The following is a 215,461-nucleotide window of genomic DNA, read 5'->3' as shown; positions in this document are numbered from 1 at the left end:
AGAGAGGTGATGGCTGAGGACTTGGGAGCCTAAAGTGTGTGCCCTTGATGGACCATTGAACTGGAATACAGGTACAGTGTCCCTGAACTGTGACAAATGAGACATTTGCTCTTGACTGCAATGGGAGAGGGATCATACACTTTTAGACCACGTTGTCTTCTTTTAAGTGCTTTCATCTCACTGGTATTCTACAAGAATAATGAAACACAGTTCACCAAACCTCACACTTTTGACTCAAAGGTAAAAAGTAAACTTCAAGGCTGCAGGCATCATCCAGCACAACTCAGAAGGCAAATTGTGATCTCAGTTACTCCAGACTTTCACCAGTGTAATGGAGCGGAATTTGGCCCTCATAGCTTAAGCTGCCTCCAGCCTGACTTCTGCACTCTAGAACTTCTCCACCCAAAAGAATGCATCCTAGGGAAGTTTCCATCTCACTCTTAGAAGGTCTTTGGGCTGAAGAGAGCAGCTATAACAAATTTATTAAAGCTAATGTTAAAAAATTATATAACACATAGGTTGAGAAAAGAGCGTCTGTACATCTGGGTATAGTGCTTAGATTATCCACAAATAGAAAGTTTGCTTTTAAAGTCATAAGATACATATAGTGCATAATCAGCAATAACCCAAATTTAGGTGAATGAATTTAAGAATACAGTTTAGATATTTAGCATCCATGCATTCGGGTACATTACTCATGAAACAAGTTATACAGAGAGTTGGTGGTGGAAAGCAAAATATATCAATAAGTGAAGATTTCCCTCAATAACTAAGAATTTAGGATAGGTTGTCCATTTAGAAAATACAATCTCTGAGGAAAGTATTTCAGTTACTTTCATGACTGCATTTCTCATCGGCACTCCAGCTCATCCCTCCTGGTATTGCTGATGTGGGGTGATGTGTTCTATGTAGATGTCCCTAGACCACCTGACAACATGTCCCACTGGACAACATATTAAAACAGTGATCCCCAGCCTTGTAGAACTAGAAAGTCATTTTGTCAATTAATGGAGTCTCACAAAAGCCACAGGAAGGATTATCCTGATTATGATTATTATGATTATGTTGCATCCGATGAATTGAGCTGTAGCTCACGAAAGCTTCTGCTCAAATAAATTGGTTAGTCTCTAAGGTGCCACAAATACTCCTTTTCTTTTTGCGAATACAGACTAACACGGCTGCTACTCTGAAACCTGATTATGTTGCAATCTTTGCCTGTTGATGCTTCATTGTCATGACACAGTATCATCATGTATTGATGTAATACTATGACAAGCTTCTGAAAATAATTCCCACACATCTCACCACCATTATTTTATGACTACCTTTGACACAAGCTCTGCTTTCTCTTCTCCCTCTTACCTTTTGTTGAGACAGTGTGATGGGCGATTCTCCAAAGGTGCACTTTTCAAATTTGTGACCTCACAAGAAATGCAGACTCAAAAGACAGAGGTCAGAGATTGAAAATTACTATATTAGTTATATTCATCATATGCGTTTGTCACATTCCAGTAGTAGTCAATTGATTGGAATGTTTATCTGGAGAATGATGGATCAATTGAATGGAAAGTGCTTCTGGAGTCAAGCACATTTTAAAAGCAGCAAAGACAGTTAAAAAGATAAGGAGTACTTGTGGCACCTTAGAGATCAACGAAAGTCTGTTGCATCCGAGGAAGTGAGCTGTAGCTCATGAAAGCTTCTGCTCAAATAAATTTGTTAGTCTCTAAGGTGCCACAAGTACTCCTTTTCTTTTTGCGAATACAGACTAACACAGCTGCTACTCCGAAACCTGATTATGTTGCAATCTTTGCCTATTGATGCTTCATTGTCATGACACAGTATCATCATGTATTGATGTAAAACTATGACAAGCTTCTGAAAACAATTCTCACACATCTCACCACCATTATTTTATGACTATCTTTGACACAAGCTCTGCTTTCTCTTCTCCCTCTTACCTTTTGTTGAGACAGTGTGATGGGCGATTCTCCAAAGGTGCACTTTTCAAATTTGTGATCTCACAAGAAATGCAGACTCAAAAGACAGAGGTCAGAGATTGAAAATTACTATATTAGTTATATTCATCATATGCGTTTGTCACATTCCAGTAGTAGTCAATTGATTGGAATGTCTATCTGGAGAATGATGGATCAATTGAATGGAAAGTGCTTCTGGAGTCAAGCACATTTTAAAAGCAGCAAAGATAGTTAAAAAGATAAGGAGTACTTGTGGCACCTTAGAGATCAAGGAGAGTCTGTTGCATCCGAGGAAGTGAGCTGTAGCTCACGAAAGCTTATGCTCAAATAAATTTGTTAGTCTCTAAGGTGCCACAAGTACTCCTTTTCTTTTTGCAGATACAGACTAACACAGCTGCTACTCTGAAACCAGTTAAAAAGATGAAACAGCTGGGTCTGGCTTTGCTTTTGACTTGGATGGGACCTACAACTGACATGGATTAGTGAAAGGTAGTTGAATTAATATATTGAAATCATGGCAAAATTCTGATGGACTTAAACAGGGGCAGGATTGGGCCCTTAGATCCAAATTTCTGAACTGCTGTTTCTAAGATATATCAGTTCCATGGGAACATTGAATAGATGTGCAGCCTATCAGACTACAACCCATAAATAATTCTTCAAACATTGGTATCTTAAAAAAATGCAGCTGCAGTAAAAGAAGAGAGAATGTCAAAGATATTTTCCCTAAATAATGGGGAGTTGCCTCCGCAGATTTTCTCTCCTCTTTCTGAAGACTGTGGTTACATCACACTTTAAACTTACAGAGCATTTGTTGGAAAAAAACAAGAAACACCAATACTCACTTCTACTCATGGAAAGTTAATTATAAAGTATTTTGATATATTGCATCTTTAATCAGTACATGTCCACTGATCTCTTTAGGTCAGGGCTGTGCAGTAATGAGCACATTATTTTGGTATCTAATATTTAAACTTCTTTATATGACTCTCTAACAAAAGTACCTACAAAACCGGTTATACAATGGAACTTTTTTTTGAAGGATGAGAGGTTTAATTTTAAGTGTTGAAGATTTCTGCAATTCTGAGGAACACTTTCTCAAATATTTTGGGTCCAATCTTGCATTGTTTATTTAGTTTTTTTGTCCATTGACTTAAAAGGATTTTAGTCTGTATAAAGCCTGCAGAACTAGGCTCTCTGAGTAACAGATTTTGTCAAAATTCTTCCCAGATTTCTGCTGCTTCTGGGTGATAAAGGTTTGAGATGTAGGTTACAATTTATTGTATCGACTGGGGAAGAATTTTTTTAAAAAGTGTAATGTGTAACGCAGTGTAAACTACTGCGTTAGTCTAAATACATAATAATAATAATAAACAATGGAGCCTGATTGTACCATTGTACAAGAACAAATAAAAACAGCTCCTGCCACCCTCGCTGCCGAGTTGTCATTTGTATTAGTTTGCTGTACAATGGGCTTTAAAATGAAAACATCAGAGCACGTAAGTACACAGCATATGCAGTAATTCTTTCTTGCTATTAATTATCTTGACCAGCATTTTGTAAATACTCCCCCAAGCGCTGAAAAATGAATCACTCATGGAGAAGAGTAATGAGCCAGGGTGACCATATTATCTCTTGAGATGAAAGCTTCAAATACAGAGAAATCAGGGGAAGTAAACGGCCCCAGGAAAACTGGTATGACAATGTGTGTTCGAAAACAAAGCCAGCAGCTCCCGGCGCCAGGGGGACAATGCTCCCTGCAGGGACAATTTCCAGGCAAATGGAAGGCATTGTCTCCAACTACGTGAGCTGATGAAATAGACGCACCTGCAGCTTTCGAGGCTGGTATTTAATACAATTGCATGGGAAGGAAAATGCACTAGGGAAAATTCATCAAACATGAATAAAGTCTTCTGAGGCCACATAATATGCCACCACCACAGATTATTCGTTTCACAGCAGAGATACCCAGCCAGCCTCAGGCTGCGTGCCATGAGGAAGGCTGAGAGTGGGGCATCCAGAGCAGAAAGGGTCCGGGATTTTACTAAACAGAATCACAGGAGCCCGCTTCTTCCTAGGGGAGGAGGGGAGCGAGGCAAACGGCACCCGCCGACCCATCGGAGCCGGCCCAGTACAGCGAGGCAGCGGGCTGGGCGCTGCCCCGTGAATCAAGCGGGAGGGAGGCTCTGGGGAAGGGCACTTGTGTCGCTCGTTCCTTGTAGCCTGCGTGCACGCCACGCACCCAGGGTAGGTGTGGCGGCACAAGGGCACACGGAGGAAGTCACAGCGAAGGAAATCAGGGGGCAACGAAATGAGCAAGCGGCCCACAGCCCCTCACGGCCTCCATGCCACCCCCTCTCCCGCCCTCAGGGCGCCACTCGGACAGCCCGGGGCAGGGCGAAGCCCGCGCCTGGGGAGATCGGGCGGGGCGGGGCGGGGGGGAAAAGTGGCTGGTCGCGGCGTCCCCCCGGCGCATGGCGCCACCTTCCCCTCTCCCCAGCACCCTGGGCAGGGCGGCGCGGCGGCGGGCTCGGGGGCGGATCAGGCGCCCCGCCCCGTGCGGGGCGTGGGGCTGGGCTGCGGGAAGGGGTTCACTCAGGCTGGGCGGCGCTGCGCGCACACTGTCAGGCGAGCCATGACGGACACCCTGGTGCCCCGGGGCTGCCGGGCGGCGCAGCAAGCAGAGCGCGGCTGTTTCCGAAAGGTAAGGGCGGGCCGCTCGGCGGGGATCCCGGGCCCAGCGTGTCCAGCGCAGGTAGCCAGCCGCCGGCACGGGCCAGCCAGACGTAGCCAGAGAGCGGGGCCAGCGGCAGACCCAGGTGGCTCGAGCCAGCCTCCTCCTCCTGCCCCACCTTGCCAGTGCCTCCGGCCCAGGCTCAGCCTCTCCCGCACCGACAGGGTGACGAGCTAGCAAGTGTGAAAAATCAGGACACTTTTTTGGGGGGGGAGGGGGGAAGAGTTGCCTGTGTAAGACAAAGCCCCTAATATGGGATGTCTTTCTACCTACACGCCAATCCCCTTTCCTGACTGTAAAACAGACTGACCCTAATGGTCTGTGGCAAGTGCCCCCCAGGGCCAGATTGATTAACCTTCTGTGGGCGCAGCGCCAAACATATTTGGGGGCCCCCATGGGGGCAGTGGGGCATGGAGGGGAGGGGAGGGGTCCCTGGAGCGAGGTGCCGGGATGGGGGCAATGGGACATGGCACAAATGTCCAGCCCAGTGGAAGGTCACTGTTTACAAACCAGCAGCCGCCAGACGCACACTGGGCTGGCCTGCTGCATTGCCAGCGTGCCCCTTCCCCTCAGGAGGAGCCGGCGCTGTCACAATGCCCCCCACACCTCCTAGTGCCCTCCCACCCCCTGCCCAGAGGACCCCCACCCCCGACCCCTCTGCCCAGCACCCTCCTGCCTGGAGATCTCCCACAGCCCCCACTGCCCTGTGCCCTCCCCCTGTAGCCACCCCCCCAACTGCACAGGGCCCAGACAGATCCCCCACTGCCCAGCACCTCAACACACACAGACTTCCTCCACCCCCCACCGGCCTTCCACTGCCCAGCACCCAAAACATACAAACCTTCTCCACCACCCAGCATTCCCTACCCCCTCACTGCCTAGCACCCCTCTACAGACTCCCTAGAGACCCACTCTTCCACACCCAGTCCCCTTCCTCCCTCCCCCCACCTAACTAGGAGGTGACTGTGTCTGCTGGGCTGAGCCAGAAGTGCGTCAGGGCTGGACTCAGGGTGGGGCGGCTCAGGGCTGGACTCAGGGTGGGGCGGGTTTCGCACTGCGATCAGCCAGACTGGAGCAGGACCCACTCAGAACTGGCTGCAGGCACCAGCAAAGCAAGCCTGTGCTCGGGGCGGCACAATTCCAGGGGCAGCATTCCGGCCACACTTTTTTGGCTTGGGCAGTTGCGCTGTCAGAACTTGGGGCAGCAAAAAACCTAGAGCCGGCCCTGGACCCGCTTGCTTGGCCGGACCTGCCTGAGCCGCGCCCCGCCCCCCCGGCCAAGACCAGACCATCCTCTGCACAGGGCCCTGCAGGTTTTGGGTAGCAGAGACCACTGGGAGCTGGAGTCACATTGGGGAATGGGGCAGGTCCCTGGGACACAACTCCCGAGAGCCCACTGGCCCTGTAGCAAGCAGCCCTGCTCAGCCTGACATGGTGAAGCCTGGCTGCTAGGTGGCAAGCCCTCTATAGGCAAGCGAGACCTGCTGGCTGGGAGTCGCTCACACAGTAAGACCTGGTGCTGGACTGCCCCGTGTGAGGGTCCAGACCCGGCCTTGTGGATGGGTTAGAGGGGTCCATAATAGGCCCCTTCCCAGTGTGGACCTGATGACACTGGCACTTTTGTAAACCCAGTACTAGTGCCTCCAATCCTGCATCTCCTCTGGCCCTTACCACCAGTGAGGAGGATAGAGCATTGAAAAGATCTGGAGTGTCTCCGAGACTCCCCCTATCTTTAATATTAAACCACAGTTGTTATTAATGTTACTTTGAATAGTACTCGCAGTCCATCCATTTAGGGTCTACATTTCATGAATATTGGTTAGGGCCTGACTTATTTACTTCTCTTTTTACTCTTTGCAAAATGTTGTGAGCTGTTTCCTTACATATAGATGATCTGGTTTAAAGCTGAGTTAACTCTAATTAAAAGCAACTGATAAAGGGAGCTGGCTCAGGAACTGCAAAGGAAATGTGATAGGGGATTTAGATTAGAGGGGAGCATTTTTAGCTTGCCAGAGACTTGACAGTAGGACCAATGCTCAAAACTAAGCAAAGCTCTTTCTGGGTATTAGATTACATATTGAACTTAGGGCACCTTTTACTTTGGGAGTTCTTTAGAGTGCTCCCACGTATATAGGTTTCACTGGGTGCCTCTTCAGAAAGTTCTGATGCTGCCTATTCAAAGCCTATTCTGTCCAAGCTCACTGGGAAGGCAAAACACCCCATCCGCTTCTTCACAGGGCTCAGGCTTAGGCATGAACACTTCAGATCTTGTGCTGTTTTTCTTTAAAATAATAGAATACACTGTCACTGTGTGCATTAATGTAAAATCTCAAAGCTCTTTCCCCATTAGATGCCTACTACAACTGCTTATCCACCTTTTAATATTTGTTCTAATTTTGTTATGTATGTATGTTGCATCTTACTGGAAATAAGACACTCATCAATGGCTTCATATTGGAATATCTAATACACATCTCTATAACTACTTTTTAAACAGAGTGGGTGGTATATGAGGTGATCCACACTGCATTACTTTTACATGGCAGTAGTTCTATTATTAAATGACAGGTTTCAGAGTAGCAGCCCTGTTAGTCTGTATCCGCAAAAAGAACAGGAGTACTTGTGGCACCTTAGAGACTAACAAATTTATTTGAGCATAAGCTTTTGTGGGCTACAGCCCATTTCATCAGATGCATAGAATGGAACATATAGTAAGAAGATATATATATATATACACACACATACAGTACAGAGAACATGAAAAGGTGGAAGTTGTCATACCAACTCTAAGAGGCTAATTAATTAAGATGAGCTATTAGCAGGAGAACACCCCCCCCCCACCCCGCTCCTGACAGCCTCCTCCCAGGACCCCTGCCCCTAACCGCCCCCTCCGGGACCCCGCCCCCTCTCCAACCGCTCCCTGTCCCCCTCCCCCCAAACCTCCACCCCATCCAACTGCTCCCTGTCCCCTGACTGCCCCCCAGGACCTTCTGCCCCATATCCAACCCCCCGGCCCCCTTATCATGCCACTCAGAGCAACATGTCTGGGAGCCGCGCCACCTGACCGGAGCCAGACACACTGCCCTGCATGAGTGCGCAGCCCCATTGCCCAGAAGTTTGGGGTTACAAAACTAGGGTTAGAAATGCAGCTCAAACAAAACCTGAATTATACATTTTTGGCTGGGTATCTAGGTTTGGAATGAGCCATTATTACAATGGGGCTTCCCTCCAGCCATCTACTCTAGGTTTTTTGAGTTTAGATTAGTCCAATAAACAAGTTTTTGAAAAACTGTCAACTTTAATGTGGTTGGCTGAAAGTATAAAGTCTTCAGTCCTCAACAGGTATATAAATGTAAGTGAGGAAACAATACTTCCTGTTATGCATGGGTAGAGAATACTGTCAAAGATTAGAGCCTCAGTTCCACAAAATCATTACAAATAAAAACTCTTTTTAGATTCTGGAACAGGATTAGGTTCTAAAGCAGTCAAGCCATGGAAACCCTGTGGCTGTATATATGGTCTGAAGTGTGGAAATAAAATTTCATTCTGAATGGAGCCTTAAAAGGACTCTATAAAATTGAACTGGTGATTGCATTGTTTGTTTGTACCCTTAGGCTTATCGTGACATTTTTACAGTAAAGATCTTAATTTTACACAGTACTTTTTTCCTCTAAGGCTTTAAGGACTGTTACAAATTTTGTTGGTGCATGCACATGTACATTTCCAGGATACTTCCTTTGTATTAAGATCAGAAAACCACTTTAATTAAATAGCTGACTTTTAAAATCTCAAGACAGTGGAGCAAAATAGGAATATTTATTTTCTATTCAATAATACCTTTCATGAATGGATCTCAAAGCACTTTTCAAACAAATTTAGCCTCACACTATGTTTTTGAAGTGGTGAAGTATTTTTCCTTATTTTAAAGGCACAGAGATTGCTTCAGGGACTTGCCCAAGAACACCCAGGAAGTCTCTGACAGAGAGCTAGGAATAAAGATCAGATCTCCTAATACCCATCAAAGGTCTTTAATCATTTTAAGAACAAGTTTACTATACAAACAGTGAAACTTTTAATATATATCAGTTTATACCCTATGTCAATTTGTGGTGTTTCTGATTTTTGGCAACTCTTTCGTCATTCCCACAGAAAGCAACTTGTTTGCATAATTTGAGATAAATTGATACATCTTATTTTAATATGGACAGTGTCCTTTTACTACTAACAAGTATAAACTTAAACCTGCTTCTCCTAGCCTACCAATACTAAACTACCATTCTTGCTTCATTAATATTTTGTTCTATGGAGGGTTCTCAGAACCCTTTTTAGCTCTGAGGCTTCTGTTGGTTTGTTTGTTTGTGCTACCTTAATCTTCATTTGTTGACAAAACTTTGGACGAAACTTTCTTAAACCAAAAGTATTATTTATTTTACAGTAGGAACAAAGCATTCAGAGAGAGGATTTTAAAGCAACAAACTGCCTAGGCACATGTCTATTTTCCCTAAAGATCCCTTGATGGTAAAAGTACTTCTTCAGACACCCCAATGGGTGCCCTGTGCCCCCACTCTAGTTCCCCCAAACAACATCTCCCCTCTAGAGGGTGTAGTTTCTCTTAAACTTACCTCACTTCTTTTGATCTGCTGGGTTAATGGACCTTTTCCTCTTCTCACAGCATCTCAACTCTCAAGTGTTTGTGGAGAAGGGGCTTATCTATCTTGAGGCATTTTTTCCTCCTGCTTGTTTTTCCAACCCCCTATTAAACTACACCAATATATTCAGCTGGTAAACATCCCAATAACCATGTCAACATACAGTATTCATGAATTATTACAGAACAGCTCCAATTCAGTCCCAGAGACCACATCCTGTACTTGCAGATTCAGTTATCTAGTATTAGGACTGGCTAAACATTTTCTGTTAACTGTTTTTCATATTGAACATTAATTTTTCATCCCTCTTGCCCCCGCAACAAAAAAAAAATCTGAATTTTCTACAGAATTTTTTTTTTGACCAACTCTATCTAGTAGACCTTGTCCAGCCACAATTTATAATAATCTTACTCTATGTGGACTATCACAACTTACTCCCAAAGCTATCAGGAACGTTGAAATAGAGTGATTTAAAATGCTTCTTCACCCCATTTACTGAGCATACCACTTTTGCAGCATTCCAAGCTTCTGCTGGCCTGGGAGTGACTGACCAATCTTGAGTCTTGAACTTAGATTCCTTTGTAGGTAATATATTGTGCTATAGCTGGACTAAAGGGGCAGCCAGTTTATCAAGCTGACCAGAACTTACAAATTCATTAAAGATATTTGTGTTCTTCCTACTTCTCTTTCTTAGCACTTTGTCTCTGTAAACTACTCTGACCTGATCTGACTGGATATTTGCCATACAGACCAAACAGCTGGGTCAGGGTAAAAGAAATCAGAACTTGTCAATCCTCTCCACTATGGGGAAAGGAATAAAAAACAAACAAATAAAACTCAATAAAGGTTACTGTCGATAAAGACATTTGGATCTTGATCTAAAATATTAGGTTTATTATTTTTAATGTTTGGGGTGTTATCCTGTTTCCTGTGCCTAAGGTTTCCATTTGCTAACCTGCTACAGCTGTGCCTCCAGCAAGGCTGGTGGGGCTCTTCCAGTGATTAGTAGTCAGGCAACCATCATTAGCTTTTACATAGGAATATTCATTTGCCTGTTTGTCCTTTTTTCTTCTTTCTTGGGAAAGAGAGAGAGAATGTTGCAATGACTAGACAGAAAGAATTTACTACCTTTCACATTCTGTGTCACAGTCACTCACATGCTCATTCCCCATATGTCAGGAACACCCCAAACAGGAAAAAGAACTGAATCTCAAAGAGTGAACTAACCAACACAGATTGTCTCTTCAAGAAACTGACTTCTCTGATGCAATATTACAATTTTTGGTTTTGTTTGACAAAGATTATGTTGTGGCTGGTTGCTATAGTATAGTGTAGATTATGTTATAGATAGTTAATACATGAGTTACAGATTTTTAAAATCTTGTATTAAACATTTGTTTTACTTTTTTTAAGTGCCCAGAGTTAAAAAAAATTAAAGTAAATAATTATTTGTAAGTGCCATAACTGTTCATGGTGCAATTTCACTAAGGTTCCCTTTTTTCCCTCTTATAGGCTTATAACAGCCATCAAAAGGTTGGCTGGAAAATTCTAGCAAATAGTGTAAACAAGAATGTAGTCTTTTCTTCTCTTGAAAGGGAAATATATTATTGGTTTGATGTTTCTAGCCAGCTCTGTAAAACAATTATTCTGTCTTAACATTTAGATAATGATACACAATCACTTGCAATTGGCCATTTCTTGTTTGATAGCAAAGCCTAGAAGCAACTGACAACTGGAGTATTGTGTCCAGTTCTGGGCACCACATTTCAGGAAAGATGTGGACAAATTGGAGAAAGTCCAGAGAAGAGCAACAAAAATGATTAAAGGTTTAGAAAATATGACCTATGAGGAAAGACTGAAAAAATTGGGTTAGTTTAGTCTGGAGAAGAGAAGACTGAGAGGGGAGATAACAGTTTTCAAGAACATAAAAGGTTATTACAAGGAGGAAGGAAAAAATGTTCTTCTTAACTCTGAGGCTAGGACAAGAAGCAAAGGGTGGTTTAGGTTGGACATTAGGAAAAACTTCTTGTCTGGGTAGTTAAGCACTGGAATAAACTGCCTAGGGAGGTTGTGGAATCTCCATTACTGGAGATTTTTAAGAGCAGGTTAGACAAATACCTGTCAGGGATAGTTTTCCAGACAATACTTAGTCCTTCCATGAATGCAGGGGACTGTACTAGATGATGTCTCGAGGTCCCTTCCAGTTCTATGATTCTATATTGTCAACATCAAGTGTTTAAAAAAAAGTGAGTCTGGCCCCCAAAAGTCATGATACTCTCTCTAAAGTCATGAATTATTTGGTTTTGGTTCTCTATTTTCCTACTGTTTTTTGAGCCTTTATGGTTCATATTTCCCAGCTTTTCTATGCAACCATGCTTTTTTAAAATGAAAGCTGAGATTCTCATGACTCTAAGAACTGTAGCTTCAAGAAAAACACAAAGTTACAAAAGATATGTGATAAAATCACAGAGTTGACAACACTGAACCGATAAAATATCAAGAGAAACTTTTGGTATTTGTAGCAGGACAAGGTATAATAATACTTATGATGTTCATTTTGCAGGCTTTGGTCTGAGTTCTACAAATACTTACTCACATGAATAACTTTACACAGAAATGTAGTCCTACTTAAGTCAATTAAACTACTTGTGTAAGTAAAGTTACACACGTGTGTAAGTATTTGCAGGATCAGGCCCTTTGCCTCCACTATGGCTTCACAAGCAGTACAGATTACACTGGGTGGAGAAGAATGTTCTCCTTTAAGCAAGGATGCACACCCAGTTTCAACTCTGCATCACCTTCTCCAATTAGCATATCTTGGTTTACCTTCTCAGTTCACATTCCTACTGTATGCATCATATTCACTGACATTAATACCTCTTCTAGTTGCCAATCAGTTGAGTAATCACTAGTTTGTGTACGTCACAGCTGAATTTCTGACGCTGAAAAATAAATCTTTTTTTAAGTAAAGTGCTCTGGCGTCCAGACAAATGAAGGATACTATCTGCTTTTTCATTTGGGGACCAGACCACATCTTCCCTTCTGGTCACTGCGCTCTTGCAACTATTTTCCATTTGTAAGGGTGGGCCATGTGTTATATCTTCTTAGTCTCCAAAGAAACTACCAATATCTCATAGATTGGGGATCAAAAGGGACAGCTCACATTTTTTGCTCCAGAAATCCAATGTCTCTTCGTGGTGCTGTGTTAATAAAGCCATATTGTGCATGTAAATACTTTGCAATGACGGCTACAAAAATGCCATGCGAATGACTGTTCTCACTTTCAGGGGATATTGTAAATAAGAAGCGGGCAGCATTATCTCCTGTAAATGTAAACAAACTTGTTTGTCTTAGCAATTGGCTGAACAAGAAGTAGGACTGAGTGGACTTATAGGCTCTAAAGTTTTACATTGTTTTGTTTTTGAATGCAGTTTTTTAACAAACAAAATCTACATTTGTAAGTTGCACTTTCACGATAAAGAGATTGCACTACAGTACTTGTATGAAGTGAACTGAAAAATACTATTTTTTATCATTTTTTACAGTGCAAATATTTGTAATAAAAATAATATAAAGTGAGCACTGTACACTTTGTATTCTTTGTTGTAATTGAAATCAATATATTTGAAAATGTAGATAAACATCCAACATATTTAATACATTTCAATTAGTGTTCCATTGTTTAACAGTGTGATTAAAACTGTGATTAATCATGATTAATTTTTTTAATCACAATTAATTGTTTGAGTTAATCGCATGAGTTAACTATGATTAATCGATAGGCCTATTTTCAATATATTTAGTATGGATTGTTTTAGAAATTGTGATAACAGCTAGAGTGTGGATTAGGTGCTTTTAATATATATGAACTAAAAGAAATAAAACTTTAGTTATCCATTTCCAGTGTGGTTCTCCAAATGTTTTAGGGGACACACTCAGACAAAAGCTCTTCACTCATTGTCCAGCTTTCAAGTCAAAACATTTTCGGTAAAACTGAAGTATGGGTAGTCTGATTAACAGATTCAGATACTCCATAACAGAAACTGATCATGTGGGTGCTATTGTGTATATTAAATAAATAAATATAGTTAAATAAATCAAAAATATATTTATTTATAACTTTTTTCGTATTGCTGGTATCCAAACTGTTAAGTACTAGCAGTGCTGTGACTGCTCTATTTGCTTACACAACCTGCATGCTTTCAACAGTAGTTCACACCTAGGCTTAGATGTTGGAATCTATTTTGCAGAGGGAGGTATCGGCCAGGACATGAGGGTTATCCTATGCTGTTTGTGAAACATGCCAGAGAAACTTTAGTTTTCATTTGGGCAAAGGGCAGAAATAGGAAGAAGGTTTATGTCCTAAAACTGCACTGCAAATCTGGGTCCCAGTCATGATGTGGAACTTGAATGACTTATTCTCCACAGGGGAGAATATTATCAGCTGAGTCACCTGGGGACTACTGACTGTCAGGTTTTATGTTGAATAAGGTAGTGTGCTGCTGCTTAGAGGTCTCACTGCCAACACAAATTGTGTGTTAAAGGGACAAAGTTCTGAAAGCTAACTGTTTTCAGTTTCAAAATCAGCCACGTCAGCGAGTGCCAGGATGGCCTCAACACACGGAGTAAAAATGGTGTGTCTCAATTCATGATCATCTCTCAGGCTGAATATCTCTGTGTGCTGCAGAATGTTTGAAGCCAAGACCTATTAGCTCTCTGCATTTCCTTCATTCTCTCTTGCTGAAACAAGGACATGATAATCAGCTTTCACAAATGTAGAGAGAATACAATTTAATCTGGGATCATCTCCAGAATATGCTCTTACATCAGATATTCTTAAACTTTGATGAAGCTGACGGGATACAAAATTATGCAAATGGAGACTAATTTATCTACAGATGATAAGGCATATGAGATTTATATGCCCACCCCTCTTGCAGATGCAGAGGAAATTCACCCCAAACTGCACAGATCCCCTGAGATCTGCTGGAGATACAGGTTATCTGCACGAGGGCATTGTTCTCCATGCTGGCTCCTGTCCACCAGTGATCTGGCATCCTGATTCTAGTGGGGCCAGCCTACCAGTGAATCCCACATAGGACTTGTCTACACTTAAAATGCTGCAGCATTTCAGGGAAGACACTACCTATGCCAATGGGAGGAGTTCTTCCATTGGCAGAGGTACTACACTTCCCCAAAAACTGGTAGCTAGGTCGAGGGGAGAATTCTCCTGTCAACTTAGCGCTGTTTACATCGGGGGTTCAGTCAGTTTAATTGCGTCGTTCGAGGGTGTGGATTTTTTACACCCCTGAGCAACATAGTTATACTGACCTAATTTCCTAGTGTAGACCAGGCCATAGTCAGCAACTCCAGGACTCTGTACAGAAGGGGTCCTGCAGCAACTTTCCCCAGAAACAGACCCCTGGATCCAAGAGAGCCCTCCATCAGGGAGACAGAAGTGCAGAACAGACAGGCCGAGGGAGCACATCCAATCCTAAGTTTTGTATTCACTGGAGTAGTTAGCTCAAGTTAGTACACTTGAGCTACTGCAGTGTTCTCAGTCAGGGGTATGCGTATCATAGAATCATAGAATATCAGGGTTGGAAGGGACCTCAGGAGGTCATCTAGTCCAACCCCCTATTCAAAGCAGGACCAATCCCCAATTAAATCATCCCAGCCAGGGCTTTGTCAAGCCTGACCTTAAAAACTTCTAAGGAAGGAGATTCTACCACCTCCCTAGGTAATGGTACCTCTGGGGGTACACAGAGGTCTTCCAGGGGTACATCAACTCATTGAGATATTTACCTAGTTTTACAACAGGCTACATAAAAAGCACTAGCGAAGTCATTACAAACTAAAATTTCATACAATGACTTGTTTATACTGTTGTATATACTATACACTGAAAAGTAAGTACAATATTTATATTCCAGTTGATTTATTTTATAATTATATGGTAAAAATGAGAAAGTGAGCAATTTTTCAGTAATAGTGTGCTGTGATATTTTTATTTTTATGTCTGATTTTATAAGCAAGTAGTTTTTAAATGAGGTGAAACTTGGGAGCAAGACAAATCAGACTCCTGAAAGGGGTACAGTAATCTGGAAAGGTTGAGAACCACTGAGCTACTGCACTTGAGCTATCCTAACTTGAGTGAGATACAAATTAACATGGGATTTACACAGGGTGATTGGATTAGCAGAATAATTGGATGAGCTATTGCATCCCCACTACATTACTAACTTGGGCATCAGCAGGTTTCAGAGTAGCAGCCGTGTTAGTCTGTATTCGCAAAAAGAAAAGGAGTACTTGTGGCAATTAGAGACTAACCAATTGATTTGAGCATAAGCTTTCGTTATTGGTTAGTCTCTAAGGTGCCACAAGTACTCCTTTTCTTTTTGCGAATACAGACTAACACGGCTGCTACTCTGAAACCTGTCATTATACAAGGCACTGCATTTAGCCGTATGGAGTGGAAATCTATTTCTCCTCACTGTATTTTCCACTGAATGCATCCGATGAAGTGAGCTGTAGCTCACGAAAGCTTATGCTCAAATAAATTGGTTAGTCTCTAAGGTGCCACAAGTACTCCTTTTCTTTTTGGGCATCAGCATCACTCGAGCTTCAATAACTCCCCCGATGGGCCAGTAGGGTGACCAGACGTCCCGATAAAATCGGGACTGTCCCGCTATTGAGCAGTTTGTCCCGCATCCTGACCTAAGTACGGTCGGGATGCCATTTGTCCCGATATTTTGTTTTGGGCGCGGGTTTTTGGTTTTTTTGTTTTGTTTTGTTTTGTTTTTTGCTTAGGCGGTGGTGACAGGCAGGGGGAGCGCCTTTTCGATTGTTACACTCACCCGGCACGTCCGGGTCTTCGGCGGCACTTTGGAGGTGGACACTTCAGTTGCTGACAGGCTTCGTCGGCATTTCGGTGGCGGGTACTTCTTTATTCGTCAGCAAGATTTATTTCCCGCTGCCGAACGTGCTGGGTGAGTGTAACAATTGAAAAGGCGCTGCCCCTGCGGTGGTCCCAATATTTTGGATTTTGCATCTGGTCACCCTGTGGGCCAGCAAGGTTGAGTTTACAGCACCATTTAACTTGAGCTAGAGATTTTTGTGTGTGTGTGGATGGGAGTTGAGTTGGGGGTAACACTCAAGTTATAACTCAAGCTAACTGTGCTGTGAAGACACATTCATATTATACTCCGAAACAGGTAGTCATGTATTCTCCCTTCTGCAGACAACCAAGTCCACTCTGCTCTGAATGGAGGGAAGGCTATTTGCCAAATCATTTCCCTTTGCACAGAGTTTAGTTTCACTGCAGTTCTTCCTCCCTTCCTTCCCTGGGTATGACTACACTATGGAGACTATACTGGCATAGCTATGTTGCTGTCGCAATCCCACAGTGTAGAGGCAGCCTATAGCGATGGAAGGAGATTTTCTGTTGGTGTACGAACACCACCTCCCCGAATGATGGCAACATTCTTCCCCTGACCTAGCTGCGTCTATACGAGGGGTTAGGTCAGCGTCTATATGAGGGGTTAGGTTAGGTTACTCAAGGGTAAGGGGTAGGGATTTTTTACACCCCTGACTGCAATTGCTATGTCGACCTAAATTTTAAGTGTAGACCAGGTCTGACTTTTGAGCTGGGGCCTGATTAAAGGCCTAGTGAAAACAATGAAGGACTCCTAGTGACTTCAGTAGGTTTGGGATTGGTCCTTGATCTTTATTGAAAAGCTTCCCAGAAGTTTTAAGGAGGGGATTTGAATGCGAGATGAAAGTTCTTTGGCATAGAGGAGGGGCAGGAAGCTCTCGGCACGTGGGGAGCAAAGAGAAGAGCAAATGAAGATAATAGTGGGAGATGGATACAAAGTGCTCTTCCTGAAACTAGGCTTAGACCCCTCGACAGAGGAGACTAGGGAATGAGTTAAACTGAAGAGTCCCAGGCCTTTTCAGTTACCGTTAAAATCACTTTTGTTCTTTTAAAAAAAACCTGATTTTAAACTGAAAAAAACCTGGCCATAATCTGTGACTTTTCATTCCTTTTACCATCATATTATGATTTTTATTATGACAATACAACATCTCTTCTCTCAGGCACACTGTTGTGTAACTTTGGAGTAACTCTATGGACATCAGTGTAGTTGCTCAGGATTCACACAAATTCCATTGACATCAAGGAAGTAACTGTAAATCGACTGCAGGGTAACTGAGAAAATGTCATCCTGAGCCGAGTTGCTTTTTTTAATTTGTGAATAAACTTTCTTAGGTTTAAAATAAAGGACACTCTTTAATCAAATGGCTTTATGTATCATGCTTTATAGGTTAAGATTTTCATATCCATGTCTTTGAAATCAGTGTTGTTCAGTTTTTTGTTTCGCTCTTCTGTTGTCAGCTTCTTAAAAATAATTTGCTTCCTTTATTCTAGGGATGTAACCCCTTGGCTGAGACTGGCCGAAGCAAACTGCAAAATCAAAGAGCTGCCCTAAACCAACAGATCCTGAAAGTAGTAAGGTTGAGAACTGGTGCTGAAAATCTTTTACGGTATGTTCCCACCACTTTACTATTTTTCTGTCTAAAGCAACAAAATGTTTTTTATTCTTTCTGCAGGGGTGTCCTTCCATTCTCAGACAGCTGCCTCGCTGCTCCCATAACTTGCTGAATAAAGTGCAGCTGGATGTTTTGCTAACAGCCTTATTTAATGTTTTTATGCCCCATCTCTATAAAGTCATTAACTGTTATATTATGTTTTTATGTTTTCAAAGTGCATTTTGAAAGCCACTGCTTTGCAGAAAAAGGGCATTGCACTAGACCAGGGATAGGCAAACTTTTTGGCCTGAGGGCCACATTGGCATTGCGAAACTGTATGGAGGGCCGGGTAGGGAAGGCAGTGCCTCCCCAAATAGCCTGACTCCCTATCCGCCCCTCCCACTTCTTGCCCCCCTCAGAACCACCAACCCATCCAACCCCCCCTGCTCCTTGTCCTCTGACTGCCCCCTCCCAGAACCCCCAGCCTGTAACCGCCCCCCGGGACCTCACCCCCTATCCAACCCCCCCCGCTCCCTGTCCCCTGACTGCCCCCCCACCCTCTATCCACACCCGTGCTCCCTGACAGCCCCTCCCCCCCCCCAGAACTCCCATGCCAATCCAACCCCCCCGTTCCAAGTCCCCTGACTGTCCCGACCCCTAGCCACACCCACACCCCTGACAGGCCCCCTTGGGACTCCCATGCCTATCCAATGCCCCCTGCTCCCTGTCCCCTGACCTCCGCCCTATCCTGTCCTCTGACTGCCCCTGGGACCCCCTACCCCTTATCCATCCCTCCCCCCATCCCCTCATCATGCTTCTTAAAAAAAATTTTTTAAAACGCCGCCTGTGCTGCCTGGCAGGAGCGGTGGGCCAAAGCGCTGGCGGTGCGGCACGCTGAGGCTGCAGGGGAGGGGAGACAGTAGGGGAGGGCTAGCCTCCCCGGCCGGGAGCTCAGGGCCGGGGTGGTCCCACAGGTTGCATGTGGCCCACGGGCCGTAGTTTGCCCACCTCTGCACTAGACTCAAGTTGTTAAATGACTTTGTTTGAAGACTGCTGAAATTATCCTAAATCAGTTTTTGCTAGAGTCTTTCATTAGATCGTGGTTGTTATCATGATGCCTGCTTGTAAAGGAAACAAGTGAACATTTTTCTGAATATTAATTGTCTAAGAGTGTGATCCCCACAACACAGATCTTCCCAGGATCCTTCAGATCTGTGGCCCGCTGGCAGAGGGGCTCACCTGCGGAATCGTGAGTTAGTGAACAGCAGGCAGTGTGGCATATGGCTGACTGCTGCTAGTTGTTGCTCATTCAGGACCTATGTCCATTGTGCCCCTTTAAATTCCGTAGGCTTCATTGTGACATGACCTGGAAGAAGAGGGTGGAGTAGACCACATCTGAGAGGCATTGACTGACTTGGTTAGTAGGCTGGATGTTGCAGTGGGCCAGATTTTTGCGGGGTTGAAGGCAAAAGTTTCCTGGACCTGGGCCCCGTGGTAAAATTTTCAAAAGTGCATCAATGACTTACCTAAGTCCCATTTTTAGAAGTCACTTAGGTATTTAGGAGCTTAAGTCCCATTGACTTTCAATGAGACTAAGGGCTTGTCTACACATAAACCACAGGTACACTGCTGCAGCGCTTCAGTGAAGATGCTATTTATGCTGATGGGAGGGGTTCTCCCATTGGTGTAGGTATTCCACCTCCCCAAGAGGCAGTAGCTAGGTTGACAGGAGAATTCTCCCTCTGACCTAGTGCTGTCTATACTGGAGGTTAGGTTGGTTTAACTGTGTTACTCAGGGGTGTGGATTTTTCACACCCCTGAGTGACATAGTTATACTGACCTAATTTCCTAGTGTAGACCAGGCCTTAGACTCCTAAGAGCCTAAAAGTGACTTTTGAAAATTGGACTTAGGAAAATCAATAGGAGCTTTTAAAAATTGTACCCCATTACAGACTGAATCCACTCCCGGAGTTTCTGCAGGTGCCTGCTATAAAGGTTCACTGGTCTGTAATGCCAGTTTCTGATTCTGAAAGGAAAAAATGCTTTCTACCTTGATGGCATAAAATGATCTCTGGGCTTCCCCTGGTTTGTGTGAAACCCCGTGTGCTATCTAGAGTAAAGTATATGAACATCTGTAAAGTATGAACTTCCTTTTGTGCACTTGCTTTTTGAGATTCTGTCTTTCCACTTTGGTTTCCTTTAGTTCTCTGAGTTATTTATCTTAAAAATCTGACCTTGCAATGTTTATGAGGAAACCCCATAGCTGGTCTGTGGTGGGGAGGGGATTTCTCTTTCATTTGCCTGCTGCTGGAAGGCTTTTCTTCTTTATTAAAAAAAGAAAAAACAAAGAAACAAACCATTTATGTAGACCCTACCTGTATCTGCCTTGCAGTACAAGCCTTGTATTGTCCCATACCATCTAACCCTACGACTGGCTGTTCTAGTCGCTATTTTCCTCCAACAGCTCTCTCTCCTGCTATTTGTGGATGAGGATTTCTCCTTGGTATTTAAAACTGCTTCATATGGTGTCTTTAATCTGCCATAACTGGAGAATCTATGGGTTTGTGGAGAGTTTTCAGTGTCCAATACAAGAATCCAGTCAATGTGATTTCTTCAGAGAAAATTACACATGTAACTCTACTTCTCTGAAGCATGACTTCTTTGACTAGATTCCCACTTGCCCACCCACCTGCCTTACCCCTCAGATGTTGGAAGTGACAGATGCTCAGGGGCATATCCTCAGCTAGTGTAAATCATCCTGACTCCTTTGACTTTCATGGAGCTAGACAATTTACACTAGTTGGGGATTTTTTGCCTCTCAGTGACTGACTTTTATTTTAGTGCTTATCTTACCATAGATATGTTTTTTGGCTGTGTATTTTGCTTAAAATTTGTAGATCTGTCTGTTTCATGCTCAACAAAGAGCTGTCCTGTAGGCCACTGAGGTAAGGGCATTGAGTTGCAGAATGGGGCTCCCTGACTTTACATGTTATATGTAACTCGCACATCTCCTGAGTGTGGTGTTCTGTCCCCTCTAGTGGTACCGAGACCACTTGGAGATTAATGAGTCTGCTACAGCTTCAGTTAAGAGCCATGTGACTTTTACCTCATGCAGTAGAGGCTCATGCATTTAGCTTCAGAGGTTCTATGATTAATCCCACCCACAGACAACCGGGGTCTGTCTGTGTTACATATATATACAAATACCTCAATTGAAATGCTGTCACTTATGGTGTATTAGGGAATACCACAAATGCCTGTTCTTAGATGGAGGGAAATATTAACCTTTTGGCTGCCTGGCACCTCTCTACATCTCCTTGGCTAACCCACTATTCACTTTGAGTTGCACCTCCTTTAAAATAACCCTGCGGTGGCTGACACTCAACGAGCCAGGAGTAAACCTGTCTCAAATTAGGGCTTCAGGGGACTCGCTATGTGGACCAGGCGGAATGACGTCCGCTTCCTCTCTTGAGAAGGGGATGACAGGGGATCCCAGAGAGGACATAATTCCCCCTTACCACAGGAAAAAACTGCATTCACTGTGGAGCTCAGGAGCCCATGGGGCAGCAGCCATGCTGGCTGTTTTCTGCTGCCCACAGAAGTAACTGCTTCTAAATATATTTGAAAAGAGGAGTTTTATTAAAAGCAAAGAATCTGGGATCAGTTACCCTGATAGAGACATTTGGCAGAAAAATTAAAATATAGTTTCCTGTTTACTTTTCTGCTGAATTTCCAGAAAAAGATATAAAATGGACATTTTATCTATAAAGAACCCTTGGTGAAAATTCAAATCCAAAGGGGACACAGTCAATACTGACAGGCTGCCCCAATATTTCATCTGATTTTTTTTTTTTGTACAGGTTTTCAAACTCCATGTAAATCTTGGAGTTTCTTTCTTCCAAAGCAAAATCATAAGAGAAACACAGTGCTAGACGCGCAGCCTCACTCCTAATGCAGTCTCATAGCAACAAACTAACAGCACAGGCAACGAAACAATGGAGCAAGTGATTTTGGTTTTCATGAAACCCAAATCCAGTTTTAAGCTTACAAGCAGTAAGAGCTCTGTGTAGCTTGAAAACTTGCCTCTTTCAGCAACAGAAGTCCAATAAAAAGACATACAAGTCCAATAAAAGATATTTTCTCACCCACCTTGTCTCTCTAATATCCTGCGACCAACATGGCTACAACAACACTGCAAAGAAGAGTTACTAAAACCAACAGTGTGGAAAAGTGATTGTAAAATGAGGGGGAACACACCTTTCAAATACTCTGGTGGGTATGAGCAGTGTTCCCTCTAATGTTTCCTTATTGGTGCACATAACAACATTCATGTGGTGGGGATGAGGCCAAGGGGTTTGGAGTGTGGAAGGGGGCTCAGAGCTGGGGCAGAGGGTTGAGGTGTGGGGGGTGTGATGGTTCCAGCTGGGGATGCAGGATTTGGGGTGGGCTGGGGATGAGGGGTTTAGGACACAGGCTGGTGGGGAGAGAGAACTTCCCCCAGCTCTCTCTTACCACAGCAGCACCTGGGCTGGAGGGGAGAGGTGCCTCTCCCCACCGCAGCAGCTCCGGGGCTGGGGGCTGCGGGATAGGCGCCTCTCCCCCAGCCCCGGCAGGTCTGGGCCGGGGCTGGGTTGGGGCTGGGGGAAGGGCGCCTCTCCCCCTGGCCACAGCAGGTCCTGGCCAGGCTGTGGGAGAGGCATCTCTCCACACCGCAGCCCTGAGCACCTGCATGGCACTTAATAGGCTGCTGCGCGGCCGCACAGTTTAGAGGGAACTTAGGGAGTGAGTTTTCATCCACTTTCTGATACCGTCCTCTTCTTCACCATGGAATCAGATTGCTTAATTTCTCTTGATTGCTTAATAACTAGTCTTATAATTAGCAGAGTCATTTAAATAAAAGTTACAAATTTGCCACATTTCTTTTCTGAATTAAAATGTGTTAAATTGATGTTAACACTGATTTCAAAGTAACATCTCTCATATTTATTAACAAGAGTAATTGAAACCTTACTGAAAAGGACCTGGGCCTGCATTCCTTCCCCAAGCAGAGCTCTTAGGCCAGTGTTTTTAAAAATGGTCACTGAATCTGGTTGTGTTAATTTCTGGGTGTCCAACTTGGGGCTAAGTTTCAGAAGAGCTGAGCACAAATGAACGCCATGATTTCTCAACTGAACGGTGATGTTCCGCTCCTCTTAAAAATCAGCCCCAAAGCGTCTCAACCTGGGATCCCAAAAAGAGGCACCCAAAATCAGTGTCTACTTCTTGAAAATGCAACTGCTGCTGACTTCAGTAGGAGCTCTGGCTAAGTAAGGAGTGTAGGATTGGACCTAATTCTGGTGTGTGTGTGTGTGTACCATGTAATTAAAGTCCAAGTACATCTCTAAAATCAAATTGCATCAAAACATATTCAATTAGACTATTTAAATGTATGTCATTTGTAGGTGCTGTGAGGTAAACAACTGCTCCCAGGGCAAACTGTATTTCAGACTCATTTCTAGGTATGCCGCTGGATGATAGTTCAGATAGTTGGACTAACTCAAAGTGTTCCTCAAGCGAAAAGAAATCAAAGATTGAGATTTTAGTTGCATTTCAGCAGACTCCAGAAGCAGCAAGCCAGTCTTTTGTCCACAGGAAGCCTCTCTTAACGCAGTTTGAGGAAAAACTGGAAATGCTGGTTCCTTTATTACTGGCTGAAACACAAGTAAAATAATGAGACATTTATACTTCCACAGAGAATTATGGGGTAGCAGGTGTGTCCTAATCTAAGTTGGAATGTTTATATAGCAAATACTGATCTTGTTAACTAATAATTCTATTCGGTTATTGACTATTTGGTTATATGGACCAAAGTTCAGAGTATCAATCCATAAGCAAATAAGCAATTGTTCAATCTTAACTTTTTAATGGACTTTTGTGTTGCCAGCTAATTGTTTATCTTAAAACAGCACTTACGATAAATAACATGAGATTTCTAGGTACTACACAGTATTGCGTTGCTTATATGATGATTCATGCTAGAAGCAGGTGTTAATATAGCTACACCCAGAAATATTCAAATAGAAACATATGCAGAAATGCTTTAGGGGCTACATTTAAAGATGTATCTATTATGCTAATGGTATAAAGGGATGCTATACCTATACATGAATTGCAAATGGAAGAAAATGATTATCCCCAGACACATCAGAAAAACAGAACTAAAGGGAAGTCACATCACATTCTTCTTGTGAGGAGCAAAATGTCTGGTTTTTGTTTTAAGAAAATAGAACTAACAGTAATCATACCAGATGATGAATGCATTGTCCAGTGACTATAATGGTGGGAGAGAGGGGTTTAACCAAAGTTAGACATGTACTTTTTTCTTTACAGCTCATTTTAGGAGAAAGCCTTGTAATCAACTCAGATTTTTATTTTCAGAATATAATTAAGATGTAAACCCTTCTGTTTCACTGTTAATTTGTCCTCAAAGTTAAATCTTAAAATCAGTCCAAAAAGATCAGCACATAGCAAACCTGTTAAGTGTCTGCACGCTCTTTTGTATCTGAAACCTATTCCAAGTTCTGTCTTGGCAGCAAATCAAATAAATTCTAAAACTCGAGTTCTCATATCATCTCTTAAGAAAAAAAATCTTAAAAATGATGGGAATGCCAGTAAGGGGGCTCAACGAAGCTTGTGTACAATACGGAGCCTATTCTCTGGGCAGTCACAAAGGGGCATATCTCTTTCTCTTTGCAGAGCAACCACCAACAACAAAGTGCGAGAGCAGGCACTTCTTGAACTGAGTTTTGTAAACTCAGACCTGCAAATCTTAAAGGAGGAATTAGAAGGACTTAATTTCTCAGTGGAGGTTTATCAGAACACAGAGTAAGTGAAAATCTACTCTATTATCAACCCACCTTTTGTTTACAGCTGGAAATAAAACTGGTGCTGGATGAGTGTGAATGCTGGACAGTAATTACATGAAAAAATTGTGAATAAAGAACATGATAGAAGGAAAATATACTTTCTCTTAATCAACAGTCTGACCACATAGTCTGTATATTTGTCTCTCTCTGTGTCCGCCTGAGCTGCCGCAGTGCCTTATGGGAGTTGTAGTTCCAGGTCCCTCATGCCTCCATTCTCCAATATGGACCTTGCTCCAGGCCTGACTACATCTCACATGATGCATCGCAGTCTCTCCCTGTGGCTAAGCTGCCACTGCGGTGCATGAGACCCTGCAGAGGTTCAGCCGCCAGTAGAGAGCAGGCGAGCAAGGCCCATAGAGGAAAATAGGGGCAGCTCCCATTAAACACCGCAGCAACTCAGGCGGACACAAAGATTAATATTGTCCTGATGTGAACTGAAACATATTGGTTTTCCCAAAGGAAAATTCTGCCAAAATCAAGTTTTCCTTAGAAAATTTTGACACAAATCTCATTTTCTGAGGGGAAAAACGTTTTGTTCAGATTTTTTCCACCCTCTCAAACATGCACAGGGAGTGCAGCAGGGAAAATGAAAGTGACAGCTGCAGTAGTGACAGAAGGGGGAGCAAGTCCTTGAGAAGATAATTTAAAACATTCTGCTCTTTGATGGTGAAGACCAGTGTTCCCTCTAATTTTTCCCACCCATGTGCGGAATGAATTTTGTTCTGTGCACCGATATGAAGGTGATGTGTGAAACATTACCTTCATATTGGTGCACATAACAAAATTCATGTGGTGGGGATGGGGCCAAGGGGTTCGGAGTGTGGGACTGGGCTCAGAGCTGGGGAAGAAGGTTGGGGTGTGAGGGCTCTGGCTGGGGATGCGGGCTCTGGGGTTGGGCTGTGGCTGGGTCCACACTGGTCTGGGCTGTGCCACCCTGGCCACGCCTGGGGCCAGGCTGCTCCGAGCCATGCAGCCCTGGCTGTGCCCGGGCCCAATCCAGCTGAGCTGCCCTGGCTGCGACAGGTCTGGGCCACAGGCTGAGTTGGGGCTGGGGCAGGGGCGCCCCTCCCCTGGCAGGTTGGGGGCCGGGCGAGGGATGCCCCTCTCCCACGGGGGCAGGTCCCTGCTCCGGGCGAGTTCACTGAGCGCCCATGTGGCGCTAAATAGGCTGCTGTGTGGCCGCACAGTTTACAAGGAATTTAGGTGAAGACCCAGGTTTTGGTGAAGATCTTGTGGCTGGAACAGTGGCCCTTCTGACTGTCATTTTAGTTGACCTCCTTTGAACTATTTCCTACATTTCCAATGATGTTCATATTATAAAGAACTCCAAACTGCAGGCATTATGTTATGTACAGTTTAACCAAGTCTGCATAAAGGACACATCAGTATTTCATGTGTCAAAGAGTGGCACTCTTTCTCCATACCTATAGACTATATACTCCCCTCTACTTATGCAATGCAGAGAAAAGGGGAAAGTCCCAAAGAATGCTAAGAAGAGGGAAGCCATGTAGGGGAAAAGGGTGGTATAGGCATATTACTACCTCAGTGACAACCTGTGTCCCCTCTGTGACCGCTGCAGAGAGAGCAGAGCTCTCAAAGAGCTGTACTACTTAGGAGGGCTATATGTCCTTCTTTCCTGTTTTAGGCATGATGTGAACCACATGTTCGCCAGTTGACAGGGATCTCTTAAAGGATATAATAATGTGTCTTTATACAACTCTGGTTGACCATCCTTGAAGAATGGATACAACTTTGGGCGCTTTTTGTACAGAATAGACACCAGAAAGTGGGATAAGACAGGTAAACCTGTCAAGCAGATCTGTTTCTAAACAGAGGGCCATATTCTCCCTCCACTCATACCTGTGCAACCCATACAGCAAAAACTGAGGGCAAAATCTGGCCCAGAAAGTTTCTGAGATGGTCACAGGAATCCTGAAAATGCAAATACCACTTATTTCTTTGTCTTCCTATGGCATATTATACACTTGTTCAGGAGGTGGGAGGAGAGTTTGCCCTGAAAATGTACATGAGAATACCCCTGTAGCCATAAAAATGCTCCTAGCGTGCCTGTGGGCCAATCCTTACTGTGTGGTCAAAGGATATTTTTCAAAACTGTGTGTCACACACCCAGTATATAAGAATAGAGAAGACTATTATTTAATCTATGGGTGTGGCACTTCAGTAGCTGAAAGCAGATATTGAATTTCTTTACGTTCATTTTAGAGTTGGCAGAAACACTGGTGTCCAGGGAAATTGTACACAAGCGTGGCTGCTTAATGAAGATGGATCATGAAAGAACATGTTAAATCAATATTAAATCAATATGTAATATTTTTAGTATCTTGGCTTTTATCAGATTATTTTTCAAAGGTAACTGCTGTAAAAGCATTAAAATAACAGTTCTTTCCAATATTTGGTTACATTAGACGTGTTGCACCCTCAAGTGTGTGTGTGGATTTGTGCCCCACTACCAGGGAGAATAGTTTTAAACTCCATCAGGGGCTCCATAGGAGCCCCCTGCAGATGCTGCCCAGTAGGTGAGCTGAATAAGCGCTGCTCCTTGGAGCCCTGGCTCTTCTCCTCCTCAGTTGGCCCTGCCTTCTTTCTGGATTGCACCAGCCAGCTCTAGGGACCTTCTTATGCTAACCTGGAGTTGTGAGTAGATTGCACTACTGCTCCCCTGGCAGACTTTTCACCACCAGGGACATGCATCACAGGTTCTGTTGGCTTTGCTGATGGAAACCTGTGAGTGAATCACTCCCACAGTATTTCGTAGTGAAAAAAGTCAGTTAAGTGTTTGCTGGAAAAAGAAAAGATCAGATAAACATATCCAGATGCCAAGGACACTTTTTTTTCCAAACAGACACTATTCCATCTTTCCTACTCATCATGTTGTAAATAATAACTGGAAGAAATCCTGAAATCAAATTCTCTGTTTGAAATGGGACATTTTGCTTAGGAAGAGTGGTGAAGACAGATTTCACAGTTGGGACCAAATGCTCATGATCTCCTTATTCATATGAGTAGTCCCACTAGCAAACAATAGGATTACTCTTATAATATGAGCAGGATTTGGTCCTTGATCAAGAGTTTTATTTTCCTTGAGGATCAAGGGGTTTTTGTTTTTTTTTAACATTGCCTTCTTGTATCTTATCACCCTCTGTGGAGATGCTTCTCAGGGTTGAATTCTTCCCCCACCCTAACATTTTCTAAAAATTAAATACACATGATGCAGTGGTTCTCAAACTTTTTACTATCAGGCTCCACTTATATCAAAACCAGTGAGCTCAGGCCTCACTTTACAATGTGCTAGAGACAATTTATGTATATCAACCATTAATGGACTAGTAGAATATTGAAGCATATGGAATTATCATAGCCCTTACTTGTGTATGTCTCTCTGCAGTGGCTGGTTTCTGCACATGTGGTTTATCCAGAGGTGGAAAGATTGATCCAAACTGATACAGACAAGTGATCTGTCAGTCCTCACTTTCTGTTTCCTTGGCCCCCTCTTTCTCTGGAGGAACAATGGCTCAAGGGCAACTCTCATTCCCTTCAGACTCCTTTCCCTTTGAGCTTCCATCCCTATGCCTATCCCCGATTCTGTCCCTCTCACCACACTGCCAAATGCAGCTGGCTTCTGCCTCTTCCTCTCCCAGTGGTTTATTCTGGCTGGGCGCCAGCAGGGGAGATAGAGGAAGGAAGAAGAGACCAGACAATCTTCCTTCACTCCTTACTCACATCACAGAGGCCCCTGGGGGCCAGAAGGAGTAATTGTACAGAGAGAGTTTAAACTCCATGGGAATCAAGAGCTCCCCCTGTCCACAAAAAAAGTTATTGGAGTCTCCAGATAAAATCTCACACACTGCGGCTGTTTACTTCACTTCTGTCATTCCTGAAATAGGAGCATTCATGTTTGGGTTTTATAATAATTTTTTTAAAATAAGGAAAATAACTTGTGTGGGACAGAACAGTCTGTGTAAAGGGAGCGTTACACAATTCTGAAATGCTTAAAGCCTCCTAGTGCAAATAAAAAGGTGCATGTTACATATGCTGTCATCAAGAGACACAGCTCCTTCTGTCTATGGTCACATGGAACAAGACAGGTAATTTTGCCAACAGAACAATAGAAAATAAGGAGTTAACTTTCTGTTTGTCTTTTCTTTTGCCACAGAGAGACTTTTAGCATTCCCCTGATACCACTTGGCCTGAAGGAGACTAAAGAAGGGGACTTTACAATCCCTCTTAAGGTAAGTTTCGAAGATACAGATTTTAGAATCAATATTTAACATGTAACACTGCTGTTATGTTTGAAGGTGCACAGCATTGTGTGCAAATTCTAAACATATTTTTATGTTTTATTTGCATTAATCTGATCAAGAACCAAGAATTTAGCACACCAAGAATTATCAAGGATTTGAGATCAGTTATGTCCTTCAGAAGATCTTTCCCAGTGACTTCAGTGGATTGACTTTTGATTTACATTTGTGTGAAAGCAAGATCAGGCCCACTGTCGAAGGCTGGGGAGGCTAAGCCTCCTCTAACCCAGGCCATGGCCCCACCTACACTCTGGCGCGAGGCCCTGCTCTTGCTCCCTCTCTCCCCCAAAGCTGGCGGGGTCCCAGTCAGGGGTGGCTTGGGCCAGCTGGGGGTAGGGCAGGCTGGCATGGGGTGGCTGGAATGGGCAGGCTGGAGCTCCTCTGGTCATTATGCGGGGGGGGGCCCTCGGGCAGAAGGGGCAGGGCTGGGGGAATATTGGGGTTCACCCGCTGCCCATGCCCACTGTTTTATGGCCCAGCTAGTGGTGGTGATGATGATGATAATAATAACCATTTATTGTTTGCACACTGCCCACACTTGTACTTGGTGCTCTACAATACAAATTAAACAAGGTCCCTGTCCAGATGTTACAGTCTAAATGAAGACCAATTAAATAATCTGGGTGTACTCACCTTTCTCCCCCTACTACCACGGCAGCTGGGGGATGGTTTGGCACCCAGGAAGGTAGTTCCAGTGTATTCAAGTGATTCTGATTTAGACTAAGATTTTCTGCTGGGGAGGGAACATGGCCAGAGCATGCTATGCCTGGGGGCAGGAAGAGGCTGTGGTGCAGAAGCAGCTATGACAGCTCTGCACTAAGGGAATACCCAGCTAGGACAGGGGAAGCCCCAGTTATCCCTGTATGTCAGCTTTAAGGGGGCTTTATGGTGCAAAATAGTTTTACTGGGTCCAGGGATCAGACCCATAGAGTGGATCCAATTTGCTTCCAGTTACATAGGTGTAGCTGCCAGTGCAGTCACATGAAATTGCACCTGATAGAACTGAGAGCAGAATTTGGCTCCTACAGAAAATGTAGTCTTTAACATTGTTTCAATTAAAAGGGCTTTGTTACTTCTATGTTTTGATTAGTTATGTGATATAATTTTCTGTGAGCATGATAAAGATCTGCTTTGGGGCACACAAAGTTTATGTCTGTCATGGATATTTATTCAGGTGAGCTCAGCTGTGTTCAGCATATCTGTATTTGAATTAGATGATGAAATCCATGGAAGAAGGCTTTCTTTGCCAGAGGCAGTGAAATAAAACAATCAGGAATAATTCTCCATGGAGCAAGTAAACAGCAACTGTTTTACCAAGCCAAGAACCACTTGGATTCAGAGCTTCACAAGGGACTTTAATCTGCATTCTTTCAAGCAAAACTCTTGCTGACTTTAATGGGAGTTTTAGAAATGAGTGTATGTTTGGAATCACGGAGAATTCTCTTTGGGTTTTCATTGACAGCTACTGTACAAGTTCTGCATGCTACTTAGTGGGAAATAGCTGTTTAAATCAGGAAGAAAGCTCTTTCTCAGTACTACTTTGGATCCTTTTTGAACTTTACAGCTCAAATTCAGAGGATGAATTGTAAAGCTGGTGTAAGCTAAACTCCCTTACGCTAATTAAGACTCCCACATACAGACTCCTCCCTTAGCTCTGTATACCCCCAGTCTCCTACTGTGGGAGTCTAAGTTGGTGCATCTAACCATGACAAGGAGCCAGAAGAAGGCGTAAGCTGAAAAAACCCTCATCGTACTTTAACTTACCCCTTGAAGTCAATGGAGTTACACTGAAGTAAAATGAGAAAATCAGCCCCCCTTTTACTAACTTAAACTCTCTTAGACATCACTTAAGAATTTGGCTCCACTTCTTCATCTGTAGGTTATTCTTGATTGGCCATATTCTGCTGCCATTTATACCAGTGTAGTTTCATTAAACTCAGTGGAGTTTCACCAGTATAACTAAGAGCAGAATTTGACACAATATCTTTCTATTAATGAATCTGCACGATCATTTGACTCCCTTGTTTTGTATTTAATAGGTTCAGGTGTCATTTTCAAAACTATTAACTGCAGTTTGAAAAAAATGTGGAGAAAATATTATAGTTGTTTCGAGTCCGCTACACAAGATTGGGTTTCTTATATTTGATACAAGATGAAGATATTACCTCGAAATCTTGTCTGTTATAGTTTTTCCCCTCTTTTAAAAATCTGACATATATAAATACAACACCATTTATTACTAATGAGTAGAAACTTTGCAAATCATGAAATTTTTGAATATTCAGGGCACTGTTAATGTTTGCAGAGAAATCAAAGACTTTGGCCTGAAAGAGTAAGGGTATTCCACATTTTATTTTGTTTAGGACTTTATCCTGGAACATTACAGTGAAGACAGTTCTGACTATGAAGATGAAATAGCTGATCTTATGGATTTGAGACAAGTAGGTTTGATTGTGCATGTTAATTCTCTTTGTGACTATGCCACCATATCCAGTTTTAATCTTGCAGATTTTTATTAATAATGTTCATATATGGTTAGATTGTGGCACTTTTACTGACTAATACTTTGCTCCAGGTTACCTTACTTCCACTTATTTCTGCTCCCAAGATATATAAAATGACAGCCTCCATATCCCAAGGACTCTATAATGCAACATTTCCATTAGTGATTTGGAAGTCTCACTGATAAAATTTGCAAATGACAAAGATTGGCAGAGTGGTAAATAATGAGGACAGGGTAGTCATAAGGTGTGATTTGTATCACTTGGCAGCTGGGGCCCATTCAAACAAAATGGGTTTCAGTACAGCTGTATGCAGAGTTGTACATCTAGGAATAAGGAATGCAGGCCATACCTATAGAATGGGGGAGAGGGAGGACTGAAATATGGAAAACAGTGATATTGAAAAGGATTTAGGGGTCATAGTGGACAAATACCTCTGTATGAGCTCCCAGTGCAGTGGTGTAGGAAAAAAGGGCTATTCCTCACATATAATCCTGCATCTTGGCAAGGGTTTAGACTAGATGACCTTGCGGTCCCTTCTAACCCTATGATATAGATAAAACAGGTGAAGAAAAGCGTGGGGTGAGAAAATGATGTAACAAGAAAGCAAAGTAACTGAGCAGTTTGACACAACTTGAAAATTCAAAAGTATTGTTTGTTTTTAAAATATTGTTTAAATTGTAATGGTGGAATAAAGTAAAGGTTTGAAGTGAGGCATGAAAGCAGGAGTGGAGTAAATAGTAGGGGTCTGTAGCACAATACTAGTAATTTCTATTTACTAGATGTTGGTGGTTCAAATGTTCTTCTATAGTTCACATCATACCTACTGTCCAACATTGTATTTCAACATGCGCGAGATTTGCCTGTCACACACTACCTCCCATGTGTTTCCCTAGGGCCACATACAGCCTCCTCTCCAGCTGCAGAACTCTGTTATTCAGAGTTGGGTGCACACGTCAAGGGCAGGCTGTGCTCCTATACTTCTAATTCCTATATTCCAGACACTTTATATTAGGCAAAAGTCCCACTGATTTTAGTTGAGCAGAACTGTGGCCTCAGTGTGTTACATTATTCACTCTGAAACTAAACAGAATGCATTGTGTGAACGTATGTTTTTACATATCTGAACTTTAAGGCCTGCCGTACTCCCAGCAGAGATGAATCCGGCATTGAGATGTTGATGAGCTATTTCATTCAACTTGGCTTTATAGAGAACAGATTTTTTCCACCTACCAGACAAATGGGGATTTTATTTACCTGGTAAGTTTTTTTAGAACACTGTTAACCTTGAACTAGCTCTGTGTAATTTGAAACACTTATATTTTTCTTGTACAGTAAGTTTTCATATTTATACTGATAGACACTCTCTTTAATTTGTACAGTAAAGTTCTTAAGAGAATAAGGCCCTTTCTGTGCTGAGAGTAAGGTCTGTGAAGGGCCATAAGAATTCTCTTTAAATGTCCGCACATCCTACCTGGCTTTTGGGTCTTGGTGTGTACGAGCACATAGAAGCAGGTGGGGAAAGAGAAAAGCCTTGATTACATCCTTACTACTTGCTGGGCAGCATGGTGAAAATGGGGGAATATTGTGATTTGCTGCTGATACTCCTTGGGTGGTTCAATTTACACCTCACCCCTTGCTCAGGCTGTAGTATGAAACACAATCTAGTCCTGTGTTATTGGAACTACAAGATGTATACGCTAAGAGTATCTACTACTGTCTATCTTAATTTGTAATGAATAGGAAACACTACATAGTCTAAAATATCAGAGGATTGTAGAAAGACTTCTGCACTGGCTCAAAATGGCAAGTGCTATGATATACTGCACCATTATCAACGGGAGAAGAATGTGACTCAGTGAATTTAAATCTTGTGTTTGTGAATAGAACAGGAGACTCCTACAATTTGGTCAAGAAAAACTATTTGAGTACCAGTTAAGCATTGCAAGAAGGGAAACATTGCTTTTAAGAAAGTTCAATAAATCCACTCACTAGCTCCTGGAGCTCAGGGATATATTTGCATTACATGCACGTGATTATGAATTACCATAAGTTTCAGCAGAAGCAGAAAAGGCATTACAGATCCTCTTCTGAACAATAAAATGAAAACACTGGTATCTCTGTGCTCACTTGTCTTTTTATGCTTATTTCATTTTGCCTTCTCCCCCTGCACCCACCCCAGGTATGATTCCTTCACAGGCGTCCCTGTCTGTCAGCCAAATTTGTTGCTAGAAAAAGCCAGTATTTTATTTAATATTGGAGCCCTCTACACACAGATTGGTACAAGATGTAATCGGCAGACCAAGCCTGGACTTGAAAATGCTGTTGATGCTTTTCAGAGAGCTGCAGGTATGTAAAGAGAGAAGGAGCTGTGGTTTATTTGCATATTGAAAATATGGGGGAGGTTATTTCTGGGGAGGTCTCAGTCAGTCTCTTACATACAGAGCTATACATTCAATATTGACTTTTGGTTTTATTAACACAGTCCAAACAGAAAAGGAGCTGGATTGAAACCCAAAGGTCCTAACAAGGATCTGTACTAGGCTTTAATTAAACATTCCTGTTAGTCTTAGTTTAACATTTCAAAAACCTGGAGCTGCTGTCTGAACAACATGTTTGGTAAAGACAAAGTGACTATTGTAGTCAATGATTAATTAGCTGTACATTCACCTTTTTTTTTGCCTTTTCTCCATTACATCACTGTAACTGCATTGACTTGTGTAAAATGTGTGTGATGGGAGTGAATAATCAGGCCTATAGCATCTACATTTTAAAAATGTTTTAAAACAATCAAGTCTATTTTGATCCCAAATGAAGCTTATTGTCCAGTTGAGGTCAATGGTAAATTTGCCATTGACTCCGTATAGGAGCAGGATCTATGCCCATAATGAATCACTGGAGTTTCTATTCTGCTGTGTCTGTGGTAGTTAATGGGAGCTACACCCCTTGAGCTAACAGGCTATAACAGTTCTGATTTTCATTAGGGTAGGTTTCGGAACAAAACCCCTTCATTTCTTAGATAAAAGTCATCATATAAGCATAAGGTATTGTATTACTCATAGTATTTACAGGTGTTTAGAGGCAGTCTTAATATCTGTGAAATGAAAATGTGTTGCAAGATGATAATTATAATCCTCAACTGCTGACTTCCAATTTTGTAAAATGCTATCATAGTTGTTAATCACTGAACAAACAGTGTTACTTTAATAGCCCTAGTTCTTGTATTCAAACTATATAGAGATTTAGAAAATATGGCTTTGTTAATTTTTAAATAGATTTTTGTTTTGCCACACTTCTAGAAAGACAAGAAGTCTGTAGAGGTTTCAGCATTTGTGAAATAAGAGAATTTCCCTTTAAAATTAAATATATTCCTATGTAGAGCAATAGCTATATCAGTGTTTTGCTGGAGCTATATTAAGTCATAAACTGCAGCACATCATCTGCAGCCAAAATACCTTTTGCAGGGCCCCACAACAACATGCACTCTGTAGGCTCTTCATTGTACCTGTGCATAGCTCTGTAACACGTACACTATGTTAACAGAGTGACATGATATAGTACACGTAGTAGCTGTTCTGTACGGGTGGACTGAAGTTGTTGCACTGTTTCAATACATACCAGAGCCCTCAACATGGATAGTAAAAAATATCTGAATTATTTATCACATAAAGAGAAATAAATTGAGGCACCAGAAAATGAGGATGCTTTTCTGGACTTTCAGAGCCAATTCCATTTATTTCTTAAGGAATCAGAAGCTCAGATGGGCTTGACAGATTTTTGTAAAGTATAAGGGCTTATTGATTGATAGCCTGTGATTAAAATTTGAGTAGTGGCAGGTTCTGTCTCCAAAAGTGTAAAAGCTAACACACTAATAAAATAACGAACATAGCCAGAAAGAACTAAAAAGTAGTGACAATGAGTGACAGATATTATAACAATACAGGGGGAACTTCCATAGCCCCAGGTACTGCTGTGATACTTGTTCAGTAGCTTTGGGAAAGAAGCTCTAGCAGAACTTGATAAACCAGTTGGATGAGATGAATGGGATATGTTACATTTTAATTCTTGTGAGCATTATTTATTTTTTACACTACAGTTAATGTTTGTTTTAATTTTCTAAATGATAGATTAGTGGAAGTGGATGACTGAAGCAGAATCTCATCTTGCCCTGCTGAACATACTGTTCCAGTTTACTTATGGAACAGCACTAGACTTGAGCACTCAGTCCACTGAGCCTACTTTTGGAGTGTTTCCAAGATTAGTTAAATTGTTCTTTTTTTGTTGTAGGGGTCCCTCACTACCTTTTCAGAGTCCTAAGGATTCCCTCTCTCTTTCTTATTCCTGTGTAACACACCACCCTTAGGTCCCTGTAGAATTGTCAGTATGTTCCCAGTAAAGCACCACTCGAAAAATCAGCCAGAGGAGTTCTTCTAAGTGAATCTTAAGGCATTGCTCCCCTTGTCCTGCCCCACAGGACAGCTTCTGTAGCCTCTATGAATGATAACCTAGGACTGGGAACTGAGCACAGCTGTCTTAGATGGTAATACAGAACACTAACCCATATGACAGTGGGTCATTTTAACTCTTCACACTTAATAAGAATCCATTTCGGATCATTTAATTTGGCTGAGTAATTTCTAGAAAATATATTTTCAAGTTTCTCAACTGTCTTATTTGCTACTTTTCAATTGTACTTGATAATTTGTGAATTGTGATCACCTGTAAAAGTCCTTTTCTGTTGTAATAATTAGAAAAACTTTTTAAAAATTCAGGTATTTTAAACTACCTTAAGGAAACATTTACTCACACACCAAGTTATGACATGAGCCCGGCCATGCTGAGTGTACTGGTCAAAATGATGCTTGCTCAAGCTCAAGAGTGTGTCTTTGAGCAGATCAGTCTCCCTGGAATACGAAATGAATTTTTCACACTAGTGAAGATGGCTCAGGAAGTTGCTAAGGTAAGCCATGAGACTTAGTGTTTTTAAACCCACACCAAGTTTGTTTCCAGTGCCAAATCACTAGCTTAAAACTCTACCACAGTGCCCGTTTATTAAACCTTTAAAGCAGTTTTGTGACTTTGGTTTAAAGTATTGAGTGCAAAATGCTAATTGCTGTTAATGTTTTTTATAAAAACTGAACCTATGAAGTTACAGGGACTCATGTCGAGTTGTTGGCACAGTATGAAAACCTAATATGTAATCTGTTTGCAAGGTTGTATGTTCTAACATAAATACAGCGAGTTATGATGGAAGTAGTGACACATCCTCAAGAGTGCCACTAAAATAGGAACATAGGATCTCCTGGATCATTGAGTCCAGTCCCCTGCTACTGCAGGTAATCTTGTCACATAATAAGAGCTGTTCCATTAAAAAAAATGTATCTAATGGAAACAAATACCAGAACAGCAACTGGACAGTGAATTTATTTACTGAAGTTGTGTGTGGTTCATGTTAGCAAATTAAAGTACACAACTCCTTGTAATTCTCACTGAGAATTAATAGGATTATTTCTGACAAAAATGTATGAGTAGTTATGACAATACCATTTGATTCCATAAAGTAGATGACCAGCTCCTGCCTCCAGATCAACATGTGAAGGAGGTGTCAGTTGGTTATGTGGCACCACTTATGCCCCTCTCCCATTAACTGCTGCCAAATGCTGATCTGGCTTTACTTCTGCAGCTGGGGACTGGGTTGGCTATATATCCTGCCCACCACTAACCATCCTCCTTCCCCCCCGAAAAGTTTCACTGATCCATCCCAGAGTTATGTGTATTGTACTGGCAGCATGGTGGGCAAGAGTTAGTTATGGTTTGGTAGTGATGGGATTGCAAAACTTTCACAGGCTTACTCACAAATAAGAAGGCAGGCTCTGACGTGGAAGATAATCCACCATACTCATCTGAACATAGGTAACAAACTGAGACATGAAGGTTCACTCAACCAATTCGTAGCATCAGATAAAGGTCATACAGTACCCGACTCTAAATAAGATGGGCAAAACTTGTCCTGCCAACCTTAAAGAGCCTCCACGGACCAAACTCCTTTCATGTGTAACCTAATGTCAGCTTTGAATCCAGCTTTCCTGAGCTGACAAATGTGTTTATTAAAACACTGATCTGATCTACCCTCTTTTCAGCTGCATTAACAAGCCAAGATTTGCTTGCAAATTATAGAAGTGTGTGGATATTTATATTATATTTCATATTGTGACATCATAGAAATTAGAGATGGAAAAGACCAAATAAGTGATTTAGTTCAATGTCATATAGGATTATTCTATACAATATATTTTACAGTGTTGTATTCAGTCTAGTTTTAAATATCTCCAAAGATAAAGCTTCAATTTTCCTTTTAATTTCATCCCGCCTAGTCCTTGTATCAGTGTAAAATTTCCTCTTGCTCTCCTCGGTGTAAATAAGCCTTCAAATATTTGTAGATGGTTATCATATCTCCTCGTGCTAATAACAGAGCTCCTAATTTTAAAGGTAACTTCTCATACCTAGATGTGTGTTTTTATTTTAGGTTGGAGAGGTTTACACGCTTGTTAACACTGCAATGAATCAGGCACCAGTCAAGGCGAACATCCCTTATTCCTGGTCAAATATGGCAAAAATAAAATCAGACCATTACAAAGCTCTGGCACATTACTTCGTTGCTACTCTACTGAGTGACCACCAGTGTAAGAATCCCTTGGTTTTATTTATATATCCATATAAACAACTGCTATTAAGAAAGGTTTGTACTGAGGCCAGGACCGGGAGTTAGGAACTCCAGAGTTCTAATACGGACTCTTTCCATGGAATTCCTTTATGGCCTTGAGTAATTTCCCCATCTGGAATATGGAAATAATACTTTCTGCCCTTCTTTCCAGGATTATTGAGAATATTTATTAGCTAATACTTACAAAGAGACTTGAAAAGTGTTATATATGAGCTAAGTAATATTATCACTAAGTTAATCAGTTCTCGTGAATAGAAAATTAGAGTTCAGGCAGCATTTAGTAAAATTAGTTCTTGATTTTTTAAAAAAAGGTCAGAATAATAATCTGGAGTGAAATCACATATTTAGAAGAATGTTTCCAAAATATTACTACTTACTCTCCCCCCACCCCTCCATCTGCACTCCACCTGCCTGAAGGTACCTGGCACAGAGACACATTAAAGTAGCTAACATTTTATGTATGTTGATATAGTGCATCCCAGTGATGATGAAGACAAACAGGAAAAGGCCTGGTCCCAACTGCATGACTACATGCCAGAAGGATTGACGTCCCTAACCATTTTAAGGGATAAAGTTCAGCGAAAACGATTAGGTAATTGCAGACTCTACTCAGCGAGTGTATAACTGTTCTAAATTACAATACAGAGAAATATTATCTGTTACAAATAGATATAGTGAGCGGTATATATACAGAATATATATGCTATAGCTGCATCAGGCAAAGCTCATGTAACCAATTTTATTACATGATTATAACTGGTGTGTTCCCATTATTAAGTGTGTCAGTTAAGAGGAAAATTATGTTTTGAAGAGAAAAACATGTCTTTCTCGAAATTCAAGCTGTGGCAATAATAGGATGAATTGGGTTCTGTTACACCATGTAGCTCATTAAAATCAATTGAAATGTGGCAGAATCTAGTTCAACTTCTTGTGTTACAGTGACTTAGAATTATACATGAAGCTGACTTACTTTTGAAAATGTCTCTATATTAGGAATACATAGGCACTAAAACCACTGATGTAATCAAGTTAAATCTTAAGCCAAGGGTTTGATTCTGCAACACTTCAGTGAATAAGTAATCTTTACTCATGCTGCTACTCCCACAAAATCAGTGGGACCCACTCACATGAGAATCACTTAGTTGATCAAGAATCATATGATTGGGCCTTCAGCCTTGCCTTCCTGTTGGATAAAATGTTTGGTGAAGATTGTTAGAAAAATCATCTTAGCCTTATGTATTGTTTACATTACAATTAAAATAAAAGGCAAACGATTGCTAATGGTTTCTACTTTCTTTAGGGAAAGCACATTTACGCAAAGCCATTGTTTATCATGAAGAAGCACTGAGGGTCTGTGGTTTGTGCAAACAGCTTCGGAATATTGACATTCTTCAGGAGATCCTGTCAGTTGCTCACAAGCGTTCACTTACCAAGTATGCTCAGCATGAGCAGGAAGATGACTTCCTGAGTTTAATGGAAGCATCCTCTGTCCTTCGTAAGTATCCCCAACTGAAAATCAAGATTTTCCAAAGGGACTAGCGATTTTGGGTGTCCAAGTTAAGGCATGTTAAAAGGAGCCTAGTTTTCAGAAAGTGGTGAGCACCCACTTCTGAAAAACCAGCTCCCTTTAAAGGTGTCTCAAGTAACACACCAAAAAAATTGTGGCCAAAGAGCATGGAGAAGCACGTTTTGTGCAGTGAACTTAGTCTGTTGATTAGTCCCTAAGTAACAGTGAAAGAATTGTGTAGTTTTGCTACTTTGGTGCCTCTAAGCACATTCATACCATATAGGCTGGTTGCCTGAGATGAGATTTCAGGAAGCCTCCTCTGCACCTTCATATTTAGGGGATGATTGTAAGAAGACCTCCTGGAAGTATGTCAGTCTTTGGTGAATGCATCTTTCAGATATAGTGGGCTATGGTGGGTGAAGAAAGCACCTTCTCTTTGTTAAAATCTCTCTGGCTATAAAATGTGGTTTACTTTGCTTTACATTTTTAATCTCTTCCCACAGTTATTGGCATAAGATCTGTACTATAGGAGAGCATAGAGGAAAGAGAAGTTAGTTGACTGTGAACTTGAATGCTACTGCTTCCTCCTGCATCAATCCAGACCATCTACCCTTTAAAAAGCATAAACAGACTGAGTTCTTTCTTTTGTTTGTTGAGCTCTACTTGGATTTTTAGTATATACTCTGAAGAAGCCTTGTGGAACCTGACATTTCATTTTGCTAACATAATGATGTCTGTGTCCATATGTTGATTTATCCTGAGGCTTGGAAAGATTAGATTTTTAATTGGCAAATGTTGATAAATGTCAGTTTTGCTCTACACGTGCACACAAATATTTCCATCAAAATTTACAAATTGGCAAAGAAAGAAAAATACTGCTTTAGAACTTATTGGAGTTGAAAGATATTTACTTTGTCAACATCATATCAAAATATACAATTTGGGTTTTAATAGTTTTACTGTTTTGAATCTGTGTCTGTCATTAAATAATTGTCTGGCCCTCTGTTTCCCACAACTGTGAACATTTAAATTGATTTTAAAAAAAAAGCTCTTAAAAATAAAAACATTGATATTTGTTAAAATTATAAAAAAAATAAAAAGTTGAGTTCTGACAAGCTTACTTGTCCTACAGTCTACTAGCGGTGTAGGAGAAACTAATAGCTTGAGTGTAAAAAGGGTAGCATGTGAAGCTTCCTTTGCCCATCCTGCCAATAGAAGCTTTTTCAGTGTTTGGCTGTCAATCTGGAACTTGAAAACTAGTTTGTTTTTTCACTTTTGTTTTAGCGAAAACAGAGCATAAAGTAGAAATGGTTGTTCCTCAGTTCTCCAAGGTGAAAGTGAAAGACTTCTTTGAGAGGCTGGTAGGTAGCACACTATAATGCCTAATACTTGCTTGTGAGCCATTTTGCTGTTAATGACTATGTTCTGCCACTCTGCATCCTACAGGGCCCATTGCCTGTGTTTTCTGCCAAGCAGAGATGGACAGTGCCACGCACTATTCATTTCCATTGTCAAGAAGGGGAACTGGGATTCACTCTTAAAAGGGGCCCACCCGTGCAAGTTCACTGTCTCGATCCCTGCTGTTCTGCTGCAGTAAGTAGAGAGTGGAGTTTTAATAATTTTCTCTCTAGGTTCTTCTAAGTCTGCTGTGATTTCTCAATCTAGCCAAGTCATATGCAACAGTAAGGCACCCAGATTTGTGCAAATAAAATATTCTCTGTACCAATCACATCAGTGTGTTTTTTAAAGAACTAAATGTAATACACTAACACACCAACATTAGAAATTATCTGTTTTAAATGCAAAAAAGACAAGGTAAATGCAGTGATAAATAATTTGAACACCTGAATTCAGGAAATGCAGCTCACTTGCATTGGCATGTGGAGTATTTCTGAATTTTAATTAAGCTGTTAAATGCAATGCCATACTACATACAGCACCTGCAATTTGAGCAGGTTAACAGTGCAGTGTTAACTTTAACATTATCTAACTCTAATGTGAAGATTACGAATTTAAAATAGGACTGATTCCTTCTTTTGTGTACATTTAATAAATAAAGATGACCCACAAGTACCATAATCAAATACATTATTCACCATCTATTTCAGAAGGCTGGAAGAAGAAAAGCCATGAGAGAGAAGGGGGAGAAAAAGGGCAGTGCGTAGAGGCAAATATCAGGAAACGAAGGAGAAAGCGTATGGGAGGGAATAGAATGTGCCGGTGCTTCCTAATATGTAATCCTCTTTTGTGAATGGGAGGAAAGGGAAAAGGAGGGATACAGAGAAGAGAGAACATGCACAAGAGAAAAGAAGAGGCATAACTAAAGCACAGTGAAAAGCAGAAGCAAGCATTGACCTGCTAACCCCAGGGTTGTGAGTTCAATCCTTGAGGGGGCCATTTTGGGATCTGGGGCAAAAAAAATTGGGGATTGGCCCTGCTTTGAGCAGGGGGTTGGACTAGATGATCTCCTGAGGTCCCTTCCAACTCTGATATTCTATGATGCAGCAAAGACTAAATAAGTTTATATTAAAGTACAAATTAAAAAGTGGAAGAGTGAGAAAGAAAAAGGATAAAATATCTAATAATAAAATGATGGGAAAGCCAAACTAAACAGTTTAAAAATTAAAGATTTTTATGAAAGAAAAATAGAAATGCAAAGAACACAAACAGGAGACAGGAAAATGTAATAATTATACTCTAATCAAATTAATGTATTGCAAAAAAGGGTAAAAAGGGTAATTTTATGTGCATTAAAATGGTGCTTGGTGTTTTGTTCTGTGATGTCTGAGTTTTGTATGAAGCCTGGAAGGGGAGAAAAATACCTTTGGAGAAAGAAACTTTGCACAACTCCAGCTGATGCTAATAATTTGCACAAAATTATTTTACAGTTAAAGGGTCTGAAAGAAGGAGACTATATTGTTTCAATTGATGGCCTGGATTCCAAATGGCTGGAAGTGAATGATGTCTTGGAAAAGTTCAAAAGCATGGGAGAGCACAACATTGAGATTAAGGTTATTAGCTGTCAGGATACGATGGCTTCTCTGGTAAGTAATGGGACAGCTACTTTTCTAAACCTGAAGAACATTCAGTAAATTGAAAAAACTGCCTCACTTTGGGAAGTGAATGCTATCTAATTTGACATAGCCAGATGTCGTGGATTGCTGGTGAATCTAGGCCTCAATCCAGCAAAGCACTTAAGCTTGTGTTTAAAGGATTCCATTGTGATAAATGGGTCTACTCACATGCTTACAGTTAAGCCTATGTGTAAATGCTTTGCTTAATGAAGGCCCTAGGTGATTCCTATAGATGTAGGGCCATCGTGCCAGCTTTAGCCGTGAAACTCCACAAAGATTAATTCTACTGGTAATTCCAAGAGTTACATCAGTTTTCTTTCCAAATTGACCACGAGGGTGACCCAAAATTGGTATGGTGCTTTACCCCCTCCCTGCTTCCCACTCCATGGCATCATGCCTTCCTCAAGAGCCCTACTCCCATGAAGTGCCTGCTGTGCTAGAGAGAGAGCCTGGGGCCTGGTGCAAGATGCAAAAGCCATGCTATGACCAAATGTCAGGTCCTGTCATAAAGCAGACGCTTGCTTACAGGTTCACTGTCTGGTACATGAACTTAGCAAAGGCATGGCTTGGCAAGCATTGCTAAAACATAGGCACTTCTAAGAAGTACTAGGTACTCATGTAAACACATTCCAGAAGGCTAGTACAGGTATACCCCAATGTAGAGGTGTAATATAAACACAATCATAGGCGATGGTATAGGAACACACCAACCCTGAGTAAGACAAGGATGGTAGGACAGGATAAAGGATGAAGAAGCTTTGTTCAAACCAACAGGTACAAGGCATAGGGTTGGTAACCTATGACATCAGGAATGGAATACATAACTTGTTTGTATCAATGGATGAAAGGAAAAAGTTATAGGAGGGACACCTTTGTCCAGCATAGGGGGAAGCAGAAACTTGTGCTGCTGACTGAGCTGGTCCATTGTCACGCGCATACATGTGTTAGTGCACCCGTAATCATGGAGCCAGGGCACTAGGATGATGCTTCCTTGATTACAAACCGGGCTGAGTGCCTTCACCATGAGACCAAGTCTGTGTTCTTTCTGGGTAGTGCTAGTTAGGTCTGTTGAACCAGCTATCTGTGCAGGGATGGGACCGTATATGGAGAGAACACACATGCACGTCAACTAACACCACCTGCCAGTAAACATATCTGAATGCTCCTGCAGCGGGAGCAAGAGAAGAAGTTTCACTGTGTGGGAAACAGTTTACTACTGTGTCAGAAACCATGGCTGAAATTTGGTTCTAGCACTTAATCCTTTGGGGAAAAAAACTGTTGCTTAAAACCATTTTCATTAACATTTCTGTTTCATAGCATAGGCAAGAATGGAAAGTAAGGGGGTTGTACTTTAAACTTTCCCCCTAAAAATATCATGCCTACCTCCCATGTATCTCCACAAATGGTAATAAAGGCAGACAGTCTAAAATGGCTGCTGGCATTTTTGTCAGCCTATTGTATAACAGGTGGTCTACACTGCTGTTGTACCATTACTAGCACTGGCAACAAACAAATTAGACAATATCTTCAGTGCAGAGAGAGCCCTGTGTTTGTGTCTTCAAACTTTCCCTCTCCCTGAACCTTTACATTGAATGGGGGAAGTTTACACTGTATTTGTATTGTAGCACAAACCCCCAACAGAGACCCCACTGTACTAGTTACTGCACGTGCCTCTAATGAGAAGACAATTTATGTCCCAAAGAGCTTGCAATCAAAGTAATCGCATCTCTCAATGCTATCATTCAGACTGTCTGGCTGCAAACTCAAAACTGTTAATCAAACTTAAAATAAAATTTAAAAAAATTCTTAGTTTCTGGTGTATACAAAATCGAACAAAAAAGTTAAATACTGTATCACCACCACTTTCCACCATGCATTTTCATGTGTACATCTGAGTGATTTTAAAAAAGGCAGTCATGTTCACTTGACAAATGGAGCAACTCACAAACAGAAAGAAGGGAACGGACTTGCCCACGGTTACATATGATGTTTTCACTGGGAATATTTGTAAACATTTTTCTCTGCCCATGCAGCTCCACTGGTGGAAGGGGTAGTGCAGACAGGGTGCACTACCTACTCAGTGGTAAAACAAAAACCAAACACATTCCACATTTGGTAGCACTAGCCAGAAAACAAACTTGTTTTTTCTCCACATTGAGAAGCACACAAACAGTCAGTGGCGGAGTAGAGAAGAGAACCCAAGTCTTTCAGCTCTTAGCTGTGTGCTTAATCCACTATTGACATGAACAGACAGGATCAGCATCCGTGACTTATGTATTAGATATTCAGGGGCTAAGGGACTATTTTAACCCTGCTAATCAAAAAAAAATAAATAAATCCAGTTACTTAGTTGCTATAGAAATTTTAGACCCAGGAAAAATGATCACAAGATTTAAAAAAAAAAATGTTAAACCTTAAATAACTCAAGAAAATAATTTTTGTAGTGTGAACAAAATAAAGAGCCTGTAGTTCAGCTAAGCCTAAAGCTGCATACCTTCCAGCATTCCCCAGCAAGCTTTAGGCACATGCTATTGCCATCCTGTATTTTGACTTCATAAATCGATCATTTCCCCAGGTTTAAGCCTCTCTTTTATGAATATAAGTCAACCACAGTATAATGCTTCCTCTTCCCATTACTTTTCTTACAGCATAATAAGAGTGCTACTTATTCTGTGGGAATGCAAAAGACATACTCCTTGATCTGCTTAGCCATGGAAGAGGATAAAATCAACAAGACCAAGAAAGCCACTCCAAAACTGTCCTTCCTAAGCTGGGGAACCAAAAATAGGCAGAAGGCTGCAAGCACCCTGTGCCTTCCCTATGCTGTAGCTGGAAGTTCTCAGACTAAGAAGAAACTTGATTCTCGCTTGACAGTCCTGAACACTGAAAGTTCATTGTACTGAGTCTTCAAAGAGAAGAATCTATTTTAATGTGAAACTATTTCTAAATGTAGAAGAATCTTTGTGCATGTGCCAGAAATGTGAAACACATATGGAAGGGGCTATATACTAATCTTTTACACCAGTGTAAATAGAGACTAACTCCACCAACATGAAGTGTAGTTACTATGCATTTACACCCGTGTAACTGGAGGTCAAACGATGCAAAACTGTACCTTTGAAAACTAAATTGTTGAGAGTCTGAACATACATGTAGTGTTTGATCAGAATCAGAAGTAGTGTGGGAGGTATTGGGGAATCATTTGTAAAAAAACAAAACTTTAACTGAAACTGGACTCCTTTGGAATTTCAGTATGGGGGTGTTTCAGTTCATTTCTATGCACACTTTAGATGAGTTATTTATTACATATGATACTGTATATAGAATAGTACTGACATAAAATGAAGGATTTTTTTAAATTTAAAAGTTTAATATAACAAAAAATTGCTAAGCATCAGTTTAAGCTAAGGCTAACTAAAGAACAAATGACAAGAACAGACAAGTTTGTTATGACAGAACTATTATTCGCTTAGGTGAAATTTACCCTGTGCAAAAGAACAGTACAAGGCCTATGTATCATGTAGCTCACACTTTGAGCCCTCTTGAATGTTTTCCTTCTACATAAGTGTGAATTTCACTGTAGGAAAAGAATTGCAATAGCTTAACCATGAAAGGAGATCACATTTCAGCTAGAAAAGGGGTTGACAGCACTAATTAAAAACAAACAAAAACAAAAAAACCCACCAAGATTCACTTTGTCTTACACCTTGTTAAATTTATTAGAAATAAGGTTTGCTCCCAACTTGAAATTATTTAACTCAAAGTACAAACTTTTTGTATTATTAGCCTTGTTAATTAATATTAGTGATAACTGTGTATAATTTCACACTTCTACAGCTAAAATAATCCATGCGTCAAAATATGCAATTTATGACGACACTTTAAAAGTGTGTAATTTTAAAATGGTCTTTAAGTCACTCAGCAATAAATTATTATTTATTATATAGTGCCAAATGAGAGCTAGGTGCTTTATGGACATATGAGAACAAGGACTGTGCTTCAAAGAATTTACAATGCAAGTAGCCAAATCCTCCTCCATATTGAGCTAAAAAGCAAATTGGGAAGCCATCTAAAGTATAATTGTGTGTTAATTTCCTTAGGAGAGAAGACTTGTTTATATATTTTGATTGTTTTAAAGTTGCTAACACTGTAGTGTTAGATTAAGATGCTATCTACAGAGTAGATATATGCTGTTTGATACTCAAAACACTAAACAATAATGGAAAAAAGTGTACATGCACATTTTGAGACAGTGGGCATAATCTTTCACTCATGTTTGGTTTTGTGTCATATGATAGATGTAAATATGTTAAATTTAAAAGCTTATTTAAGAATAAAAATCATGCTGCCATTTAGCAGTGGCTTTTTTCATTCTTCTACAGATTGGATGAAACAGTATAACTTACAAAAGTTTCACTGGTTTTAGAGTAGCAGCCGTGTTAGTCTGTATTCACAAAAAGAAAAGAAGTACTCATGGCACCTTAGAGACTAACAAAAGTTTCACTGTTGACTTCATTTTGAAGCTATGTGCTAACAGACTCATGTTCATATAGTTTCTTCATAAAGACCAACATTGAATTAGCAGACAACTTTCTCAAGTTAGACTTTCATTGTGCAATAATGGAACTAACCGTATACAACTAGCACCATTACAAGATAAAGTATTCTAAAAATTTTCCAGAATCTTGAGTTATTTTGTAAAGGTTTTTTCATCTTTAAATTTTATTCATTTAAATTTTACAAGTGCTGCAAATCACTTATTCCTTAAGATGTTCACTTTCTCTACTTTGAATTAGATTGCCATCTTGTGGCAGTCTAGGAACGTCTCAAAGGATTTCCAGTGAACACAGGTAGTAGAGCTTTTATATTTATGCAGGCTGTAGTCACTGGAGGGTGATATCATACAAATTGTTGAGGTCTGACATTCCATGCAGTAGAATTCAGTAGTCCTCTGTTGGAGGAGGATATAGCAATAACCCTAAGCCTGACAAGATAGTGCTCACATAAATGTTCCCCTCTTTCGGGCTTACTTTGTCTTTTATAATTTAAACCTATTACCAGGGTAAACAAAACAAAAAAAACAAACCAGTCCTTTTGAAAATTGTTTTCATCAAATTTTTGACCCACAATTTGGACCTCAAATGTACTTTCATTCACATGGCTAAATATCAGAGGACCCCCCCCCCACACCAAATCATTTTTCATAACTTTTACGATATTTTCTGGCAACTAACAGGAGACTCATAGCTTATCTCAGCTAGTTTATTTTTAAATGACCAAAACCATTAGGATTTACATTACCAATTCCACAGCAAATTGCTTTGAAAAATAAAGTTCTGTTTGTGCAGTGCAAAAACTGTGTCCAACATATGTTTAAAGATTACTTTGGGGCTAAGATCCTTACAAGGACCACTCACAAGGAATGTCTATGGCTGTTACCAAATCCTGGAAATACAGGTTTATAATAGATTAGCAGCTCAGCCCATTAGCACTAATAGTCACTGTTCTAATTACCTACCTTCTTGATTTAATCAACTGAACAGCCATCCATTTGAAATATTAAAAAATGTGCTTGTCCTGCAGTACCAATAGATAAAAGATTGCCAGGCAATACACACATCACAGCGTACAACAGAAAGGTTTTATAGCCCCACAGTCTATTTAAGGAAAGCGTGTATGGGAAGGAGTGAGAGAAAGGACAATGAACATGTATTTACATGAGATTTAAACCTGCAGAAGCAAGCCCCAGGAACGCAATTGCTTGTTCTGTAGTTCCAGGAATCATTGCCATTCAGTAATTGGAACATTTAGGGCTAGAATGAAAGTTTACTCTCATCCACTAGTAAGGAGTCCATACCAGTAATTGCTTTCCCTCTGTACTAGATGGTGCCTTGAGTGGGTGTGCAGGGGTCCATTTCCCTGCTCCTTCCTCACCGCTCTCCACCCATCTGCATGAGAGGGGGGAGCAGCAGCCCTGCAAAGGCTACTTTCCTGCTGCACAGACCTGCAAGGCAAGTAACCCACCTTAGACAGACTTCTTAACTGGTGTCTGGGGCAAGAGACAATTTTGCTCTAAAGAAATGGAAGGACAGGGAACCTCCATTGACAATTAAGTCCAAGGTAGCCAGGAATGCACAGCAACCCTTTCCTTTATAGGTAACTATTTCAGAAGGGCCAGTACAGGGGAAAGGAAGTTGGACTGTGAAATTTTATATGCTGTGGAAGATTTTGTTGGCATGCCGATAAAGCATAATAGTTAATCTAGAAAAAACTAAAAAAGGTATGAACAAACATCCTCGTTTATTGGACATCTTGCACTAAGGAGGAAGTTCGTATGATAACATCCAGCAGGTTATTAGAAAAGGGCTCTATTCAAATGAGCATGGAAATATAAAACCTAAGAAACTGCAGCTGAACTGCTCAAAGCAGCCTCCAAAGTAATAAAGCATAGGCTCAGTACTGCAGCTCATACTCATGCTAGTCCCATTAAAGCGAACAGAACAAAATGGCATGACCACAGGCTGTAGGACTGGGCCCTAAATGAGGTTTATAGAAAAAAAAACCCCACAGCTCAGAAACAAGGGAATAGCACATAATTCAAGTGTTCATGCACAATGAGAAACTCAGATAATTCCCTGACAACCACCATGAAACTGAACTCAGAACATGAAATATAAGGGGCCAGATCATAACTTGGTGTAAATGCAGCTACATCCACATCTGCTGAAGATCTGGCAATACAAGCAGAGTTTGGGGGGGGGGGGAGAAGACAGAATATGTTGTGTGTGGAGCTACTGAAGCTGTAACAAGGAGAGGGCTGAAATCTCAAGATCCCTGCTCATCTCTTTTTAGTCGCTGATTGGGGGTGACAATGATACCTTCAGCATAGACACTAGATGGAAATGGAGTCCATCCTGAATTGTTCTATAAAAATATAAATCAATTCCACGTAGAATAGGACTCAAAGATTACTCTCCACTTCCAAAGGGGAAAGCCCTCATGTTTGTCTGAGATGTTAATGAGCGAATGTCACTTTGTCTGTGTAAAGAAAGCATGAATTTGTTGTGCTATTGTTTGTCCTACTACTAGCTCGAGGTCCTGGACAGATGCATTGCAAAGCTGGTGGATGCTTACAAATTGCTGTAGGAGAAGCAGAGCTTTTGTTTTCCCAACTCCTGGAATCTGCTGGATTGTCCGAAGTATTGATGCCTCCACTAGCTGGGGACATTTTTTATGAAGAAAGGGGTTACTAGTGTGATCCTTACTTTGCTCATGGACCTGAAACAAAAAGGAAAGTAGAAGCTGAGCTCCATTTATTTAGTGGAGCCCTGATTTCTGTTTTTCATAGGTAATTTCATTTAGGTTAAAAAGGAAACTCTCTATAATCACTTCCATCCATTTACCGGTTAATATGCACTTTCCCAGAGTAACATGTAATGTAACTGTAAGTGTAAATGCTAGCACTTAGCGAAGAAAGACAGAGTCATGAGAAATATTAAGGGAAGAAAAGTGGAGTTATACAGTCTACTGTCTGGGCTAAGGTAACAGGTACAGGAGGACAAAAACAGGGCAGACCAGAGGACGGTAGTGGCACCTAACAGCCAGTCTCAAAGCATAGGTCTCAACTTTGTTATTTGCATTACTGTAGCAACTAGGAGACTAGTCACCTTCTTCATACTCATCCATTCTTACTTCTCTGGTCATGTGGGAGGGATGGAACAAGAACAGAAAAAGTTACTGACACTGATGCTGCAGAGACCACCACAGCCCTGGACTGAAAATACAAACTTTGGGCTGCCCTCCCCTCACATTCCAAGCAACAGATTTTTAAGTGGTCAGTCTGCATAAGATTCAGAAGTCAAAATTTAGGCAGACAGTCGATTTTACAAGATATGCAGTATTGAGAGTTTGAGGGCAGATCATGTATTATTTATTGGATTAACTATTCAAAGGCTTCATCTGGAATGAATGAAGTTTTTCATGAATTAAGAAAAAAAGGAGGACTGTCACTGGACTATGACTCAGTAGGACACTCAAAGCAAATATGCAACATAATTGTTTAAAATCTATTTGGAGTGCTGATCAGTCATCAGTTCATGTTGATTAAAATGCAGTCCTTCTCTTAAGGAGGACACAAAAAGTGGCATTTTGGGGTTTCATATTTAATGTATTCCCAAGACTTCCCAATTAACTGTTCAAGTTTACAAAAAAATAAAGTTTTATCACTGTTGGCCCTATAAGCGCAACCTGAGGTCTGAAGGAAGACATGTTCTTTCCATTTCATTCAGCACTTTTAATAAAGGTTCTAAGGCCAAACATCACCCTCACTAGACCTGTACAACTTTATTGTCTTCAGATTTCTCATTGATAACTGTACAAACTCCATGGTCTTCAGTTGGTTTTCACAAGTGTAACCGATTGTTCTGTAATTCAAGATTAGTACATGTTTCTGTTGATGGTGCACAAGAAGGAATAGAATCCAGCTTACTCTTGCCAATTCATCAGCTTTGAAATAGTAGCAGGAGCAAAAACCAGTATAAATTATTATTTCGGACACAAAGGGAAGCAAATGTGACCCTGAAAACATACCGGGAGCAGTCAGTTTTCATAGTAAAACCAAATTTTACTTACATCAGGTCAGTGTTGTATTTTCTCTGTTGAGGCTTTCATTTCTTGGGCTCTGCTCTGAAGTAACTCTTTAAGCAGAGCTTCGTCTTACCTGACCTTTATTACCAGCACTTCAGTTTTCTCAGCTGATTCCCTCACAATGAAGTGCCTTTGATTAACCAATCATTTTGGTAAGGCAAACATATATTTCCCATTAGTTTAGACGAAGGCCTGCCAAGTCTTATAGAAAAATCTACTTGTTTCCTAACACGAATTAGTACTCCGATCCCACCATCTGCTCAGATAAATGAGCAATTGAGTAGGTGGAAATATAGCAGTGAGAGTACCAGATCTTAAAGACAACAAATATAAAGATAGATATAGTACTCCTGCCCTGAGAAGACCTCAAAGCCCTAAACATGCACACACTGGACAAAGAAGTTCAGTGAAGAAAGCTTGCTGGCATATTCCAATGCATACCCACATGGGGAAATCCAAATTCAGTTTTCCCCAAGTTTGGCCCCTTGCTTCTTAAACTTACAGGTGCTAGGAATGACAAGGAGGGAGCAATATGTTATTTTTGAGTGACCTCTCTATTCCGCAGAGAATGCGCAAAGCAGAGTTGAAAATCCAGGAGAGGATCATGTGTAACTCTTAACTTGGAATACAAGTTGCTGAGACATGAAAAAAAAAAAAAAAAAAAGCAACACATTTTCAGACTTAATTGATGTTTGCTCACTGGCACAGACACTAGTACTTACTAGCTGGATAATAAGTTGAGATGCTTCTCCCTGATTGGCCACTGGAAGCAATGTCATTCCAAGTTCTAGCACAATAAACTTCTGCGCTGCCGGAAAGTATTGATCACTTATCTGGGTTTTTTCAACTATCACAATCCCATGAAGACTGCTGGCCTTTGATAAAGAAAAACAACAGTGAGGGGAAACAAGTCTTACATCTAGCGATACTTCTCCAAATGGTTAAGCAACAGCCCTGCCCATCAGGGAGTCAATACTGAAGAAGGAGGAGAGGAAAATGTACATCAAACCCTCTTTTACACCAGCCTAAAAAGGAGTCGATATGGGCCTAGGAACGACCCATAGTTTTTGCTGCAATACTTTATTTGAAATTCTAGAAAACAAGAGTGATTAAACAGATTTAGTGGATGTTTAAGTCAGTTTTCAGATGGAAAACTTTTTAAATGAATTTAAGTCCAATAGGAAACAAAATATTCATCAAAATCTGATTATTAGAATGTTTTCTATTTTTGAAGCTTAGGATAATGAATTGAATTCATTATTAATGTGGACTCTTCTATTAAGGGGTAATAACCTCAGGTTTTCTAATGGGAGCTTTTCCTTTCCCCGCCTTTTTTTTTTTTTTTTAAACTTTGTGTAGGACTTACATTTCTAAACCGAACAAGACGTCTTTTGAAGCCATTTCCTGCCACCAAATCTGCTTCAGAAATATACAAAATGCAAGATCTGTTTGAAAGATGAAAATCCACAAGTCCTAAGCCATCTTCAAGAATTAGCTTAATTTTTCCTTAAAAATAAGATTGTAAAAAGAAAATTGTAACAATAAAACCTAGTTTTATATTGCCTTGACAGATATTTTCCATTAAAATACAGGAACTTCATGCTCCAATCTTGCAAATACTTATGCATGTGGTTAAGTCTCACTGACTTCAGAAAGCTTGTTTGACTATTTATTGTATACCTTAGAAAAGTCTTCATTCTCTCCTGACTACATATTTTGCAAATTGATGTCAAATCGTTTCCCTTAAAAAACGGAGGCCCCAATCCTTCAAAAATGTGTGTTATTTGCATTATTGTAGAGCCTAGAAACCCTAGTCATGGACTAGAACCCCACTGTGCTAGGCACTCTACAAACACAGAGCAAAAAGACAGTCTCTGCCCCAAAAAGCATACAACCCAATATAGATGAGAGATGGATACAGACAGGAGAGTATAAGGAAACTGAGACAATGTTGGTCAGCATAATAGGCAGTGGTCTCAGCACACCAGCCACCTAACTGCTGCCATGATTTTTGTGTAGGCATCACAGCAAAGGAAAGTTCTAAGGAAAAATTTGAAGGAACACAATGAAGTGGTTTTGCAGATAATTACCAGAGCATGAGAGGCAGCATGAGAAAAAGCACCAAGCTGCTTGTTTGAAATTTTAAAAAGTGAGTGATGGAGGCGGGCATCATGGACTGACTGGGGACAGGAAATGACATATTGGTAGTGAGATATGATAGGTAGGGTGAAGATAGGAGGGATGCAAAGAGCAGTGACACGGTCAAAATGACAGACTAGGAAAATGATTTTTGCAGCAGCATTCTGAATGGATATCAGAGGGCAAGACTGCATTTCTCAAGGCCAGAGAGCAGGATGCTGCAGTAATCAAGACACAAGATGATGAGAGTTGGATGACCGTTTTAGTTATGTGGATGAATAGGAAAGGCATAACTTTGTTATGTAACTTTGAGATGTTACACAGAAAAAAAAAAAAATCTGCAAATCTGAATTTGAGGACCTAGAGAGAGGTCCCTATCTCTGTGGCTTGCGGTCACTGGATGCTGTAGTTTGCATATATACATATATTATAGATAAATAGAGTGTGCACGCATATCTGCTAGATCAGCAGCTGCATGCTGACCACCGATGGAGCTGCAAGAGAAGGAGAGGTTATGTAACCTGGACACGATGGCCTGATCCCACAGCCTACAGGTACTAAGAAATACCCAGATGGGACAAGCTGTGCCCTGCATACAAGGAAGCAGACTATACTGAAGAATACTTCACCATTTTTGAAAGGTTATGTGAGGTGCATAAAGTTACAGAGGACAAGGAAGTCCCAACTTTGATTACTAAGCTCTCAAGTAAAGTATTAAATGTATTTAATGAAATGCCAACTGAAGAGGCTTTGAAATATGCTGAGTTTAAAAATGCTGTATTTCAAAGATTTCAGATTTACTCCTAAAGCATAGAGTACAACATAATGAATGACAAGATGAGTCAGAGAATGTGTGTACAAGTTGTGTGATCTGATGAGAAAATGGGCCAAGAGGAAGGGGACAGAGAATTATGACCAAATGTTTATTCTCTTAGCCCATGAACAGTTCCTGAGCACAAGTTCTGAAGAGATCAACTAAGCTATTTGGGATAAACCCCTGGATTCAGTCCAAACAGCTGATGATCTAGCTGATGCATATATGCAAGCTAAAGGCATCCAGTGACCAACAAGCTACAGAGGGAGGGGCAGAAGCCCATTGTAAAAGGGGGACCCTGTTTTAGCCCTAGGAAGAAAGAGGGCGGTTGGGAGACCAGGCACTTACTCCCCAGAAAGGATCCCCTCCTAGAATCATACTCACAGACCCTCTATACAAGAGAACAGTCCAAGAAGGTGTTTTATATGTGGTTCTACTGAACACATGAGAAACTGTCCTAAACGAAAATGAATCTAAGCCCACATCCCATCCAACACAGGTTAATGCAGCTGTCATTAGCACAGAGGTGCCTACAGGGCCTTTGATTAATTTGGTGACATCTGACCTGTTGGAGGTGGTCAGGGAATTTATTAAAGTTGCTCAAGTGAATGGCAAAGAATGCCTACAGTGGGGAGAGACTGGTGCCCAGATTTCTCTGGTTAGGGAAAGCATGGTAAAAGAGAATGACATGTTACTTGACCAGTAGATAGAGTTCCTGGCACCGGGAAGATATAAATTTCTGTGTCTTTGGGTAAGTTGCATCTGGAGTGGGAAGGCTCAAAGGGTACCTTAAAAAGTTGGGGCCCTGGAAATGCTGGTGGGAAGTGACATCTTAACTATGTCTAAGGTGGTTAATATTGTAACCCATAGTAAAAAGGGCTACTGTTCTGTGATGCCAGACGGGAATGGTAAAGACACAGAAACTACTGTGGATGGAGGGGAAACACTTCCAGCTCTGGCTCAGCAGAAGGAAGCAGTGTGTTTTCAAGTATGGGAGAGGTTGATTCAAACTCCTGTGTAGCAGAGAGAAGTAGCATGAGAGTGGGGCTATCTGGGGAGGAGTTAACCCGTTACTGCAGAAGCGGTCCCTGTTGTCAACTACCAGTGTTTTGCAGCGGAATGGAGGGCAGATCCCACTGTGGGGTGCATAAGGGGACATGTCCTTGAGGGAACCTCAGTAAGGAACAATGCAGAAAGGTTTTTTTAAGAAGGAAAGCTCCCAAGGACAAAAACCTGGGAAACCTTACAAGAAACTAGTTGTGCGTGCCCTGCACCATGGGGAGTTAACGTTGCTAGCCCACAACTGCCCTTTTGCTGGCCATGTGGGGCACAGAGAACCTTCAATAAGTTAAAGAAGAATTTAATGGTCAGGGATACAGAATAATGTGAGGAATTATTGCAGATCTTGAGAGTTATGTCAGAAGAGACATACCTGCATGACTCTAAAAAGTTCCTCTTCACCCCTTGCCTGTGATACAAGAGGCAGTCTGTAGGGAAGCAACAGACACTGCGGGACCTATCTCCTGTCCAACCCAAAAGGGGAAGAGATATCTTGGTTGAAGTGGATTTTGCCCCTAGATATCCAAAGGCAGTAGCTCTATCTAACACAGAAGCTGACCCTGTGGCAAAAGCCCTTTTCACTATTTTCAACACAGTGGGTTTCTCTAAAGAGATTTTAATCAGAGTGTGGGGTCAAATTTCATGTCCCAGAAGCATGTTACAGTGACGTAGTTGTCAGGATTTACCCACAGCTTGCTGTTTTAACTGAGGTTTACACTTCAAGAACTGGTAAAATAGTTTTAAGTGATTCTCAAGTGGAATCACTGGCTGCAAAAAGTTATAGTTTTATTATTTTCTGTTTATTTTGGGTGAGGAACTAGAAAAAAGGGAAGTGCAAAATTGAGTAGACATGCTAAAGCAAAGGTGGGCAAACTACGGCCTGCGGGTCACATCCGGCCCTTGGGACCATCCTGCCCAACCCTTGAGCTCCTGGCCGGATGGCTGGCTCCGGCCAGGTGGCTTGGCTTCCAGTCCTGCTGCTCTGAATGGCACGGTAAGGGGGCGGGGAGGTTGGATAAGGGGCAGGGGGTCCCAGGGGGGCAGTCAGGGGACAGGGGGCGGTTGGATGGGGTGGAGGTTTGGGGTGGGGAGGGCGGTCGGGGATGGGGAACAAGGGGGGTTAGACAGACGTGGGAGTCCTGGGGGGCCTGTCAGGGGGCGGGGGTGTGGATAGGTCGGGGCAGTCAGAGGACAGGGGGAGGTTGGATAGGGGGTAGGGCCCCGGGATGGTGGTTAGGGGCGGGGGGTTCTGGGAGGCGGCGGTCAGGGGACAAGGAGCAGGGGGGCATTGGATGGGTCGGAGGTTCTGAGGGGGGCAGTCAGGGGGTGGGAAGTGGGAGGGGGTGGATGGCGGCGGGGGGCCAGGCTGTTTGGGGAGGCACAACCTTCTCTACCTGGCCCTCTATACAGTTTTGCAACCCCGATGTGGCCCTCAGGCCAAAAAGTTTGCCCACCCCTGTGCTAAAGGAAACAAAGGCAAAGACATAGCCCTCAATGAGGCAGCCACACAATTCAAAGTGGCCGAGACAGAGTTACAGAAGTTGGAGGTGGCTAAGTGGACCAAAAAAGATGGAAATGGCTAATATGGAGGACTGTGACCACCAGAAATGGAAAACACACCAATGAGCTAGAAAAGCTGATCTGAGAGCCAAGGAAAGGGAGGCAGAAACCTATAGCATGGAACAGTGGCACTGGCAAAATAGTTTTAAGTGATTCTTAAGTGACACAGCTGGGAACAGTCAAAGAAAGGTTACAGTTTTATTATTTTCTGTTTGTTTATTCTGGGAAAGAAACAGAACAAAGGAAAGCATACCGTAAAGATGAGTAAGCAGCAGAAAAGGCCAGAGACTGAACCCTAAGGGATCAATTTGACTCTAGAAACAAAAGACGACTTTAAGATATAAAGTCTTTTTGTATGTCCTTAAGTTATCCTTCACCTCAGCAGACAAGGAAAACCATCACCTTGGACCCTGCAGGGATCCTAGCTAAGAATTAGCCAGCTATTGTGAGGAAACCAAGATCTGTGAAGAAGCTACCTTGAACAGACTGTAGCTTCTTAAGGTAGATTTTAACCATGAGAAAGTGTATTTTTTACTTTTGCTTGTGTAACCATTTCTATCTTTATTCCTTCTACCTGATATCACTTAACTTATGTTCTTTCATTAACAAACATGTTTTATTTTTGATTATAAACCTACTCAGTGCAGTGTTTGAAGGGAAGGGTGTGTTAACCCCAGTTAAGTTAATAAGCTGTTATGTACTGACTCTTTAAAAGAGCAGAGAACTTAATAACTTCTGCAAATGTATAGTGATAAGTTCTTTGCCTCGCAGAGTGCCATCTCTGAGGAGCTCAGGGGCTGGAATTCAGTGATTGTTACCTGCTAGGCAAGGGTTAAGACTGGTAGAGTCTTGAGGGGTTTGTTGATAAGGAAGACAGGCTGGTGTGGCAGAGAGCTGACAATCTAATCTACAGCAAAGCTCACTCCTGGTGAGGCAGAGACAACACAGTAGCTCACAGCTCTGGGTATCCCCAGCAACATGTTACAATAATCTGAATCTGAGGACCTAGAGAGAGGTCCAAGTCGAAAAGGACACCCAGTTCATGGATCTGAGTGACAGGTAGAATGGTAGTGTTGTCCACAGTGATCAATAAATGAGGTAGCAAGGAGATGTATGCATGCGAAGCTTTGCTTTAGCCATATTGAGCTCAGTCAATGACTAGACATCTGCAAGATAATAGAGAGTCAAGCAGAGTTTTTAGTTTGGACAGAGAAGAAAAATCTGAAGTAGAGGTGTATCTGTGAGTTGTAAGCATAGAGATGTTGTTGTAGCTGAATTTGTGTTTGTGGGTGAGACTACCCAGAGATAAGGTGGAAGAGGAGAAAAGAAGGGGACCCCAGGACAGAGCCCTGTGGAACCCCCACAGAAAGCTGGGGGTGGGGTGGGGGGAGAGAAGGGAGAAGAAAAGGATCATCTGAAGGAGGGATTATAAAAGTAGAAGAACCAGGAGAGGACACAGTCATGGAAGCCATGAGAGTACATATTTCAAAAACAGCAGTCTACAGTGTTGAAGGTGGCGGACAGGTCAAGGGGGATGAGGATTTGGTTCTGAGATTTGGCTAAGAAGAGGTAATTAGAGAGTTTGAAAAAAAGAGGTTTCAGTTGAGTGCAAGAGGCAGAAACCAGAGCAGAGAGGGTCTAGGATAGAACTAGAGAAGAGAAGCTTCAAACAGCAACTGTAAACAGCCCCATTCAATGAGCTTAGAGATAAAAGGGAGAAGGGGTGATAGAGGGAGAGGCAAGTGGGGTCAAGGGCAGTTTTAAGATGGGAAAGACTGAAGCATGTTTACATTGTGAGGAGAAAGAGTCAGAGAGAGGAGTGGGAGGCTGGCATTAGTGTTAACTTCCAAAATATATAGCCAAAGAATGGGGGCTCTCTTCAGTAAAGCACATTTTCAACAAAAACAAGCTTTTTGTTAGGACTTTTAACTAACTTCTATGTGATTCTAAAAGCATCTCCTAAATATGACTTGATCCTGAACCTAGACACACTAATGTGGTCTCTATACCCAGGTAGTGCCCAGGGACTTCAACTGGGTCTACCCCCATGGATCCATTTTCAGAACTTGGGCCTATGTTTGTAAAGAATAGAATTCTAATACAGGTTATTGGCAGCTTCTCATTTGTATTGCACAGAGAGTGAGCGTGACTGGACTGAAGCTCGGATATGGAAAACAATGCTATGATGGACACATGGGAACTTTTAAGCCAGTAGAATTGCAGTTTACTTTATTTTAAAATTCTATATAGGACAAAGCAGATTGCTTGATGAGCTGGAATCAGTATTAAAACCACTTTGAAAAGAGTTATTATATTTTTGTGCTTTATTTACATGCTTACCTTGTAATCCTTGAGCTATCTGTGACCCTCTCCATTTCTCATTTCCAATCACATGTCCGTAAGGGACACTGACAGCTCCTGCTTTGACAGGAGTGGTTTCTTTTGCTGTCATTTAAACTCCTTTTACATGTTATTTACCAGCAGCTAAACAGGGGAATGTGAAAAATGTTATTTCATCCCTTACCACCCAGCCTCAAAATCCATCCAACAGTCTAGTCTGGCTGCAATCATCTGCAGCAGGTTCTAGCCAGTCCTTCAAAATGCACTGTATTAGATGGTTAAATAATAAAACAGGAGAGGAAGGATATTTTTGTGGTTCAAACACAGGCCTAAAAATCAGAAGAAGTAGGTTCTATTCACAGCTCTGCCATCAACTGGAAAAAAACCCAAATTTAAAGTTCAACCCCACAATTTCATCCATCAGCCTTCAAAAGCCCTTTCAATTCCTTCAGTTGTCTCTGAAAGTTTTTTGTATTTTTAATAGAAAGGTCACTGAAGAAATATTTGCCAATGCCAAGTGGTCAAAAATCCAGAGTCAGACTCCCAGAAATGAGATTAGCTTAAAATATTTTTTAAAATTTTTTCTTCTAGTTTTGAGCCTTTAGGGCTCACATTTCCAAGCTTTTCTCTGTAATCATGAGGGTTAGCTGCATGTTTAGGTTCCCCTGTAATCACATGACTCCAAGAGACAAGACTTTAAGAAAAAACACCAAATACCCCATGAGTCAGTGATGTTGGGAACTTGTAGCTGTGCCAGAGAAGCCAACCCAGTCTCGCGAGACAGACATTCACAGCACATACATTGCAGGAACCTTCCCGAGCGCCTAGCAGTCGTTCACACTGGGAGCGTCTGTGAGGCGAAGGCTTGCACTGACGCCGGCCCACAGCGCTCTGAACCTGCTGCTGTGAGGAAACAGGCCGTAGCCGTGCGGCAGGGCCGCGGTTGAACAGTACACAGGGACCCCGGGCTCTGTCAGCCCCATCGAATAGGAAAGCAGCAGCAGCACAAGCTCCCGCGCGAACCACCAGAGCGGTTTAAGGGGCTGGCCGGCCACGACACTAGTGTTAACGCCCAGTCGCTTACAGCAGCGCCATGGGATTATCCCCCCTCCGTAGGAGATCCGCGCCGCTTTCGAGACCCCTCCCCCTCAACTGTCTAGAACGGCTAACCTCACCGTCCCGTGCCGCCAGAACCGCGGTCCTCCGCTCACGCGGCAGCCAGCAAACCAGACCAGAGCCCCGCCCAATGCTGAAGATGATTGACAAAGGCAACCACCAATGGGAGTCGAGAGTCGTCAATAGCAAACGCAGGGCGGGAAGGTAGACATCGGTAACGGCTGAGAGTTGCTAAGGGGAGCGGAAGGTTAAGTCAGGCCAGCGCTGATTGGCTGCGGCTTTCCCTTTCTCCAATCAGGCACGCTGTTGTTGTAAAGCCGGTTGTGAAGGGGTACGTTCTGTGAGTGGCGGTGGCCGGTCCCAGTCTGGCTTTAGTCTCCGCTTCTCAGCCTGCGCTTATGGCGCTTAGTTTCAGGAGAGGCCGGAAGGGCCCCTTTGTGAGTATTATCCTGCAAGTCCGGGGGGGGGGGGTCAAAAGTCAACGGGGGTCACTGCCCAACGGAGGGGACCCCGGGGGCGTGGCCGGTGCGCGGGTGGACCCCCTTCTCCGCCCCCCCCCCGCAGTGCTGAGCAAGAGGCGGCAGAGCTACGTACAGTCCGGCTTTAGCCTGGCCCAGGTGGCCCCAGAGGCTGGACCTGCCCCTTCTGCAGAGACCGTGGTGAATGTGAAGCACCATAGCTCAGTGGTTTGAGCATTGGCCTGCTAAACCCAGGGTTGTGAGTTCAATCCTTGAGGGGGCCATTTAGGGATCTGGGGCAAAAATTGGGGATTGGTCCTGCTTTGAGCAGGGGGTTGGACTAGATGACCTCCTGAGGTCCCTTCCACCCTGATATTCCATTACTATGATTCTAAGTATAATCTCATCCAAAACCCTGGGTAAGGACTCAGGATGGCTGCCTGTGCCATGGAGCCCCCCCCATCTCCACTTGCCAGGCCCCTGACACCAAACGCGAATCCCGTTATTACATGAGGATGGCCAAGAGTCTCACTTGGGCGAACTGTCGTTATCCCTTCTCTGAGTGATGCTGGGGAGATGCCCCAGCAACAGTTCAGCAGCATTTTCGCTTGTCTCTACTAGCTGCTGTGAAAAGGGGGCCCGTCTGAACCCTGCAGATCAGCTGTTCCCCCACTAGGCAACGTAAATCTCATCATGCCTGGCGCTAACCTGACATTGAAATTGCGGGTTTGGTGGTTTGTTCAATGTTCAAAACTAGAAGACGCGCCCCAGGTTGCACTGGATGATGCGGGGGAGTTCTATGCAGGAGTGGTTTGGCATCTGGGAGGAGAGTGTAAATAGGGCCCACTCTCTTCTCACTCAGTTCTTTAACTACCTCTTCTCTCTCCTGCCCCCACCCCCAAAATGCCACACTGTGGCCCCCAGGGCCCATCCCAATCTATCATTCACCTTTAGGGCAGGGAAGAAGTGGGGATACCAATGCAGGCTGGGGCAATAGCCTCCTGTACAAGGTAATGCCTTTAGACTTGTCGTGCTGTCTGACTTTGTCCAAGAAACACACGTGCATGCACCAAGCTTATGCTATTTCAGCAGCTCAGTTGGTAGTAGAAAATTTAGGTTACAAAGACTGCTTGGATTCACAAAAAAACAGCACATAACTTTTTTTAAACTGATTCGGACACAGATGCATTCTTGGATTTCAGAGAACACTCAGAACGCACCTTACAATATAGATAACATAATTAATTGAAGTTTTTTCATTATGAGAATAAAAAAATGAATCGTTCAGCTTTTTGTTGCTTTCTTGCTGCTCTGGGTGGAGTACTAGCCTGCTGTTCACACTGTTACTTTTACCTCTTAATAATAGGAAGACCTCCATACTAATTACGAGACCATTAAGTGTTTCACTTAAACAAAATAGGATGGGTCATGTCAATTCAGAACATTGGCTATTAAATCCAGGACCTGTAAGCACAGGCCTCTACTTGATAATTCAGATGAAAAAGAGAGTTTTTGTAATGCACCACCAACTCAGGAGCTAGTAAATTAGTATAGTTACCTGAAAAGGCAAAATTCCTTCCCAATTTGTATAGCTGTCAGTTTACTCCCACATCAAGATAATAAAAGGACATTTAAGGATCAGAACAAATTCCCTTCAGCTGAAATCTTAAATACATACCCCCTTCTACTACCCAAAGTAGTGAAATGTGCCCAGAGGGTTGGGCCCTGGTGCAGCAAACTCCCTTGTAAAAGAGTCACTAGTGCTAGCTCTACTCAACTAGTACTAAGCATTATGCAAGTCTCAGGGGCTACTTCATAATATTCCTTCCCCATTCAAACTAAACTGAATGGTTTAATTTTAATTTATTTCCCCATCTCATGTTGCTCTATCTGGTGATCCCCTGTGACTAACTGAAGTGGTAGTACTGATAGACCCTTCAACTAGTGTCTTCTGCATAGTCATCTTCACTAGAGGAAGGATCACATTGTGGTAATGTTGGGGAGGCAGAGTTTAAAAAATTTGGAAGAAACACATTCCCTTTTGGCACCACTACCCCTACCATGCACAAAAAGTGGTGGTGGTAGCAAGTGCCATTCAGAACCTTATTTTTGTGACTTGGGAGTAATGGGAAAAATACACATGTGGGATTTGAATTAATCACAAACTCTTACCTTAGCAATTATTAATATAATTTAAAAATCGTATCTAGAATCTCTTAATCATCTGTGAACATTAATTTGCATGTAAGTGTTTTCCCCTTTCGTGTTATTTTGTGTCATGAGTGTATATGTTCAGTTTTGTGTTGTTATCCTTCTGATCATTGCCAACTAACTTTATTTTAAATTGTCTAGAAACATATAGCTCATGGCCTGGTCCCTGCTGCTACCATAGCTCCTAAACCTGCAGTTCCCCGCACCCCTCCCCCTCGTAGTCCAAACCCTTCTCCAGAAAGGCCCAGGTAGGTTTTAAAGTTACTTCTTTTTCCTCTCTTAAGTATCATTAATTACAATAATCAGTGTAGTAGAACTGCATGATTAGAATAATTGCATATCTATACTGTAGCTCTTATATGTAACCTTTTTCTCAAGTGGAATATATTTTCTGTATAGGACAATTTGTTTGAACTACTAAGATCTATATTCTTCTCCCCTTCCCAGAAGCATTCTTAATACCAGAATAATGCGAAAGCCATATCCTGTAGCCTTTAAGTACATGTAACTCCTGTTAAAATTACTAAGAATTGTTACATGCAGAAGGTCTAATTTGGACTATTTTTTGTCTAAGTGGAGCTTATCATAAGAACATAAGAATGGCCCTACTGGGTCAGACCAAAGGTCCATCTAGCCCAGTATCCTGTCTTCCGACATTGGCCAGTGCCAGATGCCCCAGAGGGAATGAACAGAACAGATAATCATCAAGTGATCCATCCACTATCGCTCATTCCCAGCTTCTGGCAAACAGAATTCCTCTTAATTCATATAATCAAGGATTAAATACAGGTGTGAGAAGCACTATGATTTCTTGACAATTTGAAAAGACACTTGTTTTAAGTTTTGACAAAAGTTAATTTAATGTGTTATTAGAGTACAGCAACATTAAATGGAGGTTATTTGAGTTTCCATTTTCTTGTAGTTAGTCTAGCAGTACAAAAAATCTGTTTCATGAAAACTGAGCCTTTGGATATTCAATATTTAATGAAGGCCAGCAGCATATCAAGCATTCTAAATGTAGACAAAGGTCCCTGACCCAGCAGCTTTAAGTTTAAGAACGTGATGCTGTTGCCTCCACACAGGCAAAATTCCCATTAGTTTGCTTACAGAGAGACTGCATTATCAGGCCCTGTCAAGGTTCCTTCACCACTCTGAACTCTAGGGTACAGATGTGGGGACCTGCATGAAAGACCTCCTAAGCTTATTCTTACCAGCTTAGGTTAAAAACTTCCTCAGGGTACAAACTTTGCCTTGTCCTTGAACCCTATGCTGCCACCACCCAAGCGTGTTAAACAAAGAACAGGGAAAGAGCCCACTTGGAGACATCTTCCCCCCACAAATATTCCCCCAAGCCCTATACCCCCTTTCCTGGGGAAGGCTTGATAAAAATCCTTACCAATTTGTACAGGTGAACATAGACCCAAACCCTTGGATCTTAAGAACAATGAAAAAGCAATCAGGTTCTTAAAAGGAGACTTTTCATTAAAGTAAAAGAATCAACTCTGTAAAAATCAGGATGGTAAATACCTTACAGGGTAATCAGATTCAAAACATAGAGAATCCCTCTAGGCAAAACCTTAAGTGACAAAAGGACATAAAAACAGGAATATACATTTCATTCAGCACAGCTATTTTACCAGATATTAAACAAAAGAAATCTAATGCATTTCTGTTCCCAGCAAAAGCATCACACAGATAGACAGACCCTTTGTTCCTCCCTCACCCCCCCCCAGTTTTTAAAGTATCTTGTCTCCTCATTGGTCATTATGATCAGGTGCCAGCGAGGTTATCTTAGCTTCTTAACCCTTTACAGGTGAAAGGGTTTTGCATCTGGCCAGGAGGGATTTTATAGTTCTGTATACAGAAAGGAGGTTACCCTTCTGTTTATATTTATGACAGGTCCTAAATAAGACCACCAGTACAAAAGAAGGCCCCAGTCCTGCAGTTCATAGCATGCAGACAGGTAGGCAGCCTGACCCTGTGAACATGTGTACATGAAAGAAGTTGAGTTCATAGGGGCTACTCATATGTATGTTTTCAGGATCAGGCCATTTAATGTCAAATAAACCTGGAACCTTGCCTTTTACACAGGCAGATTGATTAAATAGCCTGATTTTTTGTTTGTTTTAGGCCAAGTTCATGCTAGGCATAAGCAGTCACAACTCCATACATTTCAAATAAGTTGCTTACATTTGTGCTGTATTTGGATGAGTAGTTGATTGAAAAATTAAGTTTAATTATAAAATTTTTATTACCTGACTAACCCAGGTAAAACCACTTTTATGGTTTATTAATTATTACCAAGAGTGCCCAGATTATGAAACACTTATTGATATAGGCTTTGCTTCATCACTAAAATAAAGTAAAGTAGTTTCTGTCTAGTAAACAGCTACGATTGTGGTGTTGGAGTTTTCAGTACAATAGTACAATATTTTAAAATGGCAGATTTAAAAAAGAAGAAAAAGTCATGAGACAAGTTTATAGGGCTTTTATAACTGCTTTCAAAATTTGACATACCTAGTAGCTTTCTTTAAACTGCAAGCACTGATTGAAATGAGAGGTATATGATCAAGTAGTAGGTTTTTATTTGGGGAGAGGAATTTTTCATAAGGAGTGGAATAAGATTATTTTTAAAAAGATTATTATTAAAGTAACTGCAAAAAAATGCAACCTCAGTTAAATCAGAATTTAGAAACCAAATTAAAATCTAAAAGAAAAAAGGTTTGTATGACTGAATTAACACCAAAAAGCTGGTTTGAAGGAAAACAATTAAAAAAACAAAAGCTTTCTTACTTTACTGTACTTAGATGCTGTCAGGACTGACTTTAGAAGTACTGGTCTCCTCAAGTGAAGAATGCATTAGTATCCCTACACTAAAGGAAAAAAGTTTAGTTTATTAAATAATTATGTAATTAAAAAATATCACCCCTTCAACAGGTGCTCCTAAAATAGGTGTGAAAGTAAGAAAATAAAATAAAACATCCTTTGAGTTAGCAATGCATACCATTTGTACCATATAAATGTTATAAGAAGTTATTTTTCTGTTCCTTTCCATTTTTAGTCCCCTACTGTAGTTCACTTTCTCTCCTTTCTGTACATTTCCCCTCACTCCTGGTAGTTGTTTTTCAGTCGTCTTTCTGTGTCAGTCCCCATCTGTTTCCTTCCTGTGTCTAGTATGTCCTCAGTCGATCCCAGTTCATTCTACCTTCTCTTTGGCCCTCAAGTTCTCTCTTTTCTTGTGATTTTATTTCACCTTTACTCTCTGATTCCATTGTTTTTTTCTTTCCACCTTCCTCTCCTCACCCTTCAACTCCATCCTCCCAAAATACACTCCCTTTCCCTTATCCCAGTTCACAATCCTACAGCATTAGTTGCCAGCCTCAGAGTCAACAGCAGAAGCAGAGTAGGGAATATAGGCTCACCAACTACATTGTAGGATGTGGGGCACTCCTTACAACATGTCACCTGGGGATGATACTGGGTACTGTGGAATGCTTGAGGCAGATTTTGCCCTCAGTTTCACATGTGCAACTCCATGAAAGTAACAGATTTCTGTGCATGTGATGTAGTAAAGTGTGATACGGTACACATTTTACGCAGAATTCTGCAGTGCCTAGTTATAGCTGAGTTTATGCCTTAACTATCTTTGTGCACTGGTGGTTTAAATCAGTTCCTTTAATATTTTAAGATTTTTTTTATTATGATTGTTAAATCTTAAACTTTGTACTATTGCCTAATTAATGAAGGTACTTCACAAAAGGTACAGATAACAGTTTTGAGCCATAGAGAATACATTACTGCGTGTTTTATTTCACTGTTTTATTTTGCTTTCTTCTAGATCTGCCCTAGCAGCAGCTATTCTAGTGACAACTTTAACTGGGCGTACCATTGCTATTCCCCAGCCTCGTCAACGATCGCTTTCTGAAAGTGATACCAGCTGTTTGGAACAAGAGTGTTTTATTGAGCCCTATGCCACAGTCACTGAGCTCAAACTGGGGTAATGTACACTTTCTGTTCTAGCACCTCACATTGGAAGTAAAATCTGAAAATATGGTGGTACTCATAAGAGTTATGTGAAATCTTTTCAATCCCTAGCACTGAAGTTACTCATTTAAACTTATCTTTTCCCTTCAATGTCTTAGACTGAGTCCAGAGTGCCCACCCATTCCCCTTCCCCCATTTTCTGTTTCACATATGGCAGTGTTATAACCACAGATTCCAGAGGGGAAAGACTAAATAGTGCAGCATGGCATACCAGTAAAAATGTGTGCATGAATGTTTGCCAACTCACTCCAATTTGCACAATTATTCTTGAGGAATAATCTGAGTTACACATAAGGTAATTCCCTTGACCCATACTATATTCTCCACAGACTACTCCATATGTAGAAATGGTAGACCTCTCTTTCTGTCCCTAATCTGGCAGTCCCATAAAAATACACTGTTTCATGTGTCTAACTACCAGAGGCGGGAGATGCAAATTTCCAATTTCACTGGCATAAACAAGAGTGTGAACAACTGAAATTCTGGACTATTGTGTTTGCTGCTAAAGAATTTAGTTGTCTTTTTTGGGCATCTGTTGTTGCATCTGATATATATGTTCAGTGTGATCTTTTTAGCTTTACTAGCCTTTGTTCTTTGGAAAAGAATCGCTTTGTATTTTAAAGTGTTCTCCATTTGCAGGCCCAGTTGGAAGCATGATGATAGTGAAAGATCTCCTGTGCAATCGCTGGAAGTGTCAGACAATCGTTGTGAAGATGAAGACATGGACACATATCTTTCAGAGACAGAAAAAGAGCCAGAGCTCAACTATCAGAGTACAGCAAAAAGAGAGGAAAGCTTCAGCAATGATGCTATTTATGCTGTTCCCTACAAAAATCAAAAGGTTGGTCACTTAGTTGCTTTTTCAAATTTTAATACAAAATGTAAGAATCTGAATGTCTGAAAAGGGGTTATTATATCTTTTTCTACTATTCATACACAGTTTCCAGTTTTCATTTTTAATGCTTGCCTCATGCTTCACTTACCTCTGATTGGAGTTCTCCAAGTTAGTTTCATTCACACATCCACAGTTACCCACTTACTTTTCTGATGGTTTTGGGGTTTCTTCTATCAGAATGATTTAGAAGTTGCCAGGGAACATATGTGGTATTTTGGCACCTTATTTTACATTCAGTGAGAATGCATAATTGGCTGAGCAAAGCATGCAACCCTCAGTCCACATTTTGGAAGCAAAATTTTCCACAGAGGCTGCAGTCCAACCTTATTTTACACCTGCAATTTTGCAGGCACAGATGACAGATTATAGGTATCTGTTAACGTGATATACAGCTGCAAATGTTTGTGGGCACAAATCAGATAGCAATTTAAACTGTCATTTGTACCCTCAGTTGTTTGCACTGGTAAGATTAGAAGCTCTTATTGAAAATTTGTCCCCAGAGTTTCACTGCTGGCTTATAGAGGTGTTCAGTACAGTGAGTATGAAACCTAGACTGTAGAGGGGAATGGATTGGAGAGCTCAAGTCATGTGAATTATAAACTGGATTGGAATAAATTGGAATATTGATTTTTCTTTGGATGTTTGTGTGTTGTGTATATATATAAAAACACACACAAACTACTACATTAAAAGAACATCACTGGTGCAAAATCAACCACTCAAAAATTAGGTAGTGCCAGTATTAAAGTTGCCTGTGCAATCTGAATTCATCTGCCTTGTGTGCACAATGATACAGTTTTTAATTACATTACATACTCTCTCTTTTCCACAGGACATTTACCTCATTTGAGGCACAGAATGAACAGTGATCATTTAATGAGCAGCTGTTTACTGTTTTGTTTTGATTGTTCAATGTGTGGTCTTGGGTCTTATTTACTATATTGTATTTCAGGGTTTCTCAAACTTCATTCCACCGTGAACCCCCCGCCCCCCCCCGGGGCAAAAAAAATGACTATACGACCCCAGGAAGGGGGACCAAAGACCGAGCCCTTCCACCCCGGGCGGGAGGGGAAGGGGTCTGGTCGAAGCTGACGGTTGAGCCCTGCACCCCGAGGAGGGCAGAGACGAAGCTTGAGGGCTTCAGCCCTGGGCGGTGGGGGCTGTAACCTAGCCCTGCCCCCCAGGGCTGAAGCTCTCAGGCTTTGGCTTCAGCCCCGTGTGGTGGGGCTCAGACTTCTGGCTTCAGTCCCTGGCCCCAGCAAGTCTGGCGACCCCATTAAAACAGGGTCGCAACCCACTTTGTGGTTCCAACCCACAGTTTGAGAACTGCTGTGCTATTCAAATTTTGTGCCGAATTATTAGTTTCCTTATGGGCTTTTCTATGGAGCTCATCACTATGTCCAAGTGCTTCACAAACATTAATTTATCTTCACAACACCCCTGTGATGTGAAGGAGTAATATTATCTCCATTTTACAGATAAGGGGCTGAGGCACAAAGAGATTAAGGTCAAAAGCATCCTCTAATTTTGGGTGCCCAATACGAGATGGCTAGGACCTGATTTTTCAGAGATCTTAGCATTATATAATACTTTTGTATGTTCAAAGTGCAGCTCCCATTGACTTCAGTTGCCACTGTGAGTGCTCAGCACTTCTACAAACCAAACCTCAGGCTATCAAGGAGGACACCCAGAAAATGAGAAACACACAATTAATGACCAGCTGTGAGAAAATTGGTTTGTATTACTTGCCTGGCATCACACAGGAATTCTATGGCAGAGGCAGGGATAGTTCTCCAGCCCAGCATTCAGCTGCCTTAACCATGAGACCATCCTTATTCTTCCTGCATTCCCCTGCCTCCTTTCCTACTTGTGCAACAAATGAGGCAGGGATCTTACAGTCAACTATGCTACCTTGATTCATCTCCAAAGCAGGTCCAGCTTGTGGACTGCAAGAGGCATGGGTCCTGTGGAAAAAATAGTATTATGTGATTTAAGACTGTATCATAATGTTTACAAACAAGGCCAAATTAAGGTTAGACAGGTAACCTTAATTCTGGCATTTCTTAAACTTTAGTGCTTAATGTAGCAATTTCAATTACATTTTTTCAACATAAGAAATTATACAAAAACTAGGTTTTTAAAAAACAACCTGAAACATGGAAATCACATCATATTGATACCCAAATGGCATTATACTGACACCCACATGGGTCATTAACAGGGTTGCAACATTTAGCCCACCTCACAGACCTCTATCATTTGAACTTACAGAGTACCTGATAACAATAGTAAGAAGTCATCCTCTCTGTGGACCAGCAATAGAGGGGGATGTGACACACTTTACCATTGGGTTTGAGAGCTGTTTGCTGACAGCAGAGGAATGATGAGACTCTGAAATCTTGGATTCCATTTCAGGCTCTGGAGAGGAATGGCTCAAGTGGTCCCAGACCCTTCTGTCTGTCCCTGCCTTACCCTACAAACTTGACCCCTTCTACCTAAACCATTCCTATCACCTTTCCACTCCCAGATTCCCCTTTGATGCTCCCTCACCGTTCCCAGTCCCCCCCCCTTCCCCACACACACCAGGACTCCTTGCTCAGCCAGTCTCGGTGTTCCTCCCCATCCCAGCTCCTCATCCAATCTGTTTTGTCCCATCTTTCTGGCCTCCAGTCATCTCCCCACTCTCTGGGCTTCTTATTCAAATCTCAGTCTCTGTCCCCCACCTCGCTCCCTTGTCCCAGTTTCTTCGCCCAGCCAGTCTCCGTTCTCCCCACAACCCTCGCTCCTCGTCAAATCTGTTTCCACACACACACTCCCACTGCTTCCTAGGCCCAGTCTCTTTGTCCAGCTGTTCCCAGCCTCCCCATTCCTCATTCAGTCTCAGTGCTCCCTCCCTCTCCAGCCATCTGGCTTTGAGTCTCTCCCCATCTCACACACAGTCTCCTTGCCCAACCCGTTTCAGCCTTTGTGTTTTGTCAGCTTCGATCGCCTTCCCCCATCCCCAAGTCCAGTCCCAGTGTCACCTGGCTTCTTCTGCCAGTCTATTCCTTTCCTTCCCCCGGTCCTTCCCTTGTCCTCTCTGCATTTGAGTCAGGCAGCTTCCTCCTTTGTGCTACCTGGGTGCCAGCAGGAAATCACTGAGAGAGCAGGAGAGACAAGATCTTTGCTCTCAGTTCCAGTGCCTGAGCCCACCCCAGAACTTCTGGAAGCAGCAACTGTAAGGGAAGTCTGGCATTGCCCCTATAGCCCTGGGGTGGAGCATGCTCAGTCAGTCTGTGAGGATGGTGCATGTGCATTCTGGTCAGCTGCACAGTGAGGAAATTTGGAAATTTTAGCAGTTGAACTTTAAAAATCTCTATTGAGCATACGTGAGCCAGTATTTTTAAGAGACTTAGAATTTGGCCAAATTTAGGTGGGTTATCACAGGAAAATCAAAAGACATGTCCCTCACAAAATGGCTACCCTCTTCCCCCCACTCCCAGCCAGATCTAGAGTCCCTCATGAAAGCATGAGGGCAATATAACTTGTCAGAGAAAAGGTTGCCTTTTTTAAATGTCAAAACATTTTTCCTTTGTCATGTTCTCAGAAAGAGTTGAAACTTTTCAGATAAAACTTTCCAATAAAATTCAACCTGAGGCAGGTATCGAGTCTGGAAAATTTCAGCCCAATTGGATAAAGTTTGACAAAATTATGAATAACTGAAAACATGGTTTTATAATGGGAAGTATCAGGCAACCTTAAAAATTGCTTATTTTTATGGGCCTACCTATAGCTGGAGGGACAGTAAGAGTTGGTAGCATAGTTTTAGCCACTCAGGACCCCAAACCTGTCACGAAGGAGGTGTGATTGTTCCCCAGTTACATTAAATCAAATAGCTTCATAGAGCATTTATTAATCAGCAGAAAAAATAAAGCATCCTACTCTTTTAAGGACACCATATACCCACAACTGGGAATTCTCCGCCCTAATCAAGGGTAAAGGTATCTGTCAAGATTTCCCTTAACCAGATCCAAAATAAAAGGACAAAATAGTTTCTCACTTACTGTTTTCCCCACAGCATAGCACAGCTTTCTCCTGGGATCAAGATTTTCTGTACAGCAGATTTTTCGTGAGAGTTTTGTTCCAGTCCAGGAGCCTCCTAAACCTCTTTTTCCTCCCAAAAAGGAATAAATCCATGTACTAATGCCTTCTATTTATTTCTTCCTGTTCTAATGAGCCCCAGCTGGAGGATCCACCCTTCATAACTGGTTTCAGAGTAGCAGCCGTGTTAGTCTGTATTCGCAAAAAGAATAAAAGAATAAATGGACACAAATCAGATGTCAAGAATTATAACATTCATAAACCAGTCGGAGAACACTTCAATCTCTCTGGTCACACGATTACAGACATAAAAGTTGCGAAATTACAACAGAAAAACTTCAAAACCAGACTCCAGTGAGAGACTGCTGAATTGGAATTCATTTGCAAATTGGATACAATTAACTTAGGCTTGAATAGAGACTGGGAATGGTTAAGTCATTATGCAAGGTAGCCTATTTCCCCTTGTTTTTTCCTACCCCCCCCCACTGTTCCTCAGACGTTCTTGTTAAACCCTGGATTTGTGCTGGAAATGGCCCACCTTGATTATCATACACATTGTAAGGAGAGTGATCACTTTAGATAAGCTATTACCAGAGTGGGGTGGGGGGGAGAAAAAAACCTTTTGAAGTGATAAACATGCATTTTTTCATGGTCTGTGTGTATAAAACATCCTCACTGCATTTTCCACTTTATGCATCTGATGAAGTGAGCTGTAGCTCACGAAAGCTTATGCGCAAATGAATTGGTTAGTCTCTAAGGTGCCACAAGTACTCCTTTTCTTTTTCCTTCATAACTGGAAGCGCAGACAGTTTCTTTGATGTGAGGAAGGCCCCTCTCTCATTTCCTCCACTTCAGGCTGTGAATCTTTTCCTTGCCTGATTGGATTTGGAGTCATTCCATCTTGGAAAAAAATAATTCTGTTTCTTGCAGTATTTTCTCAAGACATAGTAGGAAATAACTTGTTACCTTGCATATAAAGGTATTTTAGGGAGCCTAATGATCAGTAACATCAAAACTGCTACTTTTATTAATCAAAAGGTAAGCTAAACAATAAATTTTGTTCCTAATGTATTAGAATTGCCTGAATTTCTGGTAAATTTAAAACAATGTATGCATTGAATATTATGACTATCATCTCTAGCAACCAAGTAAGTGGCTCTTTTGCGCTTAGACACATTAGGAATTGAAAATATATATGTTCAGCTGGAAAAGTTACAGATACCTGGTATAGAAAGATTCTCTCATTCACCAACAAGTAAAAAACAATCTGCAACTTAATTTGGAAAACTTTTGTTTGATTTACACATTACACCCCATTTCCTGATTCTGCTTTCGCACCTGTTTTACACTAGTCCGTCCCCATTGACGTAAGTGGAATTAATTCTGAATGACATTGGTATAATAGAAATAGGAGTCAGTTCCATCACCTTTGCTTTACGTAAACGTTGACATCATTTTATGTATATTTCTTAATGCAAGAAAGTCTTGAGTCCTGGCACCAAAGGATACATTCACTGGCCTTACTTCAGTTACAAATAGAAAACTGATATAATCGTGGCCATAAGGTGGAGCTGTTTCTATATTTTATGGTTTTTTTTATGACAAAATATAGGGTGAAATCAAGTTTAAAATAAAAGAATTGCAGTTTCAAAATAGTTTAAAAAATTTTTACATTTATTTGAAATATATTTTCTGGAAGGGACGCTGTGAAGGCTGGTTGGCCTGAAAGTTGACCTACCAGCTTTTTATTGATGCATAAAAATAGTTAAAATCTACAAAACAGTATATTGGCAAAATTGAACATCAGTTTAAGCTATTCAAAAACCTACATTAATGATTAGAAATAGCAGACTCCATTTCTTTAAACTTGTACAACTGAGTGAACATAAAGAAAAGGAGTACTTGTGGCACCTTAGAGACTAACACATTTATTTGAGCATAAGCTTTCGTGAGCTACAGCTTATGCTCAAATAAATTGGTTAGTCTCTAAGGTGCCACAAGTACTCCTTTTCTTTTTGCGAATACAGACTAACACAGCTGCTACTCTGAAACCTGAGTAAACATAGTACCTATTTACTTATTTATTTACTAAGATATATTAAGAGCATCCTTTCAAGCTCTGTGCACATATACAAACAAAAGGATAAATAAAACCAAAACCTCCATCACCCAAAGACACTAAATGATATAGCACATTTTAATAGCACACTTAGCTCATTTAATAAGTTAAGTCCTAATGCAGCCACCACCACTAAATAATAATTTGCACTCAACCATTCCCAACCGCATCCTTCAACCCACTCTTCCCTGAAAAGCCTGGGGAAATAGATGAGCGTCTGCAGCAGGCCCTGAAGGCCAAATAATATGGCCTTTGTCAGAGTAGGTGGGAGGTGAGTTAGAGTCAAAGGCCTGTCATAGAGATGGAGCTGTTAGCTTGAGCATCTTTGGAGATGTTCACAGTGTGCTTCAGTATTACCTAAAGAGACAGGTGGTCCCTCTGATAGTCTGGACCCAAACCATTGAGCGTTTTACAGGTGAAAAAACACTTAAAATTCTACGTGGAAACTAGTTGGAAGCCAGTACAGATCTCAGACTGTTAGTATACTGTTCTCTGTGCTTGTAGCACCACTTAATATGCAGACATCTATGTGCCACACCAATTTATGTTTCCAAATACCTTAAAGTGTAGCCCCATTGACAGTACATTTGAATAATCTAATCTTTAGGTGATGAGGGATGCATAGTCCTCAGAATCAAAATCTCTTTGGGGTTATTGTTTCATCCAGTCTAATTGCAGACTCAAGTGTCAAACAGGAACTGATTTACTGTATGTTATAAAGATTACTTTTTAAACTAGAAGTACAAGAAATACCACTTTTACAAATATTGAAAGCTTAGATACTGCTCCAGTATCACAGTGATGAGCAGATAGATGCCTGTGTGAGGAAGTGGAAATTTTTGGTAATATGTTTGATTCCTATATGTGCCTCAGTTTCCCTCTGTACTTTGCATTCCCACCCAGTGAGGGGCAAAAGGGTTAACACTGCTCTTGGAACAGCACAGGAGATATGAAGTGTGTGTGTCACTTCCTTGTCTGGGTGAAATGACTGGGTTGTTAAGGTACTGGTTGAAATTAACCCAGATCAACAGAGGGTCCAGAAAGTGAATGATCTACATTCAACAGTGAGAAGCAGTGGCAGGCGGGGGTTGTGAACTCAGGTTTGGCTGCTCTCACCTGCGGTGAGAAAAGAGAGAGAGAGACGGACAGAGATGGAGTCCATTTGCACTAGCTTAGTTGGGTTGGACTATGGCTAACCTTTGCCTGTCTTTGCAAACCTAAGGACTTGCAGATTCTGTAGGCTGCCTGCTGTCTCTGGAAATACTCACTGGGAGTTGAAGGGGTACAGTACAAGCCTCCCATGAGAGTCTGGCGTGGCTGGATGTGCTGCAGGGAGCCACGGAGAAAGACAGGTTTGCAGTGCCTGAAGGCCCAGTCTTGGAGGTTAGGGACCTGCCCCTGCAGAACCATGTGGGTCCTCAGGGCCTGGCACACTGAAGGAATCACTCCCAAGGGACTGGTTACAAGCTGGGCATTCACCAGATCCCGTGGATCCATGACAGCATGCCTAGAGACTGAGAGATTGTGAATCGTACAGCAGTTATCAGAAAGACCCCGTATCTTTGATACCAGTAGATTTTTCCATGTTGTGGATTTGGATTTTCTCTGCCTATGAGAGAGAGCAGTTTAACGCTCCTAGGGCACACGTAGAGTGCAATTTGGAGCTTTGTGCCAAAATGATATTAAAAATTTAACAGACAGAAAGAAAAGTAACAGAGTAGATGAGAAGCAGCAAAATGCTATGTCTGTGAAAGGAAGCAAAAAATACCCTGAGGTGAAGCAGAGAGAGGGTAGTCAGTGAAAGGGGAGAGAGAAGTGTATGGGGTGCTGGTATGTAGTTGACAGGTAAAACAGCTCAGACAGTACAATCTTAAGGTATATTATATTCTTGATTCCCTAAATATGCACACAGTAATTTTATTGAACAGGTTGAGATATATTGTATATATGTTTTATGTATAAACAGTGAGTTTAGATACTGTATGTAATAAGTGAAAGATAAGGTGCTTTTACAGACTTATTAACTGAGCAAAATAGAGGGACCATTACCTTGTTGTGACCTAAGAAAATACCATAATTCCTTATCTACTGTTAATTACTGTTAAGATTTTCATGCATGTAAATCTAAAGGAAAAAAATGGAAAATATGGATTTAAGTATTATCTTAAGAGATTTCTGTGCAACAATCATTCTAAGGACTGGTGTGAGCATTAATGCTATAAATGTGTCACATGCGCTTGCCTGCTTGCAAATGTGCATGGTCTGTTTTTAGGATGTTAATATGGTTACTTCTCTGTGATATTTTCATCCAGGGAAAGCTTCCAGTATCTCCTAGTGTTGATGTTGATGAGAATGAAATTTCTTCCCATGAAGCTACGTTTCCGATTTTAGTAGACCAGTCAAATATACAAGTGGAAGGTAAACAAACATACTTTTAAAGTGATTTTTTTCTACTTTTTAACGTTCCAGGGTAAATACTAACTATGGTATACAATCTGTTGCTTAAATCAGCCTCAGTACCAGATGATGGGAGGATAGCTATTGTAACGCCTATTTTAACAATGTCCCCAGCAATGTTCCCTCTAATTTTTAACAGGCCGTGTGCGCAAAAAATTTCATCTGTGCCACCGCCAAAAGAAAAAAAAAAGACAGAGTGTCGCCACCGAAGCGCAAAAAAAAAAAAAAAAAAAAGCCAAAGCTGGAGTGCGCGGTGTTTCTCCGTGTGTGCGGGGTTTAAGATCTATGTGCACACACACACAGCTTGGAGGGAACAGTGGTCCCCAGAGGTGATCCTGGCAATTACAGGCCTAACTTGCATACCACGCAAATTGTTTAGACTACAGTAAAGAACAAAATTATCAGACACAGTGATAAACACAGTGTGTTTGAGAAGAGTCAGTAGCTCTTTTGTAAAGGGAAATCATGCCTCACCAATCTATTAGAATTCTTTGGCCAGTCAGTAAAGATGGACAAGGGTGATCCAGTCAATATAGTACACCTGGACATTCAGAAAGTCTTACAGACAGGGTCCCTCATGAAAGGCTCTAAAACAAACTTAGCAGTCATGTGATAAGAGGGAAGGTCCTCTCATGGCTCAGAAACTGGTAAAACGATAGGAAACAAAGGGTAGGACTAAATGGTCAGTTTTCACAATGGAGAGAGGTAAATAGTGGGGTCTCCCAAGGATCTATACTGGTACTTGTGCTGTTCCGTCTATTCATAAATGATCTGGAAAAAGAGGTGAACAGTGAGGTGGCAAAATTTGAGGACAATACAAAATTATTCACAATAGTAAGTCCAAAACTGACTGCGAAGTTACAAAGGGGTCTCGCTAAACTGGGTGACAAAATGGCAGATGAAATTCAGTGTTGATAAATGCAAAGTAAATAAATAATCCTAACTATACATACAGAATGATGGGGTCTAAATTAGTTATTACGACTCAAAAAAGAAATCTTGGAGTCATCGTGGATAGTTCTCTGAAAACATCTGCTCAATGTGCAGCAGCAGTCAAAAAAGCTAACAATGTTAGGAGCCATTAGGAAAGGGCTCGATAATAAGATAGAAAATATAATGTCACTATATAAATCCATGGTATACCAACACCTTGAACACTGTGTGCAATTCTGGTCGCCTCATCTCAAAAAAGATAGAATTAGAAAAGGTGAGAGAAGTACAACAAAAATGATTAGAGGTATGGAACAGCTTTGAGGATTGGGTCTGTTCATCTTACAAAATAGATGACTAAGCAGGGATATGATAGAGGTCTATAAAATCATGAATGGTGTGGAGAAAATGAATAGGGATGTGTTATTTACCACTTCACCTATCACAAGAATTAGGGGTCACCTGAGGAAATTGATAGGCAGCAAGTTAAAAAAAACCATAAGGAAGTACTTCTTCGAACAATGCACAGTCAACCTGTGGAACTCATTGCCATGGGATATTCTGAAGGCCAAAACTATAACTGGGTTAAAAAATGAATTAGACAAGGTCATGGAAGATAGGTCCATCAATGGCTATAAGCAAAGATTGTCAGGGACACAACTCCATGCTCTGGGTGTCCCTAAACCTCCAACTGCCAGAGGTGGGTCCTGGATGTCAGGGGATGAATCATTCAAAATTGCCCCATTGTGTTCATTCCCTCTGAAGCATCTGGCACTGATCAGAGGCAGGATTCTGGCCTAGATGGACTGATCTGACCGGTATGGCTGTTCTTATGTCTTCAGTAAGGCCAGGATTTTTACCCAAAACTTTGCCTTCATACAAATTTGTGTGATCTGAAACTACCTATTATGTGTCAGTCCTTTTATGCAGCCCTACTAAATAGCCATCCCCAAAGACTTCAGTAAAGCCTTTATTACTTTACTGTCTTCTTTATTTTTCCTATCATTAACATTTTTCTGCCCACTGAAGAGCTTTCAGTTTTAATGCCTACTATTTCAGTGACTGTTTAGGTTATGTGACTCCTTATTTTATTTACTGATATTGAGAAATCTGTATTCCTACAACAGCAGTCTAATCAGCTCTTTAGAAAGAGCCGAGCCAGTCACCCAATTGGCAAGAAACCTGTTTCTCAGTAATAACCCTACTTAGAATATCAACTGCTGTGGACATGAGGATTCATTAAGCCATGACTGCTCTAATACTAAATCAGAATGCTATATTGAAGCAGGTGGATGTCTTTTTGTGGACTCTTCAAATCTGAAACATTTGCTTCTGAATTTTTCTGTTGTCCAGGGTCTCCTGGACAAGGTTGTACATGATGGGTGAAATCCTGGCCCCCTTGAAGTCAATGTATTACCATTGGCTTTAAAGAATCAGGAATTCACCCTAAAGTTGTAGGCATGTTAATATCAGTAACTTTTTCACACATTTCATTTAATCAATCAGGTCCTTGTGACTTGTAGGACTTGCAGTCTCCAGTGGATCCCAGGGCTTTGTTGTATTGCTGTTGCATGTGTGCTCAGTCCCACGGAAGTCAATAGGAGTCATGTGTGTTCAGTAGTAACAGGAAAGAGCCACCAGAGTTTAATTTTCTCTTGCTCCTAGTGCAGAAAAAATAAAAGATTTTGGTGTAAGTTTGTATGTTTTTCTGTGGGAGCAGAGTCAAAGGAGTATTCGTTTGGAGGTCAGGACTGATAACACACATAATGTATTTTGCAGTAGTTCGTATTCCATTGCTGCTCTATGATTGAGCAAACATTAATGTCAAGAGTTTCTTTGTATCTGCATTTCTTACAAGAAAATGTATTTCTAGTTATAAAATGGGTGTTGGAAGATATATGTCTAATACTGAAGTTTGTGTCTACAGTAGCATTATTTGTACATTCTCCCTATCATACATAAGGGATTCCCATATATAGAAGTTATATGCAGGAATCAGAGATAAAATCTTCCCTACATTTGAAACTGAAGCAGTTTTAACTTGTATATACCAAACATGCTCTGTTTTCATTTGATATCTTTTTGTTCAATGTTCCCATTTAGCATCTTATAAAATAAGTTTTTTAGGGGGAATTTAAGTACTTAGGAAGAGAAGGGACTAACAGCACTTTCTTGAGCTAGGCATATTATTGTCAGTTGATATTATAATATTATAATGTTGATATTATAATAAAATGACTGGATTATAATGGCAGAGGAGTTAAATTATCTAATCTGTGCACTCATTTGGGAATATTTGCTTAATGTGGCCTGCAGTAGGTTTGCATTTCCCTATAGTCTTATGATTTATGGACTTGTAAAGATTTTTGTTTTGAATTGATTCAAAGACCATCTTTTTTTTTCCTTAACAGAAGATGAACCTCCTGTTTTGAATGTAAAGGTAAGAGTTTGGTGAAGGTATTGATTACGATGCATTTTGAAAAAAAGTGTCATCCGTGATTGATGATTAAGAATTGCTCTGATGAGAATTATTTTGTTGTCACCAGGGAGCCTTTTACAATTGACCTACAGGTTAATTGTGATAATCATTTATTTTGAAAGATCCCAAAGCACATTATATGGACGGTCTCTATATAGGGATCATTCACCCTTTAGTGAAATGCAACCACTGTTGAGGTGGAGCACAGCAGCAATGCAGGATGCAGAAACACTACATAACAGATTCAGACAAGCACTGAGGAAGAAATAAGTGAAAATGCAAGGGGAATTTAGGGAGGTAGCATATAAAAACAAGAGACACATGTAAGTGGTAAAGTTCAGAATCTGTTCCAAGCTTCACCAAGGTTAAGGGGATTTGGTGTTCCAGTTGGGCCATCCCTAATAATAACCTGAGCTATATTTTGGCCAGGACGCTGGGTTTAACAGTTCCTACTCTTGTGGAAAGTAATGTAGGCTCAGTGTCCCATAATTACCTTGCTGGGACATTGGTTTAGTACCAGTGGAGGAAGTGAGTGCCCCATCAAGCCTCCAGTGTTATAATTTCTTCTTTGGGTGCTTGTCTGTATATATTCCACCCCGTGCACTTGAGATTGGATTCATTTAGCCAGCAGTTTCGTTGGCAGTTATGATTGTGCTTTGAGTGTCCACATGTCTCCAGCTGAGTGCGCAAAAGATGGGGCAACCCCAGCCACCTTCAGTCCCTTCTCGCCTCCACTGGCTACAAGTCAGAACTGGCAGGGTCGAGTTTCTTCATTCACTGTGCTGACTATTCTTTGTTATGTAAACAGTAAATGTAGGTACTTAGCAGTTAATCAGTCGTTAGTGCTACACAGTAATTCACTCCTTTGTTTACCTGTGAGTTAGGCCCTGTTGCGGGGTACATCATTATGACTGAACACAAATCTCCAGGTTTTAAAAATTGTCCTTCATATTAGGCTGTAATGCCTCTCAATGATGAGCATACCATTTGTTGATTGTGTCTGGGTGAGAAGCACATTGCAAAAAGATGTGCTCTCTGTAAATTATTTTCTAAAAGAACCCAAAGAGCTAGGAAATCTTATCTGAAAATGCTCCTGCTGAAAAGGTCAGTGCATCCTGCGGAAGTGTCAGTAGTAAGGCCCTGTAGCAGTGTCTTCCGTCAGTCTACCAAGTCAGCCAGGCTGCCTGATGGACATTCCTGCTTGATTGACCGAGGAACCTAGCACGCCGGTTCTTAAGCCAGCAGCAGTTCTCTGGCTGTTGAACGCACGTGTCTGTGGATTCTCTGCCTCCCTCTGCTTACCTCATTCCAAGACCTGCTCCTGCTCTGCTCCTCCACTGCTTGAGCCTAGACCTTGCCATGCTCCCAACCTCACTTCAGCCTAGACCTGCAGTGACATTCCCCAGGGTACAATCTGGATTGCTGAATAGCTGCATCGCCTGAGTTCTCCAACCTGGGATATATTTTTACACTGCTTTACTGGTGAACAGCCACCCCTGGCCAGTTAACACACAGCCTCCAGCATGTAACTAGCTCCCAGCTGCACAGTATTAAGTGTTACTGGCTAGCCACTCATGAATTACACTGCAGAAGAACAGCAGCAGATTCTCTAGTCCCAGACTTTCCACCAGAAATGTGCATCTTGTATTGTCCGGCACCTTACTGAACAATGCAAGCTCATATAAAGTCCAACGTTTCATCAATGGAAAATGATATGCACCAGCTGTTATCCCAAATTGAGTTTCCCAATCTGAACACACTGGTTTGATAAAACAGTGAAACACGTTTATTAAGTACAGAAAGAAAAGAAAGATTTTAAGTGACTACAAGTAATGAAGTATAAAAGTCAGGATTGGTTACAACAGAAATAAAAGATAAAATGTGAGCTAAATGCCTAACTTAACAAGCTAAGTACATTTAAAAGCAAAAAGATTTCTCTTACCATAAGCTTACAACAGTCTTTACTGGCTGAAAAGCCTCCCAGCCATGACTCCCCCTCCCCCAAGTTCAGTTCTTTGAGAGTCGTTGATGTCACGAGCAGAGATGGAGGAGAGAGGTCAAGCATTTTTCTCCCCTCTTTATAATTCAATTTGTTGTGCTGCAAACATCCTAGCTGAGTCCTGGTGACAAACAGTGCCTTGTGGATGTGAGGTTTGAACCATTATTGTGAGGAAATTCAAATTTCTTGTTCATGCCTTCCCCCACCAGAGAATTGTTGCATAACTAAGTGATAGCCCACTTGACTTTGTTGATACCTGTCTGGGAGTGCCAGTCGTTGTCTTTAAAGAATTGGTTTGGGCCTGCCTTTTGAACTCTGGAATGTGTTACAGCAATTTTATACAGTAGAAACTTATAACTTTACATACAATATTGATACACGTTTAACCAGGACAATAACATGCAGCGGATGATGAGTTTTTAAATGATTCCTCAGAAGGCATACTTTGTACAAAATTTATCATAGTCTTGTAAAAGTGGTGAACTTAATGGTATAGACTGTCACCTGCCCAGCACCCAGCCTTGTTCCAGTCTTGTCACTGCCTTGGAACCCACCCTGCTCCTGCCTTCCCTGACTCCAGCTAATCTGGTTCTGACCCTCAGACCTAGTTCTGTCTCAACTCTTGGCTCTGGCATTTGAACTCTGGACTTTGGTTCTGACCTCCAGCTCCGATTCCTGGCTCTGACTCTACTTTGACCTTGGGCTGTGGCATTTGGATTCCAACCACTAGGCCTGGCCACTTGCGACCTCTTCCCGATAGGCAGCAGCTTCTGAGCACTCGTCATATAAAAGTACTCCCATTGTGTCCTTAACTTGTGAAGTCAAAGTAAATGCTTCTAAAAAGCCATTCTCCTTGTCTGGTAAAATCTCAAGGGTTCAGACGAGAAAGGAGTACCAAGACCACACAAAAAATAGATCTTACTCTTCTTCACCAGGTCCTTCCTCAGGGAGCCATAAATCCTCTTGAACCTCAGGGGGAAAGGTAGCAAGGCCCCAGAAGGGTTGCTCTGGCCCATGGTAAGGCACGAGTCACCGTGCCTCAAGACCAGCTCCCTTGATACCACTTACATTGCCCAGTATCATCCTCCAGGTCCTGAGGCCCCTGGTACCATGTCTCTGGTACTGACGCCATCTACTCACCTGTCTTCATGTTTGGTACAACAGATTTGGTACCAAAATTGTATATAGCCTCAAAAGACGTACTGGTCGTTTTGGTACTGGGATCCCCACTGTTGCAGTGCTGAAGCTTCCTCCTTTGGCATCGACTGCTGCTCCAGTATGGGAAATGAGGACATCAATGGTACTGACCAGAGCATCATCTGAAAGTGCTTTCAGCACACCAGCTGATACAGCCTCTCCTCATAGGGAGGACTATTCATTCTCAGGTACTGAGGGCATTAGAGAGTCTTCTCTGGTTTGTTCCCTAAGATCCAGATATTTAGGGCAATTTACACCTGAGAGGGAATGATGGGATGAATTTTATTACTCTAGGCATTGAAGCTCAAAGAGGCTCAAAGTATGCGCTGGTATCATTGCCCTTGGCCGTAGCCCTTACTGCCTATCAATAGCCTTGGACTTATTGGGCTCTGTGAAGGATTCACTATGCTAGAAGACCAGTGTCTACTTCTCAAATCAGGACTAGTTCCCTTTCTCCACTGCACAAGGCGGCTTTACAGCCAGCTCAGTCTGTTCCTGCATCAACTGAACAGGCTAATGGCTCAGATGAAGAGAGTCTCAGTTAGAGGACCATCTTTCACCAGCTCATATGTCCCCATCATTCCTGGATGAGGCTGTACTTGTTGAGTTATCTTTGTCAATTAGTATAGCCTCAACAGATGACAACAAGATGTTCCAAGACTTGTTACTCAGAATGGCTAACATGCTGGAGCTTCCAGTTGAGGTAGTTCAGGAAAAAAAAAATCACACAAGCTTCTGCTCATCTTGCACACCTCGGTACCTGGACATCTTGCAATTCCCATCAGTTAGGGACTTTCAGAGCCAGCTAAATTGCTCTAGCAGACAGCTGTCTCTCTGGTACCAATATTGATGAGAGCAGACCATCACTACCAGGTTTCTTCCTATGACTTTGGGCATATCCCACTCCAGGTTCAATAGTGGTTACTACATCAAATGAGAGATCACATTGAAATAACACCAAAAGACAAGGAAAGCCCCCCAAAACAATTTATTCTGATGGAAAAATTACTTCACATCATGCCTCCAAGTGAGAATCACCAACTACCAAGACCTTTTGGTTAAATATGATTAATTGAAGTGGGATTCAATGGTTAAATTTGCCAAAAGCCTTCGTCAAGACAATAGGGAAGATTTTAAGTTGCTCTTCACTGAAGGTCAGCTTGTGACATGCACATGCCTCCAAGCAGTGCTTTGTGCTTCAGATGATGATCTCAAGTGTTACGAAGAGATCCTCAAAGAATTTCAAGTAGCAATTGAGGCTCTTGCATTTAGCACTCTTCAGTGCTAAAACAGTTGAGGCCTTACACTGAAGGACTTGCAAAAGTACATCAGTTGTCAGCCACAGCATTTACTCCCAATATAGGCAGCCTGAACCACCTAGAAAGTGTCAAAAATTTCTGAGAAGGAAGTAGTTTGGATCCACCACAATATCTGCTTATTAGTCTCTCTCATGATCCAGGCAGCAGATTTGACTTCTTGTTTGGGAGTGGTATACAAATTCTTTTTGATATTCCAATTATATCCCCTCCATATGGGAGTTACTTGTTTCATTGTGGGGTGTGGAACACTGTCATTAAAGCCTACTGAGTTCTGGAAATCTTGGCTATTCCATTCAGTTCCAGACCAAGGGTGCTGGAGCCCTCCCAAAAGATGTTAGTGATAGATGTCTCCACACTAGGATAAGAAACCCAATCTTCAAACACAGTATACTTGGACTTCTGGGGAAATATGACTCCACATAAATGTCTTTGAGCTAAAAGCCATTTATTGGGCATGCACAGCTTTCTTCCTGCTTCTGAAAGGACTGATAATTCAAATCATGATGGACATTCCATGTTTTATATAACAAGCAAAGGGGAGCAAGATCCATTCCCCTATGTCAGGCAGCTGTATATCTATAGAACTTTTGTATCCACCATGAAATTACTCTCATAGCAGTACATTTGTCAGGATTACAGAACATAATGACAGATCACCTCAGCACACAATTTTCAAGTGACCACAAGTGGTCAGTAACAGCATAATCCAAGACATTTCTAAAGTGGGGTTATCACACCATATACCTCTTTGCCAACAAAGAAAACAAGAAATATAAAAAGCTCTGCTCCAGAAAGGAAATAATTAGGGATTCCTATTTGATGCATTCGTGATAACATGGTCCCTGGACTTTGTCACAGTTTCAGGGCAACTGTACCGATATTCCCCCTTGTGATCCACCAAGGGCACGCATTTTAGGCATTGGCTCTCAGACATTGCCTCTCATGGGCAGAGACTTGTGTCTCACTCCTTCCTGACCAGGAGTGTTAAGGCTGCACAGATCCATGCCTTACAATGTGATAGCCCGAGCAAGCAGACTGCCTAAAAAGCCAGCACCTGTGCTTTGCTTTCTCTCTGAGGAAGCTATGACCATTGTATTGCCTGCAGTTGTAAGTTACCATACAGCTCCTTCTAAGCAAGCACATTTATTCTTAAGGTAAATGCATTACAGAGAAAATATGTTGAAAACAGTAAAACAACCTAAAAAGCTTACCTGAGGTCATCCCAACCTCAAGTTCTGGTAGGTGCCAGTCCTTCAAAACCGACAGCTAGGTTTTCCCAGGGTTACAGGTTCATCTGTCTTAGAACCAGAACAACAACTGGCCTGATCAGCCGTTTCTCTATGTAGCTCAGGTCTTTGATCTTGGCCTTTTTTATTAGGTAATGATCAGACAATGGTGTTCTCTTCAGGGCGTAGTTACAAAAGGCTGGATTTTTGCATAACCGTAGTTGAGGAATTTGCATTAACTTTTCCCTAGGGATTCCTTAGGAAATCCACATAATTGTCCCAAAAGTTCATACCTGTGTGGTACGTTTTCAGTATAGTCTTTTGAACTCCCAGGTTCTACATCTCTTCACATTTTCCCCCTTAAAGAGGTTACGTACAATCCTGTCCCACAATAAAACAAACTTAATACAATAAGGTCTTTCAAGAAATTGCCATATCTTTCACAGGTCTGATGTACACTTATCCTCCCGTTCCATTAATCCCGAGGGTTCTCAGAAAGCCTAGGCAGGACTCAGCCAAAATGATTATGGTAGCTCCAGCATGGCTGACAATTCTGGTACTGGGACCTAAACAATCTCCCCATCCAAATTCTGATACGGTTGCCTCTTCAGGCAGACATAATATTGCAGAGATGCAGTCAAATCTTCCATCCCATTCTATCTACTCTGAACCTCACAGTACGGATGCTGTCTGGCTGATCTCCGTGGAAAGATACAGTTCATCTGAAGTACAAAGTATCCTAATCCATAACAGAAGACTCAATGAGGCGTGCTTATGCAGCTAAATGGAAGAAATTCACTGTCCAGGTGCAATAACGGCAGTATCCCCATCCTTGTCACAGATACCAAACATACTGGACTACCTTCTCTCTTTAAAGAACTCTGGACTGTCAGTGAATTCCCTGAGGATCACCTAGCAGCCATCTCACTAGCAGCAGTTTTTCACTCTCCAATTCAGGGGTATTTCATATTTTCACACCCTACGCTGGCTAGATGTTTGAAAGGCTTTATGTGGGTATGTCCCTGTCAAGGTTCCTTCCCCACTCTGAACTCTAGGGTACAGATGTGGGGACCTGCATGAAAAACCCCCTAAGCTTATTTTTACCAGCTTAGGTTAAAACTTCCCCAGGGTAAAAACTATTTTACCTTTTGCCCTTGGACTTTATTGCTGCCACCACCAAGCGTCTAACAAATATATAACAGGGAAAGAGCCCTCTTGGAAACGTCTTTTCCCCCCAAATCCTCCCAAACCCTACACCCCCATTCCTGGGGAAGGCTTGATAAAAATCCTCACCAATTTGCATAGGTGAACACAGACCCAAACCCTTGGATCTTCAGAACAATGAAAAAGCAATCAGATTCTTAAAAGAAGAATTTTAATTGAAGAAAAAGTAAAAGAATCACCTCTGTAAAATCAGGATGGTAAATACCTTACAGGGCAATCAAATTCAAAACATAGAGAATCCCTCTAGGCAAAACCTTAAGTTACAAAAAGACACAAAAACAGGAATATACATTCCATTCAGCACAACTTATTTTATCAGCCATTTAAACAAAACAGAATCTAATGCATATCTAGCTAGATTACTTACTAAGTTCTAAGACTCCATTCCTTTTCTGTTCCTGGCAAAAGCATCACACAGACAGAGAGAACCTTTGTTTCTCCCCCCCTCCAGCTTTGAAGTTATCTTGTCTCCTCATTGGTCATTTTGGTCAGGTGCCAGCGAGGTTATCCTAGCTTCTTAACCCTTTACAGGTGAAAGGGTTTTTCCTCTGGCCAGGAGGGATTTAAAGGTGTTTACCCTTCCCTTTATATTTATGACAGTCCCTTAGTCATTGAGGCTCACCCTCCTTGGGATCTAAATATTGTACTAATGGGGTTAATAGGCTCACCTGTAGACCCACTGGCAACATGTTCCCTGTTTTACCTTTCCATTAAAACAGCTTTCTGGTAGCAGTAATATTGACCAGAAAGGTAGAGGAGATACAGGCAGTCATGGCAGGACCCCCGTGTGATGGGTTACCTTCCACTCCAGGGTGCCACCTGATGTACTGGAGTCCCAGTGAGCCCGCCTGTTCCACCAGTCTGGGCTCCCTCACCCTGTCCTGCTGTGCCAGGCCCTCAAGCCTCGTGTAGCGCACACACAGGTGGGGACACACCCTAGAAACCCAGGATTGTATTGTCTTGCGGTGCACAGAAAACTGGCATTTTTCACAGGCCAGACACCTTTTCCAGCCCGGGCTCAGCTCTTCTCTCATCTCCCCCTGCCCTTGTTTTTCAGATGTTCTCAGCAGTCATCCTGGGCGGGGATTCAGTGAAGAATGAGCTCTGATTAACTCACTTCCCTGCCTTAAATAGAATTTACATATGGCGGGAATCCTTTGTTTCCCAGTTTAGTCCCCACCCCCATTAGTGGAAAAATACTAGTAGGCCAAGATGGGGTCCAATACCAGGTGACATGATCACATGATCCTTCAGTGACAAAGCAGTATCCCAGGAAGCTTCTCAGGAAGGTGGGAGATTAGCATCTTCAAAGTCCTATTGTTCTCCCTAATGGCCCATTGACTAACCAGCCAGATTGCATTTTGTCTGGTGGGCATTCCCCAGGTGCAGATATTTTTGTAATTGATACATAGTCCATATTCCTAACTTCAGATACAGAAATTATACTTGTATACAAATAGGATAATCATATTCAGTAAATCATAACCTTTCTAGTTGTACTGCACATGACCAACCTTGCACAGAACACATCTTAGTTTTGCCATATTCATATCATAATATCTCTGAAGAATATGGGGCATAGGGTCACACCCCATATGCAATTTTTCATAAAGAGAGGGTGTCATTGAAACACCAACTGCAGTGATCCTTGACCGTAACTTGAATCTAGTCATCCATCTACCTATTTTTCCCTTAAAACTACATTCAGATAAAAGGTGAGGTGTAGCTTTTCACCCTAGATGGTCTTAGAGCCCTTGCTTTCTATATAGATAGAACTAAGTCACTGAGACTATCCACAAGATTATTCATAGTTTATGGATACAGGGCTAAAAGACAGGTCATTTCAACACAGTTTCTGACTGGATTTCTGCTTGTATCTAGCTGTATTATGAATTAGCAAGATAGTCCCATCTAGGAGACTAACAGCTCACCCTACTGGGGCACGATAGAGTGAGCACTACTACTGGAGCATCCTCCTGTGAGAAACGTTCCCATATTGGAGATAGGTAGGGCAGCTATTTGCAGTGCAGTACATATATTCACCCAGCATTATCCTGTAGTGGAGGTATCAGGATCTGATGCTAATTTTAGTGGAGCAGTCTTACAACTGCTATTTAGGAAGACTCCTAGCACTCACCTTCAGTGATCTAGGTCACTGCTTCTGAGTTACCAACTGTGGAATATATATGGACAGGCACTGAAAGAAAAGGAAATGTTTACTTACTTACAGTAGGTGTGGTTCTTTAACATGTATTGTCCATGTATATTCCACGACCCATCTCTCTTCCCCGCTAGTATGAAGTCTGATAACACCTTGATTCTGTATTGGCAAAGGAACTGAGGGGCTGTTGGGATTGCCTCTTCCTTTATGTCCTTAATAGGAGGCATGAGGACTCTCAGGTCAGCCCCCAAAAGACTGCTGGCCAAAAGAATCCAAACTCAAGTGCATTGGGTGCATGCACACCCACCAGTAAAATATATATGGACAACAAATCCAGAAGAAACACAGCTACTGTAAGGTAAGTAACTGTTATTCCTGCAGAATCTACAGGCAGTCTCTTGATCCAGCCCTACTCTGCTTTGCTTCACAGGATCACAGCACGACTTAGGGAGGCTCTTGTACCTTCACCAGCACTTTGTTGAGTAAGGGAAACAAATTCAGATTTTTTTAGCTTCCTTCTCTTCCCTGTATAGGAGTTCTCCACTCAGAGTACACTCAAACCTATTTATAGTAGCCAGCAGAGGACTCTAGATGTTGTCTGCCGTAGGACAAAAAAATCCAACAACTGTATGCCCTGACACTGCACTTTCATTTATACACTTTTAAGTATTATACTGATATTTAAATGAGTAAAGAAACCATTATTCTCTGTCAACAGTTAAAAAGTTAAACATATTTAATCTTCCTTCTCATCTGAAAAATATCCCTAGTTTGGAAGCAGTTTCCATTTCTGATTGCCTTAGCAAATTGACTATAATGCAATTTACACAGTTGGAAAGATCTGTGGGTGGCCAGAAATGAGTGAAACAGTGGCTACTTACTACTTTGTGAGGTATTATGAAGGAGGTGGGAACTCTCACAGATTTTGCCAGTACATAGTATTTTACCAGGTGTAGATGATGGGGTGTCCAGGATTTCCAGGTTTATGGATCTTGGGTAGCAAGGTGATTGTGCTGGCCTTTAGCACTTCTTTCTTTGTAATTTAAGTGCTCAGATACTACAGTGTGGTCGCTATATAATTATCTAGACAGACAGGTTGTATACAATGAAATGTTTGTTTATAACTATATACAAATTACTTACACTACCACAGATCAAAGTAATTTAGGTCCTAATCCTCATAGATGCTGAGTGCTCTCAATTCCTTTGAAGTCAGTGGGCCAACAGACACTGCTGTCTAGAAAATTCTAAATTTTGAGTCAGGCATGTGCATCATGCACAGAATGTATTTATGTAGGCAGTAATCTCAAAGGACATAGCCACTATTGTAAGTAACCATTGTTTCTCTCCTCTTTCTTTAAAAAACAAAAAACAAACAAGCCCTCCCCCCTTTCTTTTATCAATCAGCAGTAGTGAGGAGAAGTGTGGTATAGCCACTCATACATAACTGGCCAAGCACTGCTCTCTAACACCACATTCTACAGGCCATTACCCTCTGAACTCACTGAGAGGTACCAAAAGAAACTACACCATCTGCTCAAGAAACTCCCTGAAAAAGCACAAGAACAAATCTGCACAGACACACCCCTAGAAAACCCCAACCAGGAGCATTCTATCTGCTACCCAAGATCCATAAACCTGGAAATCCTAGACGCCCCATCATCTCAGGTATTGGCACCCTAACAGCAGGATTGTCTGGTTATGTAGACTCTCTCCTCAGGCCCTACGCTACCAGCACTCTTAGCTATCTTCGAGACACCACTGACTTCCTGAGGAAACTACAATCCATTGCTGATCTTTCAGAAAACACCATCCTGGCCACTATGGATGTAGAAGCCCTCTACACCAACATTCCACACAAAGATGGACTACAAGCTGTCAGGAACAGTATCCCCGATAATGTCACGGCAAACCTGGTGGCTGAACTTTGTGACTTTGTCCTCACCCACAACTGTTTCACCTTTGGGGACAATGTATACCTTCAAATCAGCAGCACTGCTATGGGTACCCACATGGCCCCACAGTATGCCAACATTTTTATGGCTGACTTAGAACAATGCTTCCTCAGCTCTGGTCTCCTAACGCCCCATTCTACTTGTGCTACATTGATGACATCTTCATCATCTGGACCCATGGAAAAGAAGCCCTTGAGGAATTCCACAATGATTTCAACAATTTCCATCCCACCATCAGCCTCAGCCTGGACCAGTCTACACAAGAGATCCACTTCCTGGACACTACAGTGCTAATAAACGATGATCACATAAACACCACCCTATACCGGAAGCCTACTGACAGCTATACTTACCTACATGCCTCCAGCTTTGATCCAGACCACACCACACGATCCATTGTCTACAGCCAAGCTCTACGATACAACCGCATTTGCTCCAACCCCTCAGAAAGAGACAAACACCTACAAGATCTCTATCAAGCGTTCTTAAAACTACAGTACCCACCTGCGGAAGTGAAGAAACAGATTGACAGAGCCAGAAGAGTACCCAGAAGTCACCTATTACAGGACAGGCCCAAAAAAGAAAGTAACAGAACACCACTAGCCTTCACCTCCAGCCCCCAACTAAAACCTCTCCAGCGCATCATCAAGGATCTACAACCTATCCTGAAGGACGATCCCTCACTCTCATAAATCTTGGGACAGGCCAGTCCTCGCTTACAGACAGCCCCCCAACCTGAAGCAAATACTCATCAGCAACCACACACCACACAACAAAAATACTAACCCTGGAACCTATCCTTGCAGCAAAGCCCGTTGCCAATGCTGTCCACATATCTATTAAAGGGACACCATCATAGGGCCTAATCGCATCAGTCACACTATCAGAGGTTCGTTCACCTGCACATCTACCAATGTGATACATGCCATCATGTGCCAGCGATGCCTCTCTGCCATGTACATTGGCCAAACTGGACAGTCTCTACGCAAAAGAATAAATGGACACAAATCAGATGTCAAGAATTATAACATCCAAAAACCGGTTAGAGAACACTTCAACCTCCCTGGACACTCGATTACAGACCTAAAAGTCGCAATTATTTAACAAGAAAACCTTCAAAAACAGACTCCAACGAGAAACAGCAGAACTGGAATTAATCTGCAAACTGGATACCATTAAATCAGGCTTGAATAAAGACTGGGAGTGGATGAGTCATTTCCCCATGCTAATTTCCCCCCATACTGTTACTCACACCTTCTTGTCAACTGTTTGAAATGGGCCATCCTAATTATCACTACAAAAGTTTTTTCTCTCCTGCTATAATAGCCCACCTTATTTGTTTGGTCTCATTAGAGCTGGTATGGGTACCCTCATTTTTTCATGTTCTCTGTATAGATCTATCTATTTATCTTCCTGCTGTATTTTCCACTACACGCGTCTGATGAAGTGGCCTTCAGCCCACGAAAGCTTATGCTTAAATAAATTTGTTAGTCTCTAAGATGTCACAAGTACTCCTCGTTCTTTCTGCTAATACTTAGTTTTACAAATAGGTAGACTGATGCACAGAGGTATTAAACTGACTTGCAGCAGGGGTAATGGAGGCAGTGACAGAGGCTGTCTCTATCTAAAAGACCACACTTCTCCCTTATACTTACGGTTTCTTTTGTCATTGGTTTAATATGACAAAATATTCATTACATACAAAGAGACTAAGGGCTACAAAATTATAATGATAAAACTTGGATCTTAAATGTTTGGTAAATAGTGTAATTTCTGTATTGATGGTGAGGTTGTTAAAATAGAAAAGGATGACTGTTACAGCAAATTATCTCACATTATTTTGTTTATTTGCTAGGAGCAAAAACTGGCAGTTGAAAATCCACTAAGCGAAAAGCCTCCACCATCCCCAGGTACTACTCTGTGTTGAACATAATCCCTAAAGTGAGGGGTTTAGAATAAAGTACTGTAATACATTTTTTCTGCTGTTACACAAAAAGCAAAAGTTATATATTTGAGGTACAAAAGATAGAAAACGTTGAATACTCAGTGACATACAAAAGCAGTAACTCCAGGCTTTTTCTTCACATGAATTATTTATATTTGTTTTTATTTTCCAAATATGAATAATATGAATGAATTTTGGCTGAATATGATTAATTTAGGTAAAGATCGTAGGCACTGAAGATGATTTCTTTTCATAGCATGTCTGCTAATAAATTAAAGATTATTGTTGTAGCCATGTCGGTCCCAGGTTGGAGAGAGACAAGGTGGGTGACGTAATCCTCTTTTTGGACAGACTTCTGCTGGTGAGAGAGACAAATTTTCAAGCTACACAGAGCTTTTCACAGAGTGATCACTCTATATCTGATCCATCAGTCCTCATCCTCAAAGGAAACCTGCACGACACTTTCAAAAGATGAGACTAGGAGCTTGAATTCAGAACTTTGCTAGGCACTAAAAATCATGTATTAATAAAGGCACTATATTTATGGTTTATTACAATAATCTGTAACCCACTAACCCCTCCTTTTGGCCTATGACTCCAAAGGCGTTAACATGCCACTTCACCTTGAATGGTGTCTTAAATTATGTGTTAACTACTGATGCTAAACTATCTGTTTGATCTTATATTTACGTGTGACACTCTTAATACCTTTCTCAAACATAAAGAAAAGCTCTGTGTAGCTCGAAAGCTTGTCTATCTCACCAGCAGAAGTTAGTCCAATAAAATATGTTACCTCACTCCCATTATCGCTCTAATAAATTAAAGAGTCATCGTAGGTGTCAGGTATAAAGCATGATATTTGCCAGACTTCCCAGTGGGAGGTGAAGAACAGAAATAGCTGTTAGCAGAATATAAAGCCAATAGTGAAATATGGAGAAAGGAACTTGGAATTAAAGAAATTCCTAATACCTAAGCATCGTTATTTACCTCATGAGTCTTGGGAATCTTCATCTTTGTGACATGCTCTAGGAGATCTGAATGAAAGGCAATACTGTAACATTTATCCTTCCCCTTCTCTCTAGTCACCTAAGTTTTGTGTACACTAGAGAATTTTACCAGTGCTACTTGCACCAGTGTGATTGAAGTGATGTAAATTACAGTGATGCAGTACATCCACACATGGCATTGCCTTCAGCTATTGCAGAGTCTGTGGATTGTTGCATCTAACCAGCAATTCCAGGCACAGCTCCCTGGATCTCCTAAGGAGGTGTATAATGTCTATGGTATATTTACACATGTTAAAATTTATTATTTTTCTTTTGTTTCCTTTGAAAGGTTTTTCCTGTATAAAAAGCTTCTGTGCCCTCACACTTGCATATGAGAAGGTTAACAACTCCCAACACACCCAATACCAGATAAACTGGCTGTAGTATAAACAAACCTCTTGTGTTTCATTACAACAGTGGTCACCCAACCCATAGATCGCGATCGACTGGTTGATCCTGGAGACTCTCCCAATTGACGGCAACCTCCGGGCACTTAAAGTCCGGCGGCGCAGTGGGGCTGCTGCTAAGGCAGACTCCCTGCCTGCCCCGGCCCCACGCCACTTCCAGAAGCGGCCAGCACACCCCTGTGACCCCTGGGGGGGTGGGAGGGGCAGGGGTCTCTGCGCGCTGCTCCTGCCTGCAAGCACCACCCCCTACAGCTCCCATTGGCCAGGAACGGGGAACTGTAGCCAATGGGAGCTGTGGGGGTGGTGCCTGTAAAGAGGGGCAGCGCACGGAGCCACGTGCCCCCCCCCCCCCCCCCCCCCCCCCCAGGGCCGCAAGAGCACATTGCCTCCTTCCGAGAGTGGTGTGGGGCCGGGGCAGGCAGGGAGCCTGCCTTAGCCCCATTGCACTGCCGACTAGGAGCTGCTCGAGGTAAGTGCCACGTGGCAGGAGTCTGCACCCCAACCCCCAGCCCTGAGCCTCCTCCTGGAGCTAGCACCCCATACTCCCTCCTGCACCCTGAACCCCCTCCTGTACCCCAGCCCTGAGCCCTTCCCGGAGCCAGCACCCTGTACCTCCTCCTGCATCCCAACACTCTGCTCCAGCCTGGAGCCTCCTTGTGCACCCAAACTGCCTCCCAGAGCCAGCACCCCATACCCCCTCCTGCACCCCAACACTCTGCCTCAGCCTGGGGCCCCCTCCTGCACCTAAACTCCCTCCCAGAGCTTGCACCCCTCACCCCCCCTGCACCCCAACCCTCTGCCCCAGGCTTAGCCTGGAGCCCTCTCCCACACTCTGAACCCTCGATCCCAGCCTCCAGCCCGCACCCCCTCCCAAACCTCTGCCCCAGCCTGATGAAAGTGAGTGAAGGTGGGGGAGAGTGAGGGATGGAGGGAGGTGGGGATGCAGTGAGCGGGACTTCGGGGAAGTGGAGGGGCCTGGGGGAAGGAGTGGGGTAGATTCTGGATTGCATTTATATTCTAAAAGTGATCTTGAGTAAAAAGTTTGGAGACCACTATATTATAGCTATCTGTTATCTAAACAGATATAGATAACTTTAACTAGCTCCAGGTTTCCCAAGCAGTTCTTGGAGTGGATATATACTCCTGCAGCCCCCTTCTACAATTGGCCTAAGCAGAGCTGGATTCAGGCATAGGCACTATAGGCCACAGCCTCTTATAGCTAGGGCTCCAACTCCTAGAGTCCATTGATGAGGATAGAATCTCAACTTTCATTTTAAAAAAAGCAAGTTTTCTAACTCACATGGATACAAAGAAAAGTTTGAAAACATGATCAAAGTATAACTCATGCAGTGATGTCTGCCTGATTCTGCAGACAGCCTGAAACTGTAGCTCTGCGAGGTGTGAACGACCTCATGCTAAGAATGTGTTAACTCAAAGACCAACTGTTTGCCGGGGCAGGGGAGAGAGCCTCCAACACCATCCCAACAGAAGACTCTGTGTGTGGCAGGAGGAGAAGAGTGCAGCAGGTTTGGCCTGCTTACCCCAGCAGGGGGTGGAGGGAAGGGAAGCCTTGTACTACTCTTGCTGCTCTCTGTGGGAGGGAGATCTTTAGTGGGGTCAATGGTAACTGGAAGCACTGGAGCAGAGGTGATGGTCCTTTTTTGCAACTCCCTTCCCCACTCCATAGTTTTTTCTTCCTCTTTGCCCCACAGGCCCATCAGTGCGATGATTTGATTTGTGTCCTTCAGATCCTTTTCTTAAAATAATTTAACCTGGATTCGTGTACTCTTATTCTACCATCTGTAGATACTTATTTTTCAGTAATATAATGCTAGTAATTTGTGAAAAGATTGATATTCTTTTCCCCTGTCTTGGAGCTAATAATGTAGAAAAGTCTGAATACCATGTGAATACAGTGTGTTCTATAACATGTTTTCTCTATCATCTGTAGATGTATCTGTTTGGGCAAGACAAGGACGGATGGATACACCTAAAGAGAAGTTCCAAGAATTAAAACAAGAAAATTGGTGTCTAATCAATGCAAATCAGACTGTGGCCCTACAACTTGAGGAACTAAAACAACAAATAAAGGAACTACAGTTAAAACTTAAGACACTGGAAAAAGAAAATAAAAAACTTAGAAAAGGTGTAGAGAGTTCACATAAGGAAGGTAGGATACAACTTTAGAGTACCTTTTCTTTATTTAAGGAAAACTATATCTTGCTTTATTTTCTAACTCACTTGAAACCTATCCCCTCAGTAATTGACTCTCCACAAGATGGTGACCTAAGTAGATATCCAGACAGAAATTCTCCAAGGGTAACAATATAATCAGCTCTGTTCCTTAAATAGCTTATGGAGTGCTAAATAAGTCTTGGTCATAATTAGTCTAATAAAGCTGCTGGTGAATTTGATGTCTCAAAGTCCCACAAGAACTTTAATGCTGGAGTGGCACCTTGGAAGTCCCTTAGCAGTGCATCAGAAGACATTAAGAAAGTCTTTTTTGAGTCCCTTGCACCTTTTTACCCCACTGAATGGTGGGGTTTTTTTTGTTTTTAAGTGTGTGAGAAATTCACTACAGTTGAGAATCTTTGCATCCCAAAGCAATATGGTAGCTCTACTACTTGAGCTAAAGGAGAATCTGTGATAATTGAAAGCTGTATTAGTGCTTTATATCTGTTTGCAGGCCTTTGGCCATTGAAGGAAAAGGTCAACAGAATATATTGCTAAGTAAAATTAAGTCTATTACAATTTAATTCCACTAGCAGTCCCTCTCCCTTGTAACTTTAAATTAAATAAATCATATCAGCACCTTGACAGTCCAGGTATTGGTTATTCAGCACTTTGGCCCAATTTTACTCTCATTGCAATCAGGAGTAAAATTCCAATTTAGTGGGAGGGGAGCAAGATTCGACTCTTCTGCAGTGCTTTGCATGTTTCTTAAACACAATCTATTGAAATTTTAATACTGATTTTGCAGTGTGTGGTACAAATGGAGTTCCCCATCAGTAGAAAAACAGCATGTTTTCATTTTCTTTGTAGTCTTTTTGGAGCATAGGACTCCACTGAAATAAAGTCTCCTTTTGGGTAAGAGAAGGCATTCACTTCCATTACTTGAAACTAATGAAGCCATCCTCCACTATTTTTTGAAACAGGCACTGTATATCTTTTGTTCAACGTCCATGTCATCTTAGCATACAAGATACAGAAATATAGTTTGGAAATGTTTACATAGAATGCAGAAGTCAAAACACACATTTATCATGCAATAATAGTTTAATATTCCTACATATAATAGTTATTAATATCAAACAATTTAAATAACTTAATTTATAATGTTTTTATGTGACCCTTAACTAACTAGTTATTACTCCACAGAACACATGAAATGGATCTTCCTTTTATTTTTTCTAACTCAGAGTTTAATAATTTTTATGTGGTTTAGTAATGTGTCAATAGAAGTTATTTATCCTGTAGTGTCTCCATTCCTGATTAAGAAATTTTGACAGCTAAGTTAATGTGCAGGTGTCATGTGTTTGTCAGACTGTTGTGATTTGCCTTTTTTTTTTTTTTTTTTTTAATGTAGAGGAAGTTGCAGAATTGCTTTCATTGAGACAACAAGCCCAGGAACTGGTAGATGAAAATGATGGTTTGAAAATGACTGTCCATCGTTTGAATGTGGAATTGAGTCGCTATCAAACCAAATTCAGACCGTTGTCCCAAGATGAGGTAATATTCCTGATTACTGGTGCTTGTAAAGAAATGTTTGGGGGTTTTGGTAGATTTTAAAGATCTGCATGCCTATAGATTGCTTTAGTATCTAGGCAGCTACCTGATATATCAATGTATATTTCATGTTTTAAGTTGTTTCTAGAAAAATAAGAGATGATGTGACGATAGGACATTTATCTGACATTACTGTAATCAGAAATACTGTTTTATATATCTACTTCATTTGTTGTATCATTTCAGAAACTGTATAGTATGCAGCCATCACTTAGGTACCGGGGATTACTTTCCCCAATACATTGTACAAAGGGGAACAATGCATTTTTATTTTTAGTATCTCCAATCTGTAATGTAGGAAGTGTATAAATGAGTTACTGAAAGCCTGATCCCACAAAACCTTGTGAATACTCCTTAAACATATAAGTAGACCAATTGACGTCAGACGTTTGGCCCCAGTACTGCCATCAGATCCATGCCAGCAGCCCCTTGTGTAGCGCTTCACTGGCTTCATTTGGACTCAGCACAGGTGTAAGGATCTGCATGCACAGATCAGATTGCAGGATAGGGGGGGCTTAATTAGTAATGATGAGTGTCACCAAGTTACCTACTGTAGGAAGAACAGATTTTAAAAAATCTCTATTGAATTTTTGGCAAGGCTAGAGCCTGAGCAGCTGGAGAGAAATTTCACAGGAAGCCAAGACTAAGCAAAACATGTTTTTTCTTTTATTTCTAGGCTTCAATTCAAACACTATTTCCTTCATCCATCTTAATAATTTGTAAACTCCAGACAGACAATATAAAACCAAACCAAACACTATGCCTCTCTTCCCTTCTCCTCCCAGACCTTCAGGCATTAGAGGGCTCAAGATCGCCTCTGAGACTTAAGAGGATTTTGCTCCCTTCCTACCTCTTAAGACCTAGCTCTCTGCAAGTAAGATGTTACTTTGGCACTACCACCTGCCCACTTTATTGCACCACCTGTAGAAAGGATGGATTGGATGAGTAGAGATTCACATTTAAATTCCAGGTCAAATGTTATCTATTCTTTCTTTTGAAACATATAATGAATGTAAGATCTGAGTAGTTGCATAAACCTGATTTACAAAGTAAATGCTGATACAAGAAGTATTTTTGGCTGAAAAAAATGTCGGCATTTAAAAAGTATTATCCAATTTAACGACTCGACATTGTTAGCTATTCTGCTGTTCAACATACCTAATTTAAGGAAACAGTAAATTATATGCTTACTGGCATTTCTTGTTCAGCTACTTCTCCTTTATCAACTAATCATAGCTATCCATCTTTTGCAAATGCTGCAAAGCTCATTGAACTATGATTCAGACATCTATTCACTAAGCTGTTTACAGAAGAGGTAAAGGCCATTTTGCAGCAGAACCACCTTGCTACCTGCTAATTCTTCTTGACAGTAAATCCTACATTTTTAGCTCCCCAGAGATACTTCCATCCTTCTTACTATTTTTCAGCTAAGGGGTTTTTTTTGTTATTGTGCATGCTAAGGATATGACTAGAATGCACTATGTTTTTAAGTTTTAATAAATCTTAAGATGCATAATTTATAGCTGGTGGCAAAATCCTTAGAGGTGTTTTGGTATTTGTGGTCTGAATTCAGTGCTTTTGAAAGGAGGAATAGATGAAAGTGGAAACATAAGCTTTAAATATGAAGCTTCTGAAAAATGTGTATTTTTTTTTAAATGGTTGTTCAACATGTGGCCTATACTGAGACTAGTACAGGAATGAAAACTAATACTAGCTGTGATGGTAGTTGTCATGATTCACAATGTTTTTCTGTAAATCTATAAATACAATAGTATATTACCACATTAAGCAGTACACAATATAACCAGGCAAACATTTTAATTCCACTTATTGTTTAGATACTTAGAAAAGTGAAAGACATTGACATGGTTAAATTAGATAATAGGTCAAATCATAAAGCCTTTTGAGAACCTTTGATATGGTGCTGAGCACTATGGAAAGACTTATAAATAATAAGTAAATTACAACTATTTTTTGTAAATCACACCAGCCAAGTGCTAACTTGGGGTAACTGAACAAAGAGAAGTTTCACATTTATCCTTCTCAGCAGTTAGAGTACTAGCCAGGGACTCGGGAAGCCTTGGATCACTTCCCTGCTCCACCACAGACTTCCTCTCTGAACATACGCAAGTCACCTAGTTTCTCTGTGCCTCAATTCCCCATCTGTCAAAGGGGAAGAATATTACTGTCAGGATGCAGCCTGAAGAAGTTTATGAATGGGATGATACAACGGGGTTGCCTGCAATAGCAGGAGACTGGACTCAATGATCCAGGAGGTACCTTACAGTTATGTCCTTATGTACCTCCTACCTTGTAAGGATAAATACATTAAAGATTGTGAGATGCTCAGTTACTATGGTAATGGGGGCTGTATAAATTTCAGATGCATCAAAATGGCAACTTGATTTAATGCTTAATTGAAACTATGCGTGTGCTTCTGGTGGAAAATATACCCCTTTGCCTTCAGTAGAGATTTTTTAAATCCTTTTCTCATTAAGATAAACTCATGGAAGGAATGGTTTCCTCACCATGACCTATTTATGTTATGGTTCAAATAATCCTTCTTTTCACGCCAAAATTTACCAAAAAGAAAAGGAGTACTTGTGGCACCTTAGAGACTAACCAATTTATTTGAGCATAAGATGCATCCGATGAAGTGAGCTGTAGCTCACGAAAGCTTATGCTCAAATAAATTGGTTGGTCTCTAAGGTGCCACAAATACTCCTTTTCTTTTTGCAAATACAGACTAACACGGCTGCTACTCTGAAACCTGTCAAAATTTACCAGTAGTCCTACATTCTATTTAGAGTTCCTTTTATAGGATTATACTCTCCAGACTTATCTTAAATTCTCAGATTGATACAGATATTTATGAAAATTAATTTGAGAATTTACCAGTAAAGTAGCCTGTATTAAATTATGCTTTACGTTATATCCATAAAAATAGAAAGTCTCAGTTTTGGTGAATCTAAGTACTATACATATTATCTACTTAGAAACATGTGTCTGAGTATAAAGATTCCTCTGAGTCATATGGTTTGTGAATGGACAATTCTTGAGGAATCAAAAAGCAGAAACAGTTTAATTTGAATTGCAATTTTTAAAAATTATTTTAGAATATAAAAATTGGAGGTTTGCCAATGAAAGGGCCACCACCTCCCTGGCTGGTAAGTAAATCATTTTTTTTTACCTTTACTATATAATTGTTGTATTTAATCTTAGCTTTTTCTAAAATTTGTGTAGTTTCTGAATAAATTTGAAACAGAAATATTTAAATCAACAGAAAATGGTTTGGATACTGTGCTGAGCTACTACATGCTAGCAGTTATGAGAAGATGGGCATTTATTAATGTTTATACTATGATTTAAGACAGAGGGCAAAATTCAGCCCTTCAAGTAAACATGTACATCTGCTATTGAAGTTATTGTGAGTTATGGCCTTCATTCAAAAACACATTAGTGAGAAGTGGAAAAAATTGCCATTGTTTGATATTGTCCAATATATAATGTAATTGCAGGAACTGTTGATTAACTGTATTTTTTAAATTATTTAAGTGCTACAAAAAAATCACAGCTCAAATGACGACAAATGGCATATTTTATCCAGGTACTGCAGAGGGTATATCCTCCCTAAAGAAGAACTGCAAATTTTTATGAAAAACAGTATTTAAAAAGTTGGTAATCTTAAAAGAGGAACAAAATACTTATACAGATTTTATAAAATATATATTTATCTAATATTTAAAACCAAGTGTCTCAATTTTCTAGCCAAATCTTAAATTCAAGATTCTCCCCCCTTCTATATTTAGTCAGACACTAAACAATATCAAAAATGCAGGAAAAGTCCTTCCTCCAACTTCTTAGATGTATGGACCAGAATGCATTTATGAAGGTGCTTAATTTTAAATACATGAACAGCGTCATTGACTTAAGTCCTGAATTTAGAATTTGGCAGGGTAGTGAAAAAGATGTTCTTAGTTTGTAGCCGTAGCACCTTGGTGTGTGGTTTTGTCAGATCTCATAAACTAAGCAGGATCAAACTTTACCAATACTTGGCTTAATAACGTCCAAGGAAAATGTGGACATTCTAGTTGGCCTGTGAATGCTTGCATAATCCCTGCACCTCTGCCTGCAGTGTACACATACCAAGAGCACAAGTAATTCAAGCAAGGTGAGTGCATTGGAGTTCAGTCAGTGGGTGTATGCTAAAATGGACCACACCCCTTCACAATCAGAACCATGGAGGACTTGCAGAGTGTGAGGTCTGTTGTTTTTTAGGTAGCCAGGACTGGTTCAGGTTCACCAGTTGAGCAGTTCTCTCTCAGCTGTGGCTTTTCCTGCTTGCAAATGCCTCGTAGAGCCAGAATTTAACATACAGACTGAACCTGCAGTGCTGAGCCATCTCCTGGGAGGTACTAAGTTAAAGTTAATGGTGTTCTGAGTTTTGTGAATCAATGTACAGTGTCTTTTATATTTCTCATCATAAGGAATTCTGTGAGCTAGTGGGTCCCTTGAACTCCCATTGAAATCACCTGTAGATGAAGTTAATGGGAGTTGAGAGCACATAACATCATGTAAAATCAGGCCTTAATTTTCTGCTTATAAAAATTAATCTTTTTATCAATTTTTATACAATCTATTGGCCTCTGTATTATGCGGAGTTCTACATTTTCAGCATAGTCATTCATTTTACTTAAACTCTGGCTTGAATCTGATTACATTAAAATTAAATATGGAACTAAAAAAGGAACCTAAAATATTTATAATATGTTTTCAAATATATTTCCATGGATTAAAATACATTGGGTCTTTTCCTTCAGCTGGATATGAAATATTTGTCACCTCTCCTACTGGCGTATGAAGACAGAATGCGAGAAAAGGAAGATTTAAATCTTGCACATGAGGCAAGTTGGCAAATAATTAAAAAAAATTAACAGTAAAGTGGAAAAAAATAGGAACACATCACAAACTGTTGAAATCTTTAAAGGGATCTTGTCAAAGCTGTTGGAGGCCTAAAATTAGAACGAGCTTTGCTCTGATTTTTGGCTTGCATACACATTATGCAATCATTTTTTTTCTGCCAGCTTTCTCTATTTTGTTTCTGTGAGCTGGCAGAGCACTGAGATGTACAAGAATTGTCCTCTCGGTGAAAACCAGAGTAAATAGACTTTGTGCAGAGGTCTCAATTGCAGTTTGGGAAGGAAAGAATTCACCGTTGCAACCAATAGGGAAGACTGTAAGGTTACATTGCAGCCTCTGCTATTCAAGCCAGAGGTTTTAATGGTGATCACTGCCTTCTTCCACCCTCTCTGGTAGGGTTGCCATGCGTCTGGTTTTCAACCAGAATACCAGGTCGAAAAAGGAGCCTCGTGGCTCCTGTCGGCCGTTAAAAGTCTAGTTGGCTGCAACAGCCGGCTCCGCGTGGCTTCTGGAAGTGGCTGGCATGTCCCTCCAGCTTCTAGGTGCAAGGGCGGCCAGTGGGGCTCTGCATGCTGCCCCTGCCTGCAGCGCAGATGCTGCCCTGAGTGATGGCTCCACAGTTCTCAGTGGCTGGGAACAGCAGCCAATGGGAGCTGCGGGGGTGGTGCCTGCGGATAGGGGCAGCGTGCAGAGCACCCTGGCCGTCCCTGCACCTAAGGGCTGAGGGACATGCCGTGCTTCCGGGAGCCGCCTGAGGTAAGCACCTCCCAGAGCTGACACCCCGAACACCCACTCCTGCATCCCAACCCCCTGCCCCAGCCCTGAGCCTCCAGCCCTGAGCCCCCTCCCGCACCCAAACTCCCTCCCTGCACCCACACCCTAGCCCTGAGTCCACTCCCATACTCTGAACCCTTCAGCCCCAGCCCAGAGCCCCCTCCTGCACCCCAAACTCCTCACCCCCAGTCCCATCCTAGAGCCTGCACCCCTAGCCGGAGTCCTCACCCCCCCCCCCCCCCCCGAAACTCCCTGCCCCAACTCAAAGCCCCCTCCCACATCCTGAACCCTTCATTTCTGGTCCCACACTGGAGACTGCTCTCCCAGTCCAGAGCCTGTACCCCCTCCCACACCCCAATTCCCTGGTGCCCTCTCCCACACTGGTGAGGGTGGTGCCCTCTCCACTGGCCTGGTTCCCTCTCCCACACTCCGAACCCTTCAGCCCAGCCCAGAGCCTGCACCCCAAACCCCTCATCTCCGGCCCCACCCCAGACCCCTCACCTCCTCGTGCACCCCAACCCAGTGAAAATGAGTGAGTGAGCAACGGAGGCAGGGGGGATGGAGTGAGCAGGGATGTGGCCTCGGAGAAAGGGTGGAGAAGCGGGCAGGGCAAGGCTGTTCAGTTTTCTGAAATCAGAAAGTTGGCAACCCTGCTCTCAGGGAGAATTCTTGGCCACTGAATCTATTGAAAACAATGACTGGTTAATTTAGAGTGAGCACAGAATCAACCCTCTGCAATGGACACAAGTTGCAAAGCTTTCCCGTGCATCTGCTGTGTTCATTACTCCCTACAACAAGGTATTTTGGGCCAACTGCAAGGAAATAAATTTCAGCCTCAGAGCAAAAGTCTTGTATCTTTCAATATTCTGCTTACCAACTTCATCCTTGTGAGGAAGAAGAACAGAAGACACCTAGGGCTCTTTTCTTGTAAGTTCACCATAATATATTTTCATAATCAAGTATACTGAAAATTAATAGCATCATCTGGTAACTTCAATAAACCTCCATTATTCAGGAGGTTGTAATTTGGTTGTTTCATAGGACATGAAGCCAAAACCTCTTTTTTTTTTTTTTTTTTTAAACAGAAAATGCATATATTTTTTACTAAATTATATTTAAATCAGTTAAGCAATTTTCAATTTAGGTATGGATATGCTTCCTTCAGCAGCACTAACACTAACAAGCTGAGTTAAAGATGGGCAGTCAAGTAAACCAATCTGCTATTCTTACATGCATGATATAAATGCACTCAGATAAAAGTGAATAAAAAATTTTCTGATAGCATGGGGCTGAAGCAAAATATGTACATTTTGAGATTTTTATGTGAATTCATTTGTATTCCAGGAGGACATGAGAAAGTTTAGGATACAAGTTGAAGAACTGGTGAAGGAGAATGAACAACTGCACCAGCAATTAAATAAAAATAGTTCTGTTACCCTGAAGGAATGGCAAGTGGATTTTGTTTGTATTTATTATAAATTAGTGAAAAAGTACTTTTATTATGCTACTCTCATACAAACAGACTTTTAAGAGCATATAAACATGAGTGAAATCCTGGCTCCATGTAAGTAGATGGGAGAATGATTTTGAAACTTAGTCCCTAATGTCAAATACTCAATACCAGTAGGAAAGATTTTGTACATTTGATACACTTGAGTTAAGATCTGTCCAATGTACAAATCTTCATGGTATCTGTGATCTTTCTAGGACAATAGATCAGAATGATTTTCAGTCTCTTTGATCTAATTTGAAGTGAACTTCAGATCCCAAAAAAGAGAGTCCATGTACACTGTACACTAACCATTTCTCTGTAAAACTCTCTCTCAAATGTTTTAAAGAATTAGTTAACTAATCTTACTTGACTTGATTTTAAGTTTATTCAGAAATTATTCAACTTTACTGGAGTTGACTATTTCTGTTGCACTGCTTCTCTCCTCATTCATTACAAATGCTCCCCACCTGTGGAATTTGGAGGCCATTCAGTGCTGTTTCTGGACGTTCCAGGACTAAGCTCTGCCCTTCAACTCTGGCCGCTCAGATTTTCTGCCTTTGGTGGTAGAACAAGTTTGCGATTCAGTTTCTTCCAACCATTTTGTTTTAAAACCTTTTATTTGGCTTTAATTTAGTTGCAATTTATATTCCTCCCTCCCCCGAGATTGGGTAAATAGCAACTTGGATCTGCTATTTCAGCACCTATTTGCTGGACTCCTCTCCTCCCACTCAGGCATGCATGTCAGAACTGTCCTGCAGACACCTGGCTTAAATCCAAGGTGGTGTTCCCTGTGTGAGGCAGCTTTTACAGGCTCTACAGAGGATCAGTTGTGCCCTGCCTGTACCCAGCTAGCTGACCCTCATATTGCACATTGCCAGGGTATGGTGCTCAGAGTCAGACTGGTACGTCAGTTCCCCACTGCCCCAAGGAACTGGGACTCCGGTGCAAGAAAGCCTGTTCAGGAGCTTCTGAGCTTTCGGTAAAAGAGTCTAAGGATGAGGAAGAAGTTATCTGGCCAACTCAGGGATAAGTCTCACAACAGGTCTGGAATGGAAGGGGAGGGGAATTCTGGAAAGGATCCGGAGTCTTCCTCCTGTCCCCTCCTCCAGAAACCAAAGTGGGTCCTCTGTCCCTAGGGAAAGAAGCAGGACTCCGCCACAGCTCCTCTTCTTCGCACTGGAAATTGGGGGATTCTCAGGATACTCAAGGGGAAGTCTTGCAAATCCCAGAGAGTCTGAGTCCCCAAAAGGAAAAAACAAATGTGTCCTTTTCAAGGCAGCAATTAATATTGTTAATGAATAAGTGGGGTGAAAATTAGGGGTTAAATGTCTTCTCCATTCCCTTCTCTCCCTTATGGAGTATTTGCTGGGGCTTTTGACTCCATTAACAGAGAGACTCTGTAGAAGGCACTCAAGTGGTATGTTTTTAGCAGCAAGTTGATTCAAATACTGTAGAGTCTCTATGGCATAGCTTGGCACGCAGTATGTGTTAGCGTCTGATTTGCCATGAAAACTGGAGTCAAGCAGGGAAATGTACTCAGTCCAGTACTTTTTGCTCTATATTTAGAAAAACATCTTGTTCAACTCCTTTAGTAACATTGGTGGAGACCGCAAAATGTTGGGGGCAAATTATCAATCACCTTGACTTTGCAGACAATGTATTGATAATGCCTATGGAGGAATACAACCAAGAAGCAGCAACTAACCTGTATATAACAGCCAGAGAATGGGATTAAATATGAATGAACAAAACATCAAACTAATCGTAAAGAACACGTTAAACTAGACATTATGGTGTAGACAAACAAGTAGACCGTTTTTGCTGCCTGGGTTCCATCATAACCTATGACAACTGCTATGAAGATGAATGACATCAACAAGCGGGTAGCTACTTCCAGCAGAATGTCTGCATGCCTGAATAAAAATGTTTGTAACCTTAAATCAGTATAATTGCTAAAGACAGATTATATTCAATTCTCATTGTACTCACATTACTTTGAGTGTGAAACATGGGTACTGACAATGCACCTGGAGCAGAAGCTTCAAACATATTCTAGGTTTGACAAAGGCTAGATAGGCTAAGAAATTGACATCTAGAGAAGACTGAAAGTGCAGTGTGTGACTACAGTCATTACAAGGCAACAACCACAATGGTTTGGCCATGTTGCTCGAATAATCCCCTCCCAACTGCCTAAAATTGTTTTCTGTGGAATAGTGCAAGGAGAGAGAAGCAGTGGACATCCAAGGAGACAGTAGTATAACATGGTGTATAAAACCATCCAGGCAACACCCCAACAAGCGCAAATGGTGGCTCAAAGCAGATATGGATGGAATCTACTCATAACATCAGCCCTACTGAGCCTTGGTGTTGGGAGAAAGGAGATGATCTATACAAGAACCACACTGCTTTTATAATGAGGAAAAGGATATTCTTATAGCTCTAGAAACCTGTTTAAAGTAAGTTCTCTCTTTCTGCTATTCTTGGAATGCCATCATTTTGTTGTAACTCTTGGAAGGTTGTGGCATGAAATGGGCATTCCTAGAACTCGTAAATTGGAGTACATATGCCAACTGTACCCTGTTCATCTCATTTTATCCAAAATGCCAAGGCCTTAAGTCTCAAAGTTGCTGCAGACAAGATGTGAAAATCCTGCACCAGTTGGCATTCTAGGTATCTGGGAAACTATTCACAGCAGTCCCTAGAAGCACTGGTGGAGAATGTATGAGCCACATCTGAAAAACTTTGCAAAGTAAGTTTCCATTCCTTTGCAGATTCATCCATTTGTAGGAAGGTACTACTGGGTTGGTTCCCACATTACTCCTTAGTTTATGAAGTTCTTCCTTTATATGGGGTGGGGAGAATTCCATTCCTGCCTGTCATTCTACTATAAATTAAACTGCTTATTCTTTCTCTCCCTGCTTCTAGGAATTCTTGCTTACTACTTCCCTTTAGTAATGGATGAGGAAAGAAACTGTGCAACAAAATGAGAAATTTCTTACCTGGTAATTTTTTTTTCCTGTTAGCAGCTCTCTCTGAATTCAACTTACCCTACTAGTCTGGTAATTCTCTCTAAAGGGAGACAGACAGACTTAAGTCTAATTTAATACATTATATCAAGTTTTCTTAATGCTAATAATTAATTGTTGGAGTGTTTTTACCGCAGAAGAACTTTTCTGGTGGCCTGAGATGAACGGCAGAGCTTAGTCCACAGGTGGGGGCACTAGCCCATTAGTAGGGACTTCAGAAGTCTCAAGGGGTGGCTGCTTATGATCCCTTCCCCAAATTTCAGAAGTCTTTGGAAAAAACTGCTAGCAACTTAATCCCACCTTCATATTAGTAGCAAGATATTGGGGAGAGGGAGGCAATTTTTATTATCTAGATTTCCCCACCAGATTTAGAATAATTCTGGGGTTGGTCACCATCGGTCCAATTTGCCAGCCAGAACTGTAGGAATCTTCAGGACAACTATGATCATTGGTGCATTCTTATGTGGTCAGATCCCAGCTTCATATTTTAAGGTCAAATGACTAGTGGCCACCAGGATGCATTTGGGGCATCCACAAGCAACCTGATCCAAACATGTTGCAATTAAATTCATGAACACTCACACTACATTTACATGATCTAGTTAGACAAGTATGAGAGTACAGAATATATCTACACTGCAATCAGAAGTGTGACTGCCACGTGTGTAGACATATCCGACCTAGCTTTGATTTATCTATCTATCTCAAACACCAATAGGATTGAAGCTGCAGCAGCACTGTCTAGCTGCTCGAGGTCATACCCAGGTCCTGCATGGCCTTCTACAGCCTGTGCTGCTGCGTACTCATAGTCATTTTGCACTCTCCACTCATGTATGGTAACAGACAGTATTATCAAGCTGTGCACACTGCAACACGCTATATAGGATAAGGCCACTTTTTTCTTGTTTTGGTCACATCTATAAACTTTTGTTAACATTGATAACCATTAGCCCTCTATCTTATGACTTTGTAAAGTCTAGCTAATTGATTTGGTGGTTGCTGTAACCAAGGTTTTGTATGATATATCAGGTGATCAAACAAATGAACTGCATCTCATTTGTCTTCAAAGTGTCCACATTTCTTATATCTCTGCTTGCATCCTGGACAATACTTCTCTACTTTTCCAGCTATCACGTCAGAACATAAATAGTTCCTTAGACTTTTCCTAACAGCAAAAAGACTATTTGCTTTCTAGAAGGCTATATTAAAGCCTAGTATAGAGCAAAGGGTCAGTTGTATGCTAGAGGTAGCTAAGATTAAAAGGCTTTCTTTTCAGAGTCCCATAAATAGCATTTATATGACCAGCACTGGCAACTATTTCTAGATCTATAAGCCATGAACTGATGACTTAGCAAGTCCTAAGAAATATTTTATGTGATCCAGTATTAAGCATTTGGCTATCCCCTCCTTCATGTATCTGGCACAAATGAGAGCCATCTGGCTTTAATTCAAATATACATTATCACAGTTCAGGGCAACTGCACCTTTATACCCACTCTGTGGTCCCTCAAGGGCACCAACAAGCTCCCACATAGTTCTCTCTAAACATTTATTCTTAAGGTGAAAGCATTACTGAGAAAACATTAAAACAATAAAAGAACTCACATGCATGCTGAAAAACTTACCAGAAGTCACACCAACTCCAACCTCAGGCTCTGGTAGATGTCAGTCCTTCAAAACCCATAGCTGGGTTTTCCTGTGGTTACAAGTTCATAACTGTTTCAGATTCAGAACAAGAACAATCATGAATAGGTCAGTCTTTCATTTATACAGCTTGGGCCTTTGATCATGGCCTCATGTAATAGGTGAACAGCAGACAATGGCTCAGAGGCATAGTTTCAAAAGACTGGGTCTCTGCATAACTGTGGTGAGGGTGGGGAATTTGCATTCACCTCCCCCTAGATATTCCCCAGCAAAACCACTTACCGTGTTTTCTTCCAAGAGTCCATTCTTGTCTGGCATATTGTTCAATATAGTCCTCTGATCCCCCAGGTCACATATCTATCACATCTCCTTTGAGAGGCTACATACAATCCCAGCCTGCAATAATACATAAACCATCCATTTAATATAATGGACCCCAAAGATACTTAAATTTAATTCATTAAGGTCTTTCAGGGATATTCAAGAAATTGCCGTATCTGTCACATTCACTCTTTTTTTCTGCATTGTTATTGCATTTTCCGACTTCATTCATACTTTGTTTTCAACATTCTAGAAAGTAAAACCTACTTTTAAGGAGGTATTTTCATATGAAAATGACATTGTAATGTAATAATTGCACTCTAATAACCTTAAAGTAATCTGGATTCGCTCATTATCTTCAGTAAGCTTTTTGAACAGAAGGATGCAAATACCAGTCTAAAATTAATGCAAGGTTCATTTCTGTGTCTTCTTTTAATTATTTAACTTACTAATGCTTGAGTGGTACATTACTTCTAAATCAATCATCATCATAGGCAGCAGCTGCAAACTCAGGCAAAGCTGGTCTTGGAAGAAAATGGAGTGTTGATGGAGCAACTTGAAATTCAGCAGGCTAAAGCAAAGGAAAGTTACAACCAACATCTTCAGGAAGGTAAGATACTTCAATTGCTACTTACTTGGACTGTACAATTTGAAGTACTGGGGATGGGCCGGCATAGGCCTTCCCAAAACTAAAGGCCCTCCCCCTCAATTAATGAGCAAGAACCACTGGACTCAGGCATCAATTGAATACCGAAGACAGCAAATGAATCAACAGGAGTAGGGTGAGATCTGAGGTAAAGAATCAGGGATCCAGAGGAGGATACCGAGCAGAGAACCCCGGACAATGCCCACTGGTCCTCAAAGGCATCTAGGGAGTCAGTAGACACTGCCCAGAGGAACTCTTCCTGGAGGTGTGAGCGGACCAGGGAATGGAAATAGACCCCATAGTTGCAGAACATGCCCCTGTCCAGCTTCCTCATTCTGGGGTAATGGGTGGCTGTCTTGGCCAGCGCTGGAAGAAGGTTAACGAGGAGGTCTTGCAACTTTGTGAGGCCATGAATGGGGTGTGAGCGGGTTATTTGGATTGTAGCAGAGATAGTACTGCAGCATTATTTTAATACATGCCTAAAAGCACCATTGAGTCAAAATAATATAGTTGCAATCAATATCAAAGTTATTTCCCTTGCAGACATTGTGTAATACATATCATCTTGAACCAAAACCTATCAATCAGAAGTCACTTTCTCTACTGGAAATAGCGACCAGAAGTGTAAAATAATGTTAAACCTCCAAAGTATGTTTTGTTAGTAATTTTAGAATGCTTTTAGCTTTATGTAGTATTAAATATGTTAAACCATATGATCTTATTTAAATATTGTATAAGATAAATCATTTGAAGTCAGTGTGATTTTATTTTCTGTTTTGTAGGTAATGTTCATACAATAGTTAATTATCTCAAAAATAATATTCATGCTACTAATTTTTATAACCTACCTTGCTTAAAATTTCATGACAAAAGACATCTTTTACAGTGAGGAATCAAGCCTACAATGTACACAGTTTAATTCAGATTTGTACTCCTTAATTGGTGGTTGATTTCAGAACATTAATTACATACAAGGAAGAAAAAGTGTAGGGGGGGAAGATTCTAGATAAAGAATCATTCTACTACTTGTGCTGTGTTATTATACCAGCAAAATCCTATGAACATTTAGAAACTTTTAACAGGATCTAAAGGGAAAAAAACCACCTTAATATATGTTGTAGTTTAAAACCCAAATATAGAAAGCCACACTAAGTAAAATAATTTCGAAAGTATGGAAATTCAGTTTAATGTACCCTGAAAAATCTTAACTGTGTCCCACAAATCCTACATTTTCTTTTGAAGGTATGATTGCAAAAATGTGACAAGTATCCTAGTATAGTAGCTATTTGCCATGTATAACACCACATACCTTGGATGTGTCACTGAGATTCTTTGAACCTAGGAAGAAATCTTATAGGTGAACACAGATGACCATGTAATTTACCTGAGGATATTAAAGGATATTCGTTTTTGACTATGTACATTTTAAGCCACACCTACCTCTTACATTGTAGGGTATACATTACTGAAGTTAGAGGTCATATAGGTGTTCCTCCCTTGACTTCTTAGAGAGCTATGAGAGAAGTAAAATCCTCAAGTCCCTTGGCTTCTGTGCTTTAGTTGAATTGGCTTTTGGAAATCCGCAGTCTTGGGAAGTTTCTGTGTGTACTGGGACCATTGAAGAGGTCTTAACTTATGGGCTGCAGTACAAACTCTATAAAATCTGCACCTGGCATATGAAACTTAATGAAGTCTGCATCAGGGCCCATGCAGAGTTTGGAACTCCACAGGGCTGCTAATATTCATGGCAAGTGTTTTAAATTAAAAAAAAAAAAAAAAAACCATTCATTCCGTAACTCAAAGCTACTAAAAAAGGCACCAGTCCTCACCAAGACCAACAGATTCAAACTAATTTGAAGTTTCTAGGCCAAACTGTTCTGGGGTTGTGACGAGCCAAAATACATCAAGAAAAATCCAAGAAGTGAACAACTTCTATATATATATATAGACAAAGTTCCTCCTCTGCCTTGGTGGGTCCTGCACTTATTGGTGGATTTTCTCGCCTCAGAGGTTCATGGCAGCCCTCAGTTTGGCCATTTTCATGGCTCAAATCTGCTCAGACTCAGTTAGCCTCATCACTGGCCAGCATGGGGAAAAGAAGAAGAACAATCCCCGCAGTCTCTGGTGATCCACTTAGTGGATCGGGGAACAGGCCAGAGACCTTCCCCTCTGGTAGAACCCACAGTCCAGTTCAACTCCTCCGGTATCAAATAGGGAATTGGGGGGATGGGGGGAATCCAGGCCTGCCCTCTACTCTGGGTTCCAGCCCAGGGCCCTGTGGATTGCAGCTGTCTACAGTGACTCCTGTAACAACTGCGTGACAACTACAACTCCCTGGGCTACTTCCCCATGGCCTCCTCCCAACACCTTCTTTATTCTCACCACAGGACCTTCCTCCTGATGTCTGATAATACTTGTACTTCTCAGTCTTCCAGTAGTACGCCTTCTCACTCTCAGCTTCTTGTGCCTCTACTCCCAGCTCCTCGCACACGCACCACAAACTGAAGTGAGTGCCTTTTTAAACCCAGGTGCCCTGATTAGCCTGTCTTAATTTATTCTAGCAGCTTCTTGATAGGCTGATTAGAACACCTACATCTGCCTTAATTGTGTCCAGAAGGTTCCTGATTGTTCTGGAACCTTCCCTGTTACCTTACCCAGAGAAAAGGGACCTACTTAACCTGGGGCTAATATATCTGCCTTCTGTCACTCTCCTGTAGCCGTCTGGCATGGAGGGAGAAGGAGGGAGAGGGCTGCTGCTGGTACTGCTATTGTTAGGCCCTGGGCTCTCCCTGCTGCTGTTGCTGCTCCAGCTGCTCCCCTGGCTGGGCCATACACTACCCCCTCCTTCTCTGCTACCTGGTTGCTGGCCAGCTGCTGGAACCCCCCACCCTCGGGTGCTGCTGCCGCTCCAACTACAGCCCCTAGGGGGGGCCTGTTGGCCTGCTCCCCAGAAGTGGGGAGTGAGGGACCCCAGCTCCAGTCGTTGCTACTGTGGACAACACCAACACCACCACCACCTGAGAGGAGTCCTTTCTGCCTGCCTGGACCACCACCTAGAGTTCCTGGAGCTGCTGCTGCAGAGTTTACTGCCTGGAGCTGCCGAAGCCCCGAGGAGGAGACGAAGAGGACCGTCTATTAGTGGGGGAGCATCTAGAGACTTTGCAGACCACTGTGGATGGGGTCTTAAGACTGAGTAACTTTTTAACTGTGCTCTTGTGGTGGGGGTCGTGACTGTGTTTGTAGGGACACGGGGTGTGGCATGGAGCTGCCCCCCGATCCATCTGTGTCCCCCCCAACCCCCACCACTACCCCCTCCACCACCCCCACTGGCTGTTTACCATCTGCCTCAGCTCCTGCCTCTGGATTGAGCTGATTGCTTGGCTTGCCACGCCCTGATTCCACCATTTGGGCCAGAAGCAGCAGCCAGCCTAAACAGACTTTGTGCAAGCGCACATGGGCGCACGTGCCCTCCTCCCGCCCTGGACTGCCCACCCCACAGCTTTCCCTTTGCTACCTGCCCCATTTGCCACTTGCAGCCTTTTGCCCCAGCCCCCCCTACTAGCTTCAGTTTGTTTGCCTGTCCCACCTGTTTCCCTCTGCAGCCTTTGTTTGTTTGCCCCGCCCCAGCCTCTGAAGCTAACCCTTTGGTTTCCCTCCCCTAACTCCAGCCTGCTTAGCCCCTTGCTCAGTGTGCCCATGCCCCCTCCCATGCGCTTGTGCCACTCCCCATTTTAGTTTAAACCCTCTTCACTGCACCCCCAATGTTGTTGTATCCCCCCACCCCTAGTGCAGCTAGAGGAGCTGGAATTCCACCCCGTCTTGGCGACTGACCCCCTAACCCCTGCTTTGTCCCCCCCATCCAGCCCACCCCTTTTGGCACCCTCCTCCCCTGCCTGCAGCCTAGCGGGGAGGAGTGGTCGACCTGCTTCCCCTTTCTCCTCCTCCTTCTGGTGTCTCCCCTTCCCTCCCCGCTCATGATGGTGGAGAACGAGACGGGTGGGACCCCTCCAGCAGCCCCAGCTGCCCCTCCCCCGCCTGCCCCTCCATCAACCTCCCAAGCCTCTACTGAACCACCTGCCACCACCCCTCCTGGAGCGCCAGCAGCAGCGGGCACCAGGGTGACCTCTGCTGCTGCCACGACTCTCACCCCTCAGATTCTGGGGGAGCACCCCCAGCTAGCGGAAAGGGCCAGGATAAGAAGAAGGGGAAGGGCCCCGCTAAAAAGACCAGGCCCTCCATGGCAGGGGCTGCCCCCACTGCCGTGGCCCCAGCACCAGCCGCGGCGTCCCTCTCCGCTGTTCCCTCCACCAGCCCCCAGGGCATACGCCCAGGTGGCGGCAGCCCCCCCCCGCCTGCCACTATGTTATCTCTCCCGCCCACCACCTCCGCTACCATCTGTAGCAGCCGGGGCCCCTTTCCCACCATAACCAGGAAGTACGGCGTCCGTTGCCTCCTGGTGCCTGCCTTGCCCCGTGTGGAGACCTACATGCGGGCATTGGCAAGGGTGGTGGGGCCCACGGCCATTGTGGCGGCCTCCAAAATGTATGGCAAGGTCATCATCTTAGCATCGGAGGCCGCCGCCCAGGAGGCGGTGGAGAAGGGCCTGGCAGTGGGGGGGCGTTTGTCCCCCTGGAGCCGCTAGAGGACCTGGGTGTCCGCCTGGTCCTGTCCTCTGTCCCTCCCTTTCTTCCCAATGCCGCCCTGTTACCCGCCCTCTCCACCCTGGGGAAACCCATCTCTGTCATCAGCCCCCTCCCATTGGGCTGCAAAGACCCCGCCCTTCGTCACGTCCTCTCATTCCGCCGGCAAGTGCAGCTTCAACTGCTGCCAGCGGCGTGTGACGGAGAGGCGCTCGAGGGGTCCTTCCTGGTCCCCTACCAGGGGGCCCATTACCGGTTGCACTACTCCACAGGGGAGGCCCGGTGCTACCTCTGCTGGCCGATGGGGCACTTCCGGATGGACTGCCCCTTGGCCCGGCAAGGAGGGGCATCCGGGACCCCCGAGCCCCAGCAGGGCGCTGGCCCCGTCATCGCCGGCACCCCTGGCTGCCCGGCGCCCAAAGCCACCCCTCCTCCTTCCCAGTCCACCACTGCTCCTGCTCAGGCCCAAGGGGCACCTCCCCCACTATGCCCAGATGAGCGGGAGAGCCCCACCCCCGCTGCATGCAATTTGGCGGGGCCTGTGGAGGAGGGTGCGGCAGGGACACCGCCGGGCATGGGAGAGGGCCCGACCCAAGGGGAATCTTCCCTCCCTCGTGCTGCCCCACTGTTACACCCCCCCCCCCCGAGTCCCTGAGCCATCGCCTCTACCCCCTGACATGATCCCTGCTAGCCAGCCCCCGGATGATGCCGTGGAGGGCTGGGCCCTAGTACAGGGGAAGCGGGGCAAGCGGAAGGCTTGAGCTCCGCTCCTCCCATCTGATGCGGAGGCCCCCCCGGAAGACCAGGAAGGGGGGCACCGATGCCGAGCCTTCCGCTTTGCCCACGGGTGTATTCCATCCACGGTGCTGGCTGGGGAAGACATGGCAGCTCTGGAAGGCAGTATCTCCCCTCTGCGGGAGTCCCTCCCCTCCGAGGGAGCCCCTCCTGCCCTGGTACCATCTGAAGCCTCTGTGAGCCCCGAGGCAACCGTCGCGTCAGGTGCCGGCAGAGAGAACCCCGGGGTGGCGGAAAGCGATCTCCCATCCATATACGAGGAGATTGAGGCCCTAGGTCTGATCCCGGTCACCCAGGGGGAGGACGACCCTATGCCAGCAGGCCTCGATCTGGGTGACTTCACTCCAGCCCCCCTTTCCCCATGCTCCCTCCCCTTAACCGTTGCTTCCGCTCCCACCACCAAGGAGCCCCTGGACTCCTCCATCAACCTGGCCGCAGATGGCACCCCGCTGACGGCCACGGAGCCTGTTGAGGCGACGGCCAGTGCTATGCAGCTGGGACCGGAGCCATTAGGGGCACCCCTCGTTGGTGTGGAGCAATTGACCTCCTTCCCAGGTCGGGGCCCTACAGAAGATAGTCCACCTCCTGATGCCGTGGCTGCCAAACCCACCATAGAGCCTGCGCCCGGCATCGCTGAGAGCCCCTCCCCACCCTCTTAACCCTTGAGCCTGATCGGGAGATGTCACCATCCAGCTGCTTGGCTTCTGAAGTCCAGAATCTTGCCTCTGCCCCTAACCCTGTCCCTATCCCGTTCACCTCCCGCAATGTTATTGCTGCCCCTGAGGCTGTCTCCTTCCCTTTTCCAGTAGATGACCCCCAGGGAGCGGCCTTTGTGTTTCCCTGTCCCGACCCACTAGGGGCTGCTATCCTCCCTTCACCACCCCCTATTGCCCCAGGGTTCGAGGCGGGCCTAGTGGCGCCAGTCCATCAGGCGCCCCGTTGGGGGTCTACACCCTGTCTGCCTGTCTCGGTGGGCCACAGGGCTGTACCAAGGGTCCCGTCAGGGAATAACCAGGAGACTGTAACCCCACCCCCCCATGCACTGCGAGAGGAGTTGCAGGAGTTTTTAAAAGACGTCAGTGGCTCCCGCAACAAGGTACAGCTTGCTCTCCAGCGATGGGGGGACTTTCATCAAATCCTCTGGGCCGCGAGGGCCCTCATGGGGGAGTGTAAAAAGACCGGGAAGCAGGCTGCCGCGGCCTACCAGCAGGTCCGCCTCTTCCGTGACTCCTTACTCACTTATGGGGTAGGTCACGGACTGTTGCACGGCCCGTCGGGAGCTGCAAGCATCCCTGCCGGTAAGGATCCCCCCCAGCCCTCCTCTTGGCACCTCTCACCATTGCAACATTGAACACTCGGGGCTGTAGGATGGATCTCCGCAGGTCCCAGGTGCTCTCCTTCCTTCGAGAGGGGGGTACTCTGTGGTTCCGGCAGGAGACCCATATGGATCCGACCCCCGAAGACAGCTGGCAGCTGGATTGGGGGGACAGGGTCTACTTTAGCCATCTCACAGTTCGTACGTCTGGAGTGGCGACCCTGTTCTCCCCCAACCTACAGCTCGAGGTGCTGGGGGTCGCTGAGGGTGTGCCGGAGCGCCTGCTGCACCTCTGGGTCCGTATGGAGGGGCTCATGGTCAACCTCATTAACATCTATGCCCCATCGGGCCCGGAGCGGTTGCAATTTTATCAGCAGGCATCTGCCTTCCTCGGCACCTTGGATCCTCATGAGTGCCTGGTCCTGGGTGGGGACTTCAACAACACCCTTGAGGAGGGGGACCGAGCAGTGCCCGGCCGCAGCAGATGTCCTCCGGGAGATAGTCGAACACCACTCCCTAGTGGACGTCTGGTGCAACCACCACCCGGGTGACATTTCCACGTTCACCTTTGTCCGGGTGGAGGCCCATCGGTTGCACCACTCCCGGTTGGACCGCATTTATTTATCACGTTTCCACCTTTCATGAGCCCACTCCTCCAGCATCCGGCCGGCCCCATTTTCTGACCATTATTTAGCCACCGTGACGGCCTCCCTCTGCGCGGAGAGGCCGGGGCCGGCCTATTGGCATTTCAACAACAGCTTGTTAGAGGATGTGGGCTTCGTGACGTCCTTCCGGGAGTTCTGGTTGGCCTGGCGAGGGCAGCGGCGTGCCTTTCCCTCGGCGCGGCGCTGGTGGGACCTGGGGAAGGTGCGCGCCCAGCTCTTCTGCTGTGACTACACCTGGGGCGCCAGCCGACAGAGGGATGCGGCGATAGAGCAGTTGGAACAGGAGGTCTTAGAGCTGGAGAGGCGTCTGGCCACCAGCTCCGAAGATCTGCCCCTCTGCGGAGTGTGCTGGGAGAAGCGGGAGGAGCTCCGGGCCCTCGAGGACCATCGGCCCCAGGGTGCCTTTGTTCGATCCCACATCCGCCTCCTTCTGGAGTTGGATCGCGGCTCCCGCTTCTTCTACACCCTGTAGAAAAGGAGGGAGGCCAGGAAAAACGTCACCTGCCTTCTGGCAGAAGATGGCACCCCCCTCACGGATCCGGTGGAGATGTGCAGGAGGGCGAGAGCCTTCTACGCAAGCCTTTTCTCCCCGGATCCGACCGATCCTAACTCTTGCAGAGTGCTTTGGGAGGAGCTCCCTATGGTCAGCGCGGGCGGCCGAGACCGGCTCGAGCTGCCTCTCACTCTGGCAGAGTTCTCGGAAGCCCCCCCGTCGCATGCCCACCAATAAATCTCCGGGTATGGACGGAATGACTGTGGAGTTTTACCGCGTGTTCTGGGACGTCCTCGGCCCAGACCTAGTCACCGTCTGGGCTGAGTCTTTGCAGAGCGGGGTCCTCCCTCTTTCGTGCAGGCGAGCTGTGCTCGCCTTATTGCAGAAGAAGGGGGACCTCCGCGATTTACGAAATTGGCGTCCCGTCTCGCTCCTCAGCATGGACTACAAAATCGTGGCAAAAGCAATCTCGCTGCGGCTAAGGTCTGTGCTGGCGGACGTGGTCCACCCAGACCAGACCTACACAGTCCCGGGTCGCATATCGACCTATATCTAGTCGGGGACCTTTTGGAACTCGGGTGTAGGGATGGTCTGTCGTTCGCCTTCCTGTCCTTGGATTAAGAGAAGGCGTTCAACAGGGTGGATCACGGGTATCTCCTGAGCAGTCTGCAAGCGTTTGGCTTCGGACCCCAGTTTGTGGGTTTTCTCCGGGCGGTGTACGCCTCTGCAGAGTGTCTGGTCAGGCTCAACTGGACCCTGACCGAACCGGTCAGCTTCGGGCGAGGAGTACGGCAGGGGTGCCCCCTCTCGGGCCAGCTGTACGTTCTGGCGATCGAGCCCTTCCTCTGTCTCCTCCGAAGGAGGTTGACGGGGTTGGTGCTGCGGGAGCCGGAGCTGCGGCTGGTCCTGTTGGCGTACGCTGATGACGTGCTCCTCGTGGTCCAGGACCCGGGTGACTTGGCGTGGGTGGAGGCTTGCCAGGCCATCTATTCGGCAGCCTCCTCCGCCCGGGTCAACTGGGTCAAGAGCTCTGGCCTGGTGGTCGGGGACAGCTGTCAGGCGAGCTCCCTCCCACCCACGCTTCAGGCCATCCGGTGGAGTGCGGGTCCGCTGCTCTATCTCGGCGTTTACCTTTCTGCCACGCATCCCTCTCCGCCGGAGAACTGGCACAATTTAGAGGACGGGGTGATAGAGTGGCTCTGGAAATGGACAGGACTACTCCGGTGCCTCTCCCTTCGAGGGAGAGCGCTGGTGCTTAATCAACTAGTCCTGTCAATGCTCTGTTACTGGCTCAACACTCTGGTCCCGGCCCCGGGTTTCCTAGCCACCCTCCGGACATGGATTCTGGAGTTCTTTTGGTCAGGACTGCACTGGGTCCTTGCATGGGTTCTTCATCTACCCCTGGAGGAGGGAGAGCAGGGCCTGAAATGTCTGCACACTCAGGTCCATGTCTTCCGCCTCCAGGCCCTGCAGAGGCTCCTTTATGGTGCAGGTAGTCCGGCTTGGAGCATACTGGCGCATGCCTTCCTGCGCCGTTTCCGAGGGCTCCGATATGACCGGCAGCTCCTTTATCTCCATCCGAGAGGTCTTCCGCGAGACCTCTCTGGGCTGCCGGTCTTCTACCAGGACCTCCTCCGGACCTGGAAACTGTTTTCAACGACCAGGTCCGTGGCGGCCACCGAGGGGGCAGATCTCCACGCGGAGCCCCTGCTACACAACCCCCAGCTTTGCGTGCAGGTGGCGGAGTCCCCCTGAGTGCGCCAGAGGTTGGTCCTGGCAGAAGTCACAAGAGTCGGAGACCTCCTGGACTACGACCAGGGAGACTGGCTGGATCCCCTGACGCTCGCTCAGTGCATGGGGCTCTCCAAATCCTGCACTCCCCGGCGCGCACTTCAGGAGGTGAAGGCCGCTTTGCCACCCGCTGCTCGAGTTTACCTCGACAGGGTCCTGCACGAGGGCGCGCCCCACCCACCCTCTACCCCAGGCCAGCCGGACCTTTTAATTGGGCCCCTGCCCCGTGGACCCAACCGACACCCTCACCCCTTCACTGTGAGCCGGCTGCACGAGCTGCAGCCGGTCTGTTTCCAAACTGCGCCAAGGAAACATCTATACACGCTCGTGCTCCACACCCTACACTCCCTCACCCTGGTGTCCCGCCCCGATACAAAATGGCGGGACCTCCTGCCACCTTTGGAGGGTGTGGAGCCCCGGTGGGCCAGCCTATATTCCACCTTGGTCCCGAGGCCCACTGGGGATATCAGTTGGCGGCTCCTTTACAGAGCCGTGAGCACTGGCGTGTTCTTGGCCCGGTTCACCTCTGTCCCAGACACCTGCCCCTTTTGCGGCGTGAGGGAAAGCCTGGCACACATATCTGGAGTGTGCCAGGTTGCAGCCCCTATTCCAGCTCCTCACAAATATTTTATTATGTTTTTGGTTGCATTTCTCCCCTCACCTTCTTATTTATGCACTCCCTATCTGTGGCCCCACAAAGTCACGGGATCTCCTGGTCAACCTTCTCTTGGCCCTAGCTAAAATGGCCATCTATAAAACCAGAGTGAGGAGGTTGGCCGATGGAGTCTCCTGTGACTGTGGGGCCTATTTCCGATCCTTGGTCCGTTCACGTATCCGGGCAGAGTTCCTCTGGGCGGCGTCCACGGACTCCCTTGACGCCTTCGAGGATCAGTGGGCGCTGTCCGGGGTTCTCTGCTCGGTGTCCCCGTCCAGTTCCCTTAGTTTGACCCTTTGACCACACTCCTGTCCCTGTTATTTCATTAGTTGTCCCCCGGATTTATTTGGTGTCCAGGTCCTGTGGATCCCCCTCTTAGGCTGTGGGGGGATCCTTTAACAGTGGATGGGCTTTGCCCGCCCACTTCCCGGATCCCAATAGGGTCACTCTCTCCTGTAGCCATCTGGCCCGACCCTGTCACAATACTCACTCACTCACTCTCATCTTCCAAACAGTTCTCCAGTTTGCCCCAGATCTTCCAGGAAACAACCAACCAACTCCTCCTCTGCCCTGGCATAAGAACATACCCATGAAATTTCAGGTGGGTTGGTTGAGGTTTACTTTTGGCCAAGTCAGAAGTTAGTGAAACTCAGGCTTATAACATAAGGATTTTCTCTTTATATTAACTGTGGATAAGACTAGCATCTCGATAAACTGCTTGACAGATAGCAGGAGCCATAGCATAAAAGTGCAATACTTAATTTGACAAGCCAAGTCAAGTTGGCACAGGGCTTAATGCAACTATGAAATAATGTCCTATTGTTTTAATTATAATTTTGACTTGATTAGTGAATTAGTTCTGTTGTGTCAACAGTTTTTTTCCCCCCCCCATGAAGTTTCGAAATTGACCAAACAGCTAATGGTTTTGGAAGCTAAGAAACAGAGCCAGGAAGAGGAGATATCAGAGAATCAGAAGCAGCTGAAGTCTTTATGCTCCACATGTGAAGAACTGAAAGCCAATCTTAATGGCAGAGTAACAGCAGAGGAGCATGTTGCTTTGGTAAATGCATTAAGAAGGTATGGGTCTACATATTGTATACAGACAAGTGGTGTGAAAGGCCCCAATCCTGCAAAGTACCCATACAGATCCCTTTGCCGCACCAGGACCCAATCACCAGTGTTCTTTTCCATCACGATCCAGATGTTGTTAAGGTAGCTGGCAGAGTACAAAGAAGGCGGAGCAATACTATTTTAGAAAACTGTTAACTTAATTTTTTAGATGGATAAAAACAGGGGGGAAATTTTGGTTCCATTGAAATCAATGGGCATTTTGCCATTCAGTTCATAGAGCCAGGATTTCACCCATAGTTTATATGCTGTTTTATCTAGGTATAAATAAAAACAAAAACAAAAAATGCACCTTAGCCAAACAAAAAACATTTCCCCCAAGGGTAAACATTTAAAAATGATATTTTTAGAAAACAAATGTCATTACCTGTAACATTATAGACAATTAAAACTGAATTTAAAAATCCTAATGTATTTTTCACTATTCCCATTGCTTGATTACATTTTAAAAATTCACTTAGGTTCTCATGCCATAGCACAAAGATGCAAAGTTTGCATTGTAAATACTGGAGTCTTTTTGTTATAAGAAAACTGCTTTATTGGAAATAAGATAGGAAAACAGCTTCTAAGGTTAATACAAATGTTAATATGAACTATTTCTGAATTGTTTTCAATTTTTTGTTCCCTTCTTTGGTAGCAAATGTATAAAATATACTCAGATCCTAAACTGAAAACACTATTGTTCTCCATTCTCCACAATTTCAAGTATGAGAGATTAGGACAAACTACTAAGCAATGCCAAGCACTACAGTACAACGGATTGGGAAAAACAAATCTGATATGTCAATTAAATGTCCATCCTCATTTATAAAATCTTGAAAATCTAGCAAGATACCACATAAAGAATAAACAAAAGTTGACAATAAACATGTCATGCCCAACAGTCTATAATATTTCAGGAGCCAACCCTTACTCCAGGGGAAAGATACAGATAAACTGAAAAAGTCCTAGGAGCACATCACTTTGATAAATCCAGTCTGTTCAAACAACATGTCTGAATCAAACAAGCCTCTGGTGAAAAGTAAAAGGCTTTTACTTTTTTCCTCTGGTGCAGAAACATTACTTCTCTTTCCATTCACTAAGATTTAGTTTTTCATAATAAAAATGAAATATATCAGAACCTTAAACTACACGACAGTGAAGGAATTTAAAGTGAATTATAGTTAACTAACATCAGTGTGTTTTAAATTTATGTATCTCAGTTTCTTATAAAAATGCATGCTAAGCTATTTTAATGAACCAAGAACTGTTTTACTACCTCCTGCCTCCACCATGAAAATATGTTCTTTGCTTGATGGCTTGTGATATTTTATGGCATGATTTGAGTTTTAAAGGACATATTTAAGAGAGAATGTTAACTTTCAACCTCAGGTTGTCTAGAACTTAATTTATTACGTTTTATGACATTCAGCTGAGTTATTTTCGCTCAAGACTAGGTGTGAGGGAAATGTATTAATCTCTTGGCATAGCACGTTTTTACCTTTGTGAGTAATCCATTGACACGCTTTCTGCACTGCTGGTCATGCAGTTTTAGTGGTGGTTATTTGAGTTACCAGTAAAACCAAATACCAAGAAAAGGATACATTTTGACTATATAGCATACATAGAAATCCAATTTAGAGCAGGGTTGCCAGTACACCTCTTTTCATTGAATAATTGTATTGGCATTATGCTTTGTTGGCCATTTGACTTATAGCACAGTTTTTAACATCTGTATCTTTGACACCTAAGTAAAACGTAAGCTAAAACAATAATATACTGTCAAATATGTAACTTGTCCATTTTCTTAGTGAAGTAGATCTTTGATACCCATTTTATATTGTCTTTTTCTGCAGTCAGTTGCAACAGGAACAGGAAAAGCAAAGTGCTGAGCTGGAAGATCTAATGGAAAGACTAGCATCATTGCAAGCACAGAAACAGAGCCTACTCTTAGAGAAAAATGACCTAGTTGCTGACAACAAGATCCTGGAAGAAGAGCTGAAAATGGCACAAAAGACAAATAGGTTTATCTATTTCCTTTTCTGCTTCAGTTGGATATCTCCTTCCACCGACACTAACATTTTAAAAAGAAAGTAATATCTCACTGAAAAAATATTCTTGGCCCACAACCCCTACAGCCCACTCCAGACACATGAAGTCTTATTGCTGCTAATTAAGTATATTCTCTAAAATTTGTGTGCCTTTCCAGTGAAATATGATTTAACTTCTGTATTACCTATAGAGGCCTGACGTTTAATATGTTAGTCAAATAATTGTAATATATAATTTTCACGCACAATTATCATGACTGCACTGAGAAAATGCATGTGAAAAGTATAATTAGCCAATTATCTGATTCAGGTAAGCAATCACAGTAATTGTAGGCATATCGTGAAGCTAGAAATTAAGCCCAATATTCAAACATTGCACAAGAAAAAAGGAATATTGTCATAGAATTTAAGTACCTACTGCAGTGTAGCATGTATTATGCAGAACTATGAAAAAAATAACAAAAGTATATGTGTGTCGTCAACTTATAGTAGACTACTGTGGCTGACTGTATGTAATGGACTGGACAGAATGTCAGAGAACGTAGGAAAATAAAATCTCCAAGATGTGAACAAATGAATTTAGGAAAAATATGCAAGACAAAGTATGGGTCAGATTTGCTGGGTCAAATGCCATGATGCTTTTTGCAAGCACAACAGAACATGCAAAAGTATAATCTGAATATTATTATTTTGAAATGTTGATTTTTTTTTTTTGAACCATCAGCTAAAAAAAGTGCTGTAATTATTAGAACGCTAGAATACCCTTGTATTGCATGGTGTGCAGCATGAATTTCTAGCTATCATGGATCACAAGACATTTCTTGGAATGATTATTTGTTATGATCACCTGCTCCATCAAATCAGGAAAGAATACAAGGTGGTCACAGGCCATGGTGCTTGCGGTATCCTTGGATTCCTGAGCCAGTTCATATCTGAAAAAATATTTGATTTTTTTTTTAGGTCTTTGATAAAAGTAGATAAATTGTCAGATTGCATATGATGAGTTAATGAATAATAAAGCCTGGTAAATTATTCAGTGTTATGAAAGAGTTTATTGCTCCATGCTCAACAAACTTCTTTTGTATGATACCCATGAGATAAAGCTATTTCAGTGAACAAGAATTTTTTAAAATATTTATAATACCTGGAGCATCTTTTTATATCCATGTAGTATGTAAGAAAGTTTTCACTGTATTTGCTAATCATTCAGATAGTTCAGTAGTACTCATTGCTTGAAACAAAACAGCCAAAAATTAGAGGATAAAGAGGTTTGGTCTTCCTGTAAACTGACAAAGAGGATGTAAGATGTTTTTCTAATGTACTAAGGTTAGATTGACCTTTTATATTTAAAATCATCTTGTTTCAGAATCTTTCCTTACATGTGATTTGACTCATAAGACAGTACAGTTTAAAAGCTAATGTATGCACAAAAACAATGTTTTTAAATTGTTATACAGTAATTTAGTGCTTAAAAATAAGATTTTCCTGTTTTTATCTTTATATTTTGTAGGAGATCACAGAAGAAAATAGGTCTTCTGAAACAGCAGTTGGGAGAAGCAATGGAAAAGGAAGTGGCAGCTCATCAGTACTTAGCAAATCTTATTAGCTTGGCAGAGAATATAAGTCAGGAACGTGACCATCTTATACATTTGGTAAGTTCTTGAGGGGTATTTCATATTTCCTTATTTTATTATGAAAAAAGAAAGCAACTAACAATGAGGATTAATATTTCAAAATGTAATGGTTTAGATCAGTGGTCACCAACCTGTCAATCGCGATTGACTGGTCGATCCTAGAGACTCTCCCAATTGATCGCGATCTCCAGTGGTGTAGCGGGGCTGCCGCTAAGGCAGGCTCCCTGCCTGCCCCGGCCCCAGGCTATGCTGCTCCTGGAAGTGGCCACCATGCCCCCGGGGGGGAGGGGTGTCCATGCTCTGCTCCTGCCTGCAAGCACCTCCCCCCGCAGCTCCCATTGGCCGGGAATGGGGAACTGTGGTCAATGGGAGCTGAGGGGGCGGAGACTGCAGAGAGAGGCAGTGCATGGAGCCACGTGCCTCCCCCCCCACCCAGGGGGCAGGGGTACATTGGCCCTTTCTGGGAGCGGCGTGGGGCCGGGACAGGTAGGGAGCCTGCCTTAGCCTTGCTGTGCCATTGACCAGGAGCTGCCCGGCGGGAGGCCGCACCCCAGCCCCAAGCCCCCTCCCGGAACCAGCACCCCATACCCCCTCCTGCACTCAAAGCCCCTGTCCCAGCCCTGAGCCCGCTCTCAGAGCCAGCACCCCGAACCCCCTCCCAGAGCCAGCATTCTGCACCCCCTCCTGCAGCCCAACACTCTGCCCCAGCCCAGAGCCCCCTCCAGCACCCAAGCTCCCTCCCAGAGCTTTTACCCCTCACTCCCTGTTGCACCCCAACCCCCTGCCCCAGCTCGGAGCCCCCTCCCACACTGCGAACCCCTCGGCTCCAGCCAGAGTCCACACCCCCTCCCAAACCCCAACCCGGTGAAAGTGAGTGAGGGTGGGGGGCGAGCGAGCAATGGAGGGAGAGGGGAATGGAGTGAGTAGGGCAGGACCTCGGGGAAGGGGCGGGGTAGATCCTGGGTTGCCCTTATATTCAAAAGGTGATCTTGGGCGTAAAAAGGTTGGAGACCACTGATTTAGATATGTAAACAGATTTGAGCACCTGGATAGATAGCAAAAAAAGAGACTTTATAGATCAATGTTTAAAAGCAACTGTAATAAACCCAGGGACCATGATTAGAAATAATATAACAGACCTAATTAGTGTGAGAGTGGGAGACTGTAATAGTATACAGTTAGAGAGAGTTGAATTATTCCAGTCAAGGACCTGATGGGCCCAGTTATGTAAACTGTGCACTTGGAGATGAACCCACAAAATGTGCATGTAACTGTACATCTGCAGCATATTTGCTTGTGAAAATAGACAGTTATGCATTTCACTATCCATTTGCTTTTAAAGTAGCACAAATTTGTGCTCATTTGTATGTGCTCAGTTTAGAAAAATCAAAAAGTCATCCAAACCTCCTCTCTTCCCTCTCAATTGGATTTAGCGTGTTTTAACTTTGAGGCAGTGTTAAAGAAACTATATTTTTCAAAGAACCATCTGTGAAATTAATAAAAACTAATATGGAACTGTAGATGACCTGTGTCCAGGTGGCCTGTGTAGTCCAGCTATGGGCAAGACCCTGAAAACACTGAAAACTTGATGAGCATTAGGACTCTAATGGTCATGGAGAACCCTTGATGATTTTGATACCGAAAGTAAAGAACATAACATCAGCCGAATAAAGAGAACTAAAATGACAGTCATCCGAGCCGATTTAGTCAGTACAACTACTTTTCTATCCAAACCTAATTCCTTATTACATAGATTTCCTAATTCCTGGAAGAGATGATCAGAGATTAAAAGTAGCTGGCTCAAATTTAACCCAGGAAAAACAGGTGGTTAGTAGAAAGGGAAAAACACTATGGAACTTGTCAGTATTCTTACTTCACTGATGACTGAAGGCAGCACATCACAGATTATCTGGTGACAATTCTCAGTGTCATGCTGGACTTGTTTCTACTCCTGGATATGGAGATTGCCACAATGATAGGGAAATTAACCTTTAACCAGAGTTCTTAGAGATTGACTCTGCCCATTTACATTCACAGGATGTGCTGGCAGTGCAGCTCACACTGTTGGTGCATCCCATGAGGGGGAATGTGCAATTCCAACAAGAACACTCCCTTTCATTTTCAGTTTGGCCATGAAACTCTGCCCCCTCCGTTCAGAAATGGCCTAGCAGCCTCTGAGCTAGATTACTGCAGCAATAAAACTGACACAACCTCTGACATTGCAACACACTAGTTATGATTTGCAGCAGTGCACCTGATATGCAACAAAGACTACTGTGAATACATCATTCCTTTTGTTTCTTTAACTCCATTTACTTTACAACAGAATTAAGTTCTGATTGTACTCTAAAATGTTCTTTATGAATTGGGACCAAGATATTCTTTGAGTACTTGCTCATGTCCATTCCATGGTAGGTGTTTGCATGCCACATGCACTGTTTCTGGAGATTTTTACCTTAGTGGTATCCTTTGGGCCAGCTCTAGTGCCCTCTGGAATTGTGCGCATATGTGCTGGTGTAAGGGGTGCCATTGGCCCAGTATCCTCTCCGTTCCTTCTTACTGCTCATGACGGTTGCTGGAATGATCATTTTTGCTGTGACAAGGCTTCTTTAGCAGTGGTTGGACTCTTCTCTGTTCATAGTTATTGTAGTTAGTGTATATAGTTCTTATTGTTAATGTATATAGTAGTGTGACTAGTTAACCCGTTGTCATCAAGGGACTCTTTGCCCCAGGGTTCTCAGGCCTTCTTGTGGCAAACATGTGCCAGTGAGTGACCCACAAGTCAGCTGCTTAAAGTGTCTGGGGGAAACCCAAGTAAAGGGCAAGTGCCAGATCTGCAGGGATTTCAGACCTTGCACACAAAAAGAAGAAAAAAAGAAAGAAAAAAGAAGACTGGGACATTCAGCTGAAGGCCTTCCTCATGGAGGCTGACAGCTCTCTGACCTGTCTCAGAGCAGAGCTGCTCTGAATTGGTGCCAAGCACTTTGACATCTGTGCAAAGCACTTCCTCGGCGCCATGTTCTTTCTGGCACCGTTCTCCATTTCCGGTGCCAAGGAAGAAGCACAAGCAGCAGCGCACCTAGAGAGCGTGCTTGCTGGTGCAGAAGAGGGACAGGCAGGGAGAGGCCAGTGTGCCATTCTTCCTCCCCTGAGCCAGAGATGGCACCGTCAACTCCGCCTAGAGCATTGAGTCCAGTGTCAGACCCTCTGCTGAACCTGGAAGCTGCTGTGGTGCCAGCAGTCCGGCGGTCCCCTTGGCCCTGGAGGCTTTCCAAGTGGTGAAGAACCTCTTCTCTCTTCCAATCCCATTGACTCCAAGGGGGCACTCGCCAGCCCAGGCAACTGGAAGCGTAGGGCTCCTTCCCAGGCACTTCTGGCTCCCTCTAGGGTAAGCCTACCATGATCCTGGCAACACGGTCATGGACTCTTTGGCAGCTCACAGAATCCCAGCACTATGCGGAGGCAGAACTGGGTACGGATCCAGGATGGTCCCTGAGAGAAGACTCCTCTTCAAAGTCCTAAGGAGAATCTTTCGCTCCACCCAGGGCACATCACCAGTACCCAGCCTATGTGCCACTGGACTTTGGTGCTGGCACCTGGCCAGTAGGCCTCCGGCTGATGCAGTGGCCATACTGCAACCCTGGGGATTTCCTGCAGTGCTGGGCCCCTCCTCCCACTGCTTTTATTCGTAGAGCTCTGGAAATCTGCAGATATCAGCTTTATATCCGTGGATGATTTTTGCGGATCGGATGCAGATACAAATTTTGTATCTGTGCATGGCTCTATACGGAAACTTTGGAGAAGCAGACTATCGCTCCTTCCTACTCGGCACTGGATACTGACTCTGGATCCCAGTGCCAACATCCAGGAGATGACTACGGTGGTTGTGGTTGAAGTGGAAGAGGAAGAAGGAACCCCGCCTCTGGTGTAAGCCTCCTTCTCCCCGACAAGGCTATCGCAGGGCCCAGTAGCATGCTTCTGCAGGATGACTTCAGGGCTCATCAGGATCTTCTCAAATGGGTCATGGCAAACCTGGGTCTAGAGAGTGAAGAGCTCAAAGAGTCAGCACACAGCTTGATTGACATCCTGGATGTCAGCACCCTCCAGCATGGCCTTGCCCATCAATGAGGCGATGATGGGAGCCGTCAAAGCCCTGTGGAAAACTCCTTCTCTGTCCTCCACCTCGAAGAGGGCAGAGAAAAAGTACTATGTACTGGCGAACGGGTTCGAATACGTGGTGGTCACTGCAGCGAATGAGTGGGAAGTGCAGAGCCAGTGGAGCGCTACCCTGAAACAAAGACGCAAAGAGATTCGATCTTTTGGAGGGAAAGTTTATTCAGTGGGTAGCCTTCAGCTATGTATCGCCAACCAGCAGGCATTGCTGGGGAGATATGATTTTAATCTTTGGGACTCCTTGTGTAAATTTAAAAAGACTCACTGCCCCATGAATCGAGGCGGCAGTTTAGCCAGGACCTCCAACCAGGTGGCTCTGGATGCGGCCGACTGCGCAGCCAGGACAATGGCCTCCGCCATCACCATGAAGTGGTTCTTGGCTCCAGTGCTCCGGACTTCCAGATGAGGTCCAACAATCTGTCCAGGACCTCCCCTTTAAAGGCTGCTTTTTTTTTTTTTTTTTGGAACAGACAGACATGAGGCTGCATGTCCTGAAGGACTCAAGGGCCACCCTGCACTCCTTAGGTCTTTATACCCCATCCGCTTCCAGGAAGCAGTTCAGGCCCTAACAGTCTCCTTGGTTCTCTGCACCTCCTAAACAGGAGCCTTACAAGAGAAAAGGGAGAGGTTACAAATGGCACCAACCTCTCCCGTCCACGTCAGCCTGCCAGTCAGGGTCTCAGAAATACTCCAGCGGGCCCATGCAAGCCTTTTGAAGGTGTGCCCAAGGGCATAGTACCAGTCACCATCTCAAATCTGTCTCCCCTTTTATTTTCGGACTGTCTGTTGCTCTTCAGCCCTGCATGATAGTTCATAATTTCAGATCGTTGGGTCCTACATGTTACCTGCAACACATTAGGGCACCCCACCTTTTCCCAGTCCGTAGGGTTCCAGGCGTAACCCAGTTAATTTAAGTACCCCCACCTTTTCCAATTTTTAGGGCTGCAGGCAAAAAGCACCTACCCTTACCAATCCCTAGGGCTCAGGGTGTAACTAACCTGGTCAATTTAAGTACCTACACCCTTTCCTAATATGTAGGGCTCCAGCTGTATACTACTTCTGCAGATTTGCAGGACCTTTTACCAGTGAAAGAGTCTTACACAGTAATATACTCCATAACCTCTATTTATTGACTATCTCCAAAAACAGACTGCACACACTACACATACAGTGCTCCCCACTCCCAGAAAGACAGATGAACTTTTCTTGATGGCCAGTCAGGATCAGGTCCATCTGGGGGACTCCAGTTTCTGCACGGTGTCATTGGCAGAGTGTTGAGGTCTGGCTGCTCTGATGTTGGGGCCTGGGAACCAACTCCAGAAAACAAAGAACTGCCTTTTGGACCCCAGTTTATATAGTGAAATTTGAGTCCTGTTTAGCTATACCTTAACCAATCATTATGCAAAAATGTTACTAACCAATCCTAACATAGTGTAACAAAATTCTTTAACCAATTATATCCCACTACCCTAATTAACTTACACCTAGCAAAATTAATTATACAGTAAACAGAAACAATTAAAGAACCAGACAGAGACTATAAAGGTCAACAATAGGGAAGTGGGGACCATAATGACAAAACAATAAAGTGAGGATTTCACAACCACAACTATTGATAAGTGATTTCTTGACAGACAGAATGCTATCAAACTAAGTTTTCTTTTACCATCTTAAGATCTGTTTCTTTATCTGGTGATAGTGGGTGCCATTAGAACGGGGTCTCCTTCTTAACAGCATGATATTACATTGTTTTAATGTAATTTAGATGGCATGTGAGGATGTGACTTCTTGCTTCTTAGCTAATGGCTGCTGCTTGGCTGCTCTTTTAATCTGACTGCAGACCAAGGCCTTAGAATATGGCTGCAGACAAAGGCCTTATCCTTATAGTCCCCTCCTTAATGACGCTTTTACCAAAGCTGTCATTACTATTTCAGGAGTCCAATACTCAGACCTGATAAGCTTGGGCCTGCCTCCTGGGTATAATTAACAAGGGCTTTATTTGACTTTGCATGCGAGCTTCTTGTAGTCTTTGAACAGTTCTCTTCATCCAGTAAGCCAAAGCTATTATGCTCACTAATAAAGCCAATTGGATTCCAGTGATCATCACAATGGAGAGATGTTAAGAGTAACAAGAAGGGTTTCTTCAGGTATGTTGGCAACAAGAAGAAAGCCAAGGAAAGTGTGGGCCCCTTACTGAATGAGGGAGGCAACCTAGTGACAGAGGATGTGGAAAAAGCTAATGTACTCAATGCTTTTTTTGCCTCTGTCTTCACGAACAAGGTCAGCTCCCAGACTACTGCACTGGGCAGCACAGCATGGGGAGGAGGTGGCCAGCCCTCTGTGGAGAAAGAAGTGGTTCGGGACTATTTAGAAAAGCTGGACGTGCACAAGTCCATGGGGCCGGATGCGTTGCATCCGAGAGTGCTAAAGGAATTGGTGGATGTGATTGCAGAGCCATTGGCCATTATCTTTGAAAACTCATGGCAATCGGGGGAAGTCCCGGAATACTGGAAAAAGGCTAATATAGTGCCAATCTTTAAAAAAGGGAAGAAGGAGGATCCTGGGAACTACAGGCCAGTCAGCCTCACCTCAATCCCCAGAAAAGTCATGGAGCATGTCCTCAAGGAATCAATTCTGAAGCACTTAGAGGAGAGGAAAGTGATCAGGAACAGTCAGCATGGATTCACCAAGGGTAGGTCATGCCTGACTAATCTAATTGCCTTCTATGATGAGATAACTGGTTCTGTGGATGAAAGGAAAGCAGTGGACTTGTTATTCCTTGACTTTAGCAAAGCTTTTGACATGGTCTCCCACAGTATTCTTGTCAGCAAGTTAAAGAAGTATGGGCTGGATGGATGCACTACAAGGTGGGTAGAAAGTTGGCTAGATTGTCGGGCTCAACGGGTAGTGATCAATGGCTCCATGTCTAGTTGGCAGCCAGTATCTAGCGGAGTGCCCCAAGGGTTGGTCCTGGGGCTGGTTTTGTTCAATATCTTCATTAATGATCTGGAGGATGGTGTGGATTGCGCCCTCAGCAAGTTTGCGGATGACACTAAACTGGGAGGAGTGGTAGATACGCTGGAGGGTAGGGATGGGATACAGAGGAACCTAGACGAATTGGAGGATTGGGCCAAAAGAAATCTGATGAGGTTCAACAAGGACAAGTGCAGAGTCCTGCACTTAGGACGGAAGAATCCCATGCACCGCTACAGACTAGGGACCGAATGGCTAGGCAGCAGTTCTGCAGAAAAGGACCTAGGGGTGACAGTGGACGAGAAGCTGGATATGAGTCAACAGTGTGCCCTTGTTGCCAAGAAGGCTAATGGCATTTTGGGGTGTATAAGTAGGGGCATTGCCAGCAGATCGAGGAACGTGATCGTTCCCCTCTATTCGACATTGGTGAGGCCTCATCTGGAGTACTGTGTCCAGTTTTGAGCCCCACACTACAAGAAGGATGTGGAGAAATTGGAGATAGTCCAGCGAAGGGCAACAAAAATGATTAGGGGTCTGGAACACATGACTTATGAGGAGAGGCTGAGGGAACTGGGATTGTTTAGTCTATGGAAGAGAAGAATGAGAGGGGATTTGATAGCTGCTTTTAACTACCTGAAAGGTGGATCCAAAGAGAATGGATCTAGACTATTCTCAGTGATAGCAGATGACAGGACAAGGAGTAATGGTTTCAAGTTGCAGTGGGGGAGGTTTAGGTTGGATATTAGGAAAAACTTTTTCACTAGGAGGGTGGTGAAACAGTGGAATGCGTTACCTAGGGAGGTGGTAGAATCCCCTTCCTTAGAAGTTTTTAAGGTTAGGCTTGACAAAGCCCTGGCTGGGATGATTTAGTTGGGGATTGGTCCTGCTCTGGGCAGGGGGTTGGACTAGACCTCCAGAGGTCCCTTCCAACTGTGATATTCTATGATTCTAACCATGATATTTAGCATACCAGTTGCAGAAGGCGACCATCCTAATAGCGTGGCACCTTAAATACTAACAGATTTATTTGAACATAAGCTTTTGTGGGTAAAAAAAAACCACTTCAGATGCATTGAGTGAAAATTACAGATGCAGGCATTATTATACTGACACATGAAGAGAAGGGAGTTACCTTACAAGTGGAGAACCAGTGATTTACTCAGTACAACTACTCTTCTTTCCAACCTAACTCCTTGTTACATAGATTTCCTAATTCCTGGAAGAGATGATCAGAGATTAAAAGTAGCTGGCTCAAATTTAACCCAGGAAAAACAGGTAGTTAGTAGAAAGGGAAAAACACTATAGACCTTGTCAGTATTCTTACTTCACTGATGACTGAAGGCAGCACACCACAGATTATCTGGTGACAAGTCTCAGTGTCAGGAAGTGGTGGGAGGAAGGAAGCTCTCAAGCTTTGTGCTTAGGGTGGAAGATGCTGCTGATTTCATAGAATCATAGAATATCAGGGTTGGAAGGGACCTCAGGAGGTCATCTAGTCCAACCCCCTGCTGAAAGCAGGACCAATCCCCAACTAAATTATCCCAGCCAGGGCTTTGTCAAGCCTGACCTTAAAAACCTCAAAGGAAGGAGATTCCACTACCTCCCTAGGTAACGCATTCCAGTGCTTCACCACCCGCCTAGTGAGAAAGTTTTTCCTAATATCCAACCTAAACCTCCCCCACTGCAACTTCTTCACGATCTGTCCCTCACCTTCACATGTGGACATGTTAAAAAAGGCCTTTTGCTTGTAAGGCAAGCCCTTTGTGACACCAGTAGATAGGAGGCTGCTCTGGTGTGGGAGAGCGATGCTGCCCTAAGCACATTCAGGGGATAATTATCCTCACAGACAGCCCAGCTTTGGAAGTTTCAGGCTGGAAGAGCAGCACTGCAGAATAGACCACCTGTAATCTTTTCCTGCTGTGAAGAAACGAGCATGTGTTATCACCACCACAAATATTGTTTAAATTACACTTAAAACTTTCACAGTTTTTTTCCAACTTTCTGATTTTTTTAGTGAATAGCAGTACTCCAGTTTGGCCATTTAGTCCCACTAGTCTGTGGGAATCTTTCTTTTGCCTACACTGGACTTTGGGTCAGTTCCATAGGCTGTGACACAGAAACACTGATTCCTCTGTGAATGCCTGGATTTTACCAAATCTCCTGAGTGGGGTTGCACTTTTCTAGGACCTTTTCCCAGTATACTTTTTGAGGAGCTGCTGCCCCTCAACTGCTGCCCTCAAGCAGCCATTTTGCAGTGGTCTACTGAATCTCCTTCTCTTCCAGCAGGTAAGTATTCATATCCCCTGTTGTAGTTTTACTTGCACATTTATGAGGGGTTCGGCAGACACTCACAAGCTTGAGTACCATCTGTGAATTTCACAGCAGTGATGTTTACTCTCACCAGTCCTTACAGCAACACACTAGAAACCTCCTTCCAACTTAATCCTTTGTATTTATTGTAATTATTGTATAAGTCCTTCAGTGAACATAAACCCAAGCCAGTCTGAACAATTTGTAAGATTTGGCTGCCAGCATTTGTTCGTATAGATCCAGACTGCTAACATCCAAATTTGTATATCCGATATCTGTGTCAAGGCTCCAAAACTGACACCTCAAGGCTTGGGATTGGCACTATCTTGCTGTATTATCTACTGATTGTTCTAAACTTACATATAAACTTTAAAATGTGTCTTTAATTGGTGTTTGAATATTTTTTCTTTCTTTATATAGGAATTAGATACAGTGCTCCTGTCGGCTATTTTCCAAGTTATCTGCAAAAAAACCTAGCATTTTCAGATGCCTAAGTAGCCCCTTGAATCATGGTTAAAGCTGCCCTTCCCCCATCTGAAATGGCCCCCTTGGCCTGCTCAGAACAGGTTTGACAGGACTTGCTAGGTAGTAGAAAGTCTTCCACCAGGGCTACCTACTTGGCTACATGTAAACGTTTCACTTGCTGGGCCTCCGAACAGGCGCTCTCTCCATCCCGTTCTTCTCTTCAGTCTGTCTTGGACTATTTGCTCCACCTAAAACAGCAAGGTCTGGCACTCTCATCTATTAAAGTTCATGTGGCAGCCATCTCAACCTTCCACCCTCCAATGAATGGCAGATTAGTGTTCTCTCACGAGAGGACGGTCCAGCTTCTCTAAGGGCTAGAAAGACTATCCTCAGGTTTGCGAACCAACTCCCCCAGGACTTAAACCTGGTCCTGTCGAGGCTCACTGGGCCCCCCTTTGAGTTGTTAGTATTGTGCTCCCTACTGCTTCCCGCCTGGAAGGTCTTTCGATTGGCAATCACCTTGGCCAGAAGGGTCTCTGAGATCAAGGCCATTATGTCAGAACCACCTTACATGGTGTTCTTCAAGGACAAGGTCCAACTGCACCCCCATCCGGCCTTCCTACCAAAGATCGTGTCACAGTTCCACAACAACCAGGTCATTTTTCTACCTGTCTTTTTCCCAAAGCCTCACAAAAGCTTAGAGGATCGTCAGCTTCATACATTGGATGTTAGGCGGGCTCTTGCCTTTTATACTGAGAGAATTAAGCCCTTCCATAAGTCCACGCAACTGTTTGTTGCAGTGGTGGTAAGGATGAGAGGGCTTCCTGTGTCAACCCTAAGAATTTCATCCTGGATAACCGCTGGTATACGAGCTTGCTACAAGCACATGAATGTTCTGCCTCTGGCCATCTTTACTACACATTCCACAAGAACCTAGGCTTCATCGGTGGCGTTCCTTGTGCAGGTAACAATATGGGACATCTGCAGAGCCTCAACCTGGTAGTCAGTTCATACTTTTGTGTCCCACTACACCATCAGCCCACAGGCCTGTGACAGTGCCAGTTTCGGAAGAGCAGTGTTGCAGGCAGCACATCAATGAACTTCGAGCCCACCTCCTGGAGTACTGCTTATGAATCACCTAGCATGGAATGGACATGAGCAAGCACTCGAAGAAAAAATGGTTACTAACCTTTTGTAACTTTTGTGCTTAGAGACATGTGGCTCATGTCCATTTCATCCACCCACCCTCCTACTCTTCTGTCGGAGCTACCGGCAAGAAGGAACTGAGAGGGTGCGGGGCTGGCAACACCCCTTATACCAGTGAATATGCACATGACTTCAGAGGGCACTACAGCCAGCCCAGTGGATACCACTAAGGGAAAAATCTCGGGCAACAGTGCACGTGGTGAACTCACACCTAGCATGGAATGGATACGAACACCACATCTCAAAGAACAACAGTTAGAAAAGGTCAGTAACAGTCGTTGTTGTCCCCCCGAGACTGTCTCACATTCCACAACCCTTCAAGACAACTACAACTCTACACGGACAAAGTGCCCGGAAAGGCCCCTTCTTAGATTACTGGGCACTGGGGTTAAAGTATTCTTGGTGACAGGACCCCAGCTGTGGACATTAAACAATATGAGGTCACAAGGTAGAGACCTACATGAGAGCGGCCTTAGGGCAGATGATCAGTTGCTTGATACTACTTCCTCTGATAGTTCTCAAGATGCCTTCTCACAGTTGCTAAGGCCCTTTGCAACCTTCCACACCTCTTCCTACATAATGAAATGCACGTAACTGTCATTCCCCGCCCCGTTTTGGGTCACTTGTAAGTTCTGCTGACATTTTAACAACAAGCATTGGAAATTTATTTTCTTAATAAATTGAAGAATTAAAGTTACAGTTACAATTAAAGAACAATTCTGTGCCTGCAGCAAAAACTGACAATGACATTCGCTATAGAAAAGTTGATTTGAGTCTAAGTCTGGATAGCAACTTTTATGTTGCTAAAATAGCATGCTATTATATTTCTAACAAACAGTAACTTTTTTTTAAACAATATTTAATAGTTAATTTAAGTGGCCAGTGGAATTGTATGTGTGAAATTAAAGGAGATTTTATTTACACATACAAATATTACTTTGGTTACAGTAATTCAATTTTTTTCCTACAGGCACTTTCATAAAAAATTAGTGTTTCGATATTTATCATACTTTGAGTTGCAGGAAAAATGCCCATACTAAACAATTTCTGAAGTTTTATCACATTTGACATGAGAGTAATTCAAACAGTTAATAGGAAAGCAATCTTCTCGTAATCAATAAATATTTGTTTGGTCCCTATTGCTCCTTCCCATGGAAGAGCTTTTGGGGAGAGGAAAAGGTTCTTCTTCGAGTGATTGCTCATGTGTATTCCACAATAGGTGTGCGTGCTTGCAGTTTTTCCCCTAGCAGTACCCGTAGGGGGGAGCACCCCCCTGCGAGTCCTGGAGCGGCACCTGCCTGGCACGGTATAAGGGGGGCTGCGCTCCCCTCACCCTGAGTTCCTTCTTGCCGCCAGTGAAAGTGCGTCGGAACCGCTCAGCTCCAGCTTTGCTGCAGCTCGTCCCCAGAACTCTTCGTTTGGTCAGTAGTACCTGTAGTCAGTTAGCTAATTCAGTTAGTTTAGTTAGTCATTGAGCCCAGGCCGGGGCATGCCCCGCGCCCCAGGCTTTAAGTCGTGCGGCTCTTGTAGGTGCTCTATGCCAAGGAGCGACCTGCACGCGGATTGTCTGTGCTGCTTGGGAGAAACCCGTATCAGCGAAAGGTGCAAGATCTGCAAGTCTTTCAAGCCCCGGACCAAAAAAGAAAGGGACATTAGGGTCCGGGCCATCCTGATGGAGTTGGCGCTGGCCCCGACCCCGGCACACCACTCCGAACTGGTACCCGGCACCGCAGCGTTGGTATGCGGAGACCCTCCGGCACCATCGTCCAGTCGGCACCGCTCCCCGTCCACGGGGCATGCCAAGAGGACCAGAAAGACTCCCTCTTTGCAGCGGCACTGAGGGAAGTCTGGGACAGAGGCTAGGCCCATGTCAGGTAGTCCTCAATCCCCATCAGGCTCTAGGCCTCCGACTCACGTTGAGTGGAGTAGCCCAGCCCCTTTGGAGCAGGCCTCTCCAGATGTCTGAATGCCATCTACGCCTGAAGCCCTCCAGGCAACCAGGGACATCATATCCATGCTGGTGCTCGGAGCTCCGCCAACATCGGCCCCACGCTCCAGAGGCAAGCCACCGCTGGGATCACTGCAGTCGCCACCAGCCTGGTAACTGTCTTGGTTGAGGGAACGTTCCCGACACCGCTCACTGCCCAGCGACTGTTCAGGGCTCAGTTCATGTGGATCGCCCTTGACGCCGGCCAGACTGTCTGGATGGGTGCCGTCCAACCGGGAGTCCTGGCACCGCTCATCTTCGCAAAGCAAATACCGACGGGAACATGGCGGACGTTGCCAACGGTCCTTGTCTTGCAGGAGATACCGCAGTCGGTCGCGGCACAATTGTCGATGCTGTTCCTGCTCGGACTCCCGTTCCAAGTCCCCGCCAAGGCACTGTAGCCCTGGGCGTCAATCACCGATGTCGCGCCAACGCGGGTCTACCCGTCAAGGCCATTCGCAGACCAGCTACTACTGTCGCTCCTCCGCGTCAAGATCTTGGTCCTGTGGCTGACGTAGATCCCGGCACCACCGATACTCACGGTCCAGAGGCAGCAGCGGATCATATGCCAGCCTGGCCTCCCCTTACAGCCGCCCGTCTACAGGCCAAGCTAGCCAGTCTGATCAACCGGCCCCGCCAGTGCCTCAGCAAGTGCTATGGCACCAAGCGTCGTGGTCGGCCCAGCAGTACCAGTGGGCACCGTGGCCTCCAGCGCAGCCTCCAGTGGGGGCTCGCTCGGTGGCTGGGGCCTCGGAAGAACCGTTGGCATCCATCTTTCAACCGCCAGAAAAAAGGTCAGGGGGACTTGTGTCCTCGGTACTGTGCCTGGAGTCCGACCAGGTGGTGGATTCTCCGGTGCCGGACAACACCCAAAGCACTGCACCGGCCTCGCCCCGTCCGGAGGAGCTGATTGTGGCCCCAACCCCCTCCATCCCGCAGGAGGACTACCGGGCCCACCAAGAGCTCCAAGGGTGGCAGCGAGCCTCCACCTCCAGGCTGAGGAGATGGAAGAGCCCTCAGACTCCCTGTTCAATGTGCTGTCCCCTTCAGCACTGGACAGGCTGGCCTTGCTGAATTTCAAATGCCCTGTGGCAAACACCAGCCTCGTTGACTCCCATCTCTAAAAAGGCGGAGCACAAGTACTTTGTACCCACGAAGGGACATGAGTATCTGTATACCCACCCAGCGTCCAACTCCCTGGTGGTCGAGTCGGTCAACCACAGGGAGCAGCAGGGGTAACCAGCCCCGACCCCCAAGAACAAAGACTCTCGGAGGCTGGATACTTTCGGAACAAAAATGTATTCATCATCAAGCTTTCAACTACAAGTAGCAAACTATCAGGCTCTCCTGGGTTGCTACGAGTTTAACCTCTGGGAATCCCTCCCCAAGTTTGAGGACTCCCTCCGGGAGTGCGATAATAAGGAGTTTAAGGTGCTTGTGGAGGAAGGGGCAGCAGCCGCAAGGGCATCCCTGCAGGCCGCTTCAGATGTGGCGGGCACGGTCCATGGCCTCAGCGGTGTCCATGAGATGGGCGTGATGGCTTCTGCTCTCTGGGCTCTCCTGCAAAGCTCAGTCTTCCATGCAGGATCTCCCTTTCGATGGGAAGGCTCTGTTTGCAAAGGAAACAGGCATAAGGCTGCATGGCATGAAAGACTCCCGCACAGCCCTCCAGACCTTGGGCCTCTATGTCCCTCCTCCGGCAAAACCCAAGTTCAAGCCGCAGCAGGCTCCCACCCAGGCTGCCCTCCCAAAGTATGAGGCCACAAAAAGCAGCGGGACTATAGAAAGCTCCTGCAATGGCAGTCCCAGCCTGCCCCCCAGCCTGGGTCTTCTAAGGGCAGGCAGGCGGGCAAAAGGTGTTTTTGACGGGACGCTCGGGGTACCCCGCCAGTTCTCAGCAGGGACCTTCCCCCAATAGAGCTCCTTTTCTCCAATCGGTTGTGTGCTTTTCTCCCAGAATGGTCGCAGCTCACCTCAGACTGATGGGTCCTCAACACCATCTCCCGAGGTTACACCCTTCAATTTACCTCCTCCCTGCCCAACTGCTCTCTGCCCCTGTCCCTCCTGGGGGACCCTGCTCATGAGGCTCTGCTTGAGCAGAGGTGGGGCGGCTCCTGGATCTAGGAGCTACAGAGACGGTGCGCAAGTCGTTCCTGGGCAAGGAGTATTACTCCTGGTATTTCCTTATCCCGAAGGATAATTTCCTTATCCTGCGAGGCCTGAACCACTACATGGTGAAACTCAAGTTCCATGTGGGTTTCCCTGGCCTCCATCATCCCCTCCCTGGATCCCGGGGACTGGTACGCTGCCCTCGATCTACAGGATGCGTACTTCCACATCCACATATTCGAGGGGCACAGATGCTTCCTCCGTTTCCTGGTGGGACAGAGTCACTACCAATTCACAGTCCTACCCTTTGGTCTGTCCACTGCCCCCAGGGTCTTTACAGAGTGTATGGCGGTGGTAGCGGCCTACCTCAATCTCCGGGGGTCCAAATATTCCCATATCTGGACAACTGGCTAGTCAAAGGCACCACCCGCTCACAGGTGAGGGATCATGTGGCGCTCCTCCTGTCCACATTTACTGCCCTGGGCCTGTTGATAAACAACGCCAAGTCCACATTAGTCCTGGTTCAACACACAGAGTTTATAGGGGCACTACTGGACGCAACGTCGGCCAGAGCCTCTCTCCCCCACCAGACAAGTTCGAGACCCTGAAAAGGCTCATCGACTCGGTCACAAGGTTCCCGGTGACGACAGCCAGGGCTTGCCTGCAACCGCTGGGTCACATGTCTGCATGCACATATGTGGTCCATCACGCCAGACTCAGAATGAGGCCCCTCCAGCTCTGGCTGGCTTCGCAGTTCTCCAAGACCATGAACAGAATGGACAAAGTCCTCACCATGCTGAACTCGGTGATCATCTCCCTGTGGTGCTGGTCTGCCCCAAACAACATGCTCCAAGGTGTCCCGTTCAGGGACAGGGCCCCGTTGTTGGAGCTGGTGTCCGACGTGTCGGACCTGGGTTGGGGGGCCCATGTGGGGAACTTTCAGATGCAAGGCCTGTGGTCTCTGCAAGACTTACCCCTTCATATAAACGTCAAGGAACTCAGGGCCGTGCGAGTGGCGTGTATGGCCTTCCACTCGCACCTAGAGGGCAAGGTAGTCAGGGTCCTCACGGACACCACGGCCTCGATGTTCTATATCAACAGGCAAGGTGGGGCCCAACCCTTTGTTACGAAGCCCTCAGTCTGTGGGACTTCTGTATAGCCCACAACATCTACCTAAAAGCCTTCCACCTGCCAGGTGGCCGGAATGTCAGGGCGGATCACTTCAGCAGGAATTTTTCTTCTCAGCACGAGTGGTCTCTACACCTGGAAGTGGCTCACCAGCTCTTCCAAAGGTGGGGTACTCCCCAGGTGGACCTATTTGCGACCAGGCAGAACCAACGATGCCCCCAGTTCTGCTCCAGGGGGGCCTAGGGAGGGGCGCTATCTCTGATGCCTTTACCCTGTCCTCATCAGGCCAGCTCCTCTATGCCTTTCCCCCGTTCCCTCTGATCAGCAAGGTCCTGGAGAAAATAAAGACTGACAAAGCCAGGGTCCTCCTCGTTTCCCTTGTGTAGCACAGTCAACACTGGTACGGGACCCTCTTGGGGCTGGCGGTAGCTCCGTTCATGGCAGTTGCCACTCTGCCCAGACCTGCTCTCTCAGGACCAAAGTCGCCTCCTCCATCCCAACCCAGCAACGCTTGACCTCATGGCATGGCTGCCCAGTGGCTAGGTGGCGAGGAAAGGACATGCTCAGAACAGGTTCAGCGTGTCCTCTTCGAAAGTAGACGGCCCTCCACTCGCCGCTCCTACGTGGTGAAGTGGTCTCTGTTTTTGAGGTGGGCGGCAGGCCAGGGTGTTTCCCCGATGGCCGCCCCAATCCAGCTTATCCTTGATTACTTCCTCCACCTGAGGGCCCAGGGACTGGCGCCCTCGTCAGTCAGGGTATGCTTGGCGGCCATATTGGTCTTTCATCCCCCGGTGCAAGGGCACACTGTGTTTTCCTGTGCTATGACTGGCTGGTTCCTTAAGGGTTTGGACCATCTCTACCCATATTCCAAGCCCCTGGTTCCACAGTGGGACCTAAATCTGGTGCTGGCTCATTTCACGGCGGCCCTTTTTGAACCACTGGCCACATGTTCCTGGTCTCACCTCTTATGGAAGGTGGACTTCCTGGTAGCTATCATGTCGGCCAGGCGGGTCTCGGAGCTCAGGGCCCTAGCCTCCGAACTGCCATATATGTTTTTTCATAAGGACAAGGTCCAGCTCTACCCACACCTCGCTTCTTCCTGAAGGTGGTCTCCGCCTACCACCTGGGTCAGGACATTTTTCTGCCAGTCCTCTGCCCCAAGCCTCGCGACTAGTGAGGAACGCCGTCTCCACACGCTCGACGTGAGGCGAGCTCTGGCTTTCTACCTCGAGCGGACCAAGCCGTTCAGAAAGTCTTTGCAACTGTTTGTCGCCTCGGCTGAGCGCGCAAGGGGCCAGCCTATTTCCACTCAGCAGCTTTCTAAGTGGATCACTTTGTGCATCCGTTCCTGGTATGAGCTGGCGGGGGTCCCCCTGCTGCCCATTGTGAGGGCACACTCGACTCGGGTGCAGGCCTCGTCGGCTGCCTTCGTGGCCCATGTCCCCACCCAGGACATTTGTAGGGCCACCACATGGTCTTCAGTTCACATGTTCACCTCGCACTATCCCATCATCTCCCAGGCCAGGGATGATGCCGGGTTCAGCAGGGCGGTACTCCGTCTTGGGAACTTGTGAACTCCTACCCACCTCCAACAGATATAGTTTGGAATCACCTATTGTGGAATACACATGAGCAATCACTCGAAGAAGAAAAGACAGTTACCTTTTCCTCTAACTGGTGTTCTTCGAGGTGTGTTGCTCATGTCTATTCCACATCCCACCCTCCTTCCCCTGTGTTGGAGTTGTCTGGCAAGAAGGAACTGAGGGTGAGGGGAACACAGCCCCCCTTATACCGTGTCAGGCAGGTGGCACTCCAGGGGTTGCGGGGGGGGCACTCCCCCCTACGGGTACTGTTAGGGGAAGAACTTTCGGCACCGGTGCACGTGGCGAGCACGCACACCTATTGTGGAATATACATGAGTAACACATCTCGAAGAACACCAGTTACGGAAAAGGTAACTGTCTTTCCCTTGCAAAGTTCTCCTCAAATTGTTCTATTATGCAGACAGGTCTCCTTGCTCACCCATGGAACAAATAAGGTGGGTTTTCCTGCTGATTCACTATCTGTTGAATTCACTACCCCCTGAAATAATAGAACTCTGTGCCTCTATGCTTTGGGATCCCTAGTTTTCACTTCTGATTCAGAAAGTGTGGCTCCACTGGAGCTGTGCTTCCCAGGCTTCCTCCACCTGCAGTTGCTCCTGGAAATGCTGATGAAGTGGGATTCCACAGTGCCAAATAGGAGCTACAGAAAAGCAAATGTAGTTTGGAGGTTGTGTTAATGGTTTTGCAGATTTCCTTCAGTGGTTGAGTGTGTGTGTGTAGTGGTCCAAAGAGTTACATTTCCACAAGCTTGTCCCATTCCCACACATAGAAAGGAAGAGATTAATGTGCAGAGGGATCTAAGGGAAAACAGCGCCCCCCCAGCATTTGCCCGAAGGCCCCAATCCTGCAAGTACACACACACACACTTAGCTTTATTGTTTGCAGGATCAGAACCAGTATTCTGATAAACAAAAATCAAATTGCAGCATAAAAGGGTAGTAACAAATTATTTAAAACAGTTTTTTATGGGTAGTAGTGGTAAACTATAATCCAGTGTTAGCAGCGGTCAAAAATCATTCCTCTGTTTTATTATGCAGGTGCTACATAGTAAGTCAAAATGTCATTCAGTGACTGAGCACAAAGCTCATATTTTTGTGATGCTGGTGAGTTTTGATTTTCTGTGAAGGGAGCTGTTTCTGTGGAATAGACAGGAGTGATGTGTATACTTCACATGTAGTCAAGCACCACTAATTCTAACCCAGTTATTTCTCTTTTGAATACTGTCAGTGGATTCAAGAGTTTATCTTCTTAAGGGGTTTAAGATCTTTTCAACGTTTGCAGTCTGTTCAATTTTTTGTTTTCTTTTACATCTGTGAGTGAACTTAGTGTTTACAAAAGTGATGGATTCATAACAGCGAAATGAGCCAAGTATATAGTACGAAGGCAATGCATACGTTTCCCCATGCATCTCTGTACTTCAAACCTGACCTCCTGCTATTTCAAGGGCTCTTTTCAGTTCAAGCAGTTCAAAATGTCAGTCAGGAGTCTGAAATGTTTTCCAACCAACACTGACCATTTAGAGCAGTAGTTCTCAAACTTTTTTTTACTGGTGACCCCTTTCACATAGCAGGCCTCTGAGTGCAACCCTCCCCCCCCCGTTATAAATTAAAAACTCGTTTTTATATATTTAACACCATTATGAATGCTGGAGGCAGAGCGGGGTTTGGGATGGAGGCTGACAGCTTGCGATTGCCCATTTAATAGCCTTGAGGGGCCCCAATGCCCAGTTTGAGAACCCCTGATTTAAAGGGCCGTACTGACTGATTTTTATTTCACAAGGTAGCAGAAGTTATGTACCCTTTATGCAACTGGACAGCCCTCTTGGGGGACTGGGCCCCAGATCTATACTAGCAGAAGCTGGCCCACATCCTGTATGAATCAAACCCAATCACTACAAATATAGATTTAGTAGAGTGCTAGGGAGTTGTTTTTCTGCATCTCCTGCTTTTCTCATATATTATTGATTTATTTCAGTAATTTGCATAAATATTAAGACTGAAATATTACAGGAGGCCTTTACATTACATATGACTACAAACTCAGTTCACTGACATCTAGACTCCCCTCAGGATGAAATAGGAGTGTGAAAGCAAGTAATCCTTTTGAAGTCAATGAACTGAGATTTTTTTAATTCACAGAGCAATAATGAATTAATGCCATAATTAGTTATTTTCACTGAGTTCTGGAGTGTGGTTGGTGCCACAAAAGTTAAAAATGTGTCAGCATTTTTATTGGAAATCTATTTTTCAGAGGGTGTAAAAACTGAGGTAAATACTTGCTCTATATAGGTCTCAGACTAAAACGATTTTATAAAAAGTGATTTTAATAGAACAGTGCCAATTTAGATCAGCTGAGGATCTTGCCCAGTATCTTTTTAAAAATAGGTTCCTCTTTGCATGGCCTGTGCACATTCCTGCTCTTGTCCTCACTCTGAGGATGTGAAGGGTTGGAAGGAACCTAAGAGTGTGAATGTGCAGAGGTCATCTCATAGCACTCTGGTTACAGGTGAGTAACCTTCATCTACTGAATAAAACACATTTTCCTACCTTTTTTTGTGTGTACTCTATATATGAATATTATGATAGCAGTATAGTCTATTTAGTGTGACTAGCTCTGGAGAGGTATCCTGAGGGAAGGGTAGTGATTCCATAATCAAGGTTCTAACTGGTTTTTCCAATTATATCAGCCTGATTTTGCCCCCAGCCTCCATAAAAAAAATATCCTTTTACCTGGAATCCCATAAATCTGATCTCTAAACAGAAGAGAATTTGGGGAGGGTATAAGGAGGTGAATTTTGAGGTTAATTAGTCATGACACTTCTGAGAAATGGCACTTTGAAAAATAAGATACATTTCACTTATTGATTTGTTTGTAGAAATCTTTTTAAAAGGTGGTGTAGAAGAAACTTGCCATATTATTGTCAATAGTTGTGGATGAAACTTAGTCTTATTTCTCAAGACTCAGAAAAGGCATAAAGATTGACACAAAGAGATTCAATCACTGCCTAGAAACTGTCCAATCCTGATTTAACATAACTCTGCACAAGTGCAGGTCAGAAACAGGCCAATGTGGGGGAAGAGGGAAGGGAAGGACAGGGTAACAATGAGGCACGTATGCATCTTGATAGTTTGGTTCTCTCCCCTTTTAATTATTATTGATTGGTTACCTTTCTTTTTTGCTTTCAGTGGTCTTGATAGAAATAGGTCTGTAAGAGAGATTTACATGTGGCACGGAAAGTGGCTTGGTGAATAAGTTTCAACAGGGCATTACAAGCATAGCAGACCGTATGGGGGATAGCATGGAAATGCTTGTGGAGCATGCAACAAAGGGAAATAATATTTACAGATACTTCCCATATAAAGTAGTAATGAGAAATGACTCATATTTGCAATGTACTTTGACAGCCTCAGTGTAAGGTAATACAAGGAAGGAGAATATATTCAAAGAAGTCCCTTTTGTGTAATTCTGTCTCTTTGTAGAACATTGCCCATTTTATCAGTATCTTAGGTCTACCTCTTCTCTCTCCAAAAACTGCAAATGTAGGCTTTGAGAGACAAGCTCCCTTTTGCAGCAAGACATTTTCAAGTTAGGTATATAATAGACTTGTATAGTAAGAACCATTCATACAAAAAAAGAAATGCTGTCATGATGGCAAAACAGCACTCTATTCTGCTCTTTTTCCTTTTCTTACACATATCAGAATACAAAACCTACATTCGTCTACCTATTATATTTGCAGGCCAAATGCTTGGAAAGTGAGAAGCATGGAGTTCTGAACAAAATAATAGAAGGGAATGTACGCTTAGGAAGATTAGAAGAGAAGGTTAGGGTAAGTAAACTTTGTAATTACCATTCTATATCTATTACAAGTTGCTTTCATTTAAAAAAAATATCAGTACTTAATCCATATGGCATATTTTTGTAAGAACATTTTATAGATATATGTTTTTGAATGCATTTTAGAAGATAAATGGGGTTTTTAGCATATTTTACACAATAAAAATAAGTACTTTTCTGTTGTATATGTACACTGCTTTCTATATACGATCATAGTATTCTGATTATTTGTAAGTGCTACTGCAGATTGTAGAATGGTAAAAGTATAGAAATTTTATTTATATTTAATTTTTATTTTATAGGATATATCCCAACCCTTTTCTTTGGAACTTTTTAAAAGTCTGTAATAATGGGGAAAATTGAAAAATATTCTCAATCTAGAGTTTATTAAAATTAGAATTACAAGTATTGAGATGCATATGCAACTACTATCAAGGTGCATTCAGATGACCATAGGGTTGTACCTCAATTTGAGGGACTTTGGACATATCCAAAGATTTAACCTAATTCCAAAACACAGTTACAGTCTTATCTACTACACTGCTACATTTGTAGAGTAATTAAGTTAGAAATCTAAGTAACTGGCTGCCCCAACTTGGTTGTATACATAGTGAAGATGGGTCCTAAGTATGTTATCAAAGAAATAGCTATAAAAGTATGCAGTCACTCTCTTTACCATGGATATCTTATTAGTTTTTGCACTTCATTGCAATTTAATGGTAAACTTGTGTGAATTCTTTAGTACATTCACCTTTTTAACCTGTCTAGTACTACAGAAATTCTGTTTAAATATTTATACAACCTAATGTTTTTTCTATAGCACATACAGTTTTTTAACAAGTTTCTTCTTATATGTATAGTGAGATGTGATAGGATGGAATCAAGAATCTGCATTGTCAAATTAATTTCTTTGGAGAATGAATCAGTGGTAAAAACCAGAACCCAAAGACCACATGCTTATCCTAGGCATGCAACCTGTTACTTATAGGGTTCTTAATTGATGATGATTGTTTTTCTTAAATAATTAAAAACTTCTGTTGAGCTTTTAAGTCTTTTCCAATCTACTTTAAAATAAAGTCCGCACAACCCTTTCTGCAGTTTGACATTGTTAACAAAGAAATTATCAACAGTATAGTTCAGCTTAACCTTTTCCCTAACCATGGCTGCTCCTAGGGTCTCTGCTTCAGGCTGTTGAGCCCATATGCTAGACCCTTACTGTGCTCGTTGCTTCTACTGTGAGGGAGTCTTGTGTATGATAGCTGGATGTTAGCTCTCTAATGCCACCAGCCTGTCAGCCCCTCAAGCACTGTCCTTCAGGCTATACCAGCCTTGTCTTTACCTTGCAGGTTAATAGGTGCAGCCCAGTCCCTGAGTCCCCTTGAAGCATTCCCCTGTGACATCCAGCCCCTGACACTGGCTATTCACAGATCTCCCAGATCCTCTGCTCCCAAATGAACAGTGTATCCCTATTTACTAGTGGCTCTCAACCTTTCCAGACTACTGTACCCCTTTCAGGTATCTGATACGTCTTGCATATCTGTGATAGGGTGCGTCTCACCACACTAACGCCTCCTACTGGTCATCTTACAGATCAGCTCCACAAGTCAGTACGCTGACTCTCGGTGGTGTCTCGTCCACCATCACTTCTAGTCCTGGACCCGTGTTGCTCCAAGGACTGTGGCCTCCTCTTCAGGACATAGCCCTCTGACTGTGCCACACACTGTGCTCCCCCCTTCTGGGGTAATGTACCGCAGTCCAACGGTCCAGTGGCAAGTGGGAGTGAGGGGGACCCGGGCCCGCCCACTACTCCAGGTACCAGCCAGGGACCCTGTAGATGGCAGCCACGTGCTGTGTTGCCTCCAACCTCTCAGTCTACTTCCCAGGGCCATTTCCCTGCAGCCCCAGCACCTTCTCCACCCTTATCTCAGTGCCTCAGCTTATCGTCTTAGCAGTCAGCTCTCTCTCACTCCCCTCATTCTGCCCAGCACTGCTCTGTCCAAAATGCTAGCTTTCCTCCTCCTGCAAGGCAGCCAGTCCTCCCTCCTCGAGCGCCAGGGAGCAACTGAATTTGCTCTCCCTTGCAGCTCTTTTTATATTGGCCTGCCTGGCCGTGATTGGCTGCTCTTCGCAGCCCCTTTCGTATTAGCTGCCTTTTGCACAGCTGCCGTAGGGCTCTCTTAACCCCTAACAGGCCAGTGTGGGGCGGGTACCCCATCACAGTACCCCCAAGTTACACCTCACTTAAAAACTACTTGCTTACAAAATCAGACATAAAAATACAAAAGTGTCACAGCACACTATTACTTTCTCATTTTTACCATATAATTATAAAATACTTCAACTGGAATATAAATAATGTACTTACATTTTAGTGTATAGTATATATAGCAGTCTAAACAAGCCATTGTCTTGTCATGAAATTTTAGTTTGTACTGACTTTGCTAGTGCTTTTTATGTAGCTTGTTGTAAAACTTGGCACGTGTGAGTTGATGTACCCCCGGAAGACCTTTGTGTAACTCCAGGGGTACACATATCACTGATTGAGAACCACTGCCTTAAATCACCACCTCTGGATAATGCACAGCACTTGAGAGCATTTATAATAAAAACAAAAGAAGGTTTATTTAGGAGAGAATAGAGATTCCACTAAAAAGAAGAGAGAGTGATGGAAACAAATAGTTACAGTTTTGCAAAGGCACCTCCTTCACCTTGCTGGGTATGGCATTTCTCCCTTTGGCAGTGGGGGAGCTTGGAGTAAATTTGACCAACTCTGGAGAATTTTTATGCTTCCATATTTACAAGGTGAGCCTTGGGGTAGGCCTAAGGAGTACTTTTCAGCCAAACAAAAAGAAAAGTTCATAACACAAAAAAGGGAATACCTTTCCCTCCTCCTTTTCTGGGGTGTTGCCTTATTATGATGGCCACTGTGTGCCAGTCCCTCTCCAAACAGTCCATTAGGGTGATTGCTTCCCATATATGGAGGAGAGCAGCCTTCCACTCAGGAGAAGCCTTTTGTCCTGATGCATCTTGTCTCCCATCTCTCCTCCCTCTCTCGCACCAGAAAAGGGGTTTTTAAAGGTCACAGGAAGCCCTTATTTAGACTCAGGTGTCCATAGTTTACCTGAGGTAACATTTCAGCTCATGGGGAAAAGGAACTTTACCATTCTAGGGATAGTATACCTGCCTTCCAGCACTCTCGTACAGCTGTCTGGTTTGACTTTGTCACACAAGGCAAAACAAAATCATAACACACACAGTAGGCCAGTGGTTCTCAAACTTTTGTACTGGTGACCCCTTTCACATAGCAAGCCTCTGAGTGCGACCCCCTTATACATTAAAACACTTTTTTATATATTTAACACCATTATAAATGCTGGAGGCAAAGCGGGGTTTAGGGTGGAGGCTAACAGCTCGCGACCCTCCCATGTAATAACCTCCCGACCCCCTGAGGGGTTCCGACCCCCAGTTTGAGGACCCCTACACTAGGCCCTACGCTTAGTAGTAGTTACCTTTCCTATCTAATAAAGCAGGTTCTTCCCTGCCCCCCAAAAGTTCAGCGTGTTGCAGAGCTGGCTGGATCCAACCTGTCATGAAATACTCCTTCTCCTCAGTGAATGGATGCAGAGTGTCTTTGTCCACCCTGCGATATAGTGAATCATTCTTTGTTCACAGACAGTGAATGGGCCATCACCAAGACAAAAGATTGCCTGGTGACTAACTTTTACTTTGACCATAAGGCATAATTTTCAATATAGTTATGTTATTCCTTAAATATTACCACCATACACATCTCATAATGATTATGACTTGATAAGTTACAAGCTTTCTTGTATAAATACCATGAAAGCAGTGTATTAGGTGTAGTAAGTTAGGTCTGAGTCAGGAGTTGCTTGTAAAGAACTGTGAACACTTTGCCAACTGGCACCAGTGGGCCTCTGTCTCACAGTGTCTCTCTTGAGATCAACCCTGGGCTGGCCTTAGGGGTGGGCGGGATTGGCCAGCATATGCAGGGGTGTGCCTCCGGAGCAGAGGTGCCCCTCCTCCTCTGCTGCTGCCTGCAGCCACTGTTGCTCCTGTGTACCCTCCCTCTGCTTTGGCCAAGCAGCTCGGGACCAGGAGCCTCCTGGCTGCTGTGCAGAGTGGGGTGGGGCTAATGTCAGGGTGTCCCGCTACCCATGTACCCAGTTTCCGTTGAGCTGGTGTGTGGGACAAGGAGCCTGTCTGTGCTGCTGCCTCTGGGTTAAGCATGGAAGCTGCTGCTTGAATAAGCTTTCAGGCTAGTGAGTTCTCTGCTTGAAGAGACAGTGCGCTGTCACACGCACTTCCCCCAACACACACACATACTCTCACACTTCCCCAACACACTCTCCCCCCAACCCACTTGTATTATTATTATTGTTATTACTTCTTGGTACTTCCTGCCAAAATGCGCAATGCACATATATTCATTGTAATTTTATTCTTTCAAAGTTTGTTAAGGATTACAATACTGTTATTTTAGTTTTTTGACTGGTGTGTGCATTTCATAATTGTATTTCTCACTTATGCTTAAATTTTATTCTTTCAGTAGTGAGCTCTAAAATGCCTAACCTGTCCTGGCTGATGTAATTATCATTATTACTTTTATTACCATATTGTGCTTGTCATTCATTATTTAAAATGGTACAATCAAAAACTAGTATCCTTCTAAAATGTAAATTTAGCTTGTACTCACCTTAGCAGTACCAGTTTAAAAAAATTAGCTAAATACAACTTTAGACACTGTGCAGATGAACGTTGCTCATTGTATTTTTAGTTATACCTGTAAAATAACTTAATATTCTTACAAAAATAAATGCAGTTCCAAGTATGATACTCATAGTAATGATGGTGTCAAATGTTAGTGAGTCACATACATGATTGTGATCAGTAAATATAAATGTCAAAATAATTAGAAAAATAAAAATAAATTCCTGTTCTTAATAAAAGAGAAAAAAAACCCTTAATTGCATATATTAAAATTAAGTAAATACATTTTTAGTGGAGTGAAAAACAATTAACTAAAATAGAGTAGATAATGGCAGTAACAGTGTGTATGTCTGTTAGAGAAAGTAAACAGATTTTAAGCAGATTTTATTTATCTCTACCAAAGATAGATATCAGAAACATAAGTTTGATACTTTGTACACTATGTTAAAACTCCAAAACTGATACCTCAGGGTTTGGGATTGGGAATATCTTGTTGTATTATCTCCTGATTGCTCAAAATTTACATATACATTTAAAATATGGCTTTAATTGGTGTTTGTATATATTTTTTCTTTCTTTATACAGGAATTAGATACAGTGCTCCTGTCAGCTAATTCCTAAGTTATCTACAAAAATACCCTACAGTTTTCAGGTGCCTAAGTAGCCCCTGGAATCATGGTTAAAATTCCCTCCCCCCCACCCCATCTGAAATGGCATGCCTGGTGAGCCAGGAGCGTCCAGAGGGCTGCGGGAGGGCCGTGGACTCTGGCAAGATGCAGCCCGTTTGACAGCATAGAGCCCACCTTGAGCCGCAGGCTGAGCACCAGGCACCACAAGCCACAGCAGCAGCACAGAAGTAAGGGTAGCAATACACCATATACTATGCCACCCTTACTTGTGCACTTCTGCTGGCAGAGGTGTTGCCTTTAGAGACCTCAGCTCCCAGCCAGCAACCCCTATCTGACTGCCCAGCCAGTGCTTAATTTGTGTCAGGACTGCACTCTGACACCTCTTTTAATACGTATTCAGCATGTGAGGGAGGCAGTGTGGCCCAGAGGTGATAGAGGGTGGGGAGTCTGGGGAGCCTATAGGGGCAAAGGATGATGGGGGGTGAGGAGCCCACAGGGGCCAGAGGTGCCAAAATGCAAGTTCGCCCAGGGTGCCATTTTCCCTAAGGCCGGCAGTGAATCTGCCCCCACCTCATCATGAGAAATACTGAAATAGCGGTAATGAAATGGTAGTCACTGTTTTGGTCCAATTGGATCTGCAGGTCACACATGCTTTTATAATCTCTGGGCCCTCTATGCATTCTGTCTCAGACTACATTGGGCAGCATTATCCTGTGAGCTCATACTTACTTACTACTTTTTCATTTTACTTACTGGGCATGTTATCCTAAAGATCAAAGAAAAGGTATTTTCCTTTGCTCATGTGTTTCCAAATCCAACCTCTAGTGTGGCTGTAGTGCTCCTGTGGTCTGTCTTGCTCATGAGGCCAAGTTTGAGTCTCAGGACCTAGGAGACAGGAATTGTTTGCAATCCATCTAATGGTCCTGGAAGAGGTATTTAGATCTGTTTTGCTAGCCAGAGTCTTCTCTGGGATAGTTTATCCCTATGGAACCTCAAGGAATTAACGAACTACTTCTGGGTCACTCTGACTAGCTTAGGCATAGTCCCCTTCTCAGGCTCTGGTTCCTATCCTAACAACCAATCCAAGGGTGTCTCTTCTTTTGGCAGTCATGAGTTACATGGCTGTGTTTGGTTTCCATACACATCTGTATATTTACCATATCCATGACAGTGTGCCAACTAGTGTCTACCTAACATTGCATTTTTGCTTTTGGAATGTGTGCGGAGCAGGCACCTGAATTCCTGCCGTAAGTGACGTTTGGGGTTTTTTTAAGTTCATCTCCATTTTGAGTCAGATGTAATGTGAAGACATTTTAATTACAGCTTTCAAATGCTATTATAAAACTAGTGTATACTTTCATATCATGACAAAAATGTTACTTTAATAATGAGGATGTTGTAAAAAGCCGTATAATGCTGTATGCGTCATTTTAATTTTTCCACAGCAATTACTACAGTGATAAACATCATAACCCTTTACTATCAAATAACCTCAAGCTAAGACAATTTTCTTCTTTCTGTTTCATAAGCTTGTTTTGCCTTCTTTGTTTTTTCTTTTGCTGTAAGTTAAATATTTGATTAAATGGAAGAGCCACAGAGGTGCATCGGCAGGCAGTCTAATTTTGTTGATCTTTTCTGCTAAAATTAAATAGTCTTTTCTAGATTTACAGTATCTTTCACCTAATCAATATGCAATATTTTCACCACTTTTAAATATATTGAGCAACTCAGGTTTTTAAATATTTTCATCTTTGGGCTTAATTTTCTAAAACGGGTAGTAATTTGCAAAAATCACTTTTCATTGGAGTCAAAAAGAAAGGAATTATGTTGACAGATACCATTCTTCTAGTGAAAATATAAATAAATACATAGGCTGTCAAATTTGAAAGCAAGTTCATCAATATTTTTCTTTTTTTATTTCAATCTGTGCTGAACATTACTGTTTAATAGTAAACAGTCACAGTACTCAATACAGTTGTACATGTGTAATAAAGTCATGACTGTCAGTGTGACTTAGATTAGGTTATATAGTATAATTGATGGCAGAATACTTGGCCCCTTATATATCAAAGGAGACTTATGGAATTATGCTGTATTCAGAATCTATCCCTGCCCCACCTCGATGGGCAGTGCTCTGCAGGGTCTGAGGCAAGGGCAATGGTGCCTCAAAGGAAGATCACTTCCTCTTCAGGGCAGAAGGAATGAGATCCAGTCAAGATAGGGAACAATCCTCCCTCTCGTAAATGTATGACCATAGGGACCAATCTTTCCCCATCTTCCCCAGATCCAGAGGTCCCCCTTATGTCAAAAGCATTTCACTGTATGGAGGAGGAGGAGGATTTAGGAGGCTGTCCAGGGCCCAAGGGTACATATTCCCTGGGTAGCACATACGTTAGCTTTCTTCTTCAAGAAGAAAAGTGGGTGCTCCACTTTAGATGCGCTAGTAACCCCTGTGCTTTTGTTTGGAGATTTCTCATAGCAGCATCCATTCAGCCCACACATGCATGTTAGTCTTGTGCCCTATGACATTGTTATATAGTGCTGAATGGGTGAACCACCCTCAGTTCCTTCTCAACTGCCTCAGCCTTAGCAGAGCTCTGGCAGTTGTTCCACTGAGATTTCCTCAACTTTATCCTCTTTTCTTATTAATAGTTAGTCATAGTATTAGTTTCATTAGTTAATAAATAGTAATAGTATAGCTTCTTAAATTTTTTTTTCTTTTCACTCGTATTCTATTTAGATAGGTAGATACTAGTTAGTTTGTAGTTCTTCTTTACTGCGAGGTTTTGTTTCAGATGTTGTCTGTCATGCTGGGAGATGATCCCAGTCCTGAAGCATCTGTTGCCTCAGGGAATCGCACATTGCCCAGAATTGCAACTTTTGTCTGGCACTAAAATAAAGAGCCAGAAAAAACAGAGATAAAGCTTCATCTTCTCATGATGGAGAGCGCTCTACGCCCAGCTTCTGACCCCCAAGACGCCAGTCTCTGAGCAAGTCTTCTGCCTCTGTGATGTCAGAGCTCCACACCTCCAGCGCATTTAAGAGGAAGACACAGGACTCCTCTCATAAGCCCTTAAAAGAATGTGCCCTGGCTCATCCTGTAGAGAATCTACCTCTCAAAGCTGAGGTCTTTGGTATCTTCAGCTTCTCCAGTGCCATTGGCACTCTAATCAGGTACCTAGGGCATGGCTAGACTGAAAGATGGCAAAGCCTTGGGCCTGGAGAAATCATTGGTACTATAAACGGACCAAGGTGGCAAGAAGAGTTCTTCCTCTGCTTCCTTGGTACTGAAGAAGCCCACTCGGGCTCTGACCATGCTTACCTCAGAGAGCACAAGACCTATGATACCGTGAGAGACCGCGCTTCCCTCTGAGCGCCTAAGACCTACAGTACCGTCAGTGCCCTCTGCCACGATCACCTTGGTGCAGACTACAGGCTCGGTACGGCAGGAGATCCATTTTCCCTGGTACCTGGCTGTATCTGAGACACCCGATTCCCCACTGCTTGGCGCAGATATGCTATTGGAATCCAAGGGCATTGAGATCACCTGAAGTTTGCCCGGTACCGATAGTTTAATCTCAGATCTCTCCAGGTGCTCCATCATTCCAGAGTGAGCTTGAGGGAAAGGATTTTGATTAAGAACTTGCCTCAGTGTCTCATGTGTCAATTCAGCATTCTCCCCCTCATTCCTATAGTGGCCCCTTTCCAGAAGCCTCTGGTGAAGCTGCAGCTATTCATGGCCCACAAATTGCTACCAACACCTCGCTGGTATGAGTACCGTTGGGTGCCTCTTCCTAGCCTTATGCACCTCCTCCTTGGCCATATTGGGACTCTTGGGTCACCTATCGACAACAATTTTCCAGAGCATCAAGAACCAGTCATCACAGAGAGGGGCAACCTACATCTTCTGCTCCCTCCAGGAGACGTGACCCTCAAGAGGAATCCTGTGGAGCCAATGAAGAGGTCTCTCCTATAGCCAACATCTTCTCTTCATCTATTGGTGAAGCTGTCATGCCTCCTCCTCCATCCTTGACAGATGATTTTAAGCATGTCTAGGATTTAGTCAGGAGAGTTGTCGACTCCTGGAGCCTCATCATAAGCTGCTCAATATCCTCCATTCACCTTCATCTGCCTGCATAGCTTTGCCTATCAACGAAGCCAGGAAGATCATCTGGCATGCTCCAGCTTCTATTCTCCCTATATGCAAGAGAGCAGATAAAATGTATTATGTCCTGGCAAAGTACTCAGAATTTTTATTCTTCTTTGAGTGATTGCACATGTGCATTCCACTCTAAGTGCGCGCATCCTGAGCATGATCACTGGAAATTTTTCCCTCAGTGGTACCTGTTGGGGCGGCTCAAGCACCCTCTGCTGCCATGCACCATCAGCACCAGTATAAAGCGCCCAGCTAACCCTATGCCCTCTCAGTCTTCTATGAAGAATTATTTTAATAAAAGGGACAGTCACCTTGAAATCTAATCATTTTCAAAAAGGGAATTAAAAGTAGTTTGTTATTATGCTTTCATCTGGATGCCCTTAAGTTTCTACAGATTTACTGCCACATTTTCCTATGTTTTCTCAACACAGATGTTCTAAATAAAGACCCACGCATTCAGCAGGGAAGCTGATTGGCTGTACAGGAATCCTGATTATACATCGTAAGTGATGTCAAATGCCAAAGAAAATTGAACAAATACAGATTCATTTTATTTTGAACTCTTTCAGGTTTATCATTTACCAATGCTAGGTTAAAAAATTAAGCAGTGCAGTTTTTAGGGGAGGTAATCACAATCAAAGCATCACTGTAGCAATCTTACACAACTCTAGAGTTTTACCAATACAGTTATAAAATCATGCTTGAGCCATGCTTTTTCTCCTATTCATATGTGTCTGAGCTTAGTAAATGCATCCTTTAAAAAAATGCCAGTTTGTAATCTTCTTAAATGTCAGAAAATCTGCATTTATTTAAAGTGCATTTTTGTCATATTACATGACACTACTGTATGAGCTGGAGAAAGCAACATTTTCAGAAAAATTAGCCAATAGTTTAGGTGCAGTACACACTACCAACTTTCAGTGACAAAGTCTCTTATTTTCAGAAGACTTAAATCTAGAGCACAAGATAAACTTTAAATACATTAGGACTCTTGATTTTTAACACAAATTTGAAAAAGCTGATTGGGCACTACAGCAATAAAGAAGGGAAAAGCATAAATAGGAACTAATAAAAAGTAAAAAAAAATACATAAGTCTTTAACAAAGCTTTCTTAAACAAAAAAACTTGAAAACAAAAATAAAAATGTTAATTAGGCATGTGACATAACCACTCAGAAGTAAGTTTATGGCAGCATATTCAGCAATCATGATTACAGTGTAATCTGAACTATGCTCTTTAGGTCTTTGTTACAAGCACTTGTAATTTGTTTACACCCTAATCATATATCAGATAATCCATCCTATTAAATAGAGATTTTGACAGATAATTTAACCACAGTATCCGATATACAGAAGAACAAGTCATTGAGTGTTCGTTCTCCAGAGAGTCTGATTCTTGTATTGATTTAAAACTGGGAAAAAATTAAAATAAAGCTTAAATTTTGATCAAAGCACAAGTATTATCAAAGTTGTTAAATATTTTTATAGTTGCGGTACCTTTTTAATCCTAACTAGTAGCACAGTTTCTCACATCGAGCCATATTGTAGTCTCTGGTTTTGCCAGTGGAGGCAACAAAGATTCAAGAGTTTCCAGTATAAGGAGTGTGGAAGGAGAAAAGGATGTTTTCATCTTTGAAGTTTGCTTGTGTGGATCTTCCACTGTAGGTGATAAACATGCTTTGAGTGTACAACCTTGGAATTTTTGAATAGCAGTGTCTGTTGGGACTGCACAGACCCTACTGTATGTGGGATAGGAAAATGCTTAGGAGCCCGTCAGTGCTGTCCTTAAATCATTCATGGGATCACTGCAAAGCAATATGAGGTAGTATATATTCCTTCTTTCCCAAGAACTGAGCCTCTTATGGTCACAAAACTATCAGCCCCTGCTGGATTAGATAGCAAGAGACCAGAACTTGAATAATCAAATCAGTGTTCTCTGAGTTGTAGCAACAACCTGTGACAAGGAGGTTTTTCAAGGCAGAGATTGTCTCTTACTATACATTTTTACAGTGCGTAGCACAATGAGGGATCCAGCCCTGTGTTGGGCTTTTAATACTACTAACAGTAGTAATTAACAATACACTTATTTTCTAGAAAGGCTAGAGTATAAACTTTTACAAAGGCCCTTGTGGACTGTGTTGCAGCATTGGAAAAGAGCATCTTTTATTGCCTTTGGCACTAGGGAGAGGGGCACTCTAAGAAATAGAAGTTGGATTGTATAAATGAGACATCTAATCCTAAAATGAAGATGAGAGCGCAGTCTTGGGTGACTGCCAACAGGGAATGAGAGATGGTTAGAAAATGAAGGAGTACGTAGTACTGAATGTATCCGTAATAAAGACCATATATTTCTACTTTTTAAAAACAATTTGATAAATGACTGAAGTTCATGTTTTGGCAAACCCTACACCCTTTAGCTTTGCAGACTTGTGACAACCAAAAAGCAGTGGAGTGGGGGCAGTTCACCTGCATGTTGGAGAATGGCAGGCTGTTGGGAGACATTGTGGAGCTCCTCCCATAGCACCAAAAAGGTTATTTGGGGGAAAGGAGGAGCAGGCTGAGGTTGAACAGTCATTCAGCACGTATCCCCATCACTGAGGGTGTACACAAGCCTGGCAGGGAGAATGCCATCCTTCTGTGAAGCCAGTTTAGTTAGCCTTTGCGCATGAGTGGATTTGGCTTAGTGGCAATACAGTTCCACCTTTTTGTATGCTCTTCTGGAGAAAACAAAAATAATTCCTTACATTTCCTTTTGAGTTGCATACAGTACAAGTTAAATTATGTTTGATTTTGAGGCCTCAATGAAAAATATATCAGGAGTGATATTTAATCTGTGGACATACTAAACAACATTTGGGATAGCTGTAGATTGCTTTAAAATGAAATAGTGCATTACCACTTAAAAAAAGCATCAAAACATTCTTTTTTATATATAATGTTTATTACATTGATTTGTAAGAACACCTATTTTAAAGCTCTGCAGGTTTATTCTTAAGTTGCTACCAAAATTCCATTATTCTTCAGAAGTCCTACCCATTGGTAGTTTGGAGATTTACTAGATAATTATTTTGTACAAATCTTTATATAAAAGCCCTAGTTTTGCATTACCATTTTGCAATTTAGATTTTGGTTTACACTAGAACCATGCAAAAGTCAATTACCTTTTAAAAAATAAAATTTAATGTAACAATATCAAGTAGGTTCAATAAAAATGTTCAGAAAAATGAATCAACCATTTTTGCATATGGAATTAACATTAATATAAAATAAAAACTTATTTCTGTATTTTTTTTAAATTGCCTGTAATTAATGCCTTGATTTTAAGTCACCATATACATCAGTAGGCATGTTTTTATTGAACATTTTGAAGACAGTTCTTAAAGCCATTTCTACTCTGATGTACTCTGACATACACTATTAAGAGCATTGTATTTCAGAAATAGCTGTAGTTTCTGAAAAGATTCTGGAAATCTCTCTTTTGAAAATACTTCATTTGTTTTTATGTCCCTTTGAGATTTAGTTTAACTATAAATTGCTTTCTCCAAGATTTTAACAGTACATGAGTTCTTAATTTAAAAAATTATTGCACTTTTATTTTGCTTTTAATTCTAGATCCTATATTGGTTCTCATCATCCGAGCATTTAAGTGTCCAATAAAATACCAAACAGAATTTGGAAAAGTAATTTAAGGTGATGCTTGAAATATGTTTTTATAGCAAGTTGTACTCAAAATATTTCTGATCTTCATTCTTTTTAAAAAAAAATAGTACGAGCATAATGTAGAAAACATCAATTTCATTTTTATCACTTTCACCTGTGAATTCCTGACATGATGAGGTGTTTATGAAATTATACATTGTTCAAGGAAAAGGTGATATTAGCTATCACCTATTTAATAATAATATCACCTTGCCAATTTTCTAGTGTTTACACAAATGGTTGTGGTGCTTTTGTTTGTTTAAACATAGGCCTTTGTGCTAGTTATAGCTAAGAAACTTAAAATCATATTGCAATCACCTTAATAGTCCATAATATTGGAAGTCTGTAGTTATCATTCAAAGTTTAATTAAACTGTATAGTTTGATAACGCAGTTCCTTTCAGCTTCTTGAAGAGCAGTCACACATTCCCTGGCAGAGGCATTGACAGAAACCATATACAAGACATACAGTTAGACTTGAGGGAACAAAACTGACACACACAATTCCTAGTGTCACTTTCTGCATCACTAATAAATAGATTCCAAGAGGCAGTGAGCCAAAGTAGAAAAATCCTAACAGCCATACCAGTATTCTGGGTACATGATTACAAAGCTTAGAGAAGAGATCTTGGTCTAGCTCACTGTGAGAACTGACAGATACTGAGTCAAGGCTATGGTCTGCATAATAATCTGAGATAGTGTTTTGGCTTGGAGTCCTAGTAGAGTCCCTCTGTACTTCCATAATTGTTATTACTAAGCAGTTTGAAGATCCGTGAGAGGGGCTTGAGGAAGCCAAGTTCTTTGGTGTTAAAACTACTTCTTTACAGTCGGAATTCCATATTGTTTTGTCTTTTAACACGAGTTTGGACATAACGTTTGTATCATTAGGTAGTCCTTCAACTTCATCTTCATGCAACTCTGTCTCATGGCGGCAAAAAGGACAACTAATGCAAGGACAGCCATCTCCTATGTGAAGTATTTTAGTCAGACATCTAGCACATACTCTGTGAAGACAGTTCAGTATTTTGGGTTTACGACTATGAATGTTAAATCTATGGTAACAAATTTTGCACTCCAGCTCATCATTTGGCACCTTTTCTTCCCCTTCAGTGTGAGGGTAACTCATCTTTAATTTAGGCACACTGTCAAAAGAAGAAGTCAGAGAAACAGTAAGTTACCATATACCTAAAAATCTGTTTGACATTAATTTTCCCAAGAATAAATTCTACTGTTGGTTTAAGAAGTAGGCAAAGGAGCTGGAACCAAGCCTCGTATTAAAATTGCCTAACATTCCACTATAACCCCCTTTGTTTTCAATTGCATATAACTTGTCAAATGTTAGCTGTTTTGGCTCAAGTTTTCTATGCTTGGTATCTGGCTCAGACTGAATGTAAGCTGCAGAAAAATCGCCATTTTCATATGGGCAGTAGTACTTGCTAAAGGCTTGCTTCTTACACTTTCTGAGAATTCCATCTGCAGTGCACATGTTTTCCCAGCACAGTTGACCCTCGTGCATCACTTTAAAGCAGCCATGAAGACCAGACCATCTGGATGAGAGAAAAAACAAGGATGTTTTCCCCCCTCACTACTATATAAAAATACTTTTTGATCTAGGGAAAGGTGCATTGGGCCAGGAGGCAGAAGACCATGAGTTTAAGTCTCACCTCACATACCATTTCCCCTCCCCATCACTTCTCACAGGATCCCTGCCTTTTAGAATTTCATTTTTTCCTGAAAACGCAAGGGCTGTTTTAACTGTCTGAACCAAGCACCCTGTGGGTAGTATATATAGACAAGATTCTTGATCCAGCTTTACCTGAATACATCAGTTCTGACAGGCAGAAACCCATTTTTCGTATCTGAGATTGCCAGTTATTGAATACTGTTGATATTTTAATGTTCACCAGTGGAACAAAGAGTTTTAAAAATGCCATCAAGTTAAGTTGCAAAAGTGTTTTTACAGTTTTTGTAATTCAAGGTATGAGTAATATAGCCCAAAACGACTACTAAGGCACTTCCTACAATCTAACATTGACAAGCGTTTATAGTTTGCTTTGCCTTGGAGAAGAATCTTGTTATCAATCATGAATACTCCTGTAACACTGTTCTATATGTCTGAAGCCAAAAAGGAGGCGTCACAGTTGCTCATTTTAGCTGTGCTATATATTTAAAGTTACTGAACAGAGACATGATTGTTTAACTATAGTGGTTTCCCTATGACATTTGTATTAGTAATGCTTTGGGATTATACAGATGTTTGTGAAGCTATAGCAATTTCTGACCAGTGTGACCCTCCATTTCTCAGCAATATGTTTTTTCCTCCGCTTTTTTCCAGAAAAGTTTAGTTTATTTCCACTCTGATTTGTTAGTAAGTAAAATTAGTCCTTTCTCAGAACATCAGGCTCAAATTACTACACAGCAGGTTCTGTGTTAATGGAAACAGGCAAGAGGTGTGAAAGCTTTGCTATTGACTTAAATAGGTGCATGATGAGACCCAATCTCTGCTTGCATTAAAGTTGCACATTCTTTTAAAATAGTAAAAATTAAGATATCGATCCTGGAAACACTTGTACATATAAATAACTTTATTAAGATAATGGTCCTATTGAATTAATGTACATGAAGTTACATGCCCATATGTTCGCAGGATTGGCGCCTAAAGTATTTGAATTCATGGATTGAGTCTTTCCACCATTTTTATTTTTGGGACTGTCTCGATCTTGATTTTCTTTACTCTCGGTTTATGTTTACCTATTTGTGTGTAATAACAGACCCTTTAAAAAGTATAAATCACCTTGGCAAGTGAACTACTGTAATTGTTAAAGTTCTAAGGAACCTATCACATTGGTATCTAACAGCCTCCTTCATGTTGGCAACAGGTGCAGGAGTCTTTGACCTATGAACCATGAACTGTTTGACCACTGAAGTGAGACTATATATTTGGTAGGGATAAAAAAGTAGACTTAAGTGAAACATCTATCAAGATTTAAACATCAATAATTACAAATTGTTACAGTGGAATGAGCGGAACCCTAAATTATTCTGTTTCCTTCATGTGTGCAGTTTGAAGTATATTTCAAAGAAGCTTGCTGTTTAATTTTTGAATCTTCTTTGTAAGTTACATTTTAGAGTCAATTTTACATCCTCAGCATAGGAACTGGTATTCTTTCTCTGTAGAAAGTGTCACTATTTTTAGAAGAAAAAATGTTTGGTGTTCTATTGAATTTTTAACCTTTTTTTAAAGAAATCTCAACGTACTAGTTTAACTCAGTTTTTCAATTCTAGACAAATTTATGACAAACATAATTCATTTGCTTTCTTCCACTGACTTCAGTAAAACAAGTTTAATGTGTAATTTGTCTGGCAATTACCATTATTATTGCATTCAGCCTTCAGAAGCCAAGGTTATGGAAATCTGTTCTGTATGCTATGTCAATTTCCTCATCATAACATGTCAATCTAATCATAGAATATCAGGGTTGGAAGGGACCTCAGGAGGTCATCTAGTCCAACCCCCTGCTCAAAGCAGGACCAATCCCCAACTAAATCATCCCAGCCAGGGCTTTGTCAAGCCTGACCTTAAAAATATCTAAGGAAGGAGATTGAGATTCTACCACCTCCCTAAGTAACGCATTCCAGTGCTTCACCACCCTCCTAGTGAAAAAGTTTTTCCTAATATCCAACCTAAGCCTCCCCCACTGCAACTTGAGACCATTACTCCTTGTTCTGTCATCAGCTACCACTGAGAACAGTCTAGATCCATCCTCTTTGGAACCCCCTTTCAGGTAGCTGAAAGCAGCTATCAAATCCCCCCTCATTCTTCTCTTCCGCAGACTAAACAATCCCAGTTCCCTCAGCCTCTCTTCATAAGTCATGTGTTCCAGTCCCCTAATCATTTTTGTTGCCCTCTGCTGGACTCTTTCTAATTTTTCCACATCCTTCTTGTAGTGTGGAGCCCAAAACTGGACACAGTACTCCAGATGAGGCCTCACCAATGTTGAATAAAGGGGAACGATCACGTCCCTCGATCTGCTGGCAATGCCCCTACATATAATCCCAAAATGCCATTGGCCTTCTTGGCAACAAGGGTACACTGTTGACTCATATCCAGTTTCTTGTCCACTGTAACCCCTAGGTCCTTTTCTGCAGAACTGCTGCCGAGCCATTCGGTCCCTAGTCTGTAGCGGTGCATGGGATTCTTCTGTCCTAAGTGCAGGACTCTGCACTTGTCCTTCTTGAACTTCATCAGATTTCTTTTGGCCCAATCCTCTAATTTGTCTAGGTCCCTCTGTATCCTATCCCTGCCCTCCACCATATCTACCTCTCCTCCCAGTTTAGTGTCATCTGCAAACTTGCAGATGAAGATATTTTATGAAGATATTGAACAAAACCGGCCCGAGGACCGACCCTTGGGGCACTCCACTTGATACCGGAAAGGAATGGAAAGCTTGATTTTTGTAAAACACACTGTGAATAATCTTGTTAATCCATTTCCCCCAAAATTGCAGGCCCTTCTCTCAAGCAAAGTCTGCTCAGGGAAACTTGATAAACATTTCAGTGAAATAATTTGATGATTTATAGATCAATCTTTTGGTATTTTTCCCTGCACATGTCACGTTCAATTTCTTCCCCTCATTAGGCTACTCTCTCTTTCATTAAATAGTTCCTCTGTCTAACTTGCCAAGGAACTGCCAATGGGCCCCTCATCTTACAGAAGAATAGGCCCAGTTTTACCAATGGGAAAGGGCCTCTAATGTACCATGGACAGAGTACAATGAAGCATAGTAATTTGCCTGTGTTAATGATGCTATTCCACATTGATCAGTGAAAACAAAATCTTTAATAGCTAAATGACACCTAGTGTTTCTGTAGCCTGTTGAATCTGAAAACAGGGGAAGCAAAAATCGGTGTCCCTTGAGAGGTGGAATCAAAGAAGCTGCAATGTCCATTTTTTCTAAGTCTGGCTGGAAACACTGGCAAAAAAGAAAAAACCCCACACTTTAAGCATGTTAGCAGTTTAAATCAATAGACATAAAGGTTTTGGATTAGTAAACAGGTGAGCATGTTGTCACAGTTCAGGGCAACAGCACCTGAATTTCCCCTCTGTGGTCCAGCAAGGTCACCCACTCACAGGCTTCCAGCTTCCCAATTGTTGCCTCTCACATCTCACTCCCTTCTGACAGGGATATGGCCAGGCTGCACAGCTCCCTGATTGCACTGTGTATTTCCCAACAAAGGCAGTCTGCTTAAACAGACCTGCTTGCTTTCTCTTCAGAGACTGATAGAGTGATTGCCACAGATATAAAAGTTACCACACAGTTCTAAGCAAGCCTACTTTATTCTTAAGGTAAAATGCATTACAGACAAAACAATAAAAGAACCTACATGCATCCTAATAAGCTTGTCAGAGTTCACCCTATCATGGATTCTGGCAGGCCCAGTCCTTCCAAGCCTATCCTAAGGATTGGGGCCCTCTGTGGACCAGGGGTCCTGTCCATGTGCTGGATCAGGAAGAAGGCTCTGAGTCCATCTAATCTAAGATATTCAGCAGTCTAATGAAGGTAGCAGAAAGTGGGAGGCAGTCCAGCAGCCCCAAAGAACAGAACCCCCTCCATCTCTTATCCTGACCATCCCATGGAGCCGCTAGAAGCCTCTCTCTGTTTGCATATATTTCCTGCCCAGCCAGACAGGCTCAAGGGCTACTGTTCCTGTTGGGACAATTTGTCAGAGAGATAAGTATCTTTTGAAAAACACAAAACACAGTCTTCTAAAAAAATCCTGCACTAACATCAAGAACCCGTGAAAACTGTAAGTGTGAATTTAGAGGCTGCAATTTTATGCTCAGTTTGTGCTGCATTTTGCACATTCCAAACCTCATTTTTCAAAAAAGTAAGTTATAGAGCCACTGCAATGTAAACCTGAGCTTTTCACTTTACATAAGCCAGCCTTGCAGAAAACTGACTCTAGCCAAAAAATAGCAGCAAATGCGGGAACTCTGCATTCACCAACCTCATTTTACCTCAGTGAGATGAGAGTTTCAAAGCCTAATTTGCTGCCATTTAAATGCTATTCTGAGCAAGTTCCCCCCCCATATTACTTTTTTTAAAGGAAATCAAATTCAGAAAGCTCTATTTGGGTTGCAGTTGAAATATAATCTAGAAATACAAAATCAAAATTCCCATAGCAAGGTTCTCTCAGTTGTGTTCCGCATATTGTGGACCAGAGCCTCAATTTTTATGGGGTAGATTTAATTTGAGTAGAAATACCGTACTAAACATTGCCCATACAGAATATTTTCTTTTCCTGTTGTTAAACGTGGCAATTAGTATTGCTGTAGGAGTCTTAACTCTTTCCCTTTCGCAATTTTAGGCCCCAATCTTGAAACACTTCTCCACTTGCTTAACAGTCCTATTGGCTACAGTGAAACTGCTCACATAAGTAATGTTAAGCGCATGCATAAATGTTTTGTGTTTAATACTAGCAAAGCTTTACTGTTGGTTAGCAGATCAAACGCTAGTTAGCACAACAACATTTTGTTCTTTTGTCATCTGAACTCAATAACATGGAAGACTAGAAAATTTCGGACAGGTGATGAACTGTAATGGATAACCTAGAAAAATTAATATAGATATTTACTTTTAACTTTTATGTAACTTTTGAACTCTGGTCTTAGCATGAAGCAGTAAGATGACAAGGGCAAAAAGTGACCCTAGTGACTTCCTGTTACAGCTGTTTTAGATACCTGTCCTGCTATTGTGGTGGTGTTCAGTTTCTGTGAAATGGGAATTAGTGGCTAGCCATTTGTGCAGACCATCTCCTCCTCATTGCAGAAAGCTTGAAAACATGACCTGAGTGCAACCTAAAGACTCAAATGAGAAGGCAAATGAACGCCACATTATTGGTTTAAAAATGTCATGAGTTGTAAGCCAATCTCGTGAATTTTGGGGGCCTGACATGATATTGGAAGCTTGGGGTTGGAAATACTACACATTTGAACAGAAATAATTTCATCTGCACTGGTGTTCTGATTATTAAGAAAAGACAGAAAGTACTTTTCTAAGAGCCTGTTTTGCTTCTTATTCACATGCAACTCCCATTGTAATCAGTGGGCCTGCATGAGGACTATAGTATTGGGTGCTTAATGGTTTGATTTTCAGAGATATTGAGCAAGGGGATGGTGACTTCCATTGAAGAAAATAAGCATAGCACTTCTGAAAATCATTCTACACAGTTGATTATAGTATAGCACATCTCATATAATGTTACAAGACACAAGAGTGAAATTCAAGTGACTACTGTAGAAGTACAGTAATTCCTCTAGAAGTCCCCATGGCTGGGATGAGGGTTGTGTTACTCCAAAAGGGACTCAGACTATACATTTTCCAGACAGTGTCAAGAAGCCAGTGTTTCTGAAAGCTTGTTAAAATGCTAGTTGTGTCCAGTGTTTTAACACCATTTCATAATACTGAATCAGTTTGCAGAGTATTTTATCTCTACAGTGTTCATGAATTTAGTAAGTCTGAAAAAACTAATGAAATGCAGAATTTTCATTTATCATAACACACCTCTTCAATGCTGTGACGAAGTGGGACTGTTCTTAATGTTTCCTCTGAATAGGGTGGGGGTGCCTCAGTTTCCCCTATGAAGTTCTTAAGTATCTAGGTGGTGCGATAAGGGTGTATGATCATTGCAGAGCCCTAGAGGGCAGGTGTGTGCAGGAGTCTGGACACAGAGAATGGCCGACACCCTGTTTCCTGGCAACTGATGGCCTGGGCCCTTCCCCCCTGCAAGGTGAGAGCTAAAGGGTTGGAGAACAAAGGAATCAGGTGACCTCCTGGCCCGGGAAAGGAACAAAGCCCAGAGGAGGAGGGGCTGGAGGGAGTTTCAGTTTGGGGCTGGCTAGGACATGGAGTGAAGTGCAGACGTGGTTGTCTGGCTCACTGCCCTCCAAAATGGACCCAGCTGAGGGGTCCTGTTCTCTGCACCTACAAGCTCTGTGTCAGACCATGTTCCTGTCGTCTAATAAACCTTCTGTGTCACTGGCTGGCTGAGAGTCACGTCTGACTGCGAAGTTGGGGGGCAGGACCCTCTGGCTTCCCCAGGAGCCCCGCCTGAGCGGACTCGCTGTGGGAAGCGCACGGAGGGGCAGAGGATGCTGAATGCTCCGAGGTCAGACCCAGGAAGGTGGAAGCCGGGTGAGCTGTTTGCCCTGCGGACAGGCTGCTCACCGGAAGGCGACTGCCCCAGAGTCCTGACTGGCTTCATAGGGAGCAGTTCCAGAGCATCGCCCGGGCACTCCGTGACAAATGCACAATTCTTTTTACTTAATGTGAAACTTAGTCAAAACAGATTTGATATATCTGTATCTATATATGAGATCACAAATGCATGGCTTTAACCTCAGTGCATGACTGTGATGATCATACACACAATATTAAAGCCACCTCAACATAACCTCCCTCATTCCTGGTTTTGTCTCAGCCAACTGCTCCTCATCCATGTGCTGATATTAACCAGGCACCAAGATAGCTGAGTGATCGAGGTCTTTGCATATGTGAATAATAGAGACAGATGTTATCTGTATATTTCTGGTATTTGAGCCTGTGATGCAGTCTCACCTTTCCCCCCAATGGCTATATATAGATGCTGAGTAGAACAGAACAGATAATTAAATCTTGAGCTGTTCTACAGGCAAGAAGCCTAGTGATAAAGGAGTATTTGCCCATCATTATCCTGTGTACAGTCTTTGAGGAAGGATTCAAACAGTTTTAGAACATTTCCATTGACACTTGCCACATCTCCTACCTAGGAGAGCAGAAGTGTGTGACCCACCATGTGCAATGCTGCCTAGAAGTCCAAGGGAGATTTGACACCAGGCAATAGATGTCAAGTTCCATTGCATCTAGTGAAGGTTTCTTCAGAATTCATAGGGTTATGGCGTGCTTTAAAGAGATGGAAAGAGTTAATTTTTCAAATTGTGCACTGACCATATTTCTCTTGGAAGAAATCATATTTATCCTTCACTTTCCTTTGCGAACTTGGAAGGGCAAGGGTTGGACCCAAAGAAGATTTTACACTTCCTTCAATATATTCTGGACTTACTGTTGAATGAATGGACAGAACTTTGAGTAGGAAGGTGTCAAGATACTATGTTTGTGTGGTTTCTGGTTCAGAGTATCCTGAGAAACCTTGAATGTGCGTGATCTCCTCTGTGAAAAGAGAATAGTTCCTCCCAGCAAATGATACAGAGTTCAGGTGCAGATTGCAGATAGACTGGGTTGATAAGTAGTTCTTAATCTGAATTGTTCTTTTAGATGTGGTTAGGAAGCCAGTATGGAGGAGGACAGAAAGGATGTCTACCTGTAACCTGTCCTCAGAGTAGACTTGTAGAAACAATTTGTGTTCCAATCTGTCTGCCTCTGCCAGAACTTTCCAGTTACTGTCCCAGGCTCTGTCTAGGCAGAGAGTAAGTCTTGTAGGAAAGGGATTGGTCCTCTGCAAGGCCCAAGAGCTACCAATCTAGCTCTAAGAAAGGTGGTGACTGTAGGGGTTTCAGAACCAAACAAATGTCAGAACAGTGAAAAACGGATGAGGGGCAAATATTTGATATGGATCTATCACCCAATTTTGTTGACTCCTCCCAAACTGCAAGAGTCCTGAAATGTAGAACATTATTTAACTACATTAATGTAAATCAGAAGGATTAAGAACTGGAATGACTACTGCCAAGTTTGTCCCATTTTTGACCAACTTATGAGCTATTTTATGGCTTTTAAAGCCACAGCTCTGTTGGGGGTGTGTGGATGTATACCACACCAGCAGCTGCTGCTAAATGAATTCAGCATATGGAGGCAGAGGTGAAAGTAAGCCGGTACGCCCCGGTACACCCCGGTACAGCATACCAGCGAGAGCCGGTGCGCTGTACCGGGGTGGATCAGCTTCCCTAGGCACAATTTAAAGGGCCTGCAGCTCCCAGCAGCGGCTGGAGCCCCCAGCCCTTTAAATTGCTGCCAGAGCCCCGGGGACGATTTAAAGGGCCCGGTGTGGTAGTGGCAGCCGGAGTCCTGGGGAAGCAGCGGCAGGGCTCCGGGGACAATTTAAAGAGCCCAGGGCTCCGGCTGCCGCTACTGCCCAGGGCCATTTAAACCGCTGCCAGAGCCCCCGGCTGCCACTGTTACCCTGGGGTGGGGGAAGGAGGCACTTGCCGGTACAGGGTGGGCCGGGGCTGGCTCTGACCCCCAGCCCTGCCCCTTCCGCTCGAGGCCCTGCCCCTTCTGGCGGCCAGAGTGGGCCCCAGCCCAGCCTTGTATCGGTAAGACCTGAGACTTACTTTAACCCCTGTATGGAGGGCAGAGACAGGTAGAATGCCTACAGGGTGCATTCTCTGGGTATATCTACACAGCCCGTGAAAGCAAACCTCTGAGCCTGGGTTTGTGGAGCTCACGCTGTGTAGACAGTGCTTTGATGATGTGGCCCAGAATGGAGCTTGGGATCTGAAAGCTAGGGAGGGGATAGCCTTCAGAGCCCAAGCTCCAGCCCAAGCCACAACTTCAAAGTGTTGTCTGCACAGCTGTTTCTAAAGCACTAGTGTGAACGCCACAAACCCAAGTCTGCCCATCTGGGCCATGAGGCTTATTGCCACAGACTGTGTAGACATACCCTCTGAGGCTGCTTAAAAGGGCGGAGCTTGTGTTAGCTCTAGCTGCATGTGAGTGGGGCCATGTCTTGTCTAGGTGTTTGTCACACTGGTGACACTAACACTCCTGTGCCTTGCGTTCCGTTATGTAGTCATTTACGCCAATGCAAAGTGGGCATAAAATACTATCAAATTAGAACAGTCGTGTTTTGCGCCCACTTTGCACAGCTGTAAATGGCTACAGAATTGCAGGGCAGTGGAGAACCAGGAAGCCCAAGCCCAATTTGAATATCCACCCTTAGTCAGCAAAGCTCTTAAGCACATGAATAGTTCCATTGACTTCAGTGGGACTACTCACCTGCTTAAGTTTTTTGCTGGAATGGTGCATGGGTCATCGGCACCTTTCAGGATCAAATTCTAAATCCTTTACTGGATAGGGATGGACTTAAGCACTAGGGATATAAATACCGTTTAAAAATTTAACCATTTAATCGATTAACCAATTCAGCAGCTCGGGTTGGGGCCCCTCCCAACTGGGCCCTCTCTGGCCGGCGCAGGGCTGCTGGGGTCGGCCGGCTGGTTAGCCCGGGGTTGATGGTTAAGTTGGATTAACCAGTAAAACTACTGCTTCCCAGTTAACCTTTTACATCCCTATTAAGCACTTGTTTAAATGCTTTGCTGAAAACTTAAGCTGCTCCCTGTGCTGACGTACAAGGGGAAGGGGGAGCTCTCTACAGTATCCCTCTCCCTAGGACAACTATGTACAAGCAAGCAGAATCTGTCTTGTTAAGATGATAGCCGTGTGGGCATATTTGAATTTGCAACAGTTGAATATCAGTATTTTCAAAATTTCAGTTCAGAGAATTTCCAGTCATACTGCATGAGCTGCTTCCAGCACAAAATTCTATTTTCAGATCACATGGATGTAGTAAGGAGAGTGTCAAAATTACAGCCTATGATGAGTTATTGTGTTCCATTTGCAATCATTAGCAGAAAAAAAAAGTTTTAAAAAAATGTAAAGGAAGTGCATGGGGCATCATGATGCTAAGCTGACAAGCCATACACTCCTGTGGGTTCCACATGGTGACATGCAGTGTAACAGAGAAATTGATTCTAAAAGCTGAAAAGATACATTTTATACAAAAGTATTTTTTAAAAATGTCTAGGGTTCAGACCTGCATAATTGGTTATTTTATTAATAGGAAGGAAAAAACTCACGAGGGCATTCATTTAAAAAAAATGAACTACTAGCTGAAGCGGCAAAATATTTTAACATGACAAATGTATTAAGCATATTTTCTGGCAATATATTACTCTGTGAGCTGTTTTAGAACAGTACCCTTTTAAAGAGGAAGTGTTCATGTACAGTAATTCCAATAAAATATATTTTTTCATATTATGAAAACAGACCTCTTTGATTATACACTTAATTTAATAAGGAAATCAGTCTAATTTTTTCTCATTGTGGTAAGATCAAAAACATGCCATCCAGTAATATTTACTCCTATTTCTTTGTGTTGTAGACAAATAATTAGACTTGACCGTTGAATTAGTGGGTAAGCAACATATGCTCAGAAGAGCAGCTTTACACCCAGAAAAGTAAACCCATTTTGTTTTCCTGATTTCTGTCATTTTCACCCAAAATAAAAACATAAGCATAATAGGTAGTATTCAGACTATACGCATCTCTGATATATGCAGTGGAAAGTACATGCATAATACCTATCAATTAATAAATATTCTAAAAAAGATATCTGTGCAACTTACCTGATTTATTTAAGCATGGCATCAGTGAGTTAAAGATCAAACCACAGTAAGAAAGGAACATATTTAGCTGGTTATTTTGTCAGTAGTAACTATCCTGGAGACTGCCATAATCACAGTTTCCCCACGGTCTTCAACTCTCATAGGTGTACAAAAAGAAAGCTGCTGGGAAGCTTGGAGACATCAATCTCAAAATGACTGAGCAAGAGGAGGAATTTGCTGGGAAGGCTTCTCAGTACCAGCGTGAAATGAAGCATCTCCAGCAGCTGCTGCAAGACAAGCAAGAAACCCTTGATGAAGTGCTGCAGCAGAAAAGGTAAATCAGTCACAGTCAAAAACAAGCCAACTGGATTGAGTGGTAAAAACGGGGCAGCTGCACGCACTTGCTTTCAATCACAGCTCCATCTGGTATGCTCTGGGAGCCTTCTCTCACTCATCTCTTAGCTATACTGAAAATACTGAAATGCTCTTTATTGTCTTCTTCCCACCTTCAAAATATAATCTTACAGGGAAGGAGCATTCCATGGAAGACTACCGCTGTTCTTAAGACTATAATTAAAAATCCTCCCAATGGCTCATTGCATCTCAACAAAAAGTAATATGTAGCAAATATCAACTTGAATCCAGCCTTTAATTCTTTTGTGTCTATACATCACGAGGACTATGATAATTTATTTAATATCATCTTTCAGTGAAGACTGAAGGACTGTTTTTTGCTGACAGTTTTTCTGACAAATGGGAAGTAAAATCAGTCAGTTAGAGAACCTTGCCAGATGAGTCGGGAGGGGACTGGTTTTGGAATATAAGATATATAATGACATCTTAATATTCTATTATCCACTAGTGTAGATTGCCACCATCAAGAGCACAAAAGGAAAATAAAAATAGTTTAACAGATTTTGACAAGATTATGACTGTCAGTGTTGAAATAACCTATTAATATAAATAGTTCCTTAAGGAGATTTTTCCCCCTTGTGGTGGAAGACTTCATAACACATTCCCATTATCAGCATAAAAAAATCAAAATAAATGAGAGCTAATTAAGCAGTCATACTGCAAGTCATCTCAGCCATTGTGAGATAATATGGATTTAAAAATTATGGAAACCAGAGCTCAAGCAGACTGCCATCAACGTCTACAAGATCAGCACAGTTCTGTTTCTAGTTAGTGCATACAGTGTCATTAGATGGCATTAAATTGTTGGTAGATACATAAGCATAATTTTGCTGCATCTGTGAGAACTGGCAGAAAAATAGAATATTCTGATCATTCTTGATTTGTCTGGGAAATGGTTACTTAGGATTTTTAACTATTTAAATGCCTCTTCTCCATGCATGCCTGTGCCAACTGTTTAAAAAAATAACTAGTTAAATGAGAACTATGTGATATACACTAGGGCATAAAGCCATAGTGCTATCATATGAGCCTCTTAGATATTGGCTTTATGTCCCCAAGAAAAGGAGCTAAAGTTAGCCAGTCTAAACCCCACATACTGGAGCATAAAATGATGCATACAGCTGATAGAAAATAAAGTATTTATGTTAGGTTCCGATAACTGCTTTGCTATTCATTTTCTAATTCTCCTGTTTTAGCTCAGCTCAGCTTTTGTATTTTGCTGTAGCAGTTATGTTAAAAAATACTAAACTGAAATAGATAAAGACCTATAGCTGAAAAGCCAGATTAATCCTATTATTATAAAGCTAGGAGTATCCTTTTTATTTTTAACTATAAAGATTTTTTAATTTAATGTGGTAAGTATAATTAATTATGCCTAAATACCTCACTTATGTTGTTTCATTCACCTCTTAAACACTGTATTGTCAATACATCAAGATTCCTCTAGCTCGGATTGTCTCCTGATAACATATTTACCAGTCACCCCAAGCCAAGCATTTTAAAGGAATAATACTAACATATTATAGTATGTCTGTCTCCCATATAAATTAAAAATTCATCGCTCGTCATCTGTCAATTCAATGTATTTCTAGCTTTGTAAGGTTTATCTTTATCACTCTCCCCTCACTGACAGAGGAATAAAGTGGAAGGAGGAATTACTTGTAGGTTAGATGTCACTAATCATCTGTAGCTTGGCAACCAGCATCACTAGTGCTGGGACAGTAATGGACTGTTACAGATTTATTTCCACCAGCATTGTTCAAGGAACAAATTGCAGAACAGAAAATTATTTTCAGCACGTAATTTCAATTATGAATTTAAAATAGTTGGTGATAAAGATAAAAGTATTCTAAATACTAAATAAGATGGGTGTAAAATAACTTACCACATGCAGGCTTTTGTATTAGACTGTACATTTAGAATATCCATTTAATTAAAATCACACTGTGTTCAAGAATTTTGAATCAGGAAAGCTGATGTGATAAAACAGTTAACTGAAGATATGTGGACTGTTTGGCTAGCAGAGTGTTTTTGTGTTAATGTTACAGCAATAATTCTTGAGACACACTATAAAGCAAATCAAACAGTAATTTTAAAGACACTTACACTGAATTCTAACCAAAAGCAATACACTTAGGTAAATTGAAGAACCTGGGATGATGCAATGTCTTTTCCTCATACTATTGAGTTTCTTAAATTTTGTTTTATAACAGTCGGAGCTAGGGTCAGGATATTAGCTATAACTTTTATTCATACCTTGAAATTCTTTGCTTTCATAAGGGGGCTAGATGCACCATAATTACTTATGGGCGCTTTTAAAAAAAGACCCAACACAGCTATTTCTTATTCCTACACTTGCTTATGATTGTACGCATTGTTCTAGTTGCTAACAAATGTGGAGGATCTGCCATAAACGCACCTGGCTTTGAGGAGTTGATTGCTAGAAGATGAGCTAGCTTTGAGTGCTATTTCTTAAAAACAGACATTCCTGCTGGGCAGAATACACAGCTTCCAGACTCCTGCAGGGGACCATATTCAGCCTACAGTTATAACAGTGTCAGAAACAGTCTTCATGAAAATGACTGCCATTTAAAATCTTTGTATGTTAAAAAAAAAATACTTAAATGGAGTCACATAGGATTATTAAAATATATTATTAAAGCAATATACAAAGCTTTCATGGAGCAACAGGGTCTCTTAAATAAACAGTTTCTAAATGGCCAACTTTCCAATTCAAGATGTGATACTAAAAAGGGTCAAGGAGCGTATATTTGAACCATGGTGCTTTAACCTGTGCAAAAATACAGTTTTTTTCTCTTACACACACCTTTTTAACACCTCAATCAATGTAATTAAAGGAACTAAGATGATTCAAAATAGCCATACAGCATAGATATGCAAGAGGCAACACTTGGCTGACAGTCACACATTTGGCAGTCTTACGACGGAGATCCTTTTTTAGAAAATTCCTTCTAGCCTAGAGGAAGGTGCACTGGACTGGGAGGAGCTATGATTACTAGGCTCACTTCTTCCAAAGATCAGTATTAATATTTCTGCCATTCATAAATCTTTATAACTGAATAAGGCCTTATACCCCTATCTGGGAATAGAACCCATACCTCTAACATAACAGACTCATCTTCTTCCCTTAACCACACTTTAAGAATAAATGTGCCAAATCTAACTGCTTAGCTATACTTCCTGCAACCCCTGCTCTACTCATTGAACCAGAGCCAGTAAAGGAACCCAGGTATCCAGATACCTGACATTCCACTGCTGTCTCACCAGAAGCTATGTAAGCCACTAACAAAGTGTATATCACATGCTCCTCTAGGGTCTGGTCCACATAGACAACAGTTTGTTTCTGACACAGGTTATCCCTTTAGCTCAAATAGTAGAGGATTGTGCTGTGGATCTGAATGTCCTGGGCTCAATCCCTGCTGACAACTCATGTTAGTATGTCAGTCTTGCCTCCCAGTCCTTTTTTTGTGTGAGGTTTGAAGTACTTGCAGATCTGGCAGCTGTCCTCTGTATGAGTCTCTCCCAGACAATTGGAATGGGGGTCGCTCAGGGGAATCGCCTCGCCACAGGAGGCACAGGGCTTGAAGCCTGGTGACCGAGGCATGCCTCAGCATTAGGTAACGAATGAACTCCAATAACTGATGGACAAAAAACTCCAAACACTTACTGACTAAAAACTAACTATTTATAACTAATTCAACTACATACACTATAAAAAAAACAGCGAAAATCACTTGGAAAGTTTGCTGAAGCAAAAAGAGCAGTTCCACTGTCATGGGCACTAAGAAGGAACTGAGGGAGCGCAGGCCAGGCCCTTTATATTGGCTCTATGAGCGTATGGCACCACAGGGCACCAGAGCCAATCCGATGGATACAACTGAGGGAAAAATTTCCAGCAACTGTGCTTGGGGCACGCACAAACCTACATTGGAATGGACACGTTCAAGCACTTGAAGAACCAATTGCTTCATAGATATCAATGTATATGTAATAGTATATAAATGTTGATATGCACATAGTTTATAAATATATCTATAGAATAATGAAAAAAGGTAAATGAAGTGACAAAGGATAATGTGTGAGAATAAATAAATACGAATAATATTATTACCATATTCATATTATAAATGTACAAACCTTAACAATGGGTAGAAGCATACAAATAAATATACAATTGCCCATATAAAGTGATAACAGGTAGTCACAAATAACATTCATAACTACTTACTTGTACATTACCATAATGTATATATTAAATAAACCTAAATCTCTGACTGCTAGAAGCTGGGACTGGATGACAGGGGATGAATTAATAAATTGCCTTTTCATTCCCACTGAAGCATCTGGCACTGGCTACTGTCAGAAGACGGGCTACTGGACTAGATGGACCATTGGTCTGACCTAGTATGACCATTCTGAAGTTATTAGGTTCTTATGTTAAATACTTATAAATATAGATATAAATATAAGTAGAAATAAGGAGATAATGGTAATATAGTTACTATGACTATAGATATACACATGCTGGGTATCAGTATATTGAAATATTATAGTAAATATCATGTCTAACAGTACTGATTATACCCTATAACCAATTTAAAATCCCTGTACTTGAACTCCTTTTTTCCTACCAGCAGATATCCTCTTAACTTTGTCATTAAACCATAGCATTTTAAAGGTGATGGGTCTAGGATTACTGTTCTCTCTCCTTCTGGCCTCTGCCACTCAATGAGCCCTTTCAATCTCCAGGGAAGGCAAGCCGGGATCCAATTCCAGTACCTCAGAGTGTGTGTTCTGGAGAAAGCTAATCAAGTTTTTTTCCTTCCAACCCTTCAGGGACCCTCACTAACCACAAACAACTCCTGTGTCATCTGTTTTCAAGATCTTGTTTTCCCTCAAGACTGGTTAGTCCATGGCTTATGGAAGCATTCTCCTTCAGTTCAATGGCAGTTTTGCATAGTTATCTAAATAGGTCAAATAAGCCTTGACTTCCACCACATCTTTAGAGAGCTCATGTATATCTTGAGATAAAAGATGAAACTTGGTAGTTTGAAAGTCCTTCATAGCTGCTATCTGTGAGACCGATGGATTTTCTGAGCCTTACTTTTCTTTGGAGACTCAGGCTTGGGTCTTTTGGCATTTCTGTTTTTCCCAGCAGGATCCATAACAACACAACTAAAAGGTCCCCCCTCATCTAATTAGTAAATTTCTGACAGAAAGTTATGGTTTAACTACTTGAGAGGCCTTAATTGACGGTTAGTGCATTAGGTTGTGGAGACCAATAGTCAAGCAGCCAGCTTCCCTATAGGTCACATGACACTCTTCCTCCCAATCCCTAAATGGAAAACAGGAACTGAATGTCTCAGGGCATTGCTAATGAGATAGAACTTTTTCACCTAAGTAGCCAGTTTGAACCCAGCCTAGCCTGGTACAGATTAACAGTTCTCATCTAATGCGTGGTTGTGGAAGGAGTAACTGAGTGAAGTTCCTCAGTTTATCAACTTTGGCAGGGAAGATGTTATGTCTCTAACTGAAACAAAGTTGGGAGCTTGAAATTGACACTGAGATTACTAAATAGTGATATTTTATATTAAAGTACTAGGCAATTACACATACTACATACAACAAGGAATAGTAGGATATGATTCCTAGGATTTAGAATACTTCTGCTAATGTGCTAGGTCTGCATAGCAAGGACAAGGATGCAGATGGTTAACTTAATATTGTAAAATCTTGTGGGATGGATGTATGAAACGACCAACATCTGTGCAAACTGGGCTATGACTGTCTAAACTAGAGACGTTACAGCAGCGTAGCTATACTGCTGCAGTTGCACTGCTGTAAGGTCTCCCATGTAGCCAATCTATGCTGATAGGAGAGCGTTCTCCTGTAGGCATAATTAAATCACTCCCAACAAACAGCAGCAGTTATGTCCAGAGGAGAGCAACATAACACTGTCCACACCGGCGCTTTTACTCAGGTAACTTATGTCAGTTTGGGTGTATCTTTTTACACCCTTCAGCGACATAAGTTTTGACAAAAGTGCTAGTGTAGACATAGCCCGAGTACTTTTTCCAGACCTGAAGAAGAGCTCTATTAGCTCAAAATCTTCTCTCTCTCACCAACAGAAGTTGGTCCAACAAAAGATATTACCTCACCCACCTTCTTGGTCTAATATCCTGGAACCAAGAAAGCTATAGCAACACTGCATATTTAATTCTTGTAATTCTCTTAGAATGTTTAGAAATTAATTACAGACGTTCCATATATCTGGTTTTATCTTGTTGTTGTATTTGTAACTTTGTTTTTCTTTTCCATGAGCCAAGTGTCACTAGTCCAGTAGTAGTCTTTCCATTTTTGCAGTTCCATTCCAAGTGTCATCAGTTATTTATAATTCTTCAGGCTGCCTTCTTTTTACCTAAGTTGTTTCCTGAAGCATAATGTACATCAATTTTTCCCGGAGGCTCTCATCACATGTTGGAGTAGCTGAGCTGCAGTGGAAACTCTTAGTACACTGCTGGGTCTGCTAACTTTTTAACATTCAACATTTATCTCTTCTTTGCCTTGTCTGCTTCCTCAGTTTGTCCTAACATTTACAAGAAAGTGATCACTGGAAACAACCTGGGAAGAGAGTTTTTCCCAAAAAACAAACAAAAATTATTTATGTTTACTAAAGACATTTTGATAGCTTCTAAAAGGAAGGATGTACAAATTCCATGTTCTTTCAAACTGATATTTAGGATTCTCTTTCTTTGAGATAATTCCTATTCGCAATATTTCTTAACTTTTACAGCCTTCTTGCAAAAATATTGCAAATTCACAGTAACCTTTTGCACCACAAAGCTCAGAAGAATTTGGTGTGATTTTCCCACTTAACATATGTGATATTCATTTGATGCTATTATTGTTTATAGAGCAGGTTTATGAAGAATATAGTTTCACACATCTTTCTTTAAATTAAATGTTATATCTGAAATATGTAATCTAAGTTGTGAATATAGCTGCAGGGTAAGAAATCGGGTTTGTAAATGCTATCACATCTTATTTATGTTTCTGAACACTGCTTTTCCTTCCTCTATGATTTTTCTAGGTCACACCATATTATATCATATAAATCCTCTGCAGTGGTACAGTACATAGTAATTTGTCACAGCTGTTACACTTTCTGAAGAAACGTCATGGCCGTTTTGCACATTAAAGTACGAGCCTGAAAATCTTGACTAAATTTCCTCTGTTTATCCTCAGAAAAGGTGCAGCAATACAAAACTTTACAATCCTATATAATCAAGGGAAAGGGCCCATATAGTCTTTTGCCTTGGGTTTTCAGATGAAATTACCATGAAGTGTTCTTATTGTGGGATTGGTCTTTGTGATGTGGATGCTTATATACTACAGAGTGGACTGAGATAGCTAACTCACTGAACTGGAAGGCTGAATTAGGATCTGAGATTAATGGAGGTTCAATTTTGGGAAAATCACTGAACTTGCCTCTGCTCTCCTTCCATTGGGTTCATTCTCCTAAAACATCTTAGTAGTCACACTTTTTGGTAGCAGAAATTAGGGTATTCAATCTCATCACTCTTTAGCGTAGTTGTGATTTTAATTGCATTTTCATCTTTAATAAGTTAGGCAATCATTTGTTAATGAGAAACAAACAGAAGATTATTATCTTGTACAGTCATGTTTAGAAGTGGGATATTTATTCACTGCTGGATGTATGTCCACTTTAAAAATGCTAATTTTAGATGTAGAGTTATTAACTCTTGACCAAAATGAATAGCTGGCACGCAAGACAGAATGATGTTTAGCACAGGTCTTTGAGAGGAAATCTACTAAACTAAGGGCCTTTACAGACAATGTCAAAACAGGATGCTAATGTCAGTGCAGGACCTAAAGAAATTCCTTCTGGAGGGATGCAACGGGTCCCTGTGAAGTAGGAGCATTACATGGAAAAGATGGGGAAGGAATGGTGTAAAAAGAAGAGAAAACAGGGACTTTTAATGGAATCCAGGGATTAAAAGATCCCCCATTATAGCCGCCAAGTTCTGTGTTCTCCTTGGAGATTGATGAGGACTGTGGTGGTCTTGCTGTGATTAAATCCAGATTCCTGTGACTGAAAAGGGCAATAGCAAGCCAGACACCCTTGCAGAGGAAGTATTTCCAGAGTCCCCGTATGGCTTCAGACCAACACAATGCACCACTGACATGATTTTTGCAGGCAGATCCAGGAAAATTGTCAAGAACAACAGGAGCTGCAATGGCCTGTATCAATCTGATCAAAGACTTTGACTCTGTCAATTGTGAGGCTCTGTGAAAAACAGGGTGGATAAAAATCAATGATTTAAAAAAAAAATTTTTTTTAAATCAGATTTTTTTTATTTACATCAGATTTTTTTGATAAAATGCTTTTTGAGGAAAAAACTCATCTCAAGATAGTTTTAATTAAGATACATTTTAGCTCAAAGATCTCATGCAATAGGGATTATAAATTCTAATTCTATAGTATGCAACAATATATTCATGTAATGTTTAAGAAAAGTTTTGTAAATGAATTCCAATAGTTCATGGATTAGGGACCCAATCTTGTGGGGTTCCAGGGTCTTCTGTATAGATTTTTAGGTTAATCTTTCTATCTACCCAATGGGACTCAGTGCTAAGTCTCGAAGATACCATCAGAGATGCTTAGTTTTGCAGTTTTCAAGCTGTGGATTTATGTCTCCAGAGATAACATGCTTGTTAAAAGCAAAAATGTTTTAAAATACATAAATAATAAATATATAGAGGTGAGAAATAATCCTATTTTCCCTCTGCAAATTTGTGTACACAGAGTCAATCCTCTCTAAAAGTGCAAAGTTTCAAAAAGTTCAATGAATAGAAGATTGTTGGGGGTGGAATAGATCTGGACAAGAAGTCTTGAGATAAATGTGAGAAGGGAGAGACAGGCAGTAGAAACAAAAGTGAAGCTGTTTGAGCAGCACATTCCAGAAGCCTTGAGGTCTTTCTGAGTGTAGCCTTCATTGATTTGAGATCTACCATACCATTCTCTCACTCGAAGGGAAAACCTGTAATGCAAAAAAGAAAAGGAGTACTTGTAGCACCTTAGAGACTAACAAATTTATTTGAGCATAAGCTTTCGTGAGCTACAGCTCAACTTCATTGGATAATGGCAGCAGGCTGTAAAAGAGACCCAGTTTGGGTCTCATCTATCTCAGAGTTGTGAAGAATATCTATTAAGGTTGTAACAACCAATAAGAATGCACTTTTATGTAGAAATCCATGATTAAATCGAGTCTTCCTGACGAGTGATTTAAATCATGATTTAAATCAAATCCACCCTGGTGGAAAATCTTGTGAAAGCGAATTTATTACCATTGTAAGACTCCTCCATGACCGGATGACTGTCTCCTTCCTGTGCAGTGGCTCTACCTCTGAGCCCTTCATCATCCAAACTAGCATAAAACAAGGCTGTGTACTGGCACCCATCCTCTTCTCCATTTTCTTAGCAACTATGAAAATGTTAACCCAAGACCGTCTACCACAGGGCACTGGCATCCAATATCGGACTGACAGCAACCTCTTCAACCTTTCTCGTCTCCATGCCAGAAATAAAGTAATATCGGCAACAATAACCAGACTCCAGTATGCAGATGATTGTGCTGTAGTTGCAAAAAGGAGGATCTACAAATAGCCCTTAATTGCTTCTCTGAAGCTTACAAAAGCCTAGGGCTCTAAACATCAACAAAACAAAAATTCTCCACCAGCCAGCTCTTGGTCAATCATCCCACCCAGCAAGGAAGATCTACACTGACAAAGAAGAACTGGAAAATGTAGAATACTTTGCCTATCTTGGCAGCCATCTCTCACAGAGGGCAGACATAGATGTCGAGATTCAGCACAGAATCCTCTGTCCCAGCCTTGCCTTTGGCAGACAGTTGCGCTGTGTGTTCAACAATCACATAATCAGAACACATACTAGACTTTTAGTTTATAAAGCGGTGGTAATCCCAACTCTGTTCTATGCCTGTGAGACTTGGGTGACCTAAAGAAAACACCTGAAAAACCTGGAACACCAACACTTTCTTTGGAAGATCCTCAACATAAAGTAGGAGGATTGCCACACTAATGCCAGTATCCTCACAAAGGCCAACATCTTCAGCGTTGAGGCCCTGATTATTCAGCACCAGCTGAGGTGGCATGGGCACTGTGTGCGCATGCTTGATGTACGCATACCAAAACAACTGCTGTATGCCCTTCTCACCAAAGAAGAAAGGAAATGGGAAGGCCAAAAGAAACGCTTTAAAGACATCCTCAAGATAAAAATCAAGAGATATGGTGTTGACACCACACACTGGGAGACAGTAGCCCGGGACAGGGATAACTGGCAGACTCCTCAGAGAGGGAACATACATTTTTGAGGAAAATCGCCTTGCCCTGGTTGCAGAAAAATGCCAGAATAGGACAGCCAACTGTCATTCAGCAATTGTGGCCCAAACCAGACTTCCAACTCCACCTGCAACATCCTCCAATGAGCCTGTGGCTCAGCGATTGGACTCCTCAGTCACCAAAGGATCAATAAAAAATAAAACCTGTGAAAGAGATCATCCTTGACCTCCAGGGATGGACAACCACTCACAGCCTGAGTTGGAACTCCGTGAGTGGTTCTCCTCACACTTTTCTCTGCGACATAGCTAGATCTTAGCTTATTTAACTCTGTAAATAGTTAGCAGTTAGTATCCTTTAGACAGGTTTCCTTTATTGTTTTCAGGTTTTATTTCTAGTTTATTTGTTAGTGTAGTTGGCGGTGGTACGCTCCAGGAGCATGCAGCACTCTCCGGACTTCAATCACTGATCTTTGTGTGAGGTATCTATTCCTAAAGCGATCCCTACACACATTGTTTGCTGCATCTTGGGGAAGGACACATCAAGGAGAGGAGTTGCATTTGCCACCCCTTCAAGAAACATACTCAAGTTTCCAGGGATCTACACCTCAAGCTGCACCTCCTCGAACAGGCCAGAGGCTTACCTCAGCACTGGCACCAGATCATTCTGTCCATGCATAGTCAACTGTTACTATGGCGGAGAGTTTGAACAGGCCTTTGGACTTGCACTCCTCTTCATGCAGAAGGAGAGGTCAATCTTTCTCTTGTAGAGTCCCTCTAGGGTGACTAGACTTCCTGATAAAATAAGGACTGTCCCAATATTTAACTTTGTTCCGCGTCCCGACCGACGTATGATCAGGATGCCATTTGTCCCAATATCGTACAGTTCCCGGGTGTCCAGTTGGGACGGGGCTGGCAGGCTCCCTACTTGGCTCGGTGCACCTCCCCAGAAGTGGCGACATCTCCCGCTGGGTCCTAGGTGCAAGGATGGCCAGGGGGGTTCTGAATGCTGCCCCTGCCATGAGTGCCTGCTCCACAGCTCCCATTGGACAGGAAACACAGCCAATGGGAGCTGCGGGGGCAGTGCCTGCGGGTGAGACAGCTCGCACAGCCACCTAGCCGCTCCTCCGCCTAGGACCCAGAGGGAGATGTCGCCACTTCCGGGGAGCTGCCTGAGGTAAACACCCCAACCCCCAGCCCTGAGCCTCCTCCTGCACTCAAACTCCCTCCTGGTGTCAGCACCCTGAACTCCCTCCTGCATCCCAACCCCCTACCCCAGCTGAGACCCCCACTTGCAGTGGGAGCTGGGGCCATGCACCCCTAACCGATCCACGGCTTGCGGCAGGGGTCAGAGTCGGGGCCGGGCATCCCCCCATGTGTCCCGATATTTTGTTCTTGCAATCTGGTCACCTAGGTCCCTTGCAAAAAATCCATAAGACTGCTAGGAGCTGTTCCTGCTCCAAGAGAAGTTCATCTTCCACCTCGAAGAGATTGGAGCAACAATGAGATTCACCAGGTACCCAGAGTAGAATTGGGGCATTAGCCCATGTCTCCCACTACCAAGACAAAAACCCCCTCCTACTGTACCATCAACTGCGCATCCGTCTTCATGGTGGCTATTGAGCCTGGTACCAACACAATCTGTTTCAGTGATGCCTCTTTTAGTGCCTATGACCGCACAGGCATATGAAGTGGTGAAAAACCATTTTGTCTGCCCCTGATTTGCCGTTGATGCAGGAGTCTGCAGGGCGGTTATTACCTTCGTCTCTGCCCAGGCCCTCAACCTTTTCAGCACCGGACAAAGAATGTTGCTGGCATCTGGGCAAAGGAAACAATCGGAGACTGCCTCATCTGCATCTTCCAGCACCCAAGTGCACTCTCCATTGGTCCTCAGAGAGTCTTCAACATTGGCACCGGTACTAGGGCCTTTGTCAGCCTGGGTGTTGATATCAGGCTATGCACTGCCTCCAACAGAACCTGCTTCTTGAGAAACATTCACCTTACCAACTGCAGTACCACCACCAGTACCAACCTTGCCTCTGCCCAGCTGGGAGTTGGATAGATTTAGTCATCAAGTAGCCCTGCCTGGTTGGGTGCTTCTTATGCTGAATGATTATTCGGAGGGCCCCTCTCAGTCTGGGTCAGACTTGTCTAGCTCTTCTTAATCCCCTCCAAGCCACAGAAAGTCCAGTGAATCATCCAGGCCACTTTAAGATGGACAACCTTGGTACCAGGATTTGTACCAATCACACAGCAAGGAGAAGCCAGTGCAGCCTGAGACATTTTGGCCTCCAATGCTATACTGGCTGATGTGAAACCCTTGGGGGACTCTTTGATCCTCCAGATCTAGAGCTCCACCCTGTTCCAGAAGGTCCCCAGAACCATCCACATCAGAACCTCATGTAGCAGAAAAGCAACTAGAAGCTCTTCCTATTGTACAACCAGCCCAACAAGATGAGCTATTGGAGGAATGAGCTCTGTCTTTGAAGGCTACTTTGGTTCCAGTCAATTTATCCTTGCTCTCCCCAGAGGGCTCAGTAGTCCCAGGCTCATCCTCACAGTCCCAGAAGTTTATAAATCCTAATCAGAATTTGCTTTGAAGAATGGCCTCTGTGATCATTATACAAACCAAGTTTTTACAGAATACCCACAAGCTGTTGGACATTCTCCCAAGGTGCAGACTTGAGAAGGGTAGCATCCCAATTAATGAGGCACTTTCAGAGCCAGCAAAGGCCTTATGGAATAGACCTGTTTTGTTGGCTCCCACAGCCAAACACACTGATAAGCATTTCCCATGTGCCTGCCATGGGGTTTGAGTGGTTTTACGCTCATCTGGCCCAAAATTCCTTTGTAGTCGTGCCTGCCAATGAGAGGTCAAGGCAAGGGAGGTTCAAGTCAGCCCCCAAAAAATGGAACTGAAAAAAATGGATGCAACTAATCAGCAGGCACTGTTAGCTAAATTTGTTTTTTTGTTTTTGTTTTTTTTGTACAGAAATTCCCCATGGACTCCAGGGAACAATTCAAAGGCTTTTTGGCAGAGGGCAGTCCGGTTGTGAAGACATCTATTCCATCTGCCTTGAATATTATTGATGGTTCCTTTAGAATTTTGACCTCTGCAATTGTAGGAGGAGAGTATCTTGGCTATATAATTCTGCTATAACCCCTGACATACAGCAAACTACAGAAGACCTTCCATTTGATGGGCGCTTCCTTTTTTTTTTTTTTTTTTTTTTTTTGGATAAAACTAAATCTCACAAAAGAATTGAGATATGAAAAGGTGCATTTCAGGGCGTGTTTTACATTCCTCTTTGTGGTATAGGGACAGCATCTACTCCCCAGAAATCCCCTCAGTAGGAGTGAAGGCTTCCGGGTGTGCTCCAGAGAGACTGGAAGTGTCAGAGGAGGAGTTTTTTTTTTAAACACTTGTCACCAAAATGAATTCATAAAACCCCTTTTTAACACACAGTTTTAATTCTAAGCCACTTTTGGGCGAAGTGGCTACAAAAGGTCTGAGGGAGAAAATCAGAAATGTTTAAGATGTGCTATTCTCCCCACCCTGAATAATGTTTCACATTTCTACACTATAAGGCCTGTCACACTAAATTTAACAACACTTGGCTTTCTCTAGCAGTGACTGCATTTCAGTGTTTCTGTAGAAGCTAGCACACAGCCTTCTGCACAACAGTGAAGAGAAATTTGGCCAAGGACATATGTAAATACCTGCATTTACCTGGAGAGGCTAAGAAAGGTCTTGATGCAATGATCCATACAAAACTAATTTTATTTCCTTTCTGAGGTGGACTCAATCTCTCTCATAAAGGACACAATAATTGTCCTGTTGAACTTCTGCTGTACCTCAGGTTTCAGAGTAGCAGCCATGTTAGTCTGTATTTGCAAAAAGAAAAGGAGTACTTGTGGCACCTTAGAGACTAACACATTTATTTGAAGTGAGCTGTAGCTCACGAAAGCTTATGCTCAAATAAATTTCCTTTGCTGTACCTCAGAGACACCCACTCTCTTCACCTACTATTCTGTATATTTATTCACCAATAGGGTCAGGTCAAACTGTACTTCCAGAAGCAGTTCTTTAAAAAAGTCTCATGCAGACTTAATTGTTTCAGTTTCACTGTTCTCTTCAGCACTGCTAGTTACTGTTTAGGTTTCTGCTTTTGAAAGTGGGTTTCATTATCTAATTTGAGATGGAAAGCAGCATTATCTTATTAAAACAAAGGTTTTTAACATTGTCTAGTTCTTAAAATCTCTCATGTAAATGATGTAACATTCTGCCTTTCTAAGCAGCTAGCACTCCAAATCCCTTCCAACTCTTAAATTTTGCATTTTCTCGCCCTGGTTCAATGCTGTTGGGAATGTAGTAAGCATCCAGGATCCTCTTCCCCTGTAGTCTTATTGCCCTTCCTGAATATCTTTGGCATGTAGTGTGAAGTTCCTACAAACGTCAGCAAGCTTCTCTTTTATACCTGCCTGCCTGAATAACAGATGTACACAGCAGAAGAGTCATTTTCAGTAAGATGGTTTCACCCATTTCTGAAGTTCCAAACACAAAGGATGGAGTGGAAGAAAATGCAGACGAGTTAAAAAAAACATAGAAATGAGGCAATGAGAAGAGAGGTGTGGCAGAGCAAGGGAGTGAGCTATAGGCAGGGAAGGATAGCATAGGGCCTTGGTTTGAAAGGAAAGAGAAAGCTAGTGAAGGATTTCAAGAGTGCAGTGTGAGAAAGGTGATTTTGACAGCAGCATTTTGGAAACAGTGGAAGGAACTACACTGTTTCATGTGAAGCAGACATACCATAATTTACTTTATTACTGGCGCTGGAGTAACCTCTTTTCTTGCACCAACACTAGCACCATACTTTTCTCCTTTTCTTTTTCTCAAGTGGTTCTTTATCTTCTGAGGTTGTGCAGTCTCTGTCCAGCCAAGAATAAGGTAGAGAGTCTAGTAATGGATACTGGAATATGAACTGAGGGGATAATTTGTAGTCTAAACAAAGCAAAATATTTACCTTCTGAATGAGGCACAAAATTAGGCAAATGTTTTTAAATGAGCCCAGATTTTAAGGCTTATGTGTGTGAAAGGTGTATACATGCTGCATGTGTATGTATGAGAGAGAGGTGGTGTAGATTTAAAATGACCATTTGATCCAAAAAGAAAAATTCAGAACATCTGAGAATGGCACTGCATATCAGCATATGGGCAGCATGTAGATAGATGCACAATTGAGTAGTACAATTAAATGTTATGACGCTGAAACACCTTTATTGCCATATAACAGCTGGAAGTCACACAGATCTTTATCACAAAATTTAAAAAATCCTACACTCAAATACAAGGATTCTGACTTTCACGCATCAGTGTTTATGTCAACATATTCCTTTATTTAAGGCTGATCTAGAATGCACTAATCTGAGACCACATGGGTATACAGGGAATAGAAGAGAGTCACCTGCTTTTTATTGAGATAGTAGGTTGTGAGCCTATCCAAAAGCATAGTGCAGTTATAAAAGCCAGCCACTGTACAAGACCAGAGGAAGCCTGAGGCTTAGGGTACAAACAGATATCAAATCACCACCATTTTCATTCAGTTGCCTTCTGACAAGACTGTGTGTGTGTGATCTCAGCAGATGTGACAAGAAGGGAAGTGAGTCAAATTCAATCAGGCAGTGAGTGCTTGGAGAGTAGTTTTGTGTGAATGAGGTAGCTCTGTGAAGTGCAGGAAGAAGTCAGTTCCTTTCCTTGGTAATGGAGATAGTCTAAAGATACCATCTACCAGAATTCTCATGCTTCGCATCCTAGAGCAAGTGGCAAATAATCATCATGGCTTGTTCAAAGGGTTATTTTATCAACATGTCAACATTAGATTAGGTTGTCCCCAAAACTAGTCAACTTAAAAAAAAGAAGTATTTGCAATGAAACTGTCAGAAGTGGCTTGATGCTCAAGAGCAGCTGGGATCTATTCTCAGGGCTAAGTGCACTCTGCAGGTGATGCTATTGGATGCCTAAGGAAGGGGGCTAATATCTGCTCACTGTATGAGTGAGTTTTGCTGGCAGATTCTTTGAACATCCCTGCAGTACAAGTGCCATGTACATAGATGTCCAGAGAGGGAGCAAAATCAAGTACAAGTACAGACATGGGCTTGAATTCTCCTTTCATTTATGTAAGTACAACTCTCAGTGACTTAAATGGGGAGTTGCACTGGTGTAACAGGAGAAGTTGACCCATGATGTTCCCCAGAAATGGTGGAGGAATAAGGAAGAACTGTTTTGATCACAGGCTAGTGCTTTGAGCGGGATCCATAACCACATGCACGAGCCCAGAACTCCTGTTTTGCTTCTAATCACATCCTCTCTTCCTAACCTTTTAAAATACTTAATGTGTTTTTTTAAACACAGTGGAGACCAATTTAATCAAAACATTTTAGGTACTTGAAGTCATGTATCATGCAATAACACTATTTGTTAAACGTTAAAGGTATATACTGTACAAATGAACTTTTAAACAAACTGGATTTGAATATTTGAAATCAGCATCCTCTTTTTTTATTTTCATTCTTTCAGAGAAGTGGAAGGTGAACTTGAAATAGTTTGGGAATCTACCTCCAAAGAGAACAGGAGAATGAAAGAACTCTTGCATAAATCTCTGGAGAAGAATAACATGTGGAGCACTGTCAGAGTTTATGAATCATATTTAGATGAAATCTCTCAGAAGGACTTTATTTCTGGATATGGTTTTAGCTACTGTGATGTGAAACCATCATCACCCACAAAAAATCAAAGTAAACAGGAACCTCTGTGTTAAGGACAAAGGTGCCTCTACGTCTCACACAAGAAAAGATGATCCCAAAGAAACACAACAAGAGCTCTACGTCTGAATTAGACTCTCCTCAAGCACAAAATATGTTCTAACAAAAAAGCATTTATGCTCTTTGATACTGATATATACATTAACTTGAATTGATAACAGCATATTCTCGCTCTGGTAGAGTTATATTTTTAGTATAGATTTTAATAATATTGTTGATGTCATTTGATAAAAGGCTATTGCTAATCCAGTAGAAATGTAGTATAGCACTAGTCATGACTCTGAAGCTGGCTGTACTTATCAAATTAAAGGGATAAATAATTGCAGCTCTTCACATTCTAATTGCCAGACTCACAGAGCACATAAATCCTCGGGTTACTGTTTCCTATTCACTTGTTTTATAGCAGAGACTCTCCTATATCATAAATAATGCTTATGTTTTTGTATGGTTTAATTGAAATGCTAGCAGTTTCATCTATAAACAATCCTATACAGTTGTTTAAATATCCAAAATGTGGAGATTTAATCAAACCAAATACATAGAAAACATCTGCAATGTCTAATCTTTATTTCATTGTTTGTAAAGCACTTTAATATCCTGAGATGCAAAGTATTACTCTTAGGATCGATTGCCTACTACCTGGAGAAAGGGAGAGGAAGTGCCAACTGTGTAGGGGATTTGGGGACAAGGCAGGGGCAAATTAGTGGCACCACATCCCCTACTACCTCACAGATATCCAAGTGGGAGTTGGTGCTGTTGGAATCCATGGCTGCTTATAAACAGCTGTAGAGGGACCCAGCCAGCAGCAGCATGTTTCCTACTGGAGTTGTGCTGCCAAGGGGATGGAAAGTCAGAAGAGGCATGAGTCATCCCCAGGATCAGGAGGCTTTGCCCTCTGCAAATTCAACAGCATCTAAAACCACTTCCCCTTTAGGGGAAAATTTGCAGGGAACCCCTCAATTTTTTCTGCTCTAGGTAGACCCCTTCACAGAGTTCTTTGCAGCAGGGGGAAGTCTGTCCCATTAGTACAATACATTTATTGTCATATTTCACAGCAATTGCACATTGTAGTAACCAAAGCTCAAAGTTGGTATAAAGTGAAGGGTTTTATTTCACAATTTATACAAGTATGTTTGATCTTTCTGCAATTATTTTAGCTTGCTGCTTAATTTTATTACCCTAGCTAAAGAACTGACAACTGTTTGTGAACTGAAAACAAAAAGGTGAAAACAATACTTCTTAAATGTGTAAGTCTACAACATATATAATCTATTATTGCTTGTTGATAGGAACTAAACAGCAAAAATAAAATCAGGGAAACAAAGGTCCCTTAAAAAGAACATGAAAAAGAAAATGGACTCCAATTGGTGTGGATCTGAGAGAGTTCACTTATGTCCCAGAGTGTTCTACTTCACATTAAGGGCCTCACTTAGGAAAACATTGGTATTCAGGAAGGAGGGCTTAAACAAGGGTTTAAAAAAAGAAAAGAAAAATGTACAAGCAGCAGAGTTTACATGCCAAAATAGAGATGAACCATGGACTCCATGAAGTCCAATAGCAAAGTCTCTAGTGATTTTACATGGAAGGTGCTCAGATACTAGTGAGGGGTGAACATATGGAACACTAAAGGTATTGTCTTCACTGTCCAAAAAACCTAGGCAGCATGTCTGAGAGCCCGAGTCAAGTGACTTGGGCTCATGCTATGGGTCTAAAAATAGCAGTGTAGACACTGCCACTTGGGCTGGAGTTCAGGCTTCTGAGACCCTCTCTGCTTTGCCAGGTTTTAAAGCCTGAGCAGGAATGTCTACACTGCTATTTTTAGTCCCAGAGTGTGATCCTGGTAAGCCCACTCAGTTGACCTGGCTCTTAAGACTTGCTGCTGCAGGGTTTTTGGTTTTTTGTGCAGTGTAAACATACCCTAAGATAGGATATGTGCTTTGAGTTCCATTAAGTCTGTGAGAATTAAACACATGCTCAAGTGCTTTCCTGAATTAGGGTCTAAAGCATGTGCAAAATCACTAAATTGCAGCTGACTTGTTACCAGCTCAAATAGTTTTATTATCTTTACTATCGCATTTTTGAGCTTTCAGTTACAAAGAACTCTCCCCCAGACACCTAACTACAAACAGGATAATTCTTTAAAATTCTTATGTTTTTGGGCTCAATGGCTGTGACATAACAGTGAAGTAACAAAAGCCTAAACCTAATAAGATCAAGTAATACACGAGATGAGGATTGAGAGAATGAGCTAATAATATCTAATATTTTCATTTAGACTTTCACTAGATCTTGTAGCCCAACCACTCCTGTTTCTCTGAGGTCTTGGAGGTGGCTATTTTAATTTGAGAGGCAATACCCACAGTATCAATTCAGCTGTTATACAAAGAACATTACAGACTATGTACATGCATAATTCTGCATCTAATACAAACTTCATCAGCATGCACAAATGGACAACTTAGACATGCACATATAGTAATTGTGCATACATATCAGACAGGCACTGTACATCAGATTTTTTTAAAATGGGCACCTGAATTTTCCATGCACAGCATGAGTACTCAGGCAAAGAATAGTAATTAGGTACCCAAAGTAGAGATTACACACTTTTCAGGTTTTAATTACCTGTTTGCACCTGGCTGGACATTTTAGGTTCCTTCTTTGGAAACCTTGCCCTTCTTGGCTTACATCTAACATCGCTGAGAACTACTCTAGTTATGACTGGTTGGAAACTAGGGGTGGGATTTTCAAAGTCACTCAGTGTTGGCCTAATTCTGTTGCCACTGAGGTCAAAGGTAAAAACTCCCTCTGAGCCCGCCCTAGAGACACACTTCCACCTCCCTCCCTTTCCTTTTTTGCGGACTCCTTTCCTCTCTATAGCTCTCATTTTAGACCTTTAAATTTAAGCTTTATGTACCTTTATTTATCTTCACAAAGTAACTTTGTAGCTTACTGAACATTTTCATAAATACTTGCACGACCAAAGGCTGCACTATATGTCAAACATTTCTAATATGTAAAATTTAATTTAAAAAATTATTCTTAGGAGGTTCTCATCCTGTGAAATTCTCTCGGAAATAAAATTTGCATTGTATTAAGGAAACTTAGAAAACATGATGGCATATTCCCATGTGGGCCCAATCCCGCATTCCGTGCATACCAAAAGCTCCCAAAGGCACATGGGAATTATGCATGTAAAGGATTGGACCCCCCAATTGTTTTGATGGGTATGTTGAAATACATATTTTAACATTAGAAAGTATATAATATGTGCAATTAAACTGCTGATTAGTTGAAGCGTTTATCTGAGTTTTAAAATCAAACCAGAGATGTTGGAAACCCTTGAAATTAGAGAAATTTCATGATGAAGAATAAGTAAAAACATCTTGTCTAGAGTGCACAATATCAAATGGAGTTAATACAAATAGAATTAATGGTTAAAGGGATATTTCTGCTGTGAAATCTATGAGTTATGAAAGACGCCAGTAATTTGGTTCTATTTTTTGCACAGCTTAGAGTTGATTTCCCTCTAAATCTCTCACTAGTGAAAAACAAGTATTAGACTCAATTTGTTTAGCTTTCATTTCAAGTACTTTATATTTAAAACCTGTTTATAGGTACAAAAATAATGTAGTTTATTGTGAACTGTTGGTCTTACGACTAGACAGTACATTTTGCAATCTTATGCAGAAAGCTATTAATTTGAAAGCATGTTATTTTAGTTCAAATCATTTTACTCTGAATGTCGTTTACATTCAGATTGTATACTAAAATACAGTAAAAAAGACAAAATAAAAAATATCCAAGATCCTAATAAATAACAAAGGCTGTAACATACAGGTTAGAGTTGGCTATTAGGCAGTACAGCCTGTTAAAGTAAACAAATACCGCATCCAAAAGTCATAAATAATGTTGACTAAAACAAGTCCCTGACTGAATTAGAATGATAGTGCTTCACACCAGAATTAATGCTCAAGTCCCAGTCAAAAGCCTGAAGGCCTTTAAAGATTTCCTTAACCTCTACAGAAAGCAAATGAGCCACTGGAGACAAAAGCCAGTGGATAGATTCTGGATTTTTAGCTGCTAGTGAGTCCCCTCCAGCTCCAGAACACTAAACAGTCATGTAATTCCCAGTGAGTATTTTATTGTATTGTATTTCTTATTTCAGAATGACAGATTTAATTCATAACCAAAGACAAGACAGAGAAAAAGATCAGCACCAGGAATTCATTAATATGTTTTGTTTACAAAGTTAAGGCTTCCAAAAAGCAGGGTGTATTTTTAACCCAGAAGAATAAAATATGTTTTTTGTTTCCAGTAGTGAATTTAAAAACAAGCAAACAGTATACTATTTGAATCAATACTGGCTGTGTGTATGAAGGTGAAAGGTTACCTAGTGAAAGGATTGCTGGCACTGGAGGAGCAACCTCTTTCCAAATAGAATAGCAGAGAAAATAATACAAAGACATAGCAACTCACCATCGACTTAAATAATCCACCTCAGATTTCTGGCCAGAGCACCCTACATGAGATCTGATGGCATCACTTGGGTAGTAGATGGTATCAGTGCACCAAGCCAGGCTTAGACCTATGATATGCATTCAGCCTTGGGACTTTGCAGGTGGCCTGGTAGATGTGTTTGGTAATATTATTTAGATATCAATAAGGGGGCAACAGCTGGCCAGGGGAGACTGGGAGCATCCCCTTTCCTTTACTGCCACAACCCCCTACAACTAAAGTAGCTGATCCAGAAGCTGAATGATAAATACTTTATGGCATCAACCTAGTGGTTCAAACACTGAGACACGTTTGCATTGTGGCTCAATAATTTATTTGAACTTGTTTTAAAATATTTTTTCAAATAATACCATAGAAAAGTGGTGTTTTAGCTACATAAAACTCGGCCACATAAAGAAAAGGAATAACAAGAGAGAACTAAAAACCCAGACAGCCATCTGTATCAGTTCGTGTTAAAATATATTTCTAAGATTTTCACTTCTGAAATCAGAGATCCATACCTTATAGCGATGAAACAGTATGCTGTGCCATGTGGCGTTACAGATGACATTAAATAGGTGATAATTCTTCAGGAAATAATCAGCATAAACCAGCTGGCCTTACTGCTTTACTAAGATACCTCCTAAAAGCACATGTCTGTTGAAACACTGCATAAAGCTTACAGGGTATTTGAACATTAGTATCCCATTTCTCCACCAGTTTTAATTCCCCATTGAAAGAGCTTCTTGTTTAATCCTGTTTATTGTGAATTTATAGGTGGTAAAGATGATTAGTTTTCCCACAGCAATATGATATCAGGAGATTTATGTGGCTCTACTTACAGCTCAGACTTAATCCGATCCACTTCACAGTTTATGGGCCAAATGCTCAAGCCCTGGAGCAGTTTGAGGGGCATCACTTTTGCAGCTCCCTTATCGTCAAGCTGCAGGGTATAGTGTGGCTGGAGCGCCTCTTTGCTCCAGTTATCCCTGGATGCTCTATGTCCTCTTTTCCTCAGCTAGTACTTGCCCCCTTACATTTATATAACATTTTAAACTAAAGTGGGAAGAGGAGGTTATTTACCGGTAACTGGAGGTTGTTTAAGATGAATGGTCCTTATTTGAATTCCAAACATGGGTGTGCATGCATGCCATGTGTCAGAGCTGGAACCATTCTGTATCAGTGTCCGCTGATCTGCACGTGTGTTGTCCTTATGTCCCCAGCTGAGACTATGGGAGGCCATGTGGGTTGACACCGCTCCAGTATCTCTCTTACCACTAAGCAGCATAGTCCATAGCACAGGAGATGGAGGGCAGGTACTGGAATCCAAATAGGGACCACACATCTCGAAGAACCTCCAGTTACAGGTAAGTAATCTCTTCTTCTTCTTCAAGTGATGGTTCCTATATAGATTCCAAACATGGGTGAGTAGAAAGCAGTGATTAGCACAGAGGTGGTTGCGAGGATTTGCAAGAAGTTATAGACTGCAAGACAGTGTGGCTAATGGCTGCATTCACTGTCACTGCTGGAGTGATGATTTAGTGAGAGTAAAGGTGTGGACGGTGCTCCACGTGGCTGCTCAGCAAATATCCTGCCACAGCATGTCCGCAATGCAGGCCAATGTGACGGCGTGCATCCACACAGAATGAGCTGTGACTTCAAGAGGTGGAGGTATCTTGGACAGAATGTAGCATTCGTAAATATAACAGGAGATCTATTTGGAAATGCATTGCAAGGAGAGGGCTTGTTCTTTGCAATGTTCAGCAATGGCAATGAAGAGCCTGGATGAAGTGCAGAAGCATGGGTGTATTGGAGGTAGAAGGCCAGTGCATGGCAGACATCAAGAGAGTGCAATGTTCTGGCTCTGTGGGAGGCGTGGGGTCTGGGATAGAAGATCAGGAAGTGGATGCACTGCTTGAGGTGTAACGTGGACACTACCTTAAGGATGCATTTGGGGTACAGGTGTAAGGAGACATTGTACTTATGGAAGAGAGTGAAAGGGGGGGATCAGCCATCATGGCTGCCAATCTGCTAACATTTCATGCTGACAAGATTGCAACCAAGAAGATCACCTTCACTGAGAGGTGGGAGAGCAAGCACATCATGAGGGGTTCAAAGGGTGGCTTGGTCAGAGCAGAGAGAGCAACATTAAGGTCCAAAGAAGGGGTCAGCTTAAGCACTGGTCAAAAGACGTTGAGCAGACCTTTGAGGAAACAGTGGTCGGGTAAGTAAAGATAGCGCAGCCATCCACCAGAGGGAGGAAGGCACTAAGTGCCGCCAGGTGGATCCGTATAGCACGGTGGGTGAGAAGCAATAGTTTGAGTTGAAGAAGGTGGTCAAAAGAGAATAGCAATGGATTTGGAGTCCAGAGCATAATGGTGGCGGTGAGCCCAGGTGGTTTCCATTTCGCTTGAGAGCAGGCCCTGGTAGATGGTCTTCTGTTGTGCAAGAGGACCTTGCGCACCAAGGTAGAGCATGCCCTGTTTACTTGCGAGCTGCATCCAAATACCAAGCCATGAGTGGAGCCAGCTTGTATTGGGGTGCTGGAAATGTCCCTACGCCTGGGTGAGGAAATCCGGATGTGCATGGAGGCAGAGCGGGGGATCAGCGGAGAGACAAAGGTGAGGTGAACCAACACTGGTGAGGCCAAAAGGGGGCTATCAGTATGACCATTGCTCAGTCCCGGTGAATCTTGCCCAGGACTTGGGGAAGCAGGGGGAATGGGTGGAAAGGCATACCGAAAGTTGCCAATCCAGGGGAGGAAAAGGGTATTGCCCCAGGGGACTGCCTCCACAGTTCCCTCTGTAGCAATAAAGGGGAAGTTTATGGTTCTTGCTGGTCATGAAGTGGTCCCAGTAAGGGGAGCCTCACCTGTGGAAAATGGAATGCAGGCTGGGATTGTGCAGTTCCCACTCATGGTTTGCGTAGAAGAACCTGCTGAGCATGTCCATGAGGGAGCTGTTGGCATCGGGGAGATATGTGGCCTGTAGCGTGACACTGCTTGATGCACCAGGTTCAGATGTGGACAGCCTCCGCACAGAGGGAGGGAGACTTGGCGCCACTTTGCTTGTTGATATAGACTACTGCAGCCATGTTGTTGGAGAACAGTTGAATGCGATAGGATTGTGTAAGGGGGAGGAATGCCCGATAGGCAAGAAAAGCGGCTCTCGACTCCAAGATGTTGACACACATCCTAGCTTCTCGTGCTGTCCAGAGGCCCTGGGCGGTGTGACCATTCAGGTGGGCGCCCCAGGCAGTGCGAGAGGAATCCATGGTGAGAGCGTAGGAGGTATAAAGGGGGTGCCAACCAAGACTTCGGACAGGTCAGTCCATCATGCAAGGGAGGCCAGAACAACCTGGTGAAGCAGAATGGGTTTGTCCAAGCGGTCTGTCTGTGCCTTTTAGATAGACAGGAGCCATAGCTGAAGGCAGTGCATGTGGATGTGGGCATGGGGCATTAGGGATTTACAGGCCACCATGTGGCCAAGTAGGGAAAGAAATCGGTGGATGGAGGTGTGAGGTGCGGCGCAAGGTAATGATAGAAGCGAGAGTGGCAAAGTGGTTCACCAAGAGGTGGAGTCCAGGTGCGCACCAATAAAGGTGATCTGGTGGGTATGTACGAAGACTGACTTTTCTTTGTTAATGCAAATCCCAAGAGCAGAGAGTAGACCATGAAGGGCCAAGATAGCTGATAAGAGGTGCCTGTGGGATGGCGCAACGAGGAGCCAGTTGTCCAGGTAGGGGAATACTGAGTGGCCATTTGGCTGCAATGACAGCGAAGACTTAGGGAGCAGCTGCGATACCAAAAGGAAGGACATGGAACTGATAATGGGAGTTTCCAACCATAAAATGGAGAAACTTCTGGTGAGCTGGGTGAACATCGATGTGGAAATTGCCATCTTTCATGTTGAGAGCTGCGAACCAGGCTCCCTGGGGAAGGAAAGGGAAGGGATAATCAAGGGGAGCATCACCATCCAGAACTTGACTTTCTTTATAAACCTGTTGAGCACCCAGAGATCCAGAATACGGCCTGTCAGTTGGCCCTTCTTTGGAATGAGGAAATACAGAGGGGAACCAGCTCTGTGGTGCCTTTTCAGAGAACGTTGTCTGCTTCCTGTCAGAGAAGATCCTGATCAGAGGGATTGTCATGGCCAATTTACCAAGGGTCAAAGTGGATTCTCCACCACTGAATTTGTAAGTCAAGTTATTCTAAAGAATATGCTCTAGGAATTATTTTGGGGGCATTCTATGGCCTGTATTATACAGAACATCAGATTAAATAATGACATGGTCCCTTCTCGCCTTGGACTCTATGAATCATAATCCTGATGTTCCCATTATTCACATCAATGCCCAATCCTTCAGGCTGCCTTATATTACACATTGGGGATCAGGCCAACATTGTGAAAAGCAGCTGAAGGACATCTTTGCTCCCTGTCCTCCAGACTTTATCAAGCACAGCTCAGCCAGAATTTAGGCGAATACATTTCTGAACAAGAAGCTAGTAAAACAACTGAAGAGCTGAAGGGCAATATTTGGAATCCCCTGCAAGCCTATCAGAAGGCCAGCAAAGAAAAAATAGGAAAAGCTTGAACGGTTTTCTTTGTATCAAATTATCGAGAACCACATTTGTACTTGTGCTAGGCATTAGTAGACAAAGACTGGTTCCTTTGATTAATATGGATGTTGATAGCATGACAATTATAAAATGAGATTTTAAAAATCGGGGCAGGGTGGACAGCACAGCCATACGGTTCAGAGATCTTTCAGCCAGCTGATCTTATAGTCACAACAAACATGGTTCAATCTGTCATATGCACTTGAATAAGTCAACAGGTTGTAACTAACACAAGGATATTTAAAGGCCATTTATAAACTTCATTTGCCAGAAAAGGATTCTTCAACAAAGAAATAATCACTGCCATCAACAAAAGAATTTTCTAGAGACCAGACATGGAGGCGTTTTTTACTACAGTCATGTAAAGATTAACTTTTTGTTGAAAAGTAAATCTATGCAACAGGTTATTGAGATCACATTCAAAGCTAGTACTTAAAGGACCAGAATTAGTATTTTAAAAATACTGTCAGCTTTAATTGCCAGGTGACAGGATAGAAGAGCAAGAGAGAGCTATACCTCTTCTACCACAATATAAAATTAATAAACAGATCACACCTTTCTCACTTTTTTAACTGTTCCCCCACTATTCTTAACTGCACCATTACGTAGCACAAAGGAAGACTCTTGGCACTGCTGTAATACAATACATACACTAAATAAACAATTTAGAGGTAACAGGAACCAAAATCTGGAACAGAAATGGAGGTTACTTACTTGTAACCAAGGTTCTTCAAGATAGACTCTGCATAGTCACACTCATACGATGCATCACCCCATGAATATCAGATGGTGGAAACGTTATGTGGCAGTGCCTGTTGGAGAACTTGCACACCTCCTCTAGCCCCTTCCCTTGTTTTTCCTGAGCATTCTGAGAGCAAGGCTATAAAAAGGGGCATGACACTGCAGCCTGCAACAATTCCTTTGACCACTTCTGCAGTCAAATCTCATTACGTCTCCTATGAAGAGGGGATGGGGGGTCTGAATATTCAGAGTCCATTTCGAAGGACATGATACAAGTAACCTTCATTTCTTTGAGCATTCTCTGCTTATTCCCACTCATAAGTTTGCTAGACAAGCCAATACCCCAGGACTGAATGGTGTGACTCAGGGTCCGAACTGAATAAGAATTGCAGAACTGCTCTGTCAAACAAGGCATCTAATATTGATGCCAAATCAAATGAATAGTGTTTTGTAAAGGTATGATTGCAATATATTCCTATATATATTCCTGTATTTCAAGAATTGGAACATGTCTGAGATGTGCTATAGAGGTAGCTATTGCTCTGGTTGAGTGTGACCTAACTCCAATAGGAGAAGGAACTGATGCTACCCTATATGCCTGTTCAATATGCTGTTTCACCCAAGAAGGTAATGACTAAGCAAGACTGGTATGACATAAGAAATAAAAAGTTCAGCAGACTTCCAAAACTCTCCTGTCCCATTTAGGTAATAATCGAAAGCTCTTTTAGCAACTAAATTATGTAGTTTATACTCTTTTATGACCATGAGATTTCAGAAAGAAAACTAACTGATTGTTATAAAACTCAGAAAACGCTTCAGGAAGGAATCTGGGGTGAGCTCTGAGGACAGTGTTATCTTTATGAAGAACAGTGAATGGTGGATCTGCCATAAGAACATGCAACTTGCTCACCCATCCTGCTGATATAAAGGATATTATAAAAAGTGTTTAAATATATAAATGATATAAAGAACAATCTGCTATGGATTCAAAAGGAGAATTCATGAGATGTGTCAAGATCAAATTAAGGTCCCATGATAAAACTGGGTCCTAATGTGGGTACACTAACTAGACCTTTAATAAATGTCTTATCTGTGTCATGTACAAAGACAGATTTCCTATCTGTAAGTACATGATAAACTACTTTTACTACTAACTGTACTCTGAAAAAATATGTAATGCATGTAATATGTAAATACAGTAGAACCTCAGAGTTACAAACACCAGAATTATGAACTGACCAGTCAACCACACACTGCATTTGGAACCGGAAGTATGCAAGCAGAGACCAAAAAAAAAAAAAAATAGCAAATATAGTACAGTACAGTGTTAAATTACTTTTTAAAAAAAAGTAAAGGTAAGGAAACTGTTTTTGTGCTTGTTCTATTTAAAAGAAGATGGTTAAAGCAGCATTTTTCTTCTGCACAGTAAAGTTTCAGAGCAGTATTAAGTCAATGTTCAGTTGTAAACTTTTGAAAGAACAACCATAATGTTTTGTTCAGCGTTACGAACATTTCAGAGTTACAACCAACCTCCATTCCTGAGGAGTTCGTAACTCTGAGGTTCTACTGTATTTCTAAAGACCTTAAATGTAGTAAGTATTTAAAAATACATTGTACTTGTACAGGATCTACACATTTGTCAGCTATGGAATACACTAATCTATACCACTTAAACTCACAACTGAGGTGACTGCTTCCTGGAATTAACCAGAACCTGTTGCACCTCTACACTGCAAGATTTTTCAAGGTCCATTAGAGTTGCATTTACCACACAGCTAGATATAGTGAGGATGTATCACCTCGACCATACATCCTCATGTCCTGTCATGACAATGTGTTTGGCATCACAAGCAGAAGTTTGTAGATGCCCCTGGAGAGGGAAGAAGATCTGAACACTGCTATTGCTTTGGTCACATGGGAGCAATTGGAATTATCCTGGCCTATGTTGTCTTATTTTTAACACCCTCTGGTGTTAAAGGAAGTGTGTGTGTAGGAAGTGTATAACAGGCCCATCCCCCTTTCAGAAGGAAAAGATTAGATATGGATGACGTCTGCCTGCTCTCAAGTAGGAATGAGGATGGTCCTGAATTAAGACTGAAATGGCACCCTCTATCCAGTCTTCAAAGCATCCAAAATAATTGTCAGCTTAGACATCCTGGGTGTCAGCGAGAGCAGATGGACAGGATCAGGAAGATTAACAGCAGCATTGGGAGAAACTTTGCTGTTTTCTGGACAGGATGATGGACAAAACCATGAGGGTGTTGCCATCCTTTTGAAGAAGGGAGTGGAGCATCCCTGCATGAATGGAAATCCATCAGCAGCAGACTTATGAGGGCCAGACTGAAAGGGAAACATAATATCACCCTGATTCAGTGCTATGCTCCGACAAATGACAGCGATGAAGAAGTAAAGGACAAATTCTACCTTACACTACAGGCAGAGTTATAGAGAGTACCACGCCACGACCTAACTATCGTCATGGGAGACCTGAATGCCAAGGTCGGTAAGAACACCACAAACAACGACAGCGCAATGGGAAGACATGGGTGTGGCACCATGAATGAAAACGGAGAAAGGCTTGTTGATTTCTGTAATATGAATTCCCTAGTCTTCGGTAGAACCCTATTTGAACATTGTGAAATTCACAAGCTGACATGGTGCTCTCCAAATGGCAGAGATAAGAACCAGATTGACCATATCATGATCAATGGCAACGCTCACTGACAGATGTGAAAGTGAGAAGGGATGCAGATGTTGGCAGCGACCACCACCTTGTGACAGCCTTCATTAAGCTAAAACTGAGAAGTGTGAGTCCACCAAACAAGGGACATAGACATTATGATATTGACAACCTAAAGTCCCTTGAAATTCAGAAAACCTTCGTTCTGCAGTTAAAGAACGGGTTTCAAGCACTTGCAGACCTTGATAAAGAGGAGGGGAATGCAGATGAAGAGATCAACAAGAAGTGGGAGAAAGTAACAGCAATTTATAAATAGAGCAGTGAAGCCTGTCTAGACTACAGGCAAAAGAGAAGGAAGGAGTGGATTACACCCAGTACATGGAACGCCATAGAAACCAAACGAGCCCTGAAGAAAAAAGTTTTAGACACAAAATCCCACAGGCTAAAGGACAAATACCACAAGCATTATAGCAAGGCACACTGGGAGGTCAAACGCCTTGTGAGAGCGGACAAATGGTATTATATTGATAATCTGGTAACACAAGCAGAGGATGCAGTTGCTCGTGGTGAACAAGGAACTGTTTACAAAATGACGCAGCTTATCAGTGGTAAACTGTTGGGTCACCCTCAAAGTTAGGTAAGTATGACAGAATTATAATTATGTAGTAGTAGAAATAAAGATAGACAAAAGAGTATATAGGTATTGTAAAAGGGTATGAACATCAGTTCCATGCTGTTGAATTTCACTCTGAAACAAATGCAAGGCCAAAGTGCTAATTATTTCAGGCCAGTACAGGATAAAGAGTCTGTGCTGGAAAGCGATAAGAACTTTGAGAAAACAGTGCTGTTCTTTAAAACAACACCCTGATGCTCTTCCCCCACGGGGGCCCCTTGTCATGCCTATTTAAATCTTGGTATCGAAAGAGGGAAAAATAGATAGTGGGATAAAACTTGTTAAATGAATCAAGAGTCATAGATTGTGTTGTTAAGTAAAAGAATGAACAATGAGTGCATGGAATTGAGAGCCTGAAGCAGGGAAATAATTGGTTAGTAAATGGTGCCAGCCTAATCCTAAGAATTTCAACCTTGGTATCAATGGGCCGAAGAATATGCAAAGTGGAGATAACCGGATGACCCCCAGAGGGCGAACCTGAATCCACCCAAAATGCATCATGGAAGAACAAGAAGATAACACCTAGCCATCATGGAGCTGTCATGGATGTACCACCTGCTGACTGATGGTCATCTCAATTGTAAATTCAGCATAATGAAGCAACTTCCATAGACTTGTATTGAACTTGTATTGAGACCTATAAAAATTGGATCCAGGGACTATGTTCTTTGAGTCTGGTTCTACGACCACCCTCCAGGAGCATCGGATGCGCATCTGACAATGACTCGGCTCCACTCATGTCCAGGCCACCTGGCCAGTGACTTGGCACGAGCAACGTCTAGGTTGGTAACTATAACAACCTTTTTGTAGAACCTGTGTGAATGTCTGTGTGTGTGAATGGATTTATATAGAAATTGCATATAGTAATATTTTTTGTATTTACAATAAATGTGGCATTTTGCCTTGTCCCTCTTACAAGATCCTGTTGGTATCATTTTTATTAGTGTAACATAATGGCAGACACCAACAAACACTCTCATCAGGAACAAACAAGGACACCTACTAACAACTGAAAAAGAACAAGAAATGCACTGGACAGAACATTTCAAAGAATTGCTGAACAGGGAGCCACCTAAAGAGGAAGCAAACATCCAGGAGGCAAAAGAAGATCTTGGATATCAACACAGAAACCGCAACTAAGGAAGAGATCATTCAAGCCACCAAATCCTTAAAAAATGGGAAAGCTCCTGGCAAGGATAACTTGAATGCAGAATTGTTCAAGGTAAATCCTAAATTAGCAGCATCTATCCTGGCCCCTCTATTTATATCAGTCTGGGAAAGGGAAAAAGTGCCAGATGAGTGGACCAATGAAATTATAGTGAAGATACTAAAGAAAGGAACTCTCAGTGATTGTAGTAACTGGCGTCGTATCATACTTATCTGCGTCAAGCAAAGTAATGTGTAAGATCATATATGGATCATATAGCCCAGCATATATCATAGGCAGTTGATAGCGTTCTCGGAAAACAGCAAGCTGGTTTTCAGAAAGGGTGTGGATGCACAGACCAGATATTTGCTCTATGAAACATAATAGAACAGCGCTTGCAATGGCAACTCTACATAAATTTCATAGACTTTGAGAAGGCTTTTGATAGCATTCACAGGACTAACCTATGGTGCATTCTGTGGGCACATGGAATTCCTTTCCATATAATCAACATCATCAAAAGCTTCTATTTCAACTTTACATGCAGTGTTGATCACAGTGAGCTCAGTTTTGAAGTCAAAACAGGAGTACATCAGGGGTGTGTCATGTCTGCAATCCTCTTCAACATTGCCATTGACTGGGTAATGCGGCATACAACAGAAGACATGCCAAGGGGCATTAAATGGACACTCTTCTCATCCCTTGAAGACCTGGACTTCGCAGATGATGTCACTCTCCTATCACATACCCAACACCACATTCAAGAAAAAACAACTCGACTCAGTGCATTCAGCCAGCAAATTGGACTGAAAATCAACTGCAATAAGACAGATTCATGACCTTTAATATTGCCTCACCATCACCAGTATGGATAGAGGATTATGTTCTCATCAATGTAGAAACATTCACATATTTCGGCAATACCATCAGCCAGGACAGTGGAACAAGGCAGGACATCCGGAACAAAATCAATAAAGCCAGGAACACCTTCAGGAGCTTAAATACAGTCTGGAAATCATCAAAATACAACACCAAAACCAAACTTAAGATTTATCAGAGCTGCATAGTTTCAACTCTATTTTATGGTACAGAATGCTGGTGAATCAGAAAGTATGACATGTCCAAACTGTCTTCATTCCAAACATGCCTCCTCCATATCTTTTGGCCCAGAACAATCTCAAACCAAGATCTATTGACACAGTGCAGCCAAAAGGATCTGAGCACCATCATTGCCAGGAGGCGTTGGAGATGGATCAGTCATGCGCTTTGGATGGAAACTGATTCCATCACCAGAGTAGCAATAAGGTGGACACCTGAAGGCAAGCGAAAATGAGGCCACCCAAAAACAATATGGCAAAGAGCTGTGGAAGCCGAGCTGAAAAACCTGGGGCAAAGCTGTGGAACCATTGAAAGACTTGCCAGAATTTCAAATAATTGAAATTGGTGTGATTATATTGTGTTATTTTGACAAATAAAATATGCAGAATTTTAAAATATTGTGCACAGAATTTTTAATTTTTTATTGCAGAATTTTTAATTCCCGCTCCCTCGCGGAGTATATTTTGAAACTAACAAGGATATATAGTTTGAATGCCAGGAAAAATGTTATTTTACTTCTATGAGATAATTATCACAGAACTCAATGCAGCCACTTAGAAAGCACACATGTGACTGGATGAGCTGATCAGTAAACTTTGTTCCAGGGCTCAGAATTGTGGACCCTGAGAAAGGTAAATGATAAAAATGTAATGACTCATGACTGTTTTCAGTCAGTCATGAGATTTCTCATATCTCCACTACTACTAATTTACAGGCTATATTGTGAGAAGGGTTGAGCACCCCATTTCCTTCACTGGGTGTTACAGGTGCACATCACCTCTCTCAGTTGGGCCCTATATTTGTTTTTCATAACACAGCAGGTAGTCTCCAAGGTAGTTAATTTTTGAGCTCTTTAGTTATAGTTTTTGGAGTATAATAGGGCACAGTTTATATTATTTGAGTGCCATAATTTCCTGTCATATAACCCGTAAATAGTACTGTAAATCGTGGATCCAATCCGTAGGTATAATTCAGAATTCTGAACCTTGCTCTTGACACATCATAATATCCCATAGCCCTGAAATCACCTACCTGCAGTTACTGGGGGAAAGAATGCAACTGAGCAAGCTGATATCATCAAGGAGGCAATTTTTTTTACACTTCAATTTATAAGTCAGGCTTGAAACACCATATTCTAATGTGCCTTATTACATGTGTTCTCAGAAAAGTTGAAGAGTCTAGACCAACTTCCAACAGTGCACAAGCCAGTACAATTGTAGCAAGGTGGTGCATACTATACAGTAGAGCAGAAAAGGAGGTTACTTACCTGTGGGTGCTCCACAATAGGATGCGTGCATGCCATATGCTCTTGACTGGAGATTGCAAAGCAGTGAATCATGCTCCCTATAGGGAGGTGAGGAACTGTTGACACTCAGTTCCTTCTCAACTGCAAAGACTCTACAGCAGAGGGAGAACCAGATGTGAAGCACCTATAGGGACAAAACATCTCTAAGAATTCAAGTTACTGTACAGGTAAAGAACCTCTCCTTCTTTGAATATATGTCCCTATGGGTGCTCCACTGTAGGAGACTCCCAAGCAGTAACTGGTGCATGCTGAGGAGGCAGATTCAAGACAGTTCAGAGGACTGCATCACCAAACATTGCATCAGTTCTACAAGCAGGTAAGATAGCGTAATGATTTCTATTATGGGAACATAATCTAAGCGTGCTACAGATGTGACTGAACCTTAGTGCAGTGTGCTGTTCCTCTGTGAGGGTGCTGTATTCCAGAAGTGTCATAGTACATATTAAGATGCAACCCAAGACCCACTCCAACAGTCTTTGTGTGGAAATGGGCTGTTCCTTCATCCTCTCCACAAAAAATACAAATAGTCTGGGGCAAGGTCTTAGTACTGTCAAGGTAGAATGAGAGATCCATCCCGACACGTAGTTTATGTAGGCTGGTTTCCTCCACAGAGACATGAGGCTTTGGATAGAACACTGGTGGACGGATTTCCTGATTAATATGGTATTCTGAAGAGACCTTAGGAAGGAAGCAAGGATGGGGACACAGTGTAGTTTTCTCTCTGTAGAACAACGGTTCTTAAACTTTTGTACTGGTGACTCCTTTCACATGGAGTCTCACTCAGAGGATTGCTCCTTATAAATTAAAAATACATTTTTATGTATTTAACACCATTATAAATGCTGGAGGAAAAGCAGGGTTTGGGGTGGAGACTGACAGTTCACGACCCCCATGTAATAACCTCACGACTCCCTGAGTGGTCCCGACCCCCAGTTTGAGAACCCCTGCTGTAGAAAGTAGTGAATGGTCAGTCTGCCATGAGAACACCTATTTCTCCCATTCATCCAGCCAAAGTGATGGACATAAGGAATGAAGTCTTCAGGGAGAGGTGGAGAAGATAGCATGTAGCTATCAGTTTAAAGGAGGGTGTTCCTTACTGCATTAAGAATCAAATTTAGGTCCCATAGGGGGGGCCAGGTTCCACACAGAAGGAAACAAGTTGTGTAAGCCCTTAAAGAATCTGATCATAGTAGGATGGGCAAAAACTGAGAAGCACTCAGTTGGTGAGTGGAAGGCCAAATGTACTCTGACTGAGCTCACTGACCGACCCTGTGTCTTTAAATCCTACAGGTACTCTAGGCCAGTGCTACTCAAAGTGGTGGTCCGCAGACCGGTGCCGGTCCGCGAGCCATCGGCTGCCGGTCTGCGTGCACTGCGTGAAAAAAAAATTGCCGGTCCCCCACATCAGATAGCTTGAGAAGCACAGCTCTAGGCCCTCAGAGAGCAGAGCATCTGATGCTTGAGAAGAGTGAAGAGAAAACCAGGAATGGAGGTGTCTCCACTTTTGAAGGGAAGTTTTGCAAGTAGTAGGTTTCCTGCTAGATAGAAAAAATAACTAGACACTATCCAAATAGGGTAGTTCCATGTTTGAGAACAATTTAAGGACCATTTTGTCAGGTTCAAGGATGAGGGGCTGGGATGGATCAGGGTCTCTAAGTTCTTCTTCGAGTGCTTACTCATATCGATTCCAATTAGGTGTGTGCGAGAATTTTTATCCTCGCAACATCCGGTGGGTCAGCTGTGGAGCCCCCTGGAGTGGCGCCTTCATGGTGCTATATATATACACACCCCAGCCAACCCAGTGCCTCCTCAGTTCCTTCTAACCGCCTGTGCTGGTCGCTGGAACTGTGGAGCGCGGCATAGCTGTCCTCCACTCTCCCTAGCTTTTTGCTTCCCGTTGTTAGATAGCTGTTATAGTTGTATAGTTAGTATAGTTGCAGTAGGTGTTACAGAGATAGTGATAAGTTTAGACTCAATTTAGTGGGTTGGAAGGGGTCCTTCCCCTCCTCCCTGCCTGCCGCTTGGGCTCATGCCCAAGGCTTCGGGTTTCAAACCTTGCTCAGCCTGCTCAAAGCCTATGCCAACGGGAGACCCCCACAACTCCTGTTTGAAGTGCCTTGGGGAGTCTCACCAGGCTGAGAAGTGTTCATACCTTGGACCAAAAAGGAGCGGGACTTTAGACTCAAGCAGCTATTTATGGAGGCGGCCCTTAGCCCAGTACTGCTCCCCAGCGCCTCGCTGGCACCGATCCGCACCGCGCCCTGGAGAGTCAACGGCACCGTTGAGTCCGGTGCGCACAGGCTTGCACTGTCTCTTCTGGCCTGGAGATAGAGAACGGCGCCAGGTCACTTGTACTGGCTGTGGTGCTGGAGAGGGCCAGTGCTGTGGTCCTCTATCGGAGTCCAACCACGGTGCAGATTCATCATTGAGAAATACAATTAATTAATTGTCTCAGAACACTAAAGAATTTTTTAAAAGGTGTTTTTTTCTATGAGACACCGTGTTTCAGAAAGCACAGGCTGGCAATACAATGTTAGGAGGAAAGACAACTACATTTCTGCTGGGGACAGACATTATTTTTGTTCTATTTCAAGAATGAGTTTAATCCTCTTAAAACAGTACTGGAATCTCTCCTACTCTTGGTGAAGATTGAACTGGTGCCACCTGAGTTTGTCAGAAGAAGGTTCTATTCCAACTATTTCCTAGTCAGCAAAAGAGACAGAAGATGGAGAGCAATCCTCTCTCTCAGAATCTTGCCCACCTATCTCCTTTCAAAGCATTTCAGATCATGCTAGCCACCATAGTTTCATCACTAGATCCAGGAACCTGCTTCATCATCCTCAGACTACAGGATGCGTACTTTCATGTAGCCATCCACCCATCCCACAAGCATTTCCTTCATTTTTTAATAGTCTCAGATCATTACCAAAACTGAGTCTTCTCTGCTTCGGAATCTGCACAGCCCTGAGGGCCTTTACAAAGATTATCCTCTCGGTGTTAGAAGTACACCTCCGTCACTGGGATATTGTGGTATTGGACAACTAGCTCATCAGCGGCTGGTCAGCTGTAGAGGGTCAGTCGGCAACCTCCAGGGCACTAGCTTTATTTCAGTCTCTGGGTCTCCATATCAATCTGAAGAAATCTACACTGACCCCAGTCCAAAGGATAAACTTCATCAAAGCTACTCCAGACTCTCTTACTACAAAAGCCTACCTGCCTAAGGAGAGATTCTCCATTTTATCCAGTTTAATCTCAGCAATACAGCACAGCCCACAAATAACTGCAAGGACCTACCTACAGCTCTTGGGCTGTATGTCAGCCTTCATGTTTGTCATGCTTTACCCAAGACTGCACCTCATGTGCCTTAAGATGTTGTAAGGTTTGCGTACACCCCAAACAGACAGTCTCTCCAAACTCATCATGGTACCTCTGAAAATTCTGGAGACTCTCAGCTGATCCAAGGACACACTGAAGCACTGCATGAGAACCCCATTTTCACATCTCCCACCCTCAAAGATCTTTAGAACAGATGCCTCCCATTTGGGGAGGGACCTCAGCCCAGGTGATCCTCACAAGACACCACACTCCACATCAACATTCTAGAGCTAAGAATCGTTCAATATGCTTATTAGCACTTCCTTCACAACATACAGGGTCACTCTGTCAGGGTAATACTGGACAACAGGGTACCAATGTGTTATGTCAACCAGCAGGGCTTAGTAAGATCCCAATCCTTATTCACAGAATTGCTGAAACTGAAACTGGTGCATTTCCCATCAGATAGAAATCTCAGTGGTCTGTCTACCAGGCCATACAACTGCAGACTCTCTGACCTCTTCCATCAGGACCATGAATAGGAGCTCTATGACTTTGTCTTCAACAGCATCTGCCAAGCCTGAAATCTCCCAGAAGCAGACCTCTTTGGCACCCCAATCAACATGAAATTTTGCCTTTTCTGCTCCTTATAGCCATGACTCCTTGAGAGATTTCCTAATAAGACCATGATCCTGTACCTTGCTATATGCTTACCTGCCTCTCTCTCTCTCATTCTCAAGACCTTGCTCGAACTGCAACAGGAAAGAGTAAGGGTTATCCTCATAACATTGTCCTGGCCAAGACAAATGTGCTTACTCAAACCTCCTTCACTTCTCTGTGGCAATGCCTATCTGCCTTCCTATCAGGAGGGCTCTCCTATCACAGAAAAGTCAGTTACTCATCTTCATAACTTTTGTTCTTCGAGATGTGTTGCTCATATCCATTCCAATTAGGTGTGCGCGCTGCGTGCTCTATCGTCGGAGAATTTTTACCCTAGCAACACCCAGTAGGTCGGCTCTGAAGCCCTCTGGAGTGGTGCCTTCATGGCGCTGGATATATAACGCCAGCTGACCCAGTGCCGCCTCAGTTCCTTCTTGCTGGCTACTCTGACAGAGGGGAAGGAGGGCGGGTTTGGAATGGATATGAGCAACACATCTCAAAGAACAACAGTTACAAAGGTGAGTAACCGTCTTTTCTTCTTCGAATATCGATTCCAATTAGGTGACTTCCAAGCTTTACCTAGGCGGTGGGGTCGGAGTGAGGTACCGCAGAGTGCAGAACCACTGAACCAAATGCAGCATCGCCCCTGGACTGCTGAATTATCGTGCAGTGAGCAGCAAAGGTATGTACCGATGACCAAGTGGCAGCTCTACAGATCTCCTGTATTGGAACCTGGGCGAGGAAAGCGACCCATGAGGCTTGAGCCCTCGTGGAGTGGGCGGTGAGGTGCGTTGTCGGGACACCGGCCAAGTTGTAGCAAGCATGGATACAGGCTGTGATCCAGGAAGAGATGCGCTGTGAGGAGACCGGGAGGCCTTTCATCCGATCGGCCATGGCAACAAAATTGCTGGGTCGTTTTTCTAAACGGCTTCGTGCGCTCAAGATAGAAGGCGAGAACCCTACAAACACAGAGAGTGCAGCTGTTGCTCCCATCGAGTAGCGTGTGTTTCGGGTAGAAGATCAGAAGGAAGATGTCCTGGTTGACATGAAAGGCTGACACTACCTTAAGAAGGCAGGCAGGGTGAGGCTGCAGCTGTACCTTGTCTTTATGGAACACCGTATACGGTGGTTCCAACGTGAGGGCTCTGAGCTCGGATACACGCCTTGCAGAGGTGATAGCCACCAGGAAGGCTGTCTTCCAGGAGAGGTACAGGAGTGAGCAGGTGGCCATCGGCTCGAACAGGGCCCTCATAAGCCTGGAGAGGACCAAGTTAAGGTCCCATGCGGGAATCCTGCAGGTATAGACAGTCCAGTCCCTTAAGGAATCTGATGACCATAGGGTTGGAAAAGACCAAGCGACCATGTTCCCCCGGGTGGAAAGCCGAAATGGCTGCCAGTGCACCCGATAGACGATACAACCAAACCTTCTTGTTTTAAGGACAGGAGATAATCCAGGATGAAAGGCACCGAAGCCTGCAGGGGGGGCATGCCGTTCTGAGCATACTAGCAGGAAAACCGTTTCCACTTGGCCAAATATGTGGCTCGGGTGGAGGGTTTCCTGCTACCTAGCAGTACCTGCTGCACCGAGTGTGAGCAGAGCAGCTCTGACCGAGTTAGCCATGCAGCATCCATGCTGTGAGGTGGAGCGATTACAGGTCAGGGTGACAGAGGCGTCCGTGGTCTTCTGAGATCAGGTTCGGCCACAGCGGGAGTGTGATCGGAGCGCCTACTGATAACTCCAAGAGTGTGGTATACCAGTGCTGCCTGGGCCACGCTGGGGTGACCAGAATCAGACGTGCTCTGTCCCTGCGTAACTTGAGCAGTACCCTGTGGACTAGTGGGAACGGAGGGAAGGCATAGAACAGCTGGTCTTTCCACGGAAGTAGGAAGGCGTCTGTTAGGGAACCCAGGGAATGCCCCTGGAGAGAACAGAACACTTGGCACTTCCAACTGTTGCACAAGGCAAACAGGTCAACCTGGGGAAACCCCCACCTCAGGAAGATGGAGTGGATGACATCTGGGCAAATAGACCACTCGTGAGACTGGAAGTACCTGCTGAGGCGATCCACCAACGAATGGCTTCCTGACTGAGGGGGACGACCGGGCTCCCCCTGGCTTGTTGATGTAGAACATAGCCATGGTGTTGTCTATGAGGACCGCCACACAACAGTCATGTAGGTGCTTGTGAAACGCCTGACATGCCAGGCGCACTGCCATCAGCTCTTGCACACTGATGTGAAGAGATAGCTCGGATGTGGTCCATAGACCCTGCGTTCGGAGGTCCCCGAGGTGGGCACCCCATCCCAGAGATGATGCGTCTGTGCCTAGGGACAAGGAGGGTTGTGGGGCATGAAATGGTACCCTTTTGCACACCGACATGGGGTCCAACCACCAGCGGAGGGAGGTTAAAATCACTTCTGGGACAGTGACCACCATGCTCAGGCTGTCTCAACCTGGCCGATATACTGTTGACAGCCAGGCCTGAAACGGGAGAAGCTGAAGTCTGGCATGCCTGGTTACGTACGTGCATGAAACTATGTGCCCCAGAAGGCTCAGGCACGTCTTTACTGTTGACGTCAGGAAGTTTTGAAGGCTGCGGAAGATATCCGCCAGCAACTGAAAACGGGCATCCGGTAGGAGAGCTCAGGCGAGTCTGGAGTCTAAGACTGCCCCGATAAACTCTATTCTCTGGGTTGGTTCCAGAGTCGACTTTTTGGTGTTGAGCAGGAGGCCCAGCTGGCGGAACATGTGTATGGTGAGTCGAACATGGGATTATACTTGGTCCCTGGTGCGGCCCCGAATAAGCCAGTCGTCAAGATACGGAAACACTTGGATCTGTTGTCGATGAAGGGAGGCTGCCACGACGGCCATACACTTGGTGAGCACCCTGGGAGCCGTTGACATGCCAGAGGGAAGGATGGTAAATTGGTAGTGTTCGTGATTGACCACAAAGCAAAGGAAACGTCTGTGCACTGGATGAATAACTATGTGGAAGTATGTGTCCTTCATGTCGAGGGCAACATACCAGTCTCCAGGGAAGGAATAATAGTCCCCAGCGAAACCATGCGGAACTTCCAGCTTTATCATGAATTTGTTGGGTCTGTGCAGATCTAGGATGGGTCGAAGCCCGCCCTTGGCCTTGGGGATTAGGAAGTAACGGGTGTAAAAACTCCTGCCCCGAGCTCCCTTGGAACCTCCTTGATCGCTCCC

General features: G+C 42.9%; 4 protein-coding genes across 12 annotated transcripts; 2 read left to right on the top strand and 2 right to left on the bottom strand.

Annotated features, from left to right (window-relative positions):
- Positions 1–4,563: 4,563 nt before the first annotated feature.
- RHPN2 (rhophilin Rho GTPase binding protein 2) lies at positions 4,564–47,259 on the top strand. The gene is made up of 15 exons (XM_074968727.1): positions 4,564–4,680; positions 17,788–17,903; positions 24,624–24,752; positions 28,968–29,043; positions 31,476–31,553; positions 32,749–32,873; positions 33,796–33,962; positions 36,386–36,573; positions 38,140–38,296; positions 38,810–38,929; positions 39,638–39,832; positions 41,129–41,205; positions 41,291–41,437; positions 42,733–42,888; positions 45,567–47,259. The coding sequence occupies exons 1-15, from the start codon at positions 4,612–4,614 to the stop codon at positions 45,819–45,821; spliced, it is 2,055 nt and encodes a 684-aa protein (XP_074824828.1). The 5' UTR covers positions 4,564–4,611; the 3' UTR covers positions 45,822–47,259.
- FAAP24 (FA core complex associated protein 24) lies at positions 46,377–60,730 on the bottom strand. 6 transcript variants are annotated; one of them, XM_074968730.1, is made up of 6 exons: positions 60,652–60,730; positions 59,477–59,620; positions 52,931–53,070; positions 52,287–52,439; positions 50,053–50,196; positions 46,377–48,922 (listed from the first exon to the last, which is right to left on the bottom strand). In XM_074968730.1, exons 2-6 carry the CDS (start codon positions 59,586–59,588, stop codon positions 48,902–48,904), a joined length of 570 nt encoding a protein of 189 aa, XP_074824831.1. In that variant the 5' UTR covers positions 59,589–59,620; positions 60,652–60,730; the 3' UTR covers positions 46,377–48,901. The 6 variants fall into 6 exon arrangements, with proteins under 6 accessions (XP_074824831.1, XP_074824834.1, XP_074824833.1 ...); XM_074968733.1 differs by having other exon boundaries at positions 46,377–50,196; positions 52,931–53,009; XM_074968732.1 differs by having other exon boundaries at positions 46,377–50,196; positions 52,931–52,980.
- A 156-nt stretch (positions 60,731–60,886) lies between these two features.
- On the top strand, positions 60,887–192,363 carry CEP89 (centrosomal protein 89). Of its 2 annotated transcripts, XM_074968723.1 has the most exons (20): positions 60,887–61,029; positions 63,403–63,509; positions 67,100–67,258; positions 67,945–68,146; positions 76,712–76,817; positions 80,198–80,226; positions 93,202–93,256; positions 96,696–96,914; positions 98,331–98,473; positions 101,647–101,697; positions 103,351–103,434; positions 105,569–105,676; positions 111,206–111,317; positions 122,223–122,308; positions 122,582–122,784; positions 124,671–124,838; positions 126,376–126,517; positions 148,194–148,283; positions 174,048–174,217; positions 191,272–192,363. In XM_074968723.1, the coding sequence occupies exons 1-20, from the start codon at positions 60,991–60,993 to the stop codon at positions 191,510–191,512; spliced, it is 2,514 nt and encodes an 837-aa protein (XP_074824824.1). In that variant the 5' UTR covers positions 60,887–60,990; the 3' UTR covers positions 191,513–192,363. The 2 variants fall into 2 exon arrangements, with proteins under 2 accessions (XP_074824824.1, XP_074824825.1); XM_074968724.1 differs by lacking the exon at positions 122,223–122,308 and having other exon boundaries at positions 122,604–122,784; positions 191,272–192,361.
- LOC141996581 (E3 ubiquitin-protein ligase RNF182-like) lies at positions 155,441–174,372 on the bottom strand. 3 transcript variants are annotated; one of them, XR_012641568.1, is made up of 2 exons: positions 173,905–174,372; positions 155,441–157,845 (listed from the first exon to the last, which is right to left on the bottom strand). XR_012641568.1 is itself a non-coding variant. In XM_074968725.1 (2 exons), exon 2 carries the CDS (start codon positions 162,625–162,627, stop codon positions 161,902–161,904), a length of 726 nt encoding a protein of 241 aa, XP_074824826.1. In that variant the 5' UTR covers positions 162,628–162,643; positions 173,905–174,372; the 3' UTR covers positions 161,283–161,901. The 3 variants fall into 3 exon arrangements, 2 of the variants coding, with proteins under 2 accessions (XP_074824826.1, XP_074824827.1); XM_074968725.1 differs by lacking the exon at positions 155,441–157,845 and adding an exon at positions 161,283–162,643; XM_074968726.1 differs by lacking the exons at positions 155,441–157,845; positions 173,905–174,372 and adding exons at positions 161,283–162,643; positions 170,307–170,389.
- Positions 192,364–215,461: the final 23,098 nt, after the last annotated feature.

This window comes from Natator depressus, chromosome 12 (assembly GCF_965152275.1).
Source record: "Natator depressus isolate rNatDep1 chromosome 12, rNatDep2.hap1, whole genome shotgun sequence".
Lineage (NCBI taxonomy): Eukaryota > Metazoa > Chordata > Testudines > Cheloniidae > Natator > Natator depressus.
The sequence above is the reverse complement of the archived record's forward strand: the minus strand, read 5'-3'. Positions and strand labels throughout refer to the sequence as shown.

Bases quoted from the DNA above. Each gene is read 5' to 3' on its own strand.
- RHPN2 (XM_074968727.1), top strand. From the start codon at position 4,612: ATGACGGACACCCTGGTGCCCCGGGGCTGCCGGGCGGCGCAGCAAGCA. The intron at 17,904-24,623 runs GTATGTTCCCAC...TTCTCTTTGCAG, and splicing joins GGTGCTGAAAATCTTTTACG to AGCAACCACCAACAACAAAG. The intron at 29,044-31,475 runs GTAAGTTTCGAA...TATTTTGTTTAG, and splicing joins ACTTTACAATCCCTCTTAAG to GACTTTATCCTGGAACATTA.
- LOC141996581 (XM_074968725.1), bottom strand. From the start codon at position 162,627: ATGAGTTACCCTCACACTGAAGGGGAAGAAAAGGTGCCAAATGATGAG.
- CEP89 (XM_074968723.1), top strand. From the start codon at position 60,991: ATGGCGCTTAGTTTCAGGAGAGGCCGGAAGGGCCCCTTT. The intron at 98,474-101,646 runs GTAATATTCCTG...AAATTATTTTAG, and splicing joins GACCGTTGTCCCAAGATGAG to AATATAAAAATTGGAGGTTT. The intron at 126,518-148,193 runs GTAAGTTCTTGA...TTATATTTGCAG, and splicing joins GTGACCATCTTATACATTTG to GCCAAATGCTTGGAAAGTGA.
- FAAP24 (XM_074968728.1), bottom strand. From the start codon at position 59,588: ATGACAGCAAAAGAAACCACTCCTGTCAAAGCAGGAGCTGTCAGTGTC. The intron at 52,440-52,930 runs GTAAGTCCTACA...TCTTTATCAAAG, and splicing joins GTCTTGTTCGGTTTAGAAAT to GCCAGCAGTCTTCATGGGAT. The intron at 50,197-52,286 runs GTAAGTACTAGT...TTTTTGTTTCAG, and splicing joins CTCAACTTATTATCCAGCTA to GTCCATGAGCAAAGTAAGGA.